General features: G+C 43.8%; 2 protein-coding genes across 3 annotated transcripts; both read right to left on the reverse strand.

The window, feature by feature from the left end:
- Positions 1–514: 514 nt before the first annotated feature.
- On the reverse strand, positions 515–60572 carry KREMEN1 (kringle containing transmembrane protein 1). Of its 2 annotated transcripts, none has more exons than XM_080920864.1 (9): positions 60396–60572; positions 42015–42177; positions 36787–36878; positions 17574–17698; positions 12289–12442; positions 8588–8920; positions 6769–6927; positions 5549–5633; positions 515–3812 (listed from the first exon to the last, which is right to left on the reverse strand). In XM_080920864.1, exons 1-9 carry the CDS (start codon positions 60484–60486, stop codon positions 3644–3646), a joined length of 1371 nt encoding a protein of 456 aa, XP_080776990.1. In that variant the 5' UTR covers positions 60487–60572; the 3' UTR covers positions 515–3643. The 2 variants fall into 2 exon arrangements, with proteins under 2 accessions (XP_080776990.1, XP_080776989.1); XM_080920863.1 differs by having other exon boundaries at positions 6718–6927.
- Positions 60573–77619: 17047 nt separating this feature from the next.
- Positions 77620–224617, reverse strand: ZNRF3 (zinc and ring finger 3). The gene is made up of 9 exons (XM_080938862.1): positions 224250–224617; positions 136251–136376; positions 87780–87854; positions 87102–87233; positions 85521–85631; positions 84293–84460; positions 81227–81329; positions 78718–80415; positions 77620–77670 (listed from the first exon to the last, which is right to left on the reverse strand). The coding sequence occupies exons 1-9, from the start codon at positions 224538–224540 to the stop codon at positions 77633–77635; spliced, it is 2742 nt and encodes a 913-aa protein (XP_080794988.1). The 5' UTR covers positions 224541–224617; the 3' UTR covers positions 77620–77632.
- Positions 224618–288178: the final 63561 nt, after the last annotated feature.

The raw sequence follows: 288178 nt of genomic DNA on the forward strand, positions 1-288178 counted from the left end.
CAACTCGGGCAGCAGATCAGAGGAAGACTATCTCAAAAAACAAAACAAAACAAAAAGACAAAACACCAACAACAGAGAGATGGGGACAGAGGTACAGGCTACTCTGGGAGGCTGGCTTATTTCTTCCTGTGATAGTGGCACAGTCTCTCCATCAGGCTTCCATCATCTGTGGTGACGGCTGTTTCGAGGTCTGGAAATGGAGGCTGGGTACCACAGTGATTAGGCTGAGGCTGCCATCGGCATGTGGAGCTGATCTGGAGTCCTGGTGCTCAGAGCTGCCAGCTCTGCCTCGGCTGTGGTCAAGCAATGACAAGATGACGGAGATGCCAGGAGAAAGGCAGCCAGTGCCAGGCCTGGTTCCTGGGAGGGTGACGAGTTCCAGCACTCTACTTTCCCATGGGGTCCGACTCTTGGAGTACCCTGGAAAAATGACAGCCTAGGCCCCACCGCTGTTTCTACAACAATTGAGAATATTTATTTATTTTTCAAACAGTAAAAATAACATTTTTCTCTCTTTTGTAAAAGTACCATCACATTCCATTTTCTTAAATAACAAAAATCCTAAAAAATATATATTAAATTGTATACAGTGTGTCACACTTCATTTTATATTTTAAAATACATGATGTTTCTATTTTATTCTCAAAGTTGCATATTAAGAGCATATTTACAAATAAAGCCTTGTCCAAAGTCATATCCCTGCTGAAGGGTGAGACTGGGAACGGGAAGGTCTTGGTGCCACCAAGGTGGTGGGGATGGCAGCTCCCTGTGCTGGCTAGAAGGGATCCTTCCTGTATAAACCTTCGGACATTTCCCTCTGATGGGAGAGCGTCTCCTCCCACTTGTCCGCCCTGCCCCACTCAGCCTTGGCCACTGTGCTCAGCTTCAACTTGGCAAGACAGGAGCCTATGTGAGGCCCCAGGTTCTGTTGGCAGACCAGGGTGGGGTACAGCCGGCAGGTCTGACAAGTACCCCACTCTCAGCCAGAGCAGCTAGGTGGCCTGGAGGTAGAAGGGGACAGTAAACAAAGACACAAAGGGACCAATCAGAGGTTAAGAGTTCCCAGGGCGGTTCCCAAAGCAGACCTCAAACCCCAAATAGGAGATTCCAAATGCAGAGGAGCTGGGTAACCATGGAAGCTTGTGGAGTGAGGAGGTGGCCTGGGAGACCTGTGTGGCCCCTGCAGAGAGGCTGACAGAGTCTGGGAGGCCATCCACGTCTAAGTGCTTTTGAAGGTCAAGTGTGGCCTGTCCTTGGCAACAGCCTGTGCAGGCTCTGATAGTGTCCGGCCAGTGGCTGATGAGAGGCATCAGGTGGGGTCCTGCCTGGGGTGACAGGGAGGCATGGGATGGCACCTGGCCCAGGCACATCCCATGGGCTGGCCCAGAGGCCAGGACAGCTGTACCCGCCAGAGCTTTGATCTTTGAGAGCTTTTGGCTGAGGAGTCTGAAGCCAGAGCCGACATTTTGAGAAGTCCAGAGGTCTGGTCCTCTTGCTCACTTTAGGTGGCCTCAGCCTCAGCCTTGCTGATGCAGGAGAGGTCGCAGGCTTCTTTCCTACTGTCTCTGCTTTGTAAACAGTGACAGGAAGGGAAGAACACAGGGCACCTATGCCTCTAGCCAGTGTCTGAGGGTCAAGCAGAGTCTCCCTCAGGCTTACCCCACACTCCTGGGCTGGGTGTTCACCAGCACAAAGGCCCTCTGTGACTGCTGCCTACAGGTTTTAACAGACTGTGACTGTCATTTCTGGAGGTCTGGACTGGGTGATTTACAGCCCTTCCCACTGTCCCCTGTTGTTGTTGGAGGTGGGTTGGTTTTCCTTGGGTGTCCCCACCCCCCAAGAGAGGAAGTGGATCCTGCAGTGCTGGGCTGTGCCAGGCCAGCAGCAAGAGGAGCGTGGGCACATCCACGGCCCTTCCTGGGGACACCAATACAATACTGAGCTGCAGCTGCCACACTGGGGCTTGGCTTCCTGTGTCTGAGATATGAAGAGGCAGGTGAGTGGCCTAGAGGAAGCCTGGGGCCAGTGACCTGAGCTGAACAAATGTCCTGGCCAGTGAGCCCTCCCTGGGAAAAAACCCACATCCTCTGCGTGCTATGCACATGGTGCTCTGTGACTCAACACTTGTTCTCAGGGGTCCTGCAAATGCTATGGGCAGCCTGGAGTGGAACCTGCTCCTGTCAGTCTATTTCCAGTGGTCTTCACACCCAGGAACCTACAGCCTTTCCCAGATAAAAGTGAGACAATGGCTCCCAGTAGCTCTGTCCCCCTGCAGGCCTCCCGTAGGAGCTGGGCCAGCACCTCAGCCCACTGTGGAGACATTGTTCCTCCTCTGACTGCCTCTGCTCTGTCACCCGTAAGCTCTGGTCACTGCCTCGTCTGTACCTCTGCTGCCTCTCCTCGGGGATGATTCACAGATGGTCCTATGCGGTCCTGGGGGGGCAGCAGCTGGGGATGAGACACTTGAACCCTGTGAAGGGCCTCAATGTCAGCGGCTGAGAGACTCGGGGAAGGTGAGCACGGTGTCCAGGGCGCCCAGGAGAGCAGAGGCTCAGGGCTGGCAGGAGAGAATCCAAGGTCCACCTTCAGGGCACAGGCTGTTCCTCTCAGGCCTTCAGTCAGGGATGGCCTTTCCTCTCAGAACTGCAGCTGGGACTCTCAATCTTTCAGTCTCTCCTGGGAGATCTCCAATTCCCAAGCCTGGCCTTTCCCTGCCAACTTCCCTGTCTAAGGGACAAACGACAAAGCTCTCAGTACTTCTGATAGACGCCTCCCTCACACAGGAACACAGGAGCTCCACATGCTATGCCACTGTCTTCTACCCGCTTCTGGGCAGTGATGTGTGCGAGGCAAGCTCTCTACCACCGGCCTACAGTGCAGCCCAGCTCTACGCTGCAGTCTTTAAACTCCTGCTTCTGAAGTAGGATTTGGCTGAGGACAGAAAGACAGGCTGAATTCAGATTCCACAGGATTGGAAATGACTTGAGGGCCAGGCTAGTTAAGTCTAGAATACAACAAGTTCGCTGTCTGCTCCATGGACAAACAGATGAACCAGCCCTCAGGCTTGCCCCAGGTCAGTAGGTATCGAAGAGTCCTCTAGGAAGAAGGTATCTGATGTGGCCCTGTTCTCAGTCCCCTCAGACTAGAAGACACATTTTAGTCGGCACCAGAGAAAGTCTCTGGGTCTCTGGGGTGCTAAAGCTCGTGAGACCACACTCAGTAGGAAACCAGGCCAGCCCTTAAGAAAACCTGAGAATTCTTTTAGTCTGGCTCTGATCAAATTGTAAAGACCAGGGAAACTGATCTGTATGTGGACAAAATAGAGAAGAAGCAGGAAAACTCATCATACACTACACCTACCCACCACCCAAGTCTAGAATCAGGCCTAGCTGTGTGTTCTGTCGGCCCAGCCCTGGTCTTAACATCCCCAGTGGAGACAGAGTTGCAGGGCAGCCAGACATGTGAAGGCGGTGGAGGGTTCCAGGCTGAGCTGCCTCTCTAACAGGTTACCCCTTCCAGTTTGTAGAAGGGTGCCCCCAAAAGAGATGGAGAGGCAGGGAAGTTCTCAGAGGAAAACTCAGGGGGAGGGGTCCCAGCAAGCTCGAGCTTGGAGTGGAGCCTCCCATCCAGGTGTGGCTGGACTTCAGTCACTCACGAGGGGATTACGGTCATCTTGTTGACTCTGACCCTTGAGCTTCTTCTTAAAGATGGAGATTGTAGTGGAAGGTTCATAGAAAATGGTCCAGATTTCCCCAGAAGCCCCAGGCTGACGACAATCCCTAAGGTCTCCTGAAGCAGGAACTCGATGAGATCTGTTGAACAAAAACAGTTTTTCTAGTAGATCTGAACAAAACACCCAAGTAGCCACCTAACAAGGCTCCTCCTGCGATACTGCCTATGAGGTTAGGCCTTGGAGAGTTAAGGACAGAGACTGAGTGTGGTGACGCACACATGTACTCTTGGAGCTCAGGAGGGGAGGCAGATCTGAGTTTGAGACCAGCCTGGTCTACACAGTGAGTTCTAGGACAACCAGGGCTATGTAGTAAGACCCAGTCTCACAAAACAAACAAGGAAGCAAGCAAGCAAACAATCAAACAGCTAAGGATGAAATATATATATATATAAATTAAAATATATATTTATATATATTTTAAGGGGCTCGTGGGCCACAGCCTCACCCAGGGGAGCTAATCGATGTTAAGGGCTGTTGGAGGAGAGGAAGCCTTTGTCTTTAAGGGTGTAGCCAGTGGTGAGTTGCTCATGCCCCCGTGACTGTAACAATGCTCCCGTCTGCCTGTGAGCAGGGAGGCTGCAGGCAGGAGCTACTGTGCCTAGCAGAGATAAATTGCCTATACTGGTCTGTCATAACCCTCCTGCTTTAGCTTTCTAAGTAGCTAGGATTACAGGCATATGCCACTGAGCATGGCTTAAATATATGTTCAAAAATAATGTGTATTTACTGGTAAACTGGGGATAAGGGCCAGGCGATGTGAAATGCTGGCCTGTGGGTATAACATGGCGTTGGCACTCAGGAATTCACGGCAGCTACAGCTGCCCACATAGGGTCTGTATAAGACTGAATTATTCCAAACATGTAGTCACAGGTGGGGGAGGGACTCGTGGGCCGCGGCCTCACCCAGGGGAGCTAATGGCAGTCAAGGGCTGTTGCACGAGAGAAAGCCATTGTCTTCAGGGGTGTAACCAGTGGTGAGTTGCTCATGTCCCAGTGAACAGCTCCACACCCATGCCCATGTGGGCAGCCTGGCTAAGTGCAGTGGGCCACAGAGTAAAACAAAAACAAGATAGAAAGAAATGGGAGTGTCACGGGGGCCTGGTGAGGGTGATAGTTAACAGGAGGGGAGAAGAGAGGCATGGGGTGATTGTGACCAGAATACACTGTGTATACGTATGAACTGTGAAAAATAAGTTGATAAAATTCCTAAGCACTAATTGAAATGTTGAAATTATCTTTGTAAGACTTCCATCAATTCTAGAGGCATTAAGAAAAACACATGGGCCAGGTGGTTGGTGGCACACACCTCTAATCCCAGCACTCTGCCATCAGTTCTGGGCCAGCCCTGGTCTACACAGAGAAACCCCCGAACAGAAAAACCAACCAAACAGGAGAGAGAGGGAGAGAGAGAGAGAGAGAGAGAGAGAGAGAGAGAGAGAGAGAGAGAGAGAGAGAGAGAGAGAGAGGGAGAGGAAGGGATGGAAGGAAGATGAATTTGTGGTACTGTCTTAAGAAGTCAGACTCTTAAACACACTCCTTTGTAAGGGATCAGACAAACCCCGGAACAGATAATGCTGTTTCCTAAGTCAGGATGGTTTCAACCCTTCCTGAAACGGAGTCTACTGGACACTGCATCCTTCAGCCTCAGTGTGATTGGTCCTGTCACCTGTCTCTCTTGGAAGGAGCGCAGTGTTTGCTGCCTTGTGCTGCCCAGGACTTAGCCTCTGGAATCCTGTTCTGATGTTAAGCTGTCCTCAGACAGATAAAGAAATGACAGAGGAAAGACGCTGAGCTCCCATCTGTACCGGTACTCACTTAAATGTGACATGCAGAAGAATCTTTGCCACAACAGCTGTGACTGTGAGGATGAGGAGGGTGGCCAGGCCGTACACGGTCCATCCTGCAAGTGCAAGTCAGAGTTAACCAGACTTGTCTTCACTTTTCAAAGGAGACTGGCAGCTGGGCGGGGCAGAGCTGGCTCTGGGAGATCCTGCAGGAGGGAGACACCAGCAAACCTGGCAGCAGGAGCAACCAGGAGCTAGGCTCCGGTAAAAACTTGGATACTAGACTGGAGTCCAAGGGGGTTCAGTAAGACTGTCTAACACTGGAACTCAGCAGTGAGTGACTCAGAAGTCGTTGGGTCCCAGTTTTCTCATCTGAGCAACGAGAAGCGAGACCTGTGAAATCCTACTGGAATCCACAGCGGGGCTAGAGAGGTCTCTCCCCCCTGCTGTGTGGTAAGATCTACAGAGGCGAGGGAGCTGTATAGACTTCTAGACCAAATTACAGATGGAGTCCTCCCCAGTCAGTCCTCCTCAGCACACCAGTTCATTCAGGGACATGTCCTCAGCAGAAAACCAGGGAGGATATCTGCCGCCAACTACACTAGCTTAACTAGAGAAGGTCATGGCCCACGTCTCTCCCCTGCAGGGCTTCTCTTCTGCTTTCCCTCCTCTCACTGGTAACCCGTAGGGAACACACACAGTATTGTCTGAGCATCTGTGTACACTTCATTCTGCAGAAAAGGAGCAATGCTTGGCCTTGTGCTGCCCACAACTTGTGTTTCCAGATGAGAGAAGGGCAGGGTTTGTCTGGTTCAGTGATGCCCACTGTTTAGTACAGTGCATGGCACCTCAGAAGGAATTCTGTATCCTTTGGGTTCACTTTCCCCCTCCCCGTTGGTGCATGTTTTACCACTGAGCCAACCTCCAGCCCTGTATACACCTTCTGAGTCAACATATCCGAGCTTTACCTTGGGGCTCTAGAAAGATGCTCTTATGAGATTTTTTTTTTTTAAATGACGAAGAGACCATCTTAGCTGCTAATCATGGTTACCAAAGGCCTACAGAAGCCATCTTTGGACAGGAGCTATGCTGCATTTCTCTCAAAGGTGCTGCAGCTACAAGTTGCAGGGCCAATATCCCTATATCTGCAGGAGAAGCACCCCCAAGCACCTTTGTTTCTGTAAGCGTTTAAAGAACTACCTTCCACTCTGTGGCTGCTGGCCCCAACAGATGGTGCCCAGGAATGGCTACCTGGGCTGGTCTGCGGCGAGTGGCTGGGGCTGGAGGTGATGACATAGAGGACTTTGGAGGAGTGGGCAGCGCTGACGTTGAGGTTGGCTTGTTCAGTGATCACCTCTGTCACGGTCTGGTTGATAGTAGGCCTCTCCTGTGGCGGTTCTTCCTTGGTAGCTAGAAGATCAAAAGGATTAACCAGACAAAGCTGACGACTAGGGCAGAAAGGAGGGCAGTCTTCTGCATGGGATGAGGCCTTTTCTATTTTTCTTTCTCTGTGTGTGAAAGGATGTTTTGCATGTGTGTAGGTGTACACGAATGTGGGGTGCAAGTACATGTGGAGGCACAAGGGTAACGCTGGGCTTATCCATTGATACTCAGTGGGGCAGAGTCTAAAGAAGGCAGAACTCCCCAGTACAGTAGGTTCTAGGGATTCCATCTCCACTGTCCAAGGCTGGAATCGAATGTGAGCCATCACACCCACTCAGATTGTTATATACATTCCAGAGCTCTGCACTCTACTACTCACGCCTGCTCAGCAAGCACCTAACCACTGAACTCAGCACTTCCCTCTTTCTGAGGCATGGTCTTATATAGCCCAGGCTGGCCTCCAGCTATATAGTTGAGGATAACCCTGAATTGTTAATCTTCCGCTTCTACTGTCCATGAGCTGGTCTTACAGGGTTGTGGCATTCCTCCTGGTTGAGGAGGGTACGGGCTGGCCTGCAGGGCGGAAGGGAGAGACCAACCGCTGAGCCTAGGGTTGAGACGATCTCTTCGGATACTGAGCCCACTTTCTTGTCTCCCTGGCTTTGTGCTTGCAGTACCTCCTTGTTATGGCAAACCTGACTCCTCCTGCTCTAGTCTGTCCCACTCCCTGTAGCCCACTACCAAACTTTTTTAAGTTGTGTGGTCCAATACCTGTGCTTCTCAGAGGCTAGCAGAGGCTCCTGTCAGAGAGGCAGAGTGTGTGTTTCTGAGGCTGCAGGACAGGGCTGCCTGGGCTGCTTAGGGGCAGTAGGACAGATGGCCCCCTGGGAGCCTTCCAGTTCTGTCCCTCATCTCCTTTTCCTCTATCCATGCGGCCTGTCCACACAATTGCCACCAACAACCAAATGAGCCTGAGAAGACGGCTCAGCGCCTGCTCTTTCAGAAGGCCTGAGTTTGGTTCCCAACATCCACGCCATGTAAGGCTGTTCACTTCTGCCTGTCTATACCTCGGACTCCCAGGAATTTGATGCCCTCTTCTAGCCCCTGAAGCAGCCCCACTCATGTGGTATATGGTATACACTCACAGTCATGAATAAAATCTAAAATAAATAAACAAAATGATTAAAACAGTGAAATTGAAATATAAACCAATTGTGCACTGAAAGGTGGGTGTTGTGCACTGGAAGGTGGGTGTTGTGCACTGGAAGGTGGGTGTTGTGCACTGGAAGGTAGGTGTTGTGCACTGGAAGGTGGGTGTTGTGCACTGGAACGTAGGGTGTTGTGTACTGGAAGGTGGGTGTTGTGTACTGGAAGGTGGGTGTTGTGCACTGGAAGGTGGGGTGTTGTGCACTAGAAGGTGGGTGTTGTGCACTGGAAGGTAGGTGTTGTGCACTGGAAGGTGGGGTGTTGTGCACTAGAAGGTGGGTGTTGTGCACTGGAAGGTGGGGTGTTGTGCACTGGAAGGTGGGTGTTGTGTGATGGTAAGAGGGATGAATTAATGTTGAAATCATCTGGAGCTGAGTCAGGAGGATCAAGCCTTCCCCCAAAGATCCACTTTAAACTTGAAAACGTTGGGAAGGAGGAGAAGGCAGAGGCAGCTCTGTCCTCAGAGACAAAGATATCTTACCTTGGTACAAGACAGCAAATCCCTGGGCCTGGTTGATACGATCAGAGAAGAAATACAAAATGACGAAATCCAGAGAGACATTAAAGGACAAGGGTGGGCGGTTCCTTCCATTGAATCGGACTAGGACACGGTGGGTGTAGCCATCCAGCAGCTCCACCATGTCTGCAGAATCCCGGATATCAAACAGGGTGAAGTTGAAATGAATGCGAGAGGCCCCCGGAACCCGGATGGTCCAGTAGCAGACCCGCCCGGTGGCGTAGGTGTCAGGGAAGTCAGGGGAGTAGACCACGGCTGCCATGGCTGAGTAATTCCCACCGCAGGCACCCACAAGAGCTGCAGAAGAGAAGACAGTGGGCCTGAGTCTCAGCCTCAGCCTCGGGCTCCTCTCTTAATGCGGACACAAACACTTAGGAAATGTGATCCTACTAGGGACGTTGTTTCCAGCTACAAACCAGGCCATCCTGGGTTTAGGATCAAATCACAGAATGAATCACTTAAACCCTGAACAAATGACTGTGCAGACTATTTGGTTTCCCCAGGAGACCTTAGACTAGTGCTTGGAGAACAGTGCAGCCCAGGCTGGGGTCTGGCTGGAGTCAGACAGTCTGCATTCAGGAGCAGCAGGGCCGTGTGATCCTAGGGGCTGCACCTCATTCCCAGGCCCTCTCGCTTGTTTTCCAGTTTAGGGCCACCACCTGCTGCTGTATCCCATGACACTGAGAGGACATCTGAGATAAAGTACATGAAAACACTGGGACTTCTCAGCCGACAAGAGGCTTTTGAGGAGGTGACGTCATAAAGGAAAGAGCCCCTTAGAAGTGCAGTGTTCACATGAGAAGTCCACAAGGAGCTCTGGGCTGGAAGACCTGCTCTATATGGGATGCTCCTAGCATGGGTTGGGTCCAAAGCACCCAAGCGGAAGGAGCGGAGTACCAGACTCATGGTGCTGTGCCATCCACACTCTGCATCGGCCATGCTTTTTCAGGACTCATGTCTTTGATTGGCAAGCTTTTAGAAAGGTGACACTCACCTGTCTCTGCCTTCCTGGTGCTGTGATGACAAGCAGGCATCCCTCTACCCACTAAACCATCTCCTCACCAACCTGACTAAGGAAGGCCCAGAAGGCCATCAACAAGCAGCAGTGTCTAGGTTCCCTCAGGGAAGCCCATGTGTGAAGCTATGAGAGTGAAGTTTAAGTGTCAGTGGAGACCTTGAGACATGCGAGGATCATGGGATGTCTGCTGAGAAAAGTTGCAGGCAAAGACCGAGCGAGAGGATGTGTGTTACTGGCAGAGGGTGGTGTGTGCAGGACTGTCTAAGCCTGTCAGTCAGCGCCAGGAATGGTTTCTGAATGGGGTCAACAGGCACCTGCCTGGCTTTGAACCGGCTTTGTCCAGTCTTTCCTTACTGCCCTCCTGCTCCTGCTTTGGAGAGGAGAATGCCAACTGCTGCCATGGAACACGGGGTGTGTAACTCCCTTCGGTGTTACAGTTTGTTGCAGTTCAAGGTCTGTCTACATTTCAGAAGAGGCTGTTCTGGAGGACTTGAGTTCAATTTTCAGCAACCACATAACTTCTCATTACTATCTGCAACTCAAGCTCCAGGGGATCTGGCCTCAGAGGAGACCAGCAAGCATGTGGTGCATAGATAAACCTGCAGCCAAAGCACCCATACATAAAATTTAAATAAAATAATAAAGTCATTGTTTTAAAACAAACACTATGGTACTTCTGTCTTACGGTTTCCTTTGCTGTGGTAAAACACCATGAAAAAAAGCACATTGGGGAGAAAAGGATTTATTTGGTTTATACTTCCATATTGCTGATCATTACTGAAGGAAACCAAGACAGGAACTTAGGGTAGGAACCTGCGGGCAGGAATTGATGCAGAGGCCATGGATGGATGCTGCTTACTGGCTTGCTTCCTCTGCCTTGTTCGGCCTGTTTTCTTATAGAACCCAGATAGAACCCAGGTCTACCAGCCCAGGGATGGCACCACCCACAATGGGCTGGGCCCTCCCCAGTTGAGCCCTAATTGAGAAAATGCCTTACAGCTGGATCTCATGGATACATTTCCCCAACTGAAGCTCCTTCCTCTCTGATGACTCTAGCTTGTGTTAAGTTGACACACAAATCCAGCCAGTACAAGTTCTAAGTTGGACTAAGTCTATTTGTACTATGAGATGTACATAGTTCAGTAGCTGGCTCTGGCACTCCTTGTGGTCCTATCACAAACAAAGCCACTCCATCACTCCCTCCTCGCTATAATGCCCTGAAACACCTCAGATCCTATGGGTCAGAGATGCCTTTCCTGCCTTAAGTTGCTTCTTTTCTATTTTAGTCACAGTTTCTGAAGCCTTGGGAGGGAGCAAAGCCTGTTGACATCTTGATTTGGGGCTTCTATTCTCTGTGAGAGGGTAAGTTCCTATTGATTCAAGCACTGTAATTTGTGATACACATGGCAGCTCTAGGAAACAAGGTATTACTCAGAATGGAGCTTCCCATCTGTTGAGATGTCAAGAGTGCAGGCCTGTTCCCTCAGCCATCAGAATCCTGCAGATGCGCCAACATCCTCAGTAAGTTTGAGGTCTCTCTTCTTCCTTTTACCCGAGACTTCCCTTTGTAGAATGTTAACTCTACATGGGGTCGTGACTCTTGTGAGGTCTCACCACTACTGTGTGAGTTATGGCAAGGGATAAAGAGTCACAGTGTGTGAGAGTCAAGGCTCAGAACCCACACCAATCAGCATAGCCCTACCTCTTGCTGGCACCTCACACATGGTGGCTGGTCAGAGCAAACTCAATGACAGGATTGGAAAATGACTTAAAGTATTTGCAAGGTTATTGTCTCAGATGCTCCTTGGTGAGGTACAAAGCCCCAGTGTCACACAAATGAGGCCATGTCAACACAAGAGCACACGAGAACAGACATGGCACGGACACCAGTGTATGTTCTGAGCTGAAAGCCTTATCTTTTACTTATCAAAGTAGCCCTAAGGTCACCTGTGGGAGCACTGAGGGAGCAGCGTTAAAGTCACAGGACTGCATTCAAAGGAGGGATGCATTCCCGAGGTGTCTGCCTAGAAGGCTGGAAGTGGGTGTGGTTAGTAGCCATGACCCATTTCGATGTGCGGCCAAGGCTGTGGCAGATCCTTACTTATTTATCATGAGCTTGCCAGTCTATAGAGATTATCTTTGTAGAAGGTGTCACATGTAGTCGTCTATGGAACCCATCTTTACGGATGATGTCACATGTATTTTACAAAGAATTTCAGGGTAGCCACATTTTATGCCTTATTGTGCACATGGGATTGAGCTAATTACCACCAAGAAAATTTTCATCAAATTGGCTGTGCTTAAATAAGCCTAAAATAAATTAGTTGGTGTCAGCCTCCTGAAGCTTGAACAAAACCAGCTACTAAGTCGTGTGAACTGAACTACCTTCTTGTCTCCCAAGGGTCAACACTCTGCTGGCCATGGTGGAGTATGTCCAGCAGAGACACCTGCAAGCCAAGATTCTCAGAGCACTACATACGAGCATAGACTGTTAGACACTCTTGTCCCTTCTACAGGGACAGCCTGACTTCAGCCCCGGGAGCTGAGTCATGACTGCACATGCTTCCTGAGTACTGTCGAATGGATAATTCAGTGGGTGGGTGGGCTTGCTGTCCCTGGTCATGCCTTTGGCACCAAACATACTCACTGTCAAAGAGGATAATCCTGCCGTCCCCACCGCAGGGCTGTGTGTGGTCCCCAAAGCAGACACTGTTGCACTCGGTGCTGGCTGCCTCCCCGTGCGTCCAGTAGTCAGGATTGTCCCCACAGAAGCATGCGTAGCCCGATTCCATGCCAGCAAACTGCCACAGCAGAAAAGGCGCGTGAGGACTTCTAAGTTGGATTATGTGCATTTTGCGGTACGAGATGGCTATGAACTTGGGGAAGCTGGCAGCCCCCTTACCCTGGAGAAATTAGCCTCAGTTTCCCTGTCCACCCTTTCCCTGTGACCTCCTTAGCTTCACTCATGTTCCCTGCCTGTGAGGACTCGTTTCTAATGTCCTCACTTCTACTGTATTTCAGTCTTTAACGTGAAGCACTGGCGAAAAGCAGCTAAATACTTTATTGACTATTTACTATATGCCAGGTAAAATTTTATTTAAAATTTTTAATTAATTTTTATATAAATAGGTGTTTTGCCTACAATGCATGTCTATGCCTGGGGCCCTCAGAGGCCAGAAGGGGATTTCTGATCTTGTGAAACGGGAGTTACACATGGCTGTGAGCCCCCATGTGGTTGCTGGGTATCAATCCTGGGATCTCTGGAAGAGCAGCAAGTGCTCCTAACCACTGAGATATCTCTCCAATCCCCTCATTAAAAAAAGTCATCCTTTATTTTTATGTGTGTGGGTGTTCTCCTGCATGTATGTCTGTACTGCATGTGTGCAGTGCCCGTAGAGCCTACAAGAGGACATTGGCTCCCCTGAGACTGGAGTTCCAGACAGTTCTGAGCTGTCCTGTGGAGGCTGGGAATCAAACTCAGCTCCTCTAGAGCTTTAGTTACTTCTGCAATCTCCAAGATTGTGTCTGTGTGTCCACGTCCATCCACCTGTTATCCATGTTGGGTGTGTGTGTCTGTGGACACATGAGTACTTGTGCCCACAGAGGCTAGAAGACAGTGTCAGATGCCCTACCTAGTACCTGACTGACTGAGCTGCTGAGCCATCTCTCAGGCCCCAAGACGTGCACTACAGTTAAATGTCTCAGCAAACGCATTGTCACTCCATTGTTAGCGTTACTGTACTAACTGAGCACACAGTCCTGCAGGAGCCAATCCCCAGATACAGAAGAGATGCGCCACACCGGACCCTTCATGCTCTTGCTTTGCAGCCCCTCCCACAGTCCCTGGCAACTACTGCCCACGTTTTTCTACTAGTATCCTTTTGTTATTTTGAGAATGTAAAGTAGCTTTAAAAAGCAGAGCCGCCCTCAGCACGGCTGTAACTTCATACACACTAAGCACATACTAACAGTTCACCCCTTAGCTTACTGAACACAGTCCCATGTACTATGCATAGGGCACCGTTTATTCCAGGTTTTCATTATGAGGACTAGAACTTCCATAATCATTTCCATACAGATTCTTGTAAGTTTTCATTTGTCTGAAGTAATAATTAGGGATGAGATTATTGGGCTTAACTTTTTTAAAAGAACCACCAGCCTTTCCCAGGAGGACTGAGTCAGGCCGTGTCACCAACGATGTGTCCCAGCTTCCATGGCCCCAGACCCTCGTTAGCACTTGCTGTTGTTGGAATATGTGACTTTAGCCACACTGATAGTTTTTATCTCATGGTGGCTTTAATTTGCTCTAGTTTAGTGGCTGACGATGTATGTCATTTTATTTGCTCATTTGCCTTGCTGTGTCCTCTTTGGTGATGAACTGTTTGTTCCTTTTGCCTATTCTGAACCTGCTTTGCCTGAAATTTTACTATTGTGAGCTTTAGCTTTTTGCTCATCTTGGATCAAATCAACCCTGGCTGTAGGCAGCATCCCTTGGGCTGAGGCCCAAATTTAACAAAAGAAGAAAATGGGCAGAGCACCTGCCCCTCGTGACTGTTTCCTGACTGTCCTGCACTGTGACAGTTGCCTCAGGCTCCTAATGCCACATCTCAAAGCATGAGCTAAAATAAACCTTCCTCCTTAAGCTCCCATGGTCGCAGCTCTGAAGAAAGGAACCAATGCAGCCTCCAACACTATTCCGCATGTGGTCAGCTCACTGCCTCATTACCATGTGCTGAAGACTACTCTTTCCTAATCTAACGATCTTGGTAATTTTGCTAAAAACAAAAACAAAAAACCAACTGACAATTTATAGACTTAAATTGTGAAGTGTGCTGTTCTGAATGTCTATTTTTATGACACTCTACAGTAACTTGTTTCTTTTGTTTAGTTTACAGTCAATCTTTGCTTAAGCTATGATGCTAAACAAGACTCATTCTTCTTCATTAAGAGTTACAGTATGTCTTTAGGAGTACTCAGTGACCACTGTTCACTGATGATGAACAGCCTTCAGACTGTCACAAAAATCAACTCTGTGCATCTGTGTAGGTCTGTTTCTAGGTGGTTCTACTGATACACAGATTTCAGAAAACCTTTTCCATAAGGGCCAGAAATAAATATTCTGCACTCTGTGGGCTGCACAGTCTTTTTCTACCCAGCTTCCTGGCCACACAATATGTAAATGAACAGGCGTGGCTCTGTTACTAAAACTGTATTTACCTTATGATGGTTTACAGACGCTAGCAACAGGGAGTGGTACTATTAGGAGGTGTGACCTTGTTGGAGTAGGTGTGTCACTGTGGGCGTGGGCTTTAATACTCAAGTCCTAGCTGCCTGGGAGTGAGCATTCTGGTAGCAGCCTTCAGATAGAGATGTAGAACTCTCAGCTCCTCCTGCACCATGCCTGCCTGGATGCTGCCATGCTCCCATCTTGATGATAATGGACCGAACCTCTGAGCCTGTAAGCCAGCTCCAGTTAAATGTTGTCCTTGGCCATGGTGTCTGTTCACAGCAGTAAAACCCTAGGACATACCTGAACAAGAAGTTAATAGACATGTGGCTGGATTTGTCTGTGGGCAATTTCTGACTGACTCATGATTTGCTCTCGTGGTGACAGTGGCTTTATGTAACAGGCAGGTGAGGAAGTTCCACATAACTGTTCTTTACTGAGATTGCTTTGGTCTGTCTTTGCATATACATGTCAGGGTCAGCCATTTTTCTTTTGCATTGCTAGGCCACTGACGCTGCCCTGGTCTTGCTTGTCCTGGGCAAGTGTTTTGCTACTGAGTGTCATCTCCAGCACTGTAGCGTGGCGTTTCTTTTTAAAGCTCTACTTTCTCCTTTAGTTTATAGACTGACCGAAGGGACTCCATCTTGGTAGTATTTGTGTTGCTTGGTTGCTAGCAGGTAGGTCTGCCTTGTCTCTTATTAGGTCCTCATAGCTTTAGTTAATTCCTCTTCCCCATTTGTGCTCCCAGTGCTGTTGGGCTCTAGGGCTGTCTTGGGCTGTGCCCTGCAGCTAGGTGATGCTCTGGGCCTATCTACACTCATGTAAGATGCTAAGATTTTCTTTTCTATTTTCTTTTTGAACGAAGGGGTTTACAGAAATACACTGCATGAGAGTATCAACTGAGCTCCCAGACACACTAGTGAGATGTAAAATATTGTAATTATCTGTTTAGACACATACATTATTAATTACTCACTGCTAGCATATGGAAACACAGCTTGTTGTATGTGACCTCATAGCCTACAATCTTGTTAAATTTATTTGCTGATTCTAACCCCTTTTTCATAGGTTCCTTCGAATCTTCTATAAAAATAAAATAAAAATTTAATTCTTGCTTTCCAATCTATTTACCCTATTTCTCTTTTAAAAAACTATTTCTTTAGCAAGACCCTCCAGGCCAATGAGGTGAGAGGGGGATTACCGTCTGCTCATGGTATTAGTTAGGGCCTCACAACTGAGGAGGGCATTAGCTGTAGGTAGCTTTAGAACAGATCCTTTAATGACAGCCAGGCTCTACAGTGCATGCCGCCAACCCCAACACTTGGGCAGGGAAGGCAGGAAAACCCAGAGTTAGAGGTAGAGGTCAGCCTGGACAGAGTAAGAGACCCTGTACACACACACACACACACACACACACACACACACACACACACACACTTTGTTGTATTTTGAAACATGGTCTCATTATGTAGCTGTGGTAGGCCTATAAATCACTAGATAATCAGGGTGACCCGGCCTGAAATTCAGAGATCCACCTGCTTGTGCCTCCCAAGTGCGGTATTAAAGATGTGCACCACCACACCCAGTCATTGTGGTGATTCTTTAGTCTAGGTACACGTTTAGGGAAACAGTAAGTGCTGTTCTGAGCCATCTGCAGACCCTGATATTTATTTTGTGAGTCAATCATACTGTGAGAGCTACTATATGTTAACAACTCCACTGTTCTTCTACACCTACGAGTTTCCATTCACTCATCAGAAATGTTCATCTCACCTGTTTACCATTGTGAGGGGGAGTCAATACAATGCATTTATCACTATCATTATCTGAAGCTTAAAGCATGCCAGATTTAGGCCATGGGACTCCTTTCAAGGTGGCTTCACCCATTTGATGAGTCTGTACTGTTTCTGTCCGACACAAGATGTCATGAATACATCTTGTGTTTTGAACACCTGAGGTCTGAGTGCTGGCTATTCTTCTCATTATCAGTGTAGCAGGGACAGTGATGAATGTGCATGGCCACTGCAGAATTATATAACATCTTTATCTCCCTGTCTATAATCAGAGCCAGGAGCTCACACTCCCTCCAACACTACCTCTGGACTTCACCTCAGTTTCCCCGGCTTCCACACTAGTACTTCCCTTTTTCTGCAACCAGAATGTGCCGGCTCTGAAACATCCATTGTATGTGCAAACTCCGCACAGGTGAACAACCACCCGCTCATGGGGCCCAACTGCCTTGCTTATTCGGCTGCTTCACATGAGCAGAGTTCCCTTCTTTCGTGGGCGTAATTAATGGCGCTTAGACTGGATTGGTTAAGGAAAGAGGGAAAACAAAAGGAGAGAGGGAGGGATCTTTTTCTGTCTAATTTAATACAAAATAGCACTACTGAACCTTAGCGACTGGGAAATATGTTTCAGATAAAGAAAGGAAGAGGAAGAAAAGAACACGTAGGAAAGAGGTACGGCTTGGCAGTTTGCCACGGAAGGGAACCACTGCCTTGGTTTGACTCTAAGGTGTCATTAACATCCCTGCTCATAACAGGCAAGGGCTAAGCAGAGGCTACCAGGGACCTCTCTGCCCATCTTTACACAGAATGCTGCTGCGTTCCGACTCCCCTGCCTACTCTTCCCATGTGACTTGACTGTGGGCTGCTCTAATTTATGATTATCTTTTCTATAGCTGTACGCCACAGAGCCGGTACCTTGAATCTCTGGCTCCGGCAGAAGCTGATGCAGGTCTGTATGGTGAGCCTGTTGGATGTTTTGCTGGTGCCCGTGAGAGGAGGTGGGTTTCCATGATCCTTGTAGCAGCCAAGGTTTCCAGGCACTAGAGACAAACAAAACAAAAGAATTTCACAACATCTGGCTGGGAAACACTAAGAAGGAAAGGCAGTTTGTGCCAGGTGTGATCTTCCCAGTGTTTACATCTGAGGTACAACTCGGGCAAAGGACAGGAAGCTCTAAAACGGAGCCTCCGGTACTGTGCTCTGCCAGATGCTGCACCATCTGCAAGAAAGTATGGCATGCAGGTCCCCAGTTTACTTTATCCGTAACGGTAGAATTTACTACTGAAGAGAATCAGGAACTATCTCTTAAGAGAGAGAGGGTGGCTTTGCTTTTGTCCCTCAGCACCCACTTTGCAGCAGTTCACGGAAATGACAGACAGAGGGAAAGAGAAGAAGAACCCGGGTAGGAAACATGGAGTTGTTCCTTTGGCTACACACATGCAAATCTACAAGAAAAGTGATACTGTAGGCACCAAGGGATGACCATACTGTTGTCTCTAACACCACTCACACAGCACACGAATCACTGTAAACAAGCAGGTGAAGGCAAGGGTCTTGCCAAGAGAAGTAATGTGTACATGGAACATGTAAGTACCAAGAGTCAAGGCAGTTTCCTGAAACTGGTGACGGAAAAACCTGTCAGAAAAAAAAGGATCCAAGGAGAAGGCTTGTGTGTTCAACCCAGCATTGGCCAGCTTCACTGGAGGAGCAGGTTTCATGGGACCTAAGGGGAAGGGGCCTGGGCTGCTGGAGCTGTTCCTATAAAGTCACAGCTTAATGTGCAAAAAAGTAAAAGGCCTAGACTGTTTAAAAAACAAAAAACAAAAAACCAGAGGGCCGGCAATGTCTGATGGGTTAAAGGTATTCACTTTGATCTCTGGAACCCACATGTTAGAGAGAACCAACACCTAAAAGTTGTTTTTTGGCCTTCACATGTATGCTGTGGAATGTGCTGCCCCCTCCCACCCTCCTACTCCCACAAAGAACAGTGAAGCGATCAGGTTTAAACTCGAGGAGCTCGAGTGGGAAGCACAGACACACAGCCCCAAGGCTTAAGGTTAAAGCAAAAATGGCAAATTTGAGGCCAATCTGGGCTGCATCACGCATTTAGATTTGTTTAAAAAGTAAATAAACAAAAAAGCAAACAAACAAAGGGACTGGACAGAAGGCTGTATGGTTAAGAGCACTGGCTCCTCCCTAGAGGACACAAGTTGGACTCTCAGCAGCTATAACTGTGGCTCGACTCGAGATATTTCTGTAACTCCAATTCCAGGAGATCCAGATGCCCTCTTCTGGCTTCTGCAGACATCAAACATGCACATGGTATTCATACATACATTTAGGCACACACAGAGATACATAAATAAAAATATCTTTAAAAAAAAAAACCAAACAAAATGGGGCTGGAGAGGTGGCTCAGCCGTTAAGAGCACTGACTGCTCTTCCAGGGGTCCTGAGTTCAATTCCCAGCAACCATATGTTGGCTTACAACCATCTGTAGTGGGATCTGATGCCCTCTTCTGGTGTGTCTGAAGACAGTGACAGTGTACTTACATACATGAAATAAATAAATCTTTTAAAAAATTAAACAAACAAACAAAATCACCCCACACCCCAAGGGAACCTAAGTCAGCTTAGTATAGAATATATCCATGTTTTCTGTGGAATCAGCCTAAATGCCCACCAAGAAATGAATGTATTAGAAAATGTGATATAATGACACCAGAGTTTTATTCAACCATAAAGAAAAAATTACAGCTGGGCATGGTGGTGCACAGCTTCCACTCTGGCATTCAGAATCTGAATTTAAGGCCAGCCTGGTATACAAAGTTGAATTGTTCCAGGATAGCCAGGGCTTCCTAGTGAGGTTCGCATGTGCACACGTGTGCACACACACACACAAACCAAACAAAAGAAGAGAACTATTCAGCTGTCCATATAAAGTCACACTGGTTGTGACAGTGCATGAGCAAATGACCACACTCCCAGTGTCTCCCAGTGTATTTGTTACCTTTCATTTTCCTAAAGGCTGGAAGAGCCAAACAGGTTTTAGGGCCAAAACAAAGGTGTCAGCAGAGGTGAGCCATACTTGAGTTCCGAGAAGCGGCCACATTGCTCAGTTACGGCCACACCGCCCCAGTCCCGCATCACGTCTTCCCTCCCTGGCTTCCACTGTCCTGTCACAGGCCTCTGACTCATACCTTCCTGTAAATGCACTGGACTCACACGTATAGTCCAGGATAATCTCCCCTTCTCAAACCTTCACCCACACTTGCAAACTCTCCAGTGCCATTTAAGGTCACGTTCGTAGCCTTGAGACTATAAAGTCGATCTGTGGGGGTCATTATTTTGCCTGCATCTGAGAGTAGGATCAGTGTTTATGGTACGTTTTTGTTCTCCTGAAAGAACTGTATCTGAGGTAAGAGAAATCTAAGTACAGGTACTAACCATGGGAGCTGGAGTCTGCGGGCTGAAAGTTTGTACACACGGTGATGTAATAAAAAATATACTTGGTCTCTACCCACTTCCTGCCACCAAGTTTCCCAACCCTCAAGACTCTGGATGACTCCTTTCTAATGAGCCACCTCATGGTGGGCCTCTGGTTAGCCTCATGGTGGGGACTGGACACCAGAAAGACCAAGTCACAATTAGTAACTTGGAACTCTTGAGTCCCATTCCACATCCTCCAGGGAAGAGAAAAGAGCTAGGGATGGAGTCAGCACTTGAATATGACCACCTGGTGAAGCCTCTTACAACTCCTAGAGATGGAGCTCAGAGAGTTACTGGAATGATTAACATATCCTGACTGAGAAATGGTACATTTTACAAGGACAGATGACTCTGGGGCTCAGATCCTCTTGGACATTTTCAACATCTCCAACTTATCCTATTCTTTCTGATATACCAGCAAATGTGTCCCTCAAATTCTGAGAGTTACTACAGCAGATTACCACACCTGAGGTGGAAGTCTACTTTGTAGACAAGTCTCGAGTCTCACAACGTGTGACTGGCATCTGAATCGGGGTGTGTTCCTGTGCTGCCGAGCCTTTAGCGCCCTGCTCTGATGCTGGGTATCCAGTCATGAATGGTAATCCATCCTGTTAATGTGTAGAGTTGCAGGGTTGGATGCTGTAAAAAAACTCACCCATCTGGTGTCACAATAAAGTCAGTGGATGTATAGAAAAAATTTGTTTCCTTCCTTTCATAAGTGAAGTCTAAATAGACAGTGTGAATAGACTTGGAGTGAGGCCTCCAGGCAGTGATTAGGTGAAATCAGGAAGTGTGGGCTCCCACAAAGGGTAAGAAGAGGAGAGGAGCCCATTCTTTCTCGGCCCTGTATAGTACTCATCAGAAACCATCAAAGAGCCAGGAAGAGGGGCCACTCCAGACTCTGAATAAGATAAACTTCCAGCTTACTATGTCTCTTATGCTGCTTGGGCCTGAGGAAATTTTGTTTTAAAAAAATCACATACTACTTTTAGCATTTAGCACTTTAATTCCAGCACTCAGGAGGCAGATACTGGTGGGTCTCTGTGAGTTCAAGGCCACCCTGGCTTACATAGCAAATTCCAAGCCAGCTAGGGCTATATAGTAAGACCCTGTCTCTTTCAATCTCCAGTGGAACAGAAAAAAAGGAAACATTGCCTAAAATAGATCCTTGTCCCTAAAGGGCATTCACAACCTATGTGTTCACAGCTTTTTTTGAAACAAGGTATCAATATGTAGCCTAGGTAGGCATCAAGCTTTCAAGGATTATAAGTATACAAATAGGCCATGTCCAAAGCCTATGTCTAAGTATTGAGGGTGTGCTGGGCGCCAGCCAATAACACATAGAACTGTATATTATTAAAAGCCCCGTGAGCTGGACAGCAGCCCTTTCCCCGCCTGTCTTTAGACAAGACATTCCAGCCCTGGCAACAGCTTGCCTGCAGCTTTATAAGAGGCTTCAATGCACAAGACTAAGTCAGACTACATTTTCTCACTCACAGGACGTATGAAGATTGACGATTAATGCACCACTTTAAGCCACTAAATTTGGGGTAACCTGTTTCAAAGCAGTAGGTCACTAACACTCCAAATCTGCTCATTATCGTTAACTCACAATGAGCCATGGACACACTGGTCTCTTAGAAATTTACTATTCAGTCTATGTTTTGTTTTTGTTTTTATGTGCACTGGTGTGAGGGTGTCAGGTTCCCTGTAACTAGTGTTACAGACAGTTGTGAGCTTCCCCATGGATGCTGGGAATTAAACCTGGGTCCTATGGAAGAGCGGTCATTGCTCCAGCTCCCTAAACCCATGTTTAAAACTCAGGATTATTAGGCAAAGTCCTTTTCCAAACATCCTATAGTTTCTTCTAGAACCTATGCTAAAACCTTAACCTAAGAGACCAGAGAGTCTGGGATAGTATTTTCCTTTCTGTTTTAAGACTGGAAAGAGCGTGACCCAGTTTATTGAGCTGTATTTGCACATCAGTCTTTCGAGCATATAAAACATATACATGTATGTGTACACACACATAGGAACTTTCCTCCTTAAACAGTCTGACCAGCTTATTTTATGTCTGCAGGGAGTCCCTCTGCCAATCCAATCCTCAACATAAGGTTGTCTTGCTTCTGTTCCAGTCAAGTGTATCAAACGTGGCTCTCCATACAAACTTTAAAATGAGTCTTTCAGAAACAAACCAAATCTCTACAGTAGCAAACATAAACAAGGAGCTGGCCTTGTAGGAGCTGGCCAGTCTTCAGTGGAGGCCAGCCTGGGGAAGTCTGAGGTTTAGGGCTTAACTGCAGAGCCAAGCAGCTCTATCCAGGGTGCACGATCCAAACTGAGCTTGTTAAAGAGAACTTCCGTGTGGAGACTAGAACATGCGTTAGTGATTCTTAGTGAGACGTACTTGGTCATGAACAACTTGGTCATTCCTCTGACTTTGTCACATCTCCTCCATTGGCTCTAGTACGCATGATACGTATTGGACAGCACACAACCCAAGGCATACATTTAAATACTAAGTTCAGACATAAGCAAGGCCTTAGATTTCAATGATACAGCTGGAACCTATAAGCTTTATTCACAAAGATTTGGTGAGCAAATCCAGGCGGCTTATGTTCCCGTGAGGTAGTGGGGTACTGATCCCACACAGGGGATCTTTAGGCACCAGGCTGCTCTCTGCTGCTGTTCTCATCCACTTGGACCTCACGGTAGCATCCTTGCCCCACCTCCAAGTTTGCTTTAAACTTGACAAACTTCCCAGTCTACATCTGCATTGAGGCTCTATGTTGACAGTCTTTCTCTCTTTCTTAAACATTTTCTTCCCTTCTCCTAACCCCTTTCTCACAAACTCCCAAAACTCCTTTGATATGACACAGGGTATGAAGGTCCATAAAACAGCAAACTAGGGAGATGGCTAAGTCAGCAGGACCTGAGTGTGGTCCCCAGAACACACATAAATATCCATGCACACCCAGTGCTGGGGATGCTTGAGGTTTCCTGGCTAGCCAGCTTGCCTAATTATCAAGCTGCAGGCCACTGAGGGACCCTATCTCAAAAACAAAACAAAACAAAAAACCCCAACCCCCCCCAAAAAAAACCAACAACAAAAAAAAAAAAACTCATCAGGTGTTGGTAGCACACACCTGTGATCTCAGCACTTGAGAGGCAGAGGCAGGTGGATCTCTGTGAGTTCAAGGGCAGCCTGGTCTACACTGAGAAACCCTGTCTCAGAAAAGAAGGAAAGAGGGAAGAGAAGGAGGAAGAGGAGGAGGAGGAAGTGGAGAGGTCAGGTAGGCTAGTCTGCCTGGCTTTGCTTCCCCAGTGCTGGGATCACAGGAGATGCTGCCGTGCCATTTCTACACGGGTTCTGGGGATCAAACTCAGATCCCCATGTTGGCACGGCAAATACTTTATGGACTGAACTCTCTTCTAGCATCATAAGTACATTTTAAAAAAATGAAACTCACACCAGCAACTCAAATAACATTCTTAAAATCAAACATTCTAACATAATTCAAAGGCATATTAATTTGATACATGCTTAGGAATGACAGCATGGAAATATTGAAAGCTTTGGTTTTTCATAATTAAACCATTAGGTTTCCGTAAGAACAGTGATTCTCGGCCTGTGGGTCATGACTCATATGTCAGATATCCTGCACATCAGATATCTGCATTATGATTCATAACAGTAGCAAAGTTACAGTTATGGAGTAGCAATGAAAATAACTGTATGGTTGGGGTCACCACAGCATGAGGAACTGTATTAAAGGGTCGCAGCATTAGGAAGGTTGAGAACCATTGCTTAAAAACTTGGTATGAATGAGAGTTTGAGGCCAGCCAGCCTGTCTACAGAGTGAGTTCCAGGACAGCCAGGGCTACACAGAGAAACCCTGTCTTGGGTAAAGAAACAAAACGAAAAGAAAAAAAGGAGGGAGATTTTCATGAACAGTAAAAGCCCCAGCATAACACACAGCTGTCTCAGACCTCAGCGGGGTTGTTCCAGGCAGCATTAGCTGTAAAGCCACTCGGGGTTAGAAACAGACAGCAGTGAAGCCACAGGATGCCATGTGGGCAGGAGCTGCCAGAAGTGCCTCAGACCCCAGCAGCACACCCTGTCTCTGCTCCGTAGCCAAACTGAATTGTGTTTGTGTGTGTCCAGCTTTACCTTGCTCCCTGGCCTTTGGATTGGCCATTCCCTCTTGCATTCCCTCTGCATAGAAAACTCTTCCCCACTTAAGAGTTCAGTCTGAGCATCATTTTCCCCAGGGGTCACTCAGGGTCACAGGGGTCACTGTCCTCCCCATCTTTCCCCAGTGGAAAGTGAGCTAAATGGCCAAGTGGTGCATTGCTATGGCAAGTGGCGTTTCTACACACAGTTCCCCGTTTCTCTCCCAAACAACCACGGAGGATGATGTACGCACAGGGCATCATCTTCCACCCTACCACATCCCTACTGATACTCTGCGACTTGGAAGGATAAAGGGCTGAAATTGTGAGTGAGTACACGCGGCCCCTCCCGGGCCACTGAGAATGAGCAGTTCCTGCTTACAGCTAGCCATGGCTGTCTTGTTATCTGGAAACAGCATACTGGTTTCATACAGGTCAACTCGACAACTTAAAAAAATACACCAGGGAAGGAAACCTTTCCAAAATGCACTAGATATTAAAGTTCAGATTTGTGTTGTTTGTTTGAGACAGAGTTTCACTGTGTAGCCTTGGCTGTCCTGGAAATTACTTTGTAGAGCAGGCTCTGCTCTAGCTCTGGGCCACATCCCACCTCACACTGTAGCTATTCTGTGCTGGGCATCAGTAGTGCAATGAGGAACCATATGGGCCTCAGAGGGTTCCTGTGAGACATGGGTAAATACCTACCCCAAGGCTGGGCATATATGCTGAGCAAGGAGTTATTACCAGTCTGCATAGTAAGGCTTTCACTGTTCACCACACAAACAAGAAGAACCTGCTGGGTAATAGAAAATTACAATAGCATCGATTTAAAAGACAACATCAAAAGCCGCTACCTCAGAAATGTGTTTTTCCAGATATTAAAATATTCATCTTACATCTGTGCTGCACAGAACATTTCACCAAGTCATCTCACATGAAGTGCCATCCCTGGGGGAGGGAGGTGGGAAAGAGGACATTATTCCTTTTGGACAAAGAACCATGAAGGTGAAGGGCATTGCATAGGGACACATAAGCAGTCCTTAGAGGCAGGATAGAGTTAGGATGCAAATGCCTGGTGACTGTCTTATATAAATATGACCATTGCAATTATGAAAGAGAGACTGCTGCGCTCACTTAAAAAGCAGCTTGGCTACAGTCACTGTGATGAAGAAAGCGAGGCTACATGGTCGTGCCAAGCTAAGGCACTCAGTTTCCTGCATCCCCTCATAGGATGTAAAGTTCACCAGCTGCTCACTCAAGACTACATCCAGCACAGTCTCCTGGCTGCTCAGGGTCAGGGAGGTGCTGGGCAGGAATGGAGGAGTAGGGGAGACACAGCCCTACAGCTGCTTTTGAGTAGCCCATGCTCCTGTAATTAACTTCAACCACTCCAATGCATTAAAGGTTCAGTCTATTGGTGCCTTCAATTCAACAAACAGATGCTTGCTCACATTGCCTAGACGAAGTCACACAACACTATCTGACAGATTTAGGCAGCTCCTCCCCATCATTGGAGGCAACTGGCAGGTAACACTGACTATATCCCTCAGCCCAAGATGGAATTCTTATCTTTTTTTCCTTTCTTGTTTGCCAGGGCTTTGCTATATATATATATGTGTGTGTGTGTGTGTGTGTGTGTGTGTATGTAGCCTGGGTTGATCTCTAACTCTTACCCCCCCCCCGCCTCAGTTTCCTGATGTAATAATTACAGCCATGCTCCACCACCCCTTCCAAGACTGAGTAGTTAAAGACATGGTCCCTCAGGGTTCTGTGCACCCACAGAAAAGCCTCTGGGACAGCGTCAGCCTGTGGGAGTGCTCTTTAACTGACTGGAAAGTGTGGCTCTGTCTTCCCAGAGAAGATGTCATGCAGGATTTCCAGACTGTGTCCCACCCTTAGGTCTTCCCAGAATCAGGGAGGGAAAGTCCATTAAGAACAGATACTTGTTCTCAAGTTCCTTTACTTTCAGGGCCACTGAAAGTCCTGTGGCTTCGTCATACATTTTTCCTCTTACGAGAAGGCTTCATCACTTAGGGAAAAAAAAGAACACACAAATGGAACCCTTGTTTATCACAGTCAAGGCTTTGAAACTCATGGCAATTACAGTCATCCCCTCCCTTATCTGTAAGGAATACATTTCAAAGTCCTCCAGTGGATGCCAGACACCACAAATAGCACCATACAGAAGCTGGGTTTCCTTCCTATAGAAGCACACACGGACTCAGTGCCTTCCCCATCCAGACTCAGCCCTTTTTACACACCATGGCTCACCCTCGTGCAGTATGATGTGTGGCCCCAAAAATGGCACTGACTTCTCTTCCTCACACAGATGCCTTGTACATAGATAGAAGATTCATCCCCACTACATATGAAGAAAATGTTAAAACCCCAGCATACATCTTCCTGCCTTTATTAAGCTGAAGACTGTGAACTCTAGTTCCAAGAAAAGAGCCACACCCGAGATCCTGCGAGGCTGATTGATTAGAACTTTGTGACTGTGGGGAGAAGGAATGTGGCAGATCAGGAATCAGACTGTCTTGGAATACTTTTAGCTTCCTCAGTACCCTCGGAGTCCATCCCAGTGCCTCACCTAGCATTCTTGTAATTATCACAAGAAACATTTTGGGATGTGTTGATTTAACAGATCTCCCATGAACCCAAAGGCTAAGAATGTTATTAGATGAGACCTACAGAGAAGATTTCCCTGTTTGGCTCTGACCCACCTCTCTAGTATTTCTACCAATACTCGAAACCTGTCCTGATGGAGACTTTACACTTCCTGTCACCACGGAAACTTCATGAAACTTACCACACTGGAGCCTCGTATGTGACAAACTCAGTCTGTGTTCCCAGACTATGGACAGGCGAGAGCCGTGTTTACTGAGAGTCAGATAAGTGCCCAGTAGGTACTTCTGCTCAAAAGCACTGACTCCTCACTGGGAACTACAAGGCCAAGAGCAGGATGGCAGTGATGTTTCTACATTCATCTACGTCACCCTTCCTTTCCACTTTGGCTGAGGCATGGAGATAAGTCATCGATTGCCTTGAATCTGTACATGAGTCCAAGGTGGATAATTGTCCACAGACGGTTGAGTTGTAGGCAGATGCATCTTGCAGCAGAAGTGGTCATTACTTAGAGCCACCTTGTCCCTTCAAGAGACAAGGACTCTTTGGACCACTTTGCAGGACTGGGACTACTTAGGCCTCAAGCTCATGCGACAGTGGCCAAGTTTTGGCATGCTCAGGAAAGTGACTAAGCCTAGCAGTTACAGTCCAGGGTTTTGCCCTAAAGACTTTGACTAGAGAATGTCCTCCTATTGCATTAAAGAAAGTCTTTTAGGGCTTCTCCTTGGTATGAATGAATGAACGGATGAAGGAATGAATGACTATCACTTGAATACAAAAGGTGCCATCTCTGATGGGACTAATGGTGAGCACTAAATACCATCATTGTGGTGGTTTGAATAGGAATGGTGCCCACAGATTCACGTGTTTGAATGCTAGGTCTATAGGGAGTGCCTATTAGAAGGTGAGGCCTATTGGAGATGAGTACCGTGGGGGAGGGCCTTGAGGTCTCCTATGCTCAGGCTAGGCCTAGTGAGGTACAAAGTCTCCATCTGCTGCCCACTGACCCAGATGTAGGACTCTCAGTTCCTTCTCCAGCATCATGTCTGTCTGCATGCCAACCATGCTTCATGCCATGACGATATTGGACTGAACCTCTGAAACTGTAAGCCAGCCCCATTAAATGTTTTGTTTTATAAGAGTTGCTGTGGTCATGGTGTCTCTTCACAGCAACAAAAAAAAAAAAAAAAAAAAAAAACCTAACTAAGAGAATTCATGCTATCCAGAATTACACACAATTAAAAAATTATGAATTGCTTCTTTGTTTACTTATTTTTGTCTGCATGTGGAGGCACATGTGAGCCACAGTGTGTGTGTCTCAGAGGATACATGGGTTCTTTCCTTCCATCCTGTGTGCTCCTGAGGTTGCAGGAACCCAGGTTACAGCATGCCTTCACCCATTGAGCCATCTTGTGTACCATGGTCTCCCCTTACATTATTAGCACACGTTGCACAATTGTGCTTAGAATGTCTGTGACTGAAGAAAATGCTCATTTGGTTCACATAGTCTCCAGTTGCTTTTTGTTTGCTTATTTTTAACAGTACTAGGAATTATTAAACCTGGGGCCTCAGGGATTCTAGGCAAATGCTGCAGCATACCACTCAAACTACAGCTACAGCCCTTGAGGCCGGCAGGTTTTCATGGTGATCTAAAGAACATAAGTTGCAAAAACCAAAGCTTGAATCCATACCAGACCCGAGTCCCTAAAACTGCACTGTAAGACCAAACATGGTGATAGCACACACCCTATCCGAGCACACTGGAGGCAGAAGTGGGTGGATTGTATGAGTTCGAGACCAGCCTAGTGAACACAATGAGTTCTAGATAGACCAGCTAGACCACAATGAGACCCTGTCTCAAAACAAGACAAAAACAAACACAAAAAACTACCAACGTGGCCCTTTTGTACCCTTGAGTACAAAAGCCAGTGCCATGGCTGCTGAACAGCTAGTGCGGCAGAGGCACCATGCTCATCCCCATGCTTAGGAGGATAAGGGCAGACAGAAACAAAAAGGAACATTCTGGAAACCACATGGCAGGAGAGTGCCAGGGGCAGTCCATTCCCTGGGGAAAGCACACCCACACAACAGCTGGTGACAGTTTCATTAGCCTATTATTACCTAAGTCCTAAACTTGAGGTTGTATGCATTTTATTGATCTTCAAAATAGCCTGAGAAGGCACCAATGAGCGGAGAAAGCCCAGAGGAGAGAGAGCTAGCCTCCCTAAAGCCACTGAAGGGGTGATGCTGTGCGCCTTGGCTGAGGCCGCTGAGGCCCAATACTTCCCATTATTCATGTGTCACACAGGAAGAGATGTCACCTCACTGGGTGGGAGGCTTGAAGCACTCTGTTCTTTTGGCAGTCTCTCCTCACTTCCACCAGCGACCTTCCACAGATGCACACGGATCCCAGCAGAGGGTGAGCCCCATATAAGCAGAACATCCTGTGAAATCCTGGAGACCCTGCTCTCAGGAGATACTTAGGAATTTCAGAGTGGTCCCAGCCCCTGTCATCCAACAGCTTCAGCTGACAAAACTTGCCACAGAAAGCAAGAACAAATGATATTAAAACTGGATTCTGACAATGCCAACATGGATAGTCTAAACAGGTACACACGAATAAAAATGCTAAGCAGTCAAGATGGCGGACAGAGAGGTGCTGCAGACCTGTGGTATTCATGTTGCCTCCACCACTGCTTTGGCTACCGAGGAAGGCAGGAAGCTTCTTTTTGGCTGTAAGAGGCAATGTGCTCTGTCTTTGAGATGAACTTCAGCAACAGCAGTGGAGCCTGAAGCTGGGGAAGACCCAAGGCCTAGAAAAGGCTGGCTTAGTGTTCTGTGTAGAGGGTCCAAGCCCCGGAGTCAGCTCTTAGGTAATAACAGCTGGGCAGAGAACACCCACAGTGCCAGCCCAGCATCAGTGCAGCTGTGTTGTGCAGCAAAGGTTTCCTGAGGATCGTAGCAGCCTGCTCTGCTCTAGGAGCTTGGGATTTCCCAAACCCAGAGAAAAGAAAACAACTCAGAGCTAGCTAGCAGCATGAGCTGCATACCTGCTACCTGTGATCATTCAGTCAGTCCCTTCATTTCCATGACATCAAAAAGGGAATTTTATTACTTCCCTATACTATTTAAACTTTGATCTTAATTCTCTCTCTCTCTCTCTCTCTCTCTCTCTCTCTCTCACACACACACACACACACACACACACACACACACACCCCTCAACAGTAGCTCAGATCTACCCTAAAGCACCAGTTTTCAAGAAAATGGGATATAAGGCTGCTTATAAGGAGCAGAAGGAAAAGGGACTACTCTTGCCTTGGAGTCCTGGATCCAAACCCTATTTGACCCAGGATGTAGAAGAACCACTAGTCTCAATTTTCTTACTAAAGAGTGGGAGAGGGAGGACCAGATGAGTCAGCAGCTGCTACCAAGTCTGCAAGAGATCATGCTTGTGGTTCAGCCAGGCACCCAGTGACAGCTGAACAATATGGAGACCAGTGCTGACACCAGCGACAGACATGCCACCATCACACATTCTACAGTAGAAACTGTCCTTCCTGAAGCTTTGAGGATCACAATTTTATAAGAGATCACAATTGAAAGCTTTTTTTCGAGCAAAAATAAACAAGAGCTAAGGGAAGACAAGATTAAGCAGAGTACCACTTAGTTAAAAGGAACCGGAGCTGGTGTGACAGCTAATCTTTGTTGTCCATGATGACATCGGTAATAAACTAAAATCCAAGTAGCTAGGGGTATGTGTCAGGGTTTTTTTTTTTTTTTTTTTTTTTTTTTTGGTTGAATTATTTGAGGAGAAAGACCAAATCTAAGTCCACCTAAAAGGACACAGAGGAAGGAAGCTTTTGCGTTTTACCTGCTCGCCCGACTCTTGCTGGCCAGTTTCCCTGTCCTGCTCCTAAGATACCCCTTCACTGGTGTTAGAACCCATTTCTCTGCAATTCCAGAGTAGACTGAAAAATGGCAGCTCTCTAGACTTCCCCAAGACTCCAACCAGATTGCCAATGCTGAGACATCCAGTCTCACAGACTGAACAACTTCCACATCCACCATCTTTCTGTTGGGAGATAGCCATCACTGGACTACTCAGATCAAAGCTGGTAAGCCACTCCTCCTCCTCTTCCCCCTTTCTTGAGAAGATCTGTGTAGCCATGGTTGAGCTGGAACTAACCTGATATACAGATGAGGCTCCCTTTGAACTCAGAGTTCCACCTGCTTCTGCCTCCCAAGAGCTGGGATTAATGGTGTGTGCCACCACCACACCTGTTCTTACAGTTTTATGGTTTCAGAGGAGGTGTGTCACTCAGCTCCATTTTAACTAACTAGCTAATTAATTTAATGCATATGGGTGTTTTTTCTATGTACCATGTGTATGACTGGTCACTATGGAGGCCAGAAGAAGACGGCACACCTCTTGGGATTAGAGTTACAGATGGTTGTAAAGCTCCATGAGAATCCTGGGAATCAAACTTGGGTCCTCTGCAAGAGTAGCCAGTGTTCTTAGCCACTGGGCCATCTCTCAACTCTAACATCTAGAGCAGTGGTTCTCACCCTTCCTGATGCTGTGATCCTTTAATATAATTCCTCATTTGTGGTGACCCCCAACCAGAAAATTACTTTCACTGGTAATTTGCAACTGTCATTTTGAACTCTTATGGATTGTAATGTAAATATCTGTGTTTTCAGATCGTCTTAGGCAACCCCTGTGAAAAGGTTGTCCTAACCCCGAGGGGTGGACACCCACAGGTTGAGAACTGCTGACAGGAGGTCAGGTCAGTAAGAACAGCCTAGCTACTTACAGCCCGACTGATAAGCAATGAGCCAACCTCCTCCCATCCCCGGCACATGCCCTCTCCCGTGTTTACGATGTCTGTCAACCTCATTCTACAGGGTATGTGTGCATGCCCACCTGTTCATGTAGCACTCTCCTATCTTAAACTGCAGGCTTCCACTGACTACAGACCACACCTGGGAACAAGCTCTTACGTGTAGTCAGAGCCTAAGAAATTGGGCTGGGAGTGTAACTGAGTTGTAGTGCACTCTCCTGGCATGTGCCAAGGGCCCGGGTTCCGCCTCCAGCATCGAACAAATAAAAAGGGAAGAAAGAAAATCCACTTATTACAGCTAACAGCTATGAAAGTTCTTGTGACTTTATTACACTTATTTGTGTGTGCACACATGCATGTAGACTAGCAGGCCATAGCAAGTGTGGGGCCATAGGACAAGTGGCAGGAGCTGGTTTTGTCCTTAACTATGTGACTACTAAGGACCAAACTCAGGTCATCAGGCTTTGCTGACAGCAACCTTATGTACTGAGCCATTTTGCTGGCTCCTAAAGTTCTTATAATTTTAAACTTTAATAATTAATTTTAATAACTACTTCAATAATGAATAGTTTTCATAACTTTAAGTAATAATTAAGGGTCATAATAAACTTAATTAAAGCCTTGATGACAAACTTTAACAACAAATTCAGGCACTGACAAGCTAATGGAAAGTTCTCCAGCAGTTAGAGACACTGCTTGGTGGACACGGGAGAGAGGCCTCACGCGCATCTCTAGCTACATATTTCAGTCCAGGTATTCTGAATAGTATACGTATTTTAAACATTTAAGATCTTACAAGGTGTGAATCTTTACTTAAAAAAAGAATGTAGCCAGGCATGGTGGCACAGACCATCAGCATTTGGGAGGCAGAGGCAGGTAGATCTCTGTGAGTTCAAGGCCAGCCTGATCTACATAGGGAGCTCTGGGCCAGCCAGAGGTACATAGGAACTTGTCTTATAAAAGAGGGGGGGGAGGGGGGAGGAGGGGGGGGAGGAGGAGGAGGAGGAGGAGGAGGGGGTGAGGAGGAGGAGGAGGAGGAGGAGGAGGAGGGGGTGAGGAGGAGGAGGAGGAGGAGGGGGTGAGGAGGAGGAGGAGGAGGAGGGGGTGAGGAGGAGGAGGAGGAGGAGGGGGTGAGGAGGAGGAGGAGGAGGAGGGGGTGAGGAGGAGGAGGAGGAGGAGGAGGAGACAAGAATTTTCAAGGCTGGTTCAGTGATGCTGGAATTTGACCCATAGACCCATCATGTGGTATAAAGAAGAAAATGACTCAAAATCATCTCTGATCAGCAGCTCCATCTACTCAGGAAGCTGACACGGATAACTTAATCTTAGGGATGGAGAATAGCCTGGGAAATGCAAACCACCACCCCACTATTTTAGTTACTAAAGTGAATAGAAACTTATTAATATCACTAGATTCAACCTTTCAAATTTCTCGTAAATCAAAGATGAATTTTTATAGATAGATTTGTAGGTAAACATTTTTTTGTAGATTAAAAAAAAAAAAAACCTCTCAGATATGACATGAAGGTAAATTTTTTATGCCTGGGGCCTTAGACCCAAATGAACTTTGTACAGAAAACTTTATTTAACTTTTAAACTTGGCCCAGTGGTTAAGAGCACATGCTGAGTTCGGTCCTTGCACACATATCAGGTGGCTCACAACCACTTAGAACTCTGGCACAGAGGGATATGGTGCCTCTAGTCTTCATGGGTACCTGCACATGCCCTCACACAGATAATTAAAATAAAATGTTTAAAAGTTTGTTCTGTGGCATTTTATTTATTTCTGGAGGCTAAGAGGTCAGCATGTGGAGTCAGCTCTCTCCTTAGACCTTAGTCAACTCACTCAACCAGTGCATAGATGCCTCATGCCTCATCTGCTGAGCGTCTCTGGTCCTTGTATTTGCCTTTAAATATCATTTCAGACCATTTCCCCACTCAAAAATTATGTTATTTACTTCCAAAATCTTAAATTTGAAGTGTTGCATATGCCTGTAATCCCAAAATCCAGAAGGCTGAGGCATGAGGGTTTTGAATTCTAGTCCAGCCTGGGATACATAGTCAAACTCTATCTCAAAAGAAAATAAAAATCATAAGTAAAAGAGTAAATTAAAAGTTGTATTAGAGACTGTACAAGCTTAGCCATCAAAAGCAATGAAACAGAAGGATGATTATTTAACAGAAGTGAAAGATGGAAGCTTGAAGAACTAGGGGTTCTGAGAAACACTGGCAGAAGCTGTTAGTGGGGGTGGGGTGGAAGCAAACCCAATGACTTCTGAGGAACTGTCCTCTAGCAGTTCTAATCCAAGCTCTCACTGCTGAGCAGTGTGAGTTTTCTTCTGAACCCTACTCCATCTTTACTTCCGGCTGCCGCAGCCTGCTCAGAACACACCAGGAGCAGAGATTCAGATCTTCACACAATGGCTCACCATTCAACCAGTTCTGCTCTGTCCCCAGACATCCCCTGCCTCTGTGGGGCCTGTTACATTCAGATATGAACTTTCCAGGAACTTGGTCATGTCACTGGCCTTTTTCCTGAATGACAAGCCCAGTGCTGGTCATGAACAAGCAAGTTTTATAGAGGCTGGCATTATTCATAAAAATAGTGACTCCACATTCAGAAATAGGCCAAATGTAGCCTTAGAGGCAAGCTGTATCTCTGTTAAATCCACAGGCTACTCATCGGGTCTCCTGCTACAGCACATACAGCCTTTTCCTCAGCCATGTTAATCAAGCACGGCAGAGACTGGAAGTCAGGGCTCTGCCTTGACAAGGAGGATTCATACAGCAGAGTCAACTGGAAGGTTTCCCAAAGAACCAAACAGGTCCCTCCCGTCCTCCACCCACCTCCTCAGCACCACTGTTCCCTTCTACAATCTGCAAGCCTCCTTACGCTGAGCATTTGAGAAGGCCGTCAAAAGGCGAGAAGGATGGAAATGGTGTTTGCTTTTCTGTCTTTTTCAACTGTGGGGACGTTAGAGATACACTAGTTGGTATACTATTTTGCCACAATTTTCTCTTCTCAAATCTAGTTTCAATGACTACATGAATCAGCTCCTACTGACCTGAATTACGCTTTACAAATGTGGGCTGAACATTATCTTTCCAAATGAAAGTGCCCAGATTGAAATACCCTGTTGTCCTTCCTGAGAATGGCACAGACGGAGAGGAAAAGGCCATCTTTGTGAGGAACAAATGGGCCGAGGGATATCTGCTTTCCTCTCTGCCCTCTTTACACAGCTACTGCCAAATGACAAGTTTTATCATTTTAAGAATCTGGCTGAGCAGGCTGAGCAAAGAGCCCATTCTTCTGGACTTTACCGTTTCCTCAGGTTGGCGGGGTGGGGACAGGAAGAGCAGTGAGCCCATGGGGCTGGCCCTGCCTCTCCTCCCCCGGGAGCGGGATCCAGAAAGACCTCCACAGCACAAACAAGCTTCCTTAGCTGAGGACAAGGAAGACAAGAAGCAGGCTTATAATGAGGGAGAAAATCAGCTAGAGGCTGGGGAGAGGCAGAGGCAGGTGAATCTGTGTGAGTTTGAGGCCGGTCTGGTCTATATACAGAGTTCCAGGGCAGCTAGAACTACATAGTGAGACTCTGTCTCAACAAAAACAAGACAAAGCAAAGCAAAACAGAAAAACCACCCCCCCAAAGGTTTACTTTATTTTTAAGTTATGTGTATATGTGCCTTTGGGTATATGCACCTTTTTTGTGGGGGCAAGGAGTTAGGAGTGGGTTTCAAAACAGGGTTCCTCTTTGTAGTCCTGGCTGGCTTAGAATCCACAGAGATCCTCCTGCCTCTGCCTCCCGGGTGCTGGAATTAAAGGTGTGTGTCACTGCTGCCTGGCAAGGGTTTGTGCACTTCCCTGTGCAAAAGATCTCTGGGTCTCCTGAAGCTGGAGCTACTGGTGGTTGTGAGTCACCTGGTGGGGTGCTGGGGACAGAATTCAGGTCCTCTCCAGGAGCAGCAAGTGCTCTCCAACTACTATTTTACATTTTTATTTTGAGACAAGATTTTACCATGTAAACTGGGCTGGAATTCAACCTCTTCCTGCCTCAGGAAGAGGCAGCCTGTGCCACCATGCCAGCCTAGAGGAAAACAGACAAAAGAACAACAAAGCCCCAAACACCTCAGGAGATTCACTCACCACGCAGCGCTTCCTAAGAATCTGGATGTCCTTCTGCCTTTATGTTGGGAACTTAACAATGAGCAGAAGAAAGAATGAAATGGGTCTTTACCAGAAGCTAAAGAAGGGCCCAGGGAAATGGCTTAGTGGGTAAAGTGCTTGCCATACAACCCCAAGGACCAGAGCTTGGTCTCCAGCACCCATGTAAAAGGCCAGGCCTGGTGACACAGGTCTAGAATCCCAGGGCTAAGAACAGGGAGTGGAGACAGGAAGGTCTCTGTGGCTGTGCCCAGACAGCTTTGCCAAACCCATCAGTCCCAGGTTCCAGTTAGAGACCGTCTCAGACAAGGTGGATGGCTCCTGAGGAACAACATCCAAGGTTGACCTCTGGCTTCCCCTTACACAAGCATGTACATGCACATGTACATGCACATGGCCTCCTACATATGAATACACACATACATAAACACAAAGAGCTGAAGAGACTGAGTCCTGAACCATCATTAAAAACACAATAGACACTGTGAATTACAGCACAGTAATTAAAGAGCTGTGGTGGTATTTAGCCAGCTATTTACTATTGTTTTCCAGAGACACTGAGGCCAAATAATACCAAATATGGGAAATTTTCTTTTATTTATTTATTTTTGTTTTTTGAGACAGCGTTTCTCTGTGTACCTTGGCTGTCCTGGAACTAACTCTGTAGACCAGGCTGGCCTCGAACTCACAGAGATCTGCCTGCCTCCTGACTAAATATGGTGTCATGGGACTGGGTGTTTCTAATTCTTAAGAACCTCAATAAAATAGTAGAAGCCTACAGCCCAGGCGCTCAGTACTCAGGCCCCAAGGTCAGAGGGTAGGCGAGCCTTACTCTGGCAGGCAGGAATTTCACAGTACTTCCAGTAGACACCATCCTCATGCTCGGCCACGTAGCACCAAGGGCTCACGTCTCCGTCTGGATTTCTGTTGGGAATAAGGACACGTTGATGACACTGCTTGTGTTTCGAGTCACCGAGCCCATTCAGTTTCACACACCGAGTTCCCTGCCATTTCTAGTAACTGGTGTATATCTCCATGTCTTCTCTAATCAGGAAGGAAAACATGATCTGGCCACAGTGGCTCAGACTTGTAACCCCAGCACCCAAGAAGCTAAGGCTTGCTACAAGCTCTAGGCCAGCTTGGGCTACCCAGCAAGACCCTGATTCAAGAAAGCAAACAAACTACACAATAAAACTACAGATGGTACAACCCTCCTAAGTTTGGAAAAGGTATATTTAGGGAAGGATGTAATCTCAAAAAAAATTTTTTGGTTGCTTTTTTGTTATTTGAAACAGTGTTTTTCTGTGTAGTCCTGGCTGTCCTGGAACTCATTATGTAGACCAGGCTGGCCTCTGTCTGCCTCTGCCTCCTGAGTGTAGTATAGAGAGACTCTCAGGCTGGAGAGATGGCTCAGTGGTTAAGAGCACTGACTGTTCTTCCAGAGGTCCCGAGTTTAAATCCCAGCAACCACATGGTGGCTCACAATCATCAGTAATGAGATCTGATGCCCTCCTTGGTGTGTCTTAGGAGCCACAATATAATCAGATAAAATAAAATAAAATAAATAAATCTTAAAAAAAAAAAGACTCTCTTATGAGCATCATGGGTCATTAAAAAAGCCAATGGCCAATGAGCTGAGGCAAGAAATAGGACAGAGGACACTGTCAGGAGGAAGATGATTCTGGGAAATAGTGAGAGAAGTAAAGAAGACTCGAGAAAGATGCTGAGAGACACTGTGAGAGACACTGAAGGAGACACAAAGGAAAAAGTGGACCAGGACTGAGAGAGAGGTAATAATCATGTGGAGGACAGAAAGTGTTTGGAATGGGTTAAATAGTCAGGGAATGAACTGAAGCTTATAGATTAGGCATTTATTAATAAGTAGTTGGTCTCAGAGTCATCATTCCAGAAACAGGAACTAGGAGGAAAAACAGATTTAATTCTTTTACACCTGAGTGCCCGGATTAAAGTATGTGCCACCACATCCGGCTTAATCTCAGATCTTAAAAATATTTATTTCTAGGTGATAAGACTTGGCAATTTTAGTGGGTTTTTTGGGAGGGGGATTCTTTTATCGTTTTAGTTTCCTCCTTTTTCAATAATGAGTATCCCAAGTATAGTTTCCAAACACATAAGCCTACTCAGTCTCTGCTAACTCACATGACAGAAATGGTCCTCCATTACCACAGATCCCAGAGGCTTCTTAGGACACTAACTTCTAATGCTTTTTAAAGATTTACTTCCACATTCCCAAGTGAGAAAATGACCTTCAAGGTAGTTCTGGTGCAGACATCACAGGTAATAAAGAGACTGGAGAAGCAGCTCAGCAAATGACAGGGGCTGTACAGAGAGAGAAGCCCGCCTCTCCTCACCCCTTCCCAAGCCCCTTTATTTAGACTCAGAATACTGGAAACCTGACACTCCAGTTAGGCAGGAAATGGGCATAAGGACACCCCCTCCTCAACCCCAGCTTTGCCCAAAGCTCTGGGCCTGAGCAGACAAGCCCATTGTGTGGTCTAAGAGATAAGCTTCTCCAGGCACAAAGGAGCCTTTTCTTTTTTGTGCCCTGAGGCAGGTGCGAGGGACAACTCTGCTCTTCCCTGGCTCTGCCTCCCTGTCTAATGCAGACACTTTCGGTCCAGCCAGAAGTCTGTTCCCATCACACGATAGCATGTAGACATCTCAGATGTGATGGATCTGAAAAGTTGTACAAGGCAAACATGGTGTCGGATGTCAGCTGAGAAATCAAAGTGGCAGGGCTTGTACAAAGGACTTCTTTAAACAATATGTCACCGTCATCTTCCTCCCTCTGTTCTGAGTTCAGCTTTGATGTAGTGTTGGGTAAAACCCCTAGACAACAAGTGTTTATTATCAATGTCAAAGCCATTCTAAAAGCATCCGAATAGCTTAATAAAGAGCAGGCAAACCTATTCTTACTTCTCCATAGCACTAGAGCAAAAGGCTGGACTCTGAGGTGATATCATCAACTTGCCTCTCTCTCTTCTGAAGTATAAACTGGTAATTCAGGTTGGGTACATTCCATCAAATCAGAGGGCTGTAGCCCAAGGAGTTAAAGGGGAAGATGCTGGGGGAAGGCGCTCCCAGCCCTCAGGTACAGCCCTCTGGAGTGCTATGTGTGCATTCCTGCAAGCTTGTGAGTAGACATGGGCACACATCTAGTAGAAAACTATTGTTTTGCTGTCACTGGAAACTTAAGATTTACCGTAAAGTCAAACTTACAAAGAGCTCTTCTAAGATTTGAGAATGTTTAGAGGTAACTAGTAAACCTGCCAGAGATATTTCAGGGGCAGACATCCCCTCAGTATCACACAGCAAAGCAAAACAAAACACCTTAGAAGACCACAAGTGGCCAAGTAAGAAAACAAGGACAAACCCAGTAGAAATACCAAAGATCCTATGTGCCCTTCCCAAACCAGTCACTCTTACAAACAGAAAAACTAGAGGAAGGTAATGTAGCAGAAATGGAGTAACTGTGGGGATAAGTGTATGTGCACGTTCATGACTGTGTGTGCTCACCCATGTTCTTGTGAGTCCAAGCTCCTGTATGTATATGCATATTCATGTGTATACTTGTGTATGAGTGTGGATTTAGAGACCAGAGGTCAAACTTGGGTATCATTCCTTAGGTGCAATTTACCTTTTTTATTTTGAAACAGGGTCTCTGCCCCAGGAATAGCCTGTCTCTGCCTCCCAAGTGTAGGGATCGAAAGCACACAACCATGCAGAGCTTTTATTACGGTAGGATCTACGGATCGAACCGGCACCTTTGGGTAAGAACTTCACCAAGCTATCTTTCTAGCGTTTTTAAAAAATATTCATTTACTTATCTGTAATATGCACACATGTGTAGGAAGCATGTGCCACGGCACATAGAGAGCTTTCTGCCCTCCGGGTTCAGGGTATTAAACTTAGGTCATCAGGCTTTGCAGCAAGCACTTTTGCCCACTAAACCACCTCAGCAGCGAAGTATTCATACGAAATATTAATATGTGAAATTTTGAAAGAAGGTGAAGAATAGGTTAGTGAGCATAAGTAAGCCTAACAATGAACTACAAAGGACAGGGCTAGAGAGATGGCTCAATGGTAAGAGCATGCACTGCTCTTCTGGTGAACCTGAAGTCCAGTTCCCAGAATCCCACTGGGTGGCTCACAGCTACCTGTAACTCCAATTATAGGGAATGTGACACTTCCAGCCTTCTGTGGCATCTGCACTTATATACAGATCCACCCCATACACATAATTTAAAATAATAAAATACATCTTTAAAAAATACACATGACAGTAGAGTAGAAAGATGGCACACATGATACTTCAGAGCTTTGCCAGACTGGGTCCTGGGAGCAATGGGCAGCAGCAGGACTATCCAACCCTACAGAAAATTTTTACTTGTTCTGGTTTAGGTTTTTGAGGTGGGAACTTATAGCCCAATAATGGGCCTTGAACTTGCCGTGTAGCCAAGGATGCCTTTGGACTCTTGATCTTGCCATAACCTCCCAAGTGCTGAGACCACAGTATGCACACAACCATGCCTGACTTAGAACAAACTTTTAATGCTTTTACAACAACCAATGAAAAACTATAGCTGTAGCAAACATGGAGGACAGTCAATCAGCTGATGCAAGTTACGGCAGACGTAAAGAGATGAAGGGAAGGACAAACAAAGCAGCATGGTCTATAAGCCTGGCAATGTGTAGACAGTCACAAAGGCCTAGTGTATTAGCATGGGCGTGCAGCGGACGAAGGGAAACAGTGGTCCACACAATGCAGAAATGGATGTGTTGGCTCAGCTGGGTCAACAGTGCCCCATGGTTACACGTTCATGTACCAACAAACCAGAGTCGCAGCATAGAACTCGGAGGAGGGCTCTGGAATCATTCTTCCTCGCCCTAATGGCTCAAGAAGCTGTTGCGCACCTGCCCTAAGAATGATTAAATTCACCACATTGCTGAACCCTGAGTCATGTTATCATGATCTTGGGTGTAAGTAAGAAGCTGAAAGGTATAAACAAAAGTGCTTGGAATTTTTGCTCTGGCTTATACATACTTGTAATTCTATTTTTATCTATTATGCACACACGTATGAGTGCATAAATGTATATGTGTTCAAATGTGCGTTTATGTATGTGTGAGGGGGTCAGGTTGACTTTAGAGGCTTTCTCCATCGATCTCCACATGATTCACTGAGACAGTGTCTCTCACTGAACTCAGGCTAGCCAATATGGCTAGCTAGGTAGCCAGCTCCTGGAATTCCATCTTTGCCTTCTGAGCTAGCATGACAGGTGGGCTTTTAGGGCGTCCAGAATTCACTTGGGTTCTTGGGTTGCCCACTGCAAACCACAGGCCATCTCGCTGGTCAGCAGTGATTCTCAGTTTGTCTTTAATCTCAGGAAACAGAGAACCTGATCAAAGCTGTGGCTCACCTCCCTCAGAAAAGCATAACTATCTGAACAGTTAGATTAGGACTTTCTGTCTGTAGACCAGCTGCTTGATATGCGTAGGAGTAGAGTTACGTGAATCCCGGGGTTCCAGGACAGACTAAGTAACATGGCAGAGGAAGGTTTGGGTCCCAGATGGTCTGAATATCAGCAGCAGCAGCTTTGATGCCCATGAAATGTCCACTGGTGGGAGGACCGCCTAAGAAAATCCTCCCAAAGAAACAAGACGTGCTGTGAATGCCGGTATAAAGCAAACCAAGCTGGAGAGGAAGGAGGAAGAGAGAAAGACATGGATTCATTTTTATTTATATTTATGTCTTGTGCATGTTTCACTGTATGTTTATCTGTGCACCATGTGTGGTGCCTGCAGAGGCCAGAAGGTGCTCTGAGTTCCCATGTGGGTGCTGGGAATGGAGCCTGGGACCTCTGGAGGAGTGCTAAGTGCTCTTAACTGTTGAGCCACCTCTCCAGCTCTGTTTAGCTCATCTTAAGAACAGCGATAAGGTTCTGAGCTGGCCAGCAGGAGATAAGCAAGCACTCCAGTTGTGAGAAGGGCTGGAAGAACTGGAAGAGATCATCTTGAAGCACTGCGGCCCCGTCTTACCTGCAATAGTTATGCTCACCCAGACCTCCTTCCCCATTGGGGTATTTCAGCGTGTTGTATGGATGCTGGAAAGTCTCGTTCCAGAACAGACATGGCTTCCCACCTTGCAGTGCTGTCCAGCTCTGTGTTCCCCTATAATCTGCACCATTGGCTGTGAAACACTCTAGAAGAAGGAAAAACAGCATACTAATTTGCTGGCAACATTTATAGTTTCCTCCCTCTCTGGTGAATGTTTTATTTGTTTTGTTTGGATCAAGCTAGAAATGGATCATGTTTTGCTAGACCCTGGACGGCCTGCTGAGCTGACTGAATCTGCAAAGGGGTACCCTGCAACACTGGCACTGTTGGCACCAGCTTGCTGGGGCACTGGGACATTTCCCCTTGAAGTCTACATTTACAGGTCCCAGGGAAGATATAAACGTGGAGCTGAAATGTGGGTTTAGCGTCCATGAAGTGAACCAGGAAGCCCCCAAATCTAGACTAGTTGCTAATAGCCATGTACATGGACTTGTGGGCCTTCCGAGGGGGCCACTGTTCTTGCCAGCGTCTCCATGTGGTAACTAGAACCAGGTCAGCAGCTGTAACTGAGTGCTCCCCTACAGTCTGAAAGGCTGCGCTGACACTTGGATTTAATAAGCATCGGACACAGCAATGCTTTGGAATCCCAATCACACAAATCGAGGGATGACTCACATTCCCTGGTAATGAGGAACAGTCCTCCCTGTGCAGTCTGAGGTGCAAAAAAACAGGGGCAACGGAGGACGGGAGTGGCCCTGTGTCTCACTTCCTCCTGAAATGCTTTCCTAGATGTGTAGAAGTAGTGTCAGGCCCCATGTTCTGAAATGACAAATCCTTGCAGGTGCAATCATGCACTTCTAAATGTACTTCTCAGACGCTGGGGGCGGGGTGGAGGCTGACAGGCTCCCTCCCACATATTGTATGCATTAAGCTCACAGAGGTTCATGGGAAAGGCAGAGTACAAAGAGCGAGCTTTAAAATTAGCTTAGTTAAAACTGACAGATAGAAGCACTTCAAACACTTCTTTAAGATGTATCACCAGACCCCTGACAGTCTGGGGGAGTTACACCAACATTCTCAGCTCCCCTCCTTTCTTCCTCCTGGCACACAGTGACCTGTAACTTCCGGTAATAAGGACGTGATGCAGTCTCCCACTGAAAAGTGCATGTGCCTGCTCTAGCTAGACTAACAGACATGTGGACAACAGGACCGTCCACAGAGCAGCTTTCTTTCAGTCACTCCTTCCTCCTACCAGCTGCTCTCTGTGTTTTGTCTGGAATGGCACCATTTATGGACAGCTCAAGTAATCTAGAATTCTAGGGGACAGAAAACCATAGCAACTCACCATGCCTGGTGCAGTATTAAGTTATTAAGTGTGAGTCCTGAAGTACCAGAAGGGTTTTCTAGTAGGGGTGGGGTCTACGATAACAAAAAGCTCAGAGATAATAGGGCACGGTGACTTGGCATAGAATGGCAGACACCAACTAAAGGCTCAGTGTTGGATCATCGCTTGGTTTGCTGCTGACTGGCTCTGCGGCCTTGGACAAGCCAACATCATTCACATCAGTTCAGTATTTACAATGTTCAAGTGTATCCCACTGTGATTTAGCACACTCCTTTTTACACAGGAGGCAACCAGAGCACTTGACCACGTCCCAGGGGACTCTAGTGGAAGTATCTTTCCTCTCCTTCACCCACGTCTCTGCTGACTCCTCCCCTTTAGCACTCAGTTTCGGACCCACTGATCACTAGAGAGCAGTTTAGGGCTCACTCTCCACACCGAACTCAAAGGTCCCAGGAGAATGAAGGTTTGCGAGGCATCTCTGCTGCTGCAAGCCCATCTCTTTCCTTAGTTACTCACTGCGGTCAAGCCACACTGGTCTGCTTTTAATCCTGGGAACATACTTTTCCATTTCCTGCCCAAATGTTCTTCCTCTAATAGTTCCAGTTGCAAGATAAACAATGCCCCTCAGAATCCCCTTCCCATCTCTGCCTCCTCTGTCCACAGTACTCACTATCATGAGGGCTATACATACGCAGCCCTGAATCCAGGCTGCATACATACACTTACACATAGGTTCAGCCAACTGCACACATGGACATCTTCCTAGTCGTCACTCCCTGAGCGGTGTGCTCACACAACACTGTAATGGTTTGGGTGTTCTAAATGACCTAAGGATGACGTGGGTCCTCAGAGGCCAGAACAAATGCTGCACAGATACAATGGGACAGCCATATTTGAGGGGTCGGGTTTGTGGGGGGAGGGTAATGTTTGTGCTGCATTCCACACCCTATTCCAATCTAAGTAACTCTGTTGCCTAATCAGTTTTGGAATAATCAGAGGAATAGAGGGTTCTATGACTATCACACCAACCTCAGTCACCTGAGACAATTTTAACTGCTATGTTAAAATATTTTGCTCTATCTAATCTTAAATAACAAAACATTATATTGCAGAGCTGGGTATTATGGTGTTCACCTTTAATCCTAGTTCTTCTCAAGCAGTGGCAGATAGAAGAGTCTGAAGCCAGCCTTCAAACTTGAACTTCTCAAAGTTTGAAATGGAGCATTTCAGGTTAGCTAGAGCTATATAGTGAAAACATGTCTTAAAACAAAAACAACCAAAATCCACATAATGTTGCTACCTTAAATATAGACAATGAAAAAAAAAATCCATCTTAAAAAGAAGGAGGGGGCACTGGAGAGATGGCTAAGCTGTTAAGAACATTTGCTGCTCTTCCAGAGGACCTGAGGTCTGCTTCTAGCATCCAAATTGGGCAGCTCACAATTAATTGCCTGTAATTCCCAATGCCCTTTCTGGCCTCTGCAGCACACACTTGGCATATGCTCACGCATAAAGAAATAAAAAAACAAATTTGAAAACAAAAAACAAAAACCCAATACCAAAACTAACCAAATGCAACAAAACAACCACAAAAACCCAAGCAGCAAGAGAGCAGGGCATTCACCTGAGATTCCCAGACTCAGGAGACAAGGAAGGGCATCAGACAGAAGAATGACCCAAATGGCTACAAAGTCAGTTAAAGTCTGGCCGGGGTTATGTGAGACCCTGTCTCAACCAAGCAAGCAAGCAAACAAAAAAGCCCAGTGACTCACGAGCCATCCAAACAGGTTTTCACAACCAATGGCCTCAGCAATACACAGTAACCTATGGGTCAAGTTCCCAAGGATTTGGATGCTTTTATTTGTAACACAAAAGGATGTGCCACAGATGGGACTGAAATGTCATTTAACAGCAGAGATGAGATCGTGACGCCTTTTTTTTTTTTTTCTGGCTCAGTTTGTTTATTTCTCAGATCTGTTCTTTTAAAGTTGAGACAGGATCTCTCATAGCCCAGGCTGGCCTAGAACTAAGTATCAGCTGAGACTGGCTGCAAACTTGATCCTCCTGCCCTCACTTCTTAAGCACTAAAAACACAAGTGTGGTAATCCACTCAGGCGGGTTCTTGGATCCATTCTAAATATGCATACTAGATCTTAATGATATTTTTAACCAAGTTTGCCCAGTGCATGCCAGTGATGAGGAAAAGACAAGAAAAACAAAGTGTTGTAGACCAAATGTTATCTGTGCATCTCGACTTCATCAGGGTGTGGACGAGGTAATAAGGACCCTGCCTCCCTTTCTACTGCTATGATATCCACATAAGGTTTGTCTAGATAAACAAGGAGAGGCTCAAACAACAAAGAAAACCACTCGATGCCTGTGTGTGTTCACATTGTTAGGAACAGAGAATGAGTAAAGGCAAGAGACCTAATGTCTATACAACCATTCATAAATTAATCCAACATTTATTTAGTCTTTACCACTTCCTGGAGCTTCGGCAAGTGGATTCTTGGTGTGTCCACGTTAATGGGGAGCACAGGCTTTTAGTAGACAGCGAGTGGTCAGTCCTATGAAACAGAGGGACCAGGCAGGGCTACTTGTCCCTGATGGGCAGGTGAGTGTGCAGGGCTGGGGCCTTTGAGGCCAGGACAGGCAGGGTCTTGAGGGTTACACAGCATAGACCCACACTCGAGTGCACACACACAAAGAAAGGAAGAAAAACACAAGGAGAAGTGAGGCACATTGTTCTCTGATCAGAATCCAGCTGTCAATGTGATAAGACATACCTTAATTTATGCCACTTAAATTACATAATTCAGTAATTACACCTGTGAAGAAAATAGAAATTAACACATGTACTGCATTTTAAATTTCATGTGGAAGCCAAGCATGAAGGCACACACCTTTAATCTCAGCACTTAATAGGCAGAGGCAGGCAGATGTGAAAAATAAAAAGAAGAAAGGAAGAAAAAGAAAAGAAGTCAATATGGAATAATAATACGTTTCTTTGGGACAGTATCTCATATAGCACAGGATAGCCTTAAACTTGATAGATAGCCAAGCAAACCTCAAACCCCTTATCCTTCAGTCAGTGCCTCCCAAGTGCTGAGTTTATTGGCTTTGGCACCATTCCTGACTCTTGTGTTTTGAGTTAAAGTCTCACACTTTAGCACAGGCTGGCCTCAAACTCCACAAAGGCAGCCTTCTTTGCCTTGGCCTCTCAAGTGCTAGGATTATAAGTGTGAGTCAATTTGTCTGGCTACCAATTTCAGCATTTGAAACAAAATTCCAGAGGGCATTTTCTGATGAGAATATCTTCTTGGCTTTTATATGTAAGTGTGTTATGGTGTATGTGTGGTGGTCAGAAGACGGCCTGTCAGATTCTTGGTTTTCTTTTACCCTCTGGGTTCTGGGGATTGAATCAGGTCATCAGGCTTAGTGGCAAGTACCCACAGAGTCATCTTACTTATCCTTTTGTTCTTAAAATATCTATGAAATTTGGTAGGTGGATAGTCTATAGAACTACAGAACTCTTATCATTTGGAGGAAAGCATGACAGCTCAGGACAGCAGTCTGAAGTGTCCATAAACAGCGGCTGTCCTGAGCTGTCAGCTGAAGTGGGTACATCTTCCAAGCCTGTAATCCCAGCCAAGTTGCCTTTACCTTCAGATACTCCAAAGGGCCATGAGATGGTTTAGTTGGTAAAGGAGCATGTGACCTTGGGAAGGAAGTGGTCCCCAAACTTCTTCCATATAACACACTAAGGCTACAACAGGACCCCCACCCCCCAGCTTTCCCCAGCAACTCCTAAGAGTACTGGTCTCTGAAATCTTGTGGAGGGAGGTAGAGATTTACAGGTGAGAGAGGACAGTTTAGGGGATAGAAGTCCCAGACAGCAGCCTGCCCTCCTTTGTTCCTGTTCACCTGTGGAATGAGGGTTGGCTCAGAAGATTCTGATCCTCTTTACGTTCAACTCAAAATACCCACAATTCCCAAGATTTTAGAAAACAATTCTAAAATTCAAAAGCCTGGGGTGATTTGAATAGAAAAGACTTAGGGCTTAAATTCACTTCTAGGCTTTTAAAATTTTACTTTATGTATATAAGTACACTGTTGCTGTCTTCAGACACACTAGAAGAGGGCATTGGATCTCATTACAGATGACTGTGAACTACCATGTGGTTGCTGGGATTTGAACTCAGGACTTCTGGAAGAGCAGTCAGTGCTCTTAACCACTGAGCCATCGCTCCAGCCCTCTTTTCTAGGCTTAAAAATCCTGCAGTTCTTCATGCCTCCCTAACGCAGGTAAGAAGTCTATGGTCACATACACACAAGCATGGCACATGCCTGTTAGGTCCTTTCTATGTGGCACTTAGGCTGTCCTTCTGCTTAAAGAAAAATTACATCTCAATATATAAATTCTGCAATGGGGAAACAGACAAAACAAGTGAGGGCATTAGACATGCTTAAAATCCCAGCACTCAGAGCAGAGGCAGGAGGATTGCTGTAAATTTGGGGCCAGCTTAGGCTATATTCTGAGTTTCAGGTTGCACATATATGTATATATATATATGAAACTTGTCATTTAGAGATAAGGACTGAACCATTTACAGTTGGGATGGGATGATTGAGGAGAGGGTGGAGAATGAATTAAGTGGTCATAATTGAGAACCCTGGCCCTAAGCAATAGGTATTGGTAGCTTTCCTAGATTATTTTTGTGCATTTCTCAATTTCCAGAATAAAAATGGAAGCCGTTCTGAAAATCATACTAGCATACTGTTTTGTAGTAAATTCTTCTTGTTAAGAACCATAAATTTAACTAGCCAAGTTTGCATCCTTCTAAACTCCAGATGATCATTCATGTATTATGTTCTTAGATTACATAGTAACTTTGCAAAGTGACCATAGGACAAGCTGTTCTTCTGCCCAAGGTGGACTAAACACATAAATACTGTAACTTTTGAAGCATCAGTAGTGTTTCTATCAGAACACTGTAGAGCGCTTCCTGTTCACTTAAGGAAACAGTGTTCTTACAGATAGTAGCAGGGACCTGAGGGTGTGGCTCAGCAATAGAGCACGACTGAGCAAATATGAAGCCCTGGTTCAGCCTTCAGCATATGTACTTACACACAACATCACAGTAACAGAAAGAAAACACCATGCTTCCCAAAGCTATTTTAACTGAATTTATATTTTTGTCGATTTAAGAGACAGGGTCTCATTATGTAGTTCTGGCTGACCTGGAACTCACTAGGTAGCTGAGGTTCTCCTCAAACTCCTTCCTGCCTCACCCTCCTGAGATGCTAAGACTGGCCTAAGCGTGTGGAAGGGGAGTTTGAATTCTTCTATTTGACTCTCAAGAATAGTTTTCTTTCTAAGACATGAAATACTGAATTATGTAAAAGACCATTCCGAGAAAAACAGCCTACAGTGGACACAGAGTTAAATTCGGAAGTTGTCATAAGAGAGGTCTTATTATTAAACAAAAATCTTAAAATGAAGCCAGGTTGGGGTGGGGGCACATCTTTAACCCTAGCACTTGGGAGAGGCAGGAGGATCGTACACACACGGGGGGGGGCACTAAAATGTAAATTTTTTTTTCTAAATTGAAGTTGGAATAGCAGTACACACCCATAATCCCAAGCACTAAGGAGGCAGAGGCAGGAAGGTCCCCAGAGATTCTAGAATAGTCAGGGCTACTATCCTAACTGAAAATAAATGAATGAAAAAATAAAGCCTTTTTAAAAAACTGAGCTGTCAAAGTAGAGCAGGGAGGTGGGGTGACACTCTATCACATCTGGCTTTCATCTGGAGCATGCTTCCTCCCACCCAGGCAGGGCCCCCTGGGAAACATGCTATGGGTGTTGCTGTGAACATGTTTTTTTGCCAAGAACAGCCACCATGGATATGCAGTAGTGTACTTCTACTTAGCATTTAGGCAGTGGTTCTGAACTTCCAAATGCTGTGACCTTTTAATACAGTTCCTTATGTTGTGGTGACTCCCAACCATAAAATTATTTCATTGCTACTTTATAACTACAATTTTTCTACTGTTATGAATTTGATGCAAATATCTGAAGTACCGGATATCTGATATGTGACTCCCAATAGGGTCATGACCCACAGATTTCGAGTCATTTACTCAGGGTATTACGAATCATTAAATCATCTCCCTGATACACAAAAAGATAGTTGGGGTTTTGCTTATTGCTTTTCTTTTCAGTGTGTGAGGATGGAACTCTTGAGCTTTACACAGGCTACACACATGCACTGCCAGTCAGCAACGCCCCAGACAGTCTCTGCACTAACTTAGCGGCACTGATCTTCCTAACATACAGAGATTAAACAAGCCTTAGTTTAAGAAGAACAGTAGAAAGTTAGCTGCTCTGCAGAGCCCGAAAACATTTCATTAACAACAAAGCTCCTTGAGGGAATTACTGTCAAAACCAAGAGGATTTATTCTCTCATGGTTCTCTGATGACATGATCCATTCACTTCTTCATGTAACATGTAAGCACCATAGGGTACTATGTGGGCCTACCTGACTGATGGTATGAACCATGGATTATCCATGTAATATGTGAGCACCATGGTAGACTAGTACTTGAGGCATTTATCTATAAACAGTCTGTCCTATCTTAACATCGGATTTCACACACAAGAAAGTTTTCACGTAAGGAAACAGTAAACATGACACTTTCAAACTCTGAATCTGCTTTCCAATGGATAGTATCTAAGTTCACTATTAAAAAAACAAAACAAGAGTCCGGAACCGCGGTGTGGTCACTGGGGGAACAAAGAGGGTCCATCATAACCTGTTGAGTAACTATGGAAGACTATATCAAAGTAGAGAAAATTGGTACCTGTGCTGTGGTGTATAAGGGTAGACATAGAACTACTGGCCAGACAGCAGCTATAAAGCCAGAGTGTTGGGAATACTGATAAGTGTTCACACATGAGGTAGTGAGGCCGTGGTACCGATCTCCAGAAGCGTTGCTGGACTATGCTCCGGTACTCCACTCTGGTTGACATCTGGAACATATTTGCAGAACTGGCAACCAAGAAGCCGCTTTTCCATGGTGATTCAGAGACTGACCAGCTCTTCAGGATCTCCAGAGCTCTGGGCACCCCTAACAATGAAGTGTGGCCAGAAGTAGAGTCCCTGTGGGACTACAAGAACACTTTCCCAAGAGGAAAGCCCGGGAGCCTCGCATCCCACATCAAGAACCTAGATGAAACCAGCTTGGATTTGCTCTCAAAAATGCTAGTCTATGATCCTGCCAAACAAATCTCTGGCAAAATGGCCCTCAAGCACCTGTACTTTGATGACTTGGACAATCAGATTAAGATGCAGCTCTCTGGAAGTCCCTGTCGGCTATGGTGGAGAAGATCGTGGCATTTACCGTTGGCTCTCTTCCTGTCTTGTATAGTTTCTTTTCTTTGTTTGTAAACTATCATCTGGACTTTTCCTAATTTTCTACGTATAACTTAATTAACATGTAACTATTATTCCATATGAATTTAAATATAATCTGTATATGTGTAAAAAAAAAAAAAAACTCTCAGAAAGTCAGAAGATGAGCTACCAAGACAGACAGCGTATGTTCCTGTAGGAAGTGTAAACAGGCACAGACACTGGACTCACCTGAGGTGCCAGTGAGCTTCTTAAGCATTTCACCTTTGGTTTTGCTTTGGGGTTCCAGCTCAGGCTAGCCCACTGTTGTTATGCACGCCCTCCTAGTATGACAATGCCATGACTGCTATGATCCTAATCAGAGCAGCTCTGGTTACCTGCAGGAGACCTCGCAGGGCCGGGCCTCAGAAGGACTGCATATAATTCCAGCCCGGCTGGGCTTGGTTTGGGGGAATGCAGGAGTATGTAAGAGGTGAAAGGTTAACTGTACAGCTTTGAGAGGAGACGGTGGCTGGAAAGGACTGTTCTACAAAACAGTTCTTTGGGGTCGCCGTACTCCTGCATATAAGCCTCATAAACTCACCCATTCTCCAAGCTGGGCTTCACAAAACTGTTCCTGGTGCCCTATCTGGGGAAAACAGGCGCTGTTCATGCTTCCCAAGGAAAAAGCTAAAGCAATACTCATATGTTAGGCAAGCAATCTACCACTGTGGCTCACACATGTAATTCTGGCACTTGGGAAGATGAGTCATGTGTTTAAGGCTATCGTAGGCTACAGAGTGAGACCTTGACTCAAAATATAACTTGGCGAAGTGGTGTCCATCTGTAATCGCAACACTTGGAAGACAGAGGACCAGGAGCTCAAGGTCTTCATCAGTATGTGGTGAGTCCAAACCTTGCCACACGTGAACCCCAGTCTCAATGCTTCCCACACCAACTACAAACCAAATCGCAGCAATCCTCACCACTGAGCGCCAGTCCCTATCTCTGACCACATCCAGGCTTTATTTTTCCTGTTACGGACCAAACCCAGGCCCTGTGCTGCAAAGTACACATTCTCCCTGTGGATAGTCCCAGCAGCCTCACTCTGAATCCCCCACAAAGGCAGATCACAGAAAAAGCTGTTTTTGTTTATGTCTGTGAAATGAGGGAAGACCATAAATGCATAGCTGGGGTGGGGAATCTGTTACACAATCAAGTACCCCAGTTTGTGTTTGTGTTTTGTTTTGCCTGTGGATCAGTCTTCTGACTGCCTAGCAATCACCTCTGAGAAGTTCCAGGAAGTTCTGTGTCAATCAAATACTTTAAAGTTAAATTCTTTCTAATTTAAAAATCCCTGTCAGACCAGTGCCTGTCATCCCAGCACTCAGGAGGCTGAGGTAGGAGGACTTCAAACACTCAGTGACACATTGTCTCGAAAGACAAATAAGGGCTGAGGATGTAGCTCGGGATGAGCATAAACTAGTAGATGGGCTCCACCTCCAGCATTTGCTAATAAACCAGGCCTAGTGATGCATCCCCACAATCCCAGCATTCAGAAAGCAGAAGAAGGAGAATTACAGTTCAAGACCAGTTTAGGATACACAAGAGATCCCGTCTATGAATGAACAGACAGAAAGACAGATAAACAAAACTGATAATAAGGCCACACTTTTGCGCCCTTTTGATTTTTAAGGCAGTCTCATGTAGTCCACTTTATGACCTCACTACACAGACAAGGAAAATCTGGAACATCTAATCTTCCTGCTTCTACCTCAAAAGGGATAGGGATTCCGGGCGTCTGCCACTGCAGCATCTTTTACTTGGTGCTGGGAATACACCTAAGACTGTGTGTGTTAGGCCAGCACTTTGCCAAGTGAGCCATTTTTACATTCTGAATTTGCTGTAAGCGGGAAACACCTGGTTCATATCTATACTGCCTCATGATCAAGTGAGCAATCCTATGGCTTTTCTTTCTTTGTAGTCTGGATCAGGACTTCACTCCGGCCAGGCAAGTCATCTGGCCCATAGAGTTACATCCCTAGCCCCTGGCAATCCTATTTTGTACTGTCTCAAGGTCTCAATCGAACTAAAAAGAGATTAAATAAACTAATGAAGCCCAGCTTTCAGACAAGTTTTATCAGCACTGCCTGTGACCTACTTTTAAAGTCAGATGACCAGAAAATTCTCCAATAACGGAGTCCTGGAGGGTGTGGTCCTTGGTCCATGGAAGCCAGACTCTGGGCTTTTCAGTTGCCTTTAGCTGATATAGGGTGGCTAAATAATACCAGAGTTCCTGAGAAGGGAACCGATTGCCAGGTGGACAAGCTCTCTCTGGAGCACACCATCAAAGTAAACCCTACAGGAACAGTTACTGGCTTCTGCGATCTGGCCCAGGGACAAACAAGTCCTAGTGAAAGATACTGGCATACAGCAGACATTTGATAAGCACTTGTTAATTGATCGAAACATAAAAGTCCAACTCAAGAGCCATGCTTCAGAAATACTGGCCAGGGAGAAGGGTTAGAGCCAAAGGAAGGACTCATCCTATCATGGAGTTAGAGCTGAAAGGCCCCACCCAGCAGTCCCTAGACCAGGCAGGAGGACTGGCATTGCTGTCATTTGTAGACAGAATGTGGCCGAGAGAGTGGCTCTGACTGTCCACGGTTAAAAGGCTCATGCAGTGTTTCCAGGATCTTGGAGGAGGGCCCTGGGCTCATCAGATGAAAGCACAGGGTGCTCGGTTACATCTGAATCTCAGATAAATTCTAAGTAGGAACTGAGGGTGTAGCTCACTGGTAGAGCACCTTCCAGGGCCTGAATTCTACCCTCAGGTCTAAGGAACACACACACAACACCGTAATTTTTCTCTTTACCCTTAACCCAACTACTGAACAGTTTCTTAGAAGTATCCCAAACAATGAATGAGGCACAACAAAACTAAAAATTTGTTTTGTACTGACCTGATCTCAAATTCAGTTGGGCATCCTATACTTTATCTGACAATCCTGAGAGGAAGTAGAAAGGCAGAAAACCCTCACTCCATGCAGAATGCTATGTACTGAATGCTTAAGGGGCTTAGATGAGGATTTCCCAGCTAGGGTCTCATGCAACCCAGGTTATACAATGGAGGCTGACCTTAAACAGCCTTAGAGCTTCTACACTGAGAATGCTGGGATTATGTGTACGTGTTACCACACCAAACTTGTACCTCTTCCATTTGTTTTGCTGCTTGAAATGGGGTTTCTCTGTGTAACAGCCCTGGCTGTCCTGGAACTCAATTTCCAGCTAGCCTCAAAATCACAGTGATCCACCTGCCTCTACCTCCTGAGTGCTGGGATTATAGGTGTATGCCACCATGTCTCTCTCTCTCTAAGATATGGCCCTGCCTTAGTTTGTCTGAGTGTTAGATATGTGTTGTTATTCCATGCAAGAATCTACTTCTTTGTTACTCAGTACTCAGGAGGCTGTGGCAGGCAGATCTGAGTTAGAGGGCAGACTAACTACAGAGCTAGTTTCAGAACAGGGAAGATTGAAGCTGATCGGTGTTGCCTCCGCTTAGGCCACAAAGAGAAGACACAATAAAGACACCATCAGGACAGGGGTTTCCCCACAGCACCATCTTTACAGATGGGTAACTCTTTGGGGCAGGGGACTGTCCTATATGTTCTAGAGTGTTTAACAGCACCTCAGGTTTCTACATACTAGATAGTAATAGCATCCCCATGTAACAATTAAAAAGAAAAAAAAGCCTTCAGCATTGCAAACTATTCCCAAGGAGTAAAATTCTCTGTCTGCTGAAATCACTGAGTTAGAAGAAATGGCCATCTGAAGAGAAAGTGTCACATCCACTAATCAGTGGTCATATAACAAAAGACTGTTCTCAAGGAAGATATTCTCAGCTCTACTGGGGCCCTCCAAAACCATAACAGACCATAACAGGGAGGAAAAAGCCTAGTCACTTCAGCTAAGACAATTAGAAACCCTTCAGCTGCCAGAAGTGCTTAGGAAGAATCGTGGGTGAGCCAAGCCAATGGCGTTCTGCATACATCACAGAAGGCAAGACGAGGCACCCAGCCTTTGAAGAGGCTCTTTTTAAGTTAACCTCCTCTCCAACTGAACTTTTTCCAAATCTCTTCCTGCCATTTGGAAGTTGAGTGATTCTCAGCTGAAAAGGCTTGCATCCACGAGGTGCAGATGGCAGCAGTTAGGGCCCTCACCAGATGCTGCAGCCTCTAATTTGATTGAAAGGATATAATTAGACAACAGAAACACTTTAATGAAAGAGCAAAACATGGAGGGAGGGAAGGATTGAAGGCCCTTAACTGATGCCAAAACACCCACCAGTAATAGAGGCTTTGAGTCTGGGGCACATCGAGGGGAAGCCCCTGAAAAAGACAGTCCTCACCCTGTTTATTTCCCCATAGACAGAGAAATGGGGATTTTATTATTGTAGATTTCCACTGTATTTTATGTGGGAACAAACTGATTAGAACCAGAAGATTCTTCGGAAGAACATCAAAGAAAAATAAATATGACTTCTGTGGTCATTATTAAAAATATTTTTACCAGCCCAGTAATTTTCTTTGAAGATGAATTTTTATAGATTGAACAGCAGCAAGTAATTTACATACTATGATGGGATTAGTTAGCAATCCCTACTATTCTGGAAGAGAGCTGCTTGGCTGCCATGTTGTTTCTTGATTTGGGGAACTAGGAAAGCTACAAACATCACAATATGTCTACTTCGAGGGTACAAAGAAACCATGCAGGATCCTCATACAGGCTGATGGCTTCTTCCATTGTGAGTCATCGTTAAAAGATGCCTACGCTGCCTCTACTCTTTCCTGGCTTTAAAACTGAGTGTGAGTATACTGTTGTGGATCTAACCAAGAATCTAACCCAACTGAAAGAAATCCAGTCCTCAAAGTCTGCAGTTGCTAGTGTGGTGCGACACTCAGGTTTTGGAGTCGCCACAGCCTCCTCAGCCCACTAGGAACAGGGCCTCGCCCTTGTGGTAAATTGAACAATAAAAGTTTAATGCTTTGGTTATGTGCCAGGGATTAAACTGTGGCAAGAGAAACTGGAAGCTGGCCCAGCAGGGGAGAAGCCCCCAGGGGGCCCTACTGCATAAGTAAGAGGGACAGTGGCAACTCTGCATATAAGATAGCCTAAAGTGTTGCTTAGGAAGGAACTGCCTAGCCCCAACTTCTTCGGACAACCTAAGGAGGTGCTTACCTAGAAAGAGGGCAGACTGGACAAAGAAAATGTCTTTGGAGGAAAAGGCAAACTTCTGTAGAATAACATTTCTACAATGGCCCCTCTCTGCTCCCTGTGCTGGCTGCCAGTCAGAAGAGGCTGGGGTCTAAGGAAAAGAAATTGTATCTTAGAAGGAAGACCAAAGACAAGAAAGGGCAAAACCTTGTTGGACCTCAGTGCCAATCCACACAAAGGAACACTTTGGGTTCACTTCAAGGGTCAAGTTCAAGCAGAAGACAGAAGGAACCCCAGTCATCTTACCCACGCAGAGGCTGCACACTGAGCAGGTCAGATAAAGATGGAAGCTGGAGGAAGACGGCTCACCTCCAAACTTGTGCAGGGGTACTGAGGGGCACTCCCCAGCCCTTCGGGTAAATTTGTCCCGATATTTGTCCTTATTCAGGACACAAAACCTAAGACAAAGGCTACGGACTCCAACTTCCGGCATCTGCCAAGCGTTTCCCATTAACTGTCCAGCAGCACAGACACAATCGGTTTGTTATGTTTCACTCTTTTTCTTTTCAAAAATGCTTTAATTAAAAAAAAAAAAAAGAAGAAGAAGAAGAAAAGAAGAAGATTCAGCTGTGCTAAGTACATTGTTGCTTTGTAAAGACATTTTAATGGGACAACCTAAGCATAGAAGTAAAAACTAATAGTGACAGAAATTCTTTTCCCCGGTGGTTGTTTTTCCAGTTCTCAGGGCTGGTGCCACCTGCTGCCTAGGCTTTCCTCTGCAAAACAGAAGATCTCTCAACAGTTTGCTTCAAGTAACATCTGCAGGCTGAACGAACAAACTGTGGGTCAGCTCTGAGGTGAAATTATTTCCTTAAGTAGTGCACTGAACCGAGCTGAATCTCTATTCGTCAATGAACTAAATTTATGTACATACGCCTTTCCTGGTCAGCTGTTATCTTAAAAAAAAAAAAAAAAAAGTCATGGTAAAATAAAAAATTTACCATTTCAGCCAGCACTTTCTCCTTGCCTCTCGGGCCTTGTTACACGGCACAGGCAGGCTGCTGGCCTCAAACTAGCCTCTCATCTCAGCTTTCTGAATAGCTGGAGCACAACTGTATTGCCACTTTGCCTGACTCCCATATGTATCTAAAAGCTAATTCACACTATAAAAGTTCATTCAGTAAAATCAACCTACTTGGTTGCTTTTTCCAGATCACTAACCACTTAAAGAAAAGTCAGCTGACATGACCAAGAGCAAGGTTAGCATAAGTGCAACCTGTGAACCAATCACGACCCATGAACCAAATTCAGACTGGGTTCTTAATTATAAAAAATTAAAAATGAAAGGTACGGTGACATGTAAAAAAAAAAACGATACAAAGATTTAAATTTTAGTTTAAATTTTAAAAGCTCCAAAGAGTTCTATTAAAACAAGACAATGAAATCAGGTATGCCAGCCGTTGGGAGGCAGAGGCAGGCAGATCTCTGTGAATTTGAGGCTAGCCTGGTCTATGTAGTGACTAACAGCAGCCAGAGACACAATGAGACTCTCTCGGGGGGAAAAAACAAAACAAACCCAAACCCTAAACAAAACCAGCAACTTGTCTACGATGACTTCTGCCTATCTAGTCAGCAGTTTCCATCTATGGGCTGCAGCCCAAAGCATTTACTGTTCTGCCTCGGTCTAGAGCTGTGGTTCTCATTCTCAACCTGTGGGTCTCAACCCCTTTGGGGGTCAGATAACCTTTGCACAGGGGCTGCTTAAGGCCATCAGAAAATGCAGATGTTTACATTATGATTCATAAGAGTGGCGAAATTACGGTTGTGAAGTAGCAATGAAATAATTTTATGGGGGGGGATGTCACCACAACATGAGGAACTATATTGAAGGGTTAGAGTATTAGCCAGGCAGAGAACCGCTTGTTTACTGCCTCAGGTAGAGTTCCAGGCTCAAAAGTTCTAAACGAGGGGCCGTTGAGATGACTCTGAAGTTAGAGGTGTTTGTATTAAGTTTGATGATCTTAATCTCTGGGACCAATAGGGTGGACGGAGAGCATTGACGACCCAATACTCTGATCTCCACATTCACCCCATCAAGCCCACATGGCTATACTCCCCCAATAAATACATTCTTTAAATTTTAGATTCTAAACTAAAGATGGTATACTGCCTACTATCAACAGTTCCCAGTGGATGTCATGAAGCTGTAAGTTTGCTTTAATCACTTTGCTTTTGGCCCAGCTATGCTAAACCTTGAGCATACTGATGGTAATACTGGAGCACCAAATTCTGTTGGTTGGTAGTAAGCCTGGATGCAATACTCTCTAGCTTTGAGGTTTATAAAAGCAAAACCAGGCGATGATGGTGCACCCCTTTAACCCACAGCACTCAGGAGGCAGAGGCAGGCAGATTTCGGTGAGTTCAAGGCCAGCTCGGTCTAAGAAAAAGGGGGAGAGATGCATCTTAAACGTTTAAATTATCCATCTCTGGGGCTAAGAGAATGGACGAAAGCGTATGAAGACCTTGCAGGTAACCAAACTCAGGTTTTATAACAACACATATTGTTAACAGGAAAAATTCCAGATGAGAAGTCAGGGGAGGATGGTGAGAGGCAAGAAAGGCTACCACTAACCTCTGTCATCTTATCAGCTGTGAAAGGAGAGAAAGCGTGACAGAAGAACGGGGAGACTGGAGATCATTTGGGGTTGACTACACGCTATATTTAGAACAACATCGAAGGGGAATGAGCTAACTGTTTTTATAAAGTCAGCATTCAAAAATGCAAACCACCAGTAATTTAAATATTACAAAGTTGTGCAGACTATAAGTATTGGAATAATTTTTTCCATCCACAAAATTTTAGAGAAAATTACAGTATCACAAAATATGAAATGGTAAGTTTGGCATATTCTCAGTGTACAGCTTTTTTTTTTAATTGGAAAGGATTTAACAAACTGGTGGCTAGGTTCTTGACAGGATATGATGCTGAAAACCATGTGGTTTGTTTCTGAAACTGCTTCTGGAAACAGAGGGGAAACATCACAAAGGCACTGATGTAGCAGAATGCTAAGAAACCAGGCTGATGAGAGTTTGAATTACTTAGCAAACTGTTTCGAAACAGACATGAATTTGTCCTTACCCCAAGACTCCTAAATAAAAGCATACCAACTTACCCAAGAGCTGTTACATCTGACCTAGCAAAGCAAAGGTGCCCAACAGATGCCACCTCCCTGCAAATGTGGGCAGAACAGGCTCACAGTGCTTTCCAGAGATATACTGTGTCCTTTCCAGGCAGGAAAACCAGTCCATTTCCACCCATACCTCTCTCTCCACAGAGTACATTAAATCCTGAACACACAGATGACAAAGTGGAAGGGGTTACTAGGTTACAGTTATGTTGGGATGTCCTGGCTCTAGGAATGTCCCTCCCTCCCTGTTCACATACTACAAACAGCAGAAGGGAGCAAATTATAGAAGTCCCATAGAAGACAGCAATCACCTAGAAACCACTTCTAATGAGTCTCAGATTTGGAGTGCTGGGAATCCTTCATTCTGCTGCTCCAAAGCCCAGCTTTGCCTTTTGCCAGGATTCATCCTATAAGAAATTCAGTATCTGCAGGGTAAACCAGGTGTCTAGTCCTTACTGAACCGGAAAACACTCTAAAAAGTATTATTAAAGTGTTTACTGACTGTTTGTTCATGGTGGAACACTCTAAGCAAGTTGCCTACTGTGTATCATTTAATGTTCACCAACATTGCGCATATCCCCCTTTTCAGATCAAGTAACATACAGCTCAAAGTTTGCTTCAAAAATCACACAGAAAATAAATCTCAGCCTTTCCCCTAAACCCAAGCTGGCCAGAAAACAAAGCAACTCTAAGTTTTCTTTCACCAGCAAAGCCCTGTCTTCCCAACATCACAATCTGTAACTTAGGGTGGAGACCCCAGTGGCAGGTTCACCAATGCCCTATACTCAGCACTCAACAACCTGCAAAGAAATTGAACTGGGCCAGACAACACCCTCATGCCCGTTCTTCCACAGGGAAAGGATTGTGCGGCAAGGAAGGGCGTGTGGGAACTAAACTTCCATCCCAACTTCCATCCTGGCCGAGGGCACCACCTCGGGCGGACCGCGCGGAGGACTCGGCCTGGGAAGCAGGACGCCGGACTCGGAGTAGTCTACACTCCTCCGTACGTGCGACTTTAGCCTTCACGCACTCCTTCTCTCTCGTGAGTTGTGAGCAGAGTCCGGGAAAGTTCGAAGCCGGCACGCGGGGCAGAGTCCTGGTAACGCGGGACAGGCGCATCCACGCCGCGTGCCGGGACAGAAGCCCGAGCATCGGGCTCTCCGGGGTCCACGCACGAGAGAGGGCAAGCGGGGCTTGGGAGGGGGGCCGGGGTCTCACTCACCAGGGCCGGGGCGGGGACCGGGCGCGGGCCGGGCGGCCAGAGTGAGCGCAGCGGCGGAGAGCAGCGCGAGGCGGGCGGCGGGCGGCGCCATGGGCCGTCAGTGCGGGACCCCCGGGCGCGGCCCGGGGCAGAGGGGGCAGCACCAGGAGCCGGGGGCGGCCATGGGAGCAGGACGGAGCTCAGCGTCGCTCCGCCCTCTCCGCCGGGCCCGCCCCAGCCCGCCCTCCCCAGCGCCGCCCCGCCCTCCTCAGCGCCGCCCCGATTGCCAGCCGCCCTGAAGGCTCCCGAGCCGGGCTGACTGCGCATGCGCTCGCGGCCTGCCACTCACGCGCCGGGGCCGGCCCCCGCCCCGCCTGGCCCCGCCCCCACGGGCCGCGAGGTGAGGCCACCCGAGGTGTGGAGTCCGTAGGTGAGGGCGCCTTTGAGTCCCCACGCTGAGGGGTGGCACGGGCTGGGTGCCCGGTGACCTCTGTTTCACCCTCACCTAGGTCGTAACCCACGCGCGGGCTCCACCACTGCGGTAGTAACCAGAGCAAACCGCCTTCTCTTACTAGGCTCGTGGTAGCGGTTAGCCGAAGCGTGTTTGGAGTCCGCCTGACTCGTAAGATCTGTATAAATTTGTACAGCTTTAAAGAAAACAGGGCTCCCTTCTGCTAAGTGGTATGTTGACACCATCTGCTCCACAAAGTGGTGTACGAAGTGAGAAAACCACGTACGCACAGCGGGGGCTCGGTAAATGAGGAGTTCCTTCTCCTGGTGGAGTCCTGCAGCTACCAAAGGGACAGCATACTGATCCTTGTACAGAATCCTGTCACATTCGTGTCAACTAGGGCAATTTATTCTTTTTAAAATATTTATTTATGGGGGGGCACACGCCTTTAATCCCAGTATTCCGGAGGCAGAGGCAGATAGATAGGTCTTGGTATTGGAGGCCAGTGTGATCTATAAAGCGAGTTGCAGGACAGCCAGGGCTGTAAAACAGAGACAAAGAAAAATATATGTATGTATATGTATATATACACACACATATACATTTATATATGCATATATGCTTGTTTATTTAAAAAAATTTTGTGTGTGGGTGCATGTGTAAAGCCAGAAGAGCCGGTTCTCCTTGCATTGTCGGTTCTGGGAATCGAACTCAGGCCCTGAGGTTTGGTGTCCATTGTCTTTACCTGCTGGGCCATCACACCAATTTTATATCATTATCAACATCATTATCATCATTTTGAGTCCCTGATTGGCTTGGAACTATGTAGATCAGGCTATTCTCGCACTCACAGGGGTCTTTCTGCTTACACCTCTCAAGTATAAAGGTGTGTGTCCCCACTCCCAGTTATTTTTAATTAGTATAAAATGGGTGATACACTCACTATACATGTAACTATATATGTACATATATACACAAATACAATATATACTTAGCTTAAATATAAAATTTTACATATACATACATATATATCAATGTATTTTGCTCAACCATCAGCAAAATTGGAACCATAAAAGACCTCAAGGTTCAAAGACACAGAAGCAACTAAAGTGCCCAAGTCGATAGCGCTGAATTTTTTATATAGTACTTGTATAAGCAGGAGTATTGTCAGTCTTGAGGCATTATGGATGACTAATAATGGGAAATATAGCTATTTTTCCAAGTGTAAATTGTCACTAGCTTTCCCCAGTATGGGTAATTTTCAAAATGTGTCTCTTCATTAGGGGAGACTTGGGGCTCTGGTGGCTTAAATTCTGAGCGAGGCAGCCCCCACCCCCAGCATTTCTAGTTTCCTTACTCCTCCTCATACCCCCAGGCAGCGGGGGATTTTCCGATTGCTCTCGCCTAAAACGCCACGGTGACGCGCCCTGCGGGACAGGTCCGGGCTGTGCGCCGGGAGCTTTCAAGTCCTTGGTCCGGGGCTGGCAAGTGCAGGCCTGCATCACGCTTGGCGGCGGCGGGAACATCTGCCCTCCTGTTCCTACTCGCTGTGCCCGGAGCAGAGCTGGGCGGTCCTGGGCGCGCAGGATACCCTGGCCTGCCTGGGGTACACCTACCCCTGCGCCCCTCGTCCTCTCACCCGGCAGGTGTTCTCCCCAGCCTTCCCACACTCAGGAGGCAGCTCCCAGAGCTGGGCCCCAAGGGAGTAGCTACCTCCCACGAGGCGCCTGCCTTTCTGTCCCTCTCCACCCACACGACCCAGAGCTGTGGCAAGAAGAATCTTGTTCAACCGTTTGCTTTCTTGGTCGTTCCAGAATTCAAGAACCCTAGGTGTTTCTGAGTGGACGCCTCCACCGTCCAGTAGACACACCCTCCACTTGTTAGTGAGAATTCAGCCTCCATGTTCCACCCGTGGGACTGTTGTATATATATTTTTTCCTTTCCTTTTTTCTTTTTAACTAAGGGCCTAACATGACCCATGAACATTGGACATTAGCTTCTGCCCACAGTTGCAACAAGGAATGATTATGGCTAAGTCTGTGGCAACAATAAAGGAGCTGCCCCCAGGTGCTTGTGATATCAAGAGACATCACTGAAGGCAGCGCTTCACAAGGCTGCTTCACTGAGGTTGTTATTAAGGGGTATAGGACTTTTTGGTGATATACCTGCTTTTGAGTCACCCCAGCTTCTGTAGTGAAATGGGGTAAATTCATTGGTTACAAAGCTGGGCTCGTCCCTGGGATTAAACCACTACACAAAGAATACAGATGGCACCAGCTGCACATGTAGCAGAGGATGGCCTTGTTGGGCATCAATGAGAGGAGAAGCCCTTGGTCCTGCCAAGGCTCAATGCCCCAGGGTAGGGGAATGCCAGGGGGAGGAGGTGGGAGGAGGTGGGTGGGTGGGTGAACACCCTCATAGAAGCAGGGGGGAGGGAGGGATGGAATAGGGGATATGGAGGGGAATCCGGAAAAGGGGATAACATTTGAAATGTAAATAAAATATGTCCAATAAAATCAGTAAAAACAAAAACAAACAAAACTGGGCTCAGGAGTCTTCCTAGTCTGCTGTTGGAGATAAATTTAGGGTGAATGGTGTTTGTTCATGCCTCAGGAAAAGGAACCCAACACCAGCAAGACCTGTGACCTCTACACCCTACACTCTTGGCTTTCCCGCTCAAAAGCAGCATTACCTTCAAAGACAGTCAAAGCCAACCGGTAACATTGTTGCAGACACTAGGAAGGGTGAGCCTTCCCGGACTCCATGAATAGTCAGACATGGGATGGGGACATATTTCCATAGAGTATTTACTTAGCCTGCACAAAGACCTGCTCCCAAAACCAAATAAACAAGGTGGGTGGCACACACGTGCCTGTCATATAAGCATTTAGGAAGGAGAGGCCGGAGAATCAGAGTTCATGGCCACCCTTAACTACACAAGAACAGCCTGAACTACATGACAGGAATGTGGGAAGCACTGAAGATGTAGCCATTGATAGGACAGTGGGGGGAGGGGTGTCTGAGGGTATTTCAGACCCCCAGAATACTACTGAGACACCAATAAAAAGATGTGCATGTGTGGCCGGTGCTCTAGTGAATCACATCTCCAACCCTATTACTAAATAGTTGTTGAAGGAAGGTGGGCTCTCTGCTGTCACACTTGGGAATGTGGTACACTGGGAGAGAGACTTGTCTAGGGTTCCATCCAAAGCACTGCAACAATCCGTCAGGACGCCGGAAAGAAGTAGAACACAATTCCCTGCAATTTAACTTACCTACAGTTTAATAGACGTTTTGTTTTAATACAGGATTTCTCTGTTTCCCTGGCATCCTAGAACTTGTTCTGGCATCGAACCCAAAGATCTGCTCGCCTCTTTGTCCTGAGTGTTGGGATTAAAGATGTGTACCACCACACCACCACACCACCACACCACCACACCACCACACCTGACTATTAGATTCTTTCTATATCTCCTTTGGGAGTCAGAGGAGAAAATAGGAAGGGGGCACACAGGAGATCCAAACTATTTTAGCCAACTCGGGGTGTGCAGGCTTCCTGATAACAGCTGGAGATGACGGTGCCTGCTCCCTTATGTAGAAAGTTGCCCCTGTGAACTGGCACCAGCCCCTACCATTCATCAGAATAAGCTCTAAAAGTTTGTATGGCTGCATAGGAAATGAAAATAGAGGGTCCTAGCGGGGATGATGGCTTTAGTCCCAGCACTCAGGAGACAGGTGGATCTCTGTGAGTCTGAGGCCAGCCTGGTCTACAGAGGGAGTCCAGGAGATCCAGGGCTACACAGAGAAACCCTGTCTCTAAAACCTATATGCCCCACCCCCAGCCCCAACAGGGTCCTGTGTTCAGACTTAGTAAGAATTTCAAGCCTGGTCTTATGGTGCAGGGAGGTCTTATGGTGTGGTCCAGGAGCAGGGAGGCAGAGTTAGAGAGATTGTTGGATGTTCAAGGGCAAAGAGTAAGAGCCTGTCTCAGAGAACAGAAGAACTTTTAAGATATTGACAGCAGAGCATTAAAGGTGGTGTGGCTTGTCTCAGTACTACGATCTTTTTTTTACTACATAGGCGGCGCACTCATGAAAGTGACCCTGTGTCTAAATCAGCCTGTGAGCTCCTGCCCATTGGACTGCCTTGAGAAAGGCTCCTGCCCTCTGGCCTTCCCTCCCCCCACCCTCTCTCTGAAGCTAGAAGCCTGGCACAGGTGATGGAAACATCGTCCTGGAGACTAAAAATACAGCTGAGTGTGTCTAGGTCATAGTGCTTACAGGCTCAAGGTCTTTCGCTCAGCTATGTGGTGCTGGGCTCCGGCCCCAGACACTCACTCCCATACTTTGCATGCCTGGGGAGTTTCTGAGACTTATTTCATGGAGAGAATGAGGATACTCATGGCAGCACCCTGCCCTCAGGAAAGATACTGATGTATGAGTCCATTTGCCTGATTCCACTTGGCTGGCAGGTTCTTTTCCTCCTCCTGGGGAACCTATCTAAACCCTGGAGTTTGGTCAGCCTAGCGTTTAAGATAAGGATTGGAATGAAGCCTGTTCCGAAGGCTCTCACGTTGCAGATGAACACATCACAAAGTCGTCTGATCCCAAACATCTAGAGCTTTTACTTGCAAGGCACATTGGTGCACACCTTTAGCCTTAGTGCTCTGTAGGTAGAGGCTCTCTGTGAGTTTGAAGCCAGCCTGTCCTAACAGGGATTTCCATATCATCAAGGGCTACCTAATGAGACACCACCTTAACGAAGAGTTCCTAGGTACTTTGCACTACTTCTGACCATACAATCATATTTCACAGCGCTTCTCCCCCAAGCCTTCTGAAGGAGGCCCCCTAAGAACCAATGTGATGATGGTTCAGCAGAGAAGGACACACACCACCAAACCTAGTGATATGAGTTTGATCACTGGGACTCACGCGGCAGAAAGAGGGTTGTTGCACATTGTCCTCTGACCTCCATGTTCAAGCTTTCATATCCATGGGCACACACATACTGAAAGACACACTAGATGAACAATGTAATTTTGAACACACACACACACACACAAAGAGATGGGAATACAGGTCAGTCAGTGGGCTGCTTGTCTTGCTGCTGAAGTTGTGGGTTTCATACTAGCACTGAATAAACTGGGTGTGGTACACACACCTGTAATTCCAGTACTTGGGAGGTGAAACAAGTATCTAGGTAGGGTAAGGCCAGCCTGGGATACAAAGCAGTCTCACCCAAATGTCTGTCTTTCTCTGGATCAAGCACATGCCTTCTTCCACTGAGCTACAAGTACCCATTCTCAACATTCCAAACAAACATCAGATCGCTCTCTCAATCTTTCTCTGGACTCAGGCTTGGCTCATCACTGAGTTGTTTACTGATCCTAGCTCAGAAATAGGATCCTAGCTCAGTGGTAGGAAATTTAAAAGTCAGGAATTCCCTGCTTTGATGGAGAAAGGGAAAAGAAAGAATCTGGTTCTGGGTATAAAGGGAGATCCGTGGGTACGGTACATTTGGGTGAAAATGAGGAAATGGAGTCATATCGAATTTAAAGTCAGGAGGCCAGTGGCCTTGGGGCAAACAGAAAGAACATCTGTTACGATCTCAGGTCCCAGCCTGTGATTGGTTCAGTGCGTGTGTCTAACCCACTGCGCCACAGGCCTGGACTCTACATTCTCTTTCCAAAGGTTCTCTGTCCTTTTGCATGATGAACCTCTGCTGTGTCCCTATATGGGCGTGGGGTTTGCTGCTTGTATACCAGATAAAAACAACTGAGGAGACGGGAAATGCCATTGTGGCTTGAAGGGAAGCATCTTAGAGGGAGAAGACAAGGATTCAGAAAAGCAGGTGCACTATCTTCTTGATTAGCTGATCTCCCAGAAAGAAAATAAGAGCAGAGAAAAAAACTACAGAGAAAAAAAAGATTCCAGGAGCTAAAAATACTAGGAAGAAAGCTTGGCTGAGCATCAGAGAAGGACAGATGTGTTTCCAAATAGAAGTACGAGCCTACGGATGTCAAGGAGCTCAGCTCCAGACATGGGAGGGAAGCAAGGGCTATTTAGACTGAACTCAGCAGAATACCATTTTTTAAAAAAAGCTTCACAGAGCAAGACATCAAGACACACAAGGACAAGGCAATGTGGGCATCCTCTTCCCCCAGACTCTCACTAAACACTGACTACCCTAACTCTGTTTAGATTCCATTTGATCAAACCAGGTATTGTCAGGGTGGTATTGGCATGAAATTGATCTCGCTGCCCAGGCCTCAAAACCCTCACTAGGCTGCAGGAACCCAGACCAAATACCGTATGAAGCCTGACTTCATGATTCTAAACAACCTCCGAGGCAAGAATCTCTGAAGAGCCTAACTGCTTCCTCACTGTATCTACAGGTGCCCCTTTCCCATCTAACAAAGCAAAGACTTTTCAAGAAATACAGCATTTTAGAAAGTTCTACAACTGAGTATTCAGTGAAAATGAATCAAGAAAGAGGTTATGAAGCTGGGGGTGGAGCTCAGCAGTGGAGCACTTACCTAGCATGTGGAGGAGGGAGGAGAAGGAAGCAGGGGAGGAAGAGGGAAGTAAGGGAGAGAGAGGAGAAAGGAGAGAGAGGGAGGAAGAGAGGGAAGATGAGAAAAGGATGCTTTAATATCCAGTCTGCATTAGAATTATTGTTTACCTTAAAGGGTTCCATTGTTTGGCTTTATAAACCAAATTGATTGTTATAAAAACCTGAGTTGAAGGTCTTGCCAAATGTTGAATCATGCCACTCAAGACTGGGCATCAGGGACTAGGGAGAAGGGTTGATAAACAGGTCACAATGTAACATTAATTAAAGCACTATCTACTTTCTTTTTAAGCTTTTAAAGAACATTCATTGTGCGTATATGTGTGTGTGTTAGCATGTGTATGGGAGTCAGAGGAATACTTACAGATGTTGGTTTTCTCTTTCCACTATGTACCTTCTGGAGGTCAAGGTAAGGTCACCACGTGGCAAGCATTTTTACCTGCTGAGCCATCTCAACAGCCCTATTATAGGCTTGAAATTCACTTTATTATTGTTTATATATATATATATATATATACATATGCATGTGTGTATGTGTGTGTGTGTGTGCCATGACACACATGTAGAAATCAGAGGACAACTTTGTAAAGTTGACACTCTCTACTTTTATGTAGGTTCTGGCAGCTGAACTCAGGTCACCGGGACTGTATTGGCAGGCAGAAAGCATCTTTACTCACCGAAGCATCCTGCTGACCCTTATTATGTATTTTCTTTTTTAAAGGATCTATTTGAAGATAGGTGTGGTGTCACATGCCTTTAATCCCAGCACATGAGTTTTTGAAGCCAGCAGAGTCTACAAAGTGAGTTCTAGGACAGCCAAGGCTACGTGGCAAGACCTTGTCTCAAAAAAAAAAAAAAAAAAAAAAAAAGGATTTGTTTGAATATTTATGCCACATGTGTGAGGTGCTCTAGATCCCACAGAGTTACAAGTGTTTGTGAGTTGCTGGGAACTGAACTCAGGACCTCTGGAAGAGTAGGAAGTGAGTGCTCTTAACTGCTGAGCCATCTCTGAACCCTCCTGCTAGCTGCTCAATTCAATCTGGATTACAAAATGCCATACTTCTTGCTTGAGATTCCTAGTGCAAAGATATTACATATTTGGCACCAATTAGGTGGGCAGTGGTGACGAACCTGCTCTGCTTCATTCTCATGGTAATCATTCTGGAGGTGCTATTGGCTGTCCCTGTCTCAGGGAGGGCATGCCACTTCAGAGAATGCTGAGTGACGATCTGGGACACCAACCTAGGTAGAGCAATCCCTCAGCCTAGAGGAAGTCTTGTAACCAGATAGGACTAGACCTGGGTCCAGGGATGGTGGGTAGATGGCCCAGCTAGGGAAGAGGCAGAGCCACTGTGACAACTGTGAATGGCCCAGAGCAACCTATGTGGACTTTGGCTGAATCCACCGGCCATAGGGACTGGGGTATTGTTCTTGAGCAACTCGTGCCTCAGTTTCTTCGTTTGTAAACAAAGGGCGGTACCAGTACCCATACCCATGTGACTGTGGGCAGCTTTCCTGATAGGAGCTTAAATAGTGTCTGGCCTTCAGTAACTCTTCAATAAATGAATTTTATTGACACCGGAGAAACAGCACAAGTGTGGTTACTAAGGGGCTGGTTAAGAAGAACGGGTAGGTGCACCTTTAGGGTACAGCCAATTTAAGTGAGCCATACCGAACAAAGGGAAGGAACTGAATCAATCTGAAGAGTGCAGGGCTGGAGCAATGGCCCCACGCCTGAGAGCACCTGCTGGTCTAGTGAACCAGAGTGTGGGTCCCAGCACTCACATGCTGTCTCACAGCTAAGAGATCTGGTGACTTCCTCTTGACTTCATAGCGACTTGTGCATGCATGCATATACACACAAATAATTTAAAATAAATACTGTTAAAATATGAATAGTGGGGCTGGGGGTCAGTGATAGCTTCTCTAGCATGTCTGAGACCCAAGGTTCAAATGCCTGGCATGAGGGTGAGCAGGGGAGATTGTTTCAAGAGACACCCATGTGAATGGCTGTGTGCTAGAAGGTTCAGTGCTCCCCAGAAACTAAGTCATGTCTCTCCATTATTGAATGGCAAAGCTAACAGAGTAAATGTGGTGGACACGTGTCTGGAAGAAAGGTGATGAGAAAATCAAACTACAGATGGAAAAAGGATGCTGGGCATGGTGGTGCATCCCTCCCGGTACTTGGGAGGCTGAGGCAGGAGGATCATGAGTTCCAGAACACAGTCTAGGTGGCATTTTATAAGGGAGTCTGTGGGGGAGGAGAGGGAAGCTGGGAAAGAAAAGGGAAACAGATTGATTCTCCCTATGGCGTCCTGGTCTCCACCAAGCATAGTCAAATGCAGCGACTGTCGGGTGACCTACAAGCATGGTGTCATCTTTCCAGGATTCACTGGTTTAGAAGGATGTTTTCTTGTCTGTTTTTTATTTGCAAACCCTTCCCAAAAGACAACCCTTTCCCAATGTCCTGCTATAAAACTGACCCACCTCTTGGGAGGTGAAGCCAGAGTTTGCTGCTGAATAGGCGTCATTGTCTTCCCAAGTGTCTGTGGGCCCGGATGCCATGGAGGTGGCTCTACCACAGGGCAGCCTGTGTTGTGGTCGGATTGCCAGCTTTGATTCACTCCAGGGACAACAGTTGAAATTTCAAACAGGCAACACGTGGTGGTTCCGGGAGTCCCTGCCAGACACATACTTTGTTTTTCCATCGTTTCGCCCTCCTCCCACTCTGGAAGGAGCCTCCTTTGGCATTCTGTATATGAAAAAAAAAAAAAAACCAAACCCACCAACAGGACCTGCACCTGATAAGGAGCAAGGAATTGCCCAAGAGTTCCCAGGAAGAGGCGGTCTTTGTTCTCATTTCCAGCCTTTACAGTGCTAACAGCTCTAATTACTGCATTTGCCATGGGATGTAAAATAAAACCACATTCCAGAAACCATGTCATCTCCGTGGGCAAGAGACACAGGGAGAGGTGCTCAGGGCTGCAGGGACGTGTTCTTTCATTTCTCATCCCCTAACCTTGGCAGCTATTTGGATAAATTAACAGTACCCTCTTTATGTGCACGGAGAAGGGCACTTCTGCACACAGAAGGATGATCTCGACATCTGTACCCACATAATCTGGTCTGCATGTCTGGTGGCATTTTATGCAAAGCGTGCTGCCTAAGAACACTAGGATCTTTTTCCCAAGCCTTTTTAGGGAAAACGAAGACTCCAGACATTTTGGAGCTTCTTCTAAAAATCATTTGACCATAAAAATCTGATGATGTAATACCTGCCCACACCCACTTCACAAACCAAAATCCTGGAGTGAATAGCTCAAAACTGCCTGTACTGCCACCCAGAATCTAAACAGACAGCAATCTGCTCCAGATGAGAAAGGCAGGTGACTAGACTAGAAATATGAAAGTGACAGTACACAACACACAGATGTGGGGGGAGGGGAGAAAAAGAAAAATACACATTTCTTCCCCCTAAGGTAGCTAAAATAAAAATTAAGGCAACCAAAACATGGCAATTTTATTTAAAAATATTTATTAGGTGTATGTGTGTGTGTGTGCGCGTCTTAGTAACTTTCCAGTCTTAGTAACTGTCACAAAGGTCATCCCTAGCCCCTCAGCAGGACCCTCCCCAGATTATGCTAATTTTAGGTGAAAAAAATCTGAACAAAAGCCATCAATCTCTGAATAGGAAAACCCACCAATACCTGAACTTCCCACAGAAACCCACCAACTCCTGAGCATGAAAATACACCAATTCCCGAGCTCCGCTAAGCTCATGGCTTGAAATCTCACCAATGCTCACCCCAGAAATCTCCACTCCCAAGAACCCCTATAAAAGCACTGTGCTTTGTTCAATTGTCTGTTCCCTCTCAGGAGTAGAGAGAGGTACTCACTCCTGGATTCGTTTCTCCACACTGGACCAGCCAATAAAATTCTTTTCATGAAATTTGCCGGCTGGCCTGACTCTCATCAGACCAGAAGCAATCAAGGGGAGTGGAGCGGGGCTGAGACTCCAGGGTGCCTCAGCTCAGTTGGGGATCCCTCCCATGGGGCTGCACTGCCTCTGCTGCAGAAGCTTCCTCTCAGTGCTGTGTGGTTCCTGGGTTCCATGTCTCAAGATGCCCTTCCCTTGGGACATCTCAGAGCTTTGTGGTTGCGGGACTTCCTCGTCCCAGGACACACCTTCCCATCCAAGTCGAAAGGCCAACGTGTGCACTACCTAAGTGGAGCCCAAGGAGGTCTGGAAAAGGAATTAGATCCTCGACTGCTGAGCACTCTATTCAGATTTTATTTTTTATAGGTGATATTTCTTAAAAAGCCAGGTCTTCTAGTGTGAGTATATCTATCCAAATTGTTCCCAGTCCCAGGAAGTCTGTTATTTCCCTACTGAGTGGCTTTTCCTGGCTCTTGCTATCAGGTTAGAAGGTATATTTACAGTCCAGCAGGACTTACCCGCTGCCATTTGTGTTTGAATGTGCAGGAGTTGTGACTGTAGCTTATATAGAAGTCTTGCAAGATGGTCCCATTTCTGTCCTGCCTGCTATGGATTCATCTTTCCAGCAGGCAAACTGCCTTATGTTCCTACTGAGCTCTTCCTGACTCCAGCTTCCTGCTCCAGTATGCTGTTAAGAACTAAAATACCATGACCTTTAAAAATTCACATCTTTCTCTTACTTGGTATATATATATTTAAAAAAAGTCCAGATGAGCAGGAGACACAAAACCAAGCAAGATTTCTAAAGTCTGGGGCAAAGAAATAACACGAAAAAAATGATGTTAAAGCTTAGACTGTTAACGTAACTCTAGTTTCTTCATGGGAACTGCTCTTCAACAAGAACAACAAGAAAATCCATTTCCCCTTTTATTTCTACCAACCAACCAATATGAGACAAGATCCTTCCTTGTCTTCTTTCCCCTGTATTTCTACCTATGGACTCCAATAATCCATCTCAACGATCATCAGGCTGTAGGACTGCTATGTGGTCCCACCGACATCTGTGCAGGGAGAACAGGTGCAAAGCAGACTAGCACCCAGCTCCAGGTTCCTTCTCTCTGGTCAAGGTCGTGCTCAGAGGCGTCTGAAGGGCAAATGCTATTCATGTGCCTTCCAAGCTCAGAGAAGCAAAATCCTTGAAGCCCAGTGACAGTACAATGTTGAAAGGCACCAAGAGACACAAGAAATACCAAAAGCAAGTGGCCACTCGGCCAGCTGCTGGGCACTCCACAGGTTTGCAGTGGCATCAGAGGTAACCAGACACCCGTAGTGGTAAGATGGATGGGAGGGAGAAAAGAAAAGCCAAAAGCAGAGATTTCACTACCAAGTGACGAAAAGCCTTAAGTTGAAGGCAGGATTAGGGTTGACAGGTCTCTGTGATAGAGGGATGGAACACCAGATCTACAGTTATGAGATTTAGGGTTCATCCTATGTTCTGTATACACAGGAAAAGGAAACTGACAATGAGGGAAAATAAAGAGGAAAAAGGTGGGTTTTATATGCTTATGTATACACAGCTGAGGTACCTATAACCTGTGAACTTGTACTCACAGAACTCGGCAGCTGGAGGCTTGACCAGACGAGTCCAGTTCTTTGACTTTATGGTGGTCAGCAGAACACAAGAGTAATGTCTTAGAGACTGGCTGTCAGGGTCCAAGTCTCAAGTGTGTGTCTTGATTTTATTCATGTAAGAGTCTAGGGAGTACTCAGTAACATATGTAAAGGTATTCAGAGACTATGCCAGGCAAATGTTAGTTGTTGTAGTGAAGACTCACACACAGATCCCAGATAATTATTCTGAGTTTCCTTCTCAAGTTTTAACTTTGACATCTTTGCTTTCTTCTTGGCCCGAGTAAAGAAAGTTCAAAGGAGAAAAAGTAACAGCCAAGATCTTACAGATATGCCAAACACGCAGCCACTACCCAAGTGTCCAGGGACAGTGGGATGACAGCCTAGAAGAGCTGGATACTGCTTCCTGAAACCCAAGAGGACCAGCAGGTGGAGGTCATGCCAACCATCCACGGCATCCTGAGGGTTACCAGACTTTACCACACTGTGATAAAGTCCATGTAGTGAGATCCTTCTGGAAGCTCTGCACAGGCAGCTGCCACCAGGAGTGCATGGAGGAACCTGAATGAGTATGGGAGGGAGGAAGTATGGCTGCTGTCGTGAGAAATGGCCTCAGCTAGGATAAAAAAATAATAGGAACTCATAGGATTGGAGTTTCCTCTGCAGTAGGCCTGAAAAATAAACTGTACCTTTCACCTAACCTCAGAATGCTTTATAAACTAGTGACCACCTGCCCAGGGAAAAGACAAAGTCCCAGTCTTTTTAGGGGGGGTGGGAGGTGAGGGATGGGAGTAGGGGGTGAAACAGGATTTCTCTACATAGACTTGGCTGTCCTAGAACTCACTATGTAGACCAAGCTGGACTTGAACTCAGAGATCCACCTGCCTTTGCCTCACAAGCACCGGAATTAAAAGGTGTGAGCAACCATGCCTAGCTGGTTTTCTGGGGGGATGGCATAGGGCAGGGAAGGGAGGTGTAGGGGACTGAACCTAGAGCCTTGACTGTTGGCAGGTGCCCAGGCTCCAACACATTTTTACTTTTTTTGAGACAGGGTTTCATTAAATTGCACAGGCTAGCTTTGGATGTACTGTTTCAGGATGGCCTGAAAGTTGTGGTCTTACTGCTTCAAGTTCCTGCCACACACTGTTACTCAAGGATATAACCCACAGATTCCAGCCAAGACTCTGGTGACTGGAAATACCCCATAACTTGGGATCTGTTAATAGGAGCAGAAAGTCACAGGAATCTCTATATAAGATGGAACTCAGAACGCTGGCCCAGGTAAAGCAGCAGGCTCTAGACTTTAGGAGCCACAGCAATGACCACATGTAACACATACTTGATAAAATTGTATTTTTTTTTTACAGTCATTTGTACAATTTGTTACAAAACCATAGAAGACTACAACTTGCTTTAAGTCATTTTTGGTCTGCAAATATGTAAAATCTGTGTGCAATTATCATGTATTTACAGGGCCTTGTTAGTCATTTTCAATGATTATTTCAACAATGTCACACTCTCAACATAAGACATGGCTTAAGATAAATATATTAGTAAATAAATATTCTGAGAACATATTTCCATAAATGAAATGTGCTGCTATACATATACAGAATATACATAAGTTGTTTTCTAGCTTTTAAAACAGTTCTTAAAATGGTAATGTTGAGAAAGAGCCCTTAGACCATTTTATCACAAAAAAAAAATCTTTACAAAATATTAAGTGCTATGGGAGAAATAAAAAAATTAAAATAGTGTCTTGTTAGACCAACATGATACAAAGTTATGTTAAGAATAGAAGAAGGCAGATCAGTTTAAAAGATGATCTTTCAAATTCTTTACAGAGCACATTTTAAAAGCATTAGTCCTGTGTGAACTCTGAGACCAGAAGCACATAGGGAGGGCCTGAAATACAGGACTAAAGATGGAAGCTAATAAAATGGTCTGGGCCTGAAGGAGAGGGGATGGATGGTCAGCTTCTGGAGCTGCAATCACAGAGGCACCTCATGGTACAGAATGACTAAACTTCCATTATTGTCTGATTCACGAGCTGACATGGCTGTTTTCACCCAGGGCTGGTACCAGCCCACACTTGCTATCATACACTCAGGCCCCCAGGGGAAGTGGGATGCTCCTTGTGCATAGTTATACAATTACCACACACTATTGACATTTCTCTTCTACCTTCCCCTCCCCAATAGGGTACAAACAGGATTGGGAGTCTGGGAACCTCAAAGACATTATTTCTTTTGCTTTAAATGGTGACACACAATAGAAGATAATTGTTTCTAAATCTTCCTTTTGTTCTACAAGTCCAAAACTAAAACAGTTACAAGTGCCTGTCACCCACTAATAGCATTTTTTCAAGGGAGAGTTGGACTTTTTTACTTGACTCCATTTAGGGGCATTGAAATTCTCTATTCATCTATGAGTTTTGAGAAGTGGTTTTCTAGCCAGGCAGGACAAAGGCATGTCTTTCTGGGGTCTGTTTCAGCCCATGGAGAAATATGCACATACAGACACTAAAAACAAAAAAGAGCAAAACCAGAAACAACAATCATCTCAACAATGAGAAGCTGCATTTTGCAGTTCATGTTAAAAGCTCTGCCTCCATTCCCCCTGCAGTAAGGCAAGCTGCTGTTCTTAGCAGCTGCTACTCCTGGCCCCAGAAATAAAGGCAGCCCCATCACATGTCAACAGTTTAGGCCCTTTTCCCACTCTCAGCAACAGGTGTACTGGGCATAGCCAGGGGAGGAGCCTCAAGGGACCGCCCCCAGAGTTGGGCAGAACAATGGCTACTTCCTAAAGGGCAAATGGCTGGATCATCTGATGTGGGACCGCTTTTGTTAGATTCTGGATAGAAATAAGTATAAGTTTCCTCATCCTAGGATGGGGTTTTAAAGAAGAAAATATTCTGATCATCTGAAAACGTGCAGTCTGGATTCTGGGATGACTTCCTGGGATGACTTCTTGGGAGCCTGACTGGAAGAAGGGTCATTTCTGTCTCTGGCAACCCAGGGTGGCTCTCATTCGTAACTGAGCTTTCGTACCCACTGGGCCAAACTCTTCCCGATGGCAAAAGACATCTGCTAAATGAATGACTAAAAGTGACTAGAAGAGTTAGCAAACACAGCGTCAAGCTGATTAGTTTCCTCTAAGGAAAAGAAAATACTTTTAAGAACAAGGACTATATTGAAAAAAAGGATTACAATCCCTGAAGTGTTTTTAAATAGATTCTCTCTCCCTTTTAAAAATAAACAAAACATCTTAAAAACAATAACAACAAAACAACCAAAAGTAGTTTGGGTTTAAAAAACTCTCCCCCTTAAAAAAAGAGGCTGGAAAAAATATACAAAAGCCTACCCTTTGGGTCTGAACTATCTGATAGTCTGTCTCGTGGAGAGTCAGTACATAATAGTGCATCAGGCAGACAGGCTAAGCAGACATCTGCTGGCAGGGTGCGCCACTGCAGCCACCAGGCAGGCCTAAAGAGCCCCAAAGCCTGTTTCTGGGGATGGGAGACTGGTTCAACTGAAGCTTAGTACACTCCTGTGGTTCAAGCATGTGTTCCCCAGAAAGGCAACTTTAAGGGGGCAACAGCTGAGGGGTGTGGCTGCCCAGACCCATGGGTACAAGTGTGCCCCAGCATATCCTTCAAGGGATGGTGCACTGCTACTGAGAGAGAGAAGAGCTTGTTCCTCTAGTCCCACAGGACATCAAGGCCACAAAGCAACATTCCTCCTAGGTGTTCACCCTGCACATCCCATTTAAATTACCCCTGCAATTGATGAAGCCCAAAATGATTTTACAGAGGACTCCAAGGCCAGACAGGGTGAGAGTGTCCCTTCCCTTACCCAGTGGTCAGAGTTCAGAAGAGACCTAGGAACAGGGCTTCTTATTTGGGACAATGAACCAAAGGAACAGAAGAGAATGGGCAGATCTGTCCCCAGTAAACTGGGCCTAGGCAATAACAGTTTGATACTGCCCCCCACTTCCACCCTGTTCCATTGCTGCCAACAGGTGAGGGCAGGAGAGGTGTGGCTTCTCAGAAGCCCTGAAGTCCAGATTTGCCTCAAAAAAGGAAAAAAGGAAGAGGCAGCTCTGTATTGTTCCTTGGAGTTTGTACCCATATCAACTAGCTTTTTACTTCAAGTTTCTGGTTCATTTTCAATAAGGCAGGTGTAACCCTGAGCTTTTCAAAGGCCTGAGGTCCCTCCAGGGAGACGACAGTATCAACACATGATGTGGTTCATTTAATGCAGCAGTGATTTTTTTCTTTTTCAACAGAAGTTGGTAGTTAGGGTTCTTTAAAATATATATTTAAATAACTTTTTACATTTACATATAATATCTTAGAAAAAAAGCAGAGAACTCAATCCCACACACCTCAGAAACCCAAGCACACATTACAAAACAGAACAACACATTATTAAAGAGGCAAAGGACTCAAAAGATTTTGTCTGTTGGTTTGTTAATGGGGAGGGGATGCCACAGGTGGCTCACATTTTGGGTTGAGGAGGGCTCTCTTTATTACCACTTTTGTGTTTGTCAAAGCTAAAATATGTGTGTGTGTGTGTGTGTGTGTAGTAGTAGTAGTAGTAGTTTTGAAGGAAGCCAGACTTTGAAGTCTCCGTACAGTTCACGATTTCTACATAAGAGTTCCTTCTGAGCTCAAGCTCCCGTACCGATGCCTGGGCCAGATCCTGGTCCTGGGAGAGAGAGGGAGAACAGTCAAGGGTGTGGAGAGAGCCAGCACAGCAGGCTTTGGGCAGTATGTATCAGATAAGGTCCTTGAGCATCCCTATCCTCTGTCTATGGGCCCTTGGAAGTGATGGTTCACAATGATGAGTGGACTACATGTGTGATAAAGGGGCAGCAATGGCTCCTTTCCTTTCTTGAGGAGCTCAAGAAAGAACAGTTGTTGGTGCAGGGGTGAGCAAGTCTTCCTTGATGGCTATGCTGAATCTTCTGGAAGCCCTAAGATAACATGGAAGCATAGGTAGAAATGAGGTTAAGTGAATTCCCAGGGGCACTGAAAGACCAGGGAAGACCCATCACAGATCTTCCCACGAGGTACCTGGCTTGAGGTGACTTAGGAGATAGTAGAGGGATCAGTGATACTGATGGACAAAGGAAGACTGTTCAGCTGAGATCGGAAGGATCTCAGATGGAGATGGAAATAAACCTGACATGCTGCAGGAACAGGACAAAGGTTAGATCAAAAGGAGCGTCTCTATTTAGAAGATGTCTTATGCTGGGCAGTGTTAGCGCATGCCTTTAATCCCAGTACTCAGGAGGCAGAAGCAGGGAGATCTCTGAGTTCAAGACCTGCCTGGTCTACGCAGTGAAACCCTGTCTCAAAAACAAAACAAAAACACACACAAAACAGACATAAAGGTAACTAAAAGCCATTACAGCATTTCTAGTATAAAAATTGTGACTTGGGCCTCCAAAGTGGGACAGCAAAGCAACTGAAGTGACCTCTGTCAGGACTTTGCTCTCTAATAGGCACAGGGATGGGTTAAGGGGAACCATAGATGTGGAATAGTTAATAAAATTGAGAAATGCTTTTGGGATATGAAGCATCTGATGGGAAGAGATGCCAATATCATGGATAGAGGGTTTGAGGATGGGTAAGGCTGAGAGGCAATGTTTGAAAGTCATCAGGTACAGAAGCCAAGGGCACAGAGGAAGCCAAACAAAAAAAGGCCTGAGACGAAGATCCCTATACAAATACTACCGTCATCTGTTCTCACCTGAAGCCTCAGCAGCCAAAGCATGGGACTCCTGAGTGTTCTGGGGGGCACTGGAGAGGCTAGCCCTGGAAGCATCTGCCTCCTCTGGAGAGCAGCCAGGCTGCACCTCAGCTTGGTAACATGGAGCCTGTTCCTCTTCCCGGGTTGTCCCCAGACTCCACTGGAGTCGGGGAACATCCAAGCCCAGTGCTCCACCCCAGGGGTTGTGGCTGTGCATCCCTTGGCAGTCTTGGGGCAAGCTCAAGTCACAGTCTACATCCTCTGGAATAATGGGGATGCGCTGGCTCAGGTCCCTGGCCCCTGCATAACAGGTGGGTGGGGGTTCCTCGGTGAGTGTGTACTGCACACTCACTGAATAGTCCTCAGTGTAGCAGCCATTGCCCCTGCCAACACTGTGGGCCACCTGTTTCTCTTCATAGAAGCAGCAGGGCAGGCCCTCATATGTCACCCCATCTGTCCTAGGATAATGGTCTGAGTGAAGGCCATATAGGCCCTGGGAGCTCCCTAGCTGTGGCTCCCCACTTGCAGGGTTGCAGTCCTCAAGGAGCCGGGGACCCAGGAATAAGCTGCTGCCACCTGCAGTTGTTCCAATCCCAGAGCCCAGTGTGGAGGGCTGGGGCTCAAAGCAGCAAGCACACGATGGTCCCTCTGGGCCCCCTTTCCAGGTCCTCCTAAGGTCCAGGGCGGCCCCAGGAGAAACCTCGAGCCCCACTTCTGAGGTAGAGCTGTTAGGCCCTCTGGGTTCCAGCGAGGAGTTGCTGCTGTAGTTCATCTCCAGGCTGCAGGTGGACAGCTGGTCCCCCGAGGGAGAGGCAGGGCCTAGCCATGGCTCACCCCGCCCAGCACCTTGATTGTGTGCCGCTGGGAGCTCCTCTGGTGGTGGAGAACCTTCAAGGTGCACAGCAGGTCCCCGGCTACGGTAGATGAAGGGGTCATAGTCGCTGCTGAGGGAACTTCGGAAGGTGGAACAGCTCCCATACACACCTTGGTTGCTGACTTCTGTGCAGTCCACCACGGAGTCACTGGAAGAGCAGCGGCATTGGCCAGAGCTGTTGCTGCTGCTGTCACTGCCAGGACAGTCAGCTAGGTAGCCACTACACACAGAACGGTGCCCATGGTAGCAACTGAAGCTAGATGTGCTGCCACTCTCCACATGGGCTGGAGGGGCCATATGCACCACTGTGGGGAAGAGCAGGTTGCTGCCACCACTTGGTGGAAAGGCACGGGATTGGCCCCTGGGTGTGACGCTGGGTATAGGCTGGCCCTCCTGCTCTGGGTAGCTGAGACCCTGGAAGTAGTAGTGTTGGTACATGGTCTCATACTGGGAGAAGCAAGCTGCCTTGGAGAAGCTGCGGCTGCTGAACTTGGGCCTGCGGAAGGGATGGGCTGGTGAGTAGGCCCGGTGTTCCAGGCTGCAGCGATGAGGGGCCAGAGTGTGGTCCAGGTGCAGGGGTGGGTAACCACGGATGTAGGTGGGTGTTTGTGGAGAATAGAGGTTCTGCTCCCCATGCCGGTCCATGGTTAGCAGTGTGACAGGGTTGCCATGGGAGTCCATACTTGTCCTAGTAGGGTAGGCTGGGATTGCATTGGTCCTATGCACACGGCCTGGGTAATGTACTGGTAGAGTCACTCTTGGCTGCCGACCACGTGTAAGGTTGCTTGTCTCCACACAAACAGCACCTGGATTTCCCTTTTGTTCTGGAAGAGGTGGAGGAAACAAGGTAATGGGGTAGAGACTGAGCATCAAGTGGAGCTATGTAACAGGGAAGTCTATGCTTGACCCTGTCACACTGTAAGCTGTCTCCAAACTGAGCTGAGCTGGTAAAGACTGACCTGTCTCTTTTCCCATCTCTCCACAGAGTCTACAGAGAACAAAACAAATACAAAGATGAGAGTACCTCCCACATTTCCCTATGATGATGTGGGTGCAGCTACAAACACTGCTCTTGCATACTCATCATCCTGGAAACAACCCTTAGTGTAGGCCTGGGCAGCTGACATCACTTGTCATCTGTGTTAAGAGATGGGGCCTTAGGCTTAGAGAAGTCAGGTCAGGATGCTGAGGTTTTTTTCCCCCCCTTTTCCTCAGATTTGTACCCCAGACTGGCCTCCAACTTCCCACGAAGCTAAGGATGACCTTGAACTTCTGTTTCTACTCCCCAAGTGTAGGATATACAGGTATATATCACCATACCCATCTAGGATTCTATTTAATTGGAAACTCAAACTTGAACACAAATTATTTTCTTTAGAGGCAGAGACTAATGGGGGTGTAAAACCTAAGTCCTTGCACACACTAGGCAAACAGTCTACCACTGAGCCATATCACTTGCAGCTCAAAGTGATCCTTAATGCCAGGTTCTGCAACCAACTTCCAAAACTTAAGGTCCACACTGCAGGTCCAGAAGACCATGCTGTACTGGATCAGCTTGCTCATAAGCCTAGAGCACGCACCACACACTTGTCATACTTTGTAGGGTCAAGGTGTGACAAGGTCTCTAACAGTTACCTATGATGTTGTGCCGACAGTGGGGGCAGGTATGGTGCTGCAGTAGCCATGGATCCACACACTTCCTATGGAATCGATGAGTACAAGGGATAACCCGAAGCTCCTGCAGAGAGAGAACACAGCCTGAAGCATGAACCAAAGTGCTTCTGCCTTCATCCTCACACATGTGCTTCCTTCAATGGAGCATACAGGGAACAGGCTAGCCCTGTACGCTGTGTTGGTGCCCCTGCTATAATATGGATCCTAAGTGTTCCTAGCTCAGCAGTACCAGGGAAGAAAAGCCAAGGGTGACCTGGTCTCCTTTCTCTCTCTTTTTGTGTCCTCCTGGATAATTTTATTAGAGAGAAAGAGAAAACTCCCAGGCCAGGCAAGCAGCAACTCTCATCAGTTTCTCAGGAGAATGGGAGGAGAGAAGAGAGCCATGCCACTTGAGTTAATCTGGCAGAGTCAGATACATGGAGTAAAAGCAAGGAAGTCTACAGTGTGAGAGAAAACATGCTTAAACAAGAGAGGAAAAGGAGAAGTTTCACTTTTCTGAGCAATTCACGGCTGCATTAACGAGACTTACAAGGCTGCATGACTGTGTTAATTTTTACTTTTAATCATGTGTATGTATGCTTGATGTCTGTGCCTGTAGTTGCCTGAGGATAATAGAAGAGGGTGCTGGGAACCGAAGTCAGATCCTCTCCAAGAGAAGCATGTGCTCATAACCATTGAGGCACCTCTCCAGTCCTAGCCAGTGCATATTCTTGTCATAATATGCTGTGTCTCCATAAGCCTAATAAGGATGGTGGTCAAGTGCGTGGGTTAAAACGTCCAAAACTGGGTTGGAGAGATGGTTCAGAAGTTAGGAGCATTCACTGCTCTTCTAGAGGTCCAGAATTCAATTCCCAGCAACCACATGATAACCATCTGTAATAGAATCTGATGCCCTCTTCTGGCATTCAGGTGTACACACAGATAGAGCACTCATATACATAAACCAAATAAAATCATTAAAGGCAAAACAACCATCTAAAACTATGTGCTTAAACAAACCTTTGCACTTTATCTGTTTATTCAAACATTTGTTACAGAAATGGAAAGTCAAGGAACTTCCCACTCTCTTCCCTAACTCTAAAAGCCAGTTTCATTTCTTGAAGTAGGGCCCATAAGAAGGAAATTGCCTAATCCACCTGTCCCAATCACAGCTATCAAGGTAAAGGATAAGGAGTATAATGAAGCAGATTCCTTTCTAGAAGCTGGGGCACACCTAAGTCCAAAGCCACAGGCCAGGGAGCTTACAGGGTTTACAGGGAGAGTAGCAAACACCCCAGGCCATCTATATTGGTACAAATCTATGGTTCTTAACTTATGGGTCAAGACCTCAAAAGATCATAGGAAAATACAGATATGTACATTACATTTCATAAAAATAGCAAAATTACAGTTATTTTAGTAGTAATGAAATTGTTTTAAGGTTGGGGTTTATACTGGCTGGTTTTGTGTCAACTTGACACAAGCTGGTGTTATCACAGAGAAAGGAGCCTTCGTTGAGAAAATGCCTCCATGAGATCCATTTTCTCAACTAGTGACCAGGGGGGGAGGGCCCAGACCATTGTGGGTGGTGCCATCCCTGGACTGGTAGACCTGGGTTCTATAAGAAAGCAGGCTGAGCAAGCCAGGGGAAGCAAGCCAGTAAGTGACATCCCTCCATGGCCTCTGCATCAGCTCCTGCTTCCTGACCTGCTTGAGTTCCAGTTCTGACTTCCTTTGGCGATAAACAGCAATATGGGAAGTGTAAGCTGAATAAACTCTTTGCTCCCCAACTTGCTTCTTGGACATGATATTTTGTGCAAGAATAGAAACCCTAAGACCGGGTTACCACAACATGAAAAACTGTATTAAAGAGTCACAGCATTAGGAAATTTGAGAACCACGGGACTATATAGATGGTTGCCTCTAAGTACCCTTGAATGAGGTCAAGTAGAAAGAAACACTTGATGGGGCCACTTGGTTTCTAAGAAAAGCAGCCTCCTGACTTGTTCTCATTCCTTTTCTTTTCTCACCAGTCTGACACAGTGATATTCAAATAAATAACCAAGAGATGGCTCAGCGGTTAAGAGCACTGACTACTCTTCCAGAGGTCCTGAGTTTAATTCCCAGCAACCACATGGTGGCTCACAACCATCTACAGTGGGATCCGGTGCCCTCTTCTGGCACACATGCAAATAAGAGTATTTATATACATATATAAATAAATAAATCTTAAAAAACAAAAAGACACTTTTATCTTCTCACCTAAATAGCCTTTGTGAACATCCAGTATGCTGGTTGGTGTCACAAGCACAGACATGGAATGAAGCCACTTGCCAAGTTCACAAACCAAGAATCTGCCTGGGCTAGGTTAGAACCCAGGAGTCTGTACCCACAGTCCATGAAAGAGTATCATCTCAGGGCCTGTGTACAAACATACTTCCACCCAGCAATCTACACATCAGCAGGGCGATGTTATCCAGGGGCTATACAAGGCCTGGACTCTCAGGCAGTTTGCTCCCCACTTTGTATGTACCTAACCACCTAGAGACAGACATAAAGGTGGCAAAATGCTAATGCTGGATGGTTCTATGTGAATGGTGGGTCTATGCTGCTCCTGATACTTGCAACCATTAATAAAGAGCTACAAGAAAAAACAAAGGCATCAAATCTCTTGACTTTTTCCAAGAAAACTCATTATTTAACCAGTTCTTCAAAGCAAAGCAAGCAACTTGTTCTTATATCTACTTATTTTCTGTCCAACCACGTGTATTTTTTTCACAGCTGGGATCTTAAACTCACCATCCTTTTGAGTAGCCTCTCAAGTGCTAGAACTACTGGCATGCGCTACTGCCCTGGCCTACCATGTAAATACAGCTAGACTGTCTATAGAGTATTATGTTTCCCCAGCCCCAGGAAGAATGCCTTCAGAAGCCTGCACATTGAATCTAGGTTGCGGGGGAACTCTGGTCATGGTCATGGTGGTCTCCAGCACCTCATGGGGCCTGTACATCCCTCCCCACCCAAGGCAGGCCCTGTTTCTGCAGCTACCTCTCCATCAATGTACTTCTCCAGACAGATGGCACAGTCAGATGTGGAGCCGCTGCTAAGTGTATCCAGGGCCCCACAGCTTCCTTCCCGGCGCCCCTTGCTCTTGGAGTTGAACTTTCTGGTTTCCATCTTCTCCAGAGCCTGCACGGCCAGCCTGTTCATGGAATTCTGCATGGCAGAGCATGGTCAGTGTTGGTACACAGTAACAGTGGTAGTCATACCCCAGACCATGGCACTCAGGACTAATCTCACTTAGGTCAAACAGATCATTGAGAAACTGATCAAAACTCCTATTCCTACTATATTTCCTAGACCCAAGAGTGCCCATGACACTGACTCTTACAAAGTCTTGCCTTCAAGGTGAAAGGCAATTCCCTGTCTCTGGTACTTCCTAATTCTGTGCAACATTGGGTTTTGGAAGGCTCTAGGCCACATGTCCCTCCTTTTTGAAGGAAGGCAGGGAAATGAGACAGTTTGTGTGAGTGCTCAGCATCTGATACACATTGTGAGTACAAAATACTAGCCCCTAATCCTGTCTTGCTGGTGGTGGCCCTTCAACCCTCCTGACAACTAAAACTCTCTTTTGACAGTCACTAAGGTACTGTATCTCTTAAGGTGTCACACTGCCACATATATCAGTCTAGTTTCCTGCTGTCCCTCTCACCAGCCTCTGCTATAGGTACTTCTCTCTTATAAGCTACAGTGATGGGTTTGCTAGAGCACTACCTATGGCTACCTGCTTATCAACAGCTAACAGATGGACCTTACAGTCTGTATTTCTACCAACCTCAGTTCTACTTGAGGAGCAAGGTCTCATGCTCCAACATTATTTAAACATTTCTCTCCAAATACTAGCTTGGAACATCCCCAATGCTGAGGCCTTTGTGCGCAGACCTGATCTTCTTAACATGAGAGCTTAGTACTTAGTCTGGTATTCTCCAAGCCACTGAGATAGGATAGATTCGATAGACAACAGACTGGTCAGATCCCTAACTTTCTTTTCATTGTTTTGTTTTTGTTTTTGAGTTTTGAGAGACAGGGTTTCTCTGTGTAACAGCCCTGACTATACTGGAACTAACTATGTAGATTAAGCTGGCTTTGAACTCAGAGACCCACCTGCCTCTGCCTCCCAAGTACTGGAATTAAAAGAGTATGCCATTACACCTGGCTCCCTTAACTTTCATCAGCAACAGGGCAATAAGGTTCACAAGTTCTTCCTAGGGATTACCTGACTACGACGTTGCTTCAGCTTGATTTTGACAAGGAGAATGAGGCAGACCAAGGAGACCACGACGAAGAATGCCAGGAAAATCCCCATGTCAAAGTACTCGGTGGGTTGCTAGAATAGAACACAAATGCCATGAATCATGTTCTCTCTGGCCTGCTTGGTGGGCATGTGGGCTGTCAGTCCTGGTTGAGAAATGGACTGGATGAACAAGGACAGGGTCCCTCAGTGTGGCCAGGATGAGGGTGGGAGAGCCAAAGTGGCCCAGGTTTTCCAGTAGCTGAGAGAGCCATTTGTGGAGTTCAGCCTCCCATCAAAACACTGCAAAGTCTGATGTAACCTGCGAGAAAGGCCCCTCTGAATAAACACAAATGATCAGTTATAGACAAAGGAGTGATGTGTTTTGAGGGAACAATGATTACTAACTATATATTTAATGGTTTACAACAACTTAGAAAATTGTATGCTGCTTCCAAATATCAGCTTCCACTACAATGAGTCACATTTACCAAGAGTTCTTTTTCCTTTAAAAAGAAGCCAGCAAATGAGTTCTGCAAATTTCCCTTGTTTCTTTTCTTGGGGTGAGGGAGGGAGGTGCAAGGCAGCATTTACTAGAGGCTGGTCTTCTACCTAGCTGAATTTCTAACTCTACACCCACTACCTAACCGCTGAGGTCACAGTTGTGCCACCGCAGTGCTGGGGAATCCATTTTAGACTTTGTGGATATTAGGTAAGCCCTCTACCAACTGAGGTGCACCTGGCAGTCTTTATCTTTTCTGTGCAGAACATGGCTTTCTATCACCTGAAGCTGCTTCAGCTAGGACATGCATTTAGCCAATAATTTAGGACTCCAGTGAGATGCTGTGCTATTCAGATACTTGGTACAGGTAGGAGAATCTTCCTACATGGGAACAGTTCACTAATTCTGAGGAGGAAAGAAAACATGGGGCACTAGTCCCAGATTCTTAGAATGCTTTAGTCCAAGGTTGAGGAGAAGATGTCAGTTCTGCAAACTTCCCTGGTTTTTTTTCCCTTGGGGTAAAATATCAGTGGGCAGTAATATTGCTTCAGTACACACACTGAAAAGGCATCTGACCACTACTTGTCACCAACAAATGTCAGTCGGAGGTCTGAGTAATTTTTAATGTTTTGAGTAATTCTTAACATTCTTATTTGTGAGTCAGAGAGTTTCAAGTGAGTAATCTACCCGATTGGAAGAAGAAAGTCTAGGCGTTTTCTCATCTCTAGGTCAGATGGAGAGAAGGAAACAAAGAAAGCGAAGTGCTATGGATATCATCCTTCATCTTTCTTAGCTTGTCTCTTAGAAGTATGAACTGCAAAGGGGCAATGCCAGGCTGGAGAAACCAGACTTCATAGCATACAGTGTCTGTTTCTGTATGTTTCTACACATTTTTACAAATAAATATGGGTGAAAATCTCTCTGTCCTCCTGTACCATAGTTGAGCTCAGCCTATAGGAACCTCCATTATACCAGCATTCTAGATATAGGGATGAGAGGGCTGAAAGCTCAAAGCTCAAAGGAAACAAAGTCACCAGTAGGATAACAGACAAGCTGCCACTCACTCGAGGAGGGAGATGCTGGATCCTTGCTCGAGCTACTTTCTGCTTGTTGACAATGTTCATCAGCTTGATAGCATCTGCACCCTTCACATACACCACTGGCCTCTTAAGAGGGTCTTCTGAGCCTTGGTTTAGCTGACAAAGAAGAGAGGGCACCAGTTAAAAGACATGCTTACTTTAAGAAACATGAGGATTTGGAATGTGGCTCAGTGGTAGAGTGCTTGTTAGGTACATGCAAGGTCAAGTGATCATTTTCAATGCCCCCCTCCCCATGCCCCATGCACATGTGCGCTTGAGTACACACACACACACACACACACACACACACACACACACACACAAAACAGAATGCTAAATCTCCATTTGGAAAGCCTTGAAGTCTTCAAGCATTATAGTAGCCTTGAGGGTTCCAGAAAGGTGAGAACAGGATACTTGTTTTAAGATGGGCTGAGCTGGCCAAAAGCCCAGAGACTCTTTAAAAATGTCCCTCACCCCTAACCCCTCAACCCACAACTACTTTCTATATGTCTCTCTCAGGTATGATACTGAAAAACACAGGCATGTTATTTCAGAGGACAAGTAAAAGAATCTAAGACAAGGTGTCACAACAGTGCCTACTCAAGAGAAGCAAAGCAAATGTCTCTTAGGCAGACAGTAGTACTGGTTGTAGTGGTAGTTTACCTGGTCGATGGCTTCTGGATTTTCAGATACGTCAAAGATGACAGCAGTAGCTCCCCGCTGAACTGCTCTCTTGGCCTGGTGGAGTAAAAAAGAACAGGTTGGCAACTCTGTCCTCTGACTCTGCCAACACTGGCTTTATAAACCAGGCATGACTTCAGAATGCAGAACTGGACAGTAAGCAATGTCTGTGCCCCTAGCAAGTTGATCCTCTTTCTAAGCCTTGGCATTCTCATCTGAAAAGCAGGAGACACTGCTACCTACTTTGTCCTATCTTCCTGAGAGCTCAAAGACTTAGGATGGGTGGGAATGAGTAAGTGAATACAGCAGAAGCCTGGTTCTCCCACCTCCCAATCTAGTCGGAACATTAAAAACAAGACTACAGATGGGCAGCTGTATTGGTTTTGGTATTTCTGCTATAAACACATTGCCCCTAGCAACCAGAGTAAATGCTTTTGGTTTGTTTTCTTGTGGTCCTTTTTTCCTTCCTATGTCACCCAGTTAAAGTGAATCTCAAAATGATCACTTTTAACTTGTGACACAAGCTGAAGACCTCTGGAGACTGGGAGGGGGTGTTACAAAATTAATAATCTGGGGTTTGGAGGAGTTGAATGCCAAGCCAGGCTGCACATCAAAAACCACCTGGTAAGTTTGTAAAGTAGATTTCCTGGCTCCAGCCACAGAGGCTGGTTCAATGGGGCTGGAGGCAGGCCCAGGAAGCTGAGTTCTGTAAGCTCTCAGGGACTCGGATAATCCCACCAGTTGGAAAACAAGGTCAGAGGGACAAGACAAGAAGACTTAGAAACAAATGAGAGGTGATAGAACTTTTTTGTTGTTGAAATAGGGAGGGAGAAAAAAAAGATTCCTTTCCACCTCAATGGACTTTCTAATTTTATCTCCAGCTAAGTGAACAACAGAGCTGAGTCTGCAGAAGGAAGAGGAGACATGAGACAGATCCTTGCTTTCAGGACTGAACTCTTGTAAACAGAGACAGTCACTCTAAAAATATATAGGAGAAACAAAAACTCCAAAACCAGCATGCTAAAAGATGGGCAATTTCAGCCAGTGCTCAGAGATCACGTCACTATGGGCCCAAGTGTTTGAGAATAAATCCAAATTCTTTCCACAGGAATAATCTGTACTGACAGGTGCACAAATCCAATGGGGAAAGACTTTACTGGACCACTAGAGGGCAGTGTCACCCTGTTGCTTTTTAAACCAATTCCCCCGAACTTAAGACCAGCAAGTCAAAATTTCGTGATACTGGGAATAAAGCATGCTCCTTGAAAATTTAAGGAGCCCTGGAATCCTGGGTATAGTGCTATAGAATTTGTCCTTGTTATACAGGCAGTTTCCTTAAAAAACAGAGACTGAAAGTCGCTTGAGGATCACTCACTTTTTCATCAGTCAGTGATCACAAATGACTATGAGGTTCAGTATTTTTCTTCTAGGTAGTGCTGGGGTCAAACCCAGGCTTTGTTCATGCTAAGCAAGTGCTCTGTCACTGCATCTTAAGTCACTGAATTTCTTTAGTCCCAGCCTCAGAACAGCCATAGCCCTGCAAGAAACCAAAAAGCATGACTGTTCTCTTCCATTAAGCTCCTTAGAGCAGCAGTTCCTGACGACACAGCTCACAGACTTCTGAGTAGGTGGTGCTTGTGTTTCTGTCCCAGTGGTACCCTAGGCTTCTTCACAAATTCTATGCCTAGAGGAAGAAATAAAGAAGGCCTCTCATGTTTATAATTCTGCTTTCAGCCAGAGATCCAGCATATCAAACAGTACCTGTCAGAGTGTGAGTTCAGGTATGTCCTGACTAGGAGTGATTGTTCCTCCAGCTTTGATGCTGGTGCACCTGGAGAGGCTGGCAGCGACTGCAGCACCTGGGTAGGGAATGTCTTCCTGGAATGTGCCTCAGGGAAACACACAGCCAGAGGGCCTCCTTAGCTTCCCAGTATTTCTAGTTCCACAAGAACATGAATGTTCATTCGTTCCAGGTGTGATCCATTCAGGACAGACCTCATAGAGCTGGGGGGTGAACCTTGGGCCTCAGCCACACCAGGTATGTGCTTTACACTGGGCTCCATTCTCAGCCTTACAAAAGATGCTTTAAAACATACTTGCTTTCTTTGGGGAGGAAGGCAGGCAGAGAATAAAGTACTTAAATTCCATTTACAGCCCAACTTCAGACACAATTCACTAATGCATGGACTCTTAAGGACAAATATTGTGGCTGAGGAATGCTAAATTTTCAGTGAGTTACATTAAAATTATATTTATTGAGGCTGGAGATGTAACAGTGGGTAGATTTGCAAACCATGCATGAAACCCTAGCTCTTTAAAAAGTGATCCTCAGTACTGCACAAAACTAGGTATGGTGCCAGTAATTTTAGCATTTGAGAGGTAGAGGCAGGAGGATTCCAAAGTTCAAGGTCATCCCAGCAACATAGAGAGTTTGAGGGCAGTTTGGACCATGTGAGACTTTTTAAAAAAACATGTAAAGTAGCTGGTTGGTGGTAGCACACAGGAGGCAAAGGCAGGTGAATCTCTGAGTTCAAGGCCAGCCTGGTCAACAGAGAGTCCCAGGACAGCCAAAGCCACACAAAGAAACCTGTCTCAAAAAACAGAACAAAATTTCTATGTTACTGAAATAATCTATACTTCCTGCATATCAGGGTTGATGGAAATGGATGCTCTGAGATCTTGCCTGTGAGAGCTGGTTTTTGAAAAGATGGATGGCTGGGAAAGTTACTCAGTGCTAATATGCTTGCCTAGACATTAATCCTGAATTTGGTTAATCCTCAAGAAAAGTCCACGAGTAACCTTCATTTACAAAATGGAGCCTTCATTATATTTTAAATTCATAGAATATTGCTTGGTTACACTTTTGCTCCTGACTCAATATAATTTTAAAAACCTGAAGAGTCAAGTTCTTTGAGCAAATTTTCTTATCTTAGATAACTTTCAATTTTATCTAGTCAACTTCCTCCTAGATTATTATTGTATTTCAAACAAATCTAAAACCTAGGTAGATTACCAGTCTTGTGACCAGTATATATGACATTATAGTATTATACCCTGAAAGCTTTAAAAACTCTCAAGATTGAGCTGCCTGAAAGAAAGGATGGGAAAGACAGCCTGGTGAACCTGGCCAGGTGAGAGTCACTGGTAAGCTGGGTTCACAGGAGCAGGCAGTAACAAACCACTGCTCTGAGTTCTGGATGAGAGGGTAACAAGGAGTTGGGCTGTCCATAGCTGATGTGAGTATGTGTCAGGGGCTTATGGGAAGTTCTAACATAAAAGGGTTCCAATCAATTTTTTTTGTGTGTGTGTGACTACTACTATTTTAAACTTTTATTTATTCATATTACACTAGTGTTTTACCTGCATTTGTGTCTACGAGGATGTTAGATTCCCTTGAACTGGAGTTACAGTTATAAGCTCCTTTATGGTTGCTGAGAACTGAAGAGCAGCCAGTGGCATCTCTCCAGCGTCGGTTTTTGTTTTTTAAAAAGAGGTTATTACTTTGCAGCCAAGATTGCTCTTGAACTCATAATCCTGCTGCCTCAGCAACTCAAGTGATGGGATTAAGTTATGTACCACACCCTGTAAATTTTCTTGTTTTGAGACAAGGTAGCCTTGGCTGTCCTGAAACTAGGTACACCATGTTGGTTTCTACTCACAGGGATCATCCTGCCTCTGCCTCTGAGTGCTGGAATTAAAGGTGTGTGTCAATGGTGATCTGTCTCTTCATAGACTACTCCATTTGGAGGGCTGTACTAGGGCCTCACACTTTCATTTTCACTTTGACACAGGATTCCCCCTAAGTTGCATAGGCATGTTTTGACTCTTTAGTCCCCTGTCTTGTCTTCCTAAACATCTGAGATTATAGTCCTTCACCAGCAGGCCCGTATCCTTCTCATGTATTTTTGATATTCATTTTGATGACTATTTCTGCTTTCTACTATTATATTAAATGGGTCTTGACTTTCATTCCAATTTCAATTTCCTTATGACAAAGAAATACTGCCAAAGAAACAGGAAGATTATTAAGAATCTTCACAGAATAAGCTTCTTAGATTTCATCAAGCCTGTATTAATGACAAAGTAAGATGACATAGGCTACATTCTCTGTGGCACCTGTCCTTAAAATATCTGAGTGGTCCTATATGCAAACATCTCATTCAGGTACTGGGTATGTCCTGTGGATACCAGAAATGCCTAGGTGTCAAAAGGTAGATATTATAGGTTCCATCTGTATCCTCTATAAAGCCTAACAAAACATGGCTCTAGGCCATCTCAATATAATGAACATAGGAATGGTCTAATTCTGTTTGCATTAACACTTACTAATTTAGCTGTTCAATAGCAGTTATCAGCCAGTTACTATGTGTGCTAAGCACTGGGAACATATATAGCATGTTCAGCAGACATAGTGACAGGTCTTTGTCCTTATGCAGCATGTCATCTGCATGTGATGACTATGGAACAATACCACTCATCTGGGTGGTATTCCTGATGATGTTCCTCAGCATCAGGAAGGGTTGGTGTTCAGTTCAGGGGGGTATGAGGGCAAGAGATGAAGAACACAAGACTCTAGAGTGGCTTTTCCCTAAAGTGCATAAGTGATAATGACCTATTTTCCTGGCTGGTGTCATCTGGAAGCACTGCATATCTAGAACTATCTGTAATGTATGTGAAGCATGTTCATGTTTGGGCAGCATTAGAGAGCCTTCTGAAGCAATGCATATATCTTCCCTGCTGTGAAGCACACTTTGCTTGGATCAATGGTGTGCAGCATGCTTGGGTGAAAGGATTATCAACCGCTCTCTCATATCTTACTCTCATAGGTAGAAGGATAGATAGCCAATTACTAAATAACATGCATACCCACAATTTAACAGAAATGGTCGTTATTGGTATAGAAATATTCAATTATACAGTTTCATCTATGAACAAGTTAAGATAGCCAAATAATTGTATGACAGAAACTTCATGGAAGATACAAACAAGGGCCTTTGGAAGAGTCATATACACCTGATAATCTCTGGGTGAAGCACTCTTTCTTAAGCAAAGTGAGGTGCCGGGGTCTCTCCCCTTCCCCCACGTGGACACAATCATGGAGCTCTCAGATGTGCTTACAAATAGCAGCTTAACCCCTGTGGGCAGAAATGATGACAGTGGGGAACTCATGGTACTAGAGGTCCAAGGACTGCTTCCCATGACTTGGCACCAGCTTTTTGCTTCAAATTGGGTTTCTCCAAACTTCTGCAGCTATTTCCAGAGCAGGGCAGAGTACATTATCCCAGACACTTGTGGGCCATTTCTTGAGCAGGACAATGTGGGTACCACGGGCCTATGATTTTTCAATCCTGACTCTTTTAAGTTGCTTGTGGTGGTGCATATCTGTGATTCTAGCACTCAGGAGGCTGGAACAGGTGGATAACTGCAAGTTTGAGTCATTCAGAGGTCTAAAGAGTTTATGAACAGGCTGAGACACATGGTGAGACACTTTCTTGAAAAATCCAAAGAAATGAAACCAAATAAAAGCAATTCTTTCTTCTCTACAACTTGGGCTCCCTTCTTAAGGTGGTACATGAAAATTTTAGTCTCCACTGCCATAACCCTATCACCATCTTGTGAGTCACAACTATTTTATCCCTGGGGCTCTCCCTACCCAGCCAGTCTTACCCACAGCACAAGGACCTTTCTCAGTCAGAGATCTATATTGCTTTTAGAGCTGCTTAAAATTTGACCTCCCTTACTACCTGCTTCCAAACTCAACAGCCATCTCCCTTTTACCACACAGTCCTTCCCATTGCAGGATGCAGCACTTCTAGAGCTCAGCTTTACCTCACTTAACTTGCTCTTCATGGCATTCCCTAGCCCTTGCACCCAGCTCCATATTGCAGCACCAATCTTCAAAAGCTTCCCACCAGACTTCTTTACAGTTGAGTCTCAGCACTGGTGAACTGCCCAACTGTTGCGTTCATTCAGCATCAGTGTCTCTCAGGGGTAAGTGCCATACTTGGGCTTTGCTGCTACCAACACTGACTGCAGCCCATTCCTGGCCATTGGGTATCCCGTGGATCCTGCTGCAACTCTTCAATCAGGAAAGTTCTGTTCAGCTATGTCTTCTTGGAACTCTGAAATCTACAGTATTTAGTCTTCACACTTCCAATTTCAAGACCTGCCTTCTTATTTGCACCATCTTTTGTTGTACTGATGAGGAGGCTTTTGAATCCTAGGGCAGACATTTTATTTTGCCTCTGGCCAGTCTTAAACTCAAAAGTGGCCTGAATTGTGGCTCTTAGGCCCTGAGCTTTGTACACACACATCTCTGGATTTCAAAGCTAACAACAACAGTAACAGCAATAACATCAATAATCCTGTACATTTACAGCGTGTGCTGTATCACTGTATCCCTTCTCTCTCTGGAGAAAGTGAACTTTTCTTAGAATTCCAATGAAAAAAAGCTGGGCAGATGACTACCCTTGGATATATGTCCTCCTTGCCCTTCCTCTGGCCCAGAGGACTAATGGAACTTATCCTACCACTTAAAGAGAGAACAAGGCACAGGACCTGTTAAGACATGGCACATGGCTCTCTAGGAGTCCTGGCCGCAGAAACCACCCCTTCACAGCTCTTAAGTACCAACATGAAAGACACCATTTCTCTCTGCAGCCTACAGACTTACAAAGTGGCAGTAACAAGTTTCTGATGTTGCCAGGGAGATCACGTAGGGAAAGTGGTGGTGGCTGTGGTAGGGGCTGTTCATTCCAGTGGAGACCAACTGTGGGCTGACCATACCTACCACCACCATCAGCTAGCTCTCACTTGGTGGGTCCTCCTGGTCCAAGCAGCCACTCATTGGGTCCTTGTATACCCCTTCTCTCTGGAGATCACTAAATGAATTTTAAACCTCTACTCCTCACTTTTTCCTTCCTTTGCTTTCCTCTAAGCAGTGACCACCCAGGCACCAGGCTCTTGCATACTCTGGACATACCCTGTGCCCTAAAGCATGAGTCACACCAGGCAAAGGGGCTCAAAGACAACTCACCAAGAGCCCTGTTTTCTGACAGAAACTTTTCATTCCATAGGAAATGAGGTCACACAACAGGGCACACGGAGAACCAGTGAGAAAAACTTGGTGCCAAGAAGCAAGGCGGGGGGTGGGGGTGGGGGGGGTGGTAATATTTTAAAAAATGGGGGAAACCTGACACAAGCCACCAAGAGAGATCACCTGTGCTCTGGAGTAATTTGTACTAGACACACAGAATTAAAAACAAATAAAAAACAGCCCTGCTTTCCTCTAAAGTACATACAGGATATCTGATTTTACCAAGTCACATTTGGAAGATATTTGATGGCTATTTCAGGCCTTAGAGCCCCCAATTCAAAAGAAGACCAACACAGAAAGATGACCAAAGAATGAGGTTGCAGATAGGGTTACTTCCTCCAGGGTGGGAGGAGAGGGCGGTACAAGAGTGCTGCCCGCTCCACTGACTTGGCTCCTCATTCCAGGGCTTGGCTGCAGCCTGGCCTGACCTTCCAGGTTTCCCTGGCAAGTGATCAAAGCTCTGAAGCCACAAACACAGTTCAGAATTCAGAGGCCCTGCGGCCACCCCCCCCCCAGTCACCACTCTCAGCCACCCTCCCCCATGACTGCCTTTCTGCCAGCTCCCATCCGGCTTCACTGAGAAAGGTCTCTCCCACCAGCTGCACTCCTACCCACCAGAAGATATTTCTTGCCATAATTAAAGTCATTAAGCCTCCAAAGGCTCCCATGGGCTTCAAGTTCTAAGTTCCCGAGAGAGGATGAAGGATTTTTAAGTCCTAGTTAAGATTATGCTGATCTATTCAGGAGACATGTAGCAGCGAGAATCCAGCGGTTAAGTTAATGGTTGAGGCTGCCTAAGTTTAAACAGTGTTATTTATTCTCAAAATATGCAGCAGCCTCCACTTAATTCCTACTAATTAAAGGAACCAACAGAAGAGGCTAGAGTCTGTAGTCATGTTCGGCGCCGATGCACAGGTTGGGAGTCTTTTCACAATCAGAAACTACTGGGTGTTAAACGGAAATGCATTTCCTTAGATCTTAATCTCAAACACAGACTTTTAGATCAGTTCCAAGAAACACAATGGTTCCCTTTGTTTTAACACCTGACAAGGAGCACCAAAAACTTGGGAGAGCCTGTGCACACCCTCCTGTTCCATCCATGCTTCTGGATGAATGAAGGACGTTATGGAAAAATGGCTGTAGAGCTGTCTATGCCTGAAAGAGAAACTTGTAGAGGACTTGGAAGCTGTTACCTTGCCTTGGGAGGTTCTGAAAATCCCATTTCAGGCCAGATCTTATTAGGTCTGTAACTGGAAACTTCAAAAAAGGACCACTGCCTTCTGTACATGTGGCAACTAATTAATATCAACATGTGTTAATTAGGTGGCAGAACCAGGCTTAACAACTTTGCCTGCAAATTCTGAACACCTAAGTGGCCCTCTGGAGAATAAGGGTAGGTAGGCTCTTTTAGCAAGATTTGTTCTTAAGGTTGGCCCACTGAGGGAGAAACTGGGGAACTAAAAAATAAAAATAAAACAAAAATCACAGGCTAGTGAGGATAGTGGGTAAGGACAGAGATTTCAGTTTGATCCCTAGGAATCTATGTTCTGATGCTGATGGGCTAATGGAGTCTGGATCTAATTAGGCAGAACCCAGCAATACTTGGGATGAAGTAAAAGAAGATATCATAATACTCTTGAATCAGGTGGTAGACAAATTTAAAAGCAAAACCAAAACAGGAACGCTCTCTATACAACTTTAGCACCAACACAAGATATCCTTGACATATACGCACAGTTTCTCAGTTCCTCATTAGTGTGTGCTCACAGTTCTCCTGCCACACATGCAGGTGGGCTCTCAGCCTTCAAGCACCAAGTTCCCTTCACCTTGCTTAGAGACCTGTGTTGCCATAGTATTCTGTACCTAAGAGGATAGGTCTAGGAAGGACTGGGAACTAGCACAGGGCCATCTGTCAACACCACACATCTTGTCATCAGCAATACTGACTTGAAGCATGAAACTTCAGATGGGAAAGTAAAATACTCATTACTGTATGAGGCAAGACAAGTGCTTCCAAGTGGTACTGAATATGCTCAACTGCAAGACTAGGGCAGCCGTCCCCACTACGTAGTTGGAAGCTTTACAAGTTATATATCTTGTCTATGGTCATGAATTAGAGGGTTGACATTTGACTAAACCTCTTTTCCCATCCCACCCCATCCCATTCCAGAGAAGTTGTCCCACTTAGAAGCATGAATGCTAAATCTCAAAATACTTCATTGATAGTTTAAACAAACAAGTGTTATATTAGCCAAGTTTAGAAGAGCAGACGTATAATCCCAACTACTTGGCAGGTTGAAGATCAGCATAGGCTCTGCCTCAATATAAAAACAAGAGGTCTGGGGCAAAATGTTTCAGCTGTTACCAAGCATGTATAAGACTTTACCTTCTCCTTGTCAGGTGTCACTCTCCACAGCCCCACAAAGACGTTCTAGACAGCATTTTGTCTTCTAAACACGTACTTGTTTTATGTGTGTGAGTGTTTGCCTGCGTGCTTGTGTGTGCACATGGCTGCTGTGTCTACATACAGAACAGCAAGCATTCTCAGTCTCTCAGCCATCTTTCCTGAGCCTTTCCAGGTTCCACTTGGTTCTTATTCTAACTCATTTCTCTTTTAAACTTGTAAAAATGTCATGCAAACCAAATAGTCAACATAAAGAGGAATCTTAATCCCTCAAGTTGCCTATTACACTGTCTCATAAGTGGCCATCTCGGAGATGCCGAAGGAGCTTCCTACTTTTCCTTCAGGCTAGCAGCTTGAAAGGTCTGTTCTGATCAGACAAGGCTGTTTCATTCAGTGATGCGATAGCCACTGGTATTTAGGTCGATGTAAGTTACTAAACAGGGCAGTTCTCACCCTTACTACTTGTTTTTTTTTTTTTTTTTTGCATATTTATTTTTATTTTTGAGATGGAGTCTATGTATCTCTAACTGTCCTGTAACTTGTTATGTAGATCAGGCTAACCTTGAATTCATAGTGATCCACATCCTTCTACCTCCTCTGCAGGGGGTTAAATGCCTGTGTCACAATGCTGAGCTCTCTACTTTTTAAGAAAACATCCACTTATATTATTTCAACATTGTTTCAATTCTAAACCTTATTATTAGATAAGTTTTAAAATGAGTGTTTAATTACCTTAACCCCTAACCAAGATCACTTATAACAACATCAGCATCAAATCTTTGTCTAGGGAAGAACAGTCACAACCCTTCCAGCTCCCTACCCCCATCCTGCTAGTCTTATGTGTCTACAACTAGTTTGATGACACTGGACTAAAGTGACCTTCAGGACTGGCACAGGCTGAAGGTCAGGTGACATGAGCCCAGCTGGCAGTCATGCTTTATTTTAGCTCTGCTATGGAGAAAGGGAAGGAGTTGAAACTCTTGGGATTGCAATCCTGACTCACTGTTTTAATTCCATGACCGTGAGTGTGTGAGGGAAAGCCTGTCTTTACTCTGCATCCTCAGGGATAAAATTAGTAGCACACTCACAGCAGCTAGGAGGACTGACCCAATAAATACAGGAATTCAGATCTAAGTACCTGGGAATGATCAACACATAATCCCGTCCCATGAACACAGCATATACTCTACATTTCTTGATGGATCCTTACCCTCCCCTTGATGGTTGCATATAAGACATATTCTCTTGAAGAAAGAGGAAAAGTCATTCTTTGACCATTTCTGCAGGTGTGGGATCTGCACAAAGCAGGAAGGCCCTTAAGAACCACAGTGGGCAATGGAGATGGCTCAGTGTTTAAGAGCACCTACTGCTCTTCCAGAGGTCCTGAGTTCAAATCCCAGGAACCACATGGTGGCTCACAACCATCTATAATGAGATCTGATGCCCTCTTCTGGTGTGTCTGAAGACAGCTACAGTGTACTTACATATAATACATAAATAAATCTTAAAAAAAAAAAAAAAGAAAAAAGAAAACCACAGTGAGTTGACCTGAAATTTCTGGGTGTTGATGTGACATGCTGTACTCCTAATACCACAGGAAAATCACATATGGCAAGAAATAAAGCAGTAGAAAGATAAGACACAGGTGGCAGTGGTGACGCCCTAAGGAACTTATTACAAGATTCCCCCTGGAGCTAGAATAATGGCTTAGTGCTTGTTTCTCTTCCAGAGATTTCCAGTTTTGTTCCCAACACCCTTGCTGGGAAGTTTACACTGCATTAAGGTGAACTTCAGGACTAGCACAGACCATCTCTCCTGGTCTCTGCAGACACCTGCATGTACACAGTGTAGCACTCATGCATGTGCATGTGCATGTGCGCATGCGCACTCGCGCACGCACACACGCACACGCACACACACGGGGGTGGCAGGGGGAGAGGGTGAGAGAGTCTTCCTTGGAGACAAATGAGGGGAAGTGCTGGAGCACACTGGGACTTGTTAGGTCTGAGAGCTCTTCAGGTCAGTTCTGAAGTGCAACAGCATGCAACAGCATGCGTGACACAAGACCTAGAGGTTAAGAAGACTGGAGAGAAATATGGCTGCATCTCTTAATCTAACTCACTAACCCCTTGGGCTTTTTCCCTATTGAGAATGAGCCAATTTCTTCTTCAACTATGATATTTCAGGTTTTCAAGAAATCCACTTAGCTATTCTAACTCAGACCAAAGGAGAGCCTCGTTAAAGGGACAATGTGCTTTTAAGGTACCAAACAACAGGGGCTTTTGTCATGTCTGGGGAAAGGTACCTCTAAAGCAGATGTCTGGGTCCTTCACAGTCAAGGCCTTGTGAAGAGTTATTATACAGACCACCCCACTCTCATCCCTGGTCACAGCTTCTGACACAGCACCTCAATCCCAGAGATCCATAAATGCTGAGATGACAGAATAGCCTTGGGCATGAACAGGGCAAGCTTTCCTGGCTCCTGGGTCCAGGCTTTTGGTTTCTACTTCACAGTAGCCCAGGACCTTGTATAGGGCCCCTTCCTGCCGGGAAAACAGAACAATGGAGGAATAGATGGTAAAAACCGGGAAGAACCTCAAGACTTCAAATCTCTCCTTTCTTGAATTAAGCTCTAACACACTCAGGACTGTGCTTATCAACTCACAGTACTTCCAAGTCAACCTCCCAGGTTCTGTCATCAGGGGTTGTCCTAGCGATGGGGACAGTGGGTGTATAGTGAGAGCTGCTGGCTATAGAAGCTGAGGTCATGAGATATAGTTCTCACAAGCCCAACACAAAAACTTTCTACCTACTGCCTGCCACCTTGCCGTACCCTCTGTAGCAGTCAGTGTGCCCACAAGTCTAGGTTCTGGGTTCTGGTCTACAGGCTCCCAAGTGGTCCCTATGACCTTGGATCTCCATCTGGAATTTTGTCTCTGAAAGAGGTTCTCTAACTCTTACATGTGGCTCAGTTCTGTGGCTCTGTTTCTAGACAATAAAGATTCATGCAGTTAATCAATGTTTGCTGAGCATTTCCCATGAAACTACAACTGCAACTGCACGACTCCAAGTTCTAGTCCCTAAAGCCCCACTTTCTCTTCTCATGGTGCTTCTGCAGTTCTAGGGATGTTTCTTGTAAGCACAATCAAAAGTGTTTTGAAGGAGTTGAACTTCACAGGACAGCAAGAAGAAAGGGAAGGAGGAAAGGAAGTGCACAAGGTACCTGTGCTTCCATTTGGCAGGCCGACCACACTGTGGAGCCCCTCCTTGCTAATATGAATTCATATGCTTGATACCAATACTACTCCATTAATACATCTAAACACAACTGTTTTAAGAAGGCAGATTTGTCATAAAGTATAATGTGGTAGCTTTTAACAACAACACACTGAATAAAGACAGACAAATGAACAGATCTTAGTACCTTCAAAAATCATTACAATGAAAGAAACTTAAGAACCTATGAAGAAACTTGGAGAAGTATGACTGTACCCATTACTTTCTTTGGTCAATAACAGGTGAATAACTAAAAAAGAACTTGTGTAAAGGGACAGCTTGATTCCAAGAAAAGTTATACTAAGGAATCAGGGGTAATCACTAACATCTACCCAGAACCCTTCTTGTTGGCTATGAGGTACCCAGCTATCAGGCAGGCCTGAAAAAGTGGCTGCTACCATTTTCTTTATTTTACTAATTGTGTAAAATAAAGAAACACACACACATACACACAGTAAAAGCCAAATAACAATTTTGTAGAACCTGTTCTTTTCTTGCACTTTTACGTGGGTTCTAGAAATTGAGCTTGGGTTATCAGGCTTTTGCCACAAGAGCTTTTACTCACTGAATCATGCTGCTTGCTCCTTTTGTAACTCACTCTACAGCCTTGGCTGGTCTTGAGCTCCATATGTAGGTCAGTGGTTCTCTCAGCCTGTAGGTCTCAACTAAGACCACTGGCGATACAGATTTACATTATTATTCATAACTAGAAAACTACTGTTATAAAGTAGCAATTAGTTTTATGGTTGGGGGTATTACACCATGAGGTATTAAAGGGTCGCAGCATTGGGAAGGCTGAGAACCACTGCCCTATGTAGACCAAGCTGATCTTCAACTCAAACATTCAGCCCGTGTCTCTGCCTCTGGATTGCTAGAATTAAAGCTGCATGCCAGCATTTTTTAATTAAATGTTTATTTATGTTTTATTATTATCATCGTGTCTTTGTGGGTGCACATGCCTCACTGAATAAATGGAGGTAGAGGACAACTTTGTGGAATCTGTTTTCTCTTCCCATCTTTATGTTGGAGCTTTGGCTATTGAACTTGCTGGACCACCAGGCTTATACCCTCTTGCTAGTCTTGAGGATAAAAAGAGATCAAACCACACACCCTTTGGGTATCTGTAACACATGGAAAGATTAGTGAGCCACCTCTAGGGGAAGGGCCACAAACCACTTCCTTTGAAGTAAGAGTTCTGGCCAATTGTTCCTATACAGATTGAGTCTACTCCTGGTCCCCAGAGCCTATGTAGCATACCTGAGGACAGTGAACCTGCTTCTGTCCTGAGACTCATGCAGTGCACCTGAGACAAGGAACCTGCTTCTCCTATTTGGGAGTCAGGGTCCCACTTCTTGCAAAAAAGACCATGCTTTTCCTGAGGACAGAGCATGTTCTACTCAAAGCCAATAGTTCTCCCACCCTACCATTAAGTTTTGCAAGTACAAGTTTATGTTTGGGGTTGAGAGAACCCAAAGTTAGATTTCTCTCTCCATTTTTCTTTCTTTGGTTTCTCTGTGTACTTCTTGCTGTCTTGGAACCCATTCTGTAGACTAAGCTGGCCTTAAACTCACAGATATGCTTGCTTCTGCCTCCCCAGTGCTGGGATTAAAGGTGTGTTTCACCACCACCCAGAGAGCAGCTAGTTTTCTTAACCACCAAGCCACTGTTCCCATTATTAAATCCTTTCTTTGTGGTTTCTTTCTTCCTTTCTTCCTTCCTTTCTTTTTTTTGTTGAGATAGGGTCTTAATGTAGCCCTGGCTGTCCTGGAATTCAATACACAGACCAGACTGGCCTCAAACTCAGACATCCACCTGCCTTGCCTCCTGAGTTCTGGGAATATGGGTGTGCATCACCACATCTGGCCATTATTAGATTGTAAAGTGAGTACTTCTGTAGCAATCATCTCCCCAATATATTGAGACTGCCCCAAGGCAAGGCTGGGTATTTGCATAACTTGAACTTGTCAGAGAGTAGCTGAACTTTTTAACAGCACACTGGCCCATGTTAGTTTGCTGGTCACAAAGCTACACATATTAGGGTATATAGATGTGCCCACTCCCTCAAATCCTCTAGGCTGCCTTTAATTACCACCCCAAGAGAAGGCATGGTTAGAACCAGATAGTCAAGAGGAAGTTAGGCTTGGGGGTCATGTTAACAGCTAACAGATGAAGTTATAGATTAACTTATCGTTGCTATTAGTTGGTTAATGTACAATTCAAGGGCAACTTTACAAGTCCTGGCCCAAGTTCAGAGTTTAATTAAAAAAAAAAAAAAAAGCAGAATGCTCACATATATTCAAATTTTAAAAATTTAAATCTCTCTCTCTCTCTCTCTCTCTCTTTCTCTCACACACACACACACATACACACATACACGGGGGGGGGGGGTTGCATGCTGACACAACATAGATGGATGAATCTTAAATAAGGAAACTGAATAAAAGAGCCAAGATTAAACTTATACTGGGGTAGCAAAATAGCTCAGTGAATAAAGACACTTTCAATAAGCCTGACATCTTAAGTTCAAACCCCCCATATGTGTGTGTGTGTGTGTGTGTGTGTGTATAGTATAGTTCGATATGAATTCAATACAATGCAAAGTAATTTATAGTTAGAGAAAGCAAATCCATAGTCTGGCAGCTGGGAAGGAATGCACAGGAGAAGGGGATTTCAAAGGGTGAATGAAGGGAACTTTTCGTGTGCCAGGTTATGGTTTTATAGGTGTGTGTACAGGTTAGACTTCAGAGAGCAAAACATGCAGCAGTCCGTTCTCTCCTTTCACCATGTGTATCCTGAGAATTCAACAGAAGGAATCAGGCTTGACAGCCATTTTGCTGGCCCCTGATGTTTGTTCTAGATGAGATGGGTGGACGACCCAAAAATAATCTTTTCCCATTACTGCTTAAAAGCAAAACTATTCTGAAATTGATGACATTTGATCATGTGAATGCTGTTCTTAAGATTTATTTTATTTATATTTAGGTATATATTTGTTTGCATGTGCATGTATGTTTGGAAGGATGTCAATGGAAGCCAGAAGAGGATGTTGATCTGTTGGAAACTCAGGTCCCCTCAAAGAGCAGCAAAAGCCTTAACTTCTGAGCCTACTCTCTAGTACCAGTTGTTGCTGAGGACGGCCTTGACCTATGACCTTGACCTACTGATCCTCGGGCTTCCACTCTGCTCCTTTGTGTTTTGTTTGAGACAGGGTTTCTCTGTGTAGCCCCAGCTGTCCTGGAACTCACTCTGTAGACCAGGCTAACCTCCAACTCAAAAATCCACTTGCCTCAGCCTCAGAGTGCTAGCATTAAAAACCACTATTGATCAGCCAGGATTCCACTCTTAAAGTGGTAGAATTCACACTGTGTTACTGCATCCAACTGAGAATGCTATTAATTCTAGATAATAAAAGAAAATTCAAAAGCTAGTTTTAAAAATTACCCAGATTGAGCATGATAATAATCTCCTTTGATATCTCAAACTGACTCAGTATTTGAAATCTACTGCCAATGCATTTGGATGAAGATTAAGTTTAGCTAGCAGCTCAGGTCCCACTAGGTCTCTGGGAAATTGGGCAGAGCCCAAATAAATGGACAGAGTGAATATTTCATTAAGAAAGGGATGATAGATAGCCAGTCATGGTGGATCTTTGAGTTAGAAGCATTTTGTTTCCTCTATAGAGCAAGTTCCAGGACAGTCAGGGATACACAGAGAAGCCCTGTCTTGAAAAACAAATGAATAATCAATGGTATCAAAGTGCTTTCTTTTTTAAAAAAAGATTTATTTATTTATTATATGTAAGTACACTGTAGCTGTCTTCAGACACACCAGAAGAGGTCATCAGATCTTATTACAGATGGTTGTGGGCCACCATGTGGTTGCTGGGGTTTGAACTCAGCCCAAACTGCTTTCTAAATATTCATGTCTATATCCATAGCATTAGTGTTGTGTTCCAATTTGGTAAGAGAAGCTTCTGTTTGCAGTGGGCATTGGTTAAGGAAGAGGCACATAAATGATTAGATATGAAGAGCAAGTGATTGCTGAGTACTCAGCTCTAAAGAGGACATCCATTGTACCGCCTCCAAAGCTCAGGGAACACTGTGGAAGGGGCAGAGAGAATGTAAGAGCCAGAAGATGGGGAGGAATGCTGGCAGCCAGTGTCTTCTGCCACTGAATTCATGAACATATAACAGTTGTGGCTACCTGTACGAGACCTCCACTTCTCTCTGAGGAAAGGAGAGTCATATTCTTCTGTGGAAGAGCCAATAGTTAAGTTGCCTTTGCTCAAGTAAATAACCCACCACCCATATTCATGTAAGCAATCCTAATTAAATGCACACACACAAGTAGAGACTTATTAGGGGAAGAGTTCCGTATGAGGGGGAAAAGGGACAAAAGAAGATAATGGGGAGGGAAAACATCTAAGTACTGTGTGTGTATGTGTGTGCGTGTGTGTACACGTGCTCTTGCACGTGTGAATGAAACTGTGAAAGAAGAAAGGAAGGGATGGAAAGATGAGCCAAAGCAGGGAGGAGAGGTAGATCCAGAGACAGGCATGGCTGTACATAATTGTAATCCCAGGACTTGGAAGACTTAAAACAAGAGGACTGCACTGAGTTTGGGGCCAGATTGGGTAAATTCAAGTTCAACCTAGGCTACATATTAAGATCTTGTCTTGGGCTGGACAGATGGCTCAGCAGTTAAGAGCACTAACTACTCTTTCAGAGGTCCTAAGTTCAATTCCCAGCAATGACATGGTGGCTCATAACCATCTGTAACAGGATCTGATGTCCTCTTCTGGTATATGTGTTTGTGAAGACAGCTACGGTGTACTTATATATATTAAATAAATCTTTTTAACAAAAAGATCTTAAGGGGAGGGGAGGAGAGATGAGCATGGGGTTGAGTGCACACTTGTTGCTACTATTCACAGGCAAGTGAGTCCAGGAGCCTGCTAGGTTTTCATTTTTGGTTCTATCATTTATTAAACAGATACCTTTGGCCAAGTCAATTACAGTTTGATCCTCATTTTCCCATCTTTAAAATTGGGACAGTGGTAGTTATATATTGTTATGTATTACAGAATTGTTGAGATTATAAAAAAATTATAGGTATAGGGTACATGGCACAATTCTGGGACACAGTAGCTATAAACTAATGGCAGATATGATTACTCTTCATTGGCCTAGTCTCACATGAATATTAGCAGTAAAGTGTTGAATCCTGTAGATCAGACAGTGCTGATTTGAGAAGGGGTGTTTCAGTTTGAGTTTGTAACTGATTATAAATTTCTTATTCTCTTTAGATACTTTATTTCATTTATTGTATGTTGGATGTATATACATGTATGTACTTGTGTAAAGTCCAGAAGACAACTTCCGAAAGTTAATTCTGTCTTTACACCATGTGGGTTCCTGAGCTTGAACTCATGTGGTCAGGCCTAGCAGCATACCTCTACATATGTAGTTTTTTGTTTGTTTGTTTTTGTTTTTTAAGACAGGTTATAGACCAGTCTGGCCCAGAATTCATTATGTAGCCAAGGCTAGTCTTGAACTTGCAACAATATTTCTCCCTTGGCTCCTGGCTGACTGGCATTACCAGTCTCATTTGCTTGGTGTCATGAGCCAAGCTAGTATTGATTTCTTGCTATATTATCTTCACTTTTCTGCCATCATCTGAGGCTGAAGAAAACTAACTTCCATAAGGATGTCTCCACAATTTCACATGCTCTCTCAGGATTAAGTACCCTTCTCTCTCTGGAATCCCATATAAAGAACCCTAAGCTCCTGGATGATATATGGCACAGCTGTCTCAGTCAAGATCTTAATGTGACTGAGGCGATCCTAGACTATTCAGCCATTGCTGAACCAGCAGGTGACCACAGAGATCAGTCAGGGTGGCACCGACCAGAAATGCTTAGCCAAGCCACAGAACTAGGAGCAGCATTGTCTGTTTGGTAGGTTTTTGTACTAAGTCTTAGGAGCCATTGTTATGTAGCACAGCTGACATACTTGTGCTAAATGAATCCACAGGTCCTGCTCCCTTACACACCTATCTCCTGTGCTCTATGCCAACTCCCCTTCTCACAGCTTTAGAACCCTTCAGGTCCCTTCAATGATTCCTTCAAAGTCCCACTAATTCCTCTCCCATTGAGCCCTATACTAGGTCCCCTTCTCTAAATTCTCTTCTAGGACAAACTCATTTTGCACCACACCATCTCCAGCCCTGATTTCCCAGGAAATTTAACATGATTAAGACACCAACAATGTATTGACATACATAAAATAAATCTTAAACAAAAAAACCCAAAACAACAAAAAACAAAACCAAAGCCATCAAGTTTTTCTTAAAACTCACATTTATAAAACCATTGTGTTATATGAGAAATGCATCTTCTTCCCCTCCTCTTACAGCCCCTCCTTTCTACATCCAGCCTGCCCAACCTTTTCTACATAAGGAGTCCTTGTAAGCAAACTCCCTTTGCAACTACTACCCTGTACTGAGTTCCCTGTCTCCAGTGGCTTTCCAGACCCCTTTGCCCTCAATGCCCAACATCATCTTCCTACCCTCTGCAGATGCTGGTGCTATTCCACATGTGTTGTTGTTCAGGAACCAAGGTGGATTTGCCACTCACTAGCTCTGTTACAGACCATCTGTGGGCAGGCTGCTTACCCCAGCTTCACCTAGACTATCAGGAGCAGATGACTCTTCTTTCTAGGAAAATGTTACCTTTTCCTCTCTCTTCAGGTCTTTTGGATAAAAGCATACTGCATGCCACTCGGCTATAAAGTCATTGAGCTCTTCTCTGCGTGTAACTCATTGGAATTCTCACCAGAACAACTAACTTTCTCTCTCTTCTTCTTTCCTACCTTCTTTCCGTTCTTTCTTTTCTTGAAATAGGGTCCTGCTGTCTAGATCTCAAGATTCTCTTGCTTCATTCTTCCAAAAACTGGAACTACAGGCATGTGCCACCATGCCCAGCTGGGGTAGCGTCTTTAAATCTAAATATAGAGCTATCCCACTTGAAGCTCCTGTTTAATTAGTATCACTTTTAAATAATTAAATTAAGAGGTTATCCACATACTAGGGAACCAACACACATTTGTTTCTATAGCCTCTAGCAAATAATTTAGAAAAGTCCCTAAATTCAAGCTGCATCCTAAGTTCTACTGTATTCTTAAATTAATTATCATCAAACAACTGAAAACCTACTTCAGGCTTCCTGTACTGTAATTATTCAGCACTAGCAGGACGTTCTCGGGACAAAGGGAGTATGTTCTAATACAACTGCATATTGGCTACAGAGCTCCCCACACCATGCAAAGCCTTGTTTTCATCTTTTCTTGAGATGGTTGAATGCTGCTTCACCTCCCCACTTTCTCAAATACATCAGTTAAGAGGACATTTTGCTGGTCTTTGTTTTTTCATGTGAACACAAAGTTAATGCACCAGGCAGCTTTTTATGACAATAACCTTTACTAGCATCAGAGATACTATTTGCTAATGATCTCTTAATTACAATATTTCAGGGTATAAGATACAGTTTTAAGTTCAACAGATTTCCCCCTCCCCTCTTCCCTTTTTATAGTCACCAGAATAGAGAAAGAAATCTTAAAGGAAGAATGAGTACCAAAACAAAATGCTACGTTGGACTTTGTGGGTTACATTAATCCCTAAAACAATGCCAAAGATTGAGTTTTAGGGGACACTCCCACACCTCTTTATATCACAGCATATTATACAACTTTCAGAGGTTAGAAGTATCATCATGAAATAGACAAGTAGATAATATTTAATGAGGTTCCTAAAATAGAGCAGCTAACTTTCTGTAAGACTAAGTGCCTTCCTGTCATTCTTATCACATGCTAATACTTATATGGGAGCAAAGAACTGTTAGGTGGGTTTGAAAGTGACAGGGATGACAGGGAGCAACAAAGCATACCTTAGGCAGCAGACATATGAAAGAACAGATGACAAAGCAGAGGTAGGCAAGCTCATTGTGGGAGATGTCTCTCTCTCTTTCACTCTAGGCTGATGGGGCCTGCAGCCAATCCTCGTGTGTGTATTCATTTGTTGATTGCCTTTGTATCTCCTTCACTAACCAAGAGTCTCATGAGGGCAGGGAACTAGTGTATTCTAGCCACCACGGTGTCAGGAGTGTTTAGTCCACTGCCTTGGCTGTAGGAGAGCCATAATAAATGTATAACTGAATTACAAAAACAGGATCTGTTTTATACTGTACAAAAAGGAGTGACTTCGGCAAGTTCCTAAGTTACTTTAGATGGGAGGCTAAGGCTTCTCTTCTCTGTCTCCTGTTCAACAATGTCGAATATCAAACAAAGTAGATTGTGGAGTCTAACTGCTGTGTAGTTAGTAGCTGTCAAAATGTTCTTGGTTCAAAGATCTCACAGACATGAAGAACACCAAATCCAAGCCTGTACCAGCAGGCTAGAGAACCACAGATATTCACATAACTGAATAACTTCAAACATACTACTGCTCAAGGGGATGAGGGGACAGACTGGAAACCATGATGTATACAAAGCCATTTTTTAGCTCTTTGGGGTGGTAAGATTTTCAAGCTATTCTTACTACGGATACAGTAGCATTTAGTACGGTAGGGCAACTTTACAGAAACAAAGAAAAGGCCAGAGCAAAAAGGAAAGTATGTAGAAGAGATGTTTGGGGAATGATGTGAAGACTATTACACGCTCTGCACTAGTTTCTCTAAGTAAAGATGTTTTTAGCAGTGCCAGCAATACTGACCTCCCCTGGTAAAAGCTATTCCTAATATTCCACATCGCTCATGGTAGGTGCTATCAGGCCCCAGCTAGTTCCTCCTGCTACTGGAGCAAAGTCTTTATAAATCCAGGATCCTGTTATGCCACATACCCATGCTATTATGACCTATGCAGCTAATCCAATTATCTTTGGTAGAATTTTTCCTTTTCTTTTTAATTTTCTTTCATTTTTACTGTGTGCATAAGTTGGGCGTGTGTATAAGAAGAGGTGAGAGGTCAACTTATTAAGTCACTCTCTCCTCCCACCATGGCTTGAGTTCAAAAGGTTTTCACCCAGAGCCATCCTGCCAGCCTCAGAATCTTTTTAAATGTACATGTGTGAGAATTTTGTTTGTCTGCATGTATGCCTGTATACTACATACATGACTATTGCCCATGAAGACCTGAAGAGGGCTTCTGATTCCTTGTAATTTAGGAGTTACAGAAGGTTCTGAACAGCCATGTAGATGCTCTAGAAGTCTGTGTTCCTTGCTGTTAAACATATCTCTAGATGCAGAATTTTTTAATTGTTATTATTATTATTATTATTTTTACAAACCTAGTTCTAAAATGACTTTCAACACAAGTTTACAGTAGAATGATCCCAGCTTTTACTTAGGTACAAGTGTTAGCTGAAATGCAAATTATCAGAAAGCTTCCCTCCACCCCTGCCTGGTTTGGTACAGCTTTGGGTTCCCTAAAGTGTAAAGGTATAACTTGACAAAGATTCCAGGCAGCAGAAAAGGAGTAAGCATTGCTACTACACTGTCATTTAAATATCATACACTACATAGAGTGAGAAAATCAACTAAGGAAATAGTCATAATAATGTGGTTTCAGGTATCTTTTGAAAAACAAAAAATAAAGTCAGTAAAAGCTTGGTTTTCTTTTTTCAGTTCTGAATTTATCTGCTTCTCAAAGCCCCTGAAAACTGAATGAAGAATGCAGAGCTGGAACAAGGCATCCACTAGCAACAGCACAAAGGGACACTCTGTATGCCATTTTCCTAGATCACTTTCTTCTAAGCTGGAGTGGACCACAAGCAGAGCTGAAAAAGAACTGCCCTGAAGCCTAACTTTAGGCAGGGTAAGCAATCAGTATGTCTGTGTATGTGTGTGAGGGGGGGGAGGCACATCAGGAAAATAAATGCGCCAGACATAAATTCTTCTGGCAGAGGGCAGCCAGAGATAGGTATGTTGACAGCAATATGCTTCTCAGCAATGGATCCAGGAATCCATTCTGTTACAAACGCAGAACTATAGAGAGGCACTCTCCAGAGGCTCCACAAATGAGAGGACAGAACTGATGTGCCAAACCATGGTCTAAAAGAGCTTGTGAAGCTGGTGCTAACCTGGGTCCTGGACAAGCCTTAGCTAGTGTCTGAAGCCAAACTCTTCTCCCCAAGTCTGGGATCATTAATCTTTGAACTAGCTTTCAGGGTTTTGAGTTTTAAAGACTCTGTCAAGATAAAGTCCAGCCCCAGCTTTGCAGGGAGTAACTGCTTGGGAGAAGTATCTTTCCTGTATTTGGCTCAAAAAATGTGTAATCTCCCCCAATAGGTTTTTTTGAAGTCCCTTAGGCACAAGCATTTTATACTAAGTCATGAATTTGACAACAACAATAACAACAACAACAACAACAATAATAGCTAGCAGCCATAAATTGGTGTTTAAAACACAAAGGACACATGAAATTATCTAACTCACCAGTAATTCAATACTTAAGTCAAGAGAAACTCTGTTCATCAAAGGGCAAAGCTATATAAACAATAGGACAGGTAGCACTCATGGGTCTGGCACAGTGTCCATGTATTTGATCTTAAAAATATGATTGATCCACCATCTGGATGTAACAGCCAAGAAACTATAGGAAAGAAAGTGGACCTTGCCAGTACTTTCAGTTCTCCTGGTCTGGCACCTCAGACCCTCAGCTCTTCCCTACTGTGTTCTGCATTTTGCTCAAGAGTCTGTTATCTGAGATGGAGGGAATTTCACTTTCCACCTAAGCATGGGTCTGAATGTCTCAAGAGGCAGCATAAGCTCCAATTTGGGCATAACTTCAATGACTATCCAATCCAGGTGACACAGCCCAAGTTCTTTGCTTTGGATTAGCTGGCTGCAGGGTCCTCTGGCTGTGGTGGGCCTGCACTGTTGCTGCTTTCCCAAAAGAGGATCCTGTTAAAAAGAGAAGCTGGAAATTTCCTTGCACACAAGCAGAGACACGGCAGGCCCTGCAAAGACCTTGAGGTAAGGATTAAACAAAACAAAACAAAACAAAACAACAACAACAAAAAAACCAAAACAAAATAGAAACCCTTCCATTTCTAATTAGGGTCTTCATTTGCCAAAGTGCCATTCCCCAGCAGGAGGGTTTACATTTAGGCCACTGCTTGGAGTTACTTGGCAAACTTCTTCCAGCAGGTTGGTTTCTCAGTTTAGGCTCCTTTGAGCCAAAAGTTTCTGGTTACTGAGAAAGAGTGCTGCCTGCCTGCATACTGTTTTAACTGGCCTGGCTTTTGCAGCTAGTTTAGCTGTATGAACAATCTTCCATTCAGAACCTAAAGATAAAAGCACAGTTTGGTTGAAAATCTCTTAAAAAATTTTTTTTAACCTTAGGGATTACAGGTTTTGGAACTGGCATTATTTATTATTTCTCTTGTGCATGGAGTGTTTTTCGCCTCTGCCTTGGTTCTCAGCCAGCAAAGGCTGCATCCTGGACTTCAGCCAGCTACCAGTCCCCATTTCCTTGCCATTCACACCATAGGGCTGGTGGCAGATGGCCATGGAGACAAGACAGCAATTCCCGATTCGCAAGAGGTTGGCTACAACACAATGTGGCCAGCTACCTGAACCCTGACAGTCAGCCTAGGGCACCTCCTGTGTATTTCCTTCTCATTCTTCATGTCCAAAAGTGGACATCTTCTAACACACAGAGATACTGGGAGCCTGGCCTGGATGCAACAATTCTTTTCTGTTGTGGAATTCTCAGGATAATATTAAAATGACAAATATATTTAACTTTCTACATGCTAAAAAAAAAAAAAGCCAAAACCAACCAAAAAAACTAAAGAAAACAACTATGAAAATGTTATTTTTTAAAAAGGAAAAAAAAAAAAAAAAGCAAAAAGCAAAACTGAAGCACAGGCAACAGAAAAAAAAAAGGACAAAGGACGAATTAGACTTCTTTAAGATTAAAAACATTTGTGTATCAAAGGATACTGCCAACAGAATAAAAAGTCGGCCCAAAAAAGGAGAGAAAATACTGCAAGTTGTGCACTAGATAAGAGATTAATAAAGAATATGTAAAGAATCCCTAAAACTCAACAATAAAACCTAACCAATCTGACTTTAAAACAGGCAAAAGATTTTAATTATTTTCTAAAGAGAATGAACAATGGACAAAAAGTATGCAAAAGGCTTCTCAGCATCACTGATCAATAAGAGAATGCAAATCAAAGCTACCATGAACTAGCAGTCCATACCAATTAAGATGAACATTATTTGCCTGTGTATGCATATGGTAACAGGATGTGTGTAAAATAAACTTTTGCACATTTCTGGTAGGAAGGTATAATGATACAGCTACTGTGGAAAGCAGCATACTGATTCCTCAACAAGTTAAGCATGAGTGACCATGTGGTTCAGCAACTTCACATCACAACAGTGTATGTTCCAGGGCACTGAAAGCAAGATCTCTCAAAGAGATATTTATGTGCACTTATTCACGGCTGTATCATTTACAATTATCCAGAAATAAAAAGTAACCCGAGGATTAATCAAAGAAGAATGAACAAAGGGTGACAAGTGCAACAGCACATATACTACTCAACCATAAAAAAGAAAAAGTCCTGATACATGGAGTAATATGGATGACCTTGAGGACACGGTATTGGTGAAAGAACCAGTCATAAGAGGACAACTATTTTACTAGCACACTTACACAAAATGCCAAGCACAGGCAAATCCAGAGAGACAGAAAGTAGATTAATGGTTGCCAAGGCAGAATCTGGCAGAGACGAAGAGTTGGTGCTTAATGAGTTTTAGTGAGGAAGGAAAGAATGTTCTAGGTAGCTGCTGCCATTATGTGCTAAAACAATGTAAACGCATGTCATACCTCAGAACTATATACTCTAGAAGAAGTTAAAACGGTAAATCTCATGTTATCTATAACCATCATCATCATCTACCTAATCATCTAGCTATGCATGCTCTCACACATGCACACAAGCAAGCATGTATCCACTTACACATACTTTTCTTTAGAGGGCACAGTTCTAAGTTCTGAAAATATGGCTATATACCAGGCAAATGCTTTCTACTAAGTTACAACCCAATTCCTTTAAAAAACAAAACAAAGCAAAACAAACAAACAAACAAAAAAACCTTAATTAAAAAAAAATGGGGCCGGTATGGTAGAACACATCTTTAATTCCACTCAGCCAGTCAGATGGATCTCGTTTGAGTTTGAAGCCACCCTGGTCTACATAGCAAGTTACAGGACAGCAAGGGCTATATAGGAATCATGTTGCCTGTAATAAGGGCCATATTCTCCATTTGATTTCCAAGAGGTATTCCAAGGGCACAGACTTTAGGGTTTCAATAGCACATTCCAGCAGAGCAGCACAGAACAAGCTGTTCTAAGAATCTAGCCTCTAACTGATGTTTGTTCCACAGGTAGTGAATACAGATTTTTGGGGAAGCAAAATTTATCACCCTTACAATTCCAAGATGTTCTAAGTAGAAACTACAGTTAACTCCATCAAAGTGAATTCTCTTCTAGTAATATAAAGAGTACCTGTGACCTGTTAACTAAACTGCTATCACTACAGGGAAACCAGCAGGGCAGGAAAGAGTTATTCTGAAGGTTGACAATAATCAGGAAAGCAACACGAGGATGAAAGCCCAAATAAAGAATTTCAACCCCCCTATCTCTGGAAGATAGTTGGCCCACATGCCCTCTGCTATATGGTAAGTTCAGATAGACACCAAGCTGCTAGCTGAGAGCTAGGCGTCTAAAACAAGGAGCTCCGAATTTACTCCAGCCTCACTCAGCTTGAAGCTTCCAAATCGCTAAGCTTTAAGTTCTTCCTATTTTCCTTTCAGCTGGAAAAGCCTGTTCCCTGCATTCTGAAACATAGGAACGAAAGTAACTGTCAAACCTGGAAGCCTGGCTCTGGGAGAGTGAACAGGCATTGCTTCCCCAGACAGTCTTCAGGGACAGAAAGCAAGAGCCATCTTTCAACTTCATTCTTTGCCGGCCCAAAAAGAGACAGGAGTTCGGCCAAGGATGTCTAACATTAGTCTCCCATTCCCACATCTTCTCCAACTCATCATTGTCTTTCCCCCTTGCCCACCCAGAAGACTGCTATCTCTTACAAGGACTGAAGACTTTGTACTCTCCTTCATTTTCTATGATTTCCTAAACAAAGTGATGTAGGGAAAACACCAATCTACAGACTTTAACATCTATAAGAGGGCTCACTAAGGACTGGGAACACTTTCTAGTACTGTGAGGTAGTACAGCCTTCCTTGGCAAAGGCTAGGCCTTCCTCCTGGCAGGCAGGTCAGAGGCCTGGCAGAGGAGCCTCTCATTGTGCACTCCCCAGGGCAGGCAGCAGGGAGTCTGGGAGGAGAAAGGATCCCTTTGAAGCACATGGCATTAAGAGCTTCCCAGTGACCATGGAAACAGGCACAGTGGGTTCCCAGCCTGAGAACCAGGGAGAGCCAGCCTGGATTCAAACACACAGGGCACACAAGATCTAAAAAGTATGTATGTGTGTGTGTGTGTGTGTGTGTGTGTGTGTGTGAGCGCGCCCGCGCTCGAGCACGTGCACCCTCGAGCCAAGGCTAAGAGCAGGAACTGAGAGGCTCCCTAGTAGGAACACCCAGCCTATGAAGCTGTGCAGGCTGATAGGAAGGGGGAGATCCTTCTCATTCCCAAGGCTTGCTTTCTTCTCACTAGTTGCTGCCCCTTGGGTTTTATGCAGCACCTCATCAGGTCAGTTGGCCTGCTGGCAGCCAGGCCTGGAACTAAGCAGAGGTGATCAAAGGAGCCGTAACTGCAGCCGAACCCCACCCCCTCCTCCCATGGGATGAGCCCCTGCCAAGGTGATCCGGTGGAAGCCACTGGGGGAGGGTGAGAAAGAAACAGCTTTCATGTCTGTCTTTCCCTTAGAAGAAACACAAAGCACAGCAAGACAGGACTAGCAGGCCAGAACTCCCTACTTTTGGGATGGATAAGCTGTTCTTAAGTGAAGGCACTGGGGGAGGGGTAGCCACCTAGACTGGCACCTGGTACCCTGATCTTGGGGCCCTAGAGACCAGCAGCCCTGCACATGGTGCTTCTGGATTCCCTTTCACAGCTGTCTGCCTCTTCCTGGGATGAAGTTACACTGAAGTCTCCATGTTATCTGAGAGTCTTTGTGACTTTTTTTTGGGCTTAATTTTGTCAGGGTTCCAACTTAAAAGAGGGAGAGAAAATAGGCTGGCTTTTCTTTCTTTTTTTCCTCCAGCAAGATGAGAAAACAACGTGGTTAAGAGTTGTTAAGGAGGAAAGATCCCGGGGCTGGAGAGATGGCTCAGTGGTTGGGAGCATTGACTACTCTCTTCCAGAGGTACTGAGTTCAATCCCTAGCAACCACGTGATGGCTCACAACCATCTGTAATTGGATCCGATGCCTTATTCTGGTGTGTCTGAGAACAGTGACAGTGTGCCCTCATATATAAAATAAATAAGTCTTGAGAGAGAGAGAGAGAGAGAGAGAGAGAGAGAGAGAGAGAGAGAGAGAGAGAGAGAGAGATCCCTGTTTATAGATAAGAATAGCTCTGTCTTGTACTAGAGGGAATCAAAATCAAATCTGGCTCAGCACCAGACCAGGGAAGGTGCCAAAAAAGGCACTTTAGCCACTGGCCTGGCTGCTGGGAGAGCAGGGCAGACTTCATTAGATCAACTTCTCTTGAGGAAGGCAGTGTTTGGACAGGCCTGCAATTTGAGAAGCCAGTTAGGTGCATTCTCCCTTTCTTACCTTTGTTAGGCTGCCAAAATATTTACTTGACTTCTTAACTCTTAATCTCTGAAACACACCTGGATTTCAGAAAACAGGCAATTTTCTTATTTTTTCTAATTCATGTAACACAGTCCAATCTAAGCAAAAACAACAATATGATGAAGGGATCAGGAAGAAAGTAAGGCTGGTAAGAGATGTCACTTTGCATAGTTCAGTCACTTATTATGAAGTTGGTAGGTAACCTGGACTCTTCTGTGTATAGCTGTGGATTGGGTATGGGTGGTGGTTGCAAGGGCTACATGAATAATGAACAGATTTTACAGGTGAACCTTTTGCAAATCTATGGATTTTATTTGGCTTTTAGGAGAGAGTAAGTTTCTATGCCAAGTAAAAGTATATGTGATAGTCAACTGTGTTTGCTGTTTATTATTATTACTATTATATTAACCATTCTACAAAAGCTGACTGACTGCCTTGTAGAATCAGACTGGGGACCATGTACCAGGGAGAAAGGGATGCTGCAACCACAACAGCTAAATGTACTTTAGATAAATTTCAGATGATAGGAAAGACACCAAATCAACTGAAAAATGAAATAAAACTGGGGAGGAGATATGTGGTCTTCTGAAGTTTTTACAAAAGAACTTGGAAAAACAGGTCTAATAGAAGAGAAACTATGTGTGCCTATCTCTTTGCCATGTGTGCCTGTCTATCAGCCCATTTGCCAAGGTTGAGTGGCCCACAGTCAGGCTTCCATATAGGCTGGTTCTCAATGAAGCCATTTAATTGAGATTCGTAGATCTCAGTGAAAAGGTCTCTGCACTGCCTGTTGGGACTCATCTTGGGTTCAGAATTCCTACTAATGATCCTACCTACCCTTTTAGCTCCCAGGCCTCAAATTCTCCTAAGAGCCTGGCCATCAGTTAGGAAAATTAGGTAGACAGTCCTCTCTTCCCTTATTACAAATGTGGAATATACTTTTAAGCCCATGGGAATAAGGTCTGAAGGTTGATCAGCAGGGGCATCCACAGTCATGAAGACTTTCTGGGATTCTAGGAAGTATTTTCCAGAACTATCATGAGCCTAAAAATGAGGCTCCCAAATGGTGCCTCTCTCAGCTTTCCATATTTATAACCTAGCTATTCTGTCATGTTTAGGGACCTGCCATTCCTCCACTACTGGATACTGTGGTCAAATGGATATTGTGGCCCAGGCAGAATCAAGGGATCCTAGACAGCAGATTAGGACAGGGTCTAGAGATACAGACAGATCAATGCTTGCTGGCTTCTCTATTAACTTAAAAGCTTTAGGAGAGGAAACTCTTCAGTAGGAATTCCAGAAGACCCTCAAATATATGCCTATAAGAAAATACCAAAGAAATAACTAGTAGGCCTCAAAGTAATGATTACAGAGACATTAGATCAAATACAAACAACCAAAGAAGTGATGACTTAGATTTTTATCAAAATGAAAGTTTTGTACTTCAAAAAACTTCATCAAGAAAGTGACATGACAAGAAAGCCCATGGAGCAAGAAGTGGTATTTGCTAATGATCCTAACAGAGTGGCACACACCTTTAATTCCTAGCACTCCAAAGGCAGACATAAGCAGATCTCTGTGAGTTCAAGGCCAGTGTGGTAGACAAAGCTAATTCTAGGTCAGTCAGAAGTATGTTGTGAGACTGTGTCTCAAACCCCCCCACCACCACCACAACCACCACCACCACCACTACACACACACACACACACACACACACACACCCTCAAAAGTTGTAGGGATTATATCCTGACTTCTTTGTATTATTGGGAATTAAACCTAAGAACTTTTGCACACTGAGCAAGTCCCGGGTGCTGCCATTAAAAGTTTGGCAGTTCCTAAAAACATATGAAAAACAAATTGTGTGTGTGTGTGTGTGTGTGTGTGTGTGTGTGTGTGTGTAAAAACTTGTATGAAAAATAGGTGTGGTGAAGCATGTCTTTAATCTCAGCACTCTGGAGATATCGGCAGGCCAGCCTGGTCCAGGACAACCAGGGCTAATAGATAAAATCCTATCTCAAAAAACAAAACAAAAACCAAACCAAACCAAACACTTGCTTGAAAATGTTCACAGTAGCAATGTTCTTAACAAACAGAAGCAACTGATAGTTTACATACAATGGAATATTATTCAGGAATAACAATAGGAGAGCTGAAGAGGTGGCAAAGAAGTTGTTAAGAACACTTGCTGCTCTTGCAAAGGACCTGGGTTTGGTTTCCCAGCACCCACAGGCATATAACCACCCATAACTCCAGTTCCTGGGGATCTGGTGCCCTCTTTTGGCCTACTTGGACACCACATACACACATTGTGAATATACTTACATGCTGACAAAATCTCATATACATTAAAAATAACATAAAAACATCTTTAGGTGGGGAAAAGAGAAATAAAGTACTGATACATGAATGAAGTGACAACAATATTTTGCTAACTGAAAGAAACCATACAAAATACCACATGATGATTCAATTTATGAGAAATATCTACAACAGGTAAACCCATAGACAGGAAATGAATCAGTGGCTGTTTTAGAATAGAGGGAAATCTGTTGAGATAAAAGATAAAAATTTTATTTTCGAAGTGATGAAATTGTGTATCTGATAAGGAAACTGGATCCAAGCAATAAAAAGAAAATATTCTAAAGCTATTTTAAAGTAATGGTTGAGCAATTGTGTGTATATATTAAAAACCACATACATGTTTTGAAAGTAAGCTTTTGTATATAGGAACAATTTGGTCAAGATTTTCTGATTTGTTTCTACACAGTATAAAACCATCAAACATTTCCAGGCAGAAACAGGTAAAAAATTTTGGTGATGAAACAATCTTGGGCAATGTAAACGGAAATAAAGTTTGGGGTTGGTTTTAACAACTATATGTTTTTCAAAAATTAAAACAAAAACATACCTTATATCCTGGAGTGGAATAAAACTTGAGTGTGGTAACTAGGGACATAATTCAGATGCTTGAGTCCAACACAATATGTAAGGATTGTTGAACTGTAAAACCAGATATGGTGACTGCATGCCTATACCACCAGCATTTGGGAGGTGGAGGCAGGAAGATGAGAGGCCAAAGGTTAGCCTCAGTTTCCCCCTGAAGCCAGGCTGTCCTATGTGACATCCTAATTTTACACAAAATAAGCCCCACAGCCCTGAGGGAAAAAAAAAAAACCAAACCATTAAATATAGAAATGATGACAACAAGCAGAGGTTCTGAAAGCAACTCCCCATACTGACACTCTGGTACACAGATGTGATTTATCAAATGGTAGATGGGAATTAATCAAGATTCTTTGTTCTAGGGACAGAAACATAACCAGGCAACCATTTAATCAATTATTTTAAATGTACTTACAAACACAGTTCACTTAGCTGTACAAATAAATGCTTTCTTTTCTTTTCTTCTTTTCTTTTTTTTTTTTTGGGCAGTTTTCTAGCTTTTTAAATTATGTGTATATATATGTCTGAGTACAGGAGTCTAAGAGTCCAGAAGAGGGTTTTGGGGATAGAATTCATGTCCTCAATAAAAGCAATACATGCTCTTAACTGCCGAGCTATCACTCCATTCCCCAAAATGGATGCTTTAAAACAACAACAAAAATCACAATAGTATGTATTATGCCAAAAAGATATCATTCAGATTTGGTAATAAATACACAATATGACCCTAAGTTTAATAATTTACTACTTTAGTATGTGTGAATTTTATTATATATTATAACATACTATTATTTTTACTGTATTTATTTACTGGGTGTATGTGGGGGTACACATGTACCAGGGTCATCATATTGAGGTCAAAGGACAACTTGTAGGACTCAGTTCTTTCCTACCATGTGGGTTTCTGGGATTAAACTAAGATCATCAGTCTTGGTGGCAAAAAGTCCCAGGCTGCTAAGCTATCTATGTGGCAACACACACACACACACACACACACACACACTCACACCCCACATATACATATACATATATGGGTATCTAAAAGGCTGGAAATGAATGTGAGAATTTTTTTCCAGATTGTATACCCATTTCTGATATTACACATTTCTATAATGAGACAATTTTAAGTGATTTAAAGATAGAACATATTGAAATCAGAAGCAACCGAATAAATAACAAGAGCCACATAGACATTTTAAAATTCTGTATATTCAACAAACAAAAGATGACTAGAAGAGTACAAAACATCCTGGAGAAGCGGAGGAGTAGATGAGAGTGTGTGTGAAGAGGGGAAGTGAAGTGATTGAGAGGAAAGGAGGGAGGGGAGGCTGTGGTTGAAATGTTACAAATATATATAATTATATTTATAATATTTTAATATACTGATTATATTAAATTATATAACTTATAATTATTTAGAATTACATATAGTATGTAATATATACATTATATGTAGAGTGTGTGTATGTAAACAACCCCCCCAAACAAAACATCTTAAAGCAGTAGGTGTATGTGGTCCAGCACTAGAAAGCCTGATTGATGTGTAAAGTTCCAGCCTCACCACTGCAAGTGACAACACATCAAATGGGTACTTACAGTTTTATCTTTAAAAACCTACAATAGTATCTATGCGTGAAAAATGAGCTATAGCCCAGGAGGAGAATGTTAGGTCCAAAGCAGCCCTCCACCCCCATGATAGTGCTGGTGACAATGTCCTAAACAGGACTTTGTCTGGTAAACAGGATTGTTACTACTAGGTAAGCAGAAGCCTAAAGGTGGGTTTCTGTTTACTAAGGAGCCTCCTTATTCTGCCCTCAAAGGTCAACTATCCCAGGTAAGGGCATCTATTTCCTGGTCAGTCCCAACAGCTGGTATCAGTTAAAAAATCTTCCATCTTGTTGACTGGCTGACTGTCATGTAAAATCCACTTGCCCCCCCCCCCCATCTGCTTCCTGAGAGTAGCAGTTACAACCCAAATAAACCTTTCTACTCATGGAGTGAGTGGTCCAGTTGGTGGTTTCATTGTGTCCTCACTTAGAGAAACATTTAACAAAAAAGTAAATTAAACTAGATCATAGAAAAAAATGTTTTGAGTTTCATGTTTAGTGATAATGTAGGATAATCAAAGAAATGCAATTGAAAACTACTTTTAATCTTAAAATTAGTAAAAGAAATATTAACAGGAGAGCTAGATGGGCTCACTGGTAACTGTACTTGCTGCAAACGTAGCATAAAGAGAAAACTGACTTTCGAAATTGTGGTTTTTCTGACATTTGTGCCATGGTGGCATGTATCTGCATATATGCACCATCACCAGGGCTACCTAATAGAGACCCTGTCTCAAAGAAAGAAAAAGAGGGGAGAGAGAGGGTAGGGGAGGTGGGGAGGGGGGATATCAGACAAGTGAGTCACTTCTATCAACTATAAAAGTTGTGCTTGGACACAGAATTAAAATCTTTCTTATCTCCCAACCAAATAAGACTCTCATGCAAATGTTTTAATCCTCTCTACCCTGAAAAGCCTTTCTTTATGCAAAGGCCACAACTCAATTCTAGACATTTGATGGCCTGGAGCTGTGACCCTTTTCTCTTTGGTGGTCCCTTTCCTTCTCCTCCTCCATTTCCTCTGTGCCAGTTCTTTTCAGACTAGCCAACTAAATAAGCTTGTGAGGTTGGACCCCAGTCAATGGGGAAAAGACACAGTCACCAAAGTTAAAATAAAAATCCAACACAGAGGCAGGTGGTTCTCTGTGAATTCCAGGCCAGCCCGGTCTACAGAGTGAATTCAAGGACAGCCACAGAGAAACCCTGGCTTGAAACACCAAACCAAACCAAACCGAACCGAACCGAACCGAACGGAACCGAACCAACCCAACCCAACCCAACCCAACCCAACCAATCAAAGTACTTCTTGTCTCTGTATTTGTCCTTCTGAGCATGTTCTCTTAATCAGAAATAAATTTTCCCCTATCCAGACATACTGATTGGAGTAGTAGTCCCTTTCTTTGTAACCAGTGGCTGTGTTCAAGGCCAGCCTGGTCTACAAAGAGAGTTCCAGGATTGCTGCAAGGTTTGCCTTCTTTCCTGAGAACAGATTCAGAGGTCTACCCATTCCTTTTTCTTCTCGTCTGTGTTCTTTGGATGTCATTCCCATTCTCATCCCCTCTGATACTTCGGGTTTCATTACTCATTCTCTAAATCCACCATCCTGCCGTGTGGCTGCTTGTCCATCATGTGGCCTAACTCTATGCTGACTTAACTCAAATGACATGTCTTTACTTTTCTTCTTTAAGCAGCTGCTAGGATTTACACCTTTCCTGCCTTGGGTTTTTCTTTTAAATTTAAAATTGTCCTTACACTTCCATTTGAGTCTATTGTTAAATTCTTTTAATATTGAGACTAATAATTCTAAGACGGGACCCAGATTTCCTCAGTATAATCTGACAACCATGAAGAAACAACTTAATCAGTTTTGGTAACATATTTAGTGGCCTGTTTGGGGATATTAGAAAAGCTTTTCTGGTCTGAGGACACAGCATGAACTTAGCTTGTACCTAGGAGCCCCAGATGACACCTCTGTTGAAGCCAGGTATAAGTGGTGACCACCACTCCCATAGCCATTGGAAATGCTGAGTCAGAAGAAGGATCAGTAGAAAAGAAGACTCCTGAAACTAACAAATAAAGTGGCAGGTATAGAGAGGCTCCTGCAACCAGAGCTTCATATACCCAAGTAAACATGCTCCAAAAGCCCAAGTGTGGGTGAGAAGGGTACTATGCAATGACCCTAAAAGGTCACTAACAATGGTCTCTACCTCTAGTTCCTCTTCTGGCCTCCATGAGCACTCACCATTCGCATGGTGCACAGACACACATTCAGGTAAACCCTTATACACATACAATAAAAATAAATCTTAAAAACCCAAGACGTTTTAAAAAACAAAAAACAAAAAAAAACCAAAAAAACAACAATAACAACAACAACAAAAAAAAAACCCAAAACCTGAAATTTCAAGTGACATTTTAAAAAAGAGAAGGGGTTGGAGGTAGAGAGATGGCTCAGTGGTTAAGAGCACTGGCTAATCTTCCAGAGGACCTGAGTTCAATTCCCAGCAGCCACATGGTGGCTCACAACCATCTGTAGTGGGTCTCATGTTCTCTTCTGTCATGCAGGCATACATGCAAATAGAGCCCTCCCATAAGAGAAATAAATAAATAGATAGATAGATTTTAAAAAGGAGAAACCTGATTGTTTACAAATGAATCTGTTGCTCACAGATAAAAGTCTTTAGTCTTTAAATAGTAATCTAATTTTTATTTTTTTAAAAAAATCAGCAGTTGGGAGATAGCTCAGTGGTAAAGTACAGAGGACATCAGAAAATGTCCTCTGACATTATACACATATGGCAGGCAGGAAGGCACTCACACACACACAGGTGGGGTGAGGAATGAAGACAATGGATTGTGTGATCCATTTTTCACTTAAGAGTATTGGTAAACTTGTGAAAAACTAGAGCAACAGGTCCATACTGCGGAGAGTAAGCCAAGTTCCTTAATTAACACAAGAAACAGCACTAGTTTTTCAAGATGACTAAAATCTTATGGGCTCTAACAATGGTTTCAGTAACTGAAATGTGTTTATAGTTTTATTATTTAAATATTTTTACAGACATAACATACTATATTAAATATGTAAAGTCTCATCTACATGGACTTGATTACAAAAACTAATAAAGTATTTCCTAAATAAAAAATGTGGTTTTATGTATGTATGTATGTATGTATGTATGTATGTATGTATGTATGTATGTATGTATGTATGTATGTATTTATGGTATGTGGGGTTGGGCATGGGCATTCTCTGTGTGTGTGTGTGTGTGTGTGTGTGTGTGTGTGTGTGTGTGTGTGTGTGTGTGGACAATTTGTAGAAAGGAGTCAGTTCTTTTTCCACCATGTAGATCCCAAGGATTGAGCTCAGGTTTTCAGGCAGGCTCTGTTACCTGCTGAGTTCTCTCATTGTCCTCTTATTGTTTTAAAACTAGAAAAAGCAAAGATATCAGCCAGATCATATAGTCTAACACTGGATTAGGAAAAGAATATTATGGAACAGAATGGTTCCCAGGAAATGCATGCATGTGCTTTATGTTTAAGTTAGTACCTTTAGAAAGGAAGAACAAAGTAAAACAATACTCCTCACTTAGGCATAGAATCCCCTGGAGACAAAGTAGCCTCTACATACCTCCTATGCCTAAGTGGGAAGTATAGCAGAATTTTGCTCCTATGCTATAAGAGTACAGTTTGTGTATGTGTGTGTAGGTTGGAAACATCTATACTTTCTGAGGTCTTGGTAGCTGTCAGGGAGACTCTCACATCACCTTTGACCATGGCCAGAAACTGACACTTAAGCAAGTTAATGCATGAGCAAAACCAGATGTGTGAGAGGCTGCTCTATTTGACAATGAACAGCAGATGGGACAGTGGGCTTGTCCGCATGTATGTAAGGTTCTGGACAACTGACCTGGTAGCTGCTGCATTGGAGCCACAATCTTTCAAAGTAGACAAGTTTAATAGCTATCTTTGATGAGCATTTTGACAGCTTTGCTACCATCTCTTGTATTCTAGAACACCTTCACTATGGCTCTGCTAAAACTGGATCAATGGCTGGGGACGATGCTAAGGACTACTAAGACAAGGGGTAGCCTTCCCTGGAGTTCATTGGTTAGCAGACACAGTATTTGATCTGTTTACTTACTGTGTCTTCAAAATTCCTTTAAGCCTCCTAGTTCGTTTCTGCCTTTTATAGCTAGTGATGTATATGATTTTACACACACACACACACACACACACACACACACACACGGAAGATATTTGATCGCATTGTGAACCCCAAGGTTGTGAACTAGAAAAGCCTTGTAAAGTGGCTCAGCCCTAGCACACACCTTTAACCTAGGAGCTTTCTGTAAAACAAGAGCTAAATAAAGTCAAGGGGAGGTCAAGAGAAGGAGCAAGTGATGGCGGAGAGGGAATTAAGAGAAGGAATGGACATTAAATTGAAGGGTATTTAAGACAGCACAGAAAAGGAGGAGTTTTTTCCTTCTAGGACTAGGACTTCAGTGGAGTAGGAAGGTCAGCTGGGTGCTTTCTTTGCCTCTCTGAGCTAGCAGGCTTTCACCACAGTGTCTGGCTCCTGAGTCTTCATTTAGTAAAAGCAAATGGTTGGGCTTTTGTTTTAAAAACAAAAGTATATTCTTTTAGTCACGAGCTTTATGGAGGATCTGGGTGTAAATGAAAATCATCACTTAAAAGGTCTGACTTTCAAATCAGACTGGTGACCTCAAAAACAAAATGGTGTTTCCTAAATTTTTCCATTCATATCAAGCCAATCTTTTCTCCCTGGTCTGATTTCTTTTACCAAATTCCTTTTTTGCTTTTTAGCCAAATATGGGAGATATTTACCCATATGTTCCTTAAATCTGTACAGTCTTCCAAATTCTCTACCCAGTAAGAAACTCATTTCAGGAAAGGACTCCCATTTGCTCAGGAGAAATATGTTTAAAGACAGAAGGAAACTTGAATTTCTATGAACTTGGAGTGGGCAAGTGCATTTGTGTGTGTGTGTGTGTGTGTGTGTGTGTGTGTGTGTGTGTGTGTGTGTGTATACACATGTATGTGAGAATGGAAGGACAACTTTTAGTCCTCTCCTCTCACTGAGGGCTTAGAAGAGCAAACTTAGGTCATTTAGACTTGTGCAGTTAATTGAACTACCTTTACAGGAGACTTGCAGAATTAGAGGCTTAAAGACACCGGCTTTTGCTGAGTAGAATTATTCATTTACAGGCTGTTTGGCTTCATGGCCTGGGTTCTGCATATATCTCAATGTGCAATATGCAACAAAATTATAAAATAAAAGTATGGAATAAAATATCATCTACAGAGAACGAGGTATAGAAGGGAATGTCAGAAGAATTAGCTTCCCCAAAGTAATTAACATCTTTTGGAAAGAGAATGTTTGTATGCCATAGCACAAGAGGGCTTTCTATTGATATGAATATTTGAAGTTAAATTCTTTTTCCTTCTATTTTAAAAAAGATTTGTCTTTATTATGTTTGAGTATAAGTGTTCTACCTACATGTCTGTGCACCAAGTGTGTATATGATACTTTAGGAGGTCTGAAGAGCATTGAATCCCCTGGAACTGGAGTTACAGACATTTGTGAGCTGCCATGTGGGTGCTGGGAACTGAATCTGGATCTTATAGAAGAACAACAGATGCTCTTAACTGTTGAACCATTGCTCCAGTCCATTCCTTACTTTTACCTGACAAATAATTTTGTCGTACATTTTGTGGGGCCAGAGAACTCTCTGTGGCAGTGACTATCCTATAAACAATAGGATGCTGAGCAACAAGCCTGGCCTGTACTCTTTCCCCCACCTTAATGTACTTTCCTAAAAAGCTCAAAATGTCCCAAATGTTATACCTAGTTGAAAACAATGTCATACACAAAAGATTCCATAAAAAAACAAAACAAAAAACCCATAACAAAACAAAAAAAAAAAAAAAAAAAAAAAAAAAAAAAAAGATGGACATCGGCTGGAGAGATGGCTCAGCAGTTAAGAATGCTGTTCTTGTACAAAACCTGAGTTTGATTCCCAGCACCTATGTTGGATGGTTCACAGCTTCCTGTAACTCCAGCTCCAAGGAATCAGAAACCTTCTGGCTTCTGTGAGTATCTGCAAATAAAATACATATTTTTAAGTAAAAATAAAATTAATCTTAAAAATAAAAGATTGATATAGGAATGTCCTAAGCATTTCCTAGAATGCTTCCAGGCATGCCAAGGTAATGAGCTATAGACATGTCACCTTTAGGAAGTGACAAATACCTACTTGTTTTGCTGACCAGAAGCAGCCTGCTGAAGTTAAGGACTGTAATGTGAAGAAACAGCTGGAGCAGCCAGCCACATTGTTTTCTTCAGACAAGGATTTCAGTTCTATCATTCCTCTTGAAATGGGCTGAGCTGAGCTTGGGTTAAGGACCAGGACACTCACTGGTGGTGGTGGCAGCAGTATACACTTAAATCCCAGCAGAGAGGCCAAGACAGGTGGATCTCTGTAAGTTCCAGGCAGCCTGGTCTACAGAGTGAGTTCCAGAACTAGGGCTGTTAGATGGAGAAACCCTGTCTCAAAAGGAAAGGAAAGAAAAGGAAAGGGAAAAGGGGGAAGGGAGGGAAGGGGGGAAGGAAGAGGGGAAGGGCAGAAGAGGGGAGGGAAGGAACAGAACACTCAAATATTCCTGGAAACATGTATGAGCAAAACCCCAAGTGAGAGTGGTGTGCTGAGGATAAGCACCCCTCCTCCCACCCCAATACATACAGGGTTCAAAAAGAACACTGCATCTTACCAACCATCTAAAAAATTCCCGCTCATGTAAATAATCTTTTTCTAGAAGGTTATGGCTGAGGGTTATATACCAATGCAAGCCTCAAAGATACTAACATGCTCTAAGACACTAAGAAGATCTTCATATTCATCTGGTTATTATTTATAATTTATACATGGCCCTCTATGGCTTGCGTGCCTACTTCTTCCCACAGACTTTGTAACAGTCACAGAGATTGGCTGAGATCTGTGAGATGATCTTGCTGTAGGAACATAACATTAGGTTAGCAGACTCAGATTTCACTCCATATTCTTGCTTGTAGAGGTTACAGGTATTTTATATATTGAGCTTAATATTAAACCAAAACATTAAAACGTGAAACACACAAACACATATTCCATTACTCATGAGTGGGATGAAGACAGCACATACAATGAACCCCTTGGAAAGCCCTGCTGTGAGGGGATGGAGTGAAAGACATATGGCACTGTAGTATACTGTGAAAAATAGTCCTGATCTGTGTGTCCTGGAAAGGATGCTATATCTCCTGGCCACACTTGAAACCTGAACGGTTGTATTAGCATTCACACCAGGACCTTATTAGGATCTGTGTTTACTGGAGCAGTCAGTGAGATAGCTCCCAGAAGAGAACAGTCCCAAGTCCAAGGTATTTGCCAAAACCCATTGATCATCATGAGGTCACTGGCACTTTGGGGGAAATTCTGCTCCCTGTGTCTATTGCAGGCTATAGTCAATGCTGTTGGCTAGCATCCAGAACACGACAGCAAGAATGAATCTATTGCTGAAGATACATTCTTGAGTTAGAATATAGAGAAATATAGATAGTATCAGCCAGAAACATCTCTACTGGCTAGCTCTCATAGTGCTGAAAGATACTATGTATACTATAGGAAGAGAAGTGTAATCATCAATCTCACCCAACTGTGAACCCTGTGAACTACAATAACACCCTCCTTGGCAAGATGTGCCCACTGGTACATAGTGGTGTGAAGGTTATGGGAGGAATAAATGTTAGGCCCACTCTAGGACATGGAACCTGACACTGTCAACAAAACCAAGAACCCATAGACAGACAGGGCATGGGTCCTGAGGGAAACCCCAATACAATTACTCTACTAAATGGACACAGCAAAAAACTACCTCCTAATGAATTACTGCCATCCCCACAGAGCAAGACTTGTCTTGACCCTCATAAGAGAAGCTGCTGCTGCTTTTTTTTAACTAAAAATTTTTTAGAATTTCACATTATGTACCCCAATTCCACTCAACTCCCTGTCTTTTTCTACTCTCTCTCCACCCTTGTAATCTCCCTACACCAAAGAAAACAATCAAACAAAAATTGAACCAACCAACCAACCAGTCAAAAAACCCAAACATCTTTACTCGGAAGCTGTGGTGTCATAGTGTGTCAGGCAGTATTTCTGTTTGTCTGCTCATCTTTTCTTATAAATGTTCATCTCAGTAAGTCCTTGGTCTTGTTTAAAGCCTCTGGCTTCTGCTACACTATCAATACTGGATCCCCCACAGGATTCCTCTCAGACACCCTATTGTTACCCTGTGCTATGAACATCCCACAGCTTTGGATGTACTGAGTACCATGAGGACACAGAGGGGGTGGATGCTGGGGTGGACCAACTCAGAGCCCTGAATCTGGCCCTTGGTAGAAGCTGGTTTGGTCAGCCCACCAGCTCTCTTGTGCCCATGCCACCAGGCCTAGCTCTACTGTGCTGCCTGGGTGAGGTTTGGGGAGAAGCTGCTTCTTACAATAGCTGGTAGCAACTAATGAAGAGACGCGCTGTGAGTCAGTGTACAGAGAATAAGAGACTTCAGAGTGCTCAGTCCTAAGTGGGATGTCTATATTACACACCTTCCCCTCAAGGCTCAGGGATCTATTTGGAAGAGGAGGCTGAAAGTCTAAGAGTCACAGTGGTGGATAACATTAAAAAAAAATTGGCACAATAGGCAGTTGCACCTATAGACTCCTATGTTTAAGATCTATAAAAAATCAAGCCAGACAAAACCCCAGTATGGAAGAGTAGAGGTGGTGTCTTGGGTGTCTTGTCTAAAGCAATAGCTGGCCCATTAATAACAAAGTGACTGTCGTAGTCAGGGTTTCTATTCCTGCACAAGCATCATGACCAAGAAGCAAGTTTGGGAAGAAAGGATTTATTCAGCTTGCACTTCCACATTGCTGTTCATCACCAAAGGAAGTCAGGACAGGAACTCACACAGGGCAGGAACTTGGAGGCAGGAGCTGATGCAGAGGCCATGAAAGGATGCTGCTTACTGGCTTGCTTCCCCTGCTTTCTTGTAGAACCCAGGTCTACCAGCCCAGGGATGGCACCACTCACAATGGGCTGGATCCTCCCCCGTTGATCACTAGTTGAGAAAATGCCTTACAGCTGGATCTCATGGAGGCATTTCCTCAAATGAGGCTCCTTTCTCTGTGATAACTCCAGCTTGTGTCAAATTGACACAAACCTAGCCAATATAGGTAGACATGAAGTCTCATCCTTAGTTGAGGAGCTATTAACATTTGATTGCTGCCAGGAGAGGAAAAGTCAGCTTTCCTTAATAGTATGGCACCCGGTATATCAACCACACTCAGGATAGGGTCTCATGCTCAGGAGTATTTATTATGAAAACACAAACTGTATTCAATGAAGAAGAGACTAAGAGAACATAAGGCTGGTTGGTTAGAGAGGTAGAGAATGATCTGGAGGAGTTGAGGAAGAGGAATTAACACAATCAAAATATAGTATATGATATTCTCAAAGAATTATTATGAAAAAAGAAACAACAAAAACCACAAATTGTGTGTTTCCAGACCTGCAATTTGAATAGGGAAGACACTTTCCTGAGATAGACTGATGTACAGAGGAGGATGAGGCCTTCCAGCCATTTCTGTCTCCTTTTCTTCCATATACCAGGACCCAAAATTATCAGGTAACATTGCTTCATGAAACTACACTTTAGCACTTCAGGACCAAAATCTTAAGGCTGTTGCTGTTGCTATTTTGTTGTGTTTTGGAGCCCAGGCTGGCCAAGAATAAATACATTAGGTAGTCCATGATGACCTCAAACTCACAATGATCCTCTTGGTTTCTCAAATGCTGAGATTTCAGACATAAGTCAACCCACTTTAATGTAATTACTTATACCTACTTCCATTCTAGTCCATATACTGTAAAATGATTTAACAGATACCATGTTTTATTTGGGTAAAATACATATTATGGATTTTATCACCTTAATTATTAAGTGCACAGGTCAGCAGAATGAAATATATTTATAATTTCAATCATGACTATCATTAATCTCCAAAATCTTTTCATCTTTCTAAACTGAAATTCTATACCTAGGGTTTTGTTGTTGTTGTCTTTGTTTTTTTTTTTTTTTTTTAAGCTTTCCTGTTCCCAGGCGCCAGAATCTGGCAACCAGCAATTATTTTACTCTCCCTATTTCTGGATTTCACTTTAAGAGTAATACATCTTTGGGATGCTAAAAGAAATAGGATAATGAGGTAAGGAGAGAAAGAGGAAGAGAATATAAGTGACAAATGCCACTTTGTTGAATATATTCACCTGTGCTAGGAACAACGGCCAACAGTAGATTCCTTAGATCCTGCTCCTATTTAGGGAGGTCAGAACATGTAGAAGGCTGAGTGACTGCAGGGATCACAGAGCCTGGGGGGTTAGGTTATAACTTGGTGGTTGAGTATGAATATAGCATGCATGTGCGTTGGGGGGCTGGCTAGTTTCAACCCTCAGTATGGAAATCAAACAAATAACTACAATGGAATTTAAACCTGGACTAAAAGGAAACCATCTCTTGGCTCTGACTTCAGATCCTCTTGGTCACCAGGTGTATGAGTCAAAGTTCACTAGAGAAATATAACCAATGGAAGGTGTATATGTGTGTGTGTGTGTGTCCACCTTTTCTCTCCAAGCTGGTTTTTGCCAGTGTTTTATCACAGCAACAGAAAGAAATCTAAAATGGCAAGATTTTATTTCTTTACAATGACATTTCTGAGACTCTGATCTGGAAAAGGGGGCAGCCTTAGCACAGGGTGCAGTTGGCTCTCTGTAGTTCACTAGAAGGGCCAGTTTTTAGAGCAGTTCTACTCGTAGTGCGGCAGGTTTCTTCCCTGTCACTCTGTGGACTCTACAGTCGCTTTATTATGTCTATGTGGGAAAACTGACCAGGACAGGGACAAACATAACTCCTCACTAACTCCCTTGGCTAAAAAAGGTCAATGGACCTACACAGTTCCCTAAGACTGAAGCAAAGGGTTCCTCATTTTCTCTGTCCATCCTAGAAGCTACTGCCAAAGGTAAATTATGATGCCATTCTATTAGAATCCTTCAATAGTACCACTGAGATCAAATTTCCTCATCATGTAAGCTTTCTTCCTCAGCAACTTTGCAAGCCTCTAAAGAAGCTCTGATTCCCTTTGCTTTGCTTTGTTCTTCCCCATCTCCTGCTTTCACGATCCATTTTGGCTGGCATCCCTTCAGTCACCATGACCATATCTATGTATTGATCGCTGCTGTGCAGCACACATGAACCAAGTGTCTTCTCTCAATACACTCACTTCAAGGGACTTGGGATAAACTGAGAACATTGCCCACTAGTCTGTGACAGCATTCTTGCCCTACTCTACCTTCACACATGACAAGGTGAGACAGGCTTAGATTCAAAGTGTTTTTAGCCCCACAACACAACCGATAAGCCTAAAAGAGTGCCTGATTTGAGATGGGCCAATAATTCCCTTTCCTGGAATCTTTAGGCTCAAAACCAGGAATTTGGAGGTTGTATCTCCTGAGTAGGTAGGGGTAGAGAGATAAAACAGGTCTATAAAGCAATCTGGGGAGAGGACTGTCGGTATGGTGAGGAGTGGCAGTACCAAATGTAGGTTCTACCTTCAGAGCAAATGCACTGTCCATGAAAGAGTTGTGATTCTACCACATAGAAGCAAGAGTCCTGACCACATCCAGGTGATACTGAAAGCAGTTGGTGGTGTTATCTAGAAAAGACTGACCAAAACAAGAGGAGACAAGAATTCAATACTGTTCTGTTTCAGCTCCAAGGTTTTGTGAGCTGTGTGATCTCAGATTGTGTGGAAAACCTAACAAGGACTCAGTTTCCTTACCATAACACGAGAGTGTGGAAAAGTTGTCAGTGTGACAAGTGAAGGCAACTATAGCTCCTAGCAGGCAATGTTCAGGTTTTGAGCTAAGTGCTCTGCTAACTAACACCTCACAGCCCTTCAGCAATCAGAGAGGCAGTGCTTCACAAAGGAACAAGGCACCAAGGCCTTTCTGGGGTCACCCAGGCAAGGCATTCTAGCATAAAATCCTCTAAATATCTTTGAATTTCAGAATTCAGCCCAAGTAAATTATGCTAAAAACTCTAGCACATCATGAGAGTCTCCGTGAATCTGATGGGTCATAGTAGCCAAATTAAGATTAACCTTTTAAGTTCTTTGCAGCCCTGTAAGATTCTTAATAAGCACTATGAAACTGAAGGGATGAAATGCCTGAGGCATATAGACTCTTGCACTGTGGGAATGATTTAAGACTCTTCTCAAAGTGAGCTGCCCCCAAATGTCAATTCCACTGTTTAACTGTAATAAGGGCATTAGGGAAGATCCTAACCTTGATCCAGAAGCTCAGAATTTCAGACAAGCAAGGCCCCAGAACATCATCTTCACATTAAGTAAAAGAGAAACTGCTGCAGAGATCAGCCGAGGCTGGCCTTAAGTGAGGCCTGTGAGACATCCTGGCCAGCTTCTTCCCTGTGTTACTTACCTAGTTGATTTTGTCAGTACATTTCTTCACAGAACCGAAAAGATCAAAAGGATGTGATCATAAATTATTTTTCTCTCATGAGTTTTAAAGTGATGAGCTCAAAAGCCCGTGGTAATACGCTAAGGCAGCAAATTTACATCTTTTACTTTTAAAATAAAATTTGATTTGGACTCTCTCAGGCAGTTTTATTTTTTTAAATCTTTGGGGTTTTAGCTTATGATTTTCTGTGGGCAGGTAGGGTAGGATAGGGTAGGGTAAGGTAAGGTAGGGTAGGGTAGGAGAGGCCTTTGTCTAGCCCTCCTGGTTTCTCATATCGTTTTCTGTGGCAACAAAGACAAGTTTCAACATCCATTCACAGCAGTTCATCCACTTCCACCTGCACACTGAGCTGGCTGTGTTTCTTCCTATGCCTTTTAATTTCTTTTTCTTTATTTCAGTGCTGGCGATGGAACCCAGGGTCTCACATGCTAGGCAGGATATCTGTCACTAAGCTATGTTCCTAGCCCTTTCCTTTGTCTCTCCTTGCCAATCAATCCTTGCTATAGTCACTGAAAGTCGGAAATACAAGGAAAACCATACTGTCTGCAGAGGACTGGCATGCTGAGCTGCTGAGAGAGAGAGTTTCTGTGCCTTCCCCACCAGACTCTTTCATTTCTACTCTTGGGAACCCAGAAAAGTAGAAAACAGAGTTGGCAAATTAAAGTCAGTGAAATTAAAGTTGTGAACAGGAAGAAGGAAGAGGAAGAAAAGAAGGAAGATGAGATTGTTTTGATTCATCATACCGACACTACTAACCCACATTTAAAGCATATGGGAAACCATTTTACTTTGTCTGGCCCAGGCATCTTTACTAATGACTTTACTCAGGCGGCAACTCTTAAGACAAACAACAGCAAATGTATGCTGCCTTGTGCCATACCCCAATTTCAGCCTTCCCCAGCAGAAATAAGCTGCTCTTAGGAAGAAGGTGGAGCCACACTGAGCTTGTATACCCCCATATTCAAAACTATTTCCTGATGAGTAAACACAAAAAGTGCTCAGAAATTCAATACATATCTAAGGTTTCTGTTCCCCTGGCTTCATAGGCCAGCAGGCCAAACTATATAAAACTCGCTAAGTAAACAACAGTGTAGTTTGTTCAGAATGACTTCAACAAGTACCCATCACTTAACCAAAGGACAATAGGGGTTACACTGTAGGACCTTGTTCCAATCCATTTATAGATGGGTTCCTACTGGGCCCTGGGTTGGAGGGATGACAATGAAGCCAATAAGCTGAGCATAATGCAGCAGCAGCTTAAGCATGGAAACAGCATAGTCGACTCAGACACCTACAAGGAGAGCACTATTCCTACCCAAGAAAACCACTAAAGAACTCTCAAAAGGGTTACTGTTCTCCTAACCATCATTAAGCCACTATGGTCAACTATGAAAATGATTAAGTATCAATGCTGAGCTATCTCAAACACCTTTATTCAACTTAGTGAACCATAAACCAAATAGGCCATAATTCCTGTCAGGGTTTCTCCCCCCAATAAAAACTTGACAGGAGTCATGCAGTTTCTCAAAAAGCATAAGAGGCATAAAAACCAAAAACAAATTAGGCTCACAAGGATCTTGAGGACCAAAGACCTTTTAGGAGTAGTTAGCAGAAGATCCTCTAGGTTTTGTGATGATTCTTTGTATCAACATCACCGTTCTCTTGCCTGGATATCCAAGAAAACCTCAGCTTCCCGGAACACAATGCAGTTGTCTTCCACAATACACAGATGTGTAATTTTGGGGACCATAAAATGTTCATGTAGTAAGACTACTCTTAGGGGGACTATCTATCTTTCACCCAACCAAAAATCCAAATTACTTTCACAAAACCCTTCCTTCCCTTTAACAAAATCACTTTAAAGCAGGTTATGAGTTTCTGATGGATGGATTTACAAAGTGAATTTATTTCTATTTCATACTACAGTCAGAAGTTATATTTACCCCTAGAAGATAAAAAGTTTGTTTTGTTTGCTAGTGCTTCTAAATGGTGTGCCAACAACCAATAGTGACACATGAGGCACCAGGCATTAGATCTCAACTTTCTTCCTAGTCACTTGTGAGGTAAGTTTTAATGCAGGTTGCTATTCTGAAACCAAGAAAGCTCTAAATTGCAAGAGTTTTTTCTGTAACATACTTAACAGCAAAAATGAATGGATTTGAACTCATTTGGAGGTAAAACAGCTGTGGGCTAAGAAGGTGCTCTTTAGGCTTTAGTTATCCCACTTGATGTGAATATCCATATGGCTTGCTACACATATATGAACATGTGTGACTACTGAATATGGCTCCAGGTCCCCAGGGTTACTTACAGAAAATATATACACCATAATAATTCCTGAAGCCCCTGAAATCTCAGGTCTAAAGGATCCGGCCCCAAAGGTGTAAGATATTATGGATTTCTAATATCAAACCATTCACAAGTAAGAAGTTGAGACTTCAAGGGAAAGCAACTCGCCCAAGGCTACATAGTAGGCAGGAGTACAGCAGACTCTGAAGCTAGGGCCTCCTACAGGGCCAGAGCTCATGAGTTCCATGGTGTTATGCCTGCTCACACAGCTTCAGGAGTGCTATGCTAGCATGGCTCTTCTTCAGAACCTGCAGAAAATGCTTAAGTGGAAAACACCAACCACCATGGCAGTGACACAGAAGGCCTAGTGCTTACCTTGCCCAGGACAGTAAGACATGGTTTAGGGTCCAATTCTGGCTGTTCAAGCTTCACCACTCCTACCCAGCCATATTCATACAAGTCCTCTTCGTCATTGTTATTACACAGGCCTAGTGGGTGCATCTAAAAGATAAAATGGAAAGAAAATATCAACAGATTGGCCACAGACTGGTTTGACCCACTATATGCATTTCTTACTGTGTACTAAACAAAAGCCACTTCAAAACTTCAATCTTTATGGCATGGAGCAGTTTTTCAATCCACAGGGAATTTCAGTTCATTACAGTGAGCTGAGCACTGACGAAAACACAATAAAACCCCTAGAAATAGATATTATAAGGGGTGGAGAAATGACTCAACAGTAAACTGCTCCTTTAGAGGACCCAGGTTCAATTCCAAGCATGAACATGAAGGCTTACAACTGTCTATGACTCTAGTTCCAAAGGATCTGATGCCCTCTTCTGAAATCCATAAGCACCAGCCCTGCATATACTGCTATACATTCAGATATAACATTCATACCCATAAAATTAAATAAAAATATATTGTATAGACATATATTTGTGTGCATGCACATTTGTGTAGGTACATGGAGCCCAGGGGTTGATGTCAGATGTCCCAATCTCTATTTACCTTATTTTTTGAGATAGGGTCTTTAAATGAACCTGGGGCTTTCTAATCCAGCTAGAATGGTTGGCTAAGTCTCAGAAATCCTCCTGACTCTGAATGTTCAGTGCTAGGATTACAGGTGTACGCCACTGTGCTTGGTTTTTACATGGTGCTGGGGATTGAATTTAAGGTCTTATGTTCTCACAGCAAGCATTTTACAGACTTAGCCATGATTTCAGCCTCTATAAATATATATTATAGCTGCTTTCTCTCTGCCTTCAAAGTAATAGTTGTGTCAGGTGGAAGCCACCTGATAAGAGGGAAAGCATATTATATAAATGCCAATCTAAATTACTATGAAATATTATAAATCTACCACTAAGCAATTGTTAAAACAAACAAGCAAAAAGAAACCAAAACCCAAAAACTAACCAGGATAATACCCTATTTGGCTTCTAGGTCTTAAGGTCACATCAACTTATGCACAAGGGCCTAGAGACACATTCAGGACTTAAGAGAACTATAAACGTGGCAAATTGTCAGTATAATTAGCAGGCTATTTTAAGATTACAAATGGTTACTGGAAAATTGATAACATTCTTTACAGTCTTTTCAAAGAATCTGTTACACATCACAAAATAGAAACTATTTTCTCATATAGAAGCTTGAAAACTACAGAAACCTCAAGGTCTGTGTTTAAAGTCCTAGCACTGACTTGTATCAGGCTGTAGCAATTTCCTCACAGGTTCTTTAAGATTTAGTAAGTTCTAAAGGAAAGCTCATTAAAACTCAGAAGTTCTAGGGCTGGAGAGTTGGCTTCATAGTTAGGTTATTTGTTGCTTTTACAGAGGACCAGGGTTTAATTCACAGTATCCACATGACAGCACACAATCATCTTTCCTGGGGATCAACATCTTCTTCGGACCTCTATAGGCACACACATGGTGCAAGCAAAACATACATAGCCATAAAATAAAAATAGAACTTTAAAATAAAAGATCAAAATTCAGGAAGTAAATTTTAGAGTCTCAGAAAGTCCATGAAACTGACTAGATGCATAAGGCATCTCCCTCTCTAAGCTTATATAAGTCATAAAGACTACCAAGGACAGAGACCAACTATGTTGCCTAGCAGAATAGACCCATCAAGTTGCCCCTTAAGAGTCCCAGGCTTGCTAAGTGGCCTGTGAGGGATACCCTCTGACCCAATGTGTTACCTACAAGTCAAGGAGTATGTTCTAGGATTCTAGCTTTTGTCAGCCATCAATCTATGTTACAATGGGTTTTGGTAACACAGCTGTCTTTAAAATTATTCCTGCTCCTGTACATAGCTCCTAATCCATACTCCTGTAAGTGACCCAAAAAACTCAATGGTCTGTCAATGTGTACCTAGGTGGCATCTGTACTTTGGTTTATCCTTGATTCCCTATCTGGGATGTGCAGACATTTGTTTAAGACTCTCCAAGAAATAGTGTCATACACCATAGCTCCAGAGTCCAAGAACAATGTGGAAAGAGAAAATTCTCATAGATAACTTACTAAGTTATAAGCCTAGCACTGTGTGTGTTAAATCTCCCATACTTTAATATTTATTTGTTTATTTTTATGTGTATGAGTGGTTTGCTAACGTACACCTGTGCACCAGGTGCATGCCTAGTCTTCTTGGAGATCAGAGGAAGGAATCAGAACCCCTACAACTGGACTTACAGATGACTGTGAGCCACTATATGGGTGCTGGGAATGTAACTCTAGTCCTCTAGAAGAGCATCCATGCTTTTAACCATTGTTCTATATCTCCAGCTCAATGTGCTTAACTCTTTTAAGTTGCAAGATATCTTTAGATCTGTATTAAGAACTTTCTAGGGCCAGGAGTAGTGGCATGTGACTTTAATCCCAGCACTTGGAAGCAGAGGCAGGTAGAGCTCTGTGAGTTCCAGGACTCAGGGCTGCATAATTTGGGAAAAACAAAACAAAACAAAGAACCTTCTAGATTCCACTAGGAAGAATGAAACTAGACTGATCAGTAGTATAAAGAGTCACAGTCTACAACAAGATAAAAGACTTAAAAAGTTAGAACAGAGTTTATCCAATATAGAAGGGATAACAGCTCCAAAAACATCCATATCCTAACCTTCATACATTTACCTTACATAGCAAAAATTTACCATACACAGTAAGACACTCTGGCATATGTGACTAAGCACAAAGATATGGAGGTTTCCTGGATTCTCCAGGTAGGCCAGTATATCAAGACTAATATTGTTCTAAGCCAGTAGACCAATAGTAACTTAGAGCAGCAAATAGAAAGCTAATGCATATTATTCCTTAATTGTTTTACAAGTGAAAACAAGTTCAAGATAAATGACCTTGCTTTCCAAGACAACATGGGTAAGCAAGAAGTACATCCAGCCCAAATGATTCTGCCAGTGACTTTCCACTCTACGCACTTGCTCTGTGCTTCTTCACTTTATCTGAGAGAAAAATACTGAAAGAGAAAATCTTCATTTAAAAAATCTTTCTAGCGTTAAATTTGTTAGTCAAGGAAAGTGCTATTTAATGCGGGTAGCAAAAGGAGCTAAGATATGGAAACTAGGACATGTGTCTGTAAAGCTGCAGGGCCTCAAAGCAAACTGGAGGAAAAATAAGACTAGTCATTTCAAACGTAGGGAAGAGGTGCAAAAAGGGAAGAGGAAGAATGAAACTAGACTGATCAGTAGTAAAAAAGAGTCATAGTCTACAACAAGACAAAGGACTTAAAAAGTTAGAACGGAGTTTAGACATCAAGATAGTATCAGAATACCAAGCAATAAATGGCACACAGAAGACAAGAAGCATTTAAGCAAATAGGTGCCACCCCTTAAATGTAGTAGTATGCCTCACTGAGAGGACAGCTTAGAGATTCTTGGAATCTGAATTCCATGCAACACTGTGGAACTGCAGAACCCTCAAGGCAAGTGAGAGGTCTGGGAGGATAACGGGCCTGTCAACAGCTGTCTGTGCAGCCAGTGAGCACCCACCCCTGGGAAGAGTTCCAGAGTTTTCCTGCAGGACCAACAAGGGTTATGCAGTGAAGTATACAGTATAACCTTTCCTCTAGGATGCCTCCATAGGTCTTAGCCTATCCTGTAATAGTCTAGGTATTAAGTGAGAAGTAGCCTAAAATGCTAAGACCTCCTACAACAAAAGACAATGAACGAGGGTCACCAAATTGTAGCAAAAGTTCAGTCACCTATGACCAGGCTGGTCTTGAACTCACAAAGACCTACCTGCCTCCCCAGTGCTGGGATTATAGGTGTGTACCACCATGGCCAGACTGGGTAAATGTTTTTCAAATAACTAGAAAAAGTCAAATGATGAAAATATGTACTAGTGAGCTGATCTGATGCAAAAAATGATGTCCCTTAGGTAAAGTAGGTATCACATGCAAATGAGCATCTGTCAGGGGAAAGTGATATGGTGAACTTTTCATCTGAAAGTGTGTACTGGGTTACACATTTCAATCTCATTCCATGCTTATAGCAAACTGTTAAATATGCAAGGATAATGATTGGAGTACATAAAGAACCTGCAAACTGGAACTGCAAGTCAGCAATGAAGCCAAATGATAGTACCACAAAAGTCATGTAAGCCAATGAAAGACAATGGAAAATGATCTGGTTAAGAATTAAAGAATTATGCATGGGTGCTTCCACAGAGAATGATCAAAGCAGATAAAAACTTTGGGGAATGAGAGTTTTCTCAATTTGGAAATGACCCATGAAAGATATCGCCAAAGTCAAACATAAATAAAGGATACCACAACTACTTAGACAATTCTAAAAATATTCTAACACTGTTCACCTGAGATCCATTGTGCAGTCCCAGATATAAGATACTGAGGCTATAGTTACATTCTAACTTCTTAAAACAAATTCTCAACCTATTTAGCTTTAGGTTCTTTCGGCCACAATAGCACCAACAAAACCAACGACAAAAATCCTTAACTTTTTAATTTTCAGCCTCATTTTTCAAGACAGTCTCAATCAGACTTATTTCTATTATCTAAGATATTAGTCCCTATTTTAAAAGATTCCAGACCCCTTTCTGAATAGCAATCATCTATACAAAACAAGGACCTTCTACATAAGAAATTCAAATAGTCTCCCAGAGACCCAGCTGGTATTTCTTTTACTTCATTTACTCCATAGCCACTATGTAAATGCCTCAGTTCCTACTCAGTCGGTGCCGTCAGATCCCTCCACTCAGGACCAATGTATACTTCTGACACTCTATCATTCAAAATTAGGATCCTGTAGTGTATGTTTTTCAAACATGGTAATTTTGAACTTAATATGATACATTAGCATTTAAAAATTATAAGTATTTCTGCGTTTTACTCTTATAAGCGCTGTCTGTGTGGGTGTACGTGTGCGCACGTGTGCATATGTATTTGGAGGCCAGAGCAAGATGCTCAACATCTTCCTCTCTCCTCTACCTTGCTGCCTTGAGACAGGGTTCCTCACTGAACTAGAAGCTCCTGTTTTGGTTAGGCTGGTTAGCCAGTGACCTCTTAGGACCTCTCTGTCTCTGCTATCCTCCTTAGTGGCAGTTACAGGCATGGGCAACTGTGCCTGGCTTTGTAGATGCAAGATGGGAATTCAAACTCAGGTCTTCTGCTTGCAAGTAAATACTTTTCCTCAGGACCCAAATTTTTCTTAGAATGTTTGGGAAAAGAGATTTACCTAACCACATGGCTGAAATTTAAAAATCTTTGATTCTACTATTTTTAGGACAGTTAAAACGCCTAATTACATATAAAAACCCAAAAAAATCACAAAGTGGGGGATAGAGGGTTTCATAGTTCAGAAACCTAGAATGGAACTTGACAAAGATTCCACTAGAGCACTTAATTCTCTACTAGGAAAAGAAAGGACAGCCCCACCACCTAGAACAAAAAGACATGCAGACAGATCCATGGGAGAATAACAGGCAAATAATAAGTTAAACACAAGGATAAAACAAACTGTGGTCTGTTCTGTGTTTGGCTTTGATCCTGTGCTTTAGGAAGAGTAACCTGGGGATGTTCAGTATGGCATGAGCCAAGGAACACTGGTCACTCACTCTTTATGGGGACAGATACTATCCCCAATGCCTTAAACAAGTAGCATAGTAGGTGCTCAGTGACTAAGTCCTTTATTTTCTCTAGGTCTGTCTAGTTCACTTTTGTTTTGTGTCTTTGCCAAGAACACTCTGCCCTTCAAGACCAGCTTCAATGTCACTCTTTCCATGGAGCTTTCGTGAATGCACTCACAAAGCTAAGTTGCTGCCATATCGTTGATACCAAATACTTTTATGGTACTTACCAGTCCCTTTTACTGCCCCTTACCCCCACCTAATGTGAGCATTTGCTTCTAGAACAGTATTACTCAGAGCTTCCAACCACTCTACTGTTAACCTTGACATCAACAGGTGCTCAATAAATGACTGTTTGTTGGACAAAGCCTTTGGCCTTTCTATTTGGCTGCCTGCTTTGTTTTTGGAAAGCCACTTAGGTCTTTGCTTAGCCAATAGAGGGTCGAGCGCAAATAAACCAAACTGTAGCATGAACCTCTTAAGAATTAGCTCTAAGGGTTGATTGCCAACTAATTCATCAAAGTCACTTCCAAACAAAAAGACTCACTGGCAGTGACTGGCACAGGAAGCTGATACTTCCTACCCAGAGAATGCAACCCTGCTGTCCTTCACTCCCATAGGCTGGTGACCATATTTTGAAAGGCCAGTGAACGAGGAAGGAAAATAGAAGATGAATCCTCCCAAAAGAAAATTCCATGCCTACAATTTTCCTACTTAGGTCCAATTCACAAAGTTGCTGTCAGCAACAACAAAAAGAAAGGAACTAAACCTAAGGAGAGGTAGGAATAAGATCCAGGTACAAGAACTCCAACAGAGGAGAAATAAAGGAAATCTCAAAATGAAGGCCCAGAGGGTAACGGCTGCAGGAAAGTCAATGAAACCCTGAACCACTGCCAAATAAGATTGCAGTAGTACTGAGGAGTTTTACAGTTCTGAATAAGAGGATGAAATGTGGAAGTAACTAAAAGATTAACTAAGAGAAAGAAGAGATAATAACAACACAGCTCCTTAATCCAAATAAAGCCAGACTTTACATCTAGGGATGCAGGTCCAGCTGAGAATACTACTGCTACAATAATGTAATGATGTAAGGAACAATCGATATATGACTACATTGAAAAATACAGAAGCCAGGCCTGGCTTTAATCCCAGCACTCTGGAGGCAGAGGCAGGTGGATCTCTGAGTTCAAGGTCAGCCTAGTGTACAAATTGAGTTCCAGGACAGCTAGAGTACATAGAGAAACATGTCAAGGAAGGAGGGTAGGAAAAAAGGAGGGAGGGAGGAAAGGAGGGATGGAAATAGGAATAGAAAGATGTAAGTAGGGATGATAGGGAGTGGTCCAAAACCTTCCACGTTACATAGTAGAAGTAAAAAAGACAATGAGAATATGAAACAGCAACATGGACATTTTTCAAATAAGCTTAGAAACATTCAAAGAAAAGAGAAGAAGCTGCTCTACCAGAGGCTAAACAGGCTGCCAAAAGCCCAAGTAGGCTGCTCACCTGCAGATAGATACCCCTCACTCTTTCAGTGTTTCCCCTCTACTTCCCCCAGATCCTCAACCTCCTTGTGCAGCCCCACTTTTGAACAGAGACTACCTGCTTTATCAGAGGCCACAGCAGCTCCAGAAGTCCAGGCAGGTGGTCTTACAGATTCTGAGAGACCATGGATGGCAGCCCAGACTATTATACCCTGTAAAACTTTCAATCATCTTAGGTGGAGAAAACAAGCTCTTCCATAATAAAGACACATTTAAACAACATCCAATCAGAAAGCCAGCCCTCCAGATGGTACTAGAAGGAAAACTTCAACCCAAGTAATTTAACTATACCTATGAAAACACAGAATCAATCTCTCTCTCTCTCTCTCTCTCTCTCTCTCTCTCTCTCTCTCTCTCTCTCTCTCTCACACACACACACACACACACACACCACCACCACCACCACCACCACCACCACCACCATAAAAACAACAACAAAAACAAGACTTAAAAGCCACTGATAATGGGCAGAGAGACTAACAGAATGGATGCAAAATCAGAATCTATCCTTCTGTTGCATAGTAGAAACATACCTCAACAAAGATACACATTACCTCGAGAGTGGGGTTAGAAATTTTTTTTCTACGCAAATGAACCTAAAAGCAAAACAAGCTGGTTTAGGCACCTAATATCTAACACAATAGACTGAAAACAATTAAAAGGGATGGAGGATGATGCTCCAATTATTAACATCTATTTGCCAAACACAAGGGTACCTATTTTTGTAAAAGAAACATTGCTAAAGCCTAAATCACACAGTGATCCTCACACATTGACAGTGGGAGTCTTCAATACCCAACTCTCACCAATGGCATTAACAGACATTATAAAACAAATGGACCTAACAGACATCTACAGAACATTGCACCTTAATAGAAAAGAATATACCTTCTTCTTAGCACCTCATGGAACTTTTCCAAAACTGACCACATATGCAGTCACAAAGCAAAATATATGTAGTCCACCTATATAAAAATGACATATAGTCTTAGAAAGAAATCATAAAACAACACCCTTCAAAATATCTATGGGTTAACTCTAACCAAACAAGCAAAAGACTTACATGATAAAAACATCAAGTTTTGAAGAAAGAACTTGAAGATACCAGAAGATGGAAAGACCTCTCATGCTCAGGGATTGGTAGGATCAAAGTAGTTTAAAAATGGTCATGCTACCAAAAACAAACTAGGGATTCAATGGAATCCCTAGCACAATTCTTTATGGACCTTGAACTTCTTATGAAAAACAACAAAACAAAACAAACCAGGATAGCTAAAACAACTCTGAACAATTAAAGAACTTCCAGAGGTATCTCTGATTTCAAGTTCTACTACAGAGCTACAGTAATAAAAATCATGCATGGTACTCACATAAAAGGCATGTTGATCAATGGAATGGAACTGGAGACACATAAGTTAAGCCCACACTTGATTTTTGGCAAAGAAGCCAGAAAGACATAATACATAATAAAAAAAATGAAAGCATCTTCAACAAATGGCGCTAGTATAACTGATAGTCTGCATGTAGAATGCACATAATTCATATTTAATAACCCAGCACAAAGCTCAAGCCCCAGTAGATCAAGAACGCAACATAAAACCAGACACATTGAACCTGCCAGAAGAGAAAGTGGGTAACAGCCTTGAACACACTGGCACAGGAGACAGCTTTCTGAACAGAAAACACTAACAGCACAAGCATTAAGATCAACAGTTAATAAATAAGATCTCATTGGGCTAGAGAGATGGCTCAGTGGTTAAGAGCACTGTCTAATCTTCCAGAGGTCCTGAGTTCAATTCCCAACAACCACATGGTAGCTCAAAACCACCTACAATGTGATATGATGCCCTCTTCTGGCATGCACATGCAGCACACATATACATAAAATAAATAAATAAATCTTAAATAAATAAATAAATGAGACCTCATGTAACTAAAAAGCTTCTGGAAGGCAAAGACACCATCAATAAGATAAAATGGCAGTCTATAGAATGAGAAAAGATTTTCACCAAGTCCACATCCAACAGAGGGCTAATATTCAAAATACTTTAAAAAATTCAAGAAACCAGACATAAACAAACCAACTAATACAATTAAAAATGGGTATAAACTGGGCAGTGCATGCCTTTAATCCCAGCACTCTAGAGGCAGAGGATCTCTGAATTCCAGGCCAGCCTGTTCTACAGAGTGAATTCTAAGACAATGAGATACCCTGTCTCAAGACAAAACAAAACATTTTTAAAAGACAAAAAAAGAAAAGAAAAAAAAAAAAAGCAAGCAATCAAACAAACAACCCACCCCCCCCCCCAAAAAAAAACTGTGTTATAGATCTTAACAGAGAAGTCTCAATAGAGAAATCTCAAATGGCTGAGAAACATTTAAAGAAATGTTCAACATCCTTAGCCATCAGGGAAATGCAAATCAAACTATTGTGAGATTCTATTTTGTACCAATCAGAATGGTTAAGACAATAACGTGACAGCTCATGCTGACAAGGATGTGGAACAGCCCCCATTCTGAGAGTGTGAATGTATGGAAATACTATACAAATCAATGTGGCAGTGCCTCAGAAAACTGGGAATCAATCTACCTCAGGATCCAGATATACTACTCTTGGGCACACACCCAAAGAACACTGCATCCCACCACAGCGATTGCTTAACTATGCTCATAGCAGTGTTATTCATAATAGCCAGGACAGAAGAAAAAAAAAATCAATAAAATGATCACTAATGATATTCTGCTATATTCATAGATCAGTGCCTTGCCTGGTTGTCACCTGAGAGGCACTGCTGGCAGCTGATAGGAGCAGATGCAGAGCCAAACATTAGGTGGAAAGAAAGCCCAAATTGGAGATCTCCATCAGGTTCCTCCCCTAGGAGGTCAGGGAACCCCACAGAAGCCAAGGAGGAAGAACTGTAGGCTCACAGAACCAACTAAGCAGGGCTGTTACAGAGACTGAATTGGGAAGCCAAGGAGCCCACATGGGTCTGCACTAGGTCCTCTATAAGTATTATGATTGCTAGTTTGGTGTTTTGGTAGGACTTGTAACAGTCGGGGTAAGGGTGTCTCTTTTACCTGCTACTGGGTTGCCTTGAACAACCTTGATATGAGAGTTTGTGCCTAATTGTACTGTATCTTGTTATGCCTTGTTTGGCTGATATACCTGGGAGGCCTGCTCTTTTCTGAAGGAAAAAGAATGAGGAGGGAGGGGAAACTGAAATTGAAAATTGAAGAATAAGAAAACAACATTAGGTTTAGAAAAAGAGAAGAAAACACCAGTTAATGACAGTTGCCGAGGTTGAACATAGCAGCACATGCCTTTAATTCCAGCACACTGCAGACAAAGGCAGGCAGACCTCTGTAAGTCTGAGGCCAGCCTGCTCTACACGGAGAATCCAGGAGAGACTCCCATGGGCTCCTTGCATAAGACAGTGTTCACTTGAAGGGAGACTGTATGAAATGGCTATTTTGGGAGCCATCCAGGACATGGGCTGTAGACAGTTAGGAAATGAACATGTGGGATGACTCAGGCAGACACAGTGAAGAAAGAACCAGCAGCTTTACCACCCTCATGGCTAAAGCAAGCTCTTGGTGACACAAAAGTCTGACATGGATTTGGGTATTACAGCTGTGACAAACATCATAACCAGTCTAATTTTCTCAGCAGACAGATCCTATGATATCTAGAAAAGTCAATGAACACCCGTTTGCATTTCCAAATAAGGAGCTGCTAAAGCAGAAAACAAATAAGGATCGTACACACCTGACTAAGGGATGGTACAGATATGGAACAGCTGTTTTATGCTAGAATATGAAAATGGACCTTCTTCAGATTTCTCAGGGCCCAGTGAGACTGATTCTATCACAGTTTCACTGTTTTCTTAATGGAAAAATAATCTACAGGGACTCCTAAGTCAAGACAATGTGTTGCCAGGCTAAGTGTCTGGGGAAAACCTTTCCAAAGTTCCTGGAGATTTAAAAGGGAAACTCCCCTCCTATTGTCCTTTCCCCTTTGTGGTCCAGGGTGCAAAGTAGTCCAGACCTTTTCTTAAAACTGTAGTAGCTAAAATCAAGGCTTATAATTTATATGAAGGGATAGGGTGGCAGCCCCATCTACTTTTCTCTTAAATTATAAGATTTTTTTCCTTTTTTGTGTATAAAAATACACGATTCCTTTTAAAAACAATTAAAAAGCTCTGTATGTGCGCATGCACAGGCATGTATGGAGAGGTGAGAAGATGACCTCAAGTGCCAGTCCTTGTCTTCCATCTTGTCTTTTGCTGTTTATCAATGTACATGCTAGGCTAGCTGGCCTCAAGCTTCTGGGGCGTCTCCTGTTTCCACAGCCTATTTTAACATTGAAATACTGGGATTACAGACTTGTAGTGTTCTCTCCATCTTCTGGGGGATCCAAACTCAAGTCTTCATGTTTGTTCACAAACACTTTACCCTCCGAGCCATTTAGAATGTTAGAAAGTTATACTGAAATGAATACCTCTCTAGCTCTTTGAACCAATGGCCTAAATTATTTTTTCTGGAATCCAGAACTCAGAAGAACAGTTTCTTTTCTTCCTGTTGTCACTGTTATTGTGATAACTGTAATAAGGATAAGGAACTGACACAGAAAAGAGTGAGTGTGGAGGCTTCCAACTGGGAACAGTTTGAGAATTAAACCAACACTTCTCTACTTCAGGCACAAGTTTTCTGAATGCTTAGTTGGAGTCTCTGCCAATGAACTTTACTCTTCAGAGAAAAACCAAGAATAAGTCTATAATCTATGGTTCCTCTGTACTGAAAGAGGATAATGAAAGTAACATGGGGGGTGGGGGGAACTCACAGGGAAAAAAAAAGAAAGTTAATGTGCACAACCTGTGCTCCTTCTAAATCCCAGTCAAACTGAGGGGTGAGCTCAGTGGGAGACTGCTGATCTAGTGATATGTAGGACACTGAAAATAGTCATGTTTCTGGTCAAAAACTGAAGATGAAAATGTGAAGATAATGGATTAGAGAATAAGAATAATAGCTTTAAAAGACAGGGATTCAGAATTCATTTATAACAATTATGCTAAGCACTTTCAGTAGATAGACACTAAGTAAGAAAAGGCATTTAAAGTATTGAACCCTCCCTAAAGCCATGATGTATGATCAGCTGTTTGAAAAAGATTCTAAAATGTACCTCCTATCTGCTGCCATAAGAGGCAACTAAAATCCAAAACATAATATAGCTTAAAAGCAAACACAGCAGTACCAGGTAGTAATATGTTTTTAAAAGACATACTCCTCTCTTACAACAAATGCTTTTGATGGGTTGCCCTCAGGGGCCGAGAGACCAAAGAAAGTACTCCTGTAAGCTGGAGAGCCAGACACACAGCAATGAAGGCACACGCTGGTGACCTCCGCATGGGTAGCCTGCCTGTGGGCATCCAGCAAGAAAAACACCAGAGTACTAACCGCTCACAGGGGAAACCAACAATATGAATTTAATCAGCGATGACAGTGCTCAGCTCCAGTTATTCCAACACTTTGAGCTGGTTCAAAAGGATTATCCAACTATAGAAGCATCAAGGGCACATGACCCAGACCCTGCTCACATCGAGGGCCATAGTAATCATTTCATTTCCTTAAACAAAAAAAAGAAGACAAAATTACTCAAACTTAGGCTCAAAATTCTGTGTAACTCCAGTTCTGGAAGATCCAACAGCCTCTTCAGGCACCAGGCATGCATATGGTACACAGACTAAACACTCATGTACTTTCAAACAAAGCAAAACTAAACTAAAAACACCAAGCACTGGTTAGAATATGGCAAAATTAGAAACCTTACAACACTCCTGGTAAAAATGAAGAGTTGGGACTGGAGAGATGGCACCTGCTGCTCTTTTCAAGGACCTGGGCTCCATTCTCTAACCATCTCTAACTCTAGTTCCAGCCCTCTGCTGACCTGGAGGCGGGGGGGGGGGGGCACCATGCACAAACATGGTGTACAAACATACATGGAGCCAAACACTTATAAAATTAAAATAACAAGTTTAAATGAAGAGGGAGTTTACTGTTTTGTCAAATTCAATTAGAATTACCATGTCACCCAGAAATTTCTAGGTATATACTCAAAAGAGATACATGTACAATTTTATTTTATTTCTTTGTAGGGGGAGGGGGCAGCAGAAAGGATCTCTCTACAGAGCCCTTGTTCTGCAACTCACTATATAGACCAACCTGGTCAGGTGTACCGCCGCACCTAGCTACACACAAAATCTTGTGTGACTGTTTTAAGGGCTATTCATAAAAGAGTGTGTGAGTGTGTGTGAGAAACAAAAGCTTACCAACTGATGAACAAAATGTGGTATATATACATAATGGAATTACTTACTCCTCAGTCATTAAAGGGGACAGAGAACACAAGGGACATGTTTCAACTCTGATAAACCTTAATATCATGCTAAGTGAAAGAAGATAAGCAGAAGAATCCATGTCTTCATAGTCCAGAATAGGAAACTCCACATGCATAAAACTGGTGTTCAAGACTGAAATATAGGGATTGGTAGAGGTTATTTAAAAAAAAAGAAAGTATTGCTACAGTGTGTGTGCTATGGGATTTCTTTTATTTTTATTTTTGAGACAGGTCTGTTCTGGAACTCACTCCCTCTCTCTGCATTTCAAGTCCTGGGATTAAAGATGTGGACCAGTATGACTGATTTGGGGTGATTAAAATGTTGCAAAATGGATTACGATGAAGAATATATAACACTATATATAATACCCATGGAACTGTTATAAAGGAGGATTACATGGTACATGAATTATATCACTGTAGTCATTATTAAAGACTATGTGAATAAAGAACAAGTGGGGGAAAAGAGGAAGGTTCTAATTATCATCAGTGCCCAGGAGTGAAAGTGCATGTGCACGCTCCTGCTGTTGGAGAGCTGTGTTCTACAGATATGGCATGGCATAGCACTGGTGTTGTCTTGAAATCAGTCCAGCTTTGATTATCAGTACAAAACCTCACAAGATTGGGCCAATTAACATTTCCTTCTGGAAGGTGGGTGTGGTGGTTTAAATAGCAGTAGCCCCTGTGGAGTCTGTGTTTGAATAGTTGGTCCATAGGGAGTAGCGTTATTAAGAGGCATGTTGCACTAAAAATAAAAAGTGATAACCTTTTATCCTTCACTACTGCCGGCACCAGAGGGTCACATGGCACTGTGGGGTATCTTTATCTTTGTGGCTCCGTGCCACCTCTAAGTATTCACAGATCCTGGCTTCTTTTGACCCAGGCATGATCCATTCTGCTCATCCTGGCTGCTTCTGTCCCGGGTAGTCATGATCGCCCCAGAATGTTGTTTTCACTCACTTTCCCTTGAAATGTTGTTGCCAAGCCTTGCACACACAAACATCTCAACTTTATGATCGGCTTTGTGCATCCTACCACTTCAAACTAATTAAGTCCACATCAAAGAACACACCAAAAACTCTGATCCAATTGGTACAATTTGCCCACCTAGATAAGTGATCCTGTATAATTCCCTTATAAAATATTCATAACAACCTGAAACATTTACATCTGCTCCTACGTTGCCTCCTCTAGAATCTTCTGCTTCCTCCTCTTCCTCTCTCCCTCCTAGACGTTTCCCCGCCTACCTTTCCTTCTCGTCTTATGATAGGCTGGACCCGCCTCACTGTATAATGACATCATCCTATAGAGGTGTGGCCTTGTGGAGGAAGTGTGTCAGGGTGGAGGTGGGCTTTGTGGTCTTATATGCTCAAGTTGTGCCCAGTGTGGCAGTCTCCTGCTGCTGCCTGAAGATGAACGTGTAGAATTCCGGCTCCTCCAGCACCAAGTCTGCCTGGACACTGTGGTGCTTCCCACCTTGAGGATAATGTATTGAACCTCTGAAACTTAGGCCAACTCCAATTAAAATGTTTTTCTTTGTAAGAGTTACTTTGGTCATGGTGTCTCTTCACAGCAATAAAACCCTAACTAAAACAGTGGGAGAGAACACATAAGACACAGAGGCTTTTCCCCTCCCTGAAGTTTACAATTGCTGGGACAGAGTATTATTCAGAGTTAACAACTGCGGGAACAGAATCTTATTTAGTGGTGTAGCAGCTCCTAAGTTGCTTATGCCCCAATTAAAATAGTCCTAATTAAATTCATTGTTCTACCAAATTAAGTTAGGTATAATTGTTTCTTTTCTTGTGGTTGGTGTCGTAACTAGTATTAACAGATGTCTGTTCACAGCTCTCTTAGGAAAGTCACAAGTGTTCAGGATCCAAACTAAAGCTTCACATATGAGTGGCAGGTACAGTGAAAAGCACACAGCTGAAGCAGAGTATAGAGAAATTACCTTACCTCCCCTCAGTTCAGCTTGCTTATCTGTAGAACAGGGATGGTCCCTGACCCACTTGCAGGTGGACAGCACAAATCAACATATGGGGAGAGATATAGACTGCAATGCACAAGAGGGAATGGGTCTTAGGATGAGGTTCAGAAGTGAACATGATAAGAATGAAAATGGCACCAGGCAGTGTTATAAGCCTTTAATCGCTGGCTATAAGCATTTTGGGATCCCAGCATATATATCTCTGAGTTTGAGGCCAGCTTGGTCCTCAGAGCAAGTTTCAGGATAGCCAGGGCTACACAGAGAAACCCTATCTTGAAAAAATAAAAAGAGAAGGAAAAGGAGGAGGGGAAGAGGAGGAAGAAGAACATGAAAGAAAGATGGCACAGCCTCATGGGTGGAGAAGGAAATCAAAAGAAAGTTTGGTGGGACAAGAAGGCCTTCATTGAATTTCACTGAACAAAACTTCAAAAAAGAGCCCCAATACAAAGAATGTAGAAAAGCAGGATAGCAGCTCCGAATCCAAAGTGGGCAAGAGCTCATAGACAGGATGGTTCCTGCAGGATCATTAGCTGTACTCACAGACTACAGATTCTCTGTCTGTATAATTGCCCTGGTAAGTTTCCAAACCCAGGGAGAGAGCCAAGAGTGCTCCAGGAAGGGACACTTGATGAAAATCACATGATTAAAATATTCCTGAGTAGTCTCTTAACAGAGGGTGAGGAAGGGAGAAAAGGAAACCAGAGGCTCAGGTTCTGAAAGCAGTAAATTATGTGCTGGCTTTGCCATTCTACAATACCTTGGGCAAGTCACATAAGGACCCTCCTTAGGTCCTGAGAGCAATGAGAATGTTTACTGACCTCCCAATCTTGTGTGTGTTTGATGAGATAGATTCTCACCTCCTGATATCTGTGTGGGTTGATTCTGCTTACAGACATTCTTACCCCCATAAAGAGTAGACTGATGAGTTAATTATCAATGCTCCGTCTACCCTGCTTGGTTTTGTTAAATCCACCCCCTAAACCTTCCTTTGTTGGCAATGGGATATCCTGAGAGTCTAACACAGTATTTAGCCTCTAATACCAGTAAAGGATGATTAAAAAGAAACCGGGCCAGTGGGATATCAATAGGTAAAAGTACTTGCTGTACACGCCTCATGACCTGAGTTTGATCCCCAGAATACATGTAAAGGTGGAAGGAGAGATCCAACTCCATAAAGTTATTCTCTGACTTCCACATGCATGCTACATATTATGTATTATATACACAATAATAATTTAAGAAATTAATCCTTAAAGTGGGCATGGTGACTCATGCCTTTATTCCCCAGCACTTGGAAGGCAAAGGCAGGTGGATCTCTGAGTAGTCCTGGTAGTCTGGACTACAGAGAGTTCCAAGCCGCCAGCCAGATATGCAGAGAAATCTTGTATCAAAAAACAAACAAAAAAGTTTTTTCACAAAGTGGAGACTCTCTAAACTTTTTCTTGAGAGATCCTTTGCTTTGTTTTACCCTTTGAAGGCATTAAAAGAGCTGGTTGCTGAGTCTCCAGACAAGCTCCTACAATCTTCAACCAGTCAAATCTTAGGTATTACAACAGTGATAGTGTCAAATTTCAAGGTAACTAGAGAAAGAGCTGGTTCTACACTTATGAGAAGCCTGTATTTATTCTGTTTCTAAAATGAGGGCAAAGTCGTATCATGTGAATGTGTTAAAAAAATAAAAATAATTGTTGCTGTCCTCTATCCAACTCTGTAAACTTGACATTTATTCCTAGAATCCTCGCAAGTTTTGATATTTAATAGGGGAAAAGTTAGGAAGAAGCCCAAGTGCCTCAGGAAAAATATTCGGAGAACGGGCCTATGGACCAGGGAGCTCAGTCTCAGCTTCTTGACACATACCTATGGAGCTGAGAGGTCAAAGGGTGTGTCACTGAAGTGACCATGAGGTGTACTTCAAGGTCATCTTCCACTTATTCCTTTTTTTCCTGTATAAGGATATCTGCTTCAACCCACTCCAAAGTTGCAGAAGGGGAAACATTCTTGGTAGCAATCCCGAATAGATTCTTTAGCAATGGAGCACTTTGCACTACTCAACGTTGCACCTGACCCTTCTATTTCTATGTCACACATTATTAGTAAGAGGGTCAAAGAGAGATTACACAGTGGCTATGTAATCTTCAGCTGCCTATGTAAGTAATAATCTGTATGAAATAAAAAGTGACATGTTGTACCTTTTTGTGTACAATGTATTGGCCCAGTCAGAAAGGCCTTGCCCCTTTGTCTTAACAAGAAGATGTACCTAATACTCATCTTGATTGCATCAAGACCGCTTCCCAGGACCTATCACAATGGAATAGCAGAAGAAGACCCAGGACAGTGAATAAATTTAGACACTCCTGGGTCAGCCCCTTCCACAGCCAGAATCTTTCCTTTCTGTTTCATTGTCCATATGAAAAGATCAACTGTTGATAAGATTAGAAAAAAACACCTATAACTCGTACAAAGCGGTTCCTGACACAACTACCAAAACATCAGAGAGAATAACATTTGGTGACATTTGTTGCATACTTGCCAGGTCATAGGCCTCACTCCACTATCATATGGACACTGATTCATCTGGTCCTCACAATCACTTCTGGCATACACACTATTGTCTTATGGACGAGGAAGGCAAGTTAAGTGATTTGCTATAGATACACAAGGATGCTACTAGTTTGAGATTTAAACCCAGGCAGCCTATGAACCTGGGCTCTTAACCAACTGCCAGAGCTGATATTAAAGTCTTCTTATAATTCACTGCTGCTGCAAAGAGCACTATTTTATCCAGTTTGATCTAAAAACAATTCTTGACTCAACATATTCTTAGTTTTAGGTTGAGCTTGAGTAAAAAGGTAAACATAAAGCAAAGGCAAGCATTAACTGGAGTCCAAGTGACAAAGGTTTCTAGCACTAATGAGCAACCCAGTTCCCAGTGGGTGGGTAAGAAAAAAACTAACACCAAAAATCCCTAGCCTCCATAGGTCAAAGGTCCAAATTTAAGAATGAAAAATGTTTCAGCCAAATGCTGATCATATTAAGTGTGATGCAGAAACAGAAACACAAAATTACCAAATAAGAATACCACTTTGTAGGAAGAAAAAAGAAACAGTATGAGTTAGTTTGTGAATAAGTGGGCATAATCTCTGACTTCTAAAATGTTTCACATTTACATATACCATATACATACATACAGACACAGACACAGACACACACACACACACACACACACACACACACACACACACACACACACACAGAGGCGGGGGAGAGGGGAAGGGACACAAACACAACCCTTAGGAGTTGGTTATATCTGTCCACCTTGTGGGTTGTCAAGCTGGGCAGCAAGTACCTCCAGTGAGCCATCTCACCAGCCTCAATCCCTGATTTATTAAAAAGATATAAACTGGAATAAAGGTTTAGCTGAGTATTAAAGCACCTGCCTAGCATGCAAGAAGCCTTTGGTTCAATGTGGGGAAAAAAAGCACATCAACTTGACAACTGTATTACATACTAAATCTACACATGACACCTTCACTTCAAGCACATTCTGCCACTTCATAAATGATTTTCCTAACATGTGTTCTGTTCCCAACACTTTCCCCAAAGCTGACTTCTGACGAAGTGCCAGGCCTTGCCCAACTGAGGGGGGTGGGGGATAACAAAAAAAAGTGTTTTGAAGTTAGAGTAATGAACAAAGAAAACAAATGGGTAAATGGGTACTTTTAAAGAAAAAGCAATACCTAAAAGTAATACACAGAAACACATATTTGTGGCGCTTGAGCACACACACACAAACACACACACACACACACACACACACACAGAGAGAGTAAGTGAATAAACAAGCAAGGACTAACTATAGCAGACTCTGTTGTTCTAAAGGATAACCAGGCCATCTAATTCCTTCATTAGGATAGCACAGTAAGAAGGCAGGAAATAACACATAGCCCTGACCTGCAAAGCTACAACAGGAACCCCAGCCAGAGATCTTTAATTCACATCCAAGCTTAAAACCAACTCCTGAGCATTTTTGACAGTCTACTTGGCTGATGTGTACAATCTGCCCAAGGAGGGTTACACAGAGCAGACTCCGAAAACCAGTCCTTCCTCTCTAAAACCGTGTGGCACAGGTACCCAAGCACAGTCCTTTATCATAAGACAGTCTTCCAAGTGGAATGGAAGCAGCACCCTGCTGCCTGCTACACTATTGAAGGTTAAGGCTTACAGATTAAGAAAAGGAAGTACCTTCAATCTTGTTCTTGCATAGGCTACCTGTCTTCTCTCTTCAGATTTTATTTTAGTCCTGCATTGCACTATTCTGCTGCTGCAATGCATCTACAAGTCGGTGTGTGTTCTAATTCACCCTGTTAAGCCAGACACTCCATATTTCGTTATAAAAGCTTGTGTCTTACTCCACTTCTGGGAAGTTTTCATCTCTCTAAATCAGTGCTTCTTGACATGTAGGTTGAGACCCCTTTTGGGACTGAGGGGGTCTCAACTGACTGCCTAAGATCATTATTATTAAAGGGTTACAGCATTAGAAAGGTGGAGAACCACTGCTCTTGTACTGGCTGGTTTTGTGTCTACTTGACACAAACTGGAGTTATCACAGAGAAAGGAGCCTCAGTTGAGAAAATGCCTTCATGAGATCCAGCTGTAAGACATTTTCTCAACTAGTGATCAAGGGGGGAGGGTCCAGACCATTGTGGATGGTGCCATTCCTGGGCTGGTAGATCTGGGTTCTATCAGAAAGCAGGCTGAGCAAGCCAGGGGAAGCAAGCCAGTGAGTAACATTCCTCTATGGCCTCTGCATCAGCTCCTGCTTCCTGACCTGCTCGAGTTCCAGTCCTGACTTCCTTTGGTGATGAACAGCAATGTAGAAGTGTAAGCTGAATGAACCCTTTCTCCCCAACTTGCTTCTTGGTCATGATGTTTCGTGCAGGAATAGAAACCCTGACAGCCCTAAATAATTCTTGTCTCCTATCAATCCCTCTCTGTGCTCTGGAACACAAATCAGACCTGGGTTAGAAGCTTAGAATCATCCTCTTGGTTATTCAACTATTCTGTTAAAATATATTACCTTTCCTCTATACATTCTGGTAAATTCCTCAGGACATCTTTCACTTCAATACTAGCTGCCTGCCTGCTCAGCTTAGTTTCACTTATGAAGACGTAAGTTTTGAATTAGGTGTAGTGGCAGAGGCTTATACTCCCAGCACTCAGAGAAGGACTGGCATAAACTCCAGGCCAGCCAGAGCCAGACTTTGTCTCAAAAGTTGTTTTTAAATATAAGTCTCCAATTAAATGCCCCACCCCCAACTCAGGGAGACAAGTTCCTACCCAGACTGTCCTTGAACTCCTGGTAACCTCTCCCTAGCACTAGGGCTCCAGTGCTCACTTCTAATGTCTAGTCACTCTCTCACTCACAGCTGCTGGCAGTAGTTACTTTTTACCTGCTGTGTTTCATTATTTTTCTTACTGATACTTTGTTTCATCTTCCTCAAAAAATTCTTTCGGCTAAATTGTTTTTAAGTCCAGGTCTTACCATATAGTACAGACTAGACTTGAATATGGTGGTTGTCCTGCTTCACCCTCCTTAGCACTGGGATTACAGACACGATGTACCAATCTAGCTTTAAAGATGCCTTGTTTGTTGTTTTCCTCCATCCTCCCTTGCTAGGGTGCTTGTAATGACACATAAGCCCTGTGTTTGGTTACTAGTACAATGAAACTACTGGGATTGCAGATGAAAATGTCTATGATTATTCAGATTGGGACCAGAATGAGGAGGCAGGTTACCTGGCTAAGGAGACATCAACTACAGTAAGCCCATGTGAGCCCATGTTTTGGTGGAACTGTACATTTGACAGTGACAAGAGAATACTATGAAAGTATTTTCTCTCTTGGAATACATCACAACCCACCATATAGATTCAAAAGCTCAAATTCACTTTTTGGACTATACCCCCAACTGGATAAGCCAAAATTGACTATACTGAGTGTGGCCAAATTTCTTAATCTACTCTATGAAGGTTGTATTCGTTTTTACCTATTAATGACTGGCTGAAAATTGTAGCATTAGAGACACAACATTACAGATCTCCATTGATCCTGACTGACCTGCTGCCACAACACTTCACATGATACTGAAGCCCCACCACCCAAGGACAACCCATGCAGACAGCCACATACTCTGTGCCTGCACAGTATTCTACAGAACTTAGATCATACTGTAGCATAGCCATCATATTAAAAGTAACTGCATTAACTTTTATTTCTGAATATGTTTTCAACTTGGTGCATACCAAACCTGAAAAAATACAAAACTGGGAAAATAACATATATGCCATAGGGGTCTCAGAAATATCCTATGACCTACATTGTTTGGATCATTTTGCTTATTAATTGTTTTAGTGTCTGAAATTTTTTCCTACATTTGTCTATTAGTGATTAGAATACTTATTGTATGCTTTCTCCTCTTCCTACTGTGGCCTAACTTTGCAAATTACTGTGAAATTGTTAAAAAATCCTTATATGTGGTCCCCATCAGCACTCTGTATGCCTCAAAGACCAAAAGATGGAATGTAATGAGCACAGTAAAAAAAAAAAAAAATACCTTTTAGACATGTAAAAATAACTTAGTCAGGAACCCTACTACACTCAAAGCCACACCTGATAACAAGAACCCAGTGACATCACTCACTCAAGAAAATCAGACACAGTCCTAGAACTCCATGATGCTTGCTAGATAGTATGTTAGCAGAGACCAAGAGCAGTGCTCTGCTTTATACATCTGGAGAGATTTCACCTTGATCTATCTTATGGCTGGCAAGTCTCCCCTAGGATCTTGACCTTCAAATCAAAGACTTCTTCTGTTAAGAGACTATGCCTGACCTTCAGCTAAGATAAGTCGCATAGGTTAGCAAGCAGCCTTGGTGAGATTGTCTGTAGTTAGCAATTCAGAGTATTATATAACTTGCTATACTAACCACATATATCTACCTTTTTGCTGGAAACAGTGCTGGGTACCTCCCCAGCCGCAAATATACCAAATGCATGTTTTACCTCTGAGCTATACCTTTTAGGTCTAGTTCTCTGTGTGGCCATTTTCTTTAAGTATGCTCATGGTCTTCAAACTTATAGTCAGATCTGACTGAATCCTCTGCACATACCATTCTTTCTTCAACAGTTCTGTGGTTAATGTACTAGGGATCCTTGAACCTGGACACTGGCAGCTTTCAGGTTTCCAAGAGGTCACAGCACTCATGTTGGTGCAATGTTTTATCTGTGTCTTCCAATTGCCCCAGGATTACCTGAGCATTGAATGAAGGATGAGTGGTTTTGTTTTTTTTTTACCCACATAGCTGGAAAAGTCATGCAATCAATCTGACTATAGTCCCCCACACAGAGTACTTTGAGATCTCTCTGGACTCCCAGGATAAAGCTAGCTTCCATAGCATCGATGCCTACTTTATTTTAGTTTCTTTGGTATTTGTTTTGTTTTTCAAGACAGTTTCTCTGTGTACCCCTGGCTGCTCTGTAGACTAGGCCGACCTACTCAACAGATCCATCTGCCTCTGACTCCTGGGTGCTAGGATTAAAGGTGTGCCCCACCACTGCCCAGACATTGCCTACTTTCAAACTCAACATGGCAGGACTATGGTAGCAGCATCAACCTTTCTTCTGTATTTCTACACTTTTTTCCCCATAGACTTGTTGATGTCTTAGTTTAAAAGGATAATTGTACTTCTAATTTTCTTTTTATGTTTGATGTCTGAAATGGAAGTAGAACACTGGGCAGTGTTTTATGCCTAGGGATTAAAAACAAAACAAACAAGGAAAAAAGGACTAAGTACAAAACACCTGAAGTAGGTATAGTGCATTGGAAATGAAGGATAGGCATGAGGGAGATTATATTAGAAAAGGGGAAGGTTGCTATAGCTGCTGCTGTACTTCAAAGACTTGGGAGGGGAATAACCATAAAAAGTGGGACTGCGGAAGGAAAGCTAGTCAGGAGGCTCTCGAGGAGAAACAATAATAGATTTGAAATAAGGCAGTAAAAGTAGAGGTGTTGGTTGAGAAGTGGTTAGACTCTGAAAGTGAAGGTAGATTGGGGATGGGGAGTGTTGATGAGTTAAACGTAGATGGGGAATAAAAAGGAACCAAAAAAAAAAAAAAAAAAAAAGATTCTCTACATAGACACAGCATAACTCAAGATGAGGATAAAAGGCAGTGCCCCTCCTCCAAAAACCTTAATATTAATTATTCATTTGCTTTTTATTGTTAAAAATGGAACCAGAGCTTTGAGAATGCTAGACAGATATTCTACCAATGAGCTATACCCCAGTTGGGGAGTTCAGTTTTAAACACTAAAATAAACACAATTTTTTTTTTTTACTGAACTATAAAAATACAGTAATTACTTTAAAACTCAAATGAGGGCTAAGGACTATAATCCAGAGCATATAGGAAGCTCCTTTTTTGTTTGTTTTCCTATTTTTTTAAAGGCAGAGTTTCTTTATATAGCCCTGGCTCTCCTGGTGATACTTGCTATGTAGACCAGGCTGACTTCAAACTCAAAGTAACCTATCTACTTCTGCCTGCCTGGTGGTAAGATTAAAAGTGTATATTGCCAAACTTAACTTTATAAAGAACTCTTAAAACTCAGTGGTAAGAACATCAACAACTCAACTAAAACTAGCTAAAATATTAAATATTAAAATATTAAGTAAAACACTGGGCATGATGGTACCTACAATTCCAGCAACAGGAGAAACTAAGACAGGAGAGGAGGATTGTCAAATTCAAGGCCAATCTGGGCTACAGAGTAGGTTCAAAACAACAAATTTGAGAACCTACCTCAAAATGAAAAGCCAGATGCTTGCCTTTAAGCCCAGGACTCAGGAAGCAGAGGCAGGAGGATCTCTGTGAGTCTACAGAGTGAGTTCCATGATGGCCAGGGCTACATAGAGAAAACCAAAAAGAAAAGAATCCGTATCAGGAGAAGGAGGAGGAAGAGGAGGAGGAGGAGAGGAAGCAGCAACAACGACAGGATTCAGGATATACCTCAGCAGGGTATGTGCCTAGTACGCATACGACCCTAAATTTCATTCCCAATAGTCCCCCCTCCCTTTCCCACAACACACAGTAAAAAGTATGACTTCACAAAGAGGTAGGGATAGCAAGATGTCTAATATTACTCAAAAATGCATTAAACAGAAATGCAAACTGAAACCACAATAGGCCACAGTTACACAGCCACTAAAATGGCTAAAATGTAAAGATATAAAGAGCTGGCAAGAATATAAAACAACAGAACACTTGCACACTGCATTTGTGAATGCATTTCCAAAAAGTAGTCCCTTCAAAAAAAAAGGAATTTGGCACTTCTAAAGAGTTAAGCCAGGGACTGGAGAGTTGGCTCAGTGGTTAAGAGCACTGCCTGTTCTTCCAGAGGTTCTGAGTTCAATTCCCAGCAACCACATGGTGGCTCACAACCATCTGTAATTCCATCTGATGCCCTCTTCTGGTGTGTGTCTGAAGACAGCTGTAATATACTCATATAAATAAAATTAAAAAAAAAAAAGAGTTAAGCCTACTGTGTGACCTACATTCTATAAGATATTTACACAAAAGAAATAAAAGCATTTATCTATATGATTTTTTAAATATCCACAGAACTTCTATATGTAAAAGCAAAAAACAGAAACAGAGAGAGAGAGAGAGAGAGAGAGAGAGAGAGAGAGAGAGGGAGAGGGAGAGGGAAAGGGAGAGGGAGAGGGAGAGGGAGAGGGAGAGGGAGAGAGAGAGAGAGAGAGAGAGGGAGAGGGAGGGAGGGAGGGAGGGAGGGAGAGGGAGAGGGAGAGGGAGAGGGAGAGGGAGAGGGAGAGGGAGAGGGAGAGAGAGAGAGAGAGAGAGAGAGAGAGAGAGAGAATATCTAAGTATATGGTTAAATCAGCTGTGGCACATCTATACAAATGACTGTTATTCAGCATCAGAACAGTGATATACTACAGTGATGTACATATACTACAACAAGGATGAACTTCAAAATCATCACACTTAAGCAAACTCAGACTTCCTCTTTTCCTACTAACAAATAACAGCAAAAACTACATGTGTATGCTTTCTACTTATGTGGAATTCCAGGAACTGTAAACTACTCTATAGACAGAAAGCAAATCAGTCATTGACAGGTCTGGAGTGAAGGACACTCAGTACTAGACTATAAAGAGACAAAACACTTTGAGTGGTAAGGGTCTGGGGTGGCCAGAATGTCACGCTAAGGTATAGGCAGTGCCTTAAGTTTATTGTATGTAAACACATCTACTGAGTATATGCTTCTTTTGTTGTTGTTGTTTGTTTGTTTAAGGAAACTGAATTTGGATCATGAATAAAGCATTCTAAAGAGTGCTCAGCTTTATCCTAGAATTATTGTTGAAAATTCTATTACAGGTTCACTATAAGACCCAAGAACTAAAGATATCAAATGTAATTCACTGGGCTTGAACAGTTAATGTTTACTTTGAGCTAAGAGAAGTCAAATTGAGAAAAGTCTATCTGGTGGAGAACACTCATGGAGGGAAGAACCAAGTGCACAGTAGCGCAGGCTCTTCCTGTCTTCTGTGCGCTCATGAAAGTTAGTCTAATACCTGTTCTCTCTGAGTGGCAATCAACTCCTAATTCAGAACTGCAAAATTCCCAGTGATGGAATTTAAAAAGCACTGCCCTTGGTTCTAAACCATAAAGCCTAGGGTTGTGATGGGCCAAGATAATCCATGCACTTCAATTGTGTTCTACAATTCTACCCTCAACACAGAAAAAATGCTAGTCCCACTAGGCCTAGTGGCTCATATTAGTAATTCCAGGATTAGATGAATTCAAGGCCAGCCTGGGCTACAGAGTAAGACATTATTCCAGGAGAGAGGCAGGCACAGAGGAAGGAGAAGGGGTGGGAGTAGAGGTGGGAGCCAGTTCTGGAAAAGGGAAGGGGAAGAATCAGGAGCAGCTCTGCTGACTTTCATTCAACTTAACTTAAGGAACTGTTGTGTTTACACACAGTTTAGAGTTGGGGTGTCAAGGAAATGGAAATTAAAGCTGTTAAGAAAATCTCCAAAATGTATTAGACTAGCTTTCATGAGTGCACAGAAAACAGGAAGAGCCTGCTGTGACTGGCTGCACTTGGTTCTTCCCTCCACGAGTGTTTTCCACCAGACAGACTTCTCAAGGTAAACATAAAACTAACTGTTCATTTCCAGGTACAAGCAGAAACTACCCATGGTAGAACTTACCAGTCCTACATGCTTGTTTAAGGTGAACCCCACACATCACTTTCTCAGCTCACTTCACTCCAAGACAGCAACTTGTAAAGGACACATTCCTTCCTGAAATACAGCATCCTTTGTCTCTATGGCACTCGGGATAATCTAACAGTAGATGAGCCTGCCCTTCTGTCCTAAGGAGGAAGACAGTATTCTCTGCCCCATCCTGCCTGCTATGCGTACTCCACAAGGCAGAAGGTGGAACCAGTGGTGTATGCTGTAGGGTTCAAGCCATGTTAAGAGTTAGAAATTCTTTCTATAAAATAACCCTGAAGTAAAACTTCAGTGCATAAAACCAGTTAAAAACAAACAAACAAACAAACAAAAACGCTGAGCAATGGAAGACTCCCAAGGCTGTTCCCTTGTTCCTGGCAGTAACCTTCATGATATTCCACAAAACATGATCTGAAAATCATTCATAAAATTCTTGATTCTCAAAACACAGGCTATGGCCACTGCTGACAGAGATTCAGGGAATATACAGGTGATCCTGAGAAAATAGATAATTATAACATAAATTAGAAAAAAGATAGCCAGCACAAATTCTTGATAAATTTTTTCTTTTTCTTTCTTTCTTTTTTTTTTGGGGGGGGGGCAGTTTTTGTGGTTTTGTTTGAACATAAAACATGTGCACAAGCCATCTACTCATTTTCTTCGCTGTGCAGCCTGGCATTGGAATTGGTGGCTCTGACGGCCAGCTGTGCTGCTCTTTCTACAATGGCTTATCCGTTCTTAGAGGACACATCATGAGCGGTCTCAGCACAGGAAGATTTGCTGCACATCAGCAGCACTTTCACTCAATACTGTAGACCAGAAACATACAGAAGCTGCTAAGCAACACATGCTTAGTTTTGTACTTTTGTTTTTTGTTTTTTTGGTTACTCCTGTAACCAATGTTGAGTGTCAGGATCTGGCCCTTGAATCTTCTCAGCAACCAGTTGATGTCTCTGGGTTTGTGCCAGTTTCACTTAATTTTCACATATTGATCTAACTGGTGCCTAATGAACTTCTTAGTCCTCTTTTTGACAATCTTGGGCTTCACCAGAGGCCAGAGGACAGTCATAATGCCACAAAATAGATGGCCTGAATTTTTCTTTTAAAAATACCATCTTTGAGGGCTAGAGAGATGGCTCAGCAACTTAGAACGCTTGTTGCTCTTGCAGAGGACCAGGTTCGATTCCCAGCATCCACATGGTGGCTCACAGTTCCAGAGGATCTGAAGACCCCTCTGTCATGCATGTGGTCAAACATACACACAGGCAAAACATCCATACATATAAAAAATAAAATAAAATAGTGTCTTAGACTTGAGGATGATAGTGCATGCTTGTAATCCCAATCCTTTTCCATCGAGGCCAGAGGACCAGAGGAAGTCCAAAGCTAGTCTGGGCTACATGAGACCTTGTCTCAAAACAAACATACACACATTAAAAAAGCCCTCACCCTTCCCCAGGAACAATCTTTGCCAGGCATGACAAAAGACAAAGGCAAAAGACAGGTTCTAAACCAGTCTGGGTTACGTAGGACCCTATCTTTATTTTATTTTAGTGTAATTTATTTTAGTGTGTGCATATATGTGGATATACGTCTGTCCCTGTATGTGTAGGTGCATATGTAAAGGCCAGGCCAAAGGTCAACTTTGGATGTCCTGGCTCAGGAGCTACCTCTCTTTCATTTTGAAAAGAAACAGACTTTCGCACCAAAACCTGGGATAAAGCAATTAGGCTAGATTAAGATGGCCAGTGAGCCCCAGGAATCCACACTTGTCTGTCTCCTCAGTACTGGGTTATGTGCCTTGAACCTTGCAGTTTACACATCTGCTTGGGGCAGGTGGGGGGACTCAAGTCCTCATGTTTACTTAACCAACTGAACTATCTTCCCAGCCTAATCCTGTTCTTAAAAATAAACAGAGCCAGTATGGTTGGTTGACTTTAATCCCCAGCACTGGGGAGGCAGAGACAGGCAGATCTGAGTTTGATGCCTCACTACATAGTGAGACTGTTAAGAAAAAAAAAAAAAAAAACAATACCAAATTCACATAATGCTCTCTCAAATCTAAAATACTGCTGATCATTACATACCCCCCCCCCCCCAGCCCTCTCTCAAGATAAGGCCAGCTCTGGCTGGTCTAGAACTTACTATATAAACCAAGTCACTCAATCAGTTTTAAAATACTCCAGCTTCAGAGTTAATAACATAAAAAAAAAGAGAAAAGCATGAGAATCAGCAAAATAAATTGTCAAATTTTCAAATTATAATCATTTTTTAAAGGGCACTATGTGTGTGCATGTGCTTAATTAAGAATTTTTTGAGACAGTATGGAAGCCTTGGCTGGTACAGATCAAGCTGGCCTCCCAAGTGCTAAAATGAAAAGTGTATATCACCACTCCTAGTTAAAAGAAAACTGTTAAATTATGCCACTGTGAACTGCACTGTCTCCTCACAGTATCCCCGCAGTTGAGTGTTTTCCAAGGTAAGTAGGGTTAGATGAGATCACGGCAAGGCTGTTGTGATAGGGCAAATGTGTTCTAGGAAGAGGGACCATATAGGTTTTGTTCTTGTTTCTTCTGCCTCCTGAAGACACGGCAAGAAGACAGCTATATTTGAGGCAGCCAGCCAGCCCTCACTAGAAATCACCCATGCTGGTAGACTAATCTTGGTGTTACGGCTCTCAGAACTGTGAGGAATAAATGGGTCCTACTTAAGCAGCTCAATTTATAGTGCTCTGTTGGAGGAGCTGAGTGGATTAAGACTGTGACTACTCAGGTGACAAATATGGAATAAATTATATCTGTCCCAGTAATGGCTATAATGAGCTGTGTACTAGGTTGGATATGGATCCATTTTATATAAGGCATATTTCATCTTTAAAATAAACTTATGACATGTAACTACCAACATTTCTAGTTTCAGAATAATACACTAAATACCATGAAGGTGAGTGACCTGCCCGAGTACCAAATAAGAATTCCAGCAAGGTACAAGCATGTGGGCCCCAGATCCCTGTTTTCCTAAACTACAAGACCTCTCTAGGTACATCCATAAGAAAGTGCCAATATCTTACTAATTCTGACTTTCAAAAATGGAAGGCTCCACACATCTAAGTACCATAAGTCAAGAGTCTGATTGATGCCCGATTAATAACAGGCTGCAGAAAAATGATCCTTTCAGGATACAGTGACATACTGGTCATCAGTGCAGATCACTAAAGCTTATCTCAGAGCCCTGCAGCATTTGAGATATTATGGAATCCTTAACTAAAAGCCCTCTTCATCTTTCTCATTTATGTTCCAATCTTAGGGGCGTGGAGGTGTTGTACAAAGGAAGAAACAGGAGCACATGCTTTACTCAGTGTCAGGGCTAGCCTGTGGTTTTATAGCAATCTTTATCGTCAATGAATTCTCCAGCCTTTCTCCTGTTAGCTGTGACTGCACCAGTGGCTGTGCCTGTGGCCACTAGATAGACCTCTAAGCCAGAAGTGGTCAAATACTCCCTAAGATGAATGGTCTGGCTTATGGACAGAACAACAGGGACATGGCTAGGACACGTTTCTAAGAATAATTATATATTAGTTGACCAAACAAACAGGGTCCTCCACCCACCAGTCCTTTCCTGTTAGTATCACTGTGTAGGGCTACACACTAACCAATGCCCTTAATGCCAAGGTCTACTCTGAGCACTCAATGATGAATGGGGCCGCTGGAGTTGTGAAACATGTTGGTCCCTCCTACATGAATGCAGAAGTAGCTCAGGTTTCTAATAATACTGGGAAGATGACCAAAGACAATCTGAAGTTGGGCAGAAACCTGATCTACACTATGATCATCAAGGAGGAAGGCTAGGGAATCTCATTACCATTACACTTCATTATTAATGTTTGATACCTCTCTGAGTAGGTTAATACTGTAGCTCTCCTACCCAAAAAAAAAAAAAAAAAAATCCAAATATGTAAGAGCCTCTTTTATTTTTATTTCTTTAAACTTCCAAACCTCATTCTTATAACTAATATAGCTCATCAATTCCTAACTCAGAATATGTACATAAAAATGTTACGTTCTCAAGTATTTTCTTAATTTTAACTACCAAAGTTCACACCAGAAAAATTAACTTACGCCAGAGACTGTGTTCACAAACATTCTTAATGGAAATAGACTGTTCTTTTCCCTCAAGCAAAGCAGAACAACTATGCAATGCTTTTGTGTTTGGGGCTTAAAGCTGTGAATGGGAATGCTTTCCCAAAGTCACTAATATACAAAAGAACCAAACAAAATCGTGAAAAAAGACGGGAATAAAAAACTTGTCTACACTGAAAGGAGCTGTTCTGCTGATAAAGAGAGGTTCAAACATATTTTAAATATTTTTAAACAAAGGCCTAGCTGATGTCCCTTAATCCATCCATCCAGCTCAACTTTCTGCTTAGGCAGCTGCGCAATGGAGGGCCCATCCAGAAGGGAGGGCCACAAACATTTCTTCAGTGCCCTGCATTCCTGGGGGACAAGGGACTCACCAAGGTTAACAGCAATCTTCAACCTCCCATGTAAGTACAACAACATCTTCATAAAAGTTTTACAAGGACATCCTGGCATGAACCAAACTACCACGAAGGGTAATGTTTCGGGGCCCTAAGCATTCCAGCAGCTCGCTTTTCTTGGCTGTCTTTCCCAGCTGTGTGGTTGAAATTGTCAGTCAGCTGGGAACCCACAGAAGGATACCATAGTGAAAGCACTTGGAGAAAATATAGCCAGATAGCCCCAACCAGGCTCAAGGCTCTGTGGTCCCCAGAAAAGGGAAGCAGGTGGAGGCCAGTCAAGTCCAACATTTCTAATCAGGACCAGGGCAGAGCAAGAAGATCAGGTAGAAAGATGGACGCTGACACACACAATCACTTGTCTCTGGGCCTATCAACATTCTCCAGCATCCTTCTAGAATACATCACCCTCAGTGTTGCATTCTTCATTAATGTGACTATACACAGAGCATCACTTTGAGAAGGAACCTTTTGTAATAGGACACAGGTCACCCTGGGAAACAATGTAGTAGATTTACAAAACAAAGTGTCACAGTAACTGAAAGCATGGGACTGTGGACAACTTGAACCAACAGTCATTTCTCAGGGCTGCTAGAGCATAGTAGTACAAACTGGGTAGCTTACATCACTGAAATTTACTATCTGACAGTTTTTAAAAGCCTAAAGTCAAAGTATCAGAAAGAGCTGGTTCCTTCTGAGCGCTACAAGGAAGACTTCCAGGCTTTCTCAGTTTCTGGTGGCTTGCTGACACCAATGAATGATTCCTGGCTACAACACCAATCACTATTCACCAGGGGTTCTCCCTGCTTATCTGTCAGTCCAAATCCTATGTTTTTAAAGGATACTACCCATAATGAATTAGGACTTTCTCTGGTGACCTTATAGTACATTAGCCCTTTTATGTAGACTCTGATTCCAAACATAGTCACATTCTGTGGCACTTCATGTTGGGGTTTTTTTTTTTTTGTTTGTTTGTAAGATTTATTTATTTTCTGTATGTGAGTACACTGCTGCTCTCTTCAAAAAACAAGAGGGCATCCAATCCCAGTACAGATGGTTGTGAGCCACTAAGTGGTTGCTGGGAATTGAACTCAGGTCCTCTGGAAAAGGAGCCAGCACTCTTAAGCCATCTCTTCAGCCTTCCTGTTAGGGTTTTAACTCACAAAGTTTTTTTTTTTTTCCTTTTTATTTGGGGGGGGGGTGGCAAAGACATTAGCATTTTTATTCTTTAACATGTCTTTCAAAATAAGTAACTACAGAAGCCAGAATTGTACTATCATGATGAAAGAATAAGGTGAATAGATACTTTTTAAAAGTAGGTGAAAATATGTGGGTGAGAGAAACACAGGCAAGGTGCCATCTCAGAGGGAAACAAAGAAAAATAAGTTGTAAAACAATACATTTCTAGACTGTTTTGGCAGTGGCCTGTTGCCAGTAGCCATTCAGTAGACTCTCAACGCCTGGCAAGATATAAAAGAGGTCGAGGTGCAAAATACACTAATGGCCCAGCTACGGCTTCAGATGGAGTCATAATTGGCTGGGAAACTGGGCTCACCTTACAATTCCATGAATTGCTAAGTTGGAGTCTCATGCCATTCAGTGAGGATTTACATAGCAAGGGGTTGTTGCCAGCCACTGGCCTGGGCCTGACCTATACACTAGTCAAGGCTTCTTAGTGTGAGGAGTGTCCTAAGATAAAGCTGTGGAAGAAGTCTCTGAGGGGCCATTTTTTTCAATGAAGCTTCAATAAGAATAGCCTTGTGATTTTAAATTGAGAAGATAAGGAAATGGGATAAATAAAAGTCTATTCTATCAGTCTCAAAACAGCAAGTAATTTTAAGACAATTTAGCCCCAATTCCATTAAATTCTTGCTAGGCCATCAATTCTCAAAGTCTGGTCTATAAGCTGTGGGGCCAGATGAACTGTGGTATCCTTCAATCTCTTAGGTAAAATATGAGGGCAAAATGATTTTTGTCAGAATACAAAGACATTTGCCTTTTATATGTTAATTAGTGGTGTTTATTCTGAGCAACAAAGAGAAAAGCCGAATGAGACTTAACTACACACATCCAAGTAACATTTTCTAAAGAATGTTGGTAAAGAGATACTGAGACTTTATTATGTCTAAATTGACACACTTGTTTTCACATCATGTTACTTATGCATGTATGCATGCACACACATGCAGTTAGAGGCAGAGGGCAATGGAGGGTGTCTGTTCACTATCACTCTTGTCTTGACCCAGGGTTCACTAACTGGTTAGACTGACTGACCAGAGAGTTCCAGGGATTTATCTTTCTCACCTCCAACCCCCCAGTGCTAGGGTCACAGATACATAGCCATACCTAGCTTTTATAGGCACTCCAGCTCAGGACTATATGCTGGCACATTAACTGACTAAAGCATCTTCCTGATCTGGTTTTCATATTGTATGACAAATGTGAATGATTCATAAACCACTTCTGATTTACAATGAAACTTGACAGTTATTTCAACTTGTGTGATATTTGAGTTGCAAGTTTAACTAGCCAATTTTCTAGAGGACTCCATTTTACTTAAAAGAATACCTGACAAATATGATTAACTCTCAGATATATCCACATAGCTACAGGGCAGATATATTTAGGTAGGTATAGGACAGACATTTTCTGAATGAATAAAGAAAGCCCATAACTTCAAGAAAAATAATTTAAAATTTAAATTGTCAAGTAAAAGGTAGTTCTGAAAAGGTATCTACTACCATGTACTTCACAGAATCTTTATACACAAAGATGTTATTATTGAGATTGATATTAATGTGCAATGCTATAATGCATAAGGTAAATGCATAATTTTAAAGTACTATATAAATAAATGTGTCATTATTTGAAGAGCTTCTTAACTGATTCAATATTTACTAAGGCCAATTCATGATAATAAAAATTTATGAGTAAAGGAGCAATTCATGGTATAGCAATGACCAACAAATTTCATTATGAAACAGTATATAAAGAATTTCCTGATGTGGTTTCAACACCTTCATTGAATTCAACATATTTTTTTAGAAAATATCTCTTCAGATACGTATAGTAATAGATGAGTAGGAGGCAGAAGAATCAGGAGTTCAAGGATAACCTATAGAGTAAGAGCCTGGCTCAAGCAGGAGGAGGAAACCCGGCCAGAAAGAGAGTTTAACACTAGAACCCACATAACAGAAAGAACAGATACCCACATGCTACAGCTCTGGCCTTCATGCTTGCACAAATACACATATACAAAAACACACAAAAAAGAATGTTAAAAACAATCAAGCCAGGGGTGGTGGAACACCCAATTTAGTAATCCCAGTACTGCAGGCAGAGGCAGGCACATCTCTATGAGTTTGAATCCAGGCTGGTTTACAAAGCCAGTTCTAGGACAGGCAGGGCTACATAAAAAAACCTTGTCTCAAAAAACCCAAACAAACAAACAACCTCAAGTAAAATTTAAATTGTTGGGTATGATACCATGCTACACCTAGAGACAGGCTGGGCTCACAGGAGATGAGACCATCTGGAAAGAAAGAAGGAGGAAGTCAAACAAACTATCTCTTGTCAAGTTTTCACACAATATTAAAGATGTTCACAATTACACTGAAGAATAGTTTTTCTCAACAATGTCTATATATGGCCAAATTTTCTTTAACATGTAATTTTAATATTACAACAGACTAGACAGAGAAATGAAGATGATTTTAAAATCTGTATTCTATTCAGACATGCATTAAAGACACTTACAGGGCTACAGATGTGGCTCAGTGGTATAGAAAGTCAATCAGGGAGCAGAAAGAGAAATGTATTATAAATATATAAAGCAGGACTACTTTTCTTAAATCTTCCAAAATAAAAAAAAATTTTTTTCACTAAAAAACAAACAAGCAAAAAACTATTTAGGAGCAAGAGAGTTAAGAACAGTTAACTGACTCAGCAGTTAAGAACACTTGCAGAGATCCAGTTTAGGTTCCTAAAATCTACATCAGGCAATACACAACCATCCCTAACTACAGTTTCAAAGGAAATGATGTCTTCAGACCTCATAGGTATCTGCATACACACAGTACATATCAACTCATGAAGGCACACATCCACACACACATAAATAAAAACAAATAAATTTTAAAGTTTGTTTAGTTAACGAGTTTTAAGGTTACCTTGAAAATAAATTTTAAAATATTTTTAAATGTTCTAATTTTTATATGGAAATTCTCAACAGACATAACTCAATTAAAAAATCACTTTGTGACCATTAATTCAAAAATAAATTGATTGAAATGGACAAAGGATATAAACAAACACATCTCAAAAGAACATGTAAGAATGACCAATGAGCACATGTTAAGATAATCAATATCATTAGCCATCAGGGACCAAATCAAAGCTAGCATCATGCCTATAATCCCAGCACCTGAAAGGATAAAACAGGAAGACTACCTTGAGTTTAATGCCAGTCTAGGCTTGTACTGAGTACAAGGCCAGTCAGCAGGACTATACAGTAAGACCGTTATCTTGAAAAAGAAAAACAAATGAACATCGACAATAACAAAACCCTATAATGAAGATACTGTCCTGCATCTACCACAGAATGGCTAACATCAGAAAGATAAATCACTAAAGAGGGAAGGATGGTACTGGAGAAAAGGCTAGGTAATTGAGCATATACTGGGGGACTGGAGAGACAACTCAGCAGTTAAGAGCACTGGCTCTCTTCCAAAGCATCCAGGTTCAATTCCCAGTACTCACATAGCAACTCACAACTGTCTGCAACCCCTGTTCCAGAGCACTCTCACAACAGGCATACATGCAAAACACTAATGCACATACAAGTATTAAAAAAAAAAAGGAGCACATACTGTTCTTGTGGTTCCCAGCCACAACTACTTGTAACTCCAACTCTAGGGAATCAGAGGCCTTCCTTTTCTGGTCTGTCAGAAACTGCACCCACATGCACATACCCTACACAGATAAAAATCACACATACATATAATTAAAAATTAAAATCTGGGGTTTTTAGTTTTTTGTTTTTGTTTGTTTGAGACAGTCTCTCTTTGTAACAGGCCTGTATTTGTAGACTAGGTAGACTGTGCTTGAACTCAGAAGTCTGCCTGCCTCTGTCTTCCAGAATGCTGGATTAGAGTGTGCCACCACATACAGCCCTTAAGTAAGGCCTTCCAGCCTCAGAACTGGCTTGGGGTCATGCTGCAGTTTTGTCTAATCGTCTCTTTTCTTTTTTTAATCCTCGCTCTACCACTGGAGAACCCTGCTGACTGACTGAGCTGGTTTGTCAGTCATCCATTCACAGTTCTGTTCAACTTGCTGGACTCCTGACTTGAGAGATTCTTCATGAGCTGCAAAGTCTGCATTAGGACTCCCAGCTGGAGATGCTGGGGAGATCCTCAAGTAAGTGTCGCTCAGTATCCATGGGAGCAAACACTTGGGACCTGCCAACTCTGATGCACTGGAAAAAAAGGAAAGGCTGAAGTTCTTGGTTTTCAAAAACTCTTTGAAGGAGAATGGATTGGCTTCTTCAAGGTCTCCAAGTCTGTCATCGTCGGGAACCACAAGGCTCAGAGTCCGAGATGATGTATTGCTGTGGCTCTACCAGCCATTGTGAAGAGCAGCTGGCCTTAAGGATAGATGCCAGGCTGCAGGTGGAAGTGCACATGCTCTGTAACGGCATCACACAGATACCATGCTAACTCTGGTCTTCCCATTCCGGGAATTCTTTTACGTACGTATAAAACAAACTGTCATCTCTTTGAGTCCTCCTTTAGACATAGTATATTATACTCAATACTTTCTGTGTAATTTAAATTGGTCCCCACTCCCTGATTCTAAAGCCTCTCCAATGTCAGCTAGTTCAAACACTAATTTCTATAAACTATTAAGTCATTTTCACATCATATATCACTGCATGATCACAGGAAGGTAATACAGAAAACTGCTAAAAAGAACAGGTTAAAATACAACTTACAGCCACTTTTCACACCAGTGACAGTGGCTTTAACTTGTAACAAGTAAAGTCAGGGCTGTAGCTGATAGTTCAGTTGCCAGACTGTGTTATCTAGTATGCACTACATTCAATCCTCTGCACAGCATTAAATCGGGCATAGTATTGATACATTCCTATCTATATATCTGCAGTCCCAGTGCTTAGGAGGTAGAAGCAGGAAAGAAGAAATTTAAGGTCATACTCCACAGTGAGTTCAAAGCCAGCCTGGGCTTTTTTTTTTCCCCCCCAAAGCAAATTTAGGTATCAAATTTAGGTAATTTAGCAATTAGCAACAACAAAAAGAACAGAGTTATTTATTTGTATGATTCACCCATTAAGTAAGATTTAACTTTAGATTTAAAAAAAAAATTCTCAAAATGCTTTGTGGGACATGAAGAATTAATTAAAATGAATGTTCTTGGCTTATAAAAGTGACATCCCTAAGATTAAAAAAAAAAGGAAGAATTAAAAATCCTATATCAAAGGAACAGCCTGTGTATAAGAGACCATGGTAGTCTTTTCCTCCCCTTTTATATGTACCATATGGTTTTAAATTTTTTTTTGTTTTTTATTTAAACAAAATTAAGAGTTTTAATTATCTATTCTTAGGGTTAATCCCCAGAAGAAAAGGTGTTGGTCCGGGAATAGGAGTATTGAGTTTCTTACTATGTTCAAGCAGTATCTCCAGCAGAAGTGCACAAATTATGGGAAATCTAATGAAATTGGGTGATTTTTCTTGTAGCCTTTATTATTCAGATTTTTTTAAAGTTTCTTCTGAAAAATTATAATTCTAGGTTCTTTTGTAATTCTTTCTGTTTTACAAAGTCCTAATACCCCCTCCTCACCTTGTCCGAAGCAAGAACACTCAGTTGAATCCAAATGCAAATCTTAAACATTTCCCCAGAACAAGAACAGGTAGGGAAGGCCCAAGAAAGTCCCAAATTAAAAAAAAAAAAAAAAAAAAAAGAAAGAAAAAGAAAAAGAAAAGCAAAGATGATGCTCTGGGGAAAATAGAGATGTTACAATGTATAAAGATTTAGGTAATTTAGCAATTCCCAGACCTCAGATTACACCAGAAAGAGAGTTTACTGCCAGCATGGAGACCTTGGGAAGAATAAAAGAAAACAAGTGGTATTCCCTTCCCCTCTTACGTATGTTAATCACACTATTAGAAAGATGAGAAGTCAATTAAGTAGTTTTAACAACCACTGCAGCATGTTTCCAAATTAACTAGAACCAGCCTGCAAATATAAAGCTTATGGGGCGCATGAAGGGGACTGCTTACCCTCTCTTCTTCTACTCTCCCTCCCTCTCCCAAACCTCAAATTTTAGACAGAAACTCCATGCTGAGGAACACTGGGAACCCTAGAATAAATGCGCTAACAGCAGGCCCTTACCCCCAGCCTGGTAAACCTCTCATCTATAATCCAACATGAGAGACAACAGGCAAACAGCAAGAGGTCATCGTCAAAGGACTGGTTGCTAAGGGAAGCAAGTATAGAGGCTGCAAGCATGTCCCCATCAAAGTCCAGCAGCTGCAGAAGAACCACAAAGGTGCAGTTCCCCTCAGAGTGGAGCAAGAAGGGGGAGGGACTGAGGAAGGAGAGGAGGGAAAATCATCATACTATCAGCAGCTGCCCTGTGGAACATTAAACCTGTTCAACAAGAAGAAACTAGAAAGAAAAATTAAAAAAAAAAAAACAAAAAAAACTAACATTTCCTGAATATGCCTTTTAAAGAGTACTACCCAAATCTTTCAACAAACCTGAGATGGTTAGAGAAAGGTCATAGCTATGGAAAAATTTTGCAAACACTAGTGATGAAGGAAAGAAAAGGCTTTGAGGACATACCAGAACAAATATGAAAATGAAAATGTTCACAATTTCTAATCTAAAATGCCCCTTCCCGATGCTGGGTCATGGAAATGTACGTATCTAAGCACAGAACCTAAATACAAGCTGCTTTTGTTTTGCCAAGTAAAAGAGATAAGAGTCCACAGCCCCTAAGTGGGTAATATTCCCTTTTACATTTGAGATCTCCATATAACACTGGCTTCTAGGAACTGAATACAACATGGAGTAGAGAACCAAGTCCTATTCCCTCACCCTGAAAGAAAAACAAAAGGTTTCGGACATAAGTGATTTGCACAGATCACTGACTTATCAAAAGGCCAAGTCTCCCAACTCTTGGAAAACAACCCCTTCCAAGGACCAGCTAAAACTATAGAACCTAGAGATCCGAAGGAAAGAACTTAAAAACTAGTCTTCAGCAAGGCAGTAGTGGTGCACACCTTTAATCCAAACACTCCGGGGAAATCTCTGAGTTTAAAGCCAGCCTGATCTACAGAGCAAGTTCTAGGACAGCTGGAGCTACTGAAAAAAAAAAGCACCCCCCACTCCCCACCCCACCACCCGCTGCTGTAGAGATGACTCAGCAGTTTCTGAATTCAATTCCCAGCAACCACAGGTGGCTCACAGCCATCTGTAATGGGATCCGATGACCTCTTCTGATGTGATGAGAGTGACAGACAGAGAGAGACAGACAGATTGACCGACCGACTGACTGACTAGAAAGCACACCAGAGCCCAATGTTCCATGTAGAGGCGAAGCTAAATGGTCTGGATCATTTATTTCAGTTTAAACATTTGGAAGTTAAATTTATGATATCTTTTTGTATCAATAGACCTGTCTTCATCATATTCTATAGACTTAAAATGCCTTAAGTTAAAAACAAAACTTTAATGACATGTTCAATTGGCAAAAAGTTTTTCTCAGTGACTGCCTCAGTCAAGCACAAAAGACTAAACACATAATTTAGAAAATAATCTTGCCAAGCATGGTGGCAGACACCTTTAATACCATCAACTGGGAATTAGAAGCAGACAGACCTCTGAATTTAGGCCAGCTGCAGCTTCAAAGTGAGACTCTATCTCAAAAAAGGAAAAAAAAAAATCTTATTTAATCAGTGTGATGAAGTTAAAACAGCCAACATAAAATTTCAGCACTGTCAATTAAAAGAGACCTAAAATTACATTTTTAAAATAAAAGGCAATTAAAAAAAAAAAAAAAAAACCTGAATCTAACATGAACTGACATTAACTCCATACTGCTTGGTGCCATGCAGCTAAGAAACGGGTATTACTTATGCAACATTCAAGTGACTTTTGAATTTTTCCCTAATCGTAGCCACCACTGCCTGTTCACCACCTCCTTTTCTACAGTGACAAGACTGCTGAGAAGCCCACTATACCATTGCTTTAATGTCAGAAAACAGAAGGGGGGGGAGATGTAGTATTTATTACCATGAAGACAGACCACCTAAGGGTCTTTCACTTCTGTGGCCAAACACTGGAGAACTGAAGACAGAAGAGGGTAGGGTGGGTGGGGGGGTCATGAGGGTGAGTCAAGTGCCTGAAAAGGAACAACTGTCCATAAAATGAACAATCTCAATGGTCTGAGTCCCATTACGGGTTGGTTATTTTCATTTAAATTTTTTGCTAAAACCATCAAAGGCTGTTGCAATGGTAACTTTTTTGCAAGAGTAAATCCCTGCTGGTAACAGTGCATAACCAGAGATAAATTTTAAAAGACCCAGCCAAACTTCCCACCCAAAGAATGAAGTGCCTATTCCTGTCCTGGGAGCCTTCTGAAGTCCTAAGAGGAAGACCTCCGTGGCCCTGGGTCAGGTGCCAGCAGCCTCTAAAGGGGAAGGCAGGGGTTTCTGAATGACCAGATTAAGTCTGAATGGAAGAAGACCCTGTGATTAAGTTTTCTGAATAGTTGGCTCTTTCAAGGGAGAGCAACTGTCTTAAAAAACAAGAAACAAACAAAACAACCTTAGTGTGTGTCTCTCTCTGACTGCCTTTCAAAACTGAGAGTCCTGCTGCTCAAATTTAGGAGAGTGAGTTTTCACAAGCTCTACAGATTCATTTGACTTCCAAAAGGAGGAGAAGGACAATGACACTGTCACACTTCACAACATGAGATTGACAAGGAACTTGCTTTGAACACCAGTCTTCCTAGGACAAGCTTAAAAACTTTCCCAAGTCATAACATAGTGAAGAAAGGGTCACTTAGCTCTTCTACCTACCTCATCTTCAGCAAGTTTCTTTACAGTAATCTCCCAGCATAGCTAATACAGCATCCCTGTGGGAAAGCACTCTGCTCCAAACACGACCAGAAGCGTCAAAGAGCAAGAAAAGTATTTATCTAACCTGTGGCAGGCTGGTAAAAAATTGTCCTGGTTATTATACAAGGCTCAGGCCTGCTGAGGTTTTGTTCTGCTTTTCTAAGTAGTGAGAGAAATATCAACATAAATCTTGCTTCACACAGAAAGAGCTAAGGATTAAGTTAATTTATAATGAAGACTGCTCATATATCAAGTATAATTCATTAAAAACAAATGTTCAACAAAATGTTCAATGACCCTTCTATGTAAAAAGCTCAAAGTTGGGTGGCAAAGGCTAATGTTTTTAAAAACAAAGGGGGAAAGACAGAAGAGGTAAAAAAAATCTTTACAAAACAATCATGTCTAAGCTCGACCTACCATGCACAATTTCTCTAACATCTGTTTCTATAACTGAAGTTTAATGTATTCCCATTATTTCAGGGGACACAGGTCAAAAGATCTGAGCTCCATGAAACTGTAGCTGTGAGGAGAGTTGTTGGGATGCTTTAAGGATCAAAGATGAGGACAGAAGGCTTGTCTTCTGTCAGGATGGCTTCTGGATTTGGTTGCAAGGACTTTAAAAGGCAAGCTCTTCACTTAGTAATCAACATAGCAGATACTGCAGTTATACTAAATATACCATTTATTTTTACATATCGAACAGAATGTTAGTTCTGGATTTAATTTATTGAGTATTTTAAAGATTTTTAAAATTATATGTATTTATGTATATGTTTGAGTGCAGGTGCCTATAAGTACATGTTCACAAGAGGCATTGGATCCTGCTGAAGCCACCCAGCATGAGTGCTGGGAACTGAACTTGGGTCAATTCCAAGACCAGTACATGGTTTTAACTACTGAGCCCTCTCTCCAGACCAAATTAATTTAACCGCTGCTATTACATACTGTGGTACTGTAGCAAATATCTGTAATCCCTACACTAGAGAGGCAGAGGCAGGAGGATCAGAGAGTTTGAGGTTAGCATGGGCTACACACACCCAACCCATATATTCACAAGATACACCTTTTAAAATACTCATTACAAAACTTTGTAAAGATCATGGTATGAAATTCTCAAAGAATGGAAATAATTTAAAAGGCCCCAAGTGATGGCACACACTTTTAATTTCAAGACTGGGAAGGCAGAGATGGTTGATCACAGGGGTTCTCTGCTAGCCAGCCTAAACTACTTGCAAGTTCCAGGTCAACGGGATACCCTATATAAAAGAAAAAGAAAAGCTAGTCCAGTGTGGTTGCACAAGCCTTTCAGAACTTAAGAGGAGAGGCAGGTAAGTTCAAGGCTAGCCAGGTCTATATAGAGTTCCAGGACAACACAGACAGCTGAGAAGTGAGCTGGAAAGGGAGGGGAAAGAAAGGGGCAGGCAGCAGCCCCAGAGGATGGTGAGTCACAAGTATCAATACCTTGTCACCAACACAAGATTCTAAAAGCACCTCCAACATTGGTTTAAAACACTCGAGGAATGTGTCTGACAAGCACAGTTGGTATCATCCATTAACCTGTCTCATTTCAAAGTCTAGTGGCTGAGTGCTGACTTTATAACATAAAAGCCATATATATTCAGTATAAATCCTCAAATTTTGAATGAATTTTTTCCCCTAAGCTACTGTATTCAGTACAATACTCTCCAAAGAGGCTAAACAATAGCAAAGACCCTACAGTGTGCTGTGTTGCTAAGTAGGAATGGTCTGTGTGTATTCTATGTAGTTTCAGCTTATGATATTTCCAACTTAACATGAGTTTATCTATAATCACTGTGAGCATGTGGACCTCATCTGCACCATTGAAGCTGTACATGTGTATACCTTATCCTTCAAAGGACTTTTGAAGGCATAAAAAAATTCTCTTTGCAAGTTATTACAACTCATGGCCTTTCACATAATGCCTTTTCCACCCTTGAGTACTGAGAATAAATGCAGGGCTAATCAAGGCTCTACAACTCAGCTCTAGCTCCAGCTCCATAAAGTACTTAGGTTCGTTATTATTCTTCTATGTACTTCACGTCTGAAGCACACTGGAGTGCAAGGATACTCTTCCCCCTTTCTATAGCAGCGTAAAATACAGCACTAGAAAGCTGAACAAACAAGTAATGTGCACACTAAGTCTTACTGTATTCTGTTCACAGCACCCAAAGTGCCAGACAACTATGGCTTCAGCTAGAAAGCTGCCAGAGGATTTTACTCCCTTAACCTCCTTGACCCTCATCAGTTAACAGAAAAATAATGATACCAATTTCTTAAGATTGTTATGATAAATGATTGCAATAATATGTTAAGTGCTTGGCAGTGTCTAGAACATGATAAGAATTCCACTGAGGTCAGGAAATAATCTCTAAACTCCAATATAAGATAAAAGTGCCAAGACTATCCTTACCTTTCATCTGCTAGACTTACAATCTGAAAATAGATAAGATGTATTAAATTTTAAAAGGGTAAAAACAAACAAAAAAGACAATGAGCATTGCCCTTTAAAAAACAGCGAAGCAAATTTAGAGGTGCTAATACAGAAAAAAAAAGTTAAAAGTACACTTGCTTTAGATTCTTTATAATACTAATGTAAAGGCTCTACAGTTGCTTCTGTACAGCTTGAAAACTAATAATAGGAACTGGACCTCAGTGCACATACCTTTAATCCCAGCACCTGGGAGGCAGAGGCAGAGGGATCTCTGTGAGTTCAAGGCCAACCTGGTCTACACAGTGAGTTTCAGGACAGCCAGGGCTACACAGAGACCCTGTTTCCAAAAAAAAACAAAAAAAAAAACCAAAAACAAAAACACCAAATAAGATGGATCTGTGTACTAAAAACAGAAATAGAGCATAGGTTAGCCGGTCTGTCTCTCAAGTTTCCTATAAACCTAAACTACCCCAAAAATTAAATAGTTGTTGGGTAAAAGGAGATACTTTGTGCGACACAACCATTGCTTTCTAAAGTATGTATATATTGGAATATATATATATATATATATATAGTAAGATGTTAACAGTCACTTCCTATGAATATTAACATTAAAAATAATGTTTATTTCCTTGTACCTTCTACATCTCAGGTTTCACAGGTAGAATGCCAGGTCAGCAGCAGTAGCTGGGAACTTGTTAGAAATGCAAATTCTCAGGTCCCACCCCAGAGCTACTGAATCAGCCTCCCAAGAGGTGGGGCCAGATGATTCTGATGTACATGAAAGCTAGAGAATGGTGTCCTAGATCATAGAAACTGGTTTTGTAACAAGTGCCACTTTCACAGTCAAAACAATAGAACAATGAAGCTGGAAAAAAGGGTCAGTGTGCTGATGGATGAATAGCATTTAAGAGTCACCACATGCCCAAACATGGTATCTACCATGGGACTCAGGCACAGCAATTCTCAAGCTCACAATAACCCACCAGCTCTGTCTACCTCCCAACCCCAAGCCAGCTTAGTGGGAACCTCTGGAATGAATGCCTACAGAGACAAGGCTGAAGAAAATTTGGCACTTGGGTTTTTTCTTTTTTTTTTCTAAAAAAATTAGTTATGCAAAAGAGAAGTTCACTGGTAGATTTTGAGCTTCATCTCCAAATGAATTGCCCCTACTCTCAGTTTTAAATTAACAGTACTAGCTGAGATGTAACAGTTTAAAACCTGGAGACTCCTAAACTTGCAGGTGGAATGAACAGGGTGAATGACAGGCAGTGAGCCCTGCTTTGGAGATGACCTCCTGTGGCCTCCTTCAATCCTATTCTGTAGCTGGAGTATTTACAGCTCCCCAGAATCATCTTCAGAATGACTACTGCCTAGGGTAGAAAACCCATGGTTACTGTTTTTTTTTTTTTTCCCCTCAGCTCAATTTTGAGAGAATGTTCTATACTTTTCCAAGTACCAAGAAGATGCTTTTGTCCATTAATGAAACTTTGTGCATGCTAGGGAAAAGAAAAAAAGAAATGAAACTTCTAGAAATATCTACCTTATAACTACTCAACTTATTCCTACCTATGACTAGCTAGAGCAAAGACTGGCTGGGATGGAAAAGGTGTGAACTAGTCAGAGTAGCCCTCCTATGACAATACTAGGTACTCTTCTGAGCCCAAGGAACAGGGGCCACAGACCAGGTATGGAGAAACATAGATGTTCTACCATAGAAGTTGGTGCACTCCTAAACAAGAATGGGAAAGTTGAAATGGTAAGAAACTATACTAGGGTATCATGTTGGGTGGGTAAGGTGGTCACAATCACCATGGCTGAGATCACCCAAGCCAGAAAGACTAGAGGGGGGTAGGTCTAGTCTGGGTGGTGACTGAATGAGAGATCAAGCCTTTCAGTCACAGAGTAAGAATACTACTGAAGTATACAAACTTTCAATCAAAGTCTGAATCAGGACCTCCAGATAAAAGACCTTCTCTTGAGTCTGGGAGCACCCATGAACAGAGGCTCCTATGAAATATTTCAAGGTGAATGAAAGGAAAGATAGATACCTGGAGTGACTATGGGAAGTCTGTGCCCAAAAGAACAGTAACTAGCTCCCTAACTTGCATCAGCTGTGTATCCGAATACTACTTACTCTCAGCTCCCCCTTCCACTGAAGATGGCACCAGAACAGATGGCTGGTGGGGCTCCAGCTCAGGTTCCTCATTAATGGTAAAGGACAACAAATGTAGGCAGAGCTCTGAAGCAAAACCAGCCACTTCCCTCTTTCCTTTGGGTTACTTGGCAGTTGTGTGAGGAGCCTCTATACAAATGTTGAGAGAGCTCCTCGTTGCTGGTGGAGTTACAGACTCACTGTGGAATATCATTTTATAAAGCTATGAGAAGTCAAAAACCAACAAATCAATCCAGGCTGTGGTGGCACTTATCTTCGATACCGGTGCTTGGGGAGAAGAAAGTACATTTCTTGAGTTTAAGGCCAGCCTGGTCTACAGAGCCAGTTCTAGAACAGCCAAGGCTAAACAGAAAAATTGTCTGAAAAATACAAACAACAACAACAAATAAGGAAATAAAAATAAAAATCAACAAGTCTTGAAGGAGGTGGCAGTTTGAATACTTCATCCACACAGTACTCAACAGCAGATGGACTAGTTCCCAGATGTACGAAGGCAGAATGCAGCTGTGACCCAGAAGGCCAGTCAGTGCAGTTCAGGTTAAGAGCAAGAACTGAGAGAGTAATGATGAAGAGCAGGACTTCACCAATGCAGAGGGCTTTATGACCCTACAGAGCTGAAGGAGACTGAACAACCTGATTAGCATATTCACAGTGGCACCTCCACACACAGACAGGTTTGAGGGAATTGATCAATATAGAAATTCTATATCATAAAAGTCCTATTAGAAAAACCACAGGACAAAAATCAAGATCATGAATCCATGTCCAGAAAGCAGGACAATATCTGAAGCTTCTGGAAGAGAAACTAAGGGCTTAAAGTAAATGCTCCTTAAACTGTGCATGGTAGCACACCCTTAGTCCCAGCACTCAGGAGGCAGAGGCAGGTGCACCTCTGTGAGATGGCAGCTATAACAGTCAGACTAGAGTCAAAGGACTACAGAGTGAAACTCTGTCTCAAAAAAAAAAAAAAAAAAAAACATGTTAATGCCATTCCTCCCACAAGTGCTTAGAAGCATGTCCTGCCTCATAATCTGAATCATAAAGCAACATAAGGTTTTGTTTTAGTGTATTTTAAAGAACTCCAAAGAGGTTCCAGACCACCATGTTGTGTAACAAGTGCACAGGACAATCCTGTTCGTGCAAAACCGTAAGGATGCCGCTAAATGCATTGAAATGCAAAACCAAATACTCAGGTGGCTTTAGTGTACCTACTGTAAGAAAAGTTGGACAGAAGGGCTTCTTTATATTTTTCACTATTTAGATTTTAATAAGCATGTCTTCTGGAATTACAAGAGTAATTCTTAAAGCAATTAAAAAAAAAAGAAAAGAAAAATTAAAAACAAGAGTTCAAACAAGCTGAATAAAAACTACTCATGAATGGCTTTTTATTCCAAATCTCAATGCACCTCATCAGCTCTTTTTCCAAGGGGTTTTTGAGAGTAAATAAGAGGCAAAAAGAAATGGCCACTCGAAGGCACTCTATACAGAAACAGGCTAAAGTTTTATGGGGCCTATTAGGCTGACATGCTATTGCTACCACAGCTCCAAAGCAGCTAGGTAGCAAAGCAGAGGCACTATTCAGAGCCTCCAAGATCTTCCTATTTGTAGTCTAAATGTTCTTCTTGGGCAGGGCTAGGAATACAGCCCATATCCTAAGTTCACTTTCCAGTGCCCTATTTTAAAAAAAAAAAAAAAAAAAAAAAAAGCTTCTAGGTCACACAGTCTTTTGCTAATAATCAAATGACCACAATGTGCAGTAAAGCAGTAAATCCCTTCCCCACCCTCCAAAATATGCATGGCCTAGGCGGCATCAATACCCCAATTCCTTAAGTGGAGAAAGCACTTGACTGTGCTGAACTTAAACTGCACTCCAGTATCACTGTCACTGTGTCCATCAATCAATTCAAGTTATCGCCCCAAACAGAAAAAGAAGTACTGTTCTCTGTTTCACAATAAAATAATCACTTCCTCTTTCTACCCCAGATCCAGGTAAATGGGGCACAAATGCCTTTGACAGAAGGTTCAAAATCTTAACAGAGCAAACTATGCAAGCACAAAGCCAATGCTCCTTTGGACATAATCAAGAACCTTCCTTTGTTGTGGCCTAATGTCTAGTTTCATCCTGTCCTAGCATCTCTTCAATGGAAGAACAAAGCTGACTGCCAGAAAGTATTCCAGTCATTGTTAATAACAGACATGACAGGGAAGCCCTTGAGTTAATGTTTAAACATAGCAGAGGTAATGTTAACTCCTTCATAGTAGTTACTTTGGGCACCAGCTAACTGTTGTTGGCTCACTGGGCTGTGACTTCTTTCAAATTCAGGATGTGCTTTAGAAACAATCTAAATTACACCCAAAACTCAAACCTCAATTGATTGGTGTTTAAACTTTTATATAACTCCTGGCTTTTCTAAATAGATTCTAATAATGTCTAGAGAAATTAAGGAAGAGAAAAGGAAGATTATGGTAAAGTTTGGTATAATTAAGAAGAATGCCTTTGTTTTTTAGTTTAGATGGTATTTTTAAAACCACAAACTATTATTAAAATACAGCTCTGCTACCAGAAGTGTGCATTCTAGAATGTCAGATGGTATACTCTGGTAGATTTGAGCACTGCATAGGCATGCCCTCCAAAGCTTCATCCAAATGCTCTCTAGCAACCCTTTGTTTTCACATAATTAGCTGTTTTGCTCCATTCTATCACAATAAATGAAGAGAGAAGAAAGAGGCATCTTCCCGGGAAGGCTGAAGAAGGCTACAGAAACTCCCGATGAGCAAATATCCAGAGAAGCTATTCTATGACAGTTCATTAGACAGCCACTAACTCTTGGGTGAAGAATCAGGTCAGCCTTGCCTAGACCCAGGGTTCCAATTACAGAAGCACTTCTATCAATTCTGCCTCTCAACAGAGCAAAGGAGAATTTTCTCTGGGTTAAGATGAGAACTGGGTATGGTAACTATGTAGGTTAGTTTTTGTCAACTCGACACAAACTATAGTCCCCTGAGAAGAGTGAACCTCAATTAAGGATTTACCTCCACCAAACTGGCCTATGGACATGTCTATGGGACATTTTCTTGATTCATAATTGATATAGAAGAGTCCTAGACCACTGTGGGTGGTGCCATCTCTGGGCAGGTGATCCTGAGTTGTATTAGAAAGCAAAATGAATAAGCCATGGAAGTGAGGCAGTAAGCAGCATTCCACACCATGGTTTCTGCTTCCATTCTTGCCTCGAGCTCCTGTCCTGGCTTTCCTCAATGACAGGCTCTAACCTGTAAGCTGAATAATCTTTATCCTACATCCCCCAAGTTGCTTTTGGTCAGTGTTTATTGTCAAAACAGAAAGCAAACTAGAGCAAAAATTGGTACCAGAAAGTAGGATGCCACTGTCATGGACCTAACCATGTGGTTTTTCTGCCTTTTGGACTGTTGGGGAAGGAGTGGGGAGCAGTCAACATCCAGTGCTCTGAGCTTAATGAGCTGTTGTGGAAATCTGAAAGATAATACTGAGGAAAACAGATGATGGAAGTCTAGCATATGAAGTTTCAGAGGAAAGCAAAAACTATCCAGATATTTGTGTGATATTTGGGGTTAAGACTCTAAGGAAATAACACCCACGTTTCACTGGAACTGCAGTGAGCTGGGGTCCAGAGAAAGCCACAGCTGCATTTAAAGCCAGTAGCAGAACAAAGGAGTGTGTAAAAGTTTCCCACTTGGCACTGATTCTGAAGACCTGAAGGGGTTATGGGGAGCAGCTGAGATTTGGCACCTTCATGAAAGGTCAGAGGGGCCATTGGTGAAGGTGCAGCTCAAGTTGCAGGAGAGACCCCAGAACTGAAGGAGTCATAAAAAGAAACTGAGGCTTAGAACTGGCAGAGGCCAGGAGAGCAGCCTTTGGTTAAGGTAAACCCTCAGCTGCAGTATAGACCCAGCATATTAGAGATGTCAGGAGTGGAATAAGCAAAGACAGCAGCAGGAGTATAGCTGGCCTGAACCTCTAAGACAAGTTGTGTGTTGCTGAAGGCACAGATAGAAACATGGATGGACCCAAGTCCTTTGGAGCCCCAAAGATTGTGTTTAGTCCCAAATGCTGCAAGACTTGGGGCTACAGTGTTAGACTTTGGTTTTAATTTAAGTATGGTTGTTTTTATGACCTGGTTCTTCCCTTTTAGAGTAGAAAGTATTTAAGTTGTTTTGTTTTCCCTCCATTATACAGAAACTCAGTTAAGAGACTGGATATCTTAAGAAGATTTTAAACTTTTTTAAGTGTTTGAATTTTTTTTAAAGACTGGGACTTTTTAGAGTTTTATTGTGTTTTAAATTATGATTATGAACATGAGGACTCTGGGATAACCTAAGTAAGTTATGGTTTAATGGTGATGTGTTTGTGTGACAAATTGATACAGGATCAATGTTTAGATTAATTCTGTCAACTTGACACAACCAGAGTTACCTGAGAAAAGGTAACTTCAATTAGGAACACTGCCTCTATCACAATGGTCTGTGGACTTTTTCCCCCCTCCCTCCCTTCTACTGTTTTGTTTTGGTGTGTGTGTGTGTGTGTGTGTGTGTATGTGTGTGTGTGTCTGTGTGTGTAGCCCAGGCTGTCCTGGAACTCATTACATAGACAGCAGGCTGGCCTCAAACTCAGGTTCCATCTGCCTCTGCTTCCCTACTGCTGGATTAATTAATGTGTATGGGATTAAAAGTGGAGAGAAGCTGAGATTTATCCTCCACCATGAAAGGCCAGAGAAGCCGTTAAGTAAAGTGCAGCCTCAGTTGCAGTAGAAACCCCAGAATTGAAGGGACATTTTCCAGGTTTGTGGGACATTTTCTTAATTATTAATTGATATGGGATGACCTAGCCCACTTAGTCAGTGCCAGCTCTGGGCAGGTGGTGCTGGGTTATAAGATAGCCGAATGAGCTAGCTATGAAAAGCAAGGCAGTAAGCAACACTCCATTGTATCTGACTCAGTTCCTGCCTTCAGAATCCTACTTTGATTTACTCCCCTGATTTTCTTCAAAGAACTAACCTATAAAGTGAAATAACATTCCAATGACAACTAACTGAAACAGTAACATATCTATAATCCCAACACTAGGAAGGCAAGAAGATCGATCTGGAATCCAAGGCCAATCTCAGGTATATAGCAAGTTTAAGGCTAGCCCTTAAATGAGGTCTAAATGAGACCCCATTTCAAACCAATCTACCAACCTACCTACCGACCAACCAACCAAAATAAGAAAATGCCCTGGTGGCAGATTACCAGTATATTCATAAAAGGACCTAATGTTATCAGGTACTTTGACTCTAAAACTTTGAAAGTCTGTACTTGCCAACAGGGATTCAGTCATCAGTAACTCCAAAGGTAGTGGGGAAACCAAGTGTCAGGTCTTTCCATTCATGTGGATCACTGATCAAAGATAAGAGGTAACAAGTTATATGTCCAACGGTATTCATTGTTTTTGAAAAACTGAATTTGGAAAGACCTTTTTAAGATATAGATGTCATTGTTTATATGTGAGGAAGCCAATGTCAGGAAAGGGCTGCCTTCCACTAAGTATAACCTTGTCCATACAGTCCAGAGCATGAAGCCTCCGTGACTCCATGCTTTCATCCTCAGCTACCAACAAGCACACACCAATGATTCAGTGAGTGGCTGAATGCTGAATGGCTTCTACTAAAGCAAAGTGACAATGCCATCTAAGCTTTATAGGTGGCACAAATCACACCTATATCTTTCCACATGCCCAGCCAGTGATCTACACTGTCCTTCCTGCAGTCATATCAGCTATATACAGTGTGTAACACCGAGCTCACATTCCATCATACCCTTTTGCCTTATTTAACCATAGGCCCCTCACCTGCATTTTGCAACTTAGCCAAAACTTAATTATTCCTGAATCACAAGGTTTTACATGGCCAGCCACTAGAGAGCAATCTCTGATTCCAGAATGGTAATGTCCCAAGACCCAACTTTCCTCAGTACAATATTCTTTCCCATCTCAGAACCCAGTATTACTGGATGATGAATGGATAGATTTTGTACAGTACACGGTATTCTCTAAGAGGAAGAGGGTAATACCCTCCCCAGATTCTCATTTCCAACAACAGAACAGCTATGCTAGTTTAACAGCAGACTTTATCCTGTACCTCTGACAGGTTTGGGCCATTAATCCCAGGACCTCCACCCCCTCCTAGTAACTTCTATGTAAGCCTCTACTAGGTTGCTCTAAGAACACACAATACATTCTCCTACTGAACCAAAATTGAGAAATTCTAGCTCTTCTTAAGAGTCAAGAGAAGGAAGTTATATAAAGAGTAAATGAGATTTATTCTACTGAAAGTAAGTTCTGAACTCTAATCATGAAACATAACAAAAGGTCCTTCAAGGTATGAACAGATGTGAACATTTTATCTAACTGTTTAATGGTATAAGCTCTTGGCTCTGACACTGGTTAACTTGCTAGAGAAATTAGTGGAAAAGGGCAACAGAATCTTAGCCAAAAAAAAAAAAAAAAAAATGTTTCTTTCTAGAAAATTAAAACTGCTCACTGAAGTGATTACTTCTTTTTCTCTAGGATGACTGGTATTCACAATATCACTTACTTTGTGTGCATATCAAATACAGGTTAAGAAACTGTGGTAAGAACTCTGGCTGTCTAATACTCCAGCCAAGCCCCACTATCTTTATCTCCTGCTCACTCATCCTTACCTGATGTCAGGGCTCAGCACTGGGAAACCAGTAAGCTCCATTCAATCATGACTTAAGACAAAGTTGTGATTCCTCAACAGCAGTCATGAATGTGCACTGGGCAAGGCTTCCTCAGTTTCTACTGGTGACTCAAGTTCTCACGTATTCTAGGTTGTAGAGTAAGAGACAGCCAACACATTCTAAAAGAACATATCTGTTTTCTCCGGTAAAGCAATTGCTGGCCCATTAATAACAAAGTGACTGTCGTAGTCAGGGTTTCTATTCCTGCACAAGCATCATGACCAAGAAGCAAGTTTGGGAAGAAAGGGTTTATTCAGCTTGCACTTCCACATTGCTGTTCATCTCCAAAGGAAGTCAGGACAGGAACTCACACAGGGCAGAAATTTGGAGGCAGGAGCTAATGCAGAAGCTATGGAGGGATGTTACTTACTGGCTTGCTTCCCCTGCCTTGCTCAGCCTGCTTTCTATAGAACCCAAGTCTACCAGCCCAGAGATGGCACCACCCACAATGCGCTGGGCCCTCCCCTCCTTGATCACTAATTGAGAAAATGTCTTACAGCTGGATCTCATGGAGGCATTTCCTCAACTGAGGCTCCTTTCTCTGTGATAATTCCAGCTTGTGTCAAGGTAACACACAAACCAGGTAGTACAGTGATGTTCAATATAACAGTTATGATCACATTCACTGTTATGAGGCTTACAAGACAACCTGCTCAAAAGCAAAAGCCAGCGTCTTATGTAAGCATTACTTTCACTCCCACTGACAGCAACTAAGAGACCACCAAGGGGCTTGCCCCCAGCCCATACAGAAAACATAAAAACAGAGCTTGAAATCAATCTGATTCCTAAGGAGATACACTCTTATCATGAACTCCCTGACTTTCCTCTAAGGGCCACTGCATACATTAACAAGCCAACTATCAACTACTTGATGCCTCCAACTCCTCCACACTTGTAGCCAGGAAACTATACTCTAGTTGCTTCTCCCGCTAGCTGAGCTGTCTGTTTCTATAGTTGCTTAGAAAACTCACCTTCTATAATTAGACACCTAAATTAAATACTACAAAGCAAAACCTTAAGTTTTATTTGATAAAATCTAAATCAAACACTTTGGAAAGATTAACGCCATTTTAAAAAATGATTTATTTGGTATTATATTCTGTGCGTTTGTGTTTACCTGAATATCTGTCTGAGGGTGTCAGATCCCCTGAAACTCGAGTTTCAGGCAGTTGTGAGCTGCCATGTTGATGCTGAGAATTGAACCCAGGTCCTCTGAAAGAACAGTCAGTGCTTGTAACCACTGAGACATCTCTCCAACCCTGCCATTTTTTCTTTTAATTGCTAAACAAACTGAAACTTTTGAAGACCCAAAAGTGAAAACTGGTGAAATTCCAGAAGGTTCCTGGTAACTTTATGATAAAGTTTATATACGTTTATGATCTGCTATTTAAAAGGGGGGATGGGGGAATGTATATTTTAGTGATGTAACAGGATTGAAGCTAATAAAGTTCTAAAAAGCACAAATTGGTGGCCTTGTCCCTAAAAATCTAAGCTTGAACATTCAAGCCTTACTTTTTTTTTTCCCCTTTTTTCGTGCTGGGCATTGAACCGAGGGCCATAAGCAGACTGAGCTCAGTTTTATTGCTAAGTTATACTACCAGCCCCTTACACTTAGGGGTTGTTGTTGTTTCTGCTTTGCTTCTAGACAGTCTCATATAGCCTAGGCTGACCTTACACTCACTATGTAGTCTGGCCTTGACTTCCTGATCTATTTGCCTCCAGAGTGCTGGGATGACAGGTGGGTCCACTAAGCCTGGTCCCAAACTCTCACTTTAAACTCACTGTAAACCATTCTGTGCTTCCACTGAATTGATCTTTTGCACATACTCAACCACCTAGAGGTCCTAACAGTCTCAGGCAACCACTGTTCCTAAAGAATAAAAATCATGAAAAGGACGCTGCTGTCATCCGCTAGCCAGTTCTGATCCTTTGGCTCACAACATCTAGAAATTTCTACATGTTCAAGTTGGATTCACTCGGAAGTCCACAGTACTGAGATGGAGACCTTGGCAGGTGTAGAAAAGGGGCTCCCAGGAACCTGTCGCTTGTACAACATCCCAAAGAGATGGCTTCTGAAGAGCCTAATGCAAGAGTTAATTTCCTTTTTCTTCCTCTACATTCAAATATTACTTAAAGACCACTGGATTCGTAAGTGTTCTTAACAAAACTTAAATCTCTCAATAATTTTTGCTTTGGAAATAAAATAGAAAACAGTTTGTCAGTATTCTTTTTTCTTTTACATTCTACAATACCTCTCGAAGTTTGTCAAAATTGGCACTTATAAAGAGATGGAAGCTGGACATGGTGGTGTACACCTTTAATCCCACCTTGGGAGGCACAGGTAGACAAATCTGAGGCATTTGGGGCCAACTTGGTCTACTAAAAAATTCTAAGATTTAGTCTCGATCCCACCTCACCCCACCCCTCAAAAAAGAAGAGAAATGGAAAAGAGACATTAATTGGGTTTGTTATGATACCAAGAACTAGGGAGATTTTCCTCATAATTAACATTATAGTAACTGTTTATGAATACAACAAAAATACTTTTTAAAAATTACTTTCCAAGACTGGTGTGGTATACTCACAAGGCAGAGGCAGGTGGATCTCTGTGAGTTTAAGGCCAGTCTGGTCTACAGAATGAGTTCTAGGACAGCCAGGACTGTTATACAGAGAAACCCTGTCTCAGCTTCTTAGCTAAGTAACAGACAGGTTATTCTAAGAGAAATAATCAAGAAAAGAGCATTGTGTTTTACATACAGTAAGTATATCTGCTTGGGACAATGCAAGATAGAGAAATAGACCTCAGTCACCATGATTTCGATTTAAACTAAAGAATGCTAGAAACTCCACCGAGTTTGAACTGCGGGTATGATGGGGTATCCTGGGAAAGAATTCAGGATCTGCCAAACTGGCTCAACTTGGAAAGATACTTAGTCTACATGGCCATTCTTAAGATTCACTAAGCAAAAAAAAAAAAAAAATTCAGAGAGGTAGTTTTTAGGGATTAAAAAATGTGTATACTTATCTATTAAAGGCAGAAGGCCAGATGGAAGCTAGAAACACCCCAGGACCAGCCAATGTTAAATGTCCATAGTTTTTATAGAGACTAGGAGACTATTCAGGTATGTGGAGGGATTAATCCTCGCATGTTAAGATTTCTGCCCACCAGCCTCTGGGGAGGGAAAAATGAGCTTCCTTCCACAGACTGCCTTCCTTTTGACCTGTCTCCCTACCTGCTTCACTAAGTGTGGCCTGAAGCCTGTATCTTTCTTTGTGGGGTGGTGCTTTCAAGATTTTAATAATATAATCCAGGAACAAATCTTAACATCCTAAAAAAGTGGGAAGAAATTAAGTGCCCCTAACACAAACAGGTTGTCTTTTATGGAAAATCTCCAAGCCCACCTGCAAACTAGCCACTACTAGCTGCCCCTTTACAAACCAACCAGGCTAGAATGGACACCCCCACCCCCACTGCACGTGTGCCCTGCACAGCACTCACTTTACCTTGCTAAATAAACAAGGGGAGTCTTTGTTTAAATTTAAAAAAAAAAAAAAAAAAAAAAAAAGGAGAACCTGTCTCACAGGCTATGATTACATCAGCAGGGCGCTCTCATTCTCCACATCAATCCGAGCTGCTCGGGCGGCTTTGAAGCACCTCAGAGCTCGGAGCCTTTGATCTTGTGATTCCCACTTGCAGCAAAGCTGATACCATCACAGCACCCAAGCAGGATCCCAGATCCTGATCACAAGGGCCAGGGCCAAGCCTTGCAGGTTGAGTCCTGACTGGCCAATGGCCATCAGTCTCCCACCCCCAACCCTGCTAAGTACTGAAGGGCACACATTTTCTGGGGGGAGGGGAGCAAGGTAGAGAAATAGCTCTAGGAAAGAGACATCACTAAATTAACATTGACCTCTAACGTGACTAGCCTTGAGGTTTTGTTTTTCAAGATATCTTTTCTCTTTACTGGAACAATTACAGAAAAAAATATATAGCTGACTTTACTTCAAAATAATACAGGAATGAGACAAGCTGAACCAGGCTTGACAACTGCTTGAGTGAAGCATATATGGAGGTCCACTGTATCTTATACCCTAGTTTTCTTTAGTGCAACTATGTCCTACAACTGAGAGCTTGGGGGAAAAAAAAACAAAAAACTATAACCTCTAACTCTAAGCTTTTCCCTTTGAAATCTTTTTTAAAGACAGTTTCCCTATGAAGCATAGGCTGACATTAGATGTCCTACCTTTAAGCCTCCCAGCACCAAGATTATAGGGATGAATCACCACACCCAATTTCCTCACAGATCTTTAGTAGTGTGAGACTAGATGAAGGAAGATGAGGGTAGATTTCATAACATTCCTACTGTATCCTGTATTGTTAATAGAAAATAAAGAGTATGTAGTCGACTTGAGTCGTTTTCCTGTGCAGTCCCTGTAGAGCATAGGGGGAATCACTGTCACATCTTCCCAGCTCTTCACTGGGGAGCCTATCCATGCAGAGAACGATCCATGAGTATACAACAGGGAGAAAGAATGTCCTACACTCAGTTTGGTGGGAACCAGATTAGAAATGATCCTGGAGGAACACTCTAAGTTGCTGCTTTACTTGGATAACTCCCTTCCTAAGAGCTGCAGTACCTGACAGAGCCAATGATTCCCAACACCAACATAGGGAGCCAGCATGGGCCATGGCACATCCTGCTGTGTGGTCTTAAAGTAAGTTGCCTGACCTCTCTAACCTTGTTTCTACATTTTTAAATCAAGAGCTACTTACTACTGTTGGCACTTCCTCTGATACATACCTGACACAGGAGGATAAAAGAGAAAGAAGTGCCAAAAGAAAAGAAATGCAAGCACGGCTCTTCCCTCAGGTGCAACAGAATATGCCACATACAGATCAGACATAGAAAAGCTAACTGGAAAAGGACATGAGACAGCACTACTAGGTACGTTCAAGGGCAGATCTCAACACATAGGCCAAAAGGCAGGGCACTAAGGAAGGGTCAAGAAAACAGCATGTCCTCACAACAGCTAAAGGTGACTAAAATACCATACCTATAAATTAAACTACACAAAATAATATATTATTAAATGTCAAATGAGTAGCCAGACAAGGTTGTTACAAGTTGAGAGATGGCAGAGACAACTCTACTGCAATGAGCTCCAAGACAGCTTCCTGGAGGTGGACGCTACAGCCTGGAAAGAAGGCAGAAAGTGGTCAAAGAATGTTTGGAAGAACCACTTGACTTCGCCGAGAGGTCTGCAGGACACTAATCACAGGCAAAGATGACTGACAAAGCAAACAGCCAAGGGATTTAGACTATGAAGGTAAGGCAGTGTACAGACCCCATCCTATAATCAGTAAAAGGCTCCAAGAAATCTGCAGAGAATGAGACATCTGGCAGCAGAAGAGCAGAGAGAAGAGGGGATCCAGGGCCTTAAAGAAAATAGATCACCGGGAGTAGAAGGTCTTTCTGCTTAAAAGAGAAGTGGCTGCCCCTCAGTGAACTAGAGGGAGTCATGTGCTTGAGCTACCAGTTTCCGGGAGGGGGAGTCCCCCTGCATGTGCATTTATAGAAACAAAGGGGTGGAGATGAAAAGAAACAGTTTGCAAATGAGAGCCCTCCTGCTCCTGACTTGTCATTTCTAGTCCTTTCATCTTTTCCCCTGTTTGAAATTCAGGTGGGAAGGAGGCATGTGGCCAGTACACTGAGAACCTGCCAGCCTGGCCCAGGGTCAGGCCCCATGTGGGAGTGGAGCAAATCTGACTAACTTTCCCAGCCCCCAGCCCCACCCCCATATCCCTCAGAAGTGAAGGAGGGTCAAGGAAGGCTTGTGCAAACTCTGCTTCCAAGCTAAGAAAAGACCAAAGCTTTTAGGGAAGGTGTTGTCAAGCCCTAACACCCAGGGCTTCAACTAAGAAGTCACAGTCAACTACAGAGTCAGAGAGAGAAAAGGCATTCCTATAGAAAACTAGTTCCCATTTGTGTTTACTCAAATATAAATAGATCAATATGTCAACTGATGAACCTAACAAAATGGCCTGAATAAACAGAGGTCAATGTTCCACTTCTTCCCCTAAAAACAACTCCTGAACAAGTCTGGAGCACAGAATGAAATCTCATCTCCATCACATATTACAGCTTCTATTTTATTATGAATAAAGGGCTAAAAGTATAGCACACTCTTAAAATTCTAGCACTCAGGAGGCTGATGAGTTTAAAGCCAGCCACAGATAAATAATAAGACTCTGTCTCAAAACATACAAACAAATAAAATAAAACAAAAAAGCCAAAGTTCTAAAGCCAGTGTGATGGGGGTCTCTTTTCCAACCCTTTACAGTAGAAACTAAAACTTTGAGCAAATGGTTTCTTCTGGCCTCAGTTTCCATCCTCATTTATAAATGGGAACAAGAATAGTTTGTAGCCCAGGGCTGTTATGGGGTGGAATAAATGAGGTCATTCATGCTGCTGTTTAACACAATACATGGCAAAAATCAGCAATAAATGCTAACCACATGGAATTATTTTTAAATCTGTGGGCCTCATTCCTTGTCTGAGAGACATAGAAAGCCATGTAAGAAGATGTTAGAAAGCCAATGAGGACATCTTCAAGTAAAGAAAGAACAGCAAACCAGGTTCAGAAGGAATTTGTGTGGTCTCCTTTGTGGAAAGCAGCAGGTTGGCATTTTTCTTCAGAATATAACAGCTGCCTTTCCTCCTGCTCTTGCCCAACCCCTCCTCGGCTGCAAATACTCAGGGATTAAGAAGACATTCAAGCCTTGTTCTGTGTCATTTCTGCTCTGGCATTCTCTTTGGCCTCTTTATCCTAAATGCCATGTCTGCTCCTTAGCAGGCCTACATTAGAGAAAATGCTCTGCACTTTAAAGCCCCTACCTCAGTATTACCACAGGTCCTTGCAACACCCTTGCAGCTGACTTCATTTTACCAAAAGGAAATCCAAGGTAAAAGTGAGAATTTCTGACTCTGAAGCCAATGCTCATTTGCACTACTAGCCTTAGACCCAAATCAAAGATAGGATCCATGACAGCTTTTCTTCCCCAGAAGGAAGCAAGAACAGGGCTGATTGCATTAGAACTTCACATTATACTCCAAGGTATCACTCCTGCTGGGAGGGATAGAGCAGTCCCCAGAGAAGGCTCTTCAGAAGGATTCCAGCTACCAAGTAACCTGGTCGCTGCATCCTAACTATCCCTCTTGGTAAGAAATATTTCTTTGTGGAAAAAAGAACCCATGAGGTGGGAGCATGAAACTGAAACTCAAAGCTGCAAACTACAGGAGGGGAAACACTGAGAGAATCAGATGAAGGCTAAGCAATCTGTTCTTCAGCAAACTCCCTGGGAGAGAAGTGTATTTGAGCCCCACTCCAGATTTTATTCTTCACCAGGTTTTACTCTTCACCGCATCTCCTAACACTTCAAAGGAAGTATTTTTGTACAGCCCAGGGAGGAGTGTAAACTGGCCAGCTGCTTCCAAAGCAGAGAAATTAACCCTGAAAGGGCTGCTGGCCTGGAAGGTTGGAGGGTAAGAGGACAAGTTCATGGGGAGCAGGTCATGAGTCCCCACATTCATCAGGCCTGCCCTTTCAGACTACACCAAGGGCACAGCTCTTAAACTACCACAGAAAGGCAGGGCCTAGGCTCCTCTAACCATAAAAACAGCTAGTTATAAATACCCTCTTAGACTAGAAGGTCAAAAAACGCAGCAGTTAGCACTTCAGTGGAAACTCCAGCTAAACACACAGACCTTTTTTGCTTCATGAGCCTTCCCTGAGCCATTCTAAGAACTGAGAAGATCAAAAAGCTACCAGGACAAAACCTGCTCCCTGAAGTCTAATCTGGTGTGGCATCAATGGGTAATACAGCTTCAACAGCCTTCTAACAACAAGCCCTTTTTAAACAGCAGCTGGTGGAGGGGTTACCCACGCCGCCTCCGCAGCATCAGGTATGCCAGAATCTGACTGACAGAAGACTCTAGGCCTGAGAGCATTCCTCAGAGCCTTCCCATACTCTTAAAATCCATCACTGTATAAATTACTTGGCCCACATCTAAAATAGTCTTCAAGTTACCTTGCTGAATTTTGAGGATCTTCCCCAAAATGGACACTGCATAAGGAAACCCCCTCCCCCATTCACTAGTGAACTAAATCATCCCCCACCTTTATTCCTGGCCTCAAACTCTTTATGAAAGAATTCAACCTCTTTATTAAATATGTCCTTATATTTATTTATTGGAGGGAAAAGGGAAAAATTAGTGTGTGCCCTGGTGTACCTGTGGAGGTCAGAGGACAACCTAAAGGAATTAATTTTTTCTTTCTAACATAAGATCCCAGGAATCAAACACAGGTTGTCAGGCTGGTCAGCAGGAACCTTTACCCAATCTTCAACTTCTAGCCCCATCTTCAATTTCTGATCCCTGCTGCCTTCCCATTTCCTGAGTTCTAGGATTACAGTCATTTGCCACCAAGTCTGGCCCTTTGTGCATGTTAGGAAAGCACTCTAACAACTGAGTTACATGCACAGCCACAACTACAGTCCATGAGTTGGAAGTTAGTAGTAAAACCAGCCTGGACCTCTCTCTAGAATAGACAGACAGACAGACAGACAGACAGACAGACAGACAGATATCTTGCTAAACATACATCTCTTTTTTTTTCCCCCAGTTGCCATCACTCCATCACAAAGACTAGGAACTCTAATTAGAAACTCCATGTCATTTCACCAAGCCTTGGTATTCTGTATGGCACCAGGTGAGACCTCAGAAGCACTCAGGTGGGGACCAACTCCTGCCACCTGACTGATGCTACTAGGCAATCGACAGCAGATGAATGTTAGCCCTATCCCCACTGGCAAAAGCAGCCTATAATTTACTGAGACTGAAAAGTAAGCTATAAATAGCTGGTGTTTTTAATGTTGTCAGGCTTCCAGAAGCGAGGGGGCCTAACAGCTGGGGGTAGGAGGGTTAGGGCTCTGGAGTTCAGAGGACTAGAATTTGGAAATCCTGGACGGTGCAGTCAAAGCATCTTCAAAAACTGTTACTCCAAGAGTGTTTGTTGCATTCCATCTCATAACACTACAAGAAGGGGAGACTGTTCAGACCATCAATCAGAATTTAAAACCACAGGTTAGCAGTGGAGCACCCAGTGTTTTGTTGTTTTTTTGTTTGTTTTTATGAATGCACCACACAATTCAACAGCAAAAAGGAATGGGAATGTAGCCCAGTGGTAAAGCAAGGAATTTTGCCCACGCGTTTCTACTTCATTTAGACTTCTAAAACACAAGAGTATGTTCCTGCTTAAATAAGCACAAGGTAATTAAGAGGATTCATTTAGGCATTCAACAAACTTTTTTCTGAATTTCACTCTTAGTACAAAAAAAAAACAAAGAGCCTTTTGATAATTTTTAATAGAGAAGAAGGGTAATGAAAGTAAACAATTCCCCAAAATGAAACCTTGTAGTAGTGAATCTAATTACACTACAGGTTAACATAAAACTATGTAACAAAAAGTTATGCTCAGTAACTGACTTCTAAGCTCTCCAGACACAATCACACGTTAAACCAAAGCAAAAAAACTATATACTCGTTTGTTCTTTTGAAATAGCTATGCGCAAAGATTTTCTAAAACTGTAGATTATGAGGAAGGCAGAAAAGTGGTGAGCGTGGCTTTGGGTGCTTTACTCTAAACACAGATGCCTTCGTAAGAAATGTCCAGTCAGCATCAGGCTCAAGACTACTGGGCAAAGCTACAGTAGATGATTACTTGACCATCCCATAGTGCAAGTCATCTGTTAGTGGTCACACAAACTCAGGCAAGTGAAGGTGATAGCTACAGCTCAAACTCTGCACCCCCAACACACACTGCATCTCCTTCCTCCTGACACCGCTAATGTCTTTTTGTTGTGGTAGAACATTAGAATGGTTATTATGCTGACCGTATCAAGCAGTCCACAGTCCTTCCTCAACTAAACAAAGTCCGAGCTTCAAGATGAGAAGAGACCCCAAAACCATCTCCTATGAAGAACAGAAAGAACTTGGTGTACTCAGCAATGAGAAACCAATTTTACTGGGTCTACTGATGAAAAGGGAAATAACAGGGATTCAGGACCTTCAAAGGCCTGAAGGATCATTGTGCCTTAGTGACTGTTGTAGGTTCAATTGTATCTCTCAAAATTAGTATGATGGTAAATGCCTTTGATAGCAGCACTGCCTCCTGAGAGGCAGAGACAGGCAGATCTCTGAAAATGATGCCAGCTCAGCCTCATGCAGAATTTTAGGACAGACAGGGCTACATAGAGGGACACAGGTGCAAAACAACAAACGAACAAAACTATCATGAAGGTCTCCTAGCATCTGAGAACATGACTATTTGAGGATAGGGTCTTAAAGAGACAATAAGGCTGGAATGGTCCTGATATGGCTTTATTTTTTAGTTATGCACATATTTGTTTGTGTGTACATGAATGCAGGTATCCATGGGAGCTAGTAGCATCAGATCATCTCACCACAACTAGAGTTACATCTGATGTGGTTGCTAGGAACTGAGCTCCTCTGCAAGAACAGCCTGAGCTGTTAACCACTGAACCATCTCTCTAGACATAGTGACTGCAATGTTTATATAAGGAAAATCTGCACAGTTAGAGGACAGGCCATGGGAAAATAGTGAGACTCCTGTACCTAGGAGACTAACAAGGCAGGGGAGGGAGGGAGGGAAGGAGGGAGAGAGGGAGGGAGGGAAGGAGAGAGAGGTGTCATGCTAATGTTTCTACAAAGGATTAAAGGAAGAAGAGCCACACTGGACACAGATGGCACCATCCATGGACTTGGGACTCCAGACTGAAGAAAAGAAAAGAGCAGAAAAGCCAGCATACCGCTGACACTCTGCTTCCTGACTGCCATGATGTAATTCTGCCAGGCTTTCTCTGGCAAGATGGACTGCAGCTTCTGAAACCATAAACCCAAAGAAATCTTTCCTCTTCCAGTTGTTCGCTAGGGTACCCTGGTCAGTGGTGTGACACAGAATAACTAGTAATAAATAATACAGCTATCATCTTCTAAGCCATGGAGAGAGGGTCCAGAAGAAACCAAGTCTGCCATCACCCCGTTCCTGGACTTCTAACCTCTAGAACTGCAAAACAATAAGTGTGCCTGCTTTTTAACCTACCAGTCTACACTGCTTGTTATGCCTGCCCTAAAATACACACTAGGAGGCAGCTGTGGAATAAGAAAACATTTCATTCTACTTGGGGGGTGGAGGGGAAGCTTTGTAGCAGTCAGTTCTCTGTGAATAAGAGATGGTGAGGGGGAACATAGACATCCTGGAGAAACAGAGCTTTGGGGAGTCAGCTACTGCTGATATCCCTGGGGAGGAGAGAAGGGGAGGGGGAGAAGAGTGAGGAGGAATAAGATTGTGGTTCATACCTTTAATATTCCCAATACTTGGGAGGCTAAGTCAAGCAGCTCTCTGAGTGTGAAGCCAGTGTGAATCCAGGTTAGCAAAGGCTACAGTGAAACCCTGCCTCAAAAAAGGGGGGTATGCACTAAGTCAACACTCTATTAAATACAGAACTTAGTTGGAGAAGAATTGAAACTTCCTTATCCCCTTTGAGCCTCAAAGAAGAATATCTAACTTAGCCAAGCCTGTGCCATAGACTCTTTACAAATATCATGCATTCATTAAGATAGACAAGTCTGAAAAATGCATCCATTCAACTCAGCCTAGCACCTCCAAGGTAGCTGGACCTCAGAAACAGACCATCAAACTTAATAGCATGAAAGTAAATTTGGGAAACATGGCCACACCAACCAACCTCAAGATGGTAACCTAACAAAGTGAGGCTTGAACATCAGCCAGTGATCCTTACAGGTTTCTCTCTCTCTCTCTCTCTCTCTCTCTCTCTCTCTCTCTCTCTCACACACACACACACACACACACACACACACACCCTGAAAACAGCTTCTTAGCTTTCTGGGTCCAGGACTAGGCTCACTTTGCACTTATGTCATATGTTCTTGCTTGGCATGGCTTCTAATTCCTTGCATATCATCACTCACAAAGACCATGATCTGCTGAGCTGAAATGGAAAAGCACTCCCATTATCTTTGAAAGGTGTACCCTTGGTTGTAGCTGGTGGTGACTATATATCCCAGGGCCTTTAAGATAGAAGTGGATGTGCTCTTGGCCTATCCTACTCATAATCCAATAGGCACAAACCCTAAACCAGCTTAACATTACTAGGTACATAGTATAGAATCTTCCCAAGTCCTTTGGGTCCCATAAGAAAAAGTTTTGTGATCAAGTATATTTGAGTGATGTCAGTCTAAACATTCTTTTTCTCCAGTAGGACTTTTAGGGAACTATAATAAACATCATTTCTCAAAGTGAGTTCATAAAATACTTTCACCTTAGATTATTTTGCAATGTTGGTATCTTTTAGAAGATACTTTGAAAAAAGCTCATCTTGGACACACTTCACAGAAACCTACACATGGTTTAGAAAGTACATATCAAGAGCAGGCATTGTGGAATACACCTTCCAGCACTAGGGAGGCAGGGGCAGATCTCTGAGCTCAAGGTCAGTGAACTCCATGATAGCCAAGACTAGATAGAGACCCTTTCTCAAAAACACAAACAAAAAAGTACACATCTATTTAAATACTGGTGTCCTGAAAATGTATAATTGCACAAGCCAAATTAAATCAAGTCACTTCAGGACTGGAGAATGGTCCCATAGTTAAAAGTTTGGTTCCTAGAACCCAAGTCCTGAGACTCAAAACTGCCTGTAACTCTCACATGAGGTGATCTGACACCCTGTTCTGGCCTCATGGATACCTGTACTCATGTGACAGATACACACGGATAAAAATAAATTAATCTTAAATCAAGGCACTCAGTAAAAATCCAAGTGAGAGCTAGAAAACTGTGCCCTTGAGTCTAGAAATCTTTGCCCATGCCCAAAAGAACTGTCTCCCAGACTCTCTGAGACACTAGCGAAGACCAGGAAAGCTTCCTCCTCACTTCCCTGAATGACCCTAGTGAGGATGGAGCTAACAGAAGGGCTTTTAGACTCCCAGCTGTAATCTAGCACAGTTAAAAGATAAGGATCAATGTAATCCAACACAGCTAAAAAATAAGAGACAATAATTAAGGCTTTAGGAGTGCTTTTTTGTTGTTATTGTTGTTTTGTTTTGTTTTTTAAGGGGGGAAAAGGAAGAGGCAAAAACAAAGTAAGATCTTGTGGACCTGACACTGAGAAGCAGCTTAAGAAAAACCAGTTAAACATTCTGAGGAAAACTCTGCCTGCACTGGCCTGGTCCATTCTGCACCTCTTGCCCTAAATAAAAAAGCTGACACGTGCTTTGGTTCTGGCTAGAAGAAGCACTGTTTCTGGAACAGCTCCACCTTGGGTACGTGTTTCTACTTTAAACATTCCAGTTGCTGAAGGCCTCCCAGGAGCATCTGCTCCTGTTTCTCCTGCAGGGAAGTGTTTGTTTAGTTTGATTACAACTTTGAAGAGGGATAGAAACTCTGGCTCAGAAGAATTTAATGGCGGCCCTTCTCTTACATAATTTGTAAACAAACAGAGTTTATCCCAGTGTGGCTCATTTGGCTCACTAGCTGTATTTAAAAAAAAAAATCCTCATTCAGTTTGGAGAAGCCACAATAACACCCATCAATAACCAGAAAAATGTCCAAACCAGCCTATCACTCTATTGCCTAATCCCAGGCTGGGGATGGGACATGCTTACAAGTGCTCTCCATTGACATGCCCAGACTTAAAAGGCGCCTGATGAACTGCTCCACACTCTCCTGGTCTAGTTTCAAAACCTCAGAAAATAAATTGAGCCAAGGTCAAATGCCACACAACAGCAGTTTTCTTCCAAGGTGTTGTGGTGTGAATGGCTAGGTGTACAAGTAGAGAGCAATTTATTACAAATAACCCTAAAAGCTAAAGCTGTCATATTTATCTGTAATAAAGTGAATTTAAGGCTGTCACAAGAACGTGACTCCCTGACATTCCAAATTATTTTCTTCATAGGAGTAACTGCTAGAACAGCCCCTGTACACTGCTGCTGTAGAACATGGGGCAGGAGGGGGGTCAAGCCATCAAAACTCTAGCACTAAACATGGATGCCATCTGTTTTCTGCCTCAGGGGCTCACCTCTGCCTGGTTGTTTTTACGGCCATCCCTGCCTTATGTGTCCTCCTCCCTCCCACTTAGATGAAGTGCAGCTATAAATCCCCTACTCCTGGCAGGACCGACTTGAGGCCACATCCTCCAAGTCCACATGCCTGCCAGTCTACAGATGGCAAGACTAAGGGTCAGGAAAGAAGAGCTGATTCCCTCTTAGGTCTCATTTCACTGTCATGATTCTGGCCATGTGTAACATGGTCTTTCCTTTCCCCTGCTTTGCCCTGAGCTTCTCCTCACCAGACGACTCTGATACACACAGCAAAAATAAGCCCCTACTGAGTGCCAACCCAGCCTGGATATCAGCAAAGGAAGTGGGGAATCGGGTGCAAATCTAACAGACCTTCCTTAAATGGGGCATAGCCCAGGACCATTCTTTGGTTTCTAAGCACAAGCTTGGCCTCAGGTGTATACCACTCAGACTCTGTAAGTAATACTGGAACCACCTAAGATTCACATCTTTTCCAATGACCAATCAACCTACCCTAGAAAATACCCAAGAGACCAACCAGTCCATGAGCACTATTCAGCAAACCACAAGCTCTTACATCCATGAACCTTCTCTAAGAAAGAGGTCATTAGGACTGGGGCTCAGAATAGTGAGGCCAGACCTTGAAACACCCCAGGCTGCCGTAATATCTTTGGATCCAAATAATACACTACATGGCAGACCATACTGAAGACTCGGGATAGTTTTTATCTACAAAGAAATGTTACTTTGCTTTCTTCCTGACTTTCAGATCTAAACAAACAGAGAATCCCAGACACTAGATTTCATAACATTTATTGTGTGAAATGTGAAATGATTGTGTGAAAGTGCATACCTCCAGCAAAGTTGTCATCTTATCCTGTGAGAGCTGTATCTCTAAGACCACAAGCATACAGATCTGTTTTGTAAAACTATTCTATACCTGCTAGGGTGAGTTTTGTTTTGGTTTGAGGATTTTCACAAAAATCATCCTGGTCTAAAGGATCTAAATGGAAAATGCATGCAGAGAGCCCCTTAGGAAGGGTCCTAGCTTTAAAGCTGTTGGTTCTAACTGCTGCCCTTCCCAACCGGCAAATTTCCCTAAACAGCAGTAAAGAGCAGAAAAGACCTTTAGCAAAGCTTTAGAAAATGATTCAAAAAATTAAAAAAAAAAAAAAAAAATCATCTTCATTTAAAATACCAACTAAGATACTAGGCCCTTGCCTGGGGATCAGTGATCTGAGTACTATACCATCAGCTTCATCTTTGCTCCCAGAGACAAAAGGAATCACCAATTTCTGAACCTAAGTGAAAAGCAAGCAAAATCATTGTACTATGAATGCAACCCTTTCCCTTTTCTTCAGCAAACCCAAACTGCACCCAACTGATAGAACAACCAGCATCCAGCTAAGCATGAAGACGGGTAATGAAGCAAGGATTTGGTTTCTATTACTACTTTGGGAGGAGGGGCACATACAGTCACAGAAGGACTTCATGACATAGGGCAAACTGATACTCTGTACACATCACTGGAAATGCAAACCCCAAAGGCTGGAGATATGGCTCAGTGTATAAGAGCATACACTACTTTTCCAGGACTTGAGTTTGATTCCTAGCACTCAGGTAACTCACAATTGCTTCTAACTCCAACTCCAAGAGAATCTGACTCTCTCTATGGTCACATGCACTAGTGGGCATAAACACAAATATTCACATAATTTAAAATAATAAATCTTTAGCTAGGTGTAATGGTACACACCTTTCATCCCAGGAATTGGGAGGCAGAGGCAGGCAGATTTTTGAGTTCAAGGCCACCCTGGTCTACAGGGTGAGTTCCAGAACAGCCCAGGCTACATAGAGAAACCCTGTCTTGGAAAAACAAAAACAAAACAAAAAATAAATCTTTAAAAGAGAAAGAAATGCAATCCACCACATATGGATGGGCTCCTGTGGTACTAAGTAGATCCTCTTGGTCTATTTATTACTCAAGTGTTACTAGTTAGTGATAGCCACATTATCTACTCTGACAGACTTGCATAGTAGACAATACTATTTCAGAGTTGTTTTCTAGCTTTCCAACTGGACAGGAAAGACAGAAATGACTTTAAGTCTATTTTAGGGAGCTTACAGAAGTAATAGCAACTGATTTTCATGCGTCTTCTGGTCTACATTAAATATGGTACCAATCAACAGAACAAATGAAAAGTAGGCTGATATGGGTCGTATCGATCGTGCAGCCATCTCTCACTGTGTGCACTGAAGCCTGGGATACAGCACAGGACCTGTGTCAGCATTGTCAATGACTGAAACCATGGAGCCCTGCAGAGAAAACAGCTACAGGCTGAAACTGAATCTGAACATGGTGCTGGTGGGAAAATCAAATCAAAGCAAAATCTTATCAACAAATCCCCATGGAGCCAGACTATGAGAAAGCATGGACACCATCTGGGCAATGTGGGGAACAAAACTGCCACCACCTGCTCCCTTGGCAAGTTTTGAGTACATTCTCAAGTATTGTAAGGTTCTTATATAGAAGAGACTAGAAAAGGTAAGAGAATTAGCTAAGATTAAATAGTTGAAGGATAGCATAGAACCATACAAGATAAACTATTAACTAAAGTCTATCTGTGCTATTTGGTACCTTGGGGTTTTAATTTACTTCAGGAAATCTTTATTCAGATAGCAATTAACATTTCAGCTCAAATTCTCTCCTAAAAGGGAAGTGGGCAGGGGAGTTGGGGGAACACACGACCAACACAATGGTCCCACCTAGCATCATCTGGCTTCAAGAAGGCCTCAAAAGCATCTGCTTAAAGATGATATTAAAGCTCTCTATCAGTGGTTCTGTCCTGGGTTCCTGTTGTAAATGACAGACCTCCCAGCTTTAGCTGCCATGGTGTCTTCTAATGACTGATTTGCCTGTCCTCCCACAGGACTATGAACTCCTTCAAACAATGACAATTTGGTAACACTAAGTCACCAATGTATTATTTCATTTAGGTTTTATAATTCTTTTGAGGTAGAAGCTAAATAGCCCATGCTACTGATAGGAAAACAATTTACAGAGGTTGGAAGACCTGGCCAAAGTTATACTGCTGGCAGCGGCAAAGCCAGCGAACACTTATCTGGCACCAGTGTGGCTCTTGTATGACAAAAACCTGTCAGCTTTGAACTCTCAGATCATAACACACAGATTTTATTTTAGCCTCAAGATTTTTTTTCTTCTTCTCTTTGAAAACCTGTAAGAGCCTAGCAGACCACTGTACACACCTACCCACAGAGCCTAGCAGACCACCACTGTATAACACCTATCCAGAACTACCATGCAGTAAGACTACACAGTCCTGAGTTCCAGCTCCAGTTACCAGCTGTGTTAAGTCACACTGCCCTTTGGTGTCCTCATCCAAAAACATGGGGGGGGGGGGACCCTCATCATTCAGAATCTTCCTGAGGATATGGGGACACAGTATAAAAAGCCCAAGGACAGTGTCTTAACAGAGCATCCATTCATTCAAACATTTCATCAACCACCTACTTGACCTTCAACCCCACAAAGCTACCATGTAGTAGCAGGCCGAGCCAGCAATGCTGAAGGAAGTCATGAAGTGTCCCGGTTTCTGGTTGTCCCAGCCAGATAAGTAACAGAGAGCCAAGAGTTCAATAACTTGGATTGTTTCACAAGCAGAATGTTTACCTGAGCCTACACTGACAGCCGCTGTCCCCTTTCTCTGCCACATGTTTTCATTGGTACAAAGTTTCTTTATTTTTCTTAGTGGCTTAGCAAGTCTCTACACTATATCCTTGTTTATCCGATTCCTGAGCCTTACATCTTTGATTCTCTAGTATTTTAGACAACCAGTCTAGTACAGCCACATGAAGCAAGCCTACAATCAAGAGACCATTATCTCCAAGGGTCCACTACAAGTCACACCTTCTGGAAATTCATAGAATGCAGGCAGGCAGAGCAGAATGGCTACTGATCATCTTCCCCAAAAACTGCTCATGGTGCCACACAAGTTTGAATGTTTTCAGGTTGCCAGAAAACAGATTTCCAAAAGGATCTCTGAATCAAGGTCAAGGGAAAACAGAAGTGCCTCAAGCAATCTCAAGTGGGCAGTATGATACAGAGGGATAGCCTTTACCGAAGAGGCAAGAGTTGGCCTCCTATGTGTGAATGCAGCCAGAGTCTTCATCAGGGCTGCAACAAGCAAAAATAAACCAGCAGGATAAAAAGAAAGCTGTTGCATGAGAAGTAACTTTTGCTCCAGTTTTTTTTTTTTTTTTTTTTTTTTTTTTTTTTTTTTTTAAAGAGCAAGACAGAAGAGAAAAAGCAAGCACATACTGAAATGATCTAAAGCTGCCTATAAATATTTGGGAACATCAAAGCCAGTCCTGTTAAATTAAAAATGCTGTCACACAGATAGGAACTAGCCTCTAGCACTGCCAGCTTCAACATGTGAGCCTGTGATCTGAGGAGCGAGGGCTCAGCTCCTCAAGAAATCTGATTCACTAAAGAAAAAAGTGAACAAGCAGTTGAGTTTTAATAAGGGCATTAAATACCTTAGGAATGAGCTAATTAGAGTTTAACTCTTTCAAGATTGTCGGAGCTCTTAAGAATGCTGTAAAGTAAGCTCCCTCCAGAATCTAGTTAAATTGCTCTTGAAACCTGCACAGTAAAGAAAGTATTAAAATGGCACCTTAGGACTTCAAAGCTGATAACTCCCAACAGGTCAGCCCGGACACAGCAAGCAAAAGCTATCTGGGAAGCTACAGAACTGTTTTCTGGAGTGAGGTAAGGTAAGGCTGCATGCTTCTTTAGAGGCACTTTTTTTCTCACATAGATAGGAACAAACAGTACCCTGTGAATTTCCCTTAACCCAGCAGACTTTGTTGACAGACTCAGGGTGTTGGGTAGGAAGCCCTGCTGATAGCACTTACTCCCTCACTACACACAAAATTATAGCTGATCCTCCCAGACAAATTCAAGGTCACTAACGGAAGTCATCCAACAGATTTTCTTGCACTTATCCTCAATCAGAATCCCAAAAGTTCCCAGTCAGCAAAGTTCCATCTAACAGCAGAGCCTTTCTTTGGCCTTGAGAAGAATGAGCGAGGCACGATGAATGAAGCACCTCTAATCCCAGCACTTGAGAGTGGAGGCAAGAGGATCAATAGTTTAAGGTCATCCTCCACTACATAGCAGTTCAATCAAGCCAGTCTGAGCTACAAGAGACCCTGTCTTAAAATCCACACAGGCTATCTTTCCATCACCTAGTTTCAAAACTGTGAGAAGTAGGCAGTAATAAAAATCACCTTCTCCATTCAAGTAGAGTAACGCATTGCTTGCCTTTGAGGATGGGAGTAGGGGTCAGAGAGAGAAGAGGTTTTAAAAGCCTACAATGCACTCCAATCATTCCCATTCTTAGATAAAGCCAATGTGTCTAATTTGGGAGGGGGGTAAAATTAAAAAACTATTTGCTTTGGCAAATTTCATGCTGGACTGAACCAAGTGCTGAAGTCATGTGTCTGCCACATAATTAGGCTCACAGTGTGGCATCAATATACTACAGCTCTCCCAGTTCTCTAAAGGGCAGAATCAACCACTCTGCTTTCCTTTAGAGCAGCCTTGACCAAATGCAGACCCCAGGACTCAGGAACAGACAAGGAAGCACAAAGAGAGATTGAGAAAGGGAGGGAGAGATAGAGGGAGGGAGAGGGAGAGGGGAGAGGGAGAGAGAAAGGGAGAGGGAGAGAGAGAGAGAGAGAGAGGGAGAGGGAGAGGGAGACAGAGAGAAAGAGAGGGGGGGGGAGACAGAGAGAGAGAAAGAGAGAGAGAGAGAGCAGCACAAAATTAAGGCACATGTAGAAAATGTCTCAATATGTCTGATATTTTCATTCTCACCCTGACTCAACATCCACTGCATACTGTCAGTAACTCAAGTCATCCTTGAGACAAATCTTGGAAGGATAAAGAAACTGAGATCCAGAGAAGCAAAGCCCACCTTCTACATGCTACAGAATTCTTCCTCTAACCATCTTGATATCAAAGCAGCTATGATTATCAAATGAGTTCTTCACAAGGCTGGGCCCACCAGCATCCCCTCATTAGGAAGTGCCATGAGGCTTGTACAGCTCCTAAGGGACAGGAGGCTGTGGGCTCATCCCTCCTCAATATACAGGGAGTTAACAACTCCAAATCAAACACACACACACACACACACACACACACACACCCCAAACTAATAAGCAAACAGAAATACTTTTTTCCCTTGGAAGTGTAGATACCTATAAGTTGTTCATGCTCTTGAAAATAGCCCTTTACTCGTGCTCTGTAAGTGATTCAATTAAACTCACTGGTTCACCAAGCTAGAACTGGTGGAATTATCTCTTTGGCCTGTTGTAGTCCTATGTGCCTGTGGTAAATAGACAGACTCTCCAGGAAGTCAAGCAACATCACAGTAGTAATAGTCGGTGTAAGAATGTAGAACCAGACAGTCTAGCCCCAGACAAGGCATTAAGCAGACATTCCCTTTATCAAAGGAAACACACAACTGCAATGCTCTACAGAACTCACAATATATTATAAGGAACCTGACAAACACTGGTCTAACAGCTATACTAGTGCTGATGATGTAAGCATCCCTCCAAGTCTTCAGATACAGCTGGCTAACTGTATAGCTACCAAGAACTAAAGAGACTATATACAAGTCAGATTATACTCCAAAACTTAATTTACAAGTAATCATTAAGAATAAGTATTTTCACCAGGCGTAGTGGTGCATTCCTTTAATCCCAGCACTGTGATCCCTGCACTCAAGAGGCCGAGGCAGGTAGATTTCTGAGTTCAAGGTCAGCCTGGTCTATAGAGTAAGTTCCAGGACAGCCAGGGCTGTTACATAAGAAAACAAAAAACAAAAATAAAACAAAACAAACAAAAAATATTTTTAGCTGGACATGGCAGAGCACACTTTTAATTCCAGCACTCAAAAGGCAGGGGCAGGAGGACCTCTATGAGTTCCAGGACAACCAAAGCAGTCTCAAAAAAACTAAAATAATATACATTCCCAAATTTTGAGGATCCCATGTATTAGTTAGCTTATGTTCAAAAAAGCAGACGAAGCAGATGCCAAGACTCTATATACTAAATCTCTCACATGCCCCTTGGTTTCTGTTTCCTCATTTTACATACATGGTTCCCTGGTTTTCTAGGAAGGAACCTCAGAAATTAGAAGCAGCAAAGCAGACCTGGAAGTAAAAACATATAGACAGGTGCAACACCACCCACAGGGAGAGAGACATCTCAAGGGTGCCCAGCCTGAGCACTGCATATTAATGATGTTCTGCACATCTGTCCTCATCCTAAACCTAAAATAGCTTCTCATAATCTTTACAGAGACCCTTTGGAAAGGGTGTTTCATTTTAATATAATGTCAGAGTAGATTCTGCTATAACAAGCAAAGATTATGTATGGCCAATCCAAGCAGGGATGAAATTTGAGGACAAAGGCCTCCACGTGACAAGCTGCCTGGGTTGTTGAATCTGGACAGGGTGCAGCCTCCAGTGGCTGTCAGGCCTCTTGAAGAGAGGTGCTACAGAGGGTTGGCACCACAAATCTATTCCCTACCTGCACTCTTGGATTCTATCTGGCTTTCTAGGCCTGATCAATTCTTTCTCTGACATGAAGTGCCATGCAGGACAACATCTACTTTGTAGTTTATCCCAAATACTAGCTTTCCCAACAGCTGAGGGCAGGAAAACGTAAGATCTTATGTATAGCCAGGCCTAGTAGGAGAGGTCTGTAATCCCAGCTACTAGGCGGGCTGAAGCAGGAGGCTAGGATCAACATGCAAGGCCAGTCTGGGTTACATAGTGAATTGCAGGCCAGGCCAGACTAGAGTGAGACCCTAACTCAAAAGGAACAGCAAAAGCATTCCAACTACAGTCATGGTGGTTGCTGATAGAACAGAGAGCAGGAAGGAATTCTGGTACAGGAGGTAGGGGAAGAAATGAGAATAAAGAGCAATGGGGGATAGTGCCCATCTACCCCTTCTCTTGTTCTATTCCCTTTGCCCAATCAATGATCACTAGATTAGTGGTACCAGAGGACAAGGCTATTGGGGGGAGGAGGGTTCATAGTATTAGATGTAAGAGATTCTTCATTTACCGCAACATGTAAAATATACATTAATCAGAAAGTCAATATAGATCATTCCCAGATTTAAAAAAAAAAAAAAAAAAAAGACAATTAGTTCAAACAAGCTTGCAAAAAAATTAATTTGATGCTGTCATGTATGCAAAAGAGACTTCTCAGGCTTTCAAGGCTGGAATGATGACTTACCAGTTAAGAACATTGCTGTTCTTTCCAGAGGGTCTGTGTTTAATTCCCAGCACCTACATGGTAGATCACAACCATCTGTAACTCCAGTTCCAGGAGCTCTGACATCCTCTTCTGACCCGCAAAGGCAACATGCATGTACATGGTACACAGACATACAGCAGGCAAAGCATTCAAACACATTTTTAAAATATATAATAATAGTAACTGAATTGAGTTCTAAAGTTTTCTACGTCTCTTTGAAAGGAATCACTTTACTTGAAATATCCAAAATTATTCTGCCTCCACACCATGAACTGTTTTAGAGTCTCCCCTTTCCAAAAAACAAGGTTGGCATAGCAACCAAGGCCAGTCACCATGGTCCCTAACCACATCCGCTGAGGCTTGGCACGCTGAAACATGTGCCAACACTGTTGTCTGTGGGGCACTCCTGGCCACAGTACATAGCAAGTTATAATCAAGTAAAAAGCCTTCACATTTGTATAGAATACAGCTCAACATAAATATTCATTAAATGTGAGAACCTATGGTGATGAAATGTTGAGACTGAAAATTTAAACATAAGAATCGGGAAAATGCAAGAACTACCACTGCCTCTGCAACCTGAGATCATCCACACTGCACACTCAATCCCACAGACCATGTGCCCTAGACACTTAAATCTAATAACCCCAAAATGTCAAACCATGTATTATCTGTTCATTTAATAACTAGAGTAAAGGTGGTGTTTATTGATGGGCATTGGAACATATCTGGAAAATACAAGCCACAGAAAAGCAACCATGAAAATCCTCTAACACAAGTAAATTGCAGCACACTCTATCACTTCTGGAATAGTCTTGAAGATACTGGTGTCCATGTTCCACACTATCCCAGCAAGAGAAACAAAAAGAAAACCTTAGCACTCCCAACAAGTACAATGAAGCAATGATTTCATAATTTTCTGATCTTAGAGGCCCCATAGAGTTAAAAACAATAAAACTGAGATCTAAGACTAATACATAGCCCTCAGGAACCACATTGCAATCCTTGATCGAGGCCCATAACACAGCTTCCAAAGGGGCAAGAATTATTTGAAGGAACATTACAGCATCTATTTAAGGACTCACATGTAACTGCTACTGGCAGGTCACTCAAGAGCAGTCTCCCCAAAGCACCAGGTTTTGTTGTTTTTAAGTTTAGTGAGTCAGTGACACTAAAATATACTAATTTAAATAAACACATCCTTAAATTCTAGAGTCAGGATGAATGCTTGCTTCTCCAACAAGTTCACAACACATGCCCAAGGCAGTCAGTCACATTCCAGGCTGGGAGGAGGTAGAGGGTGTCAAAGATAACACAAGCAAGGTGGAGGTTTTATTTGGTTGGATGATGGTTGGTTGGTTTTGTTTATTGGTTGACTGGTTTTGACATAAGCTAGCCTTAACTCATGATCCTTTTCTTTCAACCTTATTCATGCTAGGATCACCGGATAATGCTATCATACCCAGTAAGGTGAAATTATTTTAAAAGTCTGGGCTAGCCCAGGACACACTCACGTCTGAAAACTGCTTGTGAATAGTTTTTATAGACAGTTCTGTCTTTTCCTACACTAACACTCCCCTTTCTCTGTTATTCCAAAGTACTAGATATAGAAGCATTTTAGTTCAGTAATTATCTTAAAGGTGTACATGTAAAGCACTAGCAAGATGGAATGTTCTGCCTCAAAGGCTATGCCAGTGGAACTAGAAAACACTTGATGGAACAGACAAGTTTTTGGTTTCATATAGGAGCTGCAAAAAGGTAAAAAGACTCAAAGGCAAGACAGGGAGTAGGAATGCTGACATACAGCAATGTTTTCAGCAGAAGGACAATAGGAAAGAAAGCACAGGTGGAAGAAAGCACAGCACCCATCCTTCAGAGAATAATCAAGGATTCTGACCAAGGGCTGACGTGCTCAGAAGTCACCGCATTAAGGTAAGTGTGGTGGGAAAGGGATGGTAAAGGAATGAACGGAGACTAAGGCATCACAAGGCAAAGGTAAGAACAGAACTGCAGAGGTACTATTCTTGAAGAGGACCCTTACTCAGTTCCCACCACCCACCTCAGGCTGCTCACTAGCTCCAGGGGATTTGACACTTCCAGCCTCCACACACTCATGTACACACTCCAACGAGAACACATAATTAAAAATAATAGAAATATAACTTTAGAAGTTGAGGAAGTAAGGTCACTAAGAGACAGGGCAAACCAAACATCATCCCGAGGACACCTTTGCAGTGACCTAATCCCTAGCTAACTTGGTTTCTACTTAGAAAGTTTTGCTAATCAAGCTTGCAACATTCTTTACATACCACTAGCTGTCTGCTCACCATCTACACCAAGACTGAGGTACTTTGTGAAAGTCAAGTTTCTGGGTACCCAGTGATGGGGGGGGGGGGATCCGTAAAACTGATATATACACAATGTCAAATGCATTTAAAGAAAAATACACATTAGGTACAAAGTATGGACAAGCTCTGGCAATCAAGACTCCCTTACACGGTAGAATGTCTTCTGAAGCAGAATTCATCCCCAGGATAGAATAATAAAAGACAATACAAGTGAACACACACTGGGGACTCTAAAGCTCCAGGCTCATTAGAGTTCCTGGATTTGAATCAAAGTAGAACACTGTTCTAGAAAAAGTACTCACTTTAAGGGAGCCCTAAGCCCAGTCTTTTTAGTTCTCTTATGCTAAAGGAGAAATGAGTCATGACACTTACAACCTTCAGTGCATCTCTTATAACTAAAAGAAAGCAAGACCTGAGCATGGTGACCTCATGCTTGTGATCCCAATACTTAGGAGACTGAAGCAGAATTATCATGAGTTTGAGGTCAACTAGAACTAACTACACTGTAAATTCCAAGGCAGTCTGTATTACAGAGTGAGACCTAAACTCAAAAAAAAAAAAAAAAAAAAAAAAAACCATACATACATACATACATACATACCAAGGCTGGAGAGTTAGGACAGCTGTAGGAGCACTTGTTGCTCTTACAGAGGAACTGGGTTCAATTTCTAGAACCCATAGGGTGGCCGATAGCCATCTGTACCAGTCCCAGCAGACCTAACACCCACTTCTGACCTTGGAAGACACCAGGCACCCACGTGCATGCTCAAACTTTTTAATATATACATAATACTATATATATATATATATATATATATATATATATACACACACACACACACATACATATACATATACACACACATGCATTTTGTGTGTGTGTGTGTGTGTGTGGCACATGCACAAAGGATTGGGGAAGAAGATTCCTACAAACAGGCCAAATGGCCCCAAGACTTTGGTTTCACAGAACTCCAAAAGGGGTCCTAGGTTAAATCCCCAATACTGGAAAAAAAGAAAAAAAAAAAAAAAAAAAGGAGGAAAGAAAAGAAAGGTAAAGGAAATAAGGAAAGGAAGAAAGATAATTCAAAACAAATGGTGGGCATGCCTATAATCCCAGTACTTGGGAGGTCAATATTACATAGCAAGTTCCAATTAGAAGCTTACAAGAAGACTCTCTCAAAGGGGGGTTCGGGGGGAAGAATGGAAAGAAGGAGAGCGAGTTAGGAAAAAAATCCACCCAAAGAAGCAGCTGTGACTGGTGGGACATCTGCACTTGGATAGGAGGATCATGAGTTTAAAGCCATCCTTGTCAGGATAGAAAATGGTCTGAAGAAAAAAAAAACTTCACTCACATTAGAGCCAGTGAGGCTTTGTTCAAGAAATAGCATATGAGGTTCCTAGGGTCCAGTGATTGACATCTAACAGGCTATTTGAAGAAACACACCTTTAGAGTTCAACTTCAGACCTTCCAGAGACTGAAAGGGTGGAAAAGTCCATCCATCGCAGGGTGGGTGATGCCATGGGGACTGATGAGCTAAAGGTTCCTGAAAACTCAAAGGAACTTAGTTGTTCCTCTACTATGTGACTGTGACCTGGTGTTATCAGATGTTTCCTTTTCCCACTAAGAGCTGAACTATGCATACAATTTCTATATACTTAAGAGAAACCACTTTTCTAGAAGTTGCTTTCAGCCCACAGAGTTTGTCTGATGCTTGGCTCTATCTACTCACCAATAACTGACAATGTCACTTAGAATTCAAGGTCAGTCTGCTTGGCCTTTAATTGAACCCAGGTTGTTCATAAGCAGAAAAGTACTCAATGATAAACAGGCCTAGTAGAAAACACCCAAGGCAAAAACATCCCCCTGAGCACCAAGCTGCTTTATCTTGTAACATGCTTTGCAGTCTCCAGACAGACCTCCAAGTTCAGTCAAGTTGGAGTGGACAACCACCTAGCCCAAAGGAGGGGCTCAACCTGCTGCTCCAGATTCAAGCTTACAGATGCTTGCAGGGAAGGCACTCACAGAAAAGAGCAGTATTTGCTATTAACTAAATGATAAGAATATATACATCTCTACCTTATCTGGTTTCTTTGTACTACTTTTCAAAGAAACATATATGTACCACAAGAAACATATTCGTCACAGTCACACATGTTAACTGGTGGGATATAAACTAACACAAGCCCTTCTGCAGAGGTATCTGATAATGCCCATGAGAATTTTAACCATGTTCATACTCACCCACTCTAAGGACTTCCCTGACCTGTAACAGAAAATAGTAACCTGTGGCATGGTCTCTGAAAATGTTTCAGACTATTTAATAACTCAAAGCAGACAAAGGGCTATCACCACTGTTTTTCCAATTTTCTTTAAAAATCTCAATCAGCTCATGGAGAAAGCAGTATATACATAATAAGGGGTTTTTCCCCTTCTTAATTGTCTGTATTTCCTAAGTATTTTATAATAAAATTTTATTATGTACGTGATATATACTTGCATGTGTTCTTTTATTTTGTCAAGTACATGGTGGCCAGAGGTCAACATTGGTATGGACCCTTCCCCAGCTTCTTTCCATTCTCTCTGAGACAGGTTCCATCAATTCAGATATGCTGGCCTATGAGCTCCAGGGATCTGTTTTTCTCTCCTTGCCAGCACTGGGAATACAGACACACACTGCTGCAGCCAGCTTTTTAGGTGGGTGCTGGGGATACAAACTCAGGTCCTCATGCTTGCATGTCAAACGTTTTACCAACTGAGTCATCTCCCAGCCTCATAAATTGTGTTTTAATCAGATCTTACAGCACTGGATGGAATCTTACATGTACTTAACTCAGACATCCTTACTCTTCCAGTTTCAAAATGCAGCAGCCCCCAAGAGACCACAAGTTCCCATTCCAACATTTTCTCCTTAAACTTCTAGTATCATCAAAGTTTACTTTCACCAAGTCAACTCACACATTCAGTTTCTAAATAACCTATTACCCTGGCTGCTGCACAGAGAAGGGAATTAATAGCAACTCTTACAACACCATCTTAAGAGTAATAAAAATAAAAGGCTCTCCTTTGAACCACAATGGGCCAGCTGACCTTATTCTTTTCACACTATCATAAGTCAACAGAACTGCTAAAAGATTTTAAAGCATCTAGTTCAGCCTACAAACAGAACAAAGAGCCTCCACTCTTTGCCTCCTGCCTTTCAGTTTGACAGGTACAAAGGTATGTCTCCACAAAAGGTTTATCAGCTCTCAAAGATAAGTAAAAATTAGTTAGAAAAGGCCATATTGCTCAAATCCACATACTATGTATGCTGCAACAAACAACAGCCTTCCAAGCCCAAACTTAGCACCGGCGCCAAACTCTCCCAATGGTCCCACAGTATCTTACAGGCTGTGAAACCCAGACAGGGTTTCAGGGTAAGGTAGCACTCTCCGCTTGATGTCTGGTCCACACACTCTGCCTGTAGACAGAAGCAAAACCTTATTCATGTTTCCTGCTATGCCCTATCCAGGATCTTGTGAATGAATGCAAGGCACTGCTGAATTCTGCTAATGGAAAGAACAGGGACAGCCCACAGCTTCGGGTTCTTAAAATCTTCTAGTCATCAGAGAATGTACAGCCTATGCAAAGAAAAGAAGCAATGTACGTGGGACACAATCCCTGTGAAGACAGTGGTACAGACTCCTGACTGGCTCTGAAGTCAGCCACAGGATGAGGTGTGTCTCACATCAGCAATCCCTCTAAAGGGCAGGCTGCTTCAGCCACTCCAGCTTTCCCAGAGCCCAGAGCAGCACAAGTGCCATCAAGCGACAGCTAGGTCGTTCCAGTCACTGTCAGCCTGGCTCTAGGAAAAAACAAGTTGGAATGACCCTTCTGTGATTCTGAGAGCTGGGAGAAGTGACAAAGGAAAACACTTCTCTTGTAGCTAGGGGATTCTCTCAGTTACAGACACATTTCTCAGTCAATGCTTCTAGGTTTAAACTCAAATTTGAATTTCAAGATCAGTCCATATAGCCTTATAAAAGTGCCATGTGAGGCAACCTCAGAAAAACAAACAAATCTCAGCACCAGTAAGATCAGTTTGAATCTGATCTGCTACAAAAACTGCTCAGTGAATGTCACAGATACCACTCACTTTGCTAATGACTAATAAAAACTGCCATCAACCATGTCTGCTACAATTAAAGCAAAGCATTGTGTCTAAAGCCTTATACTGAACATTAGGAGCTTTTTGTGTTTTGGCTTGGGTTGTTGTTCTTGTTTTTTGTGTTCCTTACTATGGTGTATAGGCTAACCTGAGACTCCTGCCTCCTGTGAGCTTCCTGCCTCAGTCTCCTAAGTCTGGAATTAGAGATGTGCAACCACTGCCACAGTTTCTGGCTTCATTCATAGCTACTTTGTGTGTGTATACATGTCATATGAGCATGTGAGTGCCAGCAGAGGTCATCTTCTCATCTGCCCTTAACCTTAGTTTTTGAAACAGGGTCTCTCCCCTGACCTAGAGATTGTTGATTCAGTTAAGACTGGCTGACCAACAACCCAGAAAGATTCACCTCTACCTTCCCAACACTGAGAGTACAGTTATATATTACCTGCCCAGCTTTTGACTTGGGTCCTGGGTATTAAAACTCAGGTCCCCAAACTTATACTTGCAAGTATTTTACCCATTGAGCCTTCTCCCCAGCCCCTGATAGCTACTTTTGTTTTGTTTTGTTTGTTTCAAGACAGTTTCTTTGTGGAGTTTTGGGTGTTGATCAGGCTGGCCTCCAACTCAGAGATCCACCTGCCCCTGTTTGGATTAAAGAAAGGTATGTGCTACCACTACCAGACTTCCTGATAGCTATTTTTAAAAGCTCTGACAGGAATACTGAAGACTCAAAATTTAAATAATCAGGAGAAAAGCAGCCCCTTACTCTCAATATATAACTGAAGAATGCCTGGTTTCCCTTAGTTTAATCAAAAATCATACTTTTTTGCACCCACTCCTCCATGAGACAATGCCCAACTGTACCACGGTGACCAAAGAGGATCCAAGCCTTGGACTCAGAGGAATTAAATGTTAATCACGTTGTCCCTACCCTTACTATATATGGCCCAAACAAGGCACTCTACCTTTCTAGCTTTGCATTAAATCTAATGCATTAAATTTGGTACTTTTGTTTTCTTCTATTGCAGGGAATGAAACCCAGTGCTCAAGCATGCTAGGCACATGCTCTGTACCACCGAGCTATGTCTCAGCCCACACTTCTGATTCTTTTGACTATGAAGACCTGTCTCCCTGAGATTTGGGTTCACCAGAAGGCAGGAGCTACTCTTGCAGTCTTCCAACACCAGCAGCTGTTCCACTTCACTGTGCAGTGAATGGTAGAAAGGAACATGAATTTGCTATCTCAAATCTTTTATTTCCATCTCTTCCTCCACTTGATCTAAATGTAGAAAATTCCTTGAGTGTTGGTTACTTTTTTTTCTCTCTCCCAAGGATGATACAGAACTAGCAGGACATAGATGCACAAACTCAGTTAAGATATAGATGCCTATGGGATGAGGGTGTAATTCTGTGAAAAAACTCAAAGTTAGTAAGGATTATTATTTATCTGTGGAAGAATCTCTCAGAGGACTACAGCACTGTAGCACTGTTCTGTAGAGGATAGACATCTATCAAATAAATATGCTCAATGGGGGTTTGCAAAGCTGCAGGTTTCCCTCCAACCCTGGCCATCCTGAGTGACCTATTACCTCACTCAACACTTTTTTTTTCCTTTATGGAAAGGACATGTGTGGCACAGAGTCTAGTCAGAGGTCACAAGACAACTGTCAGGAGTTGGTTCTCTTCTACCATGTGAATATCCAGGATCAAATTTAGTCAAGCTTGACAGCAAGCACCTCTACCCATTGAGCTATCTTCCGGGCCTTCTACTTGAATTCTTAGTGCTGGACCAGTCAGAGACAAGTACTAGGTGGGAACTTCTCTTTTCTTCATGGGAAGTTATCAGGAAAATGAACACACCCATTCACAAGAATGTGTGAATAATTTAATGGGTGGGGGGATGACACAGGCCTGAGAACTCTAATACAAATTATGAAAAATTAGACTTGATTTAAATGTCAAAATTCTAACAAACTCAGTTTTACTTATTTGACAAGAACAAGGACAGGCCATGGTTTCAATTCAGATTTTATCATTTTCTGTCAGGTTAGAGAAGCAAACTTTCTCTCAGCCTCAGATTCTTCCTCTGTAAAATCAACTAACAATAGTATCTAAATCTGTATGAATGTAAGGATAAAATGAACAAGCTTAATGTTCTTGGCAGAGTCCCCTGCACACGCACACCAATGGAACCAGGGCTGCTTCCTCCATACTCTAATCTCTATCCCCAGTCAGAATTATTGGTAATTCTCAGGGTATAAAACTAGAGAAGAGAGCCTAGGAATTTACCTCCCTCCCCACACAATGAAATGCTTGCTTTTAACCTATAAAGGACCATCTGACAAGACGGTCGGCAGGCCCTTTCTGTGTAAATCCCAGTCAGCTGTCAGCGTGCAATTGTTCTATTAGGCCAAGTCAATTTTTGGAGGCAGGCCTATTAAGTTAACTTCAAATGGAGATGAAAAGAAAGTGCTTGATCAAATACTGAACTGTAAAAACACACTGACAGGGAAACAAGACAGAGGAATTAGCCTCCTACAATGATCCTTGTGATACCTTTAGTCACCCAGCCTATGTAATCACCATGCAGCTAAAAGAACTTCCTTAGCTCATGTTCTCAGCTTCAAGTTCATCAACATTTAACCTGGGACCCAGAGTAACTGATTTTTAAAGTTGCACAGAAGCAATCATCCTCATTCCTTTTACAAATACATTTCTTGATGTTTCTAACTATTTGACTTCAATGGGAGAAATAAGCATTTCCACTTAAAAAAAACAAGCATTCATTTCTTGCAATGCAATTTTCTTGTTTGTTTAGTCAACTTACACACTACTAGCCAGTGTTTAATCAGGTCCCTTATTTAACAACACCAACCATGTGTGCTTCACAGCCAAGTTTAAAAGTTCCAGATAATAATTTCATTAACATCAACACACTGGTTTAAAGATGAAATATGCACCAGTGTGTCTGAAAGCCCTTTAAAGGGCCACACATCAAAAGGACAGCTAACGGGCAATTCTTCTAGCACTTAGCTGTTTGCCTGACCTGCTTCAGTGCAAACAGGCTATAATGCTGCATAATAATAAAAGTAATTAATTTCACATCTAAATAGTTGATGCACAATTTTCACAGCTAGAAATACCAAAGTAGAAAAGAAAAAACAAACCATCAAACACAAACAACCCTGTCTTCATACAGACTAAACTAATGACCTTGTGGTAGTTATTTACACCTAAAATACACTCATCCCAGTCTGAATTACTAATGTAATCCCACTCCTCAACAAGCACACACATCCAGACTTCCTCCTACCCTAACCCACGATAAAGACTGAACAGGTCCTTGGGCTGGCCAGGCTATCATAAGTAATCTATTGTGTACACACAAACACACAAACACAAACACACACACACACACACACACACACACACACACGTTCATTGGCAAGGAACAGGAATATATAAGTACTACAAAATATTTTTTAGAATTTTTAAAGAGGAACATTCAAACAGCTTTTTCCCTTTATTCCAATTACGGTCAATATTGCTATAGAGTTACACTGAGAATAACCACAATGCCACATGCTACTATTTAGTTCTAGTTATCAGAAAATAAACAGAAGACCATAAAACATTCGTTAAAGGTCAAATCATGAAGTTTTTCAGGTGATAAAACAAAAGGTGGTTTTCAAAAGTTCAACGAGTACTTAGAAAACGTGATTAATCTGAAATTACAGCCTGGTTTTGTCTCTTCTACACTCTTATCACACGTGCTCTCATTATATCCCCTCTCAGCAATCCTAAAACATCGGCTTTCCTTACAAAACTTATTCCAGGGCTGGTAGGTGGGAGCCACAACAGTTCCTTTAGTCTGGCAGTATTCACAGAACTAATAAAAGCATGCTGGTCTGTGTATACACACAGCTCTGAAAGCCACACTGTGCTTGTCTGTGGACACACAGTTCAACACATTGATGACCACAACGAAGTTATTAAAGCTAGGAAGGTACCAACGACTATTTTTTCAGAGAGTTCAGATAAGCCCATCAATATCACTGCAGTTATAAAGGAATTAAGGACATCATTAGTGATTGCTTAACAGGTAAACTTATTAAATACCGTTTAAGTCATTTTTCTCCCCTTAGTGATTGTTGACTTCACTTGGAAGGGAGGTGTGAGTGTAGTAGACTACAAAAGAGTTAGATAAGCACTTCAAAAACTGAAGAGAACAGAGTCCTGCCAAATTCACACATTATCTCTACTTGTCAGGATAAAATAGTTACAAATGGTGTGTTTAAACTGCTAATTTTGTATTAAATGGTGAACCCAAGAATATCTGCAAAGCACAGCATTATGCATAATGAATAGCTCCCCAGACAAACTACCACAGAGAATGGCTCAAGTTTAAACACTGCAGATAAAAATCTCAAACTTCAAAAGTCTCCTTCAAAAAGTGAAGTGCCACGTTAAAATATACTCCCCCTCAGCTGCCACCAACCTCCCCCCCAAGGCTGTAAATCAAGCATTTCTAAAGCCATCAGGGCACAGGGAAAGCCTCAAAGAAAGACAAGGACTCACAAGATGCAAGATTTAATTCAAACTATTCTTAAGGCCTGCACTAGAGATGTTTAAGTATCTTCCAAAAAGCATCCTCTCTAAAGCCTGTATGTTAATGACAGTAACAATACATTGGGGGGAAGGGGGGAAAAGTCCCAGCACAGTTAGCAACTGTAGTCACAGAAACTGGTCAAACATGTAATTCACTTTCTATAGATAGGAGTAAGAGCAGCATAGAACAATGCTTTTTAATCACAGGCATAGGGTCTTCCTCCAGCTTTGGAAGGACACACACCTTTAAGGAGCTACACTGTATTGGCCCGTGCCCTATTAACTCAAAGCTCTGGGTCCAGTTTCACCCTCCTGCCCACATTCATAGCTGCTTTGTAGTCATTCCACACCGTCCCTTCTCATATTCACCTAAGAGCAAAGCACCGAAGATCCAAACTATAGGCCTCTATAGTTCCAAAACATCCAAAGACAAGCCAACCGTATTGGATCACTCCTACCAGAGGTGCGCCTAACAGCCATAAGTGCGCTGGCCCTGGAACACGTTGCTTGATAAAAATCATGGTCGAGGAAGTGGGAAATCTATGCAGCTATCCATCTGCTGAGGCTTCAGCTGAGAGTCCCTCCTCAAAGACTGGGGACAGCTCAAAGCTCTCCCTAGCCAGCTTCCTAGCGCAGACTTCTTTCACTTGGAGCAAGGTGGAGGTCCTGTCAGTGAGAGACCATGGCTCCGGTTTGCAGGCCTCTTCGGTATTAGTCCTTGACCCAGGGGCGAGCCTGCGGTCTCTCTCTTCCCCAGTAATCTGAAGCACGCAGTGAAGACTGCCTACCACCGCCACTACAGAGCTCTCCCAAATCCTGCGCTGCCTGTCCAGAGCCCTGCTAGAGGGTTAATGTCCAGGTAAGGCTGCCAGTAGATTTCAGCAAAAATAACCTGAAGATGTGCACCCCGGCAACTTGGGTGCTCCGAAAACAGAGCAAAACATGGATAGAAAGCAAAGCCTGCGACTTTTAAGAAGCCGCTCCATCCTTCAACTCTCGCCTTTGCAAAGTTGGCATTCAACAGGTAGTTCCCGGGACTTTCACCTGAGGGAGAAAAACGTCCCGCCAACTCAAGAGTGCCGCCCAGGCGCCCATGCCCAGCTCAGCGTCCCCACCCCCACTCCGGCGCAGTGCACCCACCAGAGGCCGAGCCCCCACGTGCGCTCGCCTCAGTCGCCGTGTCCCGGAGGCCCCGTCCCACCCGCCCGGGAGGGATGCCGCGGGGCTCCGCGCCTCCCCCCGCCCGCCCGCTAGCCCGCGGCGGGGTCGGCGGGCGCAGCCCCCGGAGCCATCTTGTGGCGGCGGAGCGCGGGGCCCGGGTGGCTACCTGCACGATCTCGCCCTCGGCGCTGAGCATGGCCCCGGCCCGCGAGAAGCGGCCCGTGAGGCCGGTGGTGTGGGTGGTGTAGTCGCCGCTCGGGCTCGACTCGAACAGCACCACCTCCACGAACGCCGTCTCCTTGGCCCGCGCCGCGCCGGGCCCCGCGGCCGCCAGCAGCAGCCCGAGAAGCAGCGGCAGCGGCGGCGGCGGCGGCAGGCGACGACCGCGGGGGCCGCGGCGGAGGCGGCGGCGGCGGCGGCCCGGGGCCCCTGGGCGCCCGCCCGAGCGTGGCCTCATGGTCCTGCGGCGGGAGGGCGCGGAGGGCGGGCGCGGCCAGGCATAGTCGCGGGCCGGCGGAGGACCGAGCGCGGGCGGTCGCCTCACAGCACCATCGCGGCGGCGGCGGCTTTGTGGGTCGCAGGCTCTGCTCCGCTCCCCCGGCCGTCGCGCCGCGGCCCTTTCATCTGCTCCACGTGAGGGGTTATCCCCGCCCCCGCAGCGTCGTGACCCGCTCTCCCCTCCCTCCCCGCGCTCGGCCACGGCCACCTCTGAGGGGAACGGGTAGGCGGGGCGGGCGCGCCTGCGGCGAGAGGCGGGGCCCCGAGGCCTCGCCCGCCCCGCCCAATCGACTGAGTCCCGCCCCGTCTCAGTCTCAGCCACGCCCCTTCACCCTTGCTCCGCCCAGGTCGTCTTTTTCGACCACGCCTCTTCGTTGTAGCCACGCCCATTTGTCTGTGCTCCGCCCTCCGCGGCGGACATTTCTCCTTGCAGTTACTGGAGTACCGGGAGTACAAGGTCCTCAACCTTCGCCGGCTCAGCGCACCCTGCTTTGATGCGGGAGTTAGAGCCATTGGGGCGTCAAAGGCCTCGTCCTTCCGTGCAAGGATGCTTCATCCGCAGCTCCGACACTACTGGCCGCCAGTACTCGGTGCTCGCGCCCTACCACCTCCTTGGAACGCGAAAGGCACGGGCGGTCAGGGGCGGTTTGCAACCCGCCGGGACACGTCCAGTTCTTGTGTGGGTGTCACAGAAACAGTTACCCTCAACTAAAGGAGTGAGCACAGGTGACGGAGAACTTGAAGAAGTTATCTAGATTCTAATGGAGTTCATCTTTCTGCAGTCCTGGAAACATTCTAACACACTCCCTTCAAAAAAAGTTCTGGACCGACTCAGCGTGTGTAGAAGGGCGGAAGAGTCAACATGCTTAATGCGCAGACTACTGGCTGCCAAACATACCAAAGACACGTGCTCCGCGCCCAGACGTTCCCAGTCACCCAGGAGATAAACTTTTAATTCCCTTCCCCTTTTTGGAATAGGCTTTTTTCTTCCTCAGCAAATCTATGAGACTCACAACCCTCCTCCTTTAAAAGCCACATTCAATTTCTGCTTCCTCAGTCCCTCCCTGACCTGAATGGCTTTGTTTAAATATTTGCAAATATTTGGTTAGGGTGATCTGCTTCTACTTGCTACCACACCCAAAATATTAAGACAAAAAAAAAAAAAAGTCATTGAGAGTTTCCTTGAGTAATCAACTCATCAAGGTTACAGTTTAAACTGAAAAGGAATGTTTTGCCAACCTGTTGAATAGAAAATACAATTGAAAAGAAATTCACAGAACTGTTTTACTGTATTTGGACCACCCAAAGCTTTGGCCCAGAAAGTAACTGACAAGCTAGAGAGTCATTAATTTCCCCAAGCCAAGCTTAATCGGTGCTTATTGCTTGGGAGCACTATCAGTTCCAAGGATTGTGACTTCACCCACTAAGGCACAGCCCAGTCTTTAAGGGGAGAGTAATTATTACAGCCCATGCATAGTATTATAATCCTTAGAAGTATGAGGTCATCATGAACTGATGAATGAATGCAAATATGGTCTATCCATAAAATGGAATCGTATTTTTTAACATAGTAAAGCTTCAATCTTCAATTGCATTTTAAATAACAAAATCAAAGACAAATAAAATACCGAATATTGAATGAATGAAACAAAATATACTAAGTGAAGCATATAGTGTTTCCATTTGTAGGAAATGGCAAAAAAAATTATATATATATATATATATATATATATATATATATATATATATATATATATATATATAGAAAGGTGGCAAGGTTAGTGATGGCCAGATGCTGAGCTGGAAAGAGAACTGGGTAGTATAGATTTCTCTTAAAGGTAATGAAAATATTCCATAATTAGATGGGTGATGATTATATTCTTTGTAAATACCTGAAATTCACCACCAAACTACATTTTCTAAGGCTGTGTTTTATAGTGTATAAATTACATCTCAATACAGCTTTTAAAAATGTAAGCCTTGCACACGTGATGTAGTGGAGCTCTCCTTTAATCCTAGCACTGGGGAAGCAGAGGCAGGTGGACCTATGAGTTCAAGACCAGCCTGGTCTACATAGGTGTTTCAGGCCAGGCAGGGGCACATAGGGAGACCCTTTCTCAAACAAAAATTAAGCCTCGGAACAAGAGAGGATCCAAGCTCAGCTTCCAGCACCCAGGTCACTTTCACCTGTAACTCCAACTTTATGGTATCGGACCCTCTCTTCTACACACATACTGCACACATTTGCACACACAGAGGGACAGACAGACAGGGACAGAATTTTCAAAAGGCTCAGTGGTTAAAAGCACTTGTTTTTCTTGCAGAGGACCCAAGTTTGATTCCCAGCACCTACATAACAACTCATAACCCTCTGTAAAGAAATCCAGCACTCTCTTCTGGCTCTAAGGACACTGCACTCAAGTGTTGTACAGACATACATGCAGGCAAAAGGCCCATTCAACACAACAAAATAAATCTTTTTGTAAAAATTGAGCTTTCAGTGGTCTCTTCATTAAACACACTTTACCATAATGGCAAGGACCTTGGTCTCACCTAGGCTGAAGGTGCCAGGTGCAGAATAGGCATCTAATAAATGTTTGTTCCATGAACTGATAAGTAAATGGTCAAGTGATAAACTCATCAACACATGCCCTCCATTCTTCAGACATTTAAGATAGCTGCCAAGTCGCCTAGGAACACTGGGCTTCATGGGGCCAAAATAAATTCTGAGAATGAAGAAGAACAACAATATTTCTCTTAAGAACTTCAGTGGCAATGACAAAACTGACAAGGGTCAAAAAATAACCTAGCTTGGGGCCGGTAAGATGGTGCTGGGGGTAGAAGTGTTTGCTGCCAAGCCGGATGACTTGAGTTCATTTCCTAGAATCCACATGCTGGGGGGAAAGAACCAACTTCCATGATGTAGACAGACACAGAGATGGTTTTATTTATATTTGATTTTCTCAAATAGGGTTGCTCTATGTAACTCAAGCCGGTCTCTTATCTCTCAGTAATTTTCTGCTCCCACCAGCCTCCCAAGTATTGGGATTGCAGCTGTGTCCTACCACACCTGACTGGATTTAATCGTTTAAACTCTGCTTCAAGATATGATCAGCAAGACAGAGGCTGGTAACATAGAAACAGCATGATCTCAAAAGACAATGTTACTTAGAAACTGAGGTATTCCCCAAGTTTCCCCAAAATCTGGAAGGCAGAGAAGGGAGATAGAAAGTAACTTCAGCCACTGAGGATGGATGGAGTCCAGGGGCAGTGCTTCTCCAGCATGCATGAGGCCCCATGTTCTATCCCCAGAGCTGGGGGAAATATTACAATCGTTGGCTCAATGGCTATTGCTGCTCTTGCAGAGGATAAGAATTTCATTCTCGGGGCTGGAGAGGTGACTGCTCTTCCAGAGGTCCTGAGTTCAAATCCCAGCACCCGCATGGTGGCTCACAACCATCTATAATGGGATCTGATGTCCTCTTCTGGTGTGTCTGAATGTTATTCATGTACATTAAATAAATAATTTTTTTTTAAAAGAAGGATTTAGTTCTCAGAACCCACACTGAGTGGTGCCCAAGCACCTATAACTCTAGTTCTAGGGAATCTAATGACCTCTTCTGGTCTCCACAGGTATATGCACGTGTGTGCATAAACATACCCACATACACACATATACACATAAAAAGAATAAATCTTTTTAAAAAGGAAGGAAAAGAAAAAGGCTTGTGAACTAAAGTTATGGATGGAGTTCACAAGTTAGAGCGAATAATGAGCTTGAACAAATATGACCCATGGTCATCAAACATGGCATATCCTATAAACCATCCTGGGTGTGAACCATTATCCACCACAGACAGTGCACCTACTTACTCTAATGAGACACATATTAAACTAACTATTTAAAGGAGACGTTTGGGACAGGACACAGAGTAAGAAGGAAAAACAGGGGACAGTGATACATATGAAATTACACCGTGATATTCATCACTTTGTACGATAACTCAAAATGTTAAAGAAATTCTATGGACTTGTATAGAAGGAGTTCAAACACACACCGATAGGCGAGGAAAGGTAGGCATATGTACACATCCTTGTGTGTGCAGTAAATATATGGATAGAATATGATTCCATCACAAAATATACCGCTGAGTAGAAATAAAAGATGCTGTGGCAGAAAGGGGCTTGGATGAGGGAAAACAGACTCTTGGAAGTTTGCATGGAAGGCTATATGAGACATAAATGGGGATTAGAGAGTTGGCTCACCGGTTAAGAGCATCTTTTGCTCTTGCAGAGACTCCAGATACAGTTTCCAGTGCCCATAGAATGGCCCATAATCATCCCTAACTCCATCTCCTAGGGATCCAACACCTTCTTGCCTTGGGCATCAGACATACATATAGGGAAATAACTTGTACACATAAAGTAATCAACAAATCTCTTTAAAAGTTGTACTATCTTTAAGTATACAACTGTGAGTCTGTATGTCACATGCCCTTGGAGACAAGAGTAGTTGAATCCCCTGCAGCTGGATGTATAGCCAGTTATAAGTCACCAGATATGTGTACTGGGGACAGAACCCAGGTCCTCTGCAAGTGTAGTATATCTCTTAGCCACTAAGCCGACTCTCCAGACCCAGTAAATCTTTAAGAATAAATAAACAACTGGTGGGCTGGAGAAATGGTTCAGCGGTTAAGAGCAGTGACTGCTCTGCCAGAGGTCCTGAGTTCAAATCCCAGCAACCACATGGTGGCTCACAACCATCTGTAATGAGATCTGATGCCCTCTTCCGGTGAAGAAGCTACAGTGTGCTCACATACACAAAACATGTAAAATCTCTTTTAAAAATAAGAGAAACAATTGGCTTTCACTGAATGACTAAGACCTGTTTGAATTTTGCTCCCTGTGCATGGATTTATTACCTTCCCAAGAGAATAAAAATAGATGGATAATCTACTAAATCAATAAATGATAACATTCCTTTTGGATATTCAAACAGATCTGTTCAATAAACTTGATAGAATAGCAATGAGATGTTTGCATGAAGCCATGCCACCAGAGGACACATGGGGTTGGCTTATAGTTCTGGAAGAAGGTGTCACCGTTGGGAGAAGCCAGGCACACAGGACTGCCTGTACTACTTTTCTCAATAGTTTAAAAATAAAGATTAAATTTATAGTTATATTAGCCAGTCCCCGTATCCAATTACCTTCCTGCCGTCTTTTTTCTTTTGCTTTCCTTACTTCTGCAAACGTTTATTACTCTGTGAGACAGACAAAGAAGTCAATAAAAGATTTCCATAAAAGATAAGTACACATTAACTATTTTACAAAATGGTTTTAAGACTTTGAATCTTATCCTACTTATTTTAGGTAATTCAAATTAAACCATGCTAGCGTTTTTCCATCGAGTTTATATCGTTTATATCTATTTCTGGAAACTTCATTTATTGTATTTAAACATCATATAATTCTCCTGAAAGGTACAATAGTGGTTATACAGACAAGTAGCGGCAGTTCTTTCAAACGCCTTAGAAGTGTCTCTTCCGCCTTTGATGTATACCATCAATCTCTGTCTCCGAGGAGCCTTGGGGCAGAAGGCCAATCTAGGCCCAGACTCATCGGTGGTTTAAACCCTGCTTCAACCTGCCCCTGATTTGCAATGGCCACCCAACCAGGAGTCACAAAACTCAAACAATGCTCCAGGGGCCGGGCAGGGAATGTGAGTGAGTGAAGTTGGCCAGGTGTAAGCAAAAATAATCGACAAATACTAGGTAAACGATGGTGGGGCTTCAAACAGAAACTCCCTGGGGAGTGAGGGGCGGCCTGGGGGAAATGCCTGACCATCTTAAGGTTACTCCAGCACCTAGATGGTATGGGAGATGTAGGCCCAGGATGTTTGGTTCTGAGTCTTTCAAAAGAAGGAAGGAGGAGGAAGAGAAGAGAAAAAGGAAAGGAAGAAAGGAGGGAGGGAGGGTGAAGAGGAGGAGAAAAAGGAAGAGAGGAGAAATATAACGAATGTACTCATATACATAAAATAAATAAATTTTTTTAAAAAAGAATTAAAAAAAGAAAAAGAAACTGTCTAGGCTCTGCTGATAGAGGAAGAAGCAATTCCAGGAGCTGAGAAGCCGCTCAGCGCACTGTGTGGGAGAGCGGCGTGTCTGGGTAGCACGTGGGTCTTCATCCAGGAGGCACAGAGAACTGTCCTGAAGTGTAATCACATACCCACTTGGCGGAGAAAGGCTGGTGGTAGATGAGGGGGTCATTAGACCTTTGAGGAGAGGCAAGCCCGGTTGCTTTTATGTGGGTTAACCTCTCTTAGGAGAGAAAAGGAAAGGGAACCAGAGGAAATAAAGGCTGCCTACTTGGTTTTGCTCAACTGTATGGAATGGGATGGCTTAACAGAAGTGATTTAAAGAGACAGGAGAGCCTCTGGACAGCAGTGTGGAGACGTGGGTTCCATTCCATGCCTAGAAAACTTCAGCTGACTCGGGAGACTATAATCAACAAGTGTCTGCTCTGTGACCTGGCCTCAGCCGTCTGCAGGAAGCAGTCAAACACAAGGTTTAGAAAACTCATTGCTTGCCTTCAGTGGCGGCTCGAACCTTTAGTCCAAGCACTTAAGAGACAGATGCAGGTGGATCTCTGAGTTCAAGGCCAGCCTGGTCTACAAAGTGAGTTTCAGGACGGAGAACACTCAGAGAAACCGTGTCCTGGAAAATAAGACAAAACAACAAAAAGCTAGGTGAGCACGTGACTCAGAATGACCACTCAGAGCCATTTCACTCCCTTAACCACACTGGTTGGCTCAACAGTGACCATTTGACCAACTCGGATCAAATCAAGGCCTTCTCCAAAATTGGCTCAGTAACAACCTGGTGGGTAGATAAAGCTGCTTTCTGCTCTGCAAGGTCAAATTTAAAGACTGCACAAATATAACTGTGTGGCCATTTCCCTCAGCCACAAAGAAACCATGGACAAGTATTTGCAATATACTACTGAAAGGATTATATGAGCCCCCCTACTGTATTCATTATAATACCTTTTAAGTGTAAATTTAACAAAGCAACTTGAAATTTTAAATTAAACTTTAAAATTTTAATCCCAGCACTTGGGAAGCAGAAGCAGGCAGTTTTTGAGGCCTGTGTTTGAGGCCAGCCTGATCTACACAGTTCCAAGCCAGCCAGGACAACACAGTGAGACCCTGTTTCAAAAAAGCCAAAGCAAGTAAATAAATGTGGCAGAACTTTTAGAGGTGGGGATGTTACTCTGTTGGTATTACTTGCCTGGAACCTTGTATCCCAGGCATGGTGGGGCATGCCTGTAATCCCAGGAGGTGGAGGCAGGAGATCAGAAGCTTGCTGCTGTTCCCAGCTTCTGTTCCTAGCATCCATATGCTACCTCACAACTGTCCCCAACCCCAGTCTCTGGAGATCCAATTTGTCGACCTCCTCAAGGCTCCTGCACATGGACATACAGACACACACACACACACACACACACTTTTTTAAAATGCAAAGCAATTAAATTTTTTGCACAAAGAAAATAATTGCATGTATAAGTATTGTAATATATATGAATATATAATATATATACATGTATGATATATATATTAAAGTTTGAGAACTAAAGTCTAGGAAAGAAAGAGGCAGAACATATTGAAACCTGTTCACTTATGGTGACAAACTCAATTTAGATTGCCTTCACCCTCAAAAGGAATATGTGTGCGCGCGCGCGGTCGTGTGTGTGTGTGTGTGTGTGTGTGTGTGTGTGTGTGTGTGTTTGTGTGTGTGTGTGTGTGTGGTACACGCCTTTAATATTAGCACTGGGGAGGCAGAGGCAGGCTGATCTCTGTGAGTTCGAAGCCAGCCTGGTCTACAGAGTGAGTCCGGGATAACCCGGGCTACACAGAAAAACCCTGTTTCAGAAAAAAAGAGTGCAAGGTCCTGGGATATTTTGGTTCTAAAAACAGCTGTCCTTGGGGCTCACAGGATGCTCTGAGGTTCCACTTCCTCGTGCTCTCGGTACTTTTCTTTGTGATGCCATTTGTCTGAAAGAGTAGGCTTTCCTCAGGAGCAAGTCGCCCAAATTGCCCACAATGCCCAGGAAAAGAGCTACATTCCTCTTAGTGCCCGCCCAAGACATTGGTTGACTGTCATTGGGTAGACTTGATTGACATACACTCTAGTAAACCAATCACCATGGCCCGAGGGAAGGCATATGCTGATTGTCTAGATTAGATTTAACAACGTTTCTCTGAGTCTTGGAGACTAATCCGGGCAGATTGTTCTGGTTTAGGAAACCCTGGAATGGGGTGCTAAGCACAGAAAACCCGCAAAGGCAACAACAGATCGGGGAGTCGACTCCCCTGACATCCCCCGGCTCTCCACCCTAGGGTGGACAGGTGCCTGAGCCAGATTCTTGCCCCCAGAGCCCACTTGTGACCTGCTGTGCAACAAAAACTGAGGTCCCTCCTCCTGGACCACTTTTCCTGAGGACAAGTACTGTGCAGTTTGCTATTTTGCTTCTGTAGCTAATCCCTGGCAAAATGCCTCGCATAGAGTTGGCACACAAATATTTGCCAAATGAATGACTGTGTGACAAAATAAAAGCCGTAAGAGTCGAAAGTTTTTTTTTTTTTTTTGATTGGATCCCCAAACCATTCTCCAGGCCTCCGTTGTACTCCCCGCACCCCTCTCAAGCACACAGCAGTTCCCTCAAATGCAGCAGGCACTTTCCCACATCTTCATTCCATTTCCTCTGCAGACTACCCTTCTGGCATGCCCCAAACACTTACGACAGAAAGATCTGGAAAGGTTGGCAAACCAGTTTTCTGGTCGTAAGGCCCTGCCGTTGACATTTCTGTAATAGAACCCACCGACTACTTTGCTCAGCGTCTTCGCTCTGTGTTCCACTTGACACACACCTGACAACTTTTTGCATGAAATGACTGCACCTCTCTCCTTTGCTGGAGTTGGTTCTCCAACGGAAGAAACCAGAACAGGGGTGCATGCAAATTGCTGTGGGGGCCAGGAAGGCCGAGGAAGCGGTTTCCTCCGTGTGAGGTGATAACAGCTTGTGTTTATTGAGTATTTATTGTGTGCAAGGCACCAGGCCGAGCGCTTGGCATAGGCTTCCCCCTTTGATCTCTACCCAAAGCATGCAGTATTCCCACTTGAAGGGGAAGTGGGCTCCACCGAAGTTGTACACAGAGGTGAAGCCAAGACTGCACCCAATCTGATGCCAGGACCCTTGCTTTTTATTTTATTTTATTTTATTTTATTTTATTTTATTTTATTTTATTTTATTTTATTCTTAACCACTGAGCCATCTCTCCAGCCCAGGACCTTAAGCCCCATCTTAAGCCCCAAGTAGAAGGAATAGAACGAATGCTCACTGAGAAGGGGACTGGGTAGGCTGTGGGGATCCCAGAAAGGAGAATGAGGTGAGGGCCAGAGAGATGGCTTGGTGGCTAAGAGAACTTACTGCTCTTCCAGAGGACCTGAGTTCTGTTCCCAGAACCCACGTCAAGCAGTCCACCACTACCTGTAACTCTAATTCGAGGATCTGATGCCCTCGTCCGGCCTCTATGGGTACTGCACACACAGGCTCCCATACGCATACATTAAAATTTAAAATAAAAATAAATGAAGAAAGACTGTTGCTGCCTTGCCTTTGCTGATCCTGTCTCAGGCCATTGTGCATCAGAGATCAAAGAAACTCCTGCTCTTTTTTCCCTCCATGACTAACAAGCGGTGTGACCAAGGCAAATTGCTCTCCCTCGCTGAGCATGGGTGTTCTTGCCTGGAAATGCATCTGCAATCCTTTCCCTACTTCAGAGGGTCGGTGTGAGGATTACATGAGCTAGTGTCTGGGTACTCTAACTGGCTGTATGATCTGTTCCTACAGCACCTGGCCCTGAGACTTGGCAGTAGAAGATGCTCCACAGACACTTGCCTTGGCTCAGGGTAAACACTTCTTCCCAGTTGTAAACCCTTGGTGTGTGAGATGTGCTTTATACCCCCATTTGTTTCTTCCACCAGTTAATGATTTACTGCCAGTGTTTAAACAGACGCGACCCCATTTGTACCCAAGGCTCTGTCCCTGGCCAAAGTGGCTCAGAGATCAAAGACACTCAAAGACACAGGAGCCCTCCCACTGCCCTCTCCTGGAATTGTCCTTTAGCCTGCTGGCACCTACTGTTGCCCTGTTGCCCCTTGACCTTGCATGTTAGCCATGCTGTGGTTAGCCCTTCTTTTTGAGATCAGTTGGCTTCCCTTGGGGCCACCAGGAAACCATGCACTGTCCAGATCTCTGGGGCCTTTGCCTCCACCACGCCCTTGTTCTTTCTTCCAAGAGAACACTGAGCTTCCAAGAGCTCACCCCAGCCCAGCCCAGTGCCTCTGCTTCTTGGCTGCCCAGTGTTCCCAGGCATCTCCGGGCCCTCTCTTCCTTCCCTCTGCATGGATAAGTCACCTGGAGGTGCCTCGATTCGTTCCTTTGAGGACTCTGAGAGCCATGCTGTTTTTGGCTTGGCCTCATACAACTCTTTACTCTCTCATCTGGAGAAATTCCACACTCACCAGCAGGACTGTCCGGCGCTTGCCTCTTCCCACAGTCCTCTTTGTCTTCTCTATCCTTCCAGCCTGGGCTCCCTACATACTGGCTTTCAAATCCAGGTTCTTGTCTGTCTGTCCTTTCTCTCTCCTTTCCTTCCTTCCATTATCTCCTCTTTTCTATTCTTTTAACAGGGCCTCACAATATGGCGTTTATTGGCCTTGAACTCCTGATCCTTCTGCCTGTTTCTTGAGTTCTAGGGGTGCACCACACCACCCAGCTACCTAGAATAATGTCTTTGGGCCGTGTTGGAACATTATCACAAACTTGGTGGTTTTAACCAACAGCATTCCCCTTCTCTCGGTTTGGAGGACAGAGGATCTAAATCAAGGTATCACCAGGACTGCATTCCCTCCAGAGACCGAGGGAAATGTTTTTCACTCCCCAGCTTGTAGCTACTGCCAGGGACCCGTAGCTTGTGGTTCCGTTACTCGGGTATTTTCTTATCTTCAGATGGGTTCATCCAGCCCTATGTATCTGCTCTTCAGTCTCTTCTGAGGACTTTTAATGTTACAATTATGATCCACCCAGAAAATCCAGGCTGAGGTAGGGGCATTGTTGCGCAGTTATAAGTGTAAAGACCTGTTCTGAGAGAGCCATGCTTACTTATTCTAATAGTGTACGTCTTTTGGAAGTACACTATGCTAGGGGGTAGCCGAGGATGGACCACTGCACTGATGGACCTGACCAAGTCTGGAAAATCCATTGAGTGTTCTAAGCTTTAATGGGTTGTTCTGTGGGAGCTTCAAATATATGAGAGTTGAAAGAATTGCAAATAATGGAGACCTGGTTTGCAGAGTTTCAGAAACAAATATGTATGATTTATTAAAACAAGGGCACGTGGTTTTTGTTCAGCAGGAATGGCACAATCAGCTGTGATTGACAAGAGACTAGCATCACCAAGTGAAGCCTCTGTTTACTGGGGAAACAGCTGGTTAGTTGGAACTGAGAGATCAGCCTCAGTTAAGAAGACCCCCACTGTCCTTGAGGAGAGATCTTCTGAGAGTATTTCCTAAGGGTTGCACACAGAAACTGGTCCAGGATAGCCAAGGCTATGTGTCAGGCTGATAGCTGTCATGTAGAGCAGCTGAGCCTGGGCACTGTGATAGCCCAGGGGAGGCTGTCAGTCAAGGTTCAGCTTCAGTGTCAGTGGTGACCTTGAGGATGAAGGAGTCATGGAGAGATGCTGAGGATTGCTACCATGTGGCAGGGTTAGAGTCCGTCCTGGGAAGTCATTGGTGAAGGTGCAACCTCAGGTAGAGGAAGAGATGCCAGAACACTGGAGAGCCCAGGACTTAATAAGACCACCACAAATAGTAGCAGGTGTGCTGTAGAGCTGTCTTGAGCCTACTGACAAACAATGGGTGCTCCAGAGCCCAGAAGATAACAAATGAGCCCCAGATGTTGGACACCGAGCTGTTTATACTGTTGGATTTTGGGTTTGTTTTGATCTGATTGTAACTATGCCCTGGTTCTTCCCTCTAGCAATAATGAAGTGTTTAACTTGTTTTTTTTTTATTTTACAGGAGCCCATAGTTAAGAGACTTTGAGTATTTTTAAAAGAAATAGAACTTTTAAACCCCGGGAAAATTTAAAGACAGTGGTACTTTTAAAGTTGTGCTTGTGATATTGACATGGGATCTGTGGAAAGAAACTAACTGGGTATGAGTTGCAGTGATGTATTTGTGTCAAGCTGACAGTCAATTGTGCTGGTCAGGTTTTTTTTCTTTAAAATTTTGTTTATTATATATAAGTTCAGTGTAGCTGTCTTCAGACACACCAGAAGAAGGCATCAGATCTCATTACAGATGGTTACAAGCCACCATGTGGTTGCTAGGATTTGAACTCAGGACCTCTGGAAGAGCAGTCAGTGCTTTTAACCACTGAGTCATCTCTCCAGCCTGGTGTGCTGGCTAATTTTTGTCAACTTAACACAAACTAGAGTCACCTGAGAAGAGAACCTCCGTTGAGTTTTTTGTTTTTTGTTTTTTTTTTCTATCAGATTTGACTGTGGGTAATTCTGTGGGGGCATTTTTTGGTTACTAATTGATGTGGGGGGGGTCTGGTTCACTGTGGGCAGTGCCATCCCTGGGCAGGTGGTCCTGACGTGTGTAAAAAAATAATCAGACTGAGCAAGCCCAGTCAGCAAGAAAGTCATCCCAGTGGTTTCTGCCTTTGCTCCTGATTAAGTTCTTGTTCTGCTTTCCCTCAAAGGTCAGGGGTGATAGGGACAGGCAAGACAAATGAACGCTTCCTTTCCCAAGCTGCCTTTGGTCATGGTGTCTGTGGCAGCACGGGACCCACACTAGGACATACACTGTTCAGCAACTATAAGGAGTATTCACCGGTGAGAGAGGAAAGATGCAGTGCTAGGTAATGAGCACAGAACCAGTAGCTGGTTGTGGTGGTATCTGAAGGCTGAAGCAGGGGAAACACAAATTCAAGGTCAGCCTGAGTATCTAGCAAGACCCTGTCTCAAAATACAAAAAACATACATGGGGAGGGGGTGGCTGATGAGATACTTTAGTTGTTAAAGAACACCTTCTCCCTGTCCCAGAGAACCTGATGGGAACTCAATGTGTCTGAGGCAGGAGAAGGTTCTAAGATGGGAGTGGAGGACAGGAAGGGACAGGTCCCTGCACTACTAAAGAGACCAAGGCAAAGAAGTGAAGGCTTTATTTCCATAATCCTAGAAGAGCTTAAATCAGGAAAATAACATTAGTCAGTTATCATTAATTATTAAACATCTGGGGGAGGGGGCTGGAGAGACGGCTCAGTGGTTAAGAGCACTGACTGCTCTTCCAGAAATCCTGAGTTCAAATCCCAGCAACCACATGGTGGCTCACAGCCATCTGTAAAGGGGATCTGATGCCCTCATATACCTAAAATAAATAAATGAATCTTTAAAAAAAGATTTTAAAAAAACTGAGAGAAGAAGACTTGCTGATCAGTGAGAAAAATGGGAGTGGGGCAGGTAGATTCCTTCATCACAACACACACACAAGTTAGCTTTAAGAAAATTCAGGCCCAGGCGGTAGTGGTGACACTTGATCCCAGCACTCAGGAGGCAGAGGCAGGCAGACTTCTGTATTTGAGGAGACCAGGCTGGTCTACAAAGTGAGTTCCAGGATAGAGAAACACAGAGAAACTCTTTCTCAAAAGCAAACAAATAAAAATAGAATAAAACAAAAAACAAAGGGCTTATATTTGAAAAAAAAAAAAAAAAAAACTTCTAGGGAAGGTGTATGTGTGTGTTGCTGGGCACTGAATCCAACATAAGGTCTGCTGCTGAGCTGTACTGAGTATTTGCTGGGTTTTTTTCTTTCTTTCTTTCTTTCTTTCTTTCTTTCTTTCTTTCTTTCTTTTTTGTACATTGTGTGCATGTATCTATGTGTTCCGTGTGTATGTGTGTGCAGGTGCACATGTGTGTGTGGGTGAACATGTTCCTACCTGCATAAGCATGTAGGGGCCAGAGGACATCTCGGCTATCAGGCCTCAGCTACGGTTTACCTTGTTTCTTGGGATAGGTCCTCACATTCACCTGGGGCTTGCCAAGTAGACTAGACTGGTTGGCCAGTAAGCCCAGGGTCCTGCCTGTGTCTGCTGGCCCGGAGCTGACATTGCAAGGGCACCACCATGCCCTGCTTTTTTCCATGGCTTCCGAGGGATCCTCCGAACCTGAACTAGCACCACAGACCCTAAGGAGTTCATATAAGTGAAAATGCCATGAAAGAAACAGAGACAAATTCAACTTAAAAATCTTTTGTTGAGGGGATGGGGAGATGGTTCAGTGATTAAGAGCACTTGCTGTTCTTGCAGGGGACTTGGGTACCTTTTCCAGCACCCACATCAGGGGACTCCACAGGTCTGGGGCTCTGATGCCCTTGGCCTCCTAGGATGCCTGTATGTATCCCCACACAAACACACACCTACACATAACTTAGAAATGTAATTAAAATCCATTAAAAAATCTTTTGTTAAGTAAGTGGTATCATTAAAAATGGAAAACTACCAGCCTCAAATAAAAAGATTTTTTTTTTTTTTTTTTTTTTTTTTTTTTTTTTTTTTTTTTGGCAACCAGTAAACAATGAAAATCAGTGTTTGGAGTTCTCGTAGAATCACCCACAAATAAACTTAAGGAGCCAGTAGGAAAGCAGGCAGCTGAATGAACAGTCGGTAAACCACAGAGCAGGAAAAAAATCGACTGGCAACAAATATGTAAGAAAACTCACTCACAAATATTAAAATCCCAAAGGGAACACACGGTTGGAACAGCCAATAAGAGTAGCAAGAGTCAATATGTCTGAAGCCAGGCAGTAGTGGCTTCATTCATCCCAGCGCTTGGGAGGCAGAGGCAGAGGGATCTCTGTGAGTTCAAAGCCTGGCTGGGCTGCAGGGCAAGTTCTGGGCTAGCCAAGGATACACAGAGAAACCCTGTCTCGAATGTTGAATAAGGGAAGACATAAGTAAAGAAGCAAGTGCACACAGAAAGTCCGGCAAATGGTGCCGGTGAGGTGGGACCTTGGTGGACAGATTGGCAATGGGGATTTGGTGAGCAATTTAATCATCCAGGCTGGGCCGCAAATATGAAATGCTCCAAAGTTGAGTTTTAACTGATGCTACAGGTAGAAAATTCCAAACGCAGTCTCATGTAACAGGTTGTAGTCAAAATACATCGGGTATAAAGTCACCTGCTAGTTGTACAGTTAAGCTACGAACACATGTAACATTCATAATATGGGTGAACTTCTATGTTTAAAATTGATTCTCACCCAGTGTGTGTGTCTGTGTGTGTAGTATACATGGGTATAAAGTGTCCGGTACCCAAAAAGGTAAGAGGAGGCAATGAATTCCCTGGAACAGGAGTTACAGAGAGTTGTGATTTTCCATATTGGTTCTGGGATCAAGCCAGGACCTCTGAAAGAGCTGTACATGCTCTTAACCACAAAGCCATCTCTCCAGACCCCTTCTTCATCTTTTTTTTTTAAAGGTTTATTTATTTCATGTGAGTACACTATTGCTGTCTTCAGACACACCAGAAGAGGGCACCAGATCTCATTACAGATGGCTGTGAGCCACCATGTGGTTGCTGGGAATTGAACTCTGGACCTCTGGAAGAGCAGTCAGTGCTCTTAACCACTGAGCCATCTCTCCAGCCCCCTTATCTTATTTTTTAAGACAAGGCCTATCTCTCAACCTGGGACTTAGTTTAGACTGACCACTCAGTGAACCCCAATCTTCTGTCTGTCTGTATCCCCCAGTACTGGGGTACATGCATGTGCCATAGTACATTGGTTTGGTTTTTAAACTTTTTTTCTTTTCCTTCTTTTTTCTTTCCCTTTCCCTTTTGGGGGAAGGGGTGTGTAATATCCCTGGATGTCCTGGACTCTCTTGTAGACCAGGTTGGCCTTAGACTCAGAGAGATCCACCTGCTTCTGCCTCCTGAGTGCTGAGATTAATAGCATGCACCACCACACTCAGCCTCAAACAAGCACACAGTGCCACACCACTCCTTCTTTGGATGTACATAGAAACTCCAAGGTCTTTATTATGGGAGTAACGCAGCAAGCTGGGGTAACATGCAGTTTGTGGAAGGACAGATATAATAGGAGGGACTCACAGAGATGGTGCACTCCGGTGGATCTGTCATTGCTGTTTAGAAAGGGTGCCATGTCACCTAAGCTGACCTCTAGATAGGCTGAAGCAGCCCTCTGCCTTTGACTCCCAGGTAGGAGGGACTGTAGGCAAGTATCCCACGAAAGGCCATAAGTCCGTATATAGCTCTGTGAGTTGGCCTTATTTTATGTGTATAGGTGTTTAGTCTGCATGTATGCCTGCACACCATTTTTGTGCCTGGTGTCTGAGGTCAGAAGAAGGCATCAAATCCTCTGGCGCTGGAGTTATAGATGGTAAGCTGCCTTGTGGGTGCTGGAGATCAAATCTGTGTCCCCTGCAAGAGCAACACGTGTTTCTAATGCTGAACTGGCTCTCCAGCCCACCTCTGTGGGTCTTAACAGTGCATCTGTGCATAAAGCACCAAGCAGATGAAGCCAGATGTCTTTCTCTTCCCTGAGAATCCTCCTGATGCTCCCTCTCAGACCCTGCCTCCCTTCTGAGAGGAACCAAAACACTAGCTCAGTCAGCACTGGTGAATGAGGCTTGCATTTAAACTAAATGTAATTCGATGGCAGGCAGTCTTTTGAGTTTGAGAGTGTATTTGTTTGTTGTTTTTGAGATAAGGCCTTGTCATGGCTGGCCTCAAACTCACAGAGATAGTTTCTGCTGGGTTTAAAGTGCTGGTGTGTGTGTGTGTGTGTGTGTGTGTGTGTGTGTGCGCGCGCGCACGCGCACATGTGCTCGTGCATATATGTGTGTGTCCTTAATCATGTAATTGTTTTCTCTCAGGTTTATTTATTTACTGTATGTATGAGTATACTGTAGCTGTCTTCAGACACATCAGAAAAGGGCATCAGACCCCATTACAGATGGTTGTGAGCCGCCAATGTGGTTGCTGGGATTTGAACTCAGGACCTCTGGAAGAGCAACCAGTGCTCTTAAATGCTGACGCATCTCTCCAGCCCTGTTTTGTATTTTTAAATATTGTATTTATTGATTGATTTGTGTTTTTGTGCTTGTGAGTGCAGTACCTGGGTCAGCCAGAAGATGGCAGTGGATCCTCTGAAGCTGGAACCTTGGGAGCTGCTCGCCTCCAGTGTCCTCTGTAGGGCTAGTTCCCACTGAACTGTCCTTACTGACTCATCTCCAGGACACACCCTGCCCCATGAGATTCACTCTATTGTAGCACTTCATTTTTTTACTTCATTCTCTCTGTTAGAATCTCACAGGATGAGTGAACCCCAACTTATGATCCATTATACTGTTGATGGGCCTTGAAGCAGTTTTCAGGGTTGATTTGGAAACGAGTGGGCTTTGATATACAACGCAAGCCTCAGCCTCCCAGACAGGGGAGGTTACAGGAGAAAGCCATGACATATGGCTACTGTTTAGTTTTTTTACTATTACAACACATGGTGCACAAGAGACTGAGGTGGGGGAGTGGTTTAAGGCTAGCCTGGGCTACATAGCAAGCTCCAGGCTAGCCTAAGATAAATAGTGAGACCCTATCTGGGAAAAAAACCAAAAAAACAAAAACAAAAAAAAAACAAAAAAACTATGCTGTACTTTCTAGAACAGTGATTCTCAACCTTCCCAAGGCTGTGACTCTTTGTCATATGCTCCTCATGTTGTAGTGACCCCCCAACCATAAAATTATTTTGTTGCTACTTCATATCTGTAATTTTTCTATTGTTATGAATCACAATGCAATTATCTGATACCCAACCCATTTTGGGAGGGGCTGAGAATCGCTGTTCGAGGATGTGTCCTGAGGGAATTTGTGGACACATATCTGCTGTGTATTCCCAGGCATCTGGAAGTAGAACTCTTGGTTTACGTGCACACACTGTGAGCTTTAATATACACTGTCATTTCAGCAATCAGGAGGCTGAGGCAGGCTCACCATGAGTTGAGGTCAGCCTGGGAAACACAGTCAGTTCCGGCTGGTCTGGACTGCAGACAACAAAGGAAGGAGGTAGCCCAGCACACAGACTTCGTGGCTGGCAAGCATCATGCCCTGGGGGGGGGGCGTTCAGCCTCCAGCATCAAAGAAGTCTGATGGGGGAAACAAGCTAAACAAACAGATGCTGACAGTTCTCCAGAATGACTGTTCTGGTCATTAATCCTGAAAGTCTGGGCCCAGGCAAATATTCCAGGGACAGGGGGCCTGCTTGGCATAGACAAGGCCCTGAGTTTAGTTCTCAGTAGCACAGAAAGAAGAAGAAAAGGCAGGCTGGGGAGATGTCTCAGCAAGTGAAAGCTCCAGCTATACACACACAAGGCTGTCAATTCTTTTTCCTACTTGGAGGCCACGGAAATCCAGATGTTGTGGGATGCATCTGTAACCTCAGCACTCCTATAAGATGGGAGGGAGAACCCCCCCCCCCCCAGTTCTCAGACTAGCTAGCCTGGCACATGAGTCATAACAACAGTAGACCCTGACACACAGACAGACAGACAGACATACACTCACACACAGAATTTTTTAAAAAGTGAAGGGAAATGTTTATCCAGGCACAGTGACACATACCTATAATCCCAGCTACTAGGGAGACAGAGGCAGGGGGAATCATAAATTCAGGCCAATGTAGACAAAATAGTAAGACCCTGTCTCAAAACAAGCAAGCACACACACAAGTTTGATAGTTCTATATCCTCAACATTTAGCTCAATATGCCCTTCTCTAGTAAGGCTGGGGGGGGGCAGCGGTGGTACATGTGACACACACACACACACACACACACACACATAGACAAAGCATCACCATTTAGCCCCAAACTGAGCTATAACTCACTATTTAGATCAGGCTGGCTTTGAACTCAGAGATCTACTGCCTCTGCCTCCTGAGTGCAGGGATTAAAGTCGTGCACCATTATCACACACCTGATGTCTACATTTTTAAGGCTTTTAGTATATATGTCCCAGTAGACCCCTGATGCTTTAGTTTACTTTTCTGCCAATAAAGCAGATCAGTTCTTTGAGTTCAGGATAATAAGTTTGTCCCTAGTGGCCTCCTGGACAACAAGTGTGTCGTCTGGTGCAATGGACTTTCAGAACCTTCTCAACCACCTGCTGGGTTGCCTCAGTTTCCCTCATTTTGAGTATCCATTTATCAGCAGCAGACAGTTTATCAACTGCATACCACCTCTCCAGCCACATTTATTTTGAATCCGTGTCATTCAAAAGCAACAGATCCGAGATCCACACAGGTGAGGCAGCACTGCACTACTTGATGGGACTTTGTGTCTTTGTCCTAGTAGGAAGTCAGAGTTTATGAGCTGAAGTCTCAGAAGAAGCCAGGGAATGCAGAGAGCTATACTCTATCACATAAGCAGGAACGAGGTTATCAAACATGTTCCAATGTGTTGGTCATACTGCCCCCTGGTGTTAGAATCAATAATACCATTTCCAGTGTCCAATCGGCTTCTGAACCACCAACTGTGTCCCTTCATATGGCAGTTGAGAAAGGGCAAGATCCACAGGGAGAAGGGGAGTCATCAGAGCAGAAGCAGCTTAGTAGGGAAGTGAGACTATAAGCCAGTTCTAACCTCCGATACTTTTAGTTTCAAGATGCTCAATGTGGAGAGAGAAAAGAAATTACATTTCCCCTCTGGTTTGCGGGACGGTTTAGCTTGTCTTGGGCTTTCTAAGTGGCTTCAAGTTTGATACATAGACAAGCATGACTCAACTTCTGATTCTCCTGCCTCCACCTCCAAAGTACTGAAAGGATAGGCATGTTCCCCTGTACCCCACTTTCCTTAAGAGAAACAACGAATAGTCCGACAACTCTAAAATACACACATAAAAGGCACATTAAACTCTCTTTGGGGCTTGGGAGATGTGACTCTGGAATTCTTGACCATGAAGCTCGAAAATCAATCTCTGCAGTAAACAAACAGACAAATACACCCCAAACAAAAACAACTCAAAACCCCAGTCTCTTCTTTTTTAGAATGTGTTTAAAGACACAGACTTTAGGTGATAGCCAAGTACCCATGATAAAGCTGGGATGATCGATCTCTGGGTCTCACTTGGTAGAAGGAGAGAACCAACATCTGTAAGCTGTCTTCTGATGGCCTCATACACGTCTTCTGGCACTTGAGTGTGCATATGACAGACACACTAATAATAAATAAAAAAGAAAAAAATGTAAATGTTAAAAGAAATGACAGATGTTTGAGCACATAGGCTAGTTATCTTTAGCCTGATTTAGTGTTACAAAGTTGCTGGGGCTGAGCTCTGTGGCCTCCCTTACATGCTCCAGGCACTGGATTCCATCCTTGGTACAAAGAATTAAACAGCAACAAAGAGAACATTATTGGATGTGCAGGCACCCAAATGTCACAGGGCTTCCATATATATGTACAATGTGGATGTTATATGTATCAGTTAAATGGATTTAAATTAAACAGTGGTAACAATGATTCAGACGGTTCTTACCAACTAGTGTTCTCTTCTCATTTGCCTCACACTGGGCTTGGTGGTGCTTGTCTGCTACACAGTATCCACACCCTCCTTTCATTCATTCATCCTACAAACACCCAGCATCCTCTGTACCAGTTAACTAACTGTCTTGGTGCTGAATCTGTCACTGTGGCCAAAACAGAGTCAGAGAGACTAGATTCTAATCCCAGATAGGGGTGGAAAACACATTAATAACCAAAACAGGGTATTATGGTTTGAATACCCATGTCCTCTGAAAACCCACATTTGAGGCTCAAACCCCCCAAAGTGTTGACATTAAGAGATGGGTCTATAAAGAAGTAATTTAGGTACATAAGGTCATAAGGGGAAAAGTCTTGCTCTGATAGGATTCCTTTCATTTAAGGAAGAGACACTAAGCCCAGGAGCTGGCACACACTTATAATCCCAGCACCCAGAAGCAGGAGGATCAAGGCTAGCTTGCTTTGCAGAGTGAAACCCTGTCTCAAAAAGGGAAGCTGGCCCATATGACTTGGCTTGTATTTACTGGTGAACTTAGCATACACCAAAGCAGCAGAGGCACCTGGGAACTCAACGTTGCTCCTCCTCATCGTCCATTCTTTCTGTGACAGCAAGGAGGCTGTGTGATCAAACAGAAAGATGGTGGCCTTCTGAAGTCACAGACAGAGCCTTCACCAGACACCAAGCCAGGGCTGAGCCTCGACCTTGAACTTCTTGACTTCATTTAGAGCAGTGGTGTTCAGCGTTCCTAATGCTGTGACCCTTTTTTAAATACAGTTCCTCATGTGGTGGTGACCCCTCCATTACATTCTTTTTGTTGCAATTTTGCTATTGTTATGAATCCTAATGTAAAGATCTCTGCTTTCTGATGGTCTCAGGTGACCGCTGTGGAAAGGTCATTTGACCCCCAAAGTCGTCATGACCCACAAGTTGAGAAGCACTGATCTAGCTTAGCAAGAAAATAAATGCCTCTTTGTTTTGAGTTCCTTCTCCCTCTCTTCCTCCCTCCCTTCTTCCCTCCTTCTCTGTGTGTGTGTGTGTGTGTGCACATGCATGTGTGAAAGTGTGTATGATGTGCCACAGTGCCCATATGAGGTCCAATGGCCACCTCAGGTGGGTTTCCCTTCCCCCTTTCTTGAGACAGGGTGTTTGATGTTTGCCGCTGAGCTCGCATAGCTGCCCCAGGCATTCCCAGGGAGCTTCTGCCTCCACCTATCATTTCACCAGAGGAATGACCCAACCTCAGGTCATGACATTTGGTGGCAAGCTATTCCCACTGGCCAGCTCCTCAGCCCCACATCTGGGCTTTTGTAGCTACCAGAGCTAGCTAACACAGGGGTTACTGTGAAAAGGTGGACCGTGCCCCTGCTCCACAAGTGAACACTATCCTTCATCAGCGTGCCTAGGCTGTTTCTGAACTTTCGAGTGACAATTTTGTATCACATTGATGGGAATTGGGTCCAATTTGAGGGTTTTCTACACAAAGTTGGAATTTTCTTTCTTTCTTTTTTTTTTTTTTTGGGTGGGTGGGTGGATCTCTATGTAGTCATGCCTGGCCCAGAATTTATGAAGATCAGGCTGGTCTCAAACTCAGAGATCTGCTTACCTTTCCTGTCTCTTCTGGGAATAAAGGTATGTGCCCCAGGTGCAGCTTAGAAGGTTCTTGAACATGCCTGTGGTCTAACGCTGAGTCTGAGCTCTGCTCAGGAGTGGACTTTCAGGGCATAGTGCACACTCATGCTCAAGTCCGGTGTCTTTTCACCATTCCCGAGCATGTTCTGTAGGGAGAATGCTGGCTCTTAAAGAGGTAACAGAAAGATGGGTGTAACTGCCCTCCTGTAATCCCAGAATGGAGGAGGCAGAGCACGTGAACCTCGAATCTGAAGGCAGACTGGGTTACAAAACAAAAACCTGTCTGGAAAAAAAAAAAGGCAACCAAAAACTGGCAAATATACCAGTATTGATTATTGAATGTCAGAAGAGTGGCTGGCGCAGCTGAGAAACAGGGTTTGTCTTCTCTTGTGTTTGAGGCAGAAACACTATGGTTGGATCACAGGAGTGTGCCACCAGACAGCTTTGGATTTAGTGTGTGTGTGCACGCATGAGCATGCTTGTGTTGCTAGATACTAAACTCACAGTCCTACACATAAAAACGATGTAGTCGTTCAACACAAAATCTCCAGCACTATTTGAAATGGGAGTAGTAACGCATACCAGACCTTTAGAGGCCCCATGTTCAGTCCCTTCCTGTACTATATATATAGTGAAGCTGGCCAGAAGTAAAAATTTTAAAAAACAAAAATTTTAAAGTGCTTTTAGTGAGTACTCTGGGACGTGGGGAGAAAGCCAGGAGAATTGTCCTTAAAACTGATTCATTTACACATTGTTTATGTTGAAGAGTGGCCGTGGTCTCTGCCTCAAGCCCTGGGGGATCAAACCCCACTGGGTTCCCTAGAAGGTTCTGACAGTGCTCTGTGATCTGGCCTGATATAAATCCAGCATTTGCCTCTAATTCCCATTTTTCCAGGCCCTAAAGCCGGGTGTAGTGCCCCAGCTTAAAATATCTCTCTAGCTCAGCCTTTCTATCAGTTATGGATTGGTTTGGCTCCGTAACTGAAAACCCAGCCAAATAATGGCCTGGCTCTTTTCGTATGATAAAAACCCAGAGATGGGCACTCTAGGGCTGTGTGCCGTGCTGTGTGCTGCCAGCGGAAACCCACCCTACTTTATCCTTTCTGGACCTCACACCACCGTAGAGCTGGACTCATCCCTTCGCGGTCACAAGATGGCTGCCCCATATCTTGGATCTCATCTGCATTCCAGACACGGGGCAAGGTAAAGATCAAATGACTTGCTGGGGTAGAGGGCTCAGGGCGGATTGCTGCTGACCCTGATGAGTTGAGTTTGATCTCTGGAATCAACCAGCTTTTTAAAGTTGTCCTCTGATCTACGCACATGTTGCATGTAGTTTAACAGTGCTACCGCCTTTACCCAGGACCAGACTGCACGTCTTCCTTTGTTACTTCCCGCCTTTGGTTCTGGGAGGGAACCAGGCTACCAGCTCCCACTCAGCTTCCCTAAATGTGAAGAAAGCGCGCGCGCGCGCGCGCGCGCGCGCGCACACACACACACACACACACACACACACACGAAGGCACATTTGCTGGGTGTAGATATCTCCCGCCTGGAAAAGCAGGTCTTTACCAATTTATCTCCATCTCTCCACTTGGCCTAGACTTAGTGGCTTGTCCCACCTAGCCTCTGGCAAACATCCTAGACCACCCACCTGTAGTGGAGGCCACAGATCCTAGCTCTCCCCAAGACCCTTACATGACTGCTGCGTTCTTCATCTTCCAAAGCATAGCAGAAAAGCCTTCTACCCTTCTCTGTGTCTGCCGTTTCCTCCCAAGACCCGGAAGTCCCACTTGTACCTTCTTCCCAACAATTGCCCCCTCCTGCCCCCCTGCCTTCTTTACTGACAAATCAAGAACCAACTGGGGAACAGAATGTTAGCAACAGAACCTCCCCTTACACACACAAACTCAAAAAAAAAAAAAAAAAAAAGTAAAAGTATTAAAATTTTTTTTTTGTAAAAATCTTAGATTAGGAAAACTACATAAAATATTATCTATCATAGTGATTTTAGAAAATAAAGAAAAGAGTTCCACAAAGCAAGCCTCACAGTTATCTTTAAAAGATTTACTAGTGGGGGCTGGAGAGACAGCTCAGTGTTTAAGAGCATTATCTGCTCTCCTAGAGGACCTGAGTTCAAATCCCAGCAACCACACGATGATTCACAACCATCTGTAGTGGGATCTGATGCCCTCTTCTGGCAAAAAGGTGTACATGCAGATAGAGCACTCATACATAAAATATTAAAAGAAAAAAAGAAAAAAGAAAATTCCTTCGGCAGTCCGTTTTAGGACTGAAGAGATGGCTCGATGTGTAAAAGCGCTCGATGCCAAGCCCGAGTGTCTGAGTTCAGCCTCCCAGGACTCACGAGTTGTCCTCTGACTTCCACATATACACTGCTGCATGTGCACACTCACACAAATGTCTCCGTAAGTAAATCATGCTCATGATGGTGATGATGATGACAAAGGGCTCTCTGTGCAGCCCTGGCTGTCCTGGAACTAGCTCTGGCCTGGAACTCAGAAATCCAGCCTCTGCCGGTGCTGGGATTAAAGACATGTGCCACTACTGCCCAGCATAAAAATGTAATTTTAAGAGTTCTTTTTGGGGGAAAAAAGTCCTTTTTGGTGCGTGCGTGCGTGCGTGTGTGCGTGTGTGTGTGTTCAGAGATGTCTACATGCACATGTGTGAGAATATATGAAAGCCAGAGGACAGACAATCTGGGGTGTGGATCCTCAGGAGCCACCCACCACCTTTGAGGCAGGGTCTCTCATTGGCTTGGAGCTCCCTACTTAAGCTTGATTGGTTGGCTACTGAGCCTCAGAAATCCTGTCTCTGACTCCTCAGTGCCGGATCATAATAGGAGCTACCAGGCTCAGCATTTCTACGTAGGTTCTGGGGATTAAATTTAGGATGTAATTCTTGCAAGAAATTCTTGAACACCTGGGCTCTCTCTCCACTTTCTGTATGATTAGTGTCTCACAGAGACCAGTTTGGTCCTGGATCACGATGTAGCCGAGGATTGCCTTGAACTCTCGACCTTCCCATCTCCTCCCAAGTACTGGGATGGCAGTGTGCACCACAGGCCCTCTGGAAGAGCAGTCAGTGCTCTTAACCGCTGAGCCACCTCTCCAGCCCCTGTCTATTTTATTGGTGAGATCTCAGCTGTATGCCCAGGCATAGCTGAAAAAAAAAAAAAAAAATCTTAGAAGTATACTTTTTCTTGTTAAGCATGGGACTACCATGGACTAAATTGCAAGTATATTGCTTTAGTTTAGTAAGAAGACATAAGACAATTATAAAGATACCATAAGATTATAAGATTATATAAAAAGATATAAGAATACTGATATCAGATCTCGAGCCAGCAACCCTGGTCCCACACCTGCCTTTGTTATCACTAGTGATGGTCTTGATGTTTTGTTTATTTATTTATTTTTTGAGACAGGCTCCCATGTATCCCAGGCTGACCCTGAACTCACTATGTAGCTCAGGCTGACCCTGAACTCACTATGTAGCTCAGGATGACCCTGAACTCACTTTGTAGCTCAGGATGACCCTGAACTCACTATGTAGCTCAGGATGACCCTGAACTCACTATGTAGCTCAGGATGACCCTGAACTCACTATGTAGCTCAGGATGACCTTGAACTCACTATGTAGCTCAGGATGACCTTGAACTCACTATGTAGCTCAGGATGACCCTGAACTCACTATGTAGCTCAGGATGACCTTGAACTCACTATGTAGCTCAGGATGACCTTGAACTCACTATGTAGCTCAGGATGACCTTGAACTCACTATGTAGCTCAGGATGACCCTGAACTCACTATGTAGCTCAGGATGACCCTGAACTCACTATGTAGCTCAGGATGACCTTGAACTCACTATGTAGCTCAGGATGACCCTGAACTCACTATGTAGCTCAGGATGACCTTGAACTCACTATGTAGCTCAGGATGACCTTGAACTCACTATGTAGCTCAGGATGACCTTGAACTCACTATGTAGCTCAGGATGACCTTGAACTCACTATGTAGCTCAGGATGACCCTGAACTCACTATGTAGCTCAGGATGACCTTGAACTCACTATGTAGCTCAGGATGACCTTGAACTCCTGCTCCTCCTGCTCCCCAGTGCTGAAATTACAGCTTTGAGCAGCGATGCCTGACTTATGTGGACTGGGGACCGAGGGCAGTGCTCATGTCCGCCAGACAAGCACTCTACCAATCGAGATATGTCCCCACCTCCTGAACATTGTTTACGTTTTTTTCTTGCTTGCTTTTTATTTATTTTCCTTTTCCCATTCTGGGGATCAAGCTCAGGCCTTTGAGCATGCACAGACCTACATTTTCAGCCCTTTGGGAGTAAATCTAATGTCTAATCAGAACCTTCTTCACAAAAGCTTCCTTGGCTCTGTGGTTCATCTGTCCTCACCCTGGGGACAAGGCCTTGAGGACAAGGGCTGTATACTGTGTCTCCCTATTCTTCATATGCTCTTGTGGGGGGGGGGGGGGATAGATTCTAGCAAGTATCTGGATCAAACAGTGTGTGTGTGTGTGTGTGTGTGTGTGTGTGTGTGTGTGTCTGTGTGTGTGTGTGCACGCCCTCCAACATATGGGCATACATGTGTGCACATGCTTGTGGGTGTGCATGCCATAGTTTGATGGAGTCAGTTTTCACCTCCCACCTGTTCATTATTTGCTGTGTACAACAGGCCTAGGGGCTTCTGGGAGTTCTGTCTCCATTTCTCATCTCTCTATAGCGTCACTGGGATTGCAGACACTCAGATCTGGTCATCACAGGTCTCACTTTTCCATGGGTGCTGGGGACTTGAACTCAGTTCCTTATGCTTGTACAGCAACTGTTCTACCCACAGAGCCATTTTCCCAGCCCACAAATAAAATATTAATTTTTCTGTGGGATGGTAGAAATATTAATAATTTTGGTTTTGGTTTATTAATTTTTCAACCTTTCCAATGAACATGTTATTTTAATAAGCAAAGTAATGAAGCAGGCAGGGGCACACTTGAATGTACTTTTACAGTGATACAGTCATGATTTAATTGCATCTGCAGTAAATATTTACACCGTTGTGTTGGGTGTAGAGGCTGTTGTGATGATTAAGATAAACGTGGTCCTTGCCTTACAGAACTGTCTTCTGATACCACTATGATAGACACATACTTTCCTAAGCGGTTGGGAAACATAGCCTAAAGTTTCATCGGTTTACTAGAAATACTCACTAAAGGATTTTTCTTCCTGTTGTTAACTCACTGGCCAGAAAGGGTGTTGGAAAAGTTCGAAGAACCAGTCTATTCTGGTTATCTTGCTGAAACTGTAACAAAACAAAATAAATAGATGGGTGTGAGGGCGCACAGCTGGGATCCCAGCTCTCAGGGAATGCAACACCAAGAGCTCTGACGCTCCTACTGAGCATGCGCAGAGCCCTGGGTACCACGCCAGCGCCAAAACCAGCAGCTGGAGAGATGGCTAAGGCGGTAACAACCTAATGTCAGTCTTGCAGAGGACCCGGATTTAATTCCCAGCACCCACATGGCAGCTTACAAGCACCTGCGACTCTAGGGGGTCTGATGGCTCTTCTCGTCTCCACGAGCACTCTATGCGCATGGTGGGCAGACAGCAGACATAAGTCAAAACACCCAAACTCATAAGACAAAAAGCAAAACAACCAAACCGAACCAAAAATTCTTTCCCCAAACCCCATGTTCTAAAATAACCGTTTCGCACTCTCACCAGTCTCTGACTTAAAAATCGGAGAAGGCACACGCCTTTCATCCCAGCACTCAGAGGCAGAGGCAGGGGGATCTCTGAATTTGAGGCCAGCATGGTCTACAGAGCGAGTTCCAGGACAGCCATGACTACACAGAGAAACCCTAACTCAAAAGGCCAAACAAGCAAATAAACAAATAAATAAATGAATCTGAGAAGGGCTCTGGGCTGGGGTGGGGGTGGGGCTTCTGGCTGCCCATCTTACTCCTTGTTCTTTTGAGTTCAAGGTCCATCCTTGGACTTCCTAAGCCTTCCATAAGGGGGACTACATATATGGTGACCTTCCCAAGAGAGCACTTGGAAGAGCACACCATTCTTACAACTTAATTTTTTTTTTAAAAAGGCACTTAGTATCAAAATGTGCTCAATCAGGTTCTATGAGACTTAGGTCCTGTTAATGGGAGATGTCATGGTTAGACATGCCAGAGCTTGTGAATAAAGACCCTGGGTCTCATGTAAGCAGGTTGGCCTTAAACTTGCTCTGAAGCCAACGATGAACTTAAATTCTCGTTCTCCTACCTCCACTCCCTGAATTCTGAGATCACATGTATGAATCACCACGGTTGGCCTTACTTGGATTTTGATGCACTGACTTCAGTGTAGTGGGGCTTCTGGAAGGTGATTGGATCATGAGGGCTCTAACGTCATAACATACACATAGGCAATGTGCACGCTCACGAGCGCACACACGCATATTAACTCATTGGGCTTTATTTATATTAGAATTCCATGTGATGTAATGGCTGATATAAACCCGCCCTGAAGTCTCTTAAGTGCGCACAATTAGGAAGGGCTAAGAGCTGGGCAGCTGTTTGAAGTTAAAAAAATGTCTTTTGGAAATAACTGAAAACCTTTCTCATTACAGGTGTCAACGATTAGTGAAAGTTCACTAGGCCAGTGGTTCTCAACTTCCAAATGCTGTGACCCCTTAATACAGTTCCTTATGTTGTGGTGACCCCTGACCATAATAAAATTAGTTTCGTTGCTACTGTAAAATTGTAATTTTGGTACTCTTATGACTCATAATGTAAATATCCGATACACAGCTGACATTTGACTCCAGCAGGGTTGTGTGCCCTCAGGTTGAGAACCACCGCTGTAAAGGTACGGAACTGTAGGATGAATACACACCTATTAAATAACCTTTAACGTCCACTTAGGTTAAAAAACAAGTTGCTCCAGAGGTGTTGAGAACCCAACAGTTGCTCAGTTCACGTGGCTGGGACCTCAGGAATCCCAACCCGGCACCAAAAACCGAGAGAGTTCACAGAACGCAGCTCACTCCTAGTCAATAAGGAAAGCCTGTGAACGCTGGTTCTGGTATCAGAGGAGGAAGTGAGAGACCAGATCTTTTGGGTTCAGACTCCATCTTGAACCCAAGTTGACTAACAGGCCGGTACCTAACACCAGTTTTCAGGTTACCCCCAATAAGACCTGCATTTGACACCAGCTTCCAAGTTCCTCCCCAACAAAACTGCACCTCCAGGTTACAAGTCTGCCCCTGCCCCTTCACTTTCCAACAATCGCCAATCAGGAGGAAACGAGAAGTTTTTGGTTTGGCTCCCAGCACCGGCCAGTTATGTTAAAGGTCAAGATACCACCGCCCCCCCCCCCCAGCCGCTCCCAATTATATCCTTGCCAGGCTAGAAACTCTCACCCCTTGCTTGCCATTTCCTAAAAATCCTTGTCCTGATGAGGGTTTGGGGCTGCTCCTCCAAACAGTCCTGTGGGGCAGCCTTGAGTACGACCAAGCTCCAGCTTGTGGACAAAGACCCGAGAGCAATTGCATTGGAATCCTGGTTGATCTTTTTGTGATTCAGGAACCTTTCCGAGCACAAGAGACACAGCAATAAGATAAACTCAGTGGGAAGACCCAGGGCACAGGTGAATGAGTCGGCTTCCGGAAGGTGCCGCCCGCCTTTGGGGTGTCTTCCCACTTCCACTGAAGGCAACCAGGCCAAGCCTTCTGGCCCCGCCCCCTATAGGGGATTTCTGACTTTTGGCCTCTTGATGTTAAAGCCGACCAGAGTGACTTCGGAAGATTCAGGAGACAACGAGAAAGCTAGATGCGTTTTATAAGAGGTCACAGCCTCAGCTAAGCCTAGAAAAACAGCAGAGAGAATCTTCCGCAGGTTTAAAGCTTTCAATAACTGAGAAATGTGTTCAATGACGGAATTTACCAAAGGGAGCAAGGTTGTTCTTGGGACAGGTGGTATAGTGGTGTGCGCTAACCTCGAGAAAGGCGGGTCTCTGCAAGTTCAAGGAAAGTGGTGGTTTCAGAAATCAAGTTCAGCTATACAAAGATGACAAGAGGGGTTTCTTCTCCAATGCTTGTGTCTTAGGAAAACTGTAGTCAGATTAATACAAAGAAGCCCCGGAAACAGAATGGACTATAGCTCTCTTTCTGTTCCAATGTCTAAGTCCTCAGATTGTTTACAACCAAAATAAATTATGTATTTCTTGGGGACCTAAAACTTGTTGAAAGTTAGAAAAGCCCCAAACTGCTATTGTTGGATGAGTGGATAAACAAATACAGAGCCAGCCTTGGAGAGCTCGTCCCGGAACCCCAGGGCTGAGGATGGAAGACAGAGTTCAAGGCCAGCCAGGACTATGAAGTCAGTCTAAGAGAGGAAAACAGCCACACACCACAACAGAACCAACACACAAACAAAACCAAACAGCACTCCTTCAAGACAAAAAAATCACTATGGTGATTCTAGAGCCTGAAAAGTAGAGGCAGGGGGGTCCGGACTTTAAGGCCTCCTCAGTTATATCTGAAGTTTGAGACCAGTCTGAACTACATGAGATCCTGTTTCAAACAAAAAATAACAACACACTACATTTTATATTATATTATTCTACCATGTTTGAAATATTTTTTTGGAGAAAAAAAAGTTTGGTTTTATTCCTAGAAACTTAAAAACATAAGATGCTACCAGTTTCAGGAAATTGAAGACTTCTGGACATCATAAAGTAAAATGGATTTTACTTATTTACTGGTCTTTTGGAGACAGGGTCTCATTGTATATCCCTGACTGGACTTGAACTTGCATCGATCCCCCTGCTTCTGCCTCCAGAATGCTGGAATTTAAGGGCATTTACTACAACACTACACACTAGAAAGATTCATGGGCTGGCAATGTGGCTCCTTGGTTAAGAGCACCTACTGCTTTTAGAGAAGACCTAAGTTCAGTTCCCGGTACCCATGTTGACTCACAACTACCTGTAACTCCAGCTCAAGAGATTCAGTGTCTCTTATCTTCATGAAGACTCATGTATGCATACCTACACGTAGACACACATGTATACACAGAATTAAGGATTGAAAACGTCACAAAATGGCTCCAGTAAGTGCATGGATGTGAACCATTTTGAGAACCCTTGTATGTGTAGTGAAAAAAGTGGCCACTAGATGGCGCTGCAGCTCTTTGTGGTATCTTTGCCAACCGCCTTGGCTCAAGGCTTCCCAGGGGCCAAACCACAAAGGAGGAAATTCAGAGCAATGTAGGACACTTAAAACAGCCCCTCCCCCCCCCACGCACACACAAAACCCAAACCAACCAAACAGCAGCAACAACAACAATCCTACATCCAGAGACCCTGTCCTGTGACTCTTGGGCAAACATCTTGCTTGGCACACTTGATCTTAGATGCACACCTTCTCTGCACCCCACTTTCTGTTTGTTTCCGAACTTTATGAACCATGTACTCTCAAAGTCCAAGATCAGTGAGGTTTAAGTTTTCCACTGATACTAGTATTTTCTCTCATATGAACCGAAAGAGAAAATGGGCACCTCCCTCGAAGGCAGGAGGACTCTCCCACCTGGCCATGCTGGTTGGGGAACAGCCACAGGCAGCTGGGCGCTGGCAGCCTGCCCCTGTGGGGTGTGGGGATGAGAGGTACTGAGGTCTGAAGTCTGAATGGGGAAATCTAGGACAGTTTTGAACAAGAGTCACAGCGGAGGCCAAGGACAGGCAAGCAGTGGGGTTCAAAGCCCAACAGCATTTTGTAAGAATCCACTCCCAAGAACTTGAGTTCATTATCTCAAACTCCAAAGAGCATCAGAAAAGAGCCTGGCCCAGCATCTCACTTCCACCACTAGGCCCAGGAGGTGGGGGTGAGGGAGTGGGGGCGTGAGGAGCTAGGGGTTGAAGGGATTGGGGAGGGGAGGGGTCTGGGGACATTTCCCAGTGCCCATTTTCCCTGCTTCCTCCCTCTGGATGATCTGAGCCCTAAAATTACACCAAGCTTTTCTCAATGGGAGACAGGCACGCAAAAACAGTTCAGTAGGCGTGCAGTTTGATGATTTTAATGCTAGGCTTCCATTTTCAAACCATATATATACAAAACACATACTATAATTTGTTTTATTCGTCAGGGTAATTTTCCAAGCTTACAACAAGACGCAGCGTGTTGTGCTAGGGCTAAAGCACACACACTGAAGCTCACACACTGAAGCACACACACTAGCACACACACTGAAGCACACACACTGAAGCTCACACACTGAAGCACACACACTGAGGCTCACACACTGAAGCACACACACTGAAGCACACACACTGAAGCACACACACTAGCACACACACTGAAGCTCACACACTGAGGCTCACACACTGAAGCTCACACACTGAAGTACACACACTGAAGCTCACACACTGAGGCTCACACACTGAAGCACACACACTGAAGCACACACACTGAAGCTCACACACTAGCACACACACTGAAGCACACACACTGAAGCTCACACACTAGCACACACACTGAAGCACACACACTGAAGCTCACACACTGAAGCACACACACTGAAGCACACACACTGAAGCACACACACTGAAGCTCACACACTGAAGCACACACACTGAAGCTCACACACTGAAGCACACACACTGAAGCTCACACACTAGCACACACACTGAAGCTCACACATACATACAGGGGCCTCTGTTCAGTCTACAGCACTAATGACAAACAAGCAACAAAACCTGTGCATGAGTGTTTCGCCTGCATGTACGTGTGTCCTCACATCTGTCTAGTGCCTACGGCGGCTGGAAGATGGGCATTGGAATCCCCTGGTTCTGAGGTTAACAGCCAGTTGTGATTCACCACGTGGATGATGGAAACCAAACTTAGGTCCTCTGCAAGAACAGCTTGTGCTTTTAACAGCTGAGTCGTCTCTTCAGCCCCTTCCCTCCCCTCAGTCTTATTTCATAAAAGGAACTTCCTTGCTGTTATTTTATGTATTTAAATAAGTATGTGCTGTAAAATAATACACTGCTATCCATTCGTTACAAAAGTTTACATTTATTATTTATTTATTTATTAGTACAGAATAGAGTTTATTAAGTCTTGGGAGACTTAAGAGGGTGGTAGAGGCAGAAAGAGAGAGAGAGAGAGAGAGAGAGAGAGAGAGGAATAGAGGCCGGCCATGAGCACGTGGAGAGAGAGGGGGAAGGGAAGAGGAAGAAAAGGGATAGGGGTGAGAGAGCAAGAGAGCCAGGAGTTTACATTTATTTTTATCTGTCTGTCTGTCCATCCATCCACCCATCCATCCTCTACCTATCTATGTATTATCTATAGATTCAGGATCTCATTCCATGATCCTAGCAGAACTAAAAGTTGTGACAATCCTCCTGTCTCAACCCCCTGAATGTTAGGATAAGTGTCTACCACCATCCCCAGACTTCATTGTTTTGTCTTGATGTATCAAGTCTGGATTTGACTGAGTTCCAGTTTTAAACCAATTTCATGGCCTTTCATTCTCCCAGTGTATTTTGTGTCACAAGCGTTCACTGTATTTATTTATTAATGAGTGTGTGTGTGTCTGTGTGAGTGTGTGTGTATGTGTGAGGTGTGTGTGTGAGTGTCTGTGTGTCTGTGTGAGAGTGTGTGTGTATGTGTGTATGAGGTGTGTGAGTGTGTGCACTACAGAGCAAGTGTGGCGGCCAGAGGACAACCTTTGAGAGCTGGCTCTCTCCTTCCATCATGTGTCTTGGGGATTGAACTTAAGTTCCCAGGCTTGGCAGCAAGCACTTCTGGCACATACACTACCACTTTAAGGAAGCCAGTTCTGCATGTGCCTTGTGAGCACCTAGTCATCAGTGTAATGTGCAGTAGATATGGCTAAAACTTCCTAATTTTCATGTGATTAGTAACTTTCTTTTCCTTTCTTTCCCTCTCCCTCTCCATTGTTTATCCCTACCTGGCTTGGAGTTTACTACAGAGGCCAGGTTGGTCTCAAACTCACAGAGATCCATCTGCCTCTACTGAGTGCTGGAACCAAAGGTGTGTGACCCCACACCTGACTCTGTCATTTTTAAAAAAGATTTATTTATTTTATTAATGTAAGTACACACATTAGAAGAAGGCATCAGATCCAACTACAGATGGTTGTGAGCCACCATGTGGTTGCTGGGAATTGAACTCAGGACCTCTGGAAGAACAGTCAGTGCTTTTAACTGCTGAGCCATCTCTCCAGTGGCTCAGTCGTTAACAGCACGCTGCTCTTGCAGAGGACCAGTGCTTGATTCACAGCTCCCATATGGCTTACAACCATCCCATAACTCCAGGTCTGGGGCATCTGACACCTTCTTCTGGCCTCCAAAGGCACCAGGTATGCACATGGTGCAGACACACATGCAGGCAAAACATCTATGCACATAAAATATTTACTTTTTAAGAAGATTTACTTTCTATGTATGTTTTACCTGCATACACATGTCTAAGAGGTAGAAGATGGTCAGGTCCTTTGGGCTAGAGTTAGGCAGTGTTGAGCCACCATGTGGATGCTCGGAATCAAACACAGATCCTCTGCAAGAGTAAGTAGGGCTCTTACCTAACCACTGAGCCACTGCTTCATTCTTGAACACACATTATGGAAAAAACGATGTCATTTAAATATAATCAACACACCATCCCATTAGTGCACTACAGTGTTGTTCTGTGATTATTTTGTAAGCTCACAAAGCTCGTAACTGATGCTTTCAGAACACTGTAATCATCCTCTAAGGAGCCTCCGTACCCTTTAGGCATTACACCCACCCTCATAGGCAGTGACAGCTAACCCCTGTCTCTGTGGATTAGTTTCTTACGGATTTCTTATAAAAATGGATTCATAATACATGGTTCTCTTCAGTGACCTCTTTCCCTTACACGGACTTTTCTTCCCAATCCAACTGGGAATTGAGCCAGGATCATTTCTATCACAGCATGTACCAATATAATACACCTATCTTATTCTTACTATAAAAATATTATTTTTTGAGGCAAAGTCTCATTTGTCCCGGGCTGGCCTCAAAGTCCACATGTAGCCAAGGATGACCTAAATCTTCTAGTCCTCTTTTTACTATTTTCCCTTTCCTGGGGTTACAGGTATGCACCACCTTTGCATGGTGCTGGGGATGGAGCCTAGAAATTCTTTTATATCAGGCAAGCAGTCCACTAACTGACCCACCTCCCCAGCCCCAAATTTTAAAAATATTAAAAGTATAAATAACATAAAATTACCTTATCATGACCATGAAAACAGTTTTTATTACACTCAATCTTTGTTTATTGCTTTATGAAGGGTGTGTGTGCACTTATGTGCCACAGTATGTGTGTGAAGGTCAGAGGACAGCTTGTAGGAGTCTGTTCTCTCCTTTACCAAGTGTATAGCGGAACTGTCTGGACTCACCAGCAGTTAATAATGACACAGAGACATTAATATTTATTCTAGCTTAGGCCTTTAGCTGAGCTGACTCTCAGCTAGCTCACTCTAAATCAACCTGACAATTCTAGCCCACGACCCACCAAGTGACTAGTTCTCTATCTCCTGTTCACACCAGAACACTTCCGTGTCCCGCTGGCGAATAGCCCCTTCTGATTTCTTCTCCCAGAGACCCTTTCTCTGCCTGGAAGTTCCGCCCTCTGCTTCCTGACTAGCTATTGTCCATCAGATCTTTACTAAAGCCAATCAGCAAGTGAGGAAGGAGATTGTTTACAAAACAGAAAACCTACTGTGGTGATAGTCCACAACTCTACACTGGTACAGGATTGACAATGGAACTGCAGAGACACATATACACCTTCATAAGGTGCATCCCAATACATGTGGGTCCTGGGAATCAAACTCAGGCTGTCAGGCTTAGCACACACGGGTGCTAACTCAGTATGACTCAAACCTCTGTGAGAGGGGCCATCCGTCTAGTGCATTCATGCTGTGCAGATGATTTAATATGCCTTCCATTATGTAAGGTGGAGACTCTACACATCACACCAAACCCATTCTCCGTTTTGCACAGCACAACCATCCTTACTTAGTGTGTGCACTTCCTTGTGTGTGGGGCAGGCATGTTCACGTCTGTGCATGTATGTGGAGATGGGGGGTGGGGTTGACATCTAGTGTCTTCCTCGATGTCTCCTTTATTTTTGAGACAGGGTGTCTCATTGGTCCTGACACTAATTTGGTTAGCCTGACTAGCCAGCAAGCCTCAGGAATCCAGGTGTGTATCACCCCAGTGCTGTGTGTATGTGTGTATTAATACACCGTACCCAGCTTTGCATGGATGCTGAGGACACAAATTAGGTCCCTATTTTTATTTGGGAAGCACTTTACCAAATGGAGTCACTTCCCTATCCCCCTTCCCCCAAATGGACTCCCCCCCAAGATTTATCATTATTTCTGTGTGTGTGTGTGTGTGTGTGTATTCGTGTCTGAGAGACTACGGAGTCCAAGAGGGTGTGTTTAATCCTCTGGAGCTGGAGTTATGGAACTGAACGTCTCTGGAAGAGCACTCCAGCCCCATTGTTCCATTTGTCCACTGATGAGCGTCACGCAAGGAGAATGAGACGGTATTTGTCTCTGTGACGTATATTGTTCCGCTGAGGACCAGGTCCATGTGGTAATGATGACAGAGTAGCAGGAAAACGTGTTTTTTAGAGAGTCTCACACAGCTCAAGATGGTCTCCCAATAGATATGTAGCCAAGGATGACCTTGAATTTCTGATTCTCTTGCTACAAACGGGCGGTACCACACTTGGTTTATGCAGTGCTAGGGGCCAAAACCAGGGTATTGTACAATCTGGGCAAGCACGCTACCCAATGAGCTATATCCCCATATGCCTGAAGTTCTTTCGTTTTGAAGGCTGAATAATTTTCCATTGTATGTATGTGTCATATTTCTTTCCTTTGTCAACAGACACAAGTTGTCTCCACTTTCAGACTACTGTGAGAAATGCAACTCTGAACATGATTGTAGAAATATATCCAATCCCTGGCTTAAAATTCACTGCAGGGACCCTGGAGCGATAGCTCAGTCAGGAGGGCACTTGCCACAGAAGCGTGAGGACCTACATTTGGATCCTCAGAACCTATGTAAAATGCCAGGCAGGGCAGCGTGTATGAATCCCAGATAGGGCTTGCCAGCCAGCCAGACTGACTGAATATATAAATGTGAGGCTAATGAGAAATGCTATTTCAGAAAACAAGGCGGAGGGTGATTGAGGAAGACACTATTTGGCCTTCACACATATGTACACACATGCATGCTCGTGCACACACACACAGAGAATGAGAGATAGGCAGACACACAGACAGACAGACAGACACACACACAGAAAGACAGTCAGACACACAGAGAGATACACAAAAAGACAAAAAGACACAGAGACAGACAGACAGACACACACACAGATTGATTCTTCGGCATATACACCCATTCATTTCTCTTATTGCTAAATAATGTTCCATTGCACAGACATACCATACCCGTGAGCCCATGTGCTTTGATTGTGTCTTCTGGCTGACTGCTGGGGATAACGTTCTGAGGGTATCTGAGTTGTGTTTTTGTACAGATACAGCTCTCTGCACTGTGGTTTGGAGATTCTATGTTCTGAGGATAGTCCAAAGCAGATGGACAATTTTAAGTTCCCAGAACAGGCACAGAGGTTGATTTCTCTACTCCCTCCCACCCCACCCCTCAACACATCCATCACTAGTGGTTCCAATAATGTCATCGTGAGCTATGACTCAGCAATACTGCTTTGTGGGTTTTTTTTGTTTTTGTTTTTTTTGTTTTGTTTTTTGTCTTAACTGCTGAGCCATCTTTCCAGCCCATGGTTATGCTTTTCTTTTTTCTTTTTTCGAAATATGTACTTACAGTCTTGTAGATTTGAAGTGGGCTTGCTTTCTCTGACTTTGTCTTTGACTCTCTCCCCCCTCCCTCCTTCCCTCTTCTTCTCCCCCTCCCCATCTCCCCTCTATACATTTTTTTTTTGTTTCGTTTTACTGGCTTTTTTTTTTTCTTTGATAAGGTTTCTCATTGTAGCCCTGGCTGTCCTGAAACTCACTCTGTAGACCCAGGCTGGCTTCAAACTCAGAGATCCGCCTGCCTCTGCCTCCTGAGTGCCCCAGTTAAAGGCGTGTACCACCACATCTCACTGCTCTTGTTTTATCTCCTGCCCTCCCCCCTGTTTTCTGTCCCTAAAAATCTCCTATTATTTTCTCAATTTCTTCTGCTATAATTCTTATTATCAAACGTTTTTTCCTTCCACAGTAGCCTGCTTTGCAATATGTTTTCTGTCTCTTGGGGGAATGCTATATTTTGGTATGCCATTATTGTTGGGGGGATTGTCACATGCTCCTGGATGCCCTGTAATTAATTAATTAATGTTATGAGACAAGCTTTCCTGTTTCCCTGGTTACTGTCAAACTGCCATGTCACCGAGGGTGATCTCAAACTCCCAGTCTTCCTGCCTCCGTTCCTTAGTCCCGAATGGCTTATTCAGTGCTGGCAGGTGATGTGCTTGCCAGATAAGCACTCGAGCAACCGAGCTCCAACCGCAGCTCTACACGTTTGTCCTTCGTTCCAAGTTCTGTCTTCACCCTCGGCCATATTGGAAGTCCTGATAAGTTTCAGGTCTGGGGTGTCCCCCAAAGGCCCATGTATTGAAGGTTTTGTCCCCAACTTGGTATTATTGGGAATAGTGACAGTTTTAGGGGCAGGGTCCACTTGGAAGTTTTTAGGTGATTTGGGGCGTGCCTTACAAGAGAGTACGGGAACCTTACGTCCTTCCTCTGCCTCCCCTGCCACGTGCTGAGTAGATCTGTTCCACAGATTTTTACCCTGCACCACAGCCAGTGCCGTGGACAGGAGACTTCAAACCGTGAGATGTGGTGGATTTGGTTTAATGCTTGGATTATGTGGCTTGGGTTCCCAAATTGCACGAGAATCTTCCATATAAGACAATGACGGTCCCTGTCCCCAGCTGGTTCTGATTGGTGAGTAAAGTTGCCCGCAGCCAATGGCTGGGCAGAGAGACAGAGGCGGAACTTTAGGATTAGTGGGTAAGAGGACCTGAGAACACGCAAAATCACGGTGCCGGAAGTAGAGCAGAGATCCAGCCAGCACGTGTGAGAGTCGGGGACCATGGCCCAGGAGGGCTGCAGGCCGGGGTGGCCAGGATGGGATGTAGGTTTTAGTAAGTAATAATCCAGGAATATTGGAGGGGAGAGTGTGCTAGCTGCACCGAGGTTTGGGAGGGGTCCTGCCTGCCAGTGAGCTGTTTAGAGTATGTTACATATAAGGCTGTATGTGTGTGTTTCATTGGAGAATCCTCGACGTTGGGACGGTAGTGAGTAACTCGCGCTGCCACCGGCGGTTGAGTAGAGCAGATTAATCAACTACAGCTACAGTGAGCCAAGTCATTCTCTCCTCTTCATAAGCTGATACTCTCTGTAGTCTGATACGTACAGCGATGGAAGATGAACGACATGGGAATCCCTTGGGTCCAATTTTTCCGGATGTCCAATTTTTGCCCCACAAGTGAATTCTTTTAGAGACAAAATGACAAGTTGGAACCTCTCCCTTCACCAGATACATCATTCCACTGTGTCCCTTGGCAATGACAAGAGAGGCTATACTACCTCAAGCCAGATCTCTCCGCAATGCCCTGCTAGACTTGAGCTTTAGATTCGCAATGTAGTGTGTAGGAGATACTTACACCGAAAGTATAAATAATGCAACGGAATAGTCTGCCCTTTATTTCATAAATGTTCACAGCCTGCCTGCTTGCCTTCTTGTCTTCCTCTCTTCCTTCTTCTTTCCCACCCTCTCTCCCTCCCTTCCTTTCTTCCTTGCATCCTTTCTTTTTCTAGAGCAGGAAATGGAACCCAGGGTATTGCGCATACTTGACAAGTGAGTTCTACGGTTAAGCCACGTGCCCCCCCCTCCCCCCCCCCCGCAGATTTTCTGTTTTTCTTATCACTTTCAGGTCAAGATCCTACAGTTGGGCCCTAGGTGGCCTCAACTCGGTCCTCAGTCCTGAGGAGGCTGTGATTTCTTAATACCAGCAGGAGTTCTTCTTGGAGGAGTTCACTTTCCTGAAGGTGCAGCTCAGCCAAGGCCGCCAGGTAAAGCAGGACTAAAGAGAAGGCCCAAGGTAACATGAAATGCCAGGAAACTAAGGCTAGACCGCTTTATCAGAGCCCTTCCCAGGGTAGGAGCCAGGAGGCTCCTTTGATTCAAAGTACGGGATGTTCTTTCAAAGGAGCTGATGTAGAAAAGCCTTATATCCCTACCTCTCCACCTTCATACAACAAAGGAAGCAACAGAAAAATGGTTCATCGGGGTTGGGGATTTAGCTCAGTGGTAGAGCGCTTGCCTAGCAAGCGAAAGGCCCTGGGTTCGGTCCCCAGCTCTGGAAACAAACAACAACAGAAAATGGTTCATCAGAGAGTATGTGTTAAACTATCACAAGGCAGGAAGAGGGGGAAGCTGAAGATGTGGCTCAAAGGTTAAGAGCACGGTTCATTTCTTCTAGTAGACCTGAGTTCAGTTCCTAGTGTTGGGCAGCTTACAACTGCCTGTTCCTCCAGCTCCAGAGATTCTAAAGCATCTCTCACCCGGCCTCAGTGGACACCAGCATACTTGTGGCACACATATTTAAAATAACTTTTAAAAAGAAATTTGCTGGGTTGTGGTGGTGCACACTTTAATCCCAGCACTTGGGAAGCAGAGGCAGGCAGACCCCTGGGTTCAAGGCCAGCCTGGCCTACTGAGTTTTAGGATAGCCAGAGTTATACAGAGAAACCCTGTCTCAAAAAACAAAAACAGGGGCTGGAGAAATGGCTCAGTGGTTAAGAGCACTGGCTGCTCTTCCAGAGGTCCTGAGTTCAAAGCCCAGCAACCACATGGTGGCTCACAACCATCTGTAATGAGTGCCCTCTTCTGGTATGTCTGAGGACAGCTACCGTGTACTCATATAAAAACAAATCTTTTAAAAAAAAGAAAAAGAAAAACAAACAAAAAAGAAACATTACATAGTGCCCTATAAATAAGCTGAAGTTTTTCTTTGAGAATAAGCAAATTTATTCAGTATACTCTGAGAATATGTGGGTAGGGCAGTATCAGAAAAACGGTTTCAGTAGGTTCAAATTTTATGTGTCAATTTTTAAGACTTTTGTTTTTATAAGAACAGGTCTGGATGTGTAGTTCTGACTGGCCTGGGAATCACCATACAGACCAGGCTGGCCTTTAATCGTGGCAAGCCTTCTGCCTCTCAGATGCTGGGATTACAGGTGTAAGCCACCATGCCTGATTTAAAAGTGTATTTCTTTCATTTATATATGTGTGTTTGTGTGTATAAATACAGGTATTTACATGCCACAGCATGTATGCATGCATGTATGTGTGCTTGAATGTGTGTGTATATATGCATGTACACATGTATGTATGTATATATGCATGCATGTATGTATGTATGATGGTCAGTAAACAATTTTAGGGGGCTGGAGAAATGGCTTACAGCATAAGAATACTGGCTGCTATTCGGGAGGACCCAGATTCAGTTCTTACCCTTCCCGGCACCCATGTGTAACTCCGGTAACTCCGGTCTTGGAGGATCTGATGTCCTCTCTGGTTTCTTGGGCACAGCATGCACATGGCGCAACGACATACATTCAGACAAAACATGTAAAATAAAAATATACAAAATCTCAGAAAAGATAAGGGTCTTCCCCGTTTTCCCACCGTGTTTGATCCAGGATCTTTGGTTTGTTCTGTGTGCCCACCAGGCCAGCTGGCCCACAGGTGACTCAGGACTCTTCAGATTTGAACTACTGCAGCAGGCTTTATGTGGTGGTACGGGGATTGGAACCCCGGTCCTCAGGTTTATGAGGCAAGTGCTTTACCATGGGAACGACCAGGAGGTGGTGGCAAATGCCTTTACTCCCAGAACTTGAGAGACAGAGGCAGGAGGGCTGTTATCAGCTTGAGATGGGGTCTGTTACAGCTACACAGAAAGACCCTGTCTCAAAACAGAAGAGAAAAATAATTAATAATTATAAATTAAAAACGGATGACTCTAGTCCAGGAACATTTATCAAATCAACTGCTGCCTTTTTCTAAGATGATTACTTGTTATTGGTTTTGTTTGTTTGCTGCGAGTATGTATCCTGGGGCTGGAGAGTTGATCCGCAGTTAGGAGCACACACTGCTCCTGTAGAGGATCTGAATTCCCAGCACCCACATGGGGCAGTTCAGGACTGCTCATAACAGCAGCTCCAGGAGGTCGGGTGCCTCTGGTCCCTGAGGGTATCCACACTCATGTGAACATACACACAGATGAAGCTCAGGATAGCCTTGAATTTACTAAGTAGCTGAGGCTGGCCTTGAACTCCTAACCCTCTGCCTTGAACTCACACTCGAGCAGCCCTTTCACCTCAGCCGAGACGACAGGTGAGAGTGCCTCTGAATTTTGCATTTTATTTATTTTTTGGTGTGTGTCTTCGTTACTTTTCTATTGCTGTGAAGAGACACCACCACCAAGCCAGCTTTGAGAAAAACACACTTAATTGGTGGCTCCAGGTTTTAGAAACATAGCCATCATGGTGAGGAAGCGTGGCTGCAGGCAGGCAGGCGTATCTCTGATGCTGTGGCTGGAATGAAACTTCAGATCTTTGGTTATTGTTTTGCTCTGAGATCACTGTCTAAAGCTTCGGGACTTTGTCACCACACCAGGAAGTCCCTGTTCGCTGTTCCTCTTTCCAGTGACCTTCTGATTGTTTGCAGTGTGTAGCAGTGTGGCCAGTTCTTGAGCTGCACGTGTGCACAGACTCACAGACAGTGCTCTTTGACAGCTGCTCTTTCCCCTGTAAGGTCATGTTTGCTTCTTAGTTGAGCTGAAATCCGAGTGGTATGAAGGTAATTGTTAGCTGGGTGTGTTGATCCCTACACACCTGTGAGCACCACAGGGGTGGAGGCCTGAGAACCTCCAGTTCAAGGTTGTAATGTGGGTTACTGGGTGAAAAGAAACCCAGGGCTGGGGATGCAGTTCAGTGGTAGACCTGACACACACAAAGGCCCTGGGTTTGATTCCTAGTACCACAACCACTACCAACCAACAAACAACCCCCAAACAAACAACCTCACCGTCTGAAAAGTGTATAGTTAATAGCACTTAGCTCACAGTGTTGGGTAGCCAGTGCCTTTGTGTAGTTCGAAACCGTCCACACACCTTTGCTAGGAAAGATTTTTTTTTTATAGGAGGCTTCAGGCTTGGACTGGACACTTGCAACAGACCCAACAGGCTCAACAGTACAGATTTTATCCAGTTGCCTCTTATCAGTTGCAGGAGGTTGGTTAGGAAGTTAAGCAGCTAATAGGGCTGTAAACAAGTAACAGTTGAGTGATAATCAATTGGATGGGTGGTAGCAAGCTCTTCTTCTTCTAACCTGTTTTCCCCTCCCCCTCTCTCCCTTTCTCTCTCCCTCCTTCCTTTGCAGTCCTGGGAATGGAAACCCCCTCCCCTTCAGAACACACTTAGTGAGCTCTCTCCCACTGAGCCACACCCTCAGCTCTTGTCACTTCCATTTTTCCCTCTACACACTGCCAGATTGGGCTGTGGGCCACAATTCTCAGAACCTGTTTGGATTCTAGGAGCTGCCCAATTCAGTTTTCTTTGATTTGTGCTTTGCTCAGATAAACTCTATGAAGTTAACTGGTGTAAACAATTTTCCCTTTGGCACTCCCACAGGAGATGTCCTACCTGTTGACTGGGCCTCCCCCTCCCCTGCCCAGCCCCTGGCATACCCATCCCTGCTTTTGGCCTACCCTCTCTTCTTATGGCCTACTGGGTTTTAACTCTGATGAAGACTACACAAGAAGAGAAGAACCATTTAGGGTTTCAAGGCTCCCAGGGAAGACAGTGCGATAAAACCAAAATAAAACCCTGAAACCAAGGAAAACTCAGCTAGGCTGACCAGCCCAGAAGAAACCATTTCTAAAGTCAACTGGAGAAGTTTCTCTTCATCTCAGCTGCAAGGCACCTCCTGGCCCCAGGCTTGAAGGCTGCCCTGGTGCTATCGACAGACGACAGCCGTGTTTATTTTCTTATCAACCAAGTAAAAGCCAGAGGCCAGGTGCAAGAGAAAAATCCGTAGCTGGCATTGACATAAAGAGCAAAGTAAATGTTAACATCCTGGAAACAGGGCAGGAGCTTCAAATGCAGGAAAGGCCATGGAGAATGTGGCCATCTGTTAAACAGTACCTGCCTGGACTTTACTTAAGCAACCATGAAGAGCGTGATGTCACCTTGGTTTTCGTTTTTTTGGTCTTGTATTGGGAGCTAGGGTCTTTTGTAGGGTCAGAGGGTCTGACTTGCTGTGTAGCAGAAAACGACTTTGAATTTATGAGTCTCTTGATTCCATTTCCCAAGTCTCCAGAAGGTGTTTGCCATCACATTGGATGTCTTTCCGTGCTGGGGACTGAACCTAGGGCTTTGGGCAGGCTACTCAAGCATTCTAGAGCAGAGTCCAGCTCAGCCCAGGGCCTCTCAGCCTTCCCAATGCTGTGACCCTTTAATGCAGTTCCTCACCTTGTGGTGACCCCCCCCAGCCGTAAAATTGTTTTTATTGCGACTTTATAACTGTAATTTTGCTACTGTTATGAACCAGAAAATATCTTATATGCAGGGTATATGATATGCAACGGCCAAAGGGGTCGAGACCCATTGAATACTGCTCTAGCCTCAGCTCTCCCCACGTCTAAAAGGAAGAAAAGACAGAAGGAGAGTGTTTGGGTCTAGAAAGAAGTTCAGTTGGTGAAGTGCTTGCCTTACAATCATAAAACCTGAACTCCATCCACAGAACTCACGTGCAAATGCCTGGCCCTGTGCTGAGAGCTGAGGAAATAATGGCTGAGCTTCCTAAGAGGACGGCACAGACCTTCTATGTAACTGTTAACCCCCAGTTTCTCCTGAAACCACCATGGTGCCACTGTGTGTGTGTGTGTGTGTGTGTGTGATGTATATATGTCTGTGTCTGGGTGTGTGAGTATGTGTCAGTGCATGATATACAAACATATATATGTGTGTGTGTGTGATGTATATATGTCTGTGTCTGGGTGTGTGTGATATAAATATATCTGTGTGTGTGTGTGTGTGTGTGTCTGGGTGTGTCCATGTGTGTGGTGTCTGCTCGAATGTGCATGTGTGGAGGGCAAAGGTTGAACACAGTTCTCTTCTCATTCTCCATGGTTTACTTCTGAGACAGGGTTTCTCATTAAATCTGGCGGAGTTCCTGTTACACTGGCTAGCTACTGAGCTCCTGACCCCTGTACTCTCTCAGCATTTGGGGTTATAGACGTGCAGCCACACCCAGCTTTTATTTGGGTGCCAGGAATCCAAATGCAGGTCTTCATGCTTACAAAGCAAGTTCTTTACCCACAGAACTATCTCCCCAGACCATAATGACAATTAAAAAAAATTTTTTTTAAAAAAAATGTATGAATATGGTGTTTTCCTGCATGTCTGTACCATGGATGTGCAGTACCCTAGGAGGCCAGAAGAGGGTGTCAGATTCCCTAGGAGTTGAAGTTACACATAGCTGAGAGCTGCCTTCTGAGTGCTGGGAATTGAACCTGGGTCCTCTGAAAAAGTGGACAGTGATCTTAACCACTGAGCCATCTCTCCAGTCTCAAAATGCCAATCTTTAAAATTATATTTCTATTGCTTTGGGGGGGGGGTTATGTGTGTAGCGTGTGTGTGGAGGTCAGAGGGCACGTTCTGGGCCTCAGGTCTCTCCTTTTACCATGTGGGCTTTGGGAATTGAATTCAGGTTGTGAGGCTTCGCAGGTATGCCAGCTGACAACGGCATCATTTTTTTTTTTTTGTATCATTTTAGAAATGCTTCTTCAACGTACACAGTTTTCCCTTTGGCTGGGGAGATGACTCAGCATCCAAGCATGAAGACTTGGATTTGAATCTCAGAACCTACATAAAGAGGACACACTAGCTCGGGACTGTGGCCCCAGCGCAGCTATGCAGAGATGGGGTGGGAGGCAGCAGCAATAAGGATCAGACAATGTGGAGGGGGAGCAACACCTAAAGTTGTCTTCTGACCATGGGTACCTGTACTCACACCCACCATGCACACACACTCATCACACACCATGCACACACATTCAACACACACCATGCACACACATTCAACACACACCATGCACACACACTCAGCACACACCATGCACACACATTCAACACACACCATGAACACACACTCAGCACACAACATGCACACACACTCAACACACACCATGAACACACATTCAACACACACCATGCACACACACTCAGCACACACCATGCACACACATTCAACACACACCATGAACACACACTCAGCACACAACATGCACACACACTCAACGCACACCATGAACACACACACTCATGCGGGGATTGTTTTAAAAAGATAGGACACTGCTGGGTTTTGTTTTAGTTATTGAAGTGCTTTGTTGTTGTTTGAGGTTTTTGTTTGGTTTGGTTTGGTTTTTGTTAACATTTAAATTTGACCTTGTGTGTTTCGCTTGCTTTGTCCAGGTCATGCAAGGTTGAAGGCGCTACCGCACGCCTCTAATACAGTCCTTAGGACCTAGAGGAAAGTTGCTTGGCTTTGTCCTGAACACTGTGCACAGGGGAGGACTGACCAAGGGTCTCAAGGGCCCCTCCATGTCTTTTCTCTGTGCTTTTGTCCCTCAGTGTGGGGAAAGCAAATAAGACCTGGAAAGGTGGGGGCGAGAAAGGGAACTACAGCGTTTCACTGATGCCACCAGAGAGCCAGAGACAGTGGGACAGACACCTAGACCAGCTGGGATGAATTTTGGAGAATTGACTTAGGCAACTTCTCATGCAGCCAGAGTCTGAAGACAGCAGGGCAGCCCAGCAGGCTAGAGCAGACCCTGGGTAGAAACAGCTCCACAACCTCCCGCCCTCCCCAATCCTCTCCCTCCCCTTTCCCTTGTCCATTTTCTTCATCCTTCCCTGGTTCTTCTGCAGAAAGGGTCTTTTCTGGCCAGCAGAAGCCTGCTCAGATCCTGCTCTACTTCGGTCACCCTTCCTAGCAACACACCTAACCCACGCCAGTGTTCAGTGCACAGTCTTATACATGGCCAGGTTGGTCCTCAAAATGTCACAGGAGGAGGTGTGTGAATCACCTGAGGTTATCTGAATACGCACTCTATACAGTGGAAGTCAGCCTCTTCCATGTTTCTTTCTGTGATCTTCCTCCTCCATGAGTGCATCTCTGGGGCAGGCACCGAAGTCTCTTGACCCTCTTACTCTGTGCCACCGTCCTGTGAACTCCTGGACTGTTTTGGTGTGTCTGTGCACCATGTGCATGCAGTGCCCAAGGAGACCAGAAGAGGGCGTCAGACTTCTAGGGACCGGAGTTACAAATGGTGCCGTGTGAGTGCTGGGAGTCTTACCTGAACCTGGGTCCGGTAGAAGGGCAGCCAGTGCTCTTAACTGCCAAGGCTCTTTCGAGTCTGGACTGTGCACTCTTTAAGACAAGTCCACAACTCTAGCACAGAGCCTAGCATCCTATGCCAGGAGCTCAGCAAATATTTAAAGAATTAGAAGATTTTTTAAAAAAGATTTATTTATATATATAAGTACACTGTAGCTGTCCTCAGACACGCCAGAAGAAGGCATTGGATCTCATTACAGATGGTTGTAAGCCAATATGTGGTTGCTGGGAACTGAACTCAGGACCTCTGGAAGAGCAGTCAGTGCTCTTAACCACTGAGCCATCTCTCCAGCCTCCTAGAAGATCTTTTAAGTAGGGGCACAGAACTAGGGACTGGACTTGAGGCCTCATTCCTGCTGGGTGAATGCTCCACTCCTCAGCCCTCAAAATCACGGATAACTCTTACAGTGGATTGAGTGAGTCCTCTACGTCCTGAACAAAGCTTCAGCCTCTTACTGTTGCCTTGAAACAGGCCTCAGAGATCAGACTGGCATTCAACTCGACTATGAAACCAAGGATAATCTTAAATATATAATCCTCCTGCCAAGTGTTGGGATAACAGGTATATGCCACAACACTGGCTTTTTTTTTTTTAAACTTTGAGATAGGGCTACTTTGGCTTAGAACTCATTATGTAGCCCAGATGGTCTTGGTACTCATAGCAATTCTCCTGCCTCAGCCTCCCAGAAAAAAAGGGGGAGGGGGTAGAAGCAAAAGAAAAGACCCTGTGTGACGGTATATTCTAGAATTCTATGAGTACTTTGAATTCTACTTGCCAACCCCCTGGAAAGCCTTTCTGTTGGTCCCTGACAAGAAAACAGAAGCAGTGGAAAGCTGAGACAGCCTTGTCTCACAGTGTGTAGGGCCCACACACTAGTGTTTGAACCCAACAGCTAGGTTCCACCGTATATCCAGTGATCGCTGCACACGCTCAGTTGTGGCTTTTGTAGCCCAAGAACTCACCTATTAACCAGCCGGTTCCCTCCATTCTAGAGATGAGCAGCCGTAGGGATGTTTGTTGGTAACAACAGAAGTGGGGGTGGAGCTCAGTTGGTATTGTGCTTGCCCTGGGTTTCATTCCCAACACTGCTTCCGCCAGGGTGGTGGTGGTGGGGTCCTGTCATCCCAGCACTGGCGAGGGCGAGGGAGACAGTTGGAGGATCAGAAGTTTAGGGTCATCCTCAGCTACATGAGGTCCAAGGCCAGCCTGGACTACATGCTACATGAGAACCTTTTCTCCACTTTCTTTCGTTCTTCTTTTAAGATTTATTTATTTATTATATATAAGTACACTGTTAGCTGTCTTCAGACACACCAGAAGAGGGCAATAGATCGTATTACAGATGGTTGTGAACCACCATGTGGTTGCTGGGAATTGAACTCAGGACCTCTGGAAGAACAGTCAGTGCTCTTAACCACTGAGCCATCTCTCCCGTTCCTCCTCCTCCTCCTCCTCCTCCTCCTCCTCCTCCTCCTCCTCCTCCTCCTCCTCCTCCTTTTCTTTTCTTCTTCTTGTTCTTTTTCTTTTTTGTAGCAGCTTTGAATCCTCATGAGTTCTCAGGCCTTGAGCCCCTTTTCTTGGTCAGCTCTCCAAGGCAGACTGTGACTGATCTCTACAGTGGCCTCCACATGCTGTTTGCTCAGCGGGGTGTGGGCTCTGCCAGCTCTGGACTTCTGTTTACTCTGCAAATGTCACCTGGGTTCCACCAGTCTATATTGCCACCAAAAAGATGGGAACAAAGAGGGAAAGGGGCGTTCTCTCGCTTGTTTGTGTCTGTTTTAATAAGGAGCAAAGCAGAGGCAACAAAGTAGCCAGGGATAGAAGCCTTGCCTGCTGAGCATGTGCTGCCCGGGTCCTGTCCATCCCTAGAACCAAAGTGGAGGTCATTGGAGAAGTGTTGCCACCAGAGAACGGTAGGGCAGGCTCTGCTTCCTTCCATGCCTGTGTGAGCTGCAAGACTCTACACAAAAGCTACAGTTGCGGGGATCCGGGTTTGAATCCCTGTTCCTTCTCAGAGAGCTGGGGTTTAACCTCTCAGAACCTCATCTTTCTCCTTTGCCAGGCATAGCCCAGGCTGGCAAAGCACCTCAGGGACAGGCCATTTGTCTGTGCATAGCTTGGGCGTGCAGGAATAACAGGAAATGATAGCAAATGTTAACAGCGCTTGGCTTGTGACCCTATTTCTTGGCCCTTGTTCCTAATAGTGACTTATTTCGCACAGCCTCCTGCATGTCTCTGTGGACATAAAGACAATGTAAAGTGAGCAGAAATGAGGCTTCATGTCCTTTGTTCCTCTTCTTCCTGGAAAAGGCTTCCAAGAACTTCCAGCCCTGAGAAGTGAGCAAACAAGGGTGATATTAATCTATCTTAAAAAAACAAAAAACCCAGATTCGCCCTTTCCCCAGCAGCTGGGCACAAGTCCACTCACTGGTAACTCTACCCCTGATCAATGTACAACCAAAGCTTCCTGTTCTGACCTGTAAACAAGGCCCCTTACTGGAAGCCAAGCTTCCAGGCCTCTGGGGTTTCAGCTGCTCACTGTCCCAGGAGAGCCAGTGACACCTGGCAAGCCTGCCACCACGTCCAGAGGGCGAGGTGTACACTTTGAGGTCTGCCAGCTGCTTCTTTCGGAGTTTCTGAGTCAAGTATCTTGAACACTTGAAGACACCTGTACTATTGCCAAGCCAAACAAGGCTTGAAAACAGGAGACAAAGGGTCAGCGGTCTCATTGTGCGAATCGAGGAAGCAGAAGAGGAGCGTGGGGGCTGACAGCCCTTAGAGTCTGGGGAACAACTGGGGTGTGGGGCTTGCCCAAGCCCAAAGGCCAGAGCCCCTGCCCATGGCTTTGGAGAGACACTCACAGGAGGGGGTGGGAGGGTGAGGAGCTGGAGGCGAAAGGAAGGTGGGGAAGGCGCTCTCTCATCCTTACCTTTATTTATTCATTTATCTAATCTATTATTTGAGATAAATTCCCACAGTTCAGGCAAACTTCACACTACTTGGTGGCAGCTGTCATCCGACCGCTGATCCAACAACTCCGTCTCCCCTGTGTTCACTGTAGGCATGGGCCCTACCTGTGGCGACTTACCCACTTTACATAGTTGCCAAGGAACAGGAAAGCTGGGCCACGGTGCCCATACCTTATAATCCTAGAGCTGCTGAGCTGAGGCAGGAGGCTCGTGAGGTCCAGGTGAGCCTAGGCTGCTCAGTGACTTCAAGTCCATCTTGGGCTGCAGAGCAAGACCCTCCCACCTCCAGTCTCTCCCTCTCTATTCCGACGTGTCTAAGACTGGAATCTTGAGTAACCTGTGAATAATATTAGGAAAAGGTTCATATACAAGAATTAAAATACAAGGGGACGGCAGCAGGTGTTACGTTTGAAACCTGTCAGTTTCAAGTCACTTTTAGCACCGGATGAACATTACTTCCTTCTAGAGAATTGTCTCGGGTGCCAGGTGCACGGTGCTTCCTTAGCAAGGAGAAGCAGAGCAGGAGGAAGCCCCAAGCCAAGGCCTGTGCAAACCCACCCTTCAAAGCCCATTCGAGCAAGCCCTTCTTTATGGAGCCTTCCTTGAGGGCCTGGGGATCTGACTTTGTTCTAGGCTTTACTAGGGGCCACCTGTGAATGGGCTGCCTCACAGAAACTGTCCCAGTTGTGGTCACCCTTTTCATTTACTTGTTCACCAGCACCTCTAACTCCAGTTTCAGGCAAATCTGACACATTTTCTAGCCTCAGGCTCCTGCATACCGTTGGTGCGCATGCATGCACAAAAGTACACACACATATAATAAATAATGTTAAAGAAAATAAAGGGCCAGGGTCAGGAGTTGGGGTATCTTATTTGCTGGTGATGTTATACGGCTTGTAGACCAGGGTGGGGTCCTCTTCTGGTGGTAGAACAAGCTTGTAATTTCAGTACACAGGAGGTGGAGGCAGGAGGATCAGAAACTCAAGATTATCTTTGGTGCACAGTACCTTCGAGGCCAGCCGGGGGTACACAAGACCATCTCAAAAGGCAGGGAGAAGAAGAAAGCTTAGTCAAGAAGATGTTTGCCATACAAGCACCCATGAAAAAGCTGGGTGTGCTGGCACAAACGTGTAATCCCAGGGCTGGGGAGGCAGAGACAGGCAGAACCCTAGGGCTCTCTAGCCAGCCAGCCTGGTCCAACTGTCAAGCTCCAGGTCCCAGGGAGTCACCTTATCTCAGAAAGCAGGGTAGGAGTGTCCTGGAGAGAAGGTTCAGAGGGCCTGGTTTGATTCCCAGCACCCACACGGCAGCTCACAACTGTCTGTATTTCTGGATCCATGGATACTGCATGTACGTAGCACACATATACATGTAGGCAAAACATCAATACATATAAAAATGAATGAATAAATTTTGGGGGAAAAGATTTGGCTGTGGAATGTTCCCTCTGCCTTCTGGGAAGTGCTGTACTTCTTGGCTGCTATCTACAGGCTAGCTATCTGGAGGAACAGAGGCATAGCTGAGGAGCAGAGTGGTCGGCCTTGTAAGTACCAGGCCCCGAGTACATCTTTGGCCTGTGGCCAAGGACTAGAAAGAAAGAGGAAACCAAACATTGAAAGAGGGAGGAGAGGCTGGGATGGCTCGGAGACGAAGGAGAAGGGGTGCCTCTTGGCAGCGGGTGAATTGCTGTTGGTAACAACAGTAATTAGTATTACTCTGAGCTCTCTCTGACACACTCTGGGCTGAAGCATTCTCTTATGCAACCTCATTTTAGAGACAAGGAAACAGAGACTCTGAGAGATTAAGCAACTCGTCCAAGCTTACTCAACCAGTATATGTGGGAGGCCTGACAGCCCACCCCGTGTTTCCATTTCACAAGCCAACGCCCCAGCCACCGGGGTGACTGTTGATGGGAATGGGGGATGAGTGTTTTCTCTCCCCGTTCCCTCTGAAGTAAATGCAATTCTTCCTCCTCCTGAAGCGCTTCTTTCTTCTCCTTCTCTCCTATTCACCAAACCAGAGTTCGTTATTGTTGTTTTCAAAGTTTAGAGTGTCCCTAGAACATCTTCAGGAAGTCTAGATGCTAGTGAGACCCTGACACCACCCAAACCTCCTGTTTTTAAAGGTGAGCTTGCTGACTCAAATTTATCTGTTCACATAAATACTGGTTTTTGGAACCAATCTCGAAACACCCCGCTGTGTGCATATGCTACCTAGTAGCAAGGCCACCAGAACCAACACTGAGACTGGAGACCACTGATGGCCCATAGAGATGACGGTAGAACAGGCTGGATAGCAGAGGGGGAGCCTAGCCGACAAACAAAGCAGGGCCCTGGAACAAAAAGAGGACATTGAGACAGCTGCTCCGATCTACCTCAAGTCTAGCTCAGTGGGTAACAGTCCCACTGACTTCTTAGTTTAGGACAAGTGGATCAAAATAATGTAAGCTGATAACAGGGAAACAGAGGCTGGATAAGAAGAATTGCTAAACACAAGAGTCTCAACAATTGGCAGGTGTGGCAGACAACACATCCCTTCAATTCTAGCCATTGGGAGGCAAAGGCAGGAGGATCTCTGTTGAGTTTGGGGCCCGTCTGTCTGCATAGTGAGTTCTAGGACAGCCGGAGCTACGCAATGAGGCCCTGTCTCAAGTAAAAAGTAAAATAAAATAACAATATGTGAAAAGTTATTATTCTGCCAGGCAGTGGTGGCACATGCCTTTAATCCCAGCACTCGGGAGGCAGAAGCAGGTGGATCTGAATTCCAGGCCAGCCTGGTCAACAGAGCGAGTTCCAGGGCAGCCGGGCTACACAAGAGAAACCCCATCTCAAAAGAAAACAAAACATACCATTTCTTCTTTATAATGTGTTTGATTGAGTCTATTCCCAGTTGCCTCCCTTCCAATTCCTCCCCTGTCCCACTATGAGGTTTGAATGAGAATGGCCTCCATAGGTTCGTATATTTTAATGCTTGGTCCCCAGCTGGTGGAACTGTTTAGGAAGGATGAGAAGGTGTAGACTTTGGAGGAAGGGTGTCCCTGAGGGCAGGCTTTGAAGTTTTAAAAGCCTTGTGAGATTCCAAGTCTCTTTCTCTCTGCCTCATGGTTGTGGATCAAGATGTGAGCTCTCAGCTATTGATCCAGAGTCATGACTGCCTGCTGCCAACCTCGCCACCATGATGGTCATGAGCACCAACCCTTTGGAAATGTAGGCCAGCCCCTTGTGAGCTCTTTGCATATAAGGGTTGCCTTCATCGTGGTGTTTTGTAATGGCAATAGGAAAGTAACTAAGACACCCACCACCACGATTCCCTCCAATTTCATGTGTTCTTTCTTTTTTCTTTAATACCACTGAGTGTACTGAGTGCTGCCTGTAAGTGACTGGGTACAGGACTATCTACTGGAGTGCGGGTAGCCACTCAGGAGCTACAGCCCGGGAGAAAATGGTCTTTCCCTTTCCCAGTAGCTCCTCAGCTAGGGGTGGGACCTCACATCCACTTTACACTCTGTGCTGGAATTTTGACTGTCTTGTGAGTTCAGTCACAGTGGCTGCAAGTTCTTATGTGCAATTGCCCTGTTCTAACCTGTAGTCATCCACAGCCTTTGGCTCTTACCTTCTTCCCACCCCTTCTTCCAAGATGATTCCTGAGCTTTGGGGAGACAGGGTTTGATAGACACAGACATCACATTTAGGGCTAAGTACTCTGGACTTTCTTATCCTTTGCACATGAACCAGCTGTGAGTCTTTGTTTAACTCACATGTATTGCAAAAAAGGAGTAGCTCTGTCGAGGGTTGAGCTATGCACGGATCCATGGGTATAAGGATTAGTCTTTTGGAGTCAATTTAGTACTATGTCTACTTAGCAGAATAATAGAGGTAGGTCTTCCCCAAGGCCTGTGAACTCTCACCATAGATTCTTTGTCCTAATATCAGCATCAGGCATGGCTTCCTTTCTGTACAGTAGATCTTACATTCCGTCAGAAAGTGGTTGGGACTCATTACGTTTCATCAGTGGGTGTAGCTTGCCAGGCTGGTCCTTGCTGCAGTTTGCAGGGCTTCCAGCTGCATACCATTGGCGATACACTGATGATCTCCAGTAGCATGCACAGCACCTTCCAGTGCTGGGAAAACTAGCCAGGAAGGATGAAACTCCAGCACCAGCTAGCTTTCTCCAGAGACAGGTTTCCCTGAGCTCTCTATAGACCAGCTGACCTGAGTTCAGAGATTCATCTACCTCTGCCTCTCGAGTGCTGCCCCAGACTTACATTGTGTGTGTGTGTATGTAAGTATTTGTCTCTGTGTGTATGTGTGTTTGTATGTATGTATCTGTGTGTATATGTGTGTGTATGTATGTGTCTGTGTGTATGTATATGTATGTGTCTGTGTGTATATATGTATGTGTCTTTGTGTGTATGTGTTTGTGTGACTGTGTGTCTGTGCATATATGTTTGTGTATGTGTCTGTGAGTACTTGTATACATGTGTATGTGTGTATGTGAGCATATATGTGTGTGACTGTATATATATGTATGTTTGTATATGTGTCTGTGAGTGTGTGTGTATATGTATATGTGTGTCTGTGTGTGCATATGTGGTTGTGGTTGTGTGTTTCTATGTATGTGTGTTTCTATGTATGTGTGTATGTGTTTGTGTGTGAGTGTGTTTGTATATATATGTTTATATGTATGTCTGTGTCTCTGTGTGTTTGTGTGTATATGTGTGTTTGTATGTGTATGTGTTTGTGGGTCTCTGTGTATGCACAAACCATGTAGAATTCACAGAATAACTAACTTTCTGAGTTGGGTCTGTCCTACCAAATCCATGTGGGTCTTGGTTATGGGATGAAATCATAAGTCTTGGCAGAGTTCCTGCCGTGGAGTCACCTCCTCAGCTCACTCCTGCTGTTGGCCAGTCTCTCTCTATTCTGGCCCTCAAAGCTTTGGGGGTGTGGTCAAATAAAATAACTTAAAATTAAATTAGATTTATTCATTTTCATCTGTGTGTTTTCTGCAGGTACTTATTTATGTGCTTTGTCCCCTCAAAGGTCAGGAGAGGATATTAGATCCCTTGATTCTGGGGTTACATGTTACTGGGTGTGGGACTCCAACCTGGGTTCTCTGCACGAGCAACAAGTGCTCTCCACCACTGTGCTGCCTCTCTAGACCTTTTCCGGTAAAATTCAAATGATATTAAAAGAAAAGATTTAAGACATTTTAGTGCCAATGGAGTGCTTTCATTTCTCAGTGATGGAGGGGTCCACGCTGGTTAAACTTTCAAGCAAGATAAAACTAGTTTCCCTTGATGCATTTGAACCTCAGAGTTCAGAAGACTTAGGGACAATAGATAGCTAAAATAAACTCTGAAGTCGGGTGGCAGTGGTGCACACCTTTAATTGCAGGACTCCAGAGGAAGCGGCAAAGGGATCTATCTCTGAGTCCGGGCCAGCCTGGTCTATAGCTCGAGTTCCAGGACAGCCAGGGTTACACAGAAAAATCCTGCCTCGAAAAACAAACAAAACAAAACAAAACAAAACAAAAAAAATCAAAAACAAAAAAACAAAGAAAACCAAACCAAAACAAAACAAAGAACACACCAAAACCAACCAACCAAACTTGAATTCTTCTATGAAGAATGGCTGAGTCTTTTCCTCTGGTTGTACCCTTCCAGTCTTGTGTAGTTAACTGGGCAAACCGTCCTCGAAACCCGACCTTCTGAAGGAGGGTTGAACTTCTTGGAACCCTTAAAAAAAATACCAGTGAACTTCAGGAAGTAACGCACGCAACTCTGTTCCAGAAAGGGGTCAATGGCCACAGAATCGAAGGAAACACCACTATGACCTCGGGACTTCCTGCCAAAGTTCAAACGGCTCATGAACTGACATCCGGTGGACAGGCGGGGAGTGTGGCTCGGTGGTAGAGCGCTTGCCCACCTCGGGAGAGGCCCTAGCTTCTTCTCCAACCCTGCAAAGAAAAGAATTAATCAAATGAAACAAAAATAAAGCAGGCTAAAAAAAAAAAAAAGTATGCACCGCTTTCCCTGGGGTCTGGTTCCCTCCTTGCCCCTCCTCCCCGCCCCTCCTCCCCACCCCTCCTTCCCGCCCCTCCTCCCCACCCCTCCTCCGGGCCCATGACTGAGAGTCAGACTTCAATGCCTGAAGGTCAAGACCAAGATTGCCTGCAGAGATATTGCGTGTTTTCATGCACAAATGTGCTTACTCAAGACCAGAATGTCTCCTACCTATGAGCATTCCTCTCTTACCCCCAGATCTAAACAGTTCACCTCACAAAACCAGTTTATTATTTCGTTAAAAACAAAACAAAACAAAAACAAACAAAAAACTAAAAAACCCCAAAAATTCCTTGGGCTATCAAGATGGCTCAATGACTAAAAGCGCTTGTCACCAAGCCTGATGACCTGAGTTCAATTTCCTGGACCTACATGGCAGAGAAATGATCCACACATTGTCCTTTGACCTCCACACTCACACTTGGCATACACATGAAAACATGCTCTCTTGCACACACACACACACACACACACACAACTAAACGAATAATGTGGTGCTTTTTTTAGAAGGATATTCTTGTAGACAAGATAAACTCCAAGCTAATGTGTTTTACTATTGGTGTTTTAATTTTCTGAGACAGGGTTTCACTATGTGTCCCTGGTTGTCCTGAACTCATTCTGTAGACCAGGTTGGCTTTGAACTCAGAGATCTGCCAGCCTCTGCCTCCTGAGTGCAGGGATAAAAGGAGTGCGCCACCACCACCACCAGCCTTTACTTATCTTTTAAACCTTACTTAATTTCAAGCTTTTTTTTACTATTTTAACCTTGTAAATCACACCATTTGAAGAATATAGCTTAGAAAACTACAGGGTTGTATATGTAGCCACTATAAACAACTGAGCCTGTCTCTCCCCTGTACCTAGTTGGCACTTTTTGCAAAAGTAACATTCAAATTTTATTTCACAAGAGAAATGAATTTTATATAAGAAGTTGTTCTTCATTCTTTCCTGGATCATTTAAGAAAGCTTGGGTATTTTTCTTCTTTCTTCTTTCCTCCCTCCCCAGGGTCTTGTTATATAATTTAGTCTAGCCTCAATTCAAACTTGGGGAAATCCTCCTGCTTCAGACTCCTAAGTGCTAGGATTACATCTGCCCATCTTTTATTGAAGAGTTTCAGTTTGGGGGCTGGTGAGGTGAGCCAGGGTAAAGGCACTTGCTCCACATCTGATCTGGGTTTGGTCTCCGGGATCCTCTGTCTGGATTGGGGAGCTGATGACCACACGTTCCCCTCTGATCTCCACAGGAGTACAAAGGTCTGGCCACTTGCACACCTGTGTGCACCTTCACACTTGCACACACAAAATAAATGACTGTGAGTTCCAAGTTTTCTTTTTGAGACTCTAAAATGTCATCTCAAACAATTTCCTTTCAACATTCCTCTGGTTTTGGACAGGTTCTTATTTTTGAAGCGCAGGCTGGCCTTGAACTTAATCTTTCTGCTCCGGAGTGCTGGACTCATTGATTTGTACCCACTAGGCCAGTCTTTTTTATTTTAATTGGTGTGTTTGGGTTTGTCCTCAGCGTGGTGGGTTTTCTTGTTTGTTTGTTTTATTTATTTATTTTTTGTTTGCTTGTTGCTGAAATTGTAGCATTACCACAAGCAAACTGCACATGAAAACCGTGGTATCAAGCTTGCTGAATTCTATGCCTGTTCTTCAGATAAATTTCTACACCTGGTTAGCTCATTTTCAGGCAGCTGTAGGCACGAGCCAGAGGCAGCCCCTACCTTCACAGTGCCAGTCAGAGCTATAGGAACAGCAGGGACAGTTCGAGGGATGCCTGGCTTGAGTTTAGAGCAATGAAGGCACGTGTTGGCACTGTCTGAAGCCACTCAGCAATGTCTGAGGACAACTTTGGTTCTCACAAACTGCGGGGTTGAGGGCACACTTTTGGGGGATTTTGTAGGTAGAGACCCCAGAACCACTTCTAAAAACCTTGTGAGGCACAAGATAGACTCCCCCACATCACCACAAAGAATTGTCTAGCTCCAAATGTCAATAATTCTGAGGTAGAAAAACTGACTTACACAGAAAGAGGAAATGGGATTTGTTAGCGAAATAAAAGGGAAGGAGGGGCTGGAAAGATGGCTCAAGCTGCCAATACGGTCACCACAGGAGCATGAGGAGAGGCCTCTGTTCATATCTCCAGCACTCATATGAAAGAGAGGCACACTGGCACACACCTGCATACAGCGGGAAGAGATAGGGGATCGCTTGGTTTGTCAGTCTAGTCACAGTGACTCAGTGAGACCCTGAGTCCAAACACAGGGTAGAGAGTGATAGACCGGAAGCCATTCTCTTGCACACTTGAGTGCAAACACAGGTGAAACCACACACACACACACACACACACACACACACACACCATCTCACACATGGGAGAGGCCTTGGAACATGACAGGGCCACAGTGAAGACAGGGAGAAACAAGAAACGTCATCAATGGTCCCAAGCTGGTTGATTATCTCTCCTCTTTGTACTAGCCTCAGGAATGACTTCTGCTAAGTGAGTCATCTCATTTCCTGGTGTCAGAAAACAGGCTACTGTCTCAGGACTACCTCCCTCCAGATGCCCTGCTCAAGGTTTCTCCTAGGGCTGCCAACCCAACCATGAGAACAACCAAGACTCAGCGTTCAGAGAGGCCATTACAGGCAGTGGGGAAAGCAAGGACCATGTTCTATGACGTATCACGAGAACCTGGCTGTCCTGTATTTATGGCTCTTTCATAACTGTGCTTGTGGGGTGCTCAGTCCTGGGGGTGGCCATGCTATGAAGCCATGAAGTATCCAGGCTCTTTCCTTCTTTCTTCCTTGCTTCCTTCCTTTCTTCTTCCTTCCTTTCTTCCTTCCTTTCTTTCTTCCTTTCTTTCTTCCTTTCTTCCTCCTTCCTTCCTTCCTTTCTTACTTTTCTCCTTCCTTCCTTGCTTGCTTCCTTCCTTTCTTTCTTTCTTCCTTCCTTTCTTTTTTTCTTTCTAATTAATTAATTTTTTTCAGGCTCTTTCTTACATCTTTAGCATGAATGAGCTTTCTTTCTTTATACTTGCAAAATGGCTGCTGAGCACTCCCAGTTTTTGGAACTAGGTCAACATTCCAGGTAGGATGAAAGAAAAGGGAAGTAAAGTCAATAGGCAAGAGGTGAAAAGCTTCCAGCGAAATCCTTACCACTGAATGAACTTCCTGGAATGCTCAGTTCCTGCAAACTCCCACTGACACATTGGTTCAAACTGTACCACAAGCTATGCTCAGTTTCACGAGAATCTGGAAGCTATGTGTTTTCAAGTGGGCTCCTTGAACAAAACAGACAGAAGACAGACTGGATAGGTACTCCACTGGCTACTGAGTGAGTGTTTTCAGCACTGTTGTGTCCACGGTGAGACAGCCTGAGTTCTGCCTTCATGAGAATGCTGGAAGACGTCAGTGATTGAACCAACGTTCTGTCATTTAAAGTATATTGCAGGCTAGGTGTGGTGCAGCGCGCCTGAAATCCCAGCTCCGGGAGGAAGAGCCAAAAGGATTGTGAATTTGAGGCCAGTAAGCCATACTCCTCAACAAAATGAATGACAGGAAGGATGGAAGGAAGGAAAGAAGGAAGGAAGGATCTTTTAGGAAACCTGGTAACTCAGTTGCGGTCCAAAGGGATAGATTAGAATTTGGCAGTTGAGTGTGTGCATTGAAGGGACTCTGGCCAGCCTAAGTGTGGTGAGCATGACTCGGGCAGGCCTTGTCCTTCTCCCCCATTCCTTCTGTCTGGCTAAAAAACATTCGATTACATTCTAAAACCAGCCACCAAGGTCTGCTCCAGCAGCCAAAAGCTCCCTTTGAGTCACCTAACCAAAATATACCACCGAATTCTAACTCACTCTGACACAGACCACCCCTTTCTCTTACAAATGACACCGGCAAGGTCCTTTGCTGCTGTCTTTCTGCCTGAGTCAGAAAATGACCACTTTAATGTCAACAGAGGAAGACAGATGTGTGGGTGTGGTTTGTGTCTAATCCGGGGTCCAAAAGGGAACCCCCAGTGTGCAGAGGTCTCCTTCATGCTTAGCATGTATATGGCCCCAGGTTGGTGTCTGAGCACCATGATGATGATGAGGTTGATGATGATGGTGGTGGTGATGATGATGATGACGACCACAAAGTAATCTTCGGTACTGTAATAAACAGAAACTGTCTTCTAGGAAGAAACTACAATTCACTCACTTTTTACTATTTTCTACTATGGAGCCATCTTTCTGGTTCTTTTGTTTTGTTTAAATGTAGTATATAGCCCAGAATGGCTTTGAAATCATAATGTAGGCAAGGATGGCCTTGAACTCCTGACCTTCCTGCCTCCACCTCCCGATTGCTACAACTGTAGGCCTGTGCCACCATATCTGATTATTCACACTTATTTATTTGTTATCTTATTTCATGAGTATGAGCGTTTTGCCCTCCTGTATGTCTGTGCACCACCAGCCTGCCTGGTACCTGTGGAGGACAGAAGATAGCATTAGAACCCCCCGGAAGTGGAGTTACACACAATTGTGAGCAGCCATGTGAGTGCTGGGAATCGAACCCAGGTCCTCTTAAGCACTGAGCCATAGCTTTGGCTATTATACTTGCAAATATTTATATGTTTGGAGTTATTTACTAGTTTATTTCATGCCTTCTAATTATTCCTTATTTGTGTTTTTCTTTTAAGTTTTCAACAATTTTGTGTGTGTGCACACTTGCGTGCATTTGGCGCTGGATGGAGCCGGAGGCTTTGTAAACGCTCTCCTGACCTGTCTTCCTTTTTGCCTTTGTTTGTGTAACAGTTTTATTGTTCCCTGCCTTCCAGTGCTTCAGCCTTTCATTTCTGTTATTTTTCTTCCTCACAGTGTCTGGTTCTGCTTTTCTATACGGTGCTGTCAAGTGTTTTAGTTCTCAGTGTCATTAAAATAACATAGCAACATTATAGATCCCTGACAAGGATCCTTTGTTCGTGATCAGGGCCCAAGTCCTCCTTTAGGTCTGGGTGTGCACTTTCTTACGGAATCCAGCTGCATTACAAATACGTGCACGCGCCTGTCTCTCTGTCGGGAACTCGGGACGTGGATATCTGCTCACTTCCAACCTGTGGCTGGCCACCTGACCCGCCTGCAGTTACGAAGCCTGTTAGGTCGGTTTAGCCAGAATCTCCTTCACCTTTGACGTTTCCTCTCAGTAATTTTCCATCCACCAGCTTCTCTCCTGCTCTGTGCTGAAAAACCCAGCTTGGCCATGCTGTGTCTGGAGTTGAACCGATCTGTCCCCCAGGTTCAGAATCCATTGTTCGACGGGGGATAAAGTCTGACAAGATGTCTTTAAAAAAACAGCACAGGGTGTGTTTTCTTCGACACCCCTATAGATTTTTAACTTGGTAACTAAAATGGCTTGTCATAAGTGTAAATACTTGCAAGGATGTTGTTTCATTTCCTTTTTTAATTAAAAATAAATCGGTGGTGCTTGGGTCTAAGCCACAGCTTGAACATGCGGAGTGCACACTTTTACCACAGGGTTGTAGTCTCAGGCCCAACAGAGTAGGTCTTTTCCTCCTCATCTTGGCCTCCGTTCTCTTCCTCTTTCTCGTTCTCCCTTTCTTTTGTTTTGACAGATAGTCTTATGTAGACCAGGCTAGCCTCAAACTCACTTTGTAGCTGAGGATGACCTTGAGCTCTTGATCGCCCCACTTCCATTTCCTGAATGCTAGGGTTCACAGCCAGGGCAGTCTTTGGGGACTGAGAAGTGAGCACACTAAGGCAGCCCTCTGTGAGCTGAATTCCTAGTTCCCTCCTCTCTCCCGGCTTGTGTAGCTGAATCTTGAATTCAGGCCCTCAAAGGTATTACACAAATAGTCTGTAAGTTTTAACCCAGGGTTTGTTATAGAATATCTCTCTCTCTCTCTCTCTCTCTCTCTCTGTGTGTGTGTGTGTGTGTGTGTGTGTGAGTGATTTCACTATCGTTACAGCTTACTTGCTGTCATTTTTTAACTCCGCCGTGAAGTGCATCTTTGAGGAATCCCGCTGAGAAAGCCATGCGGGGTCATGTATGTAGCCCTCGTAAAAACTCTCTGGAGCAGTCACACCCAGGGCTTTCCTAATAAACTCATCACTTCTGCCTTGCTCCAGTTTACCCTGAAGTTCTTTCCCAAGAGTCACCAAGGGTTTCCCTGGGCAGGTCCCGAAGTGGGAGGGAGCTCCCCAAGCTGGTAGAGGCTGTGTTGAGCTGTGTTTACCTGCCATTGATGGCCAAATTGTAAAAACCCCGAGAAACCATAACCCTAGTACATCAGAGACTCCATCCATTTTTAGAGGCTACGAAACACTAGCCCAGGCTGGTCTTGAACTCACAGAGAGCCTGCTGCCTGTCTCTTGTGTGCTGGGTGGGACTGAAACCTTGTGCCACCACTACTCACTGAATGTAAATGACTAAAATTTGTAATAAAAAATTAAAAAGCAAATAAAACTCCTTTTATGACTTTTAAACCCGCTCAATGAATGAATTCAGGGAGCATAAACAGTAAGTAAGCCCTCATCCCCGCAAATGCAGATCCACCAAGGTCGGGCTTGCCCGGTCTGATTGCAGTGGTACCTGGAATCCAAGCACTGGGGGTGGGAGTGGGGGCAGGGCAGAGGCAGGCAGAGCTCCATAGCCCAGGGGCCAGCCAGAGCT

This window comes from Micromys minutus (genome assembly GCF_963924665.1).
Source record: "Micromys minutus genome assembly, chromosome: 1".
Lineage (NCBI taxonomy): Eukaryota > Metazoa > Chordata > Mammalia > Rodentia > Muridae > Micromys > Micromys minutus.

What these genes read in the sequence shown, in the direction of transcription:
- ZNRF3 (XM_080938862.1), bottom strand. Translation starts at nt 224,540, where the DNA reads ATGAGGCCACGCTCGGGCGGGCGCCCAGGGGCCCCGGGCCGCCGCCGC. An exon ending in GTCTTACTGTCCTGGGCAAG is followed by an intron (nt 87,855 to 136,250) that starts GTAAGCACTAGG and finishes TTACTCCACCAG; the next exon opens with GCCAAGAGAGCAGTTCAGCG. An exon ending in AGAAGTACATTGATGGAGAG is followed by an intron (nt 81,330 to 84,292) that starts GTAGCTGCAGAA and finishes CTCTCTCTGCAG; the next exon opens with GAGCTTCGGGTTATCCCTTG.
- KREMEN1 (XM_080920863.1), bottom strand. Translation starts at nt 60,486, where the DNA reads ATGGCGCCGCCCGCCGCCCGCCTCGCGCTGCTCTCCGCCGCTGCGCTC. An exon ending in GCCGGAGCCAGAGATTCAAG is followed by an intron (nt 12,443 to 17,573) that starts GTACCGGCTCTG and finishes CTGCTGTGGCAG; the next exon opens with TTTGCTGGCATGGAATCGGG. An exon ending in ATTTGCTGTCTTGTACCAAG is followed by an intron (nt 6,928 to 8,587) that starts GTAAGATATCTT and finishes TTGATCTTCTAG; the next exon opens with CTACCAAGGAAGAACCGCCA.